The following is a 279,948-nucleotide window of genomic DNA, read 5'->3' on the forward strand; positions in this document are numbered from 1 at the left end:
CAAAGAAATAACAGAACTGAATCACACCTGTGAACCAATGGACTTAGTGGATGTATACAGTGTTCCACCCAACATCAGAATAGACATTCTTTTCAGAATTACATGGGACATTCTCTAAAATAGACCATATACTAGCCCACAGAACATGCTTAAGTAAATACAAAAGAAATGAAATTATCCCATGCATGTTATTGGGTCATAGTGCCATGAAACTAGAAGTTAATGACAAAAGAAACTGCAACCTCAAACATATGGAAATTGAATAATACACTCTTGAGCAATCAGTGGGTCACAGAGGAAACTAAAGAAATTAAACAATATCTACAAGCAAATGAAAATACAAATACAACTTACCGGAACCTATAGGATGCAATGAAATCAGTCCTTAGAGGAAAATTTATTCTGGTGAAACCCTATATTAAGAAAACACAACAAACACACAAAAAAAGAACCTGATGCTACACCTCAAACATCTGGAGAAAGAAGAGCAAGTCAAGCCCAAAGCCAGAAAAAGGTAGGAAATTATAAAGATAAGAGCAGAAATCAATGCAATAGAAACTAAGAAAACAATACAAAGAATCAATGAATCAGAGAGTTGGTTTTTTGAAAGAATATATAAAATTGATAAGCCCCTAGCCAGTCATATTTAAAAAAGGAAAGAAAAAACTCATTTATGCAATAAGGAATGAAAAGGGTGAAATCACCACAGACCCTGTGGAAATACAGAAGATCATCAATATCTATTTCAAAAACCTCTACTCTCATAGGCTTGATAACACAGAAGAAATGGACAGATTCCTAGAAACATGAGGATTTTGAAAGCTGGATCAAGAAGTTGTAAAAGTGCTGAATAACCCAATTTCAATTAATGAAACTGAAAATGTAATTAAAACCTTAATAACAAAGAAAAGCCCAGATCTAGATGAATTCACTGCAGATTTCTAAAAGAAATTCAAAGAAGACTTAATGCTGACATTCCTCAAACTCTTCAATGAAACTGAAAGAGAAGCAGTTCTCCCTAAGTCATTCCTGGAAACAAGTATTACTCTAATACCAAAACCAGAGAAAGACCCAACCAAAAAAGAGAACTACAGGCCAATTTCCCTAATGAAAATAGATGTAAAAATTCTTAATAAAATATTGGCAAACAACGCAGCAAATCATCAAGATTATACACTATCTGGGATTCATTCCAGAAATGCAAGGATGATTCAACATACACAAATCAATAAATGTAATCACCATATCAACAGAGCCAAAAATAAGAATCACATGATCATTTCTACAGATGTAGAAAAAGCTTTTGATAAGATCCAACACCCATGGTAAGAATCTTACAGAAAACTGGAATAGATGGTCTTTACTTCAATCTGATAAACACCATCTATGACAAACCAACAGCCAGCATCATATTAAATGGGCAAAAACTGAAAGCCTTTACTGTAAAATCAGGAATAATAAAAGGATGTGTAGTATCACCACTCCTATTCAATATAGTGCTGCAAATACTAGAGCAATTAGACAAGAGAGAAATAAAAGGAGTAAGGATAGGAAAAGAAGAATTTAAATTATAATTATTTGCAGATGACATGATACCTACATAGAAGACCCCCAAAATTCCATTGAAAGACTCCTACATATAATAACTAAATTCAATTGTGTAGCTGGATGAAAAGTCAACACTCAAAAATCAATAGCATTCCTATACACAAACAACATACTTATTGAGAGAAATAAGAGAAGCCACTCCCTTCACAACAGCATCCCCCCCCCCCAATGAAATACTTAGGAGTCAATGTAACAAAAGAAGTAAAAGATCTATTCAGGGAAAATTATAATACACTAAAAAAGAAATTGAAGACGATCTCAGGAAATAGAAAGACATTCCTTGTTCATGGGTAGGAAGTATAAATATCGTGAAAATGGCCATTCTCCCAAAATTGTTTTACAGATTTAATGCAATTCCAATGAAAAACCACTAGCATAGCTCACAAATCTAAAGAAATAATTTCTAGAATTCATCTGGAACCAGAAAAGACCTAGAATAGCAAAGGCAGTTCTGAGCAACATAGGCAAGGCAAGAGGCATCACAAGCCCTGACTTGAAGTTATATTACACAGCTACTGTAATAAAATCAGCATGGTACTGGAGTAAAAATAGACCTGAAGATCAATGGAATAGATTCGAAGATACAACTACAAATACAAACATACTCCGTCACCTTATCATTGATAAAGGGGCCAAACATGTTCACTGGAAGAACGACAGTCTCTTTAATAAATGGTGCTGGAAAAACTGGCTCTCCATATGCTGAAAATTAAAACTAGACCCATGCCGATCACCATGTACTAAACTAAAGTCAAAATGGATCAAAGATCTAAATATTAAAACAGAAACACTAAATCTTCTGGAAGACAAAGTAGGTAAAAATCTTGAAGATATAGGGGTAGGTAGAGAATTCATGAACAGGAATCAAATCGCATGGGAACTACTTCCCAGAATTAATAACTGGGATCTCATCTTATTAAAAAGTTTTTGCATGTCAAAAGAAATCTCTGAGTTAAAAGAAAACCTATAAATTTTGAAAAAAATCTTAGTCAACTGTCCCTCAGACAAAGGACTTCTGTCTAGAATGTAAAAAGAATTTTAAAAAATCAGACCCTCAAAATTCAAAGACCCAATTCAAAAATGGGCATCTGAAATGAATACACAGTTCTCAGATGAAATAAAAATGGCAAATAAATACATGAAAAAATGTTCAACACCACAGTTAACATTTATAGGATTAGAACAATTTTGCATGTTTATATCTGGGGATCTAAGGAATTCTTGAAGATCACTATGTAAAATAACAATCTTAGTTATGTTCCTACCACCTTATTTTGAAGGCCTATATCATCATTTTGGGCTCTTTGCTATTTTTAGTTATTTGTCTTTTTTGTTTCTTGTTTTTCTAGTTATCTGTTTTACTTTCCTTTGTTTTGTTTTATTTTTCCCTTTAATACAGAAAGGACAGGTACACATGTGGAGACTTTTACATGCCTAGAACCTCTCCGAAACAGTTTATGAGAATTGATTATCTGATGTGTGATGAAATGAACAGCTACTTCGAAGAAAAAGACATTACGGTATCCACTGCTGATTCTGTATCTTGATGCTGTGAAATCCAGTAATGCTTTTATTCATTGTTCAGAGTTGTTTTAGTCTGTTTTGTTTTGTTTAACTTCAACATACACAAAGCTATATTGAAGAGAACCACAGACATTATGGAGCCATTGTTAATTTTCCTATTGTCTGGTTTTGAAAGCCTTTAATGCCTTCATTACTCTATTCTGATCAGTTTTATACTATTTTGTTTTGTAAGAATTCATTGTGGGTGAAGATATAGACAACTATTTAGAAGAAAACAAAAGACATTACAGTAGCCACTGTAGATCTCCTGTTGTCTTGCTTTGAAATCTGTCACATTTTCTTCTGATTTGCTTTGTTATGTTTACTTTTACCCTTTTTAAAATCAAATAAAAAAATAATCATTCACATTAAGATTTTGAGTAGCTGGCATTATTAGCATATTATTAGAATATAGCATAAGTCTGTTGTGAAATATTTAGAAAGTTTCCAGTGTTGTAATGTTACAAATAATGCACCTATGAACATCCTTATAATAAATCATCAGCTGCATCTTTGACCCTTGAGTAGATTCTAAGAAATGGAGTTGCTGATTCGAATGTTATTGGTATTTGTCAGTTTCCTTTCCAGGAAGATTTTATTCTAGCAGCACTGTTGACTAATTATTTCACTGCCTGTTATTTATCCACAGGTATATATGTATATTTTTTTCTTCTTCTGAAACTTGGCTAATTTTGAAGGTTTGAAATGTTGACAGTTATTTTCCCCCAGGTCCTGGAGATTGAAATTAAGGCCTTCACATCTATTTTCATCATATATATTTGAGTTTTTTCTGTTTATAATTGGGTTTTATGGCTAATTTGAATTTTTAATAATTAGAGAATTATTTTGTAAAATAATTTGCTTCTTTTATCACTAGAGATTAAGTTTAAAATATCCCAAAGGAAAGCAACTTTAAGGATTACCAGTCTTATTAAAAATTCACAATGAAAACAATAACTGTATGGCTACTTGTATTTATTTGCTTTTAAGTATACATTGTAAGCAATGGAATTTCAATAAAATTATATATAAAGAATAATTTTCCCTAGGATTGGTGTTATAAAACTAGTTTAGGAAAAAAGTAGGAATAAAAAGTTACTTAAATTTGCGTAATCTTGAGTTCAGGTAGCTTTTATAAAACTGGAGGCTAGAGGTTATGTGTATTAGATGTCTATATTTGGTGATTTATGAGCATAGCTGTGATGCCATTTTTTTCCCATGGTTCTGCTCACTTACTTTTCACCATTCAACTGATGTGTCTGTGCTTTTGTGATTTAAACAAACACCCTGCATATGCCTGAAGTCCCTGCTACTCACAAGGCTGAGGTGGGAGGATCATGAGTCCTGAAGTCTGAATCAAGCCTGCGCAATGTAGGGAAACCCCATCTCTAAAACAATTCCTGTAATAAGCTATCATCCCGAGTGGTCAACAGAGAAGATGGCAGGCATTTTCAGTTACATTACCACAATACCAAGTTACCATACCAGGTTATTAACCAGTTCTACATGACAGCAGCTGATTGGCTCAGGCTTGCTCACTGCATATATCTGCAATTTTGGGGTTGACAAAAGGAGAAGCTTTCTAATATGGTTTTGGAAAGGAGAAGCACAGTTGGATAGTCCCCTGAAACTTGCCATGGTGTGTGACTCAGGGCAGCAGTATAAGTTTTGCTGTCTTTGCTGCTTCAGTGAACCCATTGCCTGCGTGATGTCTCATTTGTCTACTATAATGTATAATTTTGGTCTTTAATATCTATATCTAAATAATCAGATATTTTTGAGAATTAACTACTCAAAGGTTCCTTAATCCTGTCTCTTCATTGGTCACCAGCACTTGGGCTAATCAGGGAATGAATGAATCTTGAAATTCACGACCAGTGTCAAGTAGAGCATCAATTGTCCTATTATAGAATTACTTTGTTTTGAGCTTTCAGTCACACTATATGAACACATCAATTACGTGTGTTTATTTAAAAAATTGTTTAGAATACTGAAAATCTTCTTAGAAATATGTAATACTTTAATAGCCAAGAAGTATGCACAACCTCAAATTTCTATCAACAAGTAAACAGATAAACAATTTGTGGTATATTCAAATGCTAGAATACTACTAAGCAATGAAATATAAGTATGCATACAAAATATGAGCAAATTTCATGATCCTTATGGTGCTTTTAAACAGGAAGTCAAGCTAATACATACTATATGATCGTATTTATCTATAAAAATGCAAACAAATCTGTAATAAAGTAGTTGAGTGGCTGCAGATGGTAGAGAAAGAGTGAGGAGGGACGGAAGTGAAGGGTTATGACAGAATTCCAGGAAGCTTTTGAGGGTAACAAGTGACTTCATTATCTTGATTATGAAGTGATTTTACAGGTTCATGCATATATCAAAACATCAAATTCAATACTTTATGCAAAAAAGCAAAGAAATATGTGGCAGCTCATTATTATTGCTAGTATAAAACTATAAATTCTTATGTAGTAATAAGTTGAATTTTGCTTGTATGTAAATTTTACTATTCTTTTCTCATAGACTTATATATTTATTGAAAGAAGTATTTTTTATTGACAAAAGATACTTTTAAATTTGAAAGGGCTAGATTCCACAACCTTAACATTTCTTGGTTCTACATATGTGTATGGATATGAAATCATATGTGGAATAAAATAAAAAATATGAATAATACACATATAATTTATTTTTAAAGCATATTTTCAAGTAATTTTAAAAAATGGGTAATTATAGGTATGTGAGACAAGAGATTAATGTTAAAGATGAAAACTTGTACTCAGGCTAGGATAGGTGAACAAGTCAAACAAGAACTCAGCAAGTTAGTCAGCTCTGAGAATTTAAACTGAGTTCAAGCTATATTCATGAACAAAAGATTTATTTTCTAGACTACATGCTGCTGTTTGCCACAGTAGTAAAAATGGTAGGTTGACTTTCTTACCTCCAGATGCAGACTTTGTGAAGGCTGTGGCCCTATCAGAAACACTTCCAGATTATTTTGTAGTTTGTGCTCTGGGTGTGAAGGTGATTCTGAAAATCAAACAGAGTCATCCAATTTGGGAAGTAGAAATGCTACGAGTTTTCTTCATTATGTTTATGATGGAACACATGGGTGTTGAAATGTGACACTTCTTGCAGCAGGATGCCATACTTTTTTGTCTCTAGCATCTTCTTATGTTTGGAAGCAATTTCTATGAAGATAGGGGACATATTTTAGTCTCTATAAGTAGGTCTGTGGGCTTTGACTGGGATTTGTGCTGATCATAGAAGTTCCTGGACTCCACCTTCCTGCCACTGAATTCAGCTATTGTCCCTTATTCTTTTTTTTTTTTTTTTTGTCTTTTTTCTTTTTATCGATACCAGGTATCGAAATCATTCCTGCTTGCTTGCAAGGCAGGCACTTACGCTGCTGAGCTAAATCCCCAGCCCCCACTGTCCCTTATTTTTAAATGTCACTGTCACACAGTGGCACAGAAGTAGCTTTTCTACTGAAGGGTCAGTTTTCAGTGACCTGGGAGAATTCCTAGAGGCTAGATATAATTTTCTTCTTTTGCCTTTCTAGTAACTTCATTAACTCATGTATTCGTATTTCTTTTTTTTTTTTTTTTTTTTTTTTGGTCTTTTCCCTTTTTATCGGTACCGGGGATCGAACTCACGACTGCCTGCTTCCAAGGCAGGGGCTTATGCCGCTGAGCTAAACCTCCAGCCCCGTATTCGTATTTCTTAACACCCAGATTAGTTTTTACTTTCTGACCTGAACCATGACTGATCTAGCCAACTAGAAATAATGTGTATAATTGAAAAGTTGCGATTTGTGGCAGACAGCTAGTTCTCCACTAATATTCATCCTGCCCTCTGCTGACTGTCACTGAAGAGCTTGTTTTGATTTATCCAGAGGCTCCTCGTGTAGTTTCTTCTACAGCTACCTTGTGTTCATGTTACTATGAGACACCAACAGAAGGCTATGTCAAGTTGTATGAAACTCCTGTTTCTCTTTTAGGATGGCTGAGAAACAGAGGTAATGGTGCAAGCTGGAGGAGCCACCCTGGGTGCAAAGCTAACAAATATTGTTGATGCAAAGCTTCCCTGACACCATGCAGAGCTGATTATCTCTGGACACCTGTCTTTTTAATTTTTATCTTAAAGAGGGTAAAACAAAACAGAACAAAGCAGATCCGAACAGAACACTGCAAATGACACAGGATTTCAAAGCAAGACAACAGGAGATCAACAGTTACTACCATAATGTCTCTTGTTTTCTTCAAAATAGTTGTCCATATATTCACACACAATGAATACAAGCAAAACAAAATAGTATAAAACTGATCATAACAGAAGAATGAAAGTGTTACAGGCCTTCAAAACCAGACAATAGGAAAATCAACAATGGCTACCATGATGTTTGTTGTTCTCTTCAAAATAGCTATCCATATATAACTTCATATATATTGAAATTAAATAATACAAAACAGACTAAAACCAATCTAAACAATGAACACCTATCTTTCTTAAACTACTCTTTTTATTCTTGCTTTTAACAGAAGCTCAGATTGTAACCTAAACTAACAGAAGGTATATGTGAACCCTGATATTGGAACTAAGTTTGAAAATGCCTGTTACTTGATCACCAAGTATTACTTGGATTAATGAGGTGGCCTGCACAGTGTGTTCACAGGAATAAGAACTGGAATAGCTCCTCTACAGTTTTTAGATGCAAGGTCTTCTGGTAGTAGGGTAGTAATATGCCCTCAAATCAGAACATAATAAAGCATTTAAAAAACTGTACTGAAATGAGGACTTCAAAAGCAAGCTTATTACACTAAATGCACAGAAGAACTCTGCAGAAGAGGGAAAAAGAATCTTGAGTTTGGTACAAGCCTATAAGTAGGACAGTGAATGTGTGACAGGTTTGCTTTCAGAGTGCTGAGGGGTCATTTTGCTATATCATGTTCAAAGCTGGGTTAGATCACAGACTAATTCCAAAAGTTGTTTAGACCAACAAGTTAGGTAGCATTAGTCAGCAAGCCCAATAAATATGGAAAAATAATAATTCAAGTTCTTTTTCTAGACATAGAAGACGACTTTCAGAGCCAAGCACTGACATTTTGGATAAATGACCAAGCACTACATGAGGCTTTTGCAATACTTTTCCATCAATAAATTTGTGATTTTCTTTTTAAACATTATTTATTTTTATTTACTTTTTAATCAAGTGAGATTATCTCTCTAGGAAGAGGCAGAATCTATTCTAAAACAGGTGATTCTCTTCTGGATATTTTCCCAGAAGAAATGAAAACATCACACCACAGCGATATATTATAGCAGCACAATTTGTAATAGCTAAATCTTGGAAACAACCCAACTGCCCATCAATGGTGGAATGGATAAAAAAGATGTGATATTTTTACTACATAAGTAATACTACTCAACTATAAAGAACAATAAACTTGAGGCTTTTATAGGTAAATGGACACATTTAGAAACTGTATGAATAAGTGAAATAAATCAGACTTACATGTGTAAACACTGAGTGTAAACACTAGTGTAAAAACTGAAAGAGTAAATAAGATTCAAAAGTTACAATAGATACAGTAAAAGGGAGAGAAACTGCTCAAAGGAAACTTTTATTTTTTGATCAATCTTGCATGCCTGTATCTGGTAGCCTGAGAGATTACTTTGAGGATAACAATACACAATATAACAACAACTGTTAAATTCCTATAATCTTGTTTTGAAATCCTATATTGCCATTGTTTCGTCATTTTGTTTTTTGCTTGATTTTTTTAATTTAAAATAAAAAATAAATAAAACATGGGATCTCCAAAATATAGAAGCCTTCAATTACAGATATGGTAATTATGTCTCCCCAGTTTCACTTCAGTTTATTATCTAAAAAGAAAAAACAATTTTAACAATTGAAAAATTTGAAATGGTTCACTGTCTTACTAATTTGTAAAAGTTGAACCTGGTCAAGTTCTATGAAAATGTACACTTCAAAGTTGTAGAAATGGGCAACAATGCCAATAATATCCAAAAATTATTGAGTACTTTCTTACATCCAAGGTCTTTGCATTTAATACATGAATGCTCACTGCAAGTTCATGAGTCCCAAGATCCTGCCATGCTTACAGTTATGTATTTTAAAGATAAGACAAATACACAAAAACCACATATAGGTCGTTGACTCTGTCAACTTGGCGTTTTATGTTTGGAGCAAACAGTACCTTGGCCAAAGTCCACCATGCATTAAATACACATAAGAAATACCAGTCTGTGCCATGATCAGAAGCTTATTTTCTCTTTTTTCTTTTCCTGTTTTCTCCTTCCTTCCTTCTTTCTTTCTTTCTTTTTTTCTGAGACAGAGTCTGTGCCTGGCTTTTATTTTCAGGCTGGCTTTCAACTCACTTTGTAGCCTAGGATGGTCTCAAACTCGCAATGATCCTCTGCCTCTCCCTCCCAAATACTAGGGTTATAGGTGTGTGCCACCATGCTTGGCTAGAAGTTTATTTTCTTAAGAAAACAGAATGACATTGAACTGACCCATGGAACTCCATAACATACTTATCATTTTGGATTCATGCACAGTGGCTTATAGGGGTAGACTCCAGGAGCAATCTCTTAAAGAGTGGAAACAAAATGAGGAAAATTTCAATGTACTGTTTTTTCACCAAAGGTTTTGGTCAATCATATGAGGAACTTGGGAGCAGGATAGTGCTTAGGGATTAAAGGATGAGTAAAAACACAAAGTGGATGGGGTGGGTCACAGCATGTAATCTCAGCATTCTGTAAGGCTGAGGCCGGAGGACTAGGAGTTTAAACTCAACGGGGCAAATTAACTTTTGTACTGACCCATTCCTCAGCAGCAGTGTGGGAGTATTGTATGGGCTGTAACTTGGCTGGCTCTTCCTAACTTGGACAGGATTATGGTGTAGAGATTCACCTGGGCTGGTCACTAGATAAGGAACTATCATCACCCAGTGCAGTTTCTTGCAGTGTGATCATACCTGATATTCCATGGTGGTGTCCCCAGAATCCAGCTGTGTCTCATGACTTGCAGGATAAATTCCAGTGCCTTAGATTGCCTCACAAAGCCCTTTCAGGTATGGCCAGGGGAGCACTCTAGCCTCACTTCTTTTTGACCCTATGAAACTGCAAAGCCATTGTTGTCCATGCTCAGCCTGACATAGAACGTTTCCAGTGTGTTCTCAGCTCCTTTCTCTCCCACTTATGCATTGGATTCAAACCCAAGCATGGATTCTCAGGGGCCCTAAACAGCGGTGTTCCTCCAGCATGGGCTTAGTGGTACTGAAAGGTTTTGCCCCAGAAGGGACACTGTAGCCGGTAAAGCCTTGGAGGCAGAACCAAGGGGCTCTATCTTGAGGTCATCTTTCCCGCCCCTAGGAATTAACATGTGGCGCGAAATGAATACCAATGGGCTACCTGTGCATCACTAATGCCCCTTAGGCAACACCCCAAACCTAAGCTACATGTATGCCCCCACACCACGTGTCTGGCGGAGAGAATGCCGGGCCCTGAAGAGAATGCCAGACGCCGGAGGGTCAGGGGTCTCTCCCCACGTTCTTAAAGTAAAGGTCTCTTATATTTCACACTTATCTTTTCAGCCGCGCCAAAATCCTATCAGATGGTTCCCCTCCGCGCCGAGAATTCTATCAGTACCGTGCTGTAACTGTTGGGTTCCGTTTCGGAGAGATGGTGAAGTCGTCCCCTGGCGGTTCCTGTAAAGGAGCTGAACAGGTGCCAGCTGTGTGAGGATCCAGCATTTCAACCCTGCTTATACTTCAGCTGAAACTTCTACTTCATTATTCACCAGTGCACGTTTGGTATCTGAAAGGCTTTTCAGACTATTTCAGTGCAATTTTATTCTCCATCCTCTACCGAGTCATCCCTTTTCCTCGCACCCGCGATGCCCAGGTTTGCGTGCTTGTGTTCACCCCAGCCTTCTTTAGGAGTCTCGCCTTCCCGCTAAGAAGGCCATATTGATGCACTGACGTAAGGTACTGTCGACGATGCGCTGACGTCACGCGATGCGACGGAGTTCCACCGTCCACCCTCCCGTCTGAGCGTCGCTGTAGGTCTGTTACCGTTATTTGAGGCAGTCTGAGTTCTGTTGATGCTGAAGGTCGGCAGCGGCGAGAATCCAAGGCGAAGCCTAAGAGGACCCTTATTTCTCTGATTGGAGCTACCATGCTTTTTTGAGCAGCTTGAAGTGGCTGAGGCCCCACTTGCAGGCGTGCGCCGCAGTCTCCTAGGCAACGACGCTCCGCTTGGGCCACGCAGGGTGGCGGCGCGCGTGCGCAGTGAGGGGGCGCCCTGCGCAGCTTGTGTGTCTGGACTTAGGGTTCCCGGCGAGGATGGCGCGCGTGTGTCCCGAGGACGAGGCGCGGCTGCAGGCCATGCTCCGGCAGCTGTTCCGCAGCGTAAAGGAGCGGATCACGGGCGCGCCGTCCCTGGAGTGCGCGGAGGAGGTGCTGCTGCGCCTGGAGGAGACGGACGACAATTTCCACAAGTAACGCGGCGGCCGCCGGGCCGGGGTTCTCAGCCCAGCCAGCGTATCCCAGTCCTCCTGGTTTTCCCCCAGAGCATACAGTAACACCCAGGGCCGACAACTTCTGTTCCTCCCGGTCCCCTCCGCAGAGCAGCGCCTCCGCGGCCTCTGGGCCTTGGCGCTTGCGGTGGGGTCGCTCAGGCCTCCACCTAGCGCTGCGAGAAGCTGGTGTGAGGGGGCGGGCCGCTTCCGCGGGGTCCAGATCCCTGGATGTCAGGTGGCACCCCGGCTCTGGGCCTCCCAGAACCTGCGGACGTAGGGGTGCTCAGCGTCTTTGGGAACCCGTGCTTTTCATTTGATTTTGTGTATATAATTTCAGTTAAGCCTACGAATTTAATCACCTTCTTTGCCCTGTATCCTCTTTATTATGAGTATGGCAACATTTTAAAGTACAGCGTCCGCAATTCTTTGTGATCTCAGCCAGGACATTTAAAAGCTTTCTTGCAGATTATTAGGTACACTGGTGATCTGTTTAGGGAATTTAAGTACTTCAAAACTGCACACAGTAGTTTGTGTTTACTTGCAGTTTTATGGGGTGTCATTTACAGTTTCTCAAGGGAACTTTAAAAAGTGCAAAGGGCCTTTGTTTCTACGATTCTGACATTTTTCGTATTTAGTAGTACATATTTTCTTCGTATTTCCATGTTTTTTTTGTTATTTCCTCTTTAGATCCACTTTGATAGCTAATTAAATGAACGACAGTTTCCTGTATTTTAGAAGTGCCAGAGTCCTGTTTTTATTGGCCAGCTGTTGATTTGTATTTGAACAGTAGAATCTTCAATACTAGTTTGGTTATTAATATTCATAAACTAGTGGTAATTTAACTTACATAACTCTCCATCGAGCACTAAACTTGGGGTTCTATTTGTGTTTCACATGCATTTATTTTTGAAATCTAATGAGCTGGTTTTCATTAGAATCATATTGTAGGATTTTTTTCCAGATTTTTCCAGATTTTCCTGTTTTTTTGGTTTTTGGGGTTTTTTTTTTTGGTACATACGTGTGTCTGTGTGTGTGCGCGTATGTGTTTGAGACAGGGTCTCATTATGTAGTTTAGGATGGACTTGAACTCATGGTAGTTCCTCCCACCTCACCCTCCCAAGCACTGAGATTACTGGCATGTGTCAACATGCCCGGCTTACTTAGATGTTCAGACTCACTTGCAAAAACCTTTTATTAGTATCTCCTTACATTTAAATACTTTTAGTATCAGTGATTAGTGCCTTTTTCTATTTGTACTTTTCCTCTTTTCTCCACATCTGTGGGGCATATTACAGGTATATTAATCTTACTAGCCTTTTCAAAGAACTAGTAAGATTAATATACCTCTAATTTCGTTTCTTTTTTTTGGATAGCAGGGATCGAACTCAAAACCTTGCCAGATGAGCGCTGAGGCCGCTGAGCTAAATCCCTGGACCCCAAAGAACCAGATTTTTACTTTTTGATTTGATTTGATTTTTTTGAGACAGGTCTTACTACAATCCATGCTAACCTTGAACCATGGAACCCAGGCTGGCCTCAGTGTGTGTTCCTCCTGCTTCAGCCTCTGATGCCTGGCATTATAGCTGTGCACTACAGCACAGATATGTTTATTTTTCCTTCCATAATTTTTGCTCTTCTTTTTTTTTCTCTTTTGGAAACTTTAAGTTTTTTTGTAATGAGTGCTTAGTTCATTAATCTCTTGTATTTTTCTTTTTTGGTGAAAACATTTAAAACGGCGTTTGCCTACCCGGACAGTGTTAGCTGTATGAATTTTAAAATGTTTTCAAGTTAAAATTGGGTCATCATACTTTCTCTCCACGACTTTCGTAGTGCTGTCTTCTTCAGTTTATTCAGTCAGGTGAAGTAAATGCTTGCTGATTACCATATAGCATTATTTAAAGGGATTTAGTTGTAGCCTGCCTAAAAAGATTGAGTGGGTAATAAATTGTAGTGCTTAGGTAAAGAAAGCAGGAGGAAGTCTTCACCATCTTTATAGATTCCTACAGTCCCAGAATTGCTTGGGATTGTAATTATCGGTCGTCGTATTTCTCTTTTCACTAGCAAACCTCTCCTCAAACACTTAGTGTTCTTGAATCACTTGGTCATGTCTTCCATGGGTTTTATACAGATCTTCTAATTCTCACTGTTGAAGTCTTGGTTTTTTATACCTGCTACTGTCTTATTAGCAGGAAAAATAATCTTATCAAAAGACTTACAAGGGAACCTGGGGCTTCTGGGGATTAGCATTTTTTCAGGAAGATAGTTTTCAATACAGGTGAGTTAAAAAATGATGTCATTTCGGGCAGCATAATCAAATAAAATGGGGAAACGCAGGATAACCCTAACTAGGATTTGTTCTGTGGGCTCTTACTTCTGCTTTCCAGAGTGTCTTGCATTTTTCTGTCTTAAACTGTACAGTTCTATAAAAGATTCAAGCTCTCCTTTTTTCTGAGTGGCAGAAGGGGTCTGTGAGTGGACAAGAGTTGTGGTATGTTGCTTTACTTACATGTGTATGTGTTGTGTAAGTGTGAACACCCATTGGCCCCTCAAGAAACAAATAGCTCTGTTTCTCAAACTTTGCACACAACAATCAGCTAGGGAAACACTTGAAAACGTCCATGCTGAAAAGCAGTGCTCCTGAGTAGAGAAATGCCCAAGGACCGCATGCGTACTTCAGTAATTACTATATGCATGTCTGGTAACTTTATCATAAGTCACAAGCTCATTCTTTTGCCTAAAAAAGATCAAGGAGATCCAAAATACTTGTTCTTTCCCTTGCATAGTTTTTTACACATTAGTTTGTCATACAATCCTGTTGGTAAACACAATCTTTTTTTTTTTTGGTGGTACTGGGAATTGAACCCAAGGACTTTGCCCTGAGCTACATCCCCAGCCCATTGTTAATTTTAAAACTTTGAGACAGTCTTGCTGACTTTCCAGGCTGGGCTTGACCCTGTGATCCTCCTGCCTTAGCATCCCAGAATGCTGGGTTAACAGATGTGTGACATCACACTTGTTTCCAGTGTCAGCATTACAATTCATAATTTATACTAGTAAGATAATTTTAAAACATCTTTAGTGATAATTTTTAAGTAGATCATTTAAGTATTTATTGGTTATTTAAACAACTATAAAGATGTTTTCTTGAAATAAACTTGTACTAATTAGGTCTTCCATGTCTTTGTGTTATAATAATCATCTCTGTATCTGCATATTTTGTTAACATTGTGGGCATGCCAGAAATTCATCATGGAAAAATAGTCATTACACTTTCTTGGAAAATGTAGATAATAAAGCTGGAGAAGAAAGAATGGAAAAATGAATGTTCTTTTATCCAACTTGGTAAAATTGTCCTATGTGAATGTGAAAAATTTCATTCTCACCAGTAAAGAAATTCCAGGCATAGACTGTGTATTTCAAAGGAGTTGCTTCTGACGGGTGGTGATGTTCTTAGCTTTCCTTATTAGCAAGTAAGGTTTAAGTGTCTGGCTTTGAGGATTTATCTTTCTTTCTTTTTTTGTTTGTTGGTGGCAGGCATTGAACCCTGGATCTTGTGCTAGCTAAACACGTGCTGAACAACATCCTTACCCCTGGAGGAATATGTTGAAAAGATAGATTTGCTTGATTTGGCAGTAACATCATTGAAATCAAATTTTATTTTCTTCTCATTGTTACTTTTAATAAAATACATGTGTTAATAAAATTTAATAATAAAATAGTGGTGAGATAAATGTCAGAGTAACGAAACTGCTCTGTGTAGTGAGAGCTGTTTTCACGGGTTGTGCTCACCTTTAGTATGAAGCTGTAGTTGAGCAGGGCCGGGTGTTTTCCCTAAGGGTGTGGGATTGGTCAGTGAAGACCTGGAACTTACATCTCAGGCAGATTTGGTTCCCAGATTTCTAGAAGGGTAACAGTTATAAACTTGTTTATTCATTGTCCACATCATGTCTTCAGTAAGTTACAGTAGTCTTACATGCCACCTTAGCCAAAAGTCCTGGACGTGAGATACAGCAATCCCAATTGTGGAAAAATGGAGACTGAGCAGTATCCACAGACTTTAGTTAACAGAGGAGGAGGGGGGAGTTGTGTTTTACAATCCACAGCAAAGCCCTGTGGCCCTTATTTGTCACAGGCTTTGTCTTTCTCTGACCATCAGGCGTCCTGTGTCTGGAAGTGTTAGTGCAGAAGGGTCTGAGGGAGAGGGCCTCACTGTGGTGCAGCAGATTTCAGTTCAACCAGGAAGGTGTACGTAGAAAAAGAGGGTGATACGGAGCTTTGAAGGAAGTTTGTATTTCTTAAATAAAACAACCAGCTGGTTCTCTAGCACCTTGTGGTCTGGGTTTGTAATGCTTGGGGTGTGAGTGTGGAGAGGCCCTGGTCTGCTCTGTGGATGCGTTTTTTTGGCTAGATTTAAAAAGAATAAAAGCAATAATTAAAACTTGGGGGTTAGCGTCCGAAAAGTCAGTTTTGGAGCTTTTCTGAGAACACCGAAGGATTAACAGTGGGCTTGTGCTCCTGCAGGGCTCGACACAGGGGCCATGTGAAAGCCTACCCCCAGGCTGGGGCGCCCTGGACAGTACCTACCTTTCCAGGGCCTGCCATGACTTACAGGATGGCTTTTGGGAGGCGCTTTCAGCAGCTAGGGCTTTACTTGTAGACAAAATAAGTCAACTGTTTATCTTCCAGAAAATCTTAATTTCATAAAGTGCTGCAGCAGGACTATTTCATGTAAGAACCTGTGGTCCCTTTGACCTTCTGGGTTAAGTGTGGACTTTGTCAATCCTAGAAAGTGGCTGTCACACTGCAGATTGCAGTGCAGGCCACACAGTGCCTGACTTCATAGAACTGTTTTTCCCAGCCCCGTGACAATAATGATTTTCCATGCTGGGTAGTTTTAGAAGAACAAAATGACTTCTAGGAATTTGGGGGACCTATTGTGAATTTGCACAAGGTGAGTTGCAACACAGACTGATGTAGTCAGTTTCACTTGAGGAATAGAAGGGCCACTTGAAGGGCTGGGTTCCTTCATTTGGGATCTATGGCTGTCAGCCCAGAGCCACCAGGAGCCCGGCAGCCTGGAAGTCCCAACATGATAAAGGACTTTCCATACTGGAAGAGATTTTTATTATTATTTATTATTTAAGATCTCAAAGTAGCACTAACCTGGTAGGGTTAATAGGGCCCTTGGGTTCATTTAACTCGAAAGATAAACCAAAACCTTGAAATGTTTGGAGTAAGTTTCCTGGGAGATACTGTTGTCATCATAGATAAAATGGATGTTATTAGAAAAACATTTGGTTATGTGAGTTCCCAAAGAGTAGATTTAAATTATTTTCTTGCACAATTGCTGTTTACAGCTACTGTGAAATGGTAGATTTTTTTAAAATGTGTCTTATTTAAAATGATATCCTCAGGCTGGCACTTTTTTTTTTTTTTTTAACTTTTTATCCGTACCGGGGACCGAACTCATGACCACCTGCTTGCAAGGCAGGTACTTATGCCCTGAGCTAAATCCCCAGCCCTAAAATGATATTCTCTTAACCTGATTGAATATATTTTACTAATGAGCTTGTGTTATTTCTTAACTGCTACAATTATAAAAATACCATTTCTGTTATTTTTTGGTTGGGCTTTGTAACAGAGCTTACATAAAAATTCTATTTCTCAATTAAAATTGTTTTTCCTGATTTCCTGGCTTCTGTCACAGAGATGGAGCTGATAAAACTGAGGAGTGAGGATAACTTTTGGGTGTAATCGGTGCCTTGGTGGATGGAGGTAGGGTAGGAGTTGGTGGAGGGACCCCTTCCTAACCGTGGCTGTTAGGGACCTTTCCAGCTGTTAGGGCCTCCCCATACCTGCTCCCCTCCTAGCCTCTCCGCCCTTTTGTCCTCTGCACACCTGAGCACCTGCACACAGCACTGGGTGTTTGAGTGGGTCAACCTAGAGTCTGTCTTTCCAGCCCACCCCACGGCCTTCGTGGGGACTCTCATCACCCTAGAAGAACAAACTTCCCTCATTCCAGCCCCCTCCTGTTCACAGCACCCACTCGCACTGACCTCTTATTCCTCAAAGCTCAGGGCTCCTCTCATCCAAGACCCAACAGGTCCACAGGCCCTCCTCTTACATCCTGTGTGACCTTGGTAAAGCAATTTCCCTCAACCTGGTTACTCTCCTGCCCTTACCAGACCTGTCACTTGGTCACAACTGGTCCCACGACTGCCTACAAATTGTGCACCAAGACCTCAATTGCTTTCCCAGCATCCGTCAGATGTGTCTCCCCCAGCCCACTGCTCTGCCTTTTTCCCCTGGGTGTCTGCGTGTGCTATCATCTCTGACTCCAGAAATATAACTGATCTTCGACTGCACCTGACAGGCTAGACAGTCCTCACCCTGACACCCAGCTTCCACTCAACCCCCTGGCATCACCACGCATGTCAGCTCTGGTGACCAGCTGCCTCCCGCAGGGTCACCCATGGCAAACTCGGCTCCTCACATGTGCTTGTCCAGGAGCAGCCTCTCCACAGGTTGTCTGCTCTGCTGCTTTTCTCGCCAGAAAGGATCCTATCTCTTAACTTGGGGCAACAACCTGGCTAACAGAACCATCTGGAATATTGCCCTAACCTGAACACTCCAGTCCCTCCACGCCTGGCCTTACTCCTCCCTTTGTTCCTGACTTTCCTCCTCAGTACTCAAACTCCAGAATCGAATCCTGCGGCTCCAGTTCCAAACCAAATCCCTGACTGTTTGCCACTATTTACCTATAGCTGTACTTTCAGCTGTATTTTGATCCAAGTATTAATTACGTCCCTACTACATATAAGGTTCTGAGAGTGTCATGCAGGCCTGTGAGATTATCTTGTTAAATGCAGAAAGAATATGACAGTTTAGGTTCATGGAAATAGTGATTACTGTGGGTTGATTATTTAGTGTTAGTTTTACAAAATCTGGGTCTACTGGGGTCAGAAGCCAGGTAGACAATAAAGTAGATCCTATAACTACACACAACGGGAAGTAGTAACTACACAAGAGACAGGAAGTAGGTCATACAGCTACACATGAGACAGGAAGTAGGTCATATAGCTACACACAAAACAGGAAGTAGGTCAAATAACCACACAAGGTAGAAATCATGTAACTATACATGGCAGGAAGTAGATCACATAACTACACCCAAGGCAGAATTAGATCATATAACCACACAAGACATGCCCAGCTGGATGTCGGAAGGACAGTTCCTTATCTGAGGAGTGCAGGGCAGAGGCAGGAGGTGCATGCATGAGCAGAGGTGACATAGGAGCTTTGGCCTGGATTATGCCACCCTGATGAGGAGAAGGAGCGCAAAGTGGCCTGGACCGCCTGTTCCCAGGGAGGACAGGTTTGGGCAGCAGGAAGAGCCCAGGAGATGCCTCTTCTGTGCTGAATCGGAGGTTGAAACTCCGTGCAGAGTGTGTCTGGCAGCCTTTTCCTTTTTCTGGAAGCCACATAGTCCAAGTACCTTGTCCATAGCCTCTTGAGTTCTTGCAGATAATGAGACCAAGTAGACAGGATGTCCAGATTACAGATGAGGAAACTGCCACTGCCCAGGGGTGCGCTGCTAGGAAGTGGGGAGCCAGGGCCCAGGTCAGGCCTGTGAGTCCTGTCCAACTTCTGTCTTCCCACTGAGTCTTTGGTCAAGGTCTCCTCTGAGTGGCAGAGGCCTGTGGTTCTGGGGCTCTGGGAGCAGAGGTGCTGAGTGGCGAGGAGAAGCAGGAGTCTGTGGGAAGCAGCACGATGGAATGAGGCCCTGGGCTGCAGCGAAGGCAGCGCTCCCTCCCTGGAAGGAGGCTGCATCATTTCCTGGGGACTGAAGATGTGAATGGGCATCTCCCAGGCCATTCAGACCTCCTGCCCTGCACGCAGTGCGTTTTTTTCAGCTGGATGCCTTCTCTGTTGAGATATAAAAATTACCTATTCTAAATTACAGTTGTCATTTAGGGGGCCATGTTTAAATCGTGTTACTAAGTTATACTTTCTACCCTTCAATTTCAGTGAATATGCTTCATAAAATGATTAGTCACTTGGTGGAACATTTAGTTCTCTTATTGTCTGAGTTTGTAAGCTAATTTTAATATTAGTATCACCCTATGAAAAAAATATCCAATATATTGAATTTTCTGAGCCACTTCTGTCTGCAACCATAAACAAGAACCATTTACACAGAAACGCTTCTGGTGATGGAAACTCACCCCTTTCCTGCTGCATACTGTGACCTGGCTTGTTTTCCCTCATTAGCCTGAGTGATAACAAAATTCCCTAAGAATTCTTTCTGCACCCTTTGGAGTCACACAGATGGGAGTGCAGAAGCTCCCTGTTGCCCTGGGAGCTTTGGCATCCCTGTCCTGTCCCCTCCATCCCCAGCTCTGAGGAGTCCCCTTTGCCAAGGGCCCCAAGAGGTAGAAGTTGCAAAGCGAAAGCTTGGGGAACCTTGAGGAGTGCGGATGACTAAGCCAGTGTGGTCTTGGTTTAAGGTTAGGAATCTCAATGGATTTTTGGCCTAATGTTTCTTCTGAGTGTGGCTAATAAGCGAATTCGTACCACTTACTGCATTTATCTTTAAATATTTGTTCCAGCTATGAATTCGTTAAATACCTGAGACAGCACATCTGCAACACTCTGGGGTCAATGATCGAAGAAGAAATGGAAAAGTGCACTTCTGACCAGAATCGGGGCGAGGAGCCGGGCTACGATACGGTGGTGCAGCAGGTCACCAGGAGAGTCCAGGACTCCAGAGAGTGAGTGTGGCTTGCTCTTTGCAGCGCCTGCCTGCGCCCCTCCGCTCTCCACAGCGGCAGCATCTCTGTGCTCCCGCCCTGCCTCTTCCCTGACCTTCTTGTCCCTCTTGGCTCCTTTGTCGCTGATTCATAAAGGGTCACACATGAGCTGGCTGATTTTCTGCTTGTTGTCAGTATCTCCTCATTAGAATCCCATCTTACAAAGATGGTTTAATCGATGTATGTGTGTGTCTGTGTGTCTACCTTTAAATCTTTTACTTATTTCTGTGTCCTGTGCATGGAACATAAATGCCAGAGCCATCTTAGGTGCTGAGTGGATGTCCAGTGGCCAGTGCTGTGCAGTGTGTGTTCTGTAGTGCTGTGGTGTGTGTGGCATGGGTCCCAGGCTGCTGGCATCGCAGTCCCCAGTGTGTAGGGCTAACAGGCAGTAGAGTCTTACAGAGGTGGCTCAGGGCAGGGGGTTTGCTCAGAAGGAGCTGGAGGTCCTATGCACCTGGCTAGTTCCAGCGGAACGGTTGTGTTAATAAGCGAGACTGTCCTGTCCGTCCCCCAACTTGCCATCCCACTATGTGCCTCCACTCAGCGAGGTTCTTCACCAGCTTTGCAGAAGTCAGTGGCAGGTTCTTGTGTCTCTAAAACTGAGGCTCTTTACCAGGTATCCAGCCTCAGGGATTTTGTTAGAGCAAAGGAAAACCTACTGATGAGCTGATGTTGGAAATAATTCTGGCTCTAGCAATAAAGGATTTTCTTCCCTTTCCCTTATCAGCTATAAACCAATCATACATTTAACGAATTACTTCTTTATGGCGCATGTTCAATCTTGGGCCATATGAATGAATTAGTAGTCTGCCCACCACTAAGCCACAGGGAAATGAGGAGTTTAACATTAAAATGAAATGGAGACTTTAAGCAGTTTCAGTACTGTGTGGCAAATGCCCTGAGAAATGTAAGTTTTCAGGGAAATGTGAGGAATCCTGTGACAGAGACCTGGGAATTCAGTGGTCTGGGAGAGCTAGCTTCCTCCTGCGCAGTGGTTCGGAAGAATCTGTGTGGGATGGGTGAACCTGGGGGAGTGCGCCCCGATGCCCAGGTCCGTTCTGCAGCGGGTTCCCGTGTAGGCCCAGTGCTGTCCTTGAGGCTTTGCCGACTGCTGAGCATGAGAGCAGCCTCGGGTGACCCGGGAAGGAGAGAGACTCTGTGCCCGCAGACCTTTGTCTTCACCAGGAGATAGGAAGGCTGTGTAGCTCTGCGGGGCACATTTTGCCAGCCCCAGAACCAGAGACATTTGGCTATGCACTAGAAACTGTGTTACCTATGGCATATTAAAGCATTAAATTGAATTTATTTATAAATTACTTTGGCCAGCAGTTTTTCCCTTAGTGACAATCAATTATTATTTAAACAAATATGTTATTAACTAGACAAAATGATAGTGTACAGTGATCAATAATTTAGCAAGTTCAAATCTCTGTTAAGTAAAAGCCACTGAAATTAAGATGCTTTTATTTCTTGATTCTTTTAAAAAAAAATGGAGTCCTCTCTCTTTGGTAGTGTTAAAATTCCTCATCATCTATTTCAGGCAGTCTTATTACATGTACTCTAAAAGGAGTGCTAAAACATTTTGCAAGTAATTTAGATAATGCAAGTGTTTTAATGATAAAAGCAGTTTTATATGATACTGCTAGGAAATCCTTTTTCTTTAAATCTCTGGGTAAGCTATTCAATTTGATTCCTATGTTTTAGTTCATCTGTGTATAAAAATTAATAAAATAATAACTTCTTCACAAAGATTTTAAGTGACTTAATGAATGTTTGTCCTCTGTTTTATGAATCATGGATGGAAGATTTTAAATTATACAGAATATTATTTTCTTTCCATTTTTTGTGATTCTTCAGGAATTACTTGGGGCTAATGGGGCCACATTGCATCTATTAACAGTATTAGCAGTATTTTAATAATAGTGTAATAGTTACAAAGTCTTTTCCTCCCATGTGCCTTGGTGTTTATCTTTTAAGTAGATGTTTACACACAGCAGGATTTGCTGTTACTCCTCCGTGAGTGGGAGTGTGGGTGCTGTCCGGTTCCTGTCCGCAGGGTCTGTCATCCGAGCTCTTAGTTTCTGTTGCTTTAGTGCTTGCTGGCGGATTCAGCGAGCTATGGAGGCTGTGCCTACCCTTCCTTTTTCAGAACTGCAATAGCTGGTTTTGAATTCTAGTTCATTCAACTCTTGATTTTGACGGACTGGTGCTCTGAATCTTTGTTTAATATAATTGTGGCAATTATTATTCTGTTCCTGTAGTCATTTCTGTTGACACTGTTTAGAGAAGAACTCATGGTGGTCTTCCCAAAAAGGTTATTAACACTGTTGTCCAACTCAGATCTCAGCTGTTGTGGGACTTTGGGTTATCCTCGCTCTCATACTGTGTTACTTGCATTATTTAATGAAGAAGCGTGTGTATTGCAAGGTGTCCTAAGTTTTAAGGGGAGGGGCTCTGTTCACCTGTACATCGCTCCAGGAGGCTGCTGCAGCCCAGATGCTGCCATGCCATGTCCCTGTCCCTCGAGCTCAGGTCCGTAGCCGAGGAGGCCAGGCCCCAGGGCTCTGTGATGCTGTACGTCATCCTTTGCAGATCTATGCAGTCAGTGTTCAGGCTGCCCTGCGGCTGTGTCCCTTTGCTGTACGTCAAGGTCTTCCTGAGCTCTTCCTGAGCTCGCTGTCACTCTGTTGCACATCTACTCTGTGTCTTTTCCAGCTTGGCTGCTCCTGCTCTATCCGTGCTCACCTTCAGTATTCAATATTGTCTTTTCTTATGATTTCTGGTAATTTACTGTGTCCATATGTGTAAAGCATATGTATATAACTTTATAGTGGTATAGCAGCAAATGCCCCCCAGCCAGTCTGTTAGTTGCCCAGGTAACAGTCCCTTACAGAAGATGAATGCAGAACTGTTGCTGCGACATTGGTTAAATCGAGGCTTATTTCCATACACTGATATGTACAGAGTGGGCCAAGCTGTTTCCTTCTCCCTTCAGTTGGCTCAAAGCGATGCAAATAGGACCAGCTAAGGTACTGGTGTATAATTCCAGAGGCCAACTGACACCTTTCTGTTTCTTCACATAGTACTCTCTATACAAGATTGAGCACAGTAGGATGGCAGAGCCACTCAGCTCCAGGAATGTCAGCTGGGTACAAGCCTCAAAGTAAGAGGCTATGACTCCCCAGGGCACAAAAGTTTACATATCAGGGGGGGTGGGGATTTAGCTCAGCGGCATAAGCACCTGCCTTGCAAGCAGGCGGTCACGAGTTTGATCCCGGGTACCGATAAAAAAAAAGGAAAAAGACAAAAAAAAAAAGTTTACATATCAGAAACTGAAGCAACAGCTTTCTAAAACCATTCAAATGATACCTCAATTGAGTTATGTATACTGGTCCTTCTGCATATCATTCTCCCTGCATATTCCAAAAATGCTTTTGTCCTCACCTGGCCATCTTAGGTCACTCATGTAGTTCTTGCCATCCTCCCTGTCACATATCCTTGAACCATTCTCTTCTTCACAAGATAATAGATTCTGGGGAGGCCTTGGATCAAGGTCTTTGTCTGCATATCCTCAGTGTGATTGGGCTTAAGACCCCTTGGCTCCCTGTAACTTTGAATATGTCTTAGTGTCTTTACTTTTTCTGTGGGTTACATTGGAAGTGGTAGATTGGAATTAACTCACTGGCATTCTAATAAGGTTTCTATGGGATTATAAATATAACTTCCTAGATTACGGGGCAAGTGGGAAAAGGATTATAATATGCAGTATTTGGATTACAGTATATAATATTGAGATTTCAATAGTTCCTGTTACAATTCCTGTTACTACTGTCTCCGAGAAACAGGCTGGTCATGGTGATGCATATTGTCAGAACCAAGCACAAGCAGCCACATTCTGTACCACTGCTTGCAGACCTCGTAAATACCTCTCTTCTTGGGACTGCAAGCCTGACATTTTGAGGGACAATTGATTCCCTGTCAGTGCCTGTTGACATGAAACAAATCTGCCTCCATCCCCAGATGTCGTTTTGATGTGTCTGCTTACTGTTGCAGTGACAGTAGGTTGATGTTGTTAAATACATTACACAGAAGAACATATTTTCAGTTACATGTGGCACATGAGGCACATAGCTCAGTATGGGAGTGGCCCACTTTCTGCCAAGGGAGCAGGACCCGAGGGGATGAATTTGGCAAGAGGAGAGCTTGGCTGGGCTCCCTTTCTAGAGGCTTCGGGTCCCACTGCGTCAGTCCTGCTGTTCTGGGGCTGGGTGGAGGCCACGTATGTAGTGGAAGCAGGTGCTAAGGACACTTGTGCAGCCAGGGCAGGTGCCAAGGGCAATGCCCTGCAGACTGCGCCCCTGCAGACTCTGACCTCCCATCAGGCTTCTAAGGTGCCCTGGCTTTTTGGTAGTGCTGGCTGGGGGGAAGCCTGTCCTTTAATTTTCAGCCAGGGGTTGGGAATGCAGCTGAACGCGCACCTGGTGTGTGTAGAACCATGGGGTTTGACCCACTTCTCTCTAATCCCCAGGCCTGGTGTCAGTGGCGTGTGTGAGGAAGGCCTGTCCTTGACACAGGAGGTTCCAATGACCCATCGCCCAGAAAGGGAAAGAAAGGTGTTTCTGTGCTTGTTTCCGCAGTGCATCTCCTGTAACAAACACACCCATGGGGCTTTGTAGTTACACAGTTTTTCCAGATATTTATAACTATTTATTTCTATAGCCATTACAATATAATTTAGCTAGGTTGTACTTTTTCTATCTCATTTTATAGTTGAGAAAATTGAGATTTAATTTATGATGACGGAATTGGTAAGTACGATTATAATCCAGGATTATAATTTTAAATTTAGTACTCTATTAGCTATGGGTATTTAAATTTTTATGTCTTTTTAATTTTAAATACAGAGATATCAGTGGTCCAGTTCCCATCTTTCTTGTTGGTAAAATAAAAGCACTACATTTTATGACCCGTGCTAAATCTAACATTGTATTTCTAATTCTTTTGGAGATCTTGGTATAATCTGTCCTTCCTGGTTATGGGCTATCCCACTTAGGGCCCATGCTTAGAGCCTGCCGCTCATGCATGGTTTCCAGTGTGGCCAGCAGGGTTGTTGGCTGGGGCCGCTGGGGCCTGTTGCTGTGAAGCATAGACAGGGAAGAAAAAAAAACCAAATGTGAGGAAGGGAGGGTGGGGAAAGAGATGGACCCAGGACAAGAGGTGAAGCAGAGCACAGTAGCCTGGCTTTTGGTTGTATGATAGTCATAGCTGGTTTCTATGCTGGGGTAGAACGCACACCTTGGAGACACCTAGCCTTAGATCCTGTTGTTCTTACTGCTTTGAGTGTGTAAACAAAAGCAACGCAGGAAAGGCAATGTTTCCTGGTTTCCTATTCATTTTTATTCCTGTCTCATAGTTCTAGTGTAACCTTATTTTATTTTATTTAATTTTTTGGTACTGGGAATCAAACTCAGGACCTTGTGCTTACCAGACAGGCTCTGTGCTGCTGAGCTGTATCCCCAGCCTTGTAACCATTGTTTAAGAAACACTAATTAGGTTTTTCTTCAGCACTGTGTCATTAAAGGGAAGAATCATGTAATTCAGCTTCGTTGACTGGTTTTGGCTGACGGTGTTCCCTTACTAAGACTGCTTTGACTTGAAGGTATAAAGAGATGATGCATTCCCTGAAGGCCGTCATGACCGCGGCGGTAGAGTATATGAGTAACAGGTTTGAGGAGGAAGAAGAGACGCGATGTCCAGAGCAGCAGAAGAGAAGCCACAGGGAGCAGAGCAGCAGCTACTGCACAGACAATTGCTCCGACAGCGACTCGTCCTTCACCCAGGTGAGGCCTGTGCTCCGCAGTGGTGCTTAGTAACTGTCCGCTTCAGTGAATTCTTCACTAGGCAGGTTGCTTTTGCTTTCTAACTTAAATATTTAGAAGCAAAATAATAAAATAACTTGGTTTAGTCAGTGAAATGCCATCTGACAGACCCACAGGGGAGCACATATCTGCAGTGTGTGCTGTGGGGAGCGGATGGGGGTCACCGCTCGCCACCGTGACACCCATCGGCTCCCCAGGGAGCCTCAGGAGGACAGTGGGGAGCAGGTATTCTTGGGCCCACATGGAGGCTCTAGAGCTGCCCCCAGGCAGGGCTTTTCTGGGACTGCTCTTCTGCAATCCCCAGTGGACTTGCCCCCAGGAGTTTTCCCCCTGCTTCAAGGGACACCTCTCCCCATGTCCCCTGCACAGGTCCAGCTCCCCAGATTTCCTCTTTGGCTCTTGCCCCTTAGATCTTAATCACAGCATTTTGAGTTCACCCTATTTTCTGGCTTCTAAAATATTTCATGCTCTGCAGTATTCTTTTTTTTTTTTTTAATTTTATTTAAGGAGAAAAGAAAAAAAAACAGTGAAAGGGTACAAGTTATACAGATTTACAGAAAAAAAATGAACAGTAGGAAATCACTAGTTAATGGATTACATATTGCCATCTTAGAAATAATTGTTCAAGTCACAAAATTAAAGCTTGAAGAGTGGACATTCCAACAATGATACTGCAAACAGTTCTGTTCAGTGATCCAATAAAACTCTGTGATATCATTTTCTATCTTATACACTTAAATATACATGCAGTTATATAGTTTAGAGCACTTTCTTTTCCTCTCTTTTGTACAATGACTATTACACATTTTGGGTTTCATTGCTCCCATGGTTCTTATTGATTTTTTGGAAGAGAGTAAAACCAAATGTGACATAACAGAACAGAATCGGTCAAGTCAAAAGGGTGGACATGATAGATAATGTAAAAACATAATACAAGGTGATCAACAGTGGTTACCATAATGCCTCCCGCTATCTCTAATAGAATTGCCTATATCATTAGTTATAATACAATTGAACAAAACAGTAAAGAACAAAACCGACAAAACCAAACCATTGGAGACATTGTAGGTCTTCAAAAGTAGATAAAAGTCAACGAGAATGGGCGTTATAATGAATCTCATTATCTTCACAGCTGATGCCTAGACTTTCGAACCTGATACTATCCAGCAAAACAGAATAGGGGAACATCAGTCAAAAATAAGATGGTGAGAGTAATACAGGGCTTCAAATCAAGATAATAGAAAGTCAAAGTGGGTTACTATAATATATCCTGCTATTTTTTTCCCTTTAATTAAACGGATAAAAATAAAAAAGTAAATAATGGAGTGGAGATTGGGATAAAAGGGCATAACAGCGAAACAGCGCAGATCAAAACATAACCATTTAAGCAGAATAGTGTTTCACCACCAGATAATTCCGACCCAAAAGTAGTTACCATATTGACTCTTTCCTTGAAGTCCTTGAGTACAACTTCATATACTGTAGCATTAAGTATATCAAAACAATGTAAAACCATTTAAGAGAATGACAGCATTACAGAGTATTTAGAATCGACTAACAGAAAATGAACAATGGTTTCTGTATAATCTCCTTGTCTTTAAAAGGTTTTTGCTTATACTATCGTACATAATAAAATCCAATAAGATACAACCTATTTAGACCATTGGAGACAGAAGAACAAAAGCTAGATGAGACTTCAAAACAAGATGATACTAAATCAGTATTACCTATTAAGAAGTCATTTTCTCCAAAATAGCTGTTCCTATCATCCAATCTTCTCTGTCTCATTTCTGTTGAGCTCTTTTTCTGTCAGTAGCTGTCAGTTTGTCTTCTTCATTTTGTTCTCTGCTCCATTCGTTGTGGCCTCCCCGCCACTATTTCTGGGTTCTTTGTATTTTTCTTTTTTTAGAATATCCTGCAATACTTTCTGTAGAGTTAAATTGGTGGTTGCAAATTCCCCCAGTTCCTCTTTATCCTGGAAGCACCTTGTTTTTCCATCAATTTCCAGGGACAGTTGTGCAGGATATCTCAATCTTGGCTGGAGATTATTATCTTTCAAAGCTTGAATTATTTCCCCCCACACTCTTCGTGATTTGATGGTTTGTGCAGAGAAATCTGCTGTAATTCTGATGGGTGTTCCCTTGTAAGTGGTCTGTTTCTTGTCTCTGACAGCTTTTAATATTCTGTTCTTTTATTGAATTTCTGGAATTTTTATTATTATATGCCTGGGTGTTGCCCTGTTTGGGTTGTAGGTAGCTGGGGTCCTGTATGCCTCATACATCTGAGTATCTTTACCTTTTGCTAAATTAGGAAAATTCTCCTGGATTATTTCTGTGAGTAGCTTTTGTAGTTCACTTGTTTGTGTCCCTACTTCTTCTTTTATGTTCTTAATCCTTAAGTTATGGCTCCTCTTATCATCTTCTTGTCTTTGTATTATTGCTGTTTGTTTCTTTGTTATTTTTAAGAAGTTTTTCATTTCATTCTCCCATATTACAAGTCTGCCCTCCAGTTCAGATAGTCTGTCCTTAGTTTCTTTCAAGCTGTTATGCCAGTCTTTGATAGACTTCTTAGTTTCTTGATAGTCCCTTTGAACCTGCTTCACGTACTCTATGCTTTCTCTGTTTTCTCCATCAAACAATTCTCCCCTCTTTTTCTGTTCTTCCATTCCACCATCTGTTTTTTCCTGGGTGGTGCTTAGCATTTCTCTAACTATTCTGCATACTTCTAGCTTCAGGTCGTTGATAACTTTATTCCTGAATTGGTCTATGAGGCTCTCTATATGGCGCTTTATGTCTATTGGTGTGGTGTCCGCTATTGCCTGTTTCTCAGAATTGGGGGCCGAGGAGCCTTTCTTGTTGCTGCCTTTTCCCATATTCTCTGTTCCTTATATATGCAAGCTTACATAGGAGGCCCAGCTTCCCTCCCTGTCAGCCACAGCCTGATCGAATTGCGCTGGCTAGGTGTTCCCGCCCACCGCAGTGCACCAGGGAGTTACGGACTAGGCAGCCTACACGAGAGTCACCCCTCCGGGCCACCGTCTGGCTCTGGGATCTGGGTTGGGCTAGCCTACGGATTCCGCCAGTAGCGTCACGCAGGCCAGGCACTTTTCACCAATCCCGTCCGAGAGGGAATGTGTGGCTGGAGTCGCCACCACGCCCTGCTCCTGCAGGACTGCCCGAGCCCAGAAAGTCCTCCGCTGGAGTCAAACTGTGGTAGAGTGTCAGTTTCTCTCACTCACCTCACCACAAGTCAGTGTACGCCTCCTTGTCCGTCCTGTTTTCGACTCCGTTCTCAGACTCCCGTTCTCAGAGCTTCTGCGCGTCTCTCTCCTTGCCGAGCCGATGTAGAGGCAGCCAGCCACCACGCGGCGGGAAACCCAAATCGCGGCTTCCAATGGCGCGGGTTTCAGCCTCCACACCGAGGCTTTTCTGTTCCTGTTTTAGCACCAGGACTGCATTCCAAGTTGGTTTCTCTCAGCCCAGTTCATTCCTGAGTCAGCAGAGCATATCTCCACCTGCTTATGTCTCCTTACTCCGCACCCTTCCTGACTTCTGAACCAAGCCTTTCAGAGAGCCTCTGTAGTATCTGCTATCTGTCCGCCATGTTCTCCTGGCTGCAGTATTCTTTTTGATGAGAAACACTGCTTTTGAGGAGTTTATACTGGTGCTGAGGGATTTCAAGGCTTTCATCTCTTTTTCTGCAGCTTCAGCCACAACCATGCATTCAGAGCCCAGCCTGTCTCACCATCTTCAACTGATACGATTTTACATCTTTGTAATATTTGTTTGCTAAGCAGAAAACTGCACGTGACGGTGAGACCACTGAGGTTTAAAACCCTGAGCCCTGAGTGTTTGAGCATGGAGAGGAGCTGACAGGTTTGTCGGCCTGAACCTGATTTGCTGGTTTTACCAGTGACCCCTTGAGGACAAGATTTGACACCAGGAAACAAAGTCACTTCTTTGATTAACAGTGTTAATGTTCTTTAATTTTTTTGTGACTTTTTAGGTCTTTTTGTACTTTAAAATATTAATAGATTTCTGTTGTGATTTGTCGTATGTGCCGAATGTTCAAGACATAATCAAAATATCTAAGTAATTATAAAAAGTATTTGAAAATATTTTTAAATCTTTGTTTTTGTTTTGAAATACATAGTAACTTTTGTTCTTTAAGGATTAATGAAGCGTGGGTGCATAATTTTAAAGATTTATGTGCACTAGAATTGGAAAAGTCCCATCTGTGTGTCTGTGGTTCTGTCTTAATCTTTTTTTTTTTTTTTTTTTTTTTTTTTTTGTCTTTTTCATTTTTATCAGTACCGGGGATCGAACTCACGACCGCCTGCTTGCAAGGCAGGTGCTTATGCCGCTGAGCTAAACCCCCAGCCCCTGTCTTAATCTTGCATTGGTCTGAAATCATCTCTGTGCAGCCATTTGTGAACTTGGGTATTGGTTTCCTACCCTTGCCATATCTGTTTTCTTGTCTGTTTTAAATTTTAAGACAAAAAAGAAAAAGCAAAAACGATGATACAGAATTTCAAAAAAGAATATTAGGGGATTAATAATGGTTAATGTGTATTGTTGTTTTCAAAGTAGCTGTTTGGATTACCAGACATGTGTGTCTGAAAAAATGATCAAACAATGAAAGCACCAACCTTCCTTTTTGTTGGGCTAGCAGAGATTAATAGTATAATTGTCTGTCTTGCATGTATATGTATGCGTATGTATAATCTTTTCCTATTCCCTATCCAGTTGTCCCTTTTACCTGTTTCCTCCTCTTTCACTTTCACAGTACTTATTGTACACTTTGGATCCCATTAGTTTCCTCAGTTTTTTATAGTAAGGAGACAACACAATGTTCACCCTCCTGAGTCCAAACCAAGAGCATGATCTCAAGTTGCATGCATTTACCTCCAAGAACCTTGAGATTATCCTTCTCTATAGCGAGTAGCTCTGCATTATATAAAGATGCCATGTCTTTCTTATCCATTCCCCAGCCGATGAGAAATCTACCTCTGCTTTTTTCTGGTTCTGTATTGCATGGAACATTATTTTCTGTCCTTTGACTTTCAGTCTACGAATTTCCTTTTGAGTTAAATGTGTTTTTTGTATACAGCATATTGATGGGTCTTATTCTTGATCCATTCTGCCTGTTTCTTTTTATTGGTGAATTGAGGCATCTACATTAATGGTTACGACTGCCATGCCCTGGTTTACCTCTGCCATGCTATTTTCCTGTCACTGGCTCTCTACCTTTCCCCTCCATTCCTGCTCAGTGACCCCCCTCTGCTGCTGTTCCTGGAACCAAGGTCATCTTTATCTCTCTCTAGAATATTCTTTAGTACTCTTTGAGAGGTTGGTTTGGTGATCATGAATTCCTTCAGTTGCTCTTTCTCATGGAAGTATCTTATTTCTCCATCAATTTTGAAAGATAGTTTTGCAGGGTACATCAATCTGGGTTGAAAGTCGTTTTCTTTCAGAACTTAAAATACTTCAAGCTCTTCTTGACTTGATGGTTTGTGTTGAGAAGTCTGTCATGATTCTGATGGGTTTTCCTTTATAGATGATTTGTTTCTTTTCTCTAACAGCTTTTAATATTCTGTTTGTTTGCTAAATTTCTGGGATCTCGATTATTATGTCTGGGTGTAGATGCATTTTGCTTATGGCTAGTTATCATTCTATATGCCTTGCTTATCTGTTCAGGTCCTTTCCCTATGCTTGGGAAGTTTCTGCTATTTCTTTTCTAAATAGTCCTTTTATGTCATTTGTATGGATGCCTGCTTTTTTGCTGACAGCTGTCTTAAATTATTTTTCTTTGAATCATCTTAAAGCCATTAAATTGTTATTTGCTATTTCTTGGTTATTTTTAAGAGAACTTTCCTTTTTGATCTCTATCTGCAGCCCTCTCTTCATGGCCTGAAAGTCTATCTTTAGTTTTGTTCAAGTGGTTTTTTTCAGCTTTCAGTGCAGCTTTTAATTTCCTGGATTGCTCTTTGAATCTGTTTCATGCATTCTAATTCTTTCCTAAATTGTTCATTTAAGGTTCCCATCATTTTCCTATGCTTCTTTTTTAAAAAAAATCTATGTCTTCATAAGATATGCTCAGGAATTCTTTCATTATGGTTGTCATTTGTTTTACCTGAGATATTATTTCTGGTCTGATTTCTTTTATAGCCACATGAAGTTGTCTCTTGACTTCAGTTGCTATCATTTCAGAAATTTCATGTGTTTGCTTCCAATTTCTTCTATGTCTGTGTTTCCTGGACTTGTTCTGTGTATGTTGAAGTTCTGAGATTGCCTTTTGCTCTTTCATCTTTACATTTTCTTACATTTCTGGGTTCCTCCAGTTGAGTGGGTTGTAGGTTCCAGGTACATCTTGTGTTGGCTTTCCATCCAGGGAAATGAGCCAGGTGCTTGTGTTTCTCAGAACCTAGTTTCCCAGTGAGGTGGTGGGGTGCAGGATGGGCTTCCCCAGAACCTTGCAACTACACCAAAGCTTCCCTGATGGCTGTGGGCATGTGGGCATTGGGGCTGCTTCTCCTGATCCATGCTGGCTACCAGCAGGAAGTACCCGATGGAGACTGGTGGGCACACAGGATGGTGACTGGCTGCTTCTCCCATCTCCATTTTCTTGTGTGTAATAGAGGTATAGCTTTCTTTCTAGGGAGTCTAATGATTTAATGTATTTGAGGCATTTGATAGGTCTCAGCTTGTGTTACTGTCTGCACTTACATACAAGTACACCTTGGCATCATTGTTAGTGTTGGGTCGTCCTGTCTGTTCTTAAGACTAGGAAAAGTATACTGTGCATTAGTCATATTAAAGCCCAAATAATTTTTAGAATATATATATATATGTGTGTGTGTGTGTGTGTGTGTGTGTGTGTATATATATATATATATATATATATTTGTTTATTTCTCCTTTTTATGTTCCACAGCAGTATTGTTTGGACAACTCTAACTTCTTTGACCGGCTGTATATTTAATGGCTTACATAGTTTACAGGGCAAATATTTAAATTATATACTTCTGGAGTAAATTAATTTTGAGAGTGAGTTTTTAAAATATAAAGTGTAAGAATTGAATAAATATTTTCCAGGACAGTTGTAATAAAGTAATTGAGTATGATATCTCTATAAAAAGACAGCGGGTGCTCTCTCTTCTCTCTCATGCATTTATTGTTCCTGGGCCTTTACACTGAGGTGCATCCCAGACCCCCAGCCCCTCTTAGTTTTTGAGACAGGGTCCTGCTAGGTTTAGTGACCAGCCTCGACTCCAACTTGAGATCCTTCTGCCTCACCCCCACAGAGTGCTAGGATTACAGGCTGCTTTTATAGGTCTGTAAAAAAAGTGGAATGTGGTTTCCTTACATTAACCTGCATCTGATAGAAACATACCACAGTTTATTTTAGCATGTGCAACCTTTAATTCAGAGCCTCATGATCATTAGGAAGACCAAATACAACTTAGTCTGTTCTGTTTCTTTGCTTTTTCTCATATTTTGCCCAGAAATTATTTGTTCAGTTTACCCTTTAGCACTGGGAAATGTATTTGTAAAAACTTCCTTTTGGAGGTTTCTGCCCATGTTGATAGCCCCGCAGCTGTGACCACCAGCAGATTTCTTGTGTTGCTTTACCAGGGGAGCCAGCAGATGCTGCTGCAGTCGTCAGGCAGGCATAGCCTGAGAAGCATTTACAATGGACCGTTAGCAATTGCAGCCTCAGGTGGACAGTTAGTGACATACTTTCCAGAAAGGCGCTACTTTTAGTGCTTTGTTAATTTATGTCTTGCCAGTAATGAGCAATATAAAAATGAGATCTGAATATAGCACAGTCATTTTTAAGATGGGTATTAAATTCATTCTGATATCTTGTGTAATAAAAATTATTTCATTGGTTAAAATTATTTTTAAAGAAAAGTTGGTACTGTGTTTGAGGAGGTGGAGGAAAGACCTAATACTGCAAGTCAGTGAGTATTAAAGTTAAAGCAAACACAGAATTGAGGATGTCATGGAATGCATGTGTTGGTGGCTGCCGTGTGCAGTGTATCCTGTTTCAGCAACTTCCAAAATGCAAAGAGTAATCGTATGTGTTATTCCCCCAAGGAGCTTAAGATAGAAAGGAGAGGATAGTACGTTGTTTTACCTGATGGTAACCCATTTGTCAGGTAGAAGTGATGTGTCATAAGCTTTCCAAAGAGGAGCCCATAAGTATAAAAACAGCAAAGAGCTCTGGAGAGAAGCACTTTGGCTTGGGGATGGACAAAGTCTCTGTCAGATCATCTGGAGTGTGGCGTGTGGGGAGCCTGCAGTTGCTGTGAGGGAGGAGACTGGAAGGCAGGTCGTGCCCGGGGGTGAGCTCAGACTGGTGCTCTAGGCTGTGAGTGTAGCTCAGTAGTACAGCGCTTGCCTGGCGTGTTAGCGGCCATTGCATACAATACTCAATACTGCTGAGAAAAGGATAAATTATGCTTTAATAATTATTTGTAGCTCCTAATTACAAAACTGTGGTGTCTAACACATTGTGAGAATAAATAGTTGTGAGATAAATGAATGCATTCAAAAGCTGAAATGGATTGGATTTATAGGTGAAGGGAGTCATGTCAGAATTTGGAACAGAGAGATGTGCTCTAGAAGGTTCACTGTCAGTTGTGCATATAGTAATGTGGGCAGGGGAGAAAGGGCCAGTTTGAAGACTGTCACTGCAAGTGAAGAGGTACTGAGAGTCTCAGCTGAGATGGCATGGTAGGACCAGGCGGGAGGCACTGAGGACAGAATTATGGGAGGTGGGACCCAAGAGCTGCTGAGTGTTGGGGGAAGTGTGCACATAACAGGGGGGTCCAAGGTCTCGCTCTGGTTGTGGGCTCAGGTGGTGCAGGCTGATGGTGTTGCGGACTGTTCCGGGGGCAGCTGTGGAGAGGAATGAGGTGAATCCAGCGTGTCAAACCCATCACAAGTGCTGTGATGACCTGGAACATGCCAGCTTTATTCAGAGGCAGTGCAGTCAGGGTCGTCAGTGTCACGTGGCCAACATTAACACTAGGAACCAGAGGTTGGCTGAGGCTCAGAAGGGGGTCCCACAAGTGGTCCTGAGTGACAGAGGGTAGGTGGAGAAGCCAGGGGTGGCCTCCATGACAAAGGGCAGGCCAGCAGGTGAGGAGGGACTGGAGAGGGCACAGAGAGAGAGAGTGGAGTGGGAAACTTCAGGTGGGCAAGGGAGAGGAGAGGACAGGCCTGCCCGGCTGGGGGAGCGAGGGAGCCCGAGCCTAGGGGAGAGGCTGTGGTCTGAAGAGAAGCCATGGCCTGGTGGGGGGGGGGGGCTCTGTTTGGCTCTGAAGATGCATGAGCAGTGGGATCCCAAACACCTGCGACTCGGGGCTGCCTTGCAGGATGGCAAGATGCTTGGGAAGCAGGAAATGGGGCAGGTGGCGTTGAGAATGACTCCTGCTCAAGTCGCACATGAAGGTCTGGTGGGTGTTGGGCCATTTGCCAGGAGTGTCTTCAGGAGACCAGATCTGGAAAAAAAAATTGGTCTTGAATTCCGTTTGGATGTGTTAAATTTGAGGTGCCTGTTGGACCTCCAGGCTGAGGAGGGCTTCAGATGCACGGGACTCTGCAGAGGAGATGACTGGTGTACCCTGATCCCGTAGAAAGAGCCCAGAGCGCTCAGATTGGAGAGCAGGGCAAGCTTTGGGTGGTGGCATGACTTCTAATGGTCTCGAGGTTGGAGAAATTCTTTATGTTTCTCATATTCAGAGTGACAATAAATTTATAAAGTATGGCACTTGTTACATGACAGATAACAACTAGTAGCTATTTATTTAATTCTTGTTATTTTTAGACAACCTTTTAGATACTATGAATTTTTAAATAGTTTTTGATGGGGAGAAAAACCTTTTCTTTCTCTCAAACAGCATAATGTCTACTGTAATTTTTTTTCTAAATGTAAATTTTTACTTTAGAATTTTTTCATCAAAGAACTGGTATGGCTTGTGTCTGGATGTCTCCCCAAAGCCTGGGGAGGCTTCTAGATTTGTGATTGATTCATGGTCCAGTGCTGGGATTATGGGTGTGAGTGCTACCCCCACCGTAGGGTGGGTGCTTGTGAACAGTGTAAGGGACAAAGTCTTCTCTGTGTGCTCCTCCCCTGTTGCTTTTATTACTCTTGGTAATAATAGTACCACTGCCGTGAGTGGTTGCTCCTCTGCCCTGTGTTGCTCTGCATTGGAGCCAGCTGATTATGGGCTGAAACCTCCACAAACTGTGAGCTAAATAAACCTTTCCTCCCTTAATTCTGGGTGTCAGGTATTTTGTCCCAGCAAGGAGTGAAAAATAACCAACACAGAACAATGGACACAGACTAATAAAAAGCATGGGAAGTAACGGGAATAAGAGGTTTGAGCCTCACTGTAACTTACACCGGGGCCTGTGGTGCTCTCACTGCGTACACTGCTTGTGTCTCTTCCTTTTCATTTGCCTTACTTTTGAGTGCAGTCTGGCTTTTTGGAGTGTTCTACACATTGCAATTTTCTCAGCAAATAATATTTTTATATATGTGAAGTTACACTGTCCTACTGATGTTTGGTTCTCATTTTAAAACCCTTGGGAAAAAGAAAATTCTGAAGTTTGCTACCAAAACAAATTCAGTCACCTTCTCTTGTTCTGAATGTGTCTGTGCTTGAAATCACATTAAGGGAATCACTCAAAGCAGTCCTTCTCTAGAAGTCTACAGATAAACCAATACTTTGTCAATTGTGTTACAGAGTTACAAGTTTTGTCCAGGAAAATTGCAGCTGATTGTAGACCAGTTGGATCTCCGGCAACCTAAAGAGGTGAGCACCAAGTACAGGTCGGGCGCATCCACCCTCAGGGCAGTGACTGCCTGGTCTCTGCCCTGGGCCTGTCTTGTTGGGTGCCCTGGGCAGGCAACCCTGATCTGTTTGCATCTCAAAACGAAGGGGCCCGGAACAGAAAATGGTCCTTAGTGAACTGTAACGCGTTATTGGAAGAAACAGTTATTGAAAGAAAGCAAAATTTTTCCTAGCTTGTTTTTTAAAGGAATGAAGCATATGTCCTCAAAATGGTTCTGCACTGTGGGTTTGTGTGCAATGTTTTAGCGGCCTCTTATGAAAAAGTTCATTTTGTGCTTTTCTATTTACATAAAGTGGAAGCGACTGCTAAAAATTTTTGGTAAACAGAATTACATACTTACTGTGTCATGTTTCAAAATGTGCACTGAATTGTATCTGTAGTTAAGCGGTTTTACTAATTACTATTTATGATGTACTGTTTCATTTGAAAGTCAGTTTGCAATAAAAGTAAGGATTTTTGCATTTTTTATGATAAAATGTTTGCCATTGGTTCTCAATTGTTGAATTATTTTTCTCCAACTTTATTTTATGCTACATGAATAGTGTTTCTTCTCATTGAAGTTTTCTGAAAAATTAGAATCATTCTTTTACTCTCGAAATTTCGCATTGTTTTATTTTTGGTTCTTAGTAAATAATGTTTGGAAAGATGTTGGATATCAGGTTGACTTTTATATGATAAAAGTCCAATTGTCTAATTCAAATGGGTTACTCAGAAACCTGTTCTTCAAGGACTCTTTATTCTGCTTTTGTAAGTACTAAATCCTTCATGGGATTTTGCCCTAATAATTAATTGCCCCTCACAAATGGCACCAAGAGTCACCCAGACTTCGCCCCAGGCTGTGAGAGCCTGGCTTGGGCCTGACGTGCGTCTCCTGTGCTCTCCCAGGTGCGGCATGAGGCCCTGCAGACCCTGTGCTCCGCGCCTCCCTCCGACGTCCTGAACTGTGAGGACTGGACCACGCTGTGTGAGCGGCTAGCGGCGTCACTCTCGGAGCCCGACCCTGTGTTCAGTGTAAGGAGGGCTCTGCAGAGACGCCCGCCTCGCCTCCGGGGCTGCACAGCCCCGCAGGGGTGGGTTCTCCCCACAGCTGCAAGGCCGTGGACTCGAGGGGTCCGGGGCGTGGAGTCTGCCCTTCCTGTGATTCCGGGTGTGGGATGCTGCTGTCCTTGCAGCTGCACCAGATGATAGCTGTCACCTTGTGCGTTGGGCTTTGCGGTGGGAAGGGACAGCCAAGGGCTGTGTGCTAGTTCTGAGCCGAGAATTAGCTTAAAAGAACCTACAGTATGTGAGAACTTGAATTTAAAAATACAAGCCACCAGCATTTTATTGTTCCTTAGAGAATAGCTGTTCAGAAGGGGAGGCTAGAGAATGAAAAGCTAAGTTTATAAAATGAAGTGAGTGATACTGAAAAAATCTTTAAAACTGATATTATAGGCAGTAGGTATGTGACTGCTTTGTGTAAAAACTGGTAGGCATGTGACTTTTCAAGAACAGCCACTGTAGATAAAAAGTGAGTTTATGTTAGCAGTGCCCTAATTCCATAGAGTGTCTATGAGAAGAATAAACAAATCCTGACTATTCAAACATCGTCTTTGAAATACATTTTCCTTAATACAAAAAGTGTTGGTGAGGAAAACTTTGGCTTTAAAATTGATGTGTGAGGGCTGGGGATATCACTCAGTGGCACAGCTCCTGCCTGGCAGGGGCGAGGTTGTGAGTTCAGTCCCTGGTACAAGTGTGTGTGTGTGTGTGTGTGTGTGTGTGTGTGTGTGTGTGTGTGTGAGATACACAATGGAAGACATTAGACGAAGGGCTGCATTTTGCTTTGTTCCGCGCAAGCGTGCCGATACCACGGTGCGCCTCACTGTCCTTTAGGTGCTGGAACAAACCAGGAGCAGGACAGAAAAGCAACTCCTGGGGCGTGTGGTCTAATGGAGGCCACAGACAGTAAGCAGGGCTGTGGAAAACCCACGGCATCTCCGCCATGTGCTGTGTGCTGGAGCTCACACTGCGTCAAGGAGGGCTAACCAGCAGGGCGGAGGAGAAGCCTCGGAAAGCTTCGTCCTTGTCCTTAGCAGCAGGCAGTGTTTACCTGATGCCAGGTGCAGTTCAGACGTACCAACACCAGAGGGTATTACGGAGTGCTGCAGAAACCTTGCTGCAGGAACGTGCAGGGAAGAAGAAGAGTTTTAGATCACTTTTAATATTTCAGAGCTCTCTAGTAACAGATACTGTTGTGACTTTCCCTGGCTTGACAACAGATTGCTGCAGAACAGATTTTCCTGATTCTAGAAAGTGTATAAGGAGTATAAACCCATCATGCTTTCTAGTGGGTTGGTGGCAGTTGCTTTATTTAGCTGTTAGGGTTAGTATGCAACAGGGGTTAATTTCTGCTCTTAACAAACTGGAAGCGATTGTTATAGATTGTTAAAAATGGCAAGAAAGTCATTTTGTGGTAGAAAGAAAACATAGCTTTTCTTCATTTTAATTTTTTGCTTTGTTGGTGTTACTGATTCTGATTCTGATTCCTGTCTCCCACCTTGAGAACTGTTACATGTAACTGAGTGAAGCTTTCGGTGGCTGGCAAGCGTGACAAATACTCACCAATTGATGTGACTGTAAACCTCATTTAATAACCCCTGCACTGCAGGGGTCTCTAGTCATTGGGAAAGTATTTCTTGTAACCATATGATATAAGCAAGGTTATTTTTTTCCTCTAGATTAGAAGAGCAACTTTGTTTTCATTTAATGAGAAGTTGGACATCAGTATTAGGCTTAATCTCATCATGACATCTCTTTTGTATAACTGAAGTTCATAGGATTATATAATAGCTATCTTCTTAGGTACTTTCTAGTGCCAGATTCTGTTCTAACAACACCTATTTCTCATTCAATTAATTTATCTTGTGATAGTTTCTCCTTTGAGTTTTCATGGTGTTAATTTTTTTTTCTTTTTTGGTTCTTTTGAGACAGGGTCTTACTATATAGTACAAGCTGGCCTTAAACTCACAGAAATCCTCTTGCCTCAGCTTCCAGAATACTGGATTACACTCCTGGCCTTCAGTGTTAAATTAAAAAAAAATAAATTTAAATTATTAAATTTCTAATAATTTAAATTATTAAATTTCTAATAATTTAAATTATTACCATATTCCACTGGCCTTCAGTGTTAAATTTAAAAAAAATATTGGATAGTACTTTTCTCCGGAATAGAAATAGTTATTAGAAAACATCTTAAATGTCTAATTACTGAAACTATTCATGTAAACAATGTAAAAAACAAATCTTGGATTTAGAAATACAGTCCTGTTGGTGTGGTGTTGCATACATATAATCCCAGCTCTGTTGACTGAGCCAAGAGAATTGTGGGTTTGAGCCCAGCCTGGGTGACTCAGAGAGTTCCTGTCTCAAATGAACAAAACAAAACAAGACAAAAAGAAACAATAAAGGCTGGGAATGCAGCTGAGTGTGAAGGTCCTAGGTTCAACCCCTACTGCCACTCACACAAGGAGAAGAAGAGAGAGCTGTGTGGTCCTCAACTGCATTCCTGTTGTTACCTGGTGCTTCTCCTGTTCCTGGTTCCTCCTGACCTTGGTCCATTCCACCTTCCTGTGTCAGCACCCACCGGGTGCAGGTTTCGCGGGGTATTTTGTTATTTGGTTCCTCTTTTGCTGACTAGTACAAGGATGCACTTTTGAAGCTAGCTGTACTCCTGTTCGGGTTCAGGGTGCCGAGGCTCCTTGTTTGAGGTTTTAGTTTGTAGCGATGCTGCATCGCTATTCTGGTCAGGGTCTTAAGAGCACATCTTCTGTCTCCTTCTCCAGGACCGGATTTTGAAGTTCTCTGCACAGACATTTACGCTGCTGCCACTGCACATGACCAAGGAGATTTATGCTAGCTTAGGTGGGTTTCTCAGTCCTTGCCTTCCTTCTCTTTAGTTTTAGAAAATGCATATGAAACATTTTGTTTCTTGAGAAGGCACTGTAATGTGTGCCCTAATAGTCATTACTTCTCTTTTTCAGCGCGACATTTGGAGCTGTACTTTCTTTCTAGAGAAAACCATATTCCTACTCTCTCAGCGGGTGTGGATGTAACTCACCCTAATGTGAGCTGCTTGCTTAAGAAGGTAATCCCTCACTGGAATCGGCCTCTGCTTTTACTCTTTCTGTGCCTTGGGATGCCAAGTGTGTGATGGCCTTTGTACCATGTCGTGTAGGTCCGTCTTCTGAGTGAGTATCAGAGAGAGGTACCATCTTTCTGGATCCGTCACCCAGAGAAGTAAGTCCATCTGCAGGGCCTTGGGTTGGAGGGGTAGTCTTGGTATTGCCCATCAGACACTGAGAGAGAGAGAAGACCCAGACAGCCTGGAAAGGTGTCAGTGTGGTTCATTGTGTGTGTTTCTTTTTTGACATTCAAAGTCTCCTTGTATAGCCCCGCCCCGCCTTGAACGCTTGGTGATTTTCCTGCCTCAGCCTCCTGAGTGCTGGGATTATAAGCTCTCGCCACCCTGCTCGGCTCTAATTTTAAAATTTGTTTTGTTTGGTGCTTAGCTATGTGAAAGGCTCCATGTAAGTGTCTTTTATCACTTCTAACACAGTAAACAGGATGTTGTAGTCTCAGGATTTAATTAAAATTTGCTACTTTAGAAAAGTTCTATAAAATGTTTTTTAAATGTATTCATTTTTGTCTCTTTGAGGCAGGGTTTCACTATGAGTTCAGGCTGGACTTGAGCTCAGTTTGTAGCCTAGGCTGGCCTTAAACTCATGACGATCTTCCTGCCTCAGCTTCCTAAATGCTGGGATTACAGCTGGGCACCATCATGATTGGTTCCCTAAATGTATTCATTTTAGCACTAAAATTTCTAATAAGATCATAAAGCATATCTGTAAGTCAAAAATGAAACATTACATTTGGAAAGCCATTGCTGAGGTAGTTAAGAATATAGATTTTGAGCTAAGTATGGTAGCACATGCCTGCAATCCAAGCATTTGGGAGGCTGAGGCAGGAAGATGCCTGTGAATTTGAGGTGAGTCATAATGAGACTTTGTTTTAAAAAAGCCAAAAATTATTTATTTATTTTAGTTTTTAGTTTTATGATAGTCTAGGCTGGCCTTGACTTCATTACGTATCTGGCCTCAAACTTGCAGTGATCCTCCTGCCTTAGCCTCAGTCATGTGCCACCATGCACAGCAAAAAAAGATTTTAAAATAGAAAAATTGAGTGTGAATTCCACCTCTGCCATTTATTGAAGTAAAATTTCTGAAGATTCTATTTTTACTTTATCACTTTATAAAATATCAGTACTATAGTAGCTCTATATTAATGAAATAAATCACTACTGTGTAATAATTTTACATAATATTTATAATATATGTCTGTGAGCTGAGTATACAATGGCCTTTGTCTTTCTGTAAACATCACTTCTCCTTTCGTGGACTTGAAGGTACATGGAAGAGATTGTGGAGAGCACGCTGGCCCTGTTATCAGTCAGACCTGACCCGAGCCATCTTGTGTCCCTGAAGATTTTGGACCCCGTCTACTTTTTTGCATTAGTTGACACGAAGGCCGTGTGGTTCCAGAAGTGGATGGTGAGGGAGCTGGGACCGTGGGCTGTTCTGTGGCAGCTGGTGTGGGACTGCGCCCAGCCTTCTTTCCCTGAACTTTCAGGGGTTTGGGTTGGAGCCTGCGCAGCAGGCAGCGTCACCCTGTCTCCTCTGTGGGGCGACTGGAGGGGGGACCTTGACTTTCCCGCCTTGGATTGGTGGGTGATGAGCCCCGGGTCTGAGTGGTGATCTGCTTCCATCTACTTCAGGCTAGTGACTGTGGTTTAGTGTCCTCAGCTGTTTCATGTGGACGGGGTGGGACAGCACTCTGCGTCCACAGTTTGGGGGTCTCCACGTGGGCCTGGGGCATTCAGAGGTCCCAGCACTGCCTCCTCCCTCCGCTCTGCTGGGCCTATGCTGGGCTCCACAGCGGCCTCAGTCTCTGCCCCAGTGTCTCCAAGTTAGAGGATCAGTGGAGGCAGAAAGGACCCGGAGGGGACCAGCCACGTACCGCAGTGGCAGAGAGCTCATGGGCCCCGCACAGTTTGGCTATTTCTTTATTTTTTTCTTTTCTTTCTTTTTTTTTTTTTTTTTTTTGGCTTTTTACCTTTTTACTATCTAACCCTGACGGTTAACACTCAATTTTTATTGCATGGCTCTGCTCCGGCAGGAGTGCGGGTGGCCACAGAGTGGTGGCTGAGAAGCGTCCCCTCTGTCCAGTTCGCTTGGATCTGGTCCTGCCTCTGACACTTTGGTTCATCTTTCCACGGTAGTGAAAGTGCACTTGTATGGAAGACTGTGCGGAAATGTAAAAGCACTATTTTTTTCTGGTCTTGCAGTACAGGGGTAACAAGGTTTTGGTTTATTTAGTCATTTTTTTATATTATGAAAACATATTTTGCACATTTCGTGAACAGAGTCCTTTTTAAAAATATTTTTGGTTGCCAGTTCTTTTTATCTGTCTATTTATTTATGTATTTATTTGGAGCTGGGAATCGAACTCAGGACCTTGTGCTTGCTGGGCAGGTGCTTGTGCTGGTGAGCTGTGTCCCTGTCTCCTGAGTGCTAGTTCTTGAGTCTTGAGAGAATGAGGCAGATCTGAGGAAACTCAACAGTAAGCCATTAGGTGGAAGTATCTCCTAGTGTGCTGAGAACTTACTCCAGCCAGCCGCCCAGCTGCGGGTGGACAGTGGACCTGAGGGAGCAGGCCAGACAGGAAGCAGCTTTGGCTTGCTGGGCTGTGTGCTTTTGGTTGCGATTTTTCAACCCTCTTTATAGCCTCAGAGTATCTAAGAAAATGTGTCAACAAAAACTTTATTTATAAAGCCAGGTGGCAGCTTTATTTAGTCTGAAGACTGTAGTTTGCTGATCCTTGGCTAGTGGAGGTCCTAGGAAGGTTCCTTTGTGGGACATTATCAGTAGTAAAACTAATTTAAGTATCTGTCAGCACATTTCTCTTATTAAACCAGAAAAAAAAAGGATTCATGGTTTTGGAAAATATTTTAAACCACAGGGCTAAAACATAGGGCTTTGATTGACCTCCAATGAATTATAATACTGTTTAATGAGTTAAAAACTATTCCCTCGAATGCTGAGAGCTTTCACAGTCTAATATTTAGTATTAAGCAGTGTTAAGCTTTTTACTATTTTTAAGTAAAACGAATAAAACTATATTTGGAATGCTAATGCTATCAAATATAACTTAGGTAAATAATATTTATAGTTTTCCTGGCCTTGTACGGTGCTGTGTATATGCAGGCATTTCAGTGTCAGCTGCATTCATTGCTAAGGAGAGAAGGCTTTTTTGTCACTCTGTCATTTAAAAATGTGACCAGCAGGAAGTGATGAGGATATTGTCTCTTGAGAAGGTTTCCCCATTGGCCAATTTTTCTACATGTATACTACAAATCTTCAGTATAAGATTTGTGATTTTTGTCTTCTTACTTTAAATCTTTTCTTTGGCTTCTGCCATATCCTGGTAGGTAAGTAGGTTTGTTTTGTTTTTGGTGGTAGTGATTCAGCAGGGAAATTGGACCCCATAGATGGGTAGTTTCTTTTACTAGTCTGTCACTAAGTGGTACCAAAAATGATGCCCAAATTTTTTGGTATTGCTTGCATTCATGTGATTGCTAGGCTCTAAATGCAATGTAGAAAACATCTGCTTGGCATTAATTATAATAATTTAAACCTAAGTAATTGCATCATTTAGAATGTTACTGGCAGTGATGCAGGAAAAGGTTTTGAATGGCCTAGCTTGAATATTAAATATCGTTTTTCCTTCATTTCAGCATGCATATTATAGCAGAACTATAGTGCTAAAGCTTCTTGAAAAGAAATACAAGTCTCTGGTAAGTCTGTACCTCTGCTCTCACATGGAGAGCCTGGGTCACGATATGTGTTGTGGTGTCTTGGCCCTGTGAGAGTGAGCTGGGGTGATTAATGCTATCTGGGAAGCTGATGGTCAGCTCTGTGGAGGCAGCTGCCCTCTCACCAGCCCACCAGACACTGTCCTGTCAGTTAAAAGGGCAAAAGGACAAGCTTAAGGAGCGGTTGGGTTACAGGAAGTGTGCAACTGGGGCGTAAATCAGGCTGCCACGAGGACAAGCTAGTTAGAGGAGAGCTGTATTTTAAAGTATCACATGTAATTTGGTTCAACTTAGGCATTTGTATGGAAATTACATACATTTGAAGGTTTCATGACAAAACTCAGACTGATACATACTTCTGCATTAGCAAAATTTTGGCTTGAATTTTGCCAAATATAAACTAATACTTTAAAATACGCTATCTAAATTATCTGCCTTTCCTATTAGTAGTACAGCAGTGTGTGTGGGTACTTTGCAATACTGAAATCCATAGAACTGATGAATAACTGAGAAATGTGAAACACTGAAGTTTATTAAGATACAAGTTTGGATCTGGAAGTACGGTTATATGGTTAGGAGGATCCTGGGTTCTGCAGTAAGGTGAGTGAAAGGTTCCTGGCACTGGGAGCCTTTGGTTGAGAGTAGCAGAGCATAACATGAAAGAAGGAGGGTGTGGAGGTTGTTTTGTGCTTGAAAACTGAGAACTGAGCAGCAGCAGAAGACGGGGTATTGAACAGTAGGATGGGACTTTATTGGTAGAGGGAAAAGGTGCTTAACTTTTTTTTAGCAAATTAAATTAAAATAAAGACTTTCAAGATCTCCAGTCTTTTCCATTCACATTTAAATGAAATTTTGTGGTCGCCCTGTAGAACAGACGGATCCTGTTGGGATGGAAAGGGGGGAAAGAGCGGGATCTGCTTTTCTCATGACCCTCGGCAGATCCTAACTCTCGGTGGCTGTCACAGCTGTCCCAGTGGAAGGAAGCACAATGAAACTTACTGAGTAATCCCTAAAATCTGTTTCTTGTTGGAGATGTTGACTGCAGGTGGAATTTCCCCATTGAAACCATTTCGGCGATTTTATCAACTTAGTCTATTCGTTTCATGTATGTAATGAGTCAGACCACTGAGACTTCATCTAAAACCTCATTTTCTGTAAAAAGCTTTCCTAATTTATAAACATCAAAAGTGATTTATAGTATTTTTTTATTTTTCAAAGTACATTTTGTTCTGCTTTTGAAATGAAACAATGAGGGAAAGGCTGCAAGATCCACCTCTTTCTATTTCACTTTGAGAACTGAGGTCAGATGCTGCATCTGCAGTGGACACCTGAGTCCAGCCCTGGACCTGTGTCTGCTCTAAGGCCCGAGCACACCCTGGCTCCTCTCCTGTGTTCCGGAAGAGATGCCTGTGGCGGTGGATGCTGTGTTTCCTGAGGCCTGGCCATGGGCTGTGCAGCAATCACTGGGAACTTGGACAGGGACGAGGGTAGCTGAAGAACTAATTCTAGGTTTTATTTACGCCCCTGACGCCTGTGTCTGGTCTTCCCAAGGCTACCAGCTGTTATAACTCAGGCCCCAGTATAAAATCCAAGGAAGCAAGAGACCGAAAATTTAGGTAGCAAAGGCTTTATTTCCAGGCCTGGCGACGAGTCTCTGGGAGCCAATTTGGAGACTGCCCCCAGAGACTGAAGGGAGGACTTTAAAAAGAGGCTGGAGTAAAAGGGGGGGGACAAAGAAACCTGCAGAGCCATCAAACTTGTTGACCCGAATCTGGAAACTGTATTGCTGTCCACTTAGCTCTGACAATCTCGGGAGTTCCTAGTGTTTCTCAAATTACTCCCATCCTACAGACTGACATTATCTCAGAGTGGCACATCTGCAGCAATATTTGGAGAAGAAAGTGGAGAGTTAATTATCCCAGGACAGCTCGTTTTCGCTAGTGGGTGCGAAGGGGTCAAGAGTTACAGGAAGCTGAAACTTAAGTTTTACAAAGATTTGATATCTAACTCATTTGATGCATGCAGAACAAAAGGAAAGCACCATTTGGGGTTTGGGCCATAGTATTTCCCGGTAATTTCTTTGAAGCTAAACAGTTCTTAAAATTGGGGCAGGCTCATTTAATGACAGATCATCACCAGGTCAGGAAGAGGTCACCAGAAACCCAAATTCTTTATGGCCTAGATAGATAGGTGAGGGGAGAGGGAGGCAATAAGGCGCCATACAGAACAGAAAATGGCGGTTATGTGTCAAGGTCAGGGTAAAGGGTTAAACTCATACGCAAATCTCTCTGCACACAAGCAAGTTACTTCAAACAAGTGTAAATTAGTGGGCCATCCTAGTTTTCTTTAGCTCTTTAGCTGAGAATAGAGGCGCCTAACAGTGATTAACAACCCTTGTTAGCTTGTTTTAGCACAACTTCTGTAGTTTGTAGAGGGCAACAATGGTTAACATATCAATTAGGTGAGATTCTTGCAATTCTTTACAGAGGAGAGTATTGCTCAACATATCAATTAGGTCACTTAACATATCAGTTAGGGAAAAAGGATAAAAAAACACATTTAGTAAGCCACGTTGCAGGTTTGCTATAATACACAAAATAATGAAGCTATTTTCTTAGAGTACACCAGCCACCTCCTTATTACCAAAGCTTACAGTTACCATCCTCATCCGCTAGTGGCTTTTTTGCTTGGAAACGAGTGAGAGGCACCACAGGAAATAGGCAGGCGTGAGGTGGGAGAAGGACCGGCGTGGGGCCGGACTGCTGCGTGTGTGCAGGTCACAGGCCTCTCTTCACTCTGACTCTTTGAACTTGCTCGGTTTTGTGAAATCCTGGTGGTTGAGGCAGAAACAAAGGCCGATTCCAGAGAAGAGGAAAGGACTCCAAGGTCACTGCAATTTTGCGTTTTTATTAAGATCTAAAGTATCTGTATTTTCCTTTGGGTGCTGGAGGTTGGACCCAGACCCTTTGTGCCGAGCTGCATCCCCAGGCCTTTCATTCGTTCTTATTTTAAGACGGGGTCTCAGGAGGTTGCTTGCAGCCTTCCGGCCTGAGCCTCCTAAGGGCCAGGATTATTACAGGTGCACACCCCACACCCAGCTAAAACATCAGCTTGCTTCTGACCATCGATCTCAGTGTGATAGCAGTTTGCACTTTGTGGTCCACGGCATTTCCCACAGCTTCCCCAAAGAGGGCCACAGAGACACTAAGAGGCTCGCGTCCGTGTCTGGGAGGGTGGTATTCTGAGTATTTCCTTTAGCACGTTTACGGCCTCAACTGCGGTTTAAATTCTTAAACCGCTAGGCTGTGAGTTTCTGGAGCTGATGAAACACTGTCTCTTCAGGTGACAGCAGCAGTCCAGCAGTGTGTCCAGTACTTAGAGTTGTGTGAGACCATGAAAGCTGATGAGATTTTGGGACATTCAAGGCACGGTGGCAAGTATTATTTTCTTTATTAAATACTTTTAGAAATGGTTAATTTTATTAATAAAAAATAGCTTTGAAACTTTATTTTGATGATTATTATTTTTCTTGAAACAGGCTGTAGGCTGGCCTTGAACGCACTGTGACCCCAGGCTGGCCTTGAATTGGTTGCGATCCTCCCGCCTCAGCCTCTTGAGGGCTGTGGCTCCAGGCATGCACTTCCATGCTTGGCAGAAACTGTTTATCTTTTAGTAGTTAGGAGAATGGTTAGGTAATTAGTAAAATAAAATACTTTTTAATAGATTTAAAAGGTACAGTGTCCCACCGCTTTTTATAGCGAGCCCACCTTGGCATTGATGATAGTGGCACTTCTGCCCTGCCTAAGTGCGGGCGGCCCTGACCGGCAGCGCAGCCCCTCGCAGTGCAAGTCCCGGCTCTGCTGTCTGCACTATTGCATGTGCGTTTCCTCCCCCGGGGGTCTGCGCCCAAATGCCCGGTGGTCCCCACCTGCCCTGCGCTCTGCTCTCCGCTTACTGAGCACAGGGTTTCCGGCACAGCCTCCCGGGGATTGCGGATGCTGGTGGCTGCCTCCTGGCTGCGAAGGGGTAAAATGTCCACTGCGTGTACCAGCGTACTGCATGTTCCACTCTCTCCCTCCTTTGCTGACTTCTCACAGCTTGGGAACCTGATTCTTCTAGGGTTCTGTTATCTTCACAGTTTTTCCAAACATGGTATTCTGAAAGTATTCACCCCAGTCCTTTCTGGGACAGGGAAGGGTAGGATACGAATCACAACCAAGCGTCAGAAGCAGTGTCCGCAGGGGAGCAGAAAGAGGCGCAGAGGCTGGGGCTTTGAGAGGGGCCATTCCGCACCCCGCGCACCTGCGGGCTCCCGGGGACCCCGGCAGCGTCTCCTCCAGGGTCCTCTCCTGTGCCCCGCGAGCCTAGTGCTGTGCGCTCAGGTGTCCTTGCAGCAGGCAGCTGCGGGTGCTTGGACCTAGAGCGCGGGTGTGCGTGCCTGTGCTTATTCTAACTCAGTCCGAGAGCTTTGTCCTCGCGGCCCCACTCGGGCTCCTTCCCAGGCAACGGCCTTAGCTCCTGCCTGCCCCTGTCCACTGCTGTCGTAGAAGAGCTCCAGGCGTCCTTGGCTGGGGGTAGAAGTTTCCGCCTGGAAGCCTGCGCGGTCGTCAGCATTGTGCGTGCTTGCCCTCCTGGCCTGCTGCCTCCGGTTCCGACAGAGGGGACCTGCCTTCCAGGGCTGTGTCCTCGTGCGCTTCCGCTGTGCCCCAGTGAGGCTCCTGTGGGTCTGCCTGCTGCCCGGGCTGGTCCTGCACCCGCTTCCCGCCCCGCTGCCCACCCCGGCTGCTCTCCAGTGCTCCACTAGCCAGGCGCTCTCCTCTTCCTGTTCCCCTAAATTTCATTCTCTTCTCATGCCCCCTCTCCCCTCCTTCACCTGGCTCATGGCCCTTTTCTGCTCTTGGTGCTGGGAAAGCCCAGTCTGGTTCTGGTTCCGAGCCTGTATGCGTTTGCTTGTAAACACTGACTGAATTATTTGAGTCGGCATCTGTTTCCTGACTTCTGACCCACACACCTGTCTCTCTTGACGAGGCTGCCTGGGAGTCCCCATCGCGGTGCAGCTGGCTTTTTCCCTTCCTAGACCTTAATTCTTGACCGAGATAGCGCTTCCCGAACCCCAGGGGGCCAAGTTAGGGGTCAGCTGGCCCCGCCCAGCCTCTCCCTTTCACCACAGTCCTGGCCAGGACTTATTTTGTTAAACGGTATTATTGTCCGTGTCCCATTTTGAATTCTTTTTGGCAGAGCTCTTGTTGGTAATTTTCTTAGTGGAATTTTTTGGTCGAGGTCTGCCTGGTTCCTGTTTTATGGAGATCCCCATGGGGGGCCTGCGCGGATGGAGACTGTGTTGATGTCTGTGGTGAGGAGATTCTGGGTTCCTTGACAAATGCAGTGGGAGTCATGGACAGTACAATTTCGGTTCCCAGCTGCAGCACTGGGAGTCTGGAGTATTTCAGGTTGGGGTGTTGGGGCTCCTGGGTTATTGGCACAGATTTACCTGCCTTGGCTGTTAATTGGAAACACCAAGTAGTACCTTGCCTGTTTCTTCTTCTCTGTACTCCTGAAGTACCTCTCTGCTGAGAGATGATGACAGACAACCTTACCCATTTTAGAATGAGCACGGGTCCATATTACACCTTTTTGACTTTTCCATTTTTCTGATGGATTTTCTTCAGATTTAGTGTAGGAGATAATAAAGAAAATGGATAATTTACAACAGTTGACACCATTGGTGTCTCTGCTGTGGACACAGCCTGTCTGAGGTCCAGCAGGGCCTGCAGGCAGCTGGGAAACCCAGCCTAATCAGTGCTCTTGTGTGCTTGCTGTCAAGGGGACAAACAGAAAGCTCTCTGCTACTCAGGACAAGAAATGCAGTACGTGTATTTCATCCACTCGCTGTGCCTGTTAGGCAGACTGCTGATCTACACACAAGGCAGAAGGCTGTTCCCTGTAAAGCTGAAGAACAGAAAAGGTGAGTGAGAGCAGGAAGGAGTGTGAGAGTCCCTGGCACTGGGACCCCGGCACGGTCTCTTATGGCGTGCTTGGCTACGTACGGTTCAGCTTGACAGAGGAGTGCTTGTCTTCAGTGTGTACCCTTTCTCCATGCATAGATTTTTCTGTTCTCCCGCACTTATTGCTTTTCTTATTTCTCAGCCCCTTTAAAAGTGCTAGACCCACCTGCTGATCAGGCCTGGATATAACCTGGAAGATCTCGCGGCTGTGCTGCAGGTTCCCTGTGATCTGGGCACATCACTCGCCTTGTTTACCCGTTTAACCCACCGAAAGGAATAATGTACCAGTCATGCTAGACATGGAGACTTTTTGTGATCGTGGAGAATATGGTTTATAAGTAGCACAGTCTCCTACCATTTGATGTATTTCTGCTTTAGTTTTACCTGGTTTCATTTAATTTTTACCAGTCAAACTTTAACACTTGAAGTTGCTTAATCCTACCTATTTCCCTTAGAACTTGAATCTATACTAGGATTATAGTATAGAGTAGTGTAGTGTTGTCAAGTTTTCTTCTGTGAAGACCTGGAGAGTAAACACTTCGGGCATGGAGGGCCATGTACTGCCTCTGCTGTGTGCTCTGTGAGTGGGTGGGTGCATGGCTTTGCAGAATGGCTAACATAGCTGGCTTGAGCATGCTGTGGGAAGCCCTGCCTGCAGGCTGGCCCATGGACAGCACCTGGGGTCTCGGTAGCCCTTGCTTCCCAGGGCTGGAGGGGCGCCCAGGATGGTTTGGGCCCGAGCTGCATGTGCAGTGAAGTTTATGCTGTGCATCTGCTCTCCTTGGGGAGGTTTGATTGGGCAGGGGTGCTTCCATGCTCAGCTCTCACTGCAGCCCCGAGCTTTCCCGGGAGCTGGTGTTTGGGGCGTGGGTCACAGCTGTGTGGGTCACAGCCGTGGCCAGTGGAGCTGAATGTGTCTGGCTGAATGAATCCTCTGGAGAGGCTCCTTCCACACTCGCATCTGTCATGCTCTGGGTCTGCACTGTGTCCCTTCTGATTTGCTCTACATTCTCTTGTTGTCGTAACACTTTGTATGAATGTGCATTGGATTCTGTGAATCTCCCAGGAAATGCTGAATCCCAGTATGCTTTTGAGGATCCCTGACACATTTGAAAAGGTGCAGTTCATTCTTAGCTTTCGGGTCTCACAAATTCAGATCGTAAGGGCTGCAGAGTGTGCTGACCGCATTGTCCCTGGTTTTCAGTTCCTGTTTACCTGGTTGCTTTGTTTGCCTCATCTTTGTGTCCTCATTGATTAGGAGTTATTTCAGAAAAGAAAGTCGCTGCCTTCTGTACTTCTCCCAAATTCCCTGGTGGTGCCACATCATTTGGGGTTCCCTGAGCAGATCTTAGAGCTGACTTTAGCTGAAGAGAGTCTCATCTTCGAGGGTGCTGCGGGACTTTGATGTTTTGCTGGTGTCCAGTTTGAGTTTGCAGGTCTGTGGTCTATGGTTTATTTAGCTTTTCATACAGACGTCTGGTGCCTACACTTTGGCCTGTTGGATGTCTCACTGCGTCAGAGGCACAAGTGCAGAGAGGTGAGCGGTATGAAGCAGCGCAGGTCAGCAGGCAGCGGGCAGGGCAGGGTTCTCCAGGGCCCTTCCTGTGCCTGGCCACATCTGCCTGGCCCCTAGCTTCTTGTGAGTGAAAAATGATTTTTTTATGTTATTGAAGAAAATGAGGATATTTTGTGGCATCTGAAAAGTATGTGAGGTTAGATTCCAGCACACATAGAGCGTTATTGGCAGGCACAGTTCGGCCACAAAGCCCAAAGTGTTTGCTGTCTTCTGCTTGCTGGGACAGCGCGCTGATCTGTCCCTGTGTGCTGGAGAAGTGAGTTAGCTGGACCAAGAAAGTAAGCCGAGAGCTTCACTCCTAATCAGGTGCGTGTTGAACAGCGTCAACCCGATCAGACACCTCCCACCCAGGCTCGTAGGGAGCAATTGGCTCAAAATGGACGCCCCTGCCATCCTGAATACACTGTGTGTCATGTGTTGTGGAGTCATCTGTCTGGGTTAGCGCTGCCGTCTGAGTTTCATGGGGACCACAGTGCAGTCACAGGGCAGAGCGGAATGCATTTCAGTTTTCTAAGTTGTGAGTGAAAGCTAGGAATTAACTTTCTGTCTTCTTCTTTTCTTTGCAAAGACTCAGTATCCCTTACGGACCTGCTGGTTCTGTTTACTCAGCTCATCTACTGTTCACCAAGTTGTCCAAAGACGACCCTGGACATCTCTTCAGGTAATGCTATTTTTATTTTAAGTGGAGAAATTGAAAACATCCAGAATGTTTAAGAATTCAGTTGTCTAGATGGTTTGAACGCCTGACCTACTTTGGTAAATAATTTTATTAAAATGCCATATTGCTCATAAGAAATTGTATTGGGCCCGAAGTAATCTACAACATTTGATTTTGTTCGCTGATGTTTTAAGATGTCTGTAGGCCACTATTTTTTTTTTTTTAATTTAGACTCTCACTGAGACCATTGATGTTATTCTTTATTAAAAATCAAGAGGTTCTCAAGAAGAGATCTTGGGGGAAGATTGGGTGGTGGATGTTAAGGTCTTCTCTTCTCATCCTGGCACTTTCTGTCGTTTTATTTTCCTGTATGTTGTGATCAGATTTCCCATTTTGGTGCACGTCCAAGGCTTCCATCTTCTGTGCTCATATTGAAGAGTAAAGGGAAAAACTCTAATTTTTTTTTCTGTAAGGTGCCTTTTAGTTTTAGGCGTGTTGAGGGGCTCATAAAAATGTATTAAAATATTAACATTTAGAAGTTATACTCTTTTCTCTGAATATCAATGTTTTTCCAAAGTAAAAGAGTTAATATCAGAACTTCCCAGCTTGTCACTTAGAATTGGGAAGTGCCCTGGAAATGTTGGCACAGATTCTGAGGGAAGCTCAAGCAAATCATCACAGAAAATGCTTTGGGCTCCTGGTATTGCTATAAAGTACGTCAGCTAGGAGGTTTTATCTATGCCATAACAGTGTTTTGAAGAGTGGTTCGTTTTGTCTTCACAGTGTTTTGCATGTGTGACATCTAGTTCAAGGCACCTGCTACATGCTCCTAAGCTATCTTCTATGAAAAACGATCCTTTCTTTGTTACAATTACTTGTTCATGTTTTGTTTTGCTGCTGGCAGGCTGTTGGTCTCACTTCTCTGCCTGCGGGGCTGAGCAAGGCGCCTGTGCAGTAGACACTCAGTAGGAGATGATGGGCCGAAGGAATGAATGGCTGTGGGATCTTCTGTGGCACCTCTCCGTGCAGAGAGGGTTTCTTCTTCCCAAAAGCTGGTTGACAAATTATTTGCCTATCCTTTTCCATTGTCTTCTGCCAGGTGTTGGAGTATAGACCATATTGACATAATGGACTTTCTTAGTTCTGGTATATTGCCTCTGGGCAGCCCAGTATGACTGTAAAGGATATTAAGTTCATATATCTGAAAATATATTAATTTATGAAATTAAAAATCGTATTTATTGTGACTGTTCTAACCATGTGACATTTATATGTGTTGCGTCTTTTCATTCATCTTTTAAAGAAAATCTTAATAAATGCTCCTTGCTTTTTGGTGGCAACGCAAGTATATTAACTTCATGGAATTTTGTGACAGTTTCTGTTTTCCTGTGTCCTCTTGTTTTGCTAATAGTTTCTACTTACAGACTGGCTTAGGTTTCTCCTGGGCTCCACAGCTGAGTATGTTGTTATATAAGCAGAGACCATGCGTGTGGACATGGGTGGAGTGGGTTTGCTTCAAACCACGTATTTCTTCTCCAGTCGCATTCTCACAGCAGACTGGGAGGGCCTCGCGTTCTTGTCACGCATCATTGATAGTGTGGTCGCTTCTTATTTCTTAGTAACTGAAGGTAGAGTAAGCGGAAGCTGTGAGTGTCTGGCCGGCCTCTTGTGGCACATCATCCTTCAGGCTGGGCTGCAGCATTGCTGTGAGCCATAGGGGCAGCCATAGTTAGCTAATATAGAATTAAACATAGTATCTAGTGTTTTAAATTTTGACTTTTCAAAATACTTCCTGCTCCTTAGAGGACTATTCGCCTGCCAGCATGGTGATGGAAATTCTGCAGACGCTCTGTGATCAGAAGGAATGTGCCATCGAATGTTTATACAACAGCACTGTGATGGGCACGCTCCTGCAACCGATTCTCAACTTACTGAGAGGGACCGAGGTGGGTACTGTTTACAGAGAAGAGCGGGGTGTTTGCGAATACTCGGTGGGACTTACTCTTGATGTAGCTGAAATATCTCACTGTGCTATCTTTCCAGACATGAAACTACTTTGTGCTATATTGATTTTTATTTGTTGAATTGTAGTTTGTGCAGGTGGTCGATTTATCAGTTGTGACAGGCGAGGTGTCACAACAGCTTAATTTTTCTTCCAATCAGGCTGAGATCTGCTGATGTGAAGCACTTAGAGTTATTCTATTAAGAAGCCATTTGTCTTGCAAATGTAGTCTTGTGAATTCCTTTTTATTTATTTTAATGGCAGTTTTATAGCTTTTGGAGATACAGTTACTTTCCTGAGCAGCCAAGTGCGTTTTACAGGAAGAGCTGGTACTACCTCAGAGAGAGAGTGGCGCACATCCCAGATCTGAGCACGCGTGTGTCTCTCACAGACTGTGCCATGAATCTCTGTACGTCTGCAGCATGATCAGCGCTCCTGGGTGGCAGGAAGGGCTTAGACGGGGAGGTGAGAGCAGACATGTGTCCTTGCTGGTCCTGCTGTCTGTTCACTGTGTCCCTCTATGCCTGTGGCTTCAGCTTTGGGGCAGAGACTTTCAAGTACACCAGCAGTCTGAGGTTCCTGCCTCTTTGTTCCTGTTCTGCTGTGTTTCCGGTGATTCTGTCGCTCTCTGACACCTATGCTATGCTGTGGTCTCATGCATTCCTGCCTGTCGCTTGCTGGATAAATTTCAAGTTGGCATTTACAAGGTTTTCTGTGTTTTTGCCCCTGTTTTATTTCTCCCTCTGTCCCAGTTATAACAACACTTGTGCCTTTTCTAAACAAGGTCACTGTGCCTCCCTGTGTCACACACTTCCCTCTGACCCTGGAGTAAACTTGGTGCACATGACAATTCTTCTCTTTAGGACAGGACTTCTCTTGAATGTTTTTCCCAGTTCCCCTTGCAGAGTGAAACGTTTCTTTCCCTGCGTTTCTGTATGAGGCACTGCTGTAATGGAACTGCATTCAGATTTATTCCCCAGGTAGAGAGAGACCAGTCCTGTGGCATATACCAGACATGTGTCACTGCTCTGTGCTGAATGCTTTTAGACAAAAAACCAAGTGAGAGCTAGGGGATGGGCGGACCTGCAAGAAAGATTGCTTAACATGAGGAGCAGGAACTTGCAAGTGTGTTGGACATGTGTTTGTGTGAGAGGGTGTGTGCACATCCTCAGGTGTGTGCGCGCTCTCTCAGCTAGATGGGTAGGGGTCTAGGTAGAAAGACCCTCAGCACGAAAAGTACTGGATTATCTAGAATTGGGTGGATATTAATATATGTTAGGTGAATACCTCTGACTTATGGTAAGCTAGCTAATTTATTAAAGTGTGTTACTCACACTATGTGCATTCTTGTTTTTGAGACAGGGTCTCTGTGTAGTCCAGGCTGGCCTCGAACTCCATGATCCTTCTGCCTCAGCCTCCTCAGTGCTGGGATTACAGGTGTGAAGCTACCACCTGGCTGTGTGCATTCCTACTTTAGGGCAGTGGACGTTTAGGTTGGCCTCAAGGATGGGGAAACAGGAGGACCCCAGAAAGAACAGGAAGTGTGTGGGTGGGAGCCAGCATTAACTCTGTTCTTCAGGTTCCAGAGTTTGTTTTGTGCTGTGTTGCTATATGTTGACAAAGGTGTGCTGATTCTCCACCTTGCTGTCGAAGGCCAGGAGCGCACTGACGCAGCTCTGGCCCTGGGCCACTGTGCGCTGCTGTCTCCTGTGTGGTGCACGCTCCAGGGCCAGGCATGTGTCAGGGAGGCGGTACCTGTAGACTGGATGGTGCTGAGCTAGGTGCCATGAATGCTGGGATTGCACCGATCAGCAGAACCTAGTGGGCCAGAAGCACAGGGTGAAGTGGAAATGGAGGGAGGTGTTGTGTGTCGTAATGAGAAATACATTAAAACAGGAGTGGCAACTCCCAACCAGTGCCATGAGGGAGAAACCTGAGTTTATGGATCCCATCAGCTTTTCTGGTAAAACGTTTACAGTTGAAGACAGTATTGTGATGGTGACTTCATCAGACTGCATGGCCTCCTGGATATGGCCTAGAAGTTCACAATTTGTCTTGTCTTGTCACCTGTTTAATGCGCAGGCCACCCCAGATTGCTCCGAGATGGCTCTCATCTACGCAGCTGATGTCCTGGGCAGAGTTGCTGCCGTGGAAGAAGGACTTGCTTTCCTTCTGTATGGAGAAAACACCAGCTCTTCCAAAGAAGAAAGGTATGTGCCTTAAATCTGGGCCAGTGTTTCCTCTGTGATGGGCTTCTCGGCCACCACGCAGACTGTGTGACAGAGTTTTCTTTAGTGCGATCTTGTTTCAAAGTAAGAGTGGGGGATTCACTCCAGATACCTGCTCTCTGTGACTTTCTGTGGCACACTTTGCAGGTCACATAGCATTGATTCAAATCAAATGAAGCAGAGGTGCACAAGGCAGCACTGAGCTCCCTTCTTCCTTCTCTGGTTGCCAAGTTCTGGCTTCCTGCTTAACCCACAGTGACCTTTGGTTTTCAGGCTTCTGCTCTGCCTCTGTGCTCTTGATGCTGTGATGCACTGCAAAAGCATGCATGTTTATCTCTTTTTTGCAAAAATGGCATCATATTTTTTTTTTTGCCCTGAAATTTGATCATTTTACATGTAACCCTGGATATTTTCCCATGTGACTACAGACAGTCACACTCTGATAGCTGCTTTGTGCTTTTTGTTTGGCTGTACAATACTCCATCCAATTGTTTCCTGAGTTAATGAGCATCAGGCTCTCCAGGATTTCCCTTCCATAAGTAACATTCCAATAAATGTTCTTCACCTTCTTGAGTTTGCTGCTGTGATGGATTTCATTGATTGATATTTCCATGTTGAACCAGCCTGGAATGAATACTTCTTGGTTGATGAGTGATTCCTGTTATGTATGTTGGCTTTAAGAATCTTTTGCCATGTTTCTGAGAGGCAGCCGTCTCTAACTTTTGTTTTATTTTTGTCAGGCTGTGGTGTTACTGGAATGCTAGTCTTCTAAGTTATTCCTTCTGCTTCCATCTGTAGAGAGATTGTACTGAACATTAATACAGTTTCTTCCTTAAGTACTTGATATTCACCAGTAAGTCACTTTGAGCTTTGCGGGTTCTGTTAATTGCAATACCAGTTTCTTTGGTAAGGTCTGATCAGGTTGCTTGCTCTTTTGTAAGTGTGGGTAGATTGTCTCACTCAAGGAATTTACTCCCTCATTTATATGATCAAATTTTGTGGCATAGGGTTGCTTACGATACTCCATTACTGTCTTTTAAGGCCTGTGGGATCGCCAGTGATGGCCTTCCTTTTGTTTCTGGTATTAATACTTTTTGTGTTCTATTTCTGTGTTTTAGATAGCTTGTCTCTTGTCTTGCTGTTTTTGCTTAGGGTTGCTTTGGCTATTCTGAGTCTTCTGTGTTTCCATCTGAATTTTACAGTTATTTTTGCTAGTTTTGTGAAGGATGTTATTGGAGTTTGAGTGGGAATTTCATTGCATGTATAGGTAATGCTTGGTAACATGGGCATTTTGACAGTATTAATTCCACTGATGCATGCACACCGGAGATGGGTCCATCTCCCAGTGTCTTTGGTTTCCTTCCTCAGTTTTCTGTGATGTTCATTACATAGGTCTTTCACGTCCTTCTATTGATTCCTAGTTTTTAAAAATCCATTGTGAATGGAATTGTTTTCCTCATTTCTTTCTCAGCTGGTTCTTTATTGGTGTGTAAAAAACATACTGATCTTTTAATGTTGATTTTTTATCCTGCCATTTAGTTTATCAATTCTGAAAGTCTTATGGAGTCTTTGGGTCTCCTACTTGTGGGGTCACATTGACTTCAAAGAAAGGTAATTTGACTTCTACCTGTCCTATGGTGGCATCTCAGTATGCAAATTCAGTTTGTTTCACGATTTCGGGGAAGATGACTGTGCTTGTTTGTGTAGGGAAGTTGGCTGTGATCATATTAGGCGTCCATTGCGGAGTTTGCAAACAAAAGAAATGTTTTGTTGAACACTTTTGTTTGCAAACTGAATTTTTGCAAATAGAAGTGTTCGTGAACCAAGGCATTACTGTGTTTGTGTCCTTTTTATCTCTTTCTCTTGCTTGATTGCTTTTGCTAAAATTTCATGCACTGTAATGAAAGGGAGTGGTGAGATTGGTCATCTTGATTTTGTGTTTTTCTTATCATGGGCCTTTCTATTTTGAAGTGTATTCTTCATCACGTAGTTTCTTCAAACTATTAACAGGAAGGAATGTTAAATTTTGTTGACAGCTTTTTCTTCCTTAATTGAGATGATCATGTGATTTTTTAAAAAAATTATGGTTCTTGAATCTCTTTATGTGGTGTTTTATTGACTTTCATCCCTCATGCTCCATGTGAACTGTTAATGTGCTGTTGAATCAGGTTTTCATGTATTAAGGATTTTACATGTATTTCCATCAAAGACATTGGTCTATAGTCTCTCTCTATCTCTGTCTTTCTTATTATTGTCTTTTTTTGGATATCAAAGTGATTTGGTCTCACAGAATTAGTTTGAAAACATTTCTTCTTTTCTCTTTCATAAAACAGTGTGGGGAAGATTGGTGTTAGTTCTTTTTTATTGATCTGATATTAAATGTTTTCAGCAATGAAGACGTCTTGAGCTTTTCATTGTTGGAAGATTTTTTTATTACTCTTTCAATCTTATTGCTTGTTGTTACTCTGCTTAGTTTTTTAAAAGATTTTTTGTGTCCTCTTGGTTCAATTGTAGTAGGCTAGATGTGTCTAGAAATTTATCTTCTTCTAGATTTTACAATTTATTAGAATATATGTTTTCGAAATAGCTCCTAATTAACCTCTGGGTTCATGTCTAATTGAATTGAGTTGAGTCTTCTTTCTCCTCCTTTTGGTTAGTTTGGCTAAGGAATTATCAACCTTGTTTTCTAAAACAACCGACTCCTTGTTTCATTGATCCTTGTGTATTCTTTTAGTTTCTATCTCATTAACTTGGGCTCTTATATTTATGATTTCTTTCTGTTTATTTGATTTGGTGTGTTATTTTTTTAATGATGAAATGCATCATTAGGCTATTTATTTGAAGTCTCTCTGATGTTTCGAAGTAGGTGCTTAGACCTGTAAACTTCCCTTTCAGAATGACCCTTGCTCTATCCCAGACTTCTGGTATCTTTATTTCCATTTTGATTTGATTCTAGGAATTTTTTTAAAAATTCCCCTTCATAGTTTTTAAATGATGTACTGATCAATCAGAAGTGATCTATCTGTTCAGTCTCCATATGTTTGTACAGTTTTCGTAGCTTCTCTAGCTGTTGCTTTCTAGTTTTATTCCATTTTAATCTAGCAAAATTCATGACATAACTTCTTTTTTAAAAATTTTAAGCCTTGCCTTATAGCCTATAATCTGATTTATTTTGGAGAATTGATGAGCTGCTGACAATAACATACATTCTATGTCTCTTTGCATGGAATGTTCTGTAGACATTTGTTTAAGTCCATTGGATCTACGGGGTAGCTTAATTCTGATGTTTCTTTTTTGTTTTTTTGGGTGATATCTGTTGATTAAAACAGATATTGAAGTCTTGCACTGTCATCATATTGGTCACTATGTGTTCATTTATTTTGAATATTATTTATTTTGTGTAATTTTGCCCACTGGTGTTTGGTGTACATGTGGTATTTACAACTGTAGTATCTTCTTTGTGGACGATTCTTTTACCAATAGTTACTAGCATTTCTTCTAATTTTGCCTTAAAATTTGATTTGATATGAATATAGTAATTCCTGATTGATTTTGGAACCCATTATCAAAATACTGTTTTCCATCACCTTTCACTTTTCAGTATGTATCTTTGCTAGTGAGGTGTGTTTCTTGTAGGTAGCAAAGGCATGGATTTTGCTATTCAATCTTCTAGTCTTTGTCTTTTGATTTCAAAATTAAGATCATTTACCTTTGGAATTATTATAGAAAGATATATACTAATTCCTGTCCTTTTGTTGTTTTTCTGAGCTTTGCTCCTTTCCTAATTCTTGTCTACCCTTATTCTGTTTATAGGATTCCTTTAAATATTTCTGTAATGTTAGCTTATTGGTTATGAATTTCTTTAGTTTATGCTTAACTTGGAAAGTATTGATTCCTCATACTTGAAGGATAGCTTTGTTGGATATAGTCACTGAATTTGGCAGTTATTTTCTATTGGGTATTGAAGTACATCCTTCCGTATCTTCCTGGCCTTTCAGAGTATCTGCAGGGAAAGCTGCAGGTATTCTGATCGTTTTTTCTCTGTAAGTGACTTGGGATACTGTCTTATGGCTTTCAGTGTTCTTTCCTTGTTCTGTCTTCTTGCTCTTTTAACTATACTGTTTCACAGGAAGGCTCTTTCTTGGTCATCCTTGTTTGGGATTTGAAATGCATCCTGTAGCTGGATGTCCATATCTTTCCCGAGATTTGTAAGTTTTTTGTTATTATTTCATTAAATACATTTCTGTGCTATTAGTTTGAACCTTGGGACCCTCCTTTTCCAAAATTTTGTAGACTCAGTCTTTTAACCATGTCCCAGAGTGCCTAGATGTTTTGTCCATAACTTTTACTTTTTTCTTTCTTAGTATATGAGTTTAATAATTTCTTGACTCTTGAAGTTGGACTAAAGGTACATGGATATTTAATAACCTCTTCAACGTACCACCTAATACTTATTTAAAAGGAATAAAATTAGAAAAGTAATTGTCTTAGTTATTTTTCTCTCATTGCTGGGACAAAATACCTGACATCCAAAATGAAGAAAGGAAAGGTTTATTTAGCTCACAGTTTGTGGACGTTTCGGTCCATAATTAGCAGGCTCCAAGGCAGAGTGGTGTGGCACCAGGGCAACACTTCAAGGTGGCAGCCAGCAAAAGGAGCCAGAGCAAAGGGAGGACAATAAGTCTCTTCTTCTCCCTTACGTTGTAAGCAGGCCACCATCCCCTAGGGCTAGTGTAGCACTCACAATGTGGCCCTGCCCTCTTCTTGCAAAGGATAGGGATATTTACAAAGTAAGAGCCCTGGCTCCCTGCTGAGTCTCTTAGCTAAACTTGTAAACTTCTCAAGTGGACTCAGTTTATCAAGCATTGTAGTAATTAAAAGTGTGTACTCTAGAGCTAGAGAGTGTTGGTCATCTTGCTTCACTCCGCCTCCTCTGAACCACGTGATGCTCTGTGATCACTTGCATTATCTGTATTTGTATATCTGTAAGAACCTGGGTAGTATACTTCCCTCCTTGGATTATCGTGAAGTTAAATAAATGCGTTTAACATACTTAGAATGGTCTGTAGCACATGGGAGCGTTTTAGTCTGTCTTGTACCTGCTGCTCCTTGTAAAGGTGCCTCAGCCTTTGAACCTGGGGGAGCCCAGTCTTACTCATGGCCTGGGAAGTGTGTCTGTACTGGGCAAGACAGAGAATTTGGGATTCTGTTCCCACTCTGCAGTTAAGAGTTACGTATGGCCCTGGCTGTGTGGTGTCTGTGGCCTGGGACATGCATGGGGTGCTGTCCTCTCTTCCCTGTCCACTGCTCTTTCCCGCATCCCACTGCAGCTGCTCCCTGCTGGACGTAGGCACGCTGCCCGGTCTGCAGTGGCACCCAGCAGAGTGGCATTTTTCTGCAAGGCTGACCTTTGGGTGGTGATAAAGTTGGGATTGTGTGACCTTGATGCCATCTTTTAGTGTCCCAGGTGCTCATGTCATCGCGCAGTTTACAAAGAAACTTCTGGACGAGGAGATTTCCATCTTTCCCGGATCGGCGCTGTGGCCCGAGGTGCAGGGTGCTTTCGTGTCTGTGTGCTCTCAGCTGTGTAGCACCTGCGAAGGGCTGCAGACACTGCTCCCTTACAGTTTACATGAGGCAATCACCCGTGCGTGGAGGAAGGTGAGTCTTGGGGAGCTCCCTCCCGCCTCCTGTCAGCCTTTATTTCAGATGCAGGAGCGACAGTGGTGCGCACTGTGGATGCAGTTTCTCTGGGTAAGTGTGACTCCAGCGGCAGCCAGCCCTTCTGTCCTCTGCCTGGGTCTGAGCTCGCGCTGGGTGTACCCAGGCTTGTGGCCGCAGAGGCTTTAGGGAAATTTTCTTGGTGCAAACGAGCAGTTTGGGAGAGATTTCTGAGCGAGTTTCAGAGAGAGAGCTGGCTCCTCCGTCATGCATACCGGAGATCATAGTATAGCACTGGCAGAGCCTAGTGTCTCCCGGTGGTTTCCTGGGTCTTCTAACCTCATTTTATGTGACTCATCTGTGAAATACTTTGTGATTGGATGCTAAGCCAAAGAATTTGTTTTAAAGTAGCAATTTTGATTTTGTTGAGTTTTTTAAAAATACAAATGCAGCCTAAATGTGTAATGATAGGTGCTCTCAGTAAGAAAAATAATGTAGCTGTCGGTTGTCTTCTAGACACGTTTGCTGTCAGAAAGAACCCCTGCGCCAGTGCTGGGCTCTCATTCTGTTTCCTCAGAGAGCCAGGGACCCCGAAATGTGTAAGTATATTGGTTAAGTCCTGTGCTTGCCACATTTGCAGAAATAACTTTAAAAGTACCCAAATTTAATAAAATACTACATCAAAAACATATTATAGGAAGTCAGTCTAGATATATAGGTTCCAGGAGAACTACAGTGCAGAGGATCTTTAGAAATCGTGTGATCCTTATCACCTTTAAGACAATGTGGTAATATTTATTATACTTACTCTGTCTATTTTGGGTGAGGAACCTTGACATATTGTGAATTTGTTGAATTAGCACATACTAAAATTGAAAGGAAACCAGAGCCCTTTTCATTCCTGCATACATTTCCCCCTTACTCAGCTGTTAGTCCAAATATTCCGCTAAGTTTTGAGGATACATATGGGCCCCAGGGGGTACATTTTGTGGTGTGGAATGTAAATAAGTAATGGCAGCGGAGCATCTAGGCTGCTAAGTGTATGGTAGGGTTAGGAAGGTCCCTGGGAAGCCAGCGCAGGAGGGTAGACTTCTCAGAATCATTGTACAGCTGAGCTACCTCAACTGTCCAGAAAAGGGGGTATCAGTCCAGTCTAAGAATAGCATGGTCCATAGTCTGGGTGACGGGGAGTACCAGTGATGTGTTTCGCACTCTGCTGTCAGTTTGTGTAGTGGTGCTTTTAGGTTCTGATGTTCTAGAGTGAAGGCACCGATGCATTATGTCCCACTTGTGTGATCTCTCACATGTCCTGTAGCAGTTCACAGAGGCAGACAAGTCAAGGAAATGAAAACCTTGGTTAACATTGACCTCTGAACGCAATCTCAGAAACTGGCCAGGTTTGGTTCCGTCACAAGCATGTGGATGACAGTAGGTTTCTTGCAAAGGCAGAGCTCACCCTGGTCAAGCCAAGCAGCAAGGAGGGGCAAAGCAGGACCTGCGCTTGCTTGCACCCTCAGGCAGGGACAGGCATGCGCAGAGCAGAGGCACGTAGCCCAGGCTGCCTGCCACCCTGCCAGACCTGGTTCTTCTCTCTGCCGTGGGGAAGCTCAGGTAGGGGAGCAGCTAGAGGCGCCCTATGAGGAAGCTCAGTGCCAGTGCTAAGGAAGTTCCGCCACCCCTGCCATTACTGCCTGGCTCAGTCAGGACCCTCTGAGAGCCAGCACAGGAATGGTGCCATGTTTGCATACTGATTTGTCAGACAGGAGAGGGTTACTTGGGGAGCTGCTCGACTGACTGGAGACTGGGACGTCCCAAATAGGCTCTGCAAGCTGGGAAGTCTAGATTGCTGAAAGCATTGCCAAGTGCAGTCCAGGGTCCTGTGAGTGTGCTGGCGTAAGCCTGGAGGCTGACTACACTTCCAATTTCCATGAATACAAGAAGAGAGACCATCCCAGCTCCAGGGGCAAGACAGCAAGCAGTTCACCTCTCTCCCCGTTTGCTCTGGGGCCTGAGCCAGGCGGATGGTGCCTGTCTACCCTGAGGGTCAGCCTGATTTGCCCCGTCCTGTCCTCCGGGAAAACCCTCACAAACTCGCAGCGTAGTGTTCTGGCAGCTCTCCAGGGACACCTTCTTTGAGGGACATCGACATTGTGTCTTAAGAGAAGTGAAAGACTGAATAAAGGTTTGGGCAGACTCTGTCCCCCATGGAACGAGGACCTTCTGCTGCTGTGCTCCCCTTGGCGAGGGTCGCAGTACTCCTTGCTCTGCTGAAAAGCAAGTGTGCGTGTGCAGCAGTCAGGTGGCCGCCTCCTGCGTGAGTGAGTGGATGTGATGACACTGCCCATTGCTCAGAGCCGTGAAGCCAGGGGAAATCTGTGCACACCCATGAGTGAGTGCTTCTGTGCCTCTGACACGCCCATGTCGAGCCTTTTGACCTGGGGGCTTCCTTCTCATCCCTCTTGAGGTGAGGACAGCACCACAGGAAAAACAGCTGACCAGAGTCACTGCAGGGTCCTGTGTCCTCTCTGTCTGGAACAGAGTTGAGACCTGGTACTCTTTCTGCGTGGCTGCTTTGGTTTGTATCAGTGACTGAAGCTCTGTGAGAGCCCCTGAGGTGACTACAGAAAACTAATCATAAAGAAAAGTGAGGGGTGCCCGCCTGGTCCTCATGGGCCCTTCAGAAAGCTGAGTATGCGGTAGCAGGGGGCTCCCCGGCTCGCGTGGCTGCTTTGTGCGTCCAAGGGAGCAAATGACCAGCTCAGTTCTGCAAGCTGCAGAGCAGAGGAGCTTTGCCACTGACCCTGCCCAGGGCACAGGGTAGCAGAATCAGCAGCCTGAGTCCTCCTCCCAAGCCGGAAGTTTAAAGGAGAATTAGTTTACTTTGCTAAAGCAATTACTTTGCTTTAAATTTTATATTCTGTGATATAAATGCTAGAATTTTGCTTCATTTCCTACTTGCATAGGTATTAGAAGTTGTGAGTGGGGAAACTAAGATGTTATAGCAGAAAAGATATACTAGAGCAGGGCAGCACTTACCATCTAGCACTTTATGTGTGACACAACTTGCCAGTTTTCTTCTTTTCCTGCAGTTTCTTTCTTTCTTTCTTTCTTTCTTTTTTTTTTTTTTTGTCTTTTTGAGCCAGAGTCTCATTAATGCAGTTCAGACTGGCCTTGAGCTCACTTCATAGCCCAGTTTGGTCTAGAACTTGCAATGATCCTCCTGCTTCTGCCTCTCAAGTGCTGGGATTATAGGCATGAGCCCCCAGTTTTTGGCTTTGCCTGTTTTATTTGGGAGGAAACAGGATTTTTAGGAAGTGATTTTGGTTTAACAGCTGATATTTTAGATTTGTATGTGAGTGATATTTGATTGTATTTAAAGTTAACATTACCTTTTAAAATATGTATATTTACATTTTTTGATATAAATCTGTTTAAGTAATTTCCATGTGATTTTAAGACAATTGTTCCCCAACTTTAATTTTCTTTCTTGATTCTCAATATTTTTTAGTGTTTTCTCACGTCCAGTCCAGTTTATTGCGTTAGCTTATCAGACTGTGTTTTGATCCTGTTTATATTCTCTTTCTCCTTCCTCTCCCCTCCTCCTCTGCTCTCTTGTCTCTCCAGTGGGGAGCCTAAGTGAAAGAGCTGGAGCTGGGTGTCAGGAGGAGCAGTCCATGGCAGCCACACAAGAACAGTTTACTCTACGGCACTTTCATTATATAATTACCTGAACATTTTTGACATTTCTGTTTTTACTTTACTCTTTAATCCATGAAATGTTTGTAATGAATTGTTGTAGTTTCCAAACAGAGTTGTTCTCACTGTTTTATTTTACCTTTAACACAACTATACTCTTTCCGGAGACCCTTGGATCACATATGTATGTTCTTAAGTTAGTTGAGTTTATTTTGTGGGTTAGTACTACAGGGCTGATTAAAAAAAACAAACACTATTTGATTAAGAAGACCATTCTTCATTGGAAGCTAGTGCTTCCAGTAAGTGTTCGTACAAGTGCATAAATATACTTATGTAGTGTCTCTGTCATTTGTTACTTTGTTTTAAATTTTATATTCTGTGATATAAATGTTGCTAGAATTTTGCTTCATTTCCTATCTGCGTGAAGTATTAAAGTTGTGAATGACTCAGGAAGACTTTATTTGCATGCATAGCAAGGACTGTCGGGAAGAACCTGTGGTGCCCTCGTAGGCTTGCCTCTGTCCTTTCTTCTTCTCTGTTGTCATTAATCTGTGCATTCTGCCTTGAGGGCTGCACCTGGTGAGCCTCAGGGTTCACAGCTGCTCTGTGCAGAAGCCATATGTCTGCTTCTCACAGTGCCATGCTGTTATTTACAGAGAGACTCTGTCCTCATCAGATGTGGGTGAAGGGTCTCTTTGCAGTTGCCATGTGGTTACCTCTGGTTGTATGGAGTTGGTGAAGGTGGGATGTTGATGTGGGCTTGGGCCAGTTTTAATTTTTGCTCTGTACACATTTGTTCCTCCCACCCCCTCTTCCCTTTCTCACCTGCCATGCGAGTGCAGCTCTTTGCCTGTCCCCTCTGCAAGCGGGTCCCAGGAGTCACGGGGAGTCCCAAACGTGGCGAGTACCAAGCAGACTGCGGCAGCTGGACGGGGCCGTGAGCCGCACACCCATCTGTGCGGCCAAGCTCTTGCTGGCACATTGGGCACTAAACAGGTGTTGAGCTCCGGGACAAAAGTTTCCAGCCAAAATGTGTCCAATACCAAGTCTGACGAGTTTCAGAGCAGTTACATACCAAGGTAATGACTGTGATAGATTTTATATTTTGAGCAGACCTTTAAACTCGTATTTGAATTTTTATTAATTGAGCTTCAGTGTTCTACATCTTTTGTGATATGGATACTTTGGTGCTTATGTTTTCTCTCATTTTGCATTTTCTGTGCATCTTCTGTCTTTATTGCATTTCTGCTTCTTTACTGCTTTTAGATTGATAAAATTTTTATTCTTGTTTTTCCCTGTTTTGAAATTATAAGTTGTGTATTTTTAAAAGTAGTTAACCTTTAAGATGTTAGTGTATATGTTTAATTATATGTTTTAAAAAATAGAATTAGGTATTTGTATCATGCTTAGCATGGATCATGGGTTTTAGCGAGGTTCTATAATCATTGATCCTGAGACATAATTCTTCATCTCCTTGAGGTTATCTGGAAGTTCGCTTTTATATTTTAAGTCATCTGGTTTATTTCTTCACAGTGTTAAATTTATTGCACGTTTTTACTACTTTTTTATTACGTTTGTTGAAACTTGTGGCCCATTCTCTCCAATCAGCTTACTTTTTCCCCTTATGCTTTGTTATCTTTTAATTGTTGTTTTATTAAGATTTGAGGACTGTAAAACTGTTCTTTCCTTTTATGTCTGAAAGTTTCTGTTCTTTTCCCAACTCATACTTCATCCTCACTCCTAATACACACATTTTCACTCAGATGTGATAGTTTATCTGGGTATAAATGTTTAAATAGACAATTATTTTTCATCAGTTTTTGAAGGTATTTCTTTATTGTCTTCTGCAATAGGTGGTAAGCGATAAATCTATTATTGTCCGTGTAACCACATGTCCTTTAATTAATTAATTGATTTTGTTTTGTGGTGCTGGAGATTGACCTTAGGGTCTCACACATTTTTGTTGTTATTCTGATGCTCTCAATTTATCCTAATGGTACTGTGAATGATATCATAGTGGTATCTTTGCTCAATTCCTAGAATAGTATTTTTAAAATATAATGGATAAATAATAATATATATCGAACACAATGCTTTTAAGATATTCTTTTTCTTCTCTTAGGGCTCCAAGTTTTTTCTCTGGAGAAAGTTGTAGACCTTCTTAATATTTGTGTTTTGAAAAAATATATGTCATTCTCCCAATGTAAAATATAAAATCCTATCAAAACATGGTTTAGAAAGTCAGAAATTGTATTTTACAGTGAAAAGAAGTACAGAAACAATGGAAAGCCGAGGGTCAGAGAATCTGGGCAGACAAAACAATGCCAGCAGGTTAGAATGGAGTTAAGACCTGCAGGTGAGAATCTGGGTGTAATAAAAACACTGACAAATGCCACTGATACCTGTTTTCCTCAGTGAAGGACTTGTTAGATAGCACATGTAAGAAGAAAAGAATTTACTGTCAAAGAAACGAATCTTTTCATGTTGTTTTAAAATATCTTTTGAATAGTTTACAATCAGTGTGTAGTTTATAAATATAATTATTAGACGGATAAGGCTGAAACAGTTCTCATTCTGTTTTGGGCATCCTGAAATGAGTTCTACCTTTCTTTACCTGTTTCAGGATGGCTTGGGAAGAGAATTTGTTAGACAACTTACTAAATTTTGCTGCAACCCCCAAAGGATTGCTACTTCTTCAAAGAACAGGTGTAATCAATGAATGTGTGACATTTATGTCCAGCCAGTATGCCAAAAGTTTACAGGTATGAATTACCATCTGCTGCTGGAGGAAGGGATTCTTGCTGTTGTAAAGCCATTAAGAGCATCATTCTGCTCTGTGGATATTCAGCAGTTATTAAGCCTCAGTTAAAAAGCCATAGAACATTGCCACACTTGAGGGTTTTTTAGGAAACCATTAGAGACTTGATATTGATGTCAGCAGCTGGGTTTATGGTTAATCATCCAGATGTTTTACACATATGGTATCGAACACCTGGATGTGCTTATACTGGGTGGATTTAACTTTCGGAGAAAGCATGGAGTCTAAATGTACGCACCGGTGAATGTTTAAGCTCCGGTGTTTTAAAAGAAGTGAAAGTACTTGTAAAGAAATTGTGTTTTACTGTATTAAAGTTTATGGCGTGATGCAGCCTTTCATTGGAGTCAGAGCCATTGAGTTGTGTTCAGTCCTTTTTGTTGAAGTAAATAGACTTCTGGACTTTCTAGGGTCTAAGGTGTGGCTTTTTGAAATCTGTTCTTAGAGTTATATAACTATGTTAGCGTGTATATTATCTGAGTAAACATATATAAAATTAGAGGGACTTCCCAACATAAAAATAAGGGGGAGTTGGTCCTACAGGATGTTAAATATATTTCAGATGACGCAGAGGGGAGCAAGGCGAGGGAAAGGCAATGAAAGAAGGTGCGGTGTCAGGAGCACGTTTTGCATCCAGTCTTGGCCGTTGGCACGGCCCAGTGCAGGCCCAGTGCAGCCCTTGTCCTGCCGCTCAGACTTGGGTTTGCCTTCGCCTCGCGCCAGCAGCTGCTGTGTTTTGCCATCCCTAGGTTGTCTGTCAGCAAATGTTCTTTTCCTTCATCTTGCTCTCTGTGTTCTAATTTCCTGCTTTTGTTAAATGTATAAGAAAACCAATAATTCAGTCTTTTATTGTTTCTACTGTTCCCAAGCACGGCTCTTCCTGTGCATTCATGAGGGAGGCGCATTTCCCTGCTGCTGCGGGGACTGGCGGTGCCCCCTCATCCCTGTGCCCTGCGGACGTTCACCCTGCAGGCTTCCATGCGCCCCCAGACTGCTGCACTTAGAATCTGCAGAGTGCCTCCAGGCTCTTGCGTGGTCCCGGTAGGGGTATTCAGCTTTCGGAGCAGTAAGTTTGCAGCTGCTCTTGTGTACAGCCAAGGACTTCGGTATTTGTTTCTGTACTTCTGAAAATATGGAACCATTTCAAAGATCATTCTCTTTTTCATTCAGATGCTTCAGACCATGCAAATGCAGTGTTTCCTGTAGAGGCATCAGCTCAGTGCGATGCCCTTTTTATTTTCAGACTTCTTAAAACAACTGAGCCTGGTTTTCTGTCCCTTTGTGGTGCTCATGAATGACACCGCTCCCTGGTCACTGGCAGCTTCCACCTTACAGTTCTGTTTCTTACCCTCTCCGTTCTGATTGGGGTCCCTCAGCGGTGCTCTGCTCTCTCCAGTGTGTTTCCTTTATTCCTATTCCCAGTTGTTTGGTCAGAAAGCGGGGAGGCAAGGTCATCTCCTTAACGTTTTAGAAGGGAAATCGGACATTCAACGGCTGCGTGTCACAGTCTAGGGGCAAGCTGGCCACTCCCTGCGGTGAGTCGGGACTCTCATTTCCTGTTCGTCTGTGTGTCACTTAGTGATGCAGCTCCGGCTGGTGATTTCTGCTACCCTTCCCTTCGGTGCTGTGACCCGGGTAGGACCCCATGGCTCATGCCAGAGCCAGCAGGGCTGGCGGGCAGGTTGGTGAGGAAGGCACTCCTCTGTTGCTGTGGAGGAAGGCAGGCTGGAAAGCACTGGACACTGATCCCGCAGAGCTTCTGTGTTGTGCAGCTGCAGAGCTGTGGGTTCTAAGTGAGGAGAGGGAATGTGACCAGTGGAAGGGGAGTGGAAAAGCGAAGAAATGAACCCAGTCAGGTCTCCTGGCCTTAAATTCTTTTGTTACTTTTCCCTCTTAAAACTGAATGCACAGTTTATATTTTTGAAACCTGAGGCAAAGACAGATACTTTTAGCATGAATTCTGACTGAACAACTGTTTGGAAGTCAAACGTATTAGCCAGTCTGAAGAGGCGGTATGTCTGTTTCTCGGTTGTGGTTTATGCTAAGGAGGTATCACTTCTGCGCTTCACTCTGAGCATACATATGATATTCCTCATAAAATAGCAAGTTCTTTAAGGTTTTTTTTACAGTGCTCATCTAAACTGGTATATTAATGATTAGGATTCTGTGAGTGTGAACTTGTGCACACAGGCGCACACACACACACACACACACACACACACACACACACACTTCTTACCTTAGGATCATGCTTTCTAAAATAGTACCATTTTGAGAGAAAACCATTATTATATTTTACAGTTGTTTGATTAGTTGAAAATCCAATTAACAAATCTCCATAGAGATTTATTAGTAATGAAATTGTTTAGTGAGGAGCCAACCCACAAAGTAAGAAGAGGATGATAAAATGTAGAGCTGGAAGCAGTCTTACTCTTCTGGTCTGCGCTCCGTACTTTATGATGAGCAGAGTTTGGCCCAGGGAGGAAAGAGACTTGTTCAAAGTCGCAGCTAGGACCTGAAATAAGGCTGTGTAAGGTACCACATGCATACACTAACTAACTGTTCGATCTTAGCATTCGTTGCTCCTGTTATTGTCTTCTTTTTCTTTTTTTTGAGACAAGGTCTCCCTATGTTGTCCAGGCTGCCCTTGAACTCACTACATAGCTCAGACTCACTTTGACCTCAGAGCAGTTCTCCTGCCTCTGCCTCCCCAGGGCTGGGATTTCAGGCGTGCATCACCCCCCACCGCGCTGTTACTGTCCTTATTAAAGAGTGATTAATATTCTAATCTAAGGAGAGCAACACATCTCCAGCAGCACACTTCTTCGTTCTTCCTTTGCTGTTCCCCATGTCAGGTCAGCAGGTGGAAGAAGGTTGACTACGGAGTTCTAGTCACACAGGTGGCGTCCACAGCAGCAGGTGCGGTAGCCCTGCGAGATTCAGGTGGGTGCTTTCCTTCATTTAAAAACAAAATGCGCAGGGACCTGAAAGCTTACCTGGCGTGATAATCTATCAGATATCTAACCCCATGTCCTTCTACTCAGGTTGCAAAAGAAAGTTACAAGATTTTGTCTTTGTCTTTCACGAGATTCCCCTGGTTTTTCCCCTGTGGAATACGTGTGCCCCACTCCTGCCCTGAGTTTGGGCATGTGCTGAAGGAACAGAAGCCTCCTCCGTCCTCATCCTGTTTGTACACTGACACCTCTGAGGACGGCCTGCTGGCTTCCTTCAGAGACCCATTATCTGTACATCAGAACCGAACCTGCAAACGCTTGCCACGCACACATGCCATTCCCGGTTGCCCTTTTTTCCGGTCTCTTCTTGCCGAATCCCTCACCACTTTGTTTTCCCAATCACGTGTAGCGGGCAGGATTTCTTCTCCAGTGTCAGTAGATTTAAAGATGCTCAGACACAGGGCTTCATGCACGTTAGGGTTTGCTGTGTCCTGGGTGTGCTGGGGTTACACTTTCACAGCCTCGGTGACCTGAACGGCCACTGCAGTTTCTTTCTTTAAGTGAAAGTTTTTTTCTGTATTGCATTTTACATTTAATTTTTGGCTGAACTGAGTAAACTACTTGTGTAGAGAAATACATGTTTTTTGACAAAACTTGCCTTGTTTCTCCCCAGGGTTTATTCGTGTGCTTGTGGCTGGACTGTGGTCCAGTCTGGAGTGTGGGGGCGACGATGCACGGGTGACCCACCCCAAGCCCACACCGGTGGACCCTATCGACCGCAGCTGTCAGAAGGTGAGTAGCCCATGGGTTCACAGACAGACGCAGTGCAGGTGGGATGGCCCTGCACAGGGGCGGCCCCCAGAGCTTGTCCACGCTCACTCACCGCCAGTGGACTCCCCTCACTGCTGCCGTCCCTCCGTCGATTGTACTGTTTCTCATTGTTTTCAGAGTAAATTTAGCAAACAGTGGAAACACTGATGCTCCTTGGGACTATTTTACAAGATGCTTCTCTTTCATGTTACTTGTATTAGCTTTTCCACCTTACTAAAGAGAATGGTGGCTACTTACCACATAAAGCAGAAAAACAGACCGCTGAGACAGACAGAACCAGGGAGCTGAGGCTGAAATCCGGGCAGCTGTCTGCCCTCAGGTGGGAGAATGTGGGGAGCAGAGGCAACATTTAGAGTAACCTGCCTGAAATTTTCCTAAGCACCCACATGTGTTTTATTCTAATTCAATGGCTTTTATGTCTCCTTAACGTTTTTTTCTGGATTTCACCATAATAAAGTGATGATTTATAACTTGGGCTTTATAGTAGGGTAGGCATTTTCTTCAAAAGAGATCATAACTTTTTTTAAAAAGAAAAAACAACATTTAAAAAGTTTTTTAAACCAACATTTCATAATGTCTTTTTCTGAAATGTTTGAGCTAGCTCACCCCTGTAGAAAATACACATTTTAGAAAAATGACTTTAACATTATGTGGGTTAGAGTACCATCATGACCAGAACCAGGCAGCACATGAGAGAGAGAAGCCCTGTATGGGTGCAGAGAGCTACTGGGATTCTGGATCGCAGGGTTTTTGTGAGCACAGGCATCCTGGATCTGCCAGGGATAGAAACCCACCCCCGAAACCATCGGCAGGAGACACTGCGGCTGGGGGACGGGGTGGGATCACAGAGAGCATCTTCCAACCCTGACCTTGGCCCAGTGTCTGTGCCCCCCTGGCTCAGGGACACTGCTTCCAGTCCCTTGCTGATGCCCGCCTGTGGAGCGCGCTCTCCTGCTGCCCTGAGAGAGCATGGTAGGCGGTGTCTCTGCTGTTCTTGAATCTTTCAAATTCAGATTACAGCCTTACCCTCCGGATATGGTCTACCATGAAGCGATTTTCCTGTGTGGCTTTCTAGCTGAAGTGTAAGGTGTGACTGGCCTGGCTTCTCTGCAAATGCCTTTTTCCCTGCAGACAGAGACTGAGCACGGCCTTGTGCCCTGGTCCTTCTCTGTGCAATTGTCCCCTCACCCAGCATGCTGGGTTGGGTCCTCATTACCACTTCCCACTCCTCCAAAGTGCGGTTTAAATGCCCTGAGAAAGGGTTTGTCCGGGAGGGCGAGGACTATGCCTTTATTATTATTTTTTTTTTTAATTTTTAGCATCTGGCACAAATACTGATAAGAAGCTGATGTTAAAACATTTTGATAACTGAATAGATGACCATTCTCAATTGGAGTGATTTTTCAGTCATATGAAAACTTTGTGGCTTTAGGTAATCAATTTGATGCTTTGGTCTTAAAATGTATTTCATTTACCTTCTATTAGCTTTCTTATTGTTTCACAAAGCCCTATTTTTTTCTTTAGCACACTGCGAAGTGGATTTATGCATTGTGTTCACGTGCTGTGATTTGCGCTTTTCACACAGATGTTGATCTAATTAGACTCCCACGATAGCGACATCACTGCATCCTTGCGGGAACAGTGGTTGCATTGTGAATGCTTCCAGTTTCTGCTTCCCACAGCACGAACCTACAGCACGCCAGGGTCTTTAGAAATGCCTGTCGTGTGGGAAGTGGATGTGTTTCTTCTAAAAACAGATTGCCATGGTCTTCTGAAGTCTCTTTGAAATTCTGTTCAGGTTTCCATTAGGGAATACAGTTATCAAATTGTTTTCATCTGAAGTTCTGTTTAATTTGCCTAGAGTAGCATATCAGAAGTTCCCACAATGTACAGTGTCCAAATTGCTTTTTGAATGGAGATTCTGTATTGATGCATGCGATTTATAAAGACGATGTATCTTTTTTCCATCAAAATAACGGATCTATTAAATACTTATTTTTATATTTTTCCATTGTGATGAGTAGGAAAGTCATTTTAAACATGAAAGGGCTCATTTATGGTAGTATCTAAGTACTGCTGGATGAAAATGAAGAACATCCTGAAGTATTCAAATCATATAGCATTTTTAGCCTCTGTCTTAGTTTATTCACTCCGGACAAATTAAATTGAAATAAAGCTGTATCACTTCAGTTCTGTCACCTTCCTGGTCACCACCTGGTGACCGGTGCTGAGCTTGGACAACGGCCCTGGTGGCCGTGAGCCTGATGCCCTGCAGTGGTCAGGAGACCCAAGCCACACAACGCTGTCACCAGCAGGCTTTCCTCGAGGCGCCATCTAAAGCAGACTTCTCTGTTCTCAGGCGTCCAACTCATAAGTGGCAACAAGGTCATTCCATTTATTTAGTTGTCATTTGTTGATAATATTAGTTGTCCACATGTGTATTTGCTTTCCTGTATAAGTTATATTCTCTAGACTAAAAATTCTACCTTCATTTTAGGGAATATGCTTTCTGGAGGAAAATGTGAACCGAACTGTATAAGAAAACTTAATGGGAGTTCATTATTTATCCAGTAATAGCCTTTGTCAGCCCTGTGTAAGACCCACTCACCAGGGAGCCCCGCTGGGTCGAGTTACACCACACTTAGGTTAGGGAAGAAGAAACAAATGATGCTGTTTTCCAGCTTCCTGAGGGGAGGACTGCAGAGCTCCAGGACACTGTCACGGGGGTCGGAAGATGATGTCCTGGTTTGTACAGAGGAGCTCTGTTAGCAATTCAGCCAGGCCCCTGACTTGACTTACCTGGATGTGAACTTTTCCCATCAGTTAAGGACTGAATTAAATATTCCTTTTAATTCTCCCAACTTTCAGTTTTCTTTCTTTCTTCTTTTTAAGAGGAGGTCTTGCTATCTAGTGCAGCCTGGCCTGGAGCTCACTGGCCCAGGCTGGCCTTGAATTTGCTTCCATCTTCCTGTCTCAGCTTCCGGGGTGCTGGGAATACAGGCGTACACCACAGAGTCCAACCTGAACTTCAGTTTTCTGATTCTAGTGAAATTTTTCAATTTGTCTGGTTTGAAATTTTCTGAGAAATTTTTCTTTTGGCACCGGGGATTGAACTCACAACCTCATGCTTGCCAGACAGGTGCTGTGCTGCTGAGCTTTGTCCCCAGTAAATGGTCTTTTGGTTTTTTTGTTTGTTTTTCATTTTTTTTGGTACCAGGAGTCAAACTCAGGATCTTGCACTTGCTAGCCAGGTACTTGTGCCGCTGAGCTACATCCCTGGCCCTTCTGAGACTTTTTTTTTTTAATTAAGCAAAAACACTTAGTAACAAATAAATTCATATGATGTAGCTGAAGACAAAAGCATAGAATGTAGGGTGTCAGAAGTAAAGAGGGTTAACTGGGGTCTGAAAGACGCAGTGAGAAGTGTTGGGAAGCTGGAGAGGTGGCGTGGAGGAGTATGTTGGTGAGTAAGGTGGCACTGGCTGAAAGAGGACCAGGCCTGGGCCGAGGAGGCTCCCTGCGGGTGCCGAGGGAAAGGAAGGGTGTACCAGTGACACCTTTGAGGACCAGGCTTTGTTCTGGGACTGAGGGGGCTGCGTGCTACCGAGTGGGGCAGCCGGGGCCAGAGGGGCCTGGGCAGGCGGCCTTGTTCCTCTAAGATGGGAAGTTAGAGTGTGGAGCTGACAGTATACGGAGTTATACTCAAAGATTTCAAGGAAAGAGACAATATGGTAACTACTTTTATGTCGGGATTATCTTGTGGTGAAACACTATTTTGCTTAAATGGTTATGTTTTGATCTGCGCTGTTTTGTTGTTATGCCGTCTTTTATCTCAATCTCCATTTCATTATTTACTTTTTTATTTTTATCCTTTTAATTAAGGGAAAAATAAATTTAAAAATAGCAGGATATATTATAGTAACCCACTTTGATTTTCTATTAACTTAATTTGAAGCCCTGTGTTGCTCTCACCATCTTGTTTTGACTGATGTTCCTCTATTCTGTTTTGCTTGATAGTACCAGGTTCGAAAGTTTAGGCAACAGCTGTGAAGATAGTGGGATTCATTATGACGCCCATTCTGGTTGACTATTATCTACTTTTGAAGACCTGTAATGTTTCCCATGTTTTGGTTTTGTTGATTTCATTCTTTACTGTTTTGTTCAATTTTATTATAACTGATGATATAGGTAATTCTATTTGAGATAGCGGGAGGCATTATGTTAACCATTGTTGATCACCTTGTATTATGTTTTTACATTATCTGTTATGTCCACCCTTTTGATTTGACCGACTCTGTTCTGTTATGTCACATTTTGTTTTACTCTCTTCCAAAAAAGTAATAAGAACCGTGGGAGTAATAAAAACCCAAAATCTGTAATAGTCATTGTACAAAAGAGAGGAAAAGAAAGTGCTCTAAACAATATAACTGCATGTATATTTAAGTGTATAAGATAGACGATGATATTACTGAGTTTTGTTGGATCATTGAACAGAACTGCTTGCAGTCTCACTGTTTGAATGTCCACTTTATGTGCTTTAATTTTGTAACTTGAACAAATATTTCTAAGATGACAATATGTAATCCAGTAACTAGTGATTTCCTACTGTTTATTTTTTTTTCTGAAATTCTGTATAACTTGTACCCTTTTTCTGCTTTTTTTTTTCTCTTTTTCTCCTTAAATTAAAAAAAAAAAAAATAGAGTGTGGAGCTGGTAGACCGCATGGAGAAACCAATGTAGGGGGTTATTCTAGAAAACACTAGCTAGTTCCGAGGGGAAGAGCTGTGGCTTTGTAAAACTAACCATAGTATCTAGGTTAGGTGGATTTGCCGTGAACCTATTAAAAGATGATCTTATGCCTGAGGGTGAGAATGTATAGAATTTAAATCTTGCCCTGTAGGCCCTAAGGTCACTCCTTTGTATTTGCTTACACATGTAGTAATAGTACAGAGAATAGGATTCCTTCCCACCTCCCTTCTGCCCTCCTCTTTTGTGGTCAGAACTAAGCTTTTCCAGAGCTGCACAGCATTTGGAAACGTTCCCCAGCTCTCCCATAGGTTCTGTGACAGTTTCATTGTGCGCTGTGGGCTCCCTGGGTGGTTATTTCCCTGCTTCCCACTTACTGTTTGTGTAGGACCCCGCACTGATTTGGATTAGATTATTGAACATACAGAGCCATATACCTTCACCAGTCCCGCCTCCCTGGGATGCTGTCTGGAGACAGATGAATCACTGGGCTGCTTCTCTTCCTGCTCAGGCTTTTCTGACACTGGTAAGCTTGCTGACCGCCCCCGCTGCCTACGAACTGCTGGGCCTCCAGGACCTTCCGAACAGAGCCGAGTACTCCCTCCGTGAAGTCCCACTGTGTGTCACGGTAAGTCCTTTGCCTTCCACATGCCCCTCCTCCCCATTTGAGACAGGCTCTCACTGTGCAGTTCAGGCTGACCTTGAGCTCACTTTGTAGCCCAGGCTGGTCTCGAACTTGCAGTGGTCCTCCTGCCTCAGTCCCCTGAGTGCTGGGATGACAGGCGTGCACCATCACGTGCGACTACATGTACCACTTGAGTTGGGAAGTAAAATGTATCGTGACCAAAAATTTCTTTTATAGCCTTTACAGGTTGAGTTGGTTATTTACCCTAGTCTGTGAACCCTGAAATCCCCAGGAACGGGAGTTTGCTCCAGACCTGTGGACAGCTCTGGCAGCTACCCGAGCACCTGTTTCAGAGAAGTAGAGCCCATGTGCAGGGCGAGTGTGAGGGCTTACCACATCCTTAATTCCGGTGGAGCTGCTCTTCCACTGGCCAACATAATGAAGGACAGTTTACATCTGAGTTCAGTGTGTTTTGTTTACTTTAATGAACTATGTGTTACTGCCCCAAGAGTACTGTATTTGTTTACTCTTGAGACTTGTATTACACTTTTTAAATTTTTAAAGATAGTAAAATGCAACAAAATAACACAGAATAAAGCCAGTCAAGACCCTGCAGTGAAATTAGTATGGAACTTCAGAGCAGGATACTGGAATAACAGTAATAGGTATCATAGTATATCTTGTTATTATCTTCACAATCGTTGTCCATTGAATCAGGTATAGCAAAGTCAAACCAAAAACAGAACACTATAAAACCAATCAAACCAGAATATTGAATGGAGCAAAACAATCAGCACTAAGCAAAAACAGTGAAAGCAATATTGGCCTTCAAAGCAAGACAAAAGGAAATCCCACATCTTTGCTGTATTGTGTACAGTCGTCCTCCCTAGAGATGCTCGGGGACCTCAGGTCCCAGGTCAGCATGACCAACCCAACAGTACTGGCATTTAGTGCTTCGTGTGCCTTGGTTGCTCTCCACTTCGGCTGCCCTTGACACCTTCCAGCTGCTAAGAGGAGGCGTCAGTCAGCGCCTGGGAGGCACTGGCTTGCTCTCTGCATGCCATGGCTCACTCGCACCACTTACCAGGACAGGGGCTTGTGCTTTCTTGGTCGGTCCAAGTTCTGGTGCCTTGTTTTACACTCTTAAAAGTTACTGAAGTGATTAAACTCTTAGAAGAGATACCTACTTCCTTATCTTTGGGTAAGTTTGGGAATTGAACATGCATAAACTAGTGTATATATGAGGGTTAGTAAAACATCGACGCTGGAATTTCCCACTAGTCATTACTTTTTTCCTTGTCATTTTCCCTGTGTCTTATTGTTTTCAGAAACACACTTTTTCTCTTCTGAATACTTCTAGCCCGTGCTAATCATGAATACTTGTCTTTAAAAATCTTTTTCATCCTTGGGAAACTTGGTAACATACGGAGTGAAGTACATAAATGGGAGTGCTTCCATTACTAAACTCAAAGCCTGGATTCTCTCCGTTTCCTTAAGGTTTTGCAGTTGCATCTCACGCTCTCTCCAGGGCTCTGGAGTGCAGTGCGCCCAGCCAGGGTTTGCCCAGCTCCCGAAGCACCATGTGGCAGGGGAATGGCACGGTGTCCTGGCCATCCATGGCGTCCGCACGTGCAATGAATGGTTATGGAAAGTGACCGTGGATCCCGCGTGGCTTTACGGAACTGGGCTGTGGAAAACAGTACAGCTGGGTGATGTTAATCCAGAACAGTGGCTTACGAGTGTTTTCTAGTTCTTGTTTCTGTCTCAAGTTCAGTGCTTGGTCCTTGTCTTTCTGCTTAGGCAGAGGTCTTCTTTTGTTTATGCTGCTGACATGTAGCTACAAGCAGTGACTCCTGCACCCTGGAGGGCCTTGCCTCTCCACCCTGTGGAAGAATCAGCGACTGCTTCCTGTCCCCACTTAACATATAGCCAGACTGTCCTCCCAAACCAGACAGCATGCTCAACGTCTGTATTCTTTGTTGTTGTTTTGAGACAGGGTCACACTATGTAGTTCAGTTTGGCCCTGAACTGACTATGTAGCCACCAGTTGGCCTTAAACTCATACAGATCCTCCTGCCTCAGCCTCTTGAGTGTTGATGTTGCAAGTGTGTGTCACCACACTGGTGACCACGTCGCCCTTTCCTACTCCCACGGTTGTGGTCCTGTATACCTCCCTGGCTCTCTCTGGTGTCTCTGGTCTGTTGTGGACTTCTCTTCTCTAGGGCGTGTTTCCTCCGGAATGGCCTCTTCCAGTTCCCTGGCTTCATGTGGGCACAGGCAGCTCTTTCCTGTCAGATCTGACTGAGATTCCTACCAGCCTGTGGGCTCTGCAGGGCTCAGGGTATTACACTGAGGCTCAGCCTGGCAGTGTCTGCAGCTTGTGTGGCCGCTGTTGCTCTCCTGTGCTGCTGCTTCCTGAGCTCTGGTCTCACTGGCTGGCCCTGCCCTCTGCTCTCTGCTGTTGACTGCGATCCGGAAGTCGCTGCTGCTGTTCCCCCTGCAGGGGCCCTGACTTTTTTTTTTTTTCAATTTTTAAAAGAATAAAACCAAATGAGAAAAAAAACAAAAACAAAATGGGGTCATTCAAAACAAAAAGTTGGACATAGTACATAATTTAAAACAAAATACAAGGTGATCTACAATGGTTACTGTGATGTTTCTTGTTATCTTCAGTAGAATTGCCCGTATCATCAGGTATATTAAACATAGCAGTATGGAACAACATCAATAAAAACAAAACATTGGAGACATTATAGGACTTCAAAAGACGGTAATAGTCAAACCAGAATGGGTATTGTAGTGAATCTTACGTCTTTAGAGTAGTTGCCTATACTCAGACTTGACATTATCAAACATAACATCTGAATAAAATCAGTCAAGATATGATGGCAATCGAACAAGGTAGATTCAAATAAAATCAGTCAAAACAAGGCAGTGAAAGCAATATAGGGTTTCAGATTAAGTTAATAGATTAAAAATGGTTACCATAGTATATTCTGCTATCTTTGGAATAGCTGTCTAGGCCCTCAAATTTAGTACAAGTAGACAAACTGGAACAGAATATAACCAAACTAAACAGAGTGATGAAAACAATATGGGTTTCAAATCGTGATAAAAGATTAGCCATGGCCACTGCCTTCCCTTTCTAGATAGTTCCTCCCCTTCCACTTTCACAGGGTGCATTGTACATTTTGAATCCCACTAACTCCTGTAGTTTTTAGATTAGGGAGGCAATCTGCTATTTACCTAAGTGATTCTGAACCTTTTTACCCCTGAGCTTGGTCTCAAGTTGTATCCATTTACCTACAAGAGCCTCAAGGTTTTCCTTCCTTATAGCTGATTAGTTCTCCATCGAATAAAAGTGTTATGTCTTTCTGACCAACCTGCCGCTGAAGGGCAAGCTGCACCCACTTTTTTCTGGATCCCTGTCACATAGAGCATAGGTCCCCTGACTTCTGCACCTTGTTTACTCTGCTCTCTTAAGACCACCTTGGCACAGTTTCGTTTCTTGTCTGGGTCACTTCAGGAAGATCCTGACTGCAGTTTCTTTCAGCATCAGACTCTTTTAAGTTATCCTCACTGCACACCACATTTTGCTTTAAAAAGGAAGGCCAGCAGTGCCTGTTCTGTGGTTTGAGTCTCTTCTCCCGAGGGTCTGCTGCGGGTCTGTGCCCTCCGCGAGCCTCATTGCCCAACTCCCGATGCCCCGCCCTTGCTGCTTCTCACCTCTCTGTAGGGTTTCTGGAGAGAGCAATGGTTTCCTCTGCCGTCTCAAGGCTACGTGACCTTGCTCGCAGCCTGCACAGCACTGCCTCACTTTTGGGACTCCCTTTAGCCTCCCGCAGCTTCTTCCTGGCCCCGTGGCCGGTTGTGCTCCTCTTAAAGTGCTTCCTTCTCCCGTGGAGGTCTGATCTATATGGTGCCCTGTGCACCTGCTTAGCTCCTTGAAGGGGATGGAAGTCCGTGAGGAGAACTGAGGCTTCTCTTTGTTCCTAAGGCCGCCAGGGTGCACTTGGCTGCTGCAAACGCACCAACTTCTCAGAAACACCTGTTTCTGTTGCTGCTTCCAGGCAAGACATCCAACGAGTGGAATTCAGGAAGATTTGGCTCAGTGTGTTAGGTTCTTACCTTCTGCAGTGGGAGTCCTATGGAGGAAGTGCGAGGAAGTTGCATTGAGGGGTGTGTGTGTGTGTGTGTGTGTGTGTGTGTGTGGTATATGCATGTGTGTGTATACATGTGTGTGCATGTATGTGTTTGCAGTATATGTATATGTGTGCGAATATGTGTGTTTATGTGGTATATGCGTGTGTGTGTGTGTGTGTTTGTTACGTGTGTGTATGTGCACATGTGTGGGCTTTTCCCTTTCTGGTGTGGACATTCTCAGAGCTGCATGAAAAGGTAGTGTAACAAACCATCATTTACCGTTGCAGAATTTCAGCTTTTTTGCATTTTTGAAACTATTCATTTCCCATTTCTTCCCCACAGTCTTCCAATTTCCTGCCCTTTACTTCCACTTTGCCCCCTGAATTCTGAAGTACCTGTCAGCATGGTGTCAGCCTGCCCGTAATTCAGCACATGTTCTGCCAAGGACTCTGGTTTTGCTTTACCTTGAATTACTGTGGTAGGTTGTGGTTGACAGCACCATAGCTAAACCGTCCAGTGGGCAGCCCATGTGGAAGCTCTGTCCTCTGCCTCTGTCCCTTTCCCTGTCCCGGTCCCTGCCCTGTCTCAGGGTCGTCCCTTGTGCAGTTGGTGGATTCGGTCTCACACAGTCCGCCTGTCAGCAGGCATTCTGTCTGTAAACCTTTTGCTCCGGGCGGCAGTTTGCCCTCCCTTTTTGTTTCCAGGCTGTGGATTTATTGGAGAGACTGGGTTATTTGTCTTGTTTTGCACTGATGCATTGTTTCATTAGCAGGTGTGAAATGATAGCTCTAATTCTGCCATTCTTTTTATATTTAATTAAATTCTATAGGAAAAGTTAATAAAGGTAACCTTGGAATAATTATTTTTCAGGAAAAACAGAATGAACTCTTGACTATGTATTTTTAGAATAATGAACTAGGGCACTAGTCACTCTAGAAGGGAGGTTTGTGTGTTGTTCTTACCACCGTGAGTCTGCTTTGCGTGTGGGTACATTTCATCTGACCCAGTGCCGGCGTTGTTGGGACCTTCCATCTTTGCCAGTGAGCATCAACACACACCAGTGCTTCATGTTTTATTTCCTTTTTTCTCTCACAGATGATGTTCCTGACTCACTGTGTGCATTCTGTGGCTCAGGCCTGGAATCAGCTGTCATCAAAGATTGGTCTTTTTAAGTCTTACTTAACACCTGCAGCCTCGGCACTGGAAACTTTTGTTAAATGCTGACCTTGTGTCTGAGTTTTTCAGTGGACAGCCGAGGAAAGTAACTTCATTTTGCTTAAAACCTTGAGAGAGAACTTCACCAGGGATTCATGCTGAGGTTCCTTTGCGTTCTGGCTTGCGTCTGGATGTCCCCCAAAGCCTCATGCGGTCACAGGTGGGGCTTTTCAGAGGTGGCTGGATCTGAAGTGTGCGATGCTGGGATGGATTCATGGTGCAGTGCTAGGAGTGAGGTAGCCTAGGTGAGACATAGGGACTAACAGAGGCTTGTTGTCCGTCTTGCTGTCCTCTGCCCATCTCCTCATGATGCCCCTCTGCCATGTCATCCTGCCTTGGAGCCAGCCAATTATGGACTGAAGACTCTTCAAACTGTAGATATTGAAAGAATTGAGCAATCCCAAATAAATAATCCAATGATGCATCTTAAGGTTCTAGGAAAGCAAGATTCAAAGCCAAAACTAGTCCAAGGAAAGAAATTTTAAAGATCAGAACGGAAATTAATGAAATTGAGACTAAAAGACACTAGAAAAGATCAATGAAACAAAAGATAATCAAATTGAAAAACTTAGCTAAATTTACCAAAAGAAGGGAAAAAAAATCAATGCAATTAGAAATTAAAAATGTGGAATCACAGTGGACACCATCAGTATTCAGATAATTATAAGCTGTTTTGAAAACATATTCCAGTAAACTGGAGAATCTTGAAGATATGAAGCAATTCCTAGATATATGAACTGCAAAATTGAACCAAGAAGATATAAATACCCTGAGTAGGCCAATAATAGGAAATGAAGCAGTGGCAGTAATAAAAATCCACCAACAAAGAACACCCCCAACTGATGGATTCGTCATGATATTTACCAGAGATTCTAGGAAGAACTCATGCCAACACTCTTCAAACCCTTTCATGGATTTGAAAGAGAAGCCACACTACCAAACTCACTCCTTGAAACTACTATTGCCCTGGTTCTAAAACCAGACAATGACTTAACAAAGAAAAGAAAACTATAGACCAATTTCCTTAATGAATGTAGATCCAAAATTTCTCAACAAGATATTTGTAAACTGATTGCAGTAAGTCATTAGAAATATCATATTATGACCAAGTTGGCTTCATTCCAGAGATGCACAAATGCCTCAAAATATAAAATCAGTAAATGTAGTGCACTACAGAAACAGAAGCAAGGGTAAAAATCATAAATCATCTCAGTGAAGGCAGAAGAAGTCTTTCACAAAACCCAGCATCCATTCATGAGAAAAACTCTGAGGAAAACAGGTGCAGAAGTACCTTATGTTGGTCTGGCAAAAAGCCTGTCAGACAAACCTACTGCCAACAGCATAGTAAGAGGGCAAAGTGAAAAGCCCTCTAAAATCAGCAGCAAGAGGAGGAGGTGCACTTCCCCAGCCTGGAGCAATCAGGCAAGGGAAAGAAATAACACAAATAGGAAGAAGCGCAATTATTCGTATGTGCAGTAGATGTGATTCTTTACACAGAGGACCCAAACAAAAACATGGTTAGCAAGGTGATGGGATATCAACTCAGCACACAGAAATCAGTAGTGTTCTTGGACACCAAGAGTGAAGCCACTCAAAAAACAAAGCACACCCAGGAAAACAGTCCCAGTCAACAGTAGCTCCAAAAAAGGTAAACATCCAGAAATTAACATGGAACCAAGGAAACAAAGACATCTTTACTAAAACTATACTATTCTGGAAAAAAAGAGATCAGACAGGATATCTGGAAATGGAAAGACTTCTTATGCATGGACAGAGCCCATATTGTCAAAATGGCCATATTACCAAAAATGATACATAGATTTAATGAAATTTCGATCAAAATACTTGCATATTTCTTCATAGAACTATGGAAAAATTTCTAAAGTTTATGTTGATTGAGAGGAGTCCCAGAATAGCCACATGAATCCTAAACAGCATTAAAGGCCTGGATTTCAAGTTATTCCACAAAGCTACAATAATAAAAACAGACAGGATACTGGCACAAAAACATTTATTGACCAATAATAGAATTGAGGTTGCAAAAATAAACCCATACACCTTCAGCCACCTGACTTTTGACAAGCCAAAAATATGCCAGAGAAAAGATGGCTCTTTAATAAATGGTGCTGGGAAAACTGGTTATCCACGTGCTCCTTATATAGCTCCTTGTATCTCCGCTGTAGTAAAATCAAATCAACATGGATCAAAGACCTAGACATAAGAAATGAATATATATTTCTCAAAAGAAGAAGTACACATTTCTGTAAGTACATAAAAAATGCTCAGCGTGTTTGGCCATTGCAGAAATGCAAATCAGATCAACACCAAGATTCCCTTCTGACTACAGAAAGACTGTCCACCATCAAGGACCCAAAAGATGATAAATCATGGTGAAATTGTGCTCGTGTGGGGAAAACCTTTTGACATTGTCTGTGGGGATGTAAACCAATGCAGCCCCTGTGAAAATCACTCTGGAGTCTCCATAAAAGCAAAAATAGACACTCCATGTGGCCTAGCTGTTTCTCTTCTATCTTTCCAAAGGGTTAAGGTCAGTGCATTCCAGTGATACATGCATGCCCATGTTTATAGTGGTGTATTCCTAACCACTGAACTCAGAAGCACTGCTATGCCCATCAGAAGGTGAATGGCCAAAGAAAGCACAGCATGTATATACCATGCAGTCCTACTCAGCTGTAAAAAATAGTTTTTTTGGAAAAAGGATAAAAATTTGAGTCATTTACAGGACAATGAATGGATCTTGAGACCACAGTGAGAACTGACGCAAATCATAGAAGGTTAGCTATCTCTTGGTTTCCCTTGAGTGAGAAACCCAAAGTACAAATAATTTAGAGAACAACATAAAAGAGATGCTGTGTACTAGAGAGGTTGAGTTTGTGGGGCTGGAAAGGCAGTGTGGGGATGATGGGAGCAGGGAGGGCAGTGAGGGAGAAGGGAAGTAAACCCCCTTTTTTTGACGTGTGTGTATTCCGATCCCCACAGTTTACTCATAGTAAAGAAGAGGACTTCAGGCTGAGTGTAATAGCCCAGACACCATGACCGTGTGCTGTGTGATATCACCGGCATGGCGAATCCAAGACAGTTAAACACAGAGAAGCAGGGGACGGAATATCCGTTGCTGGGGCTGGGGGCAGCGAGAGAGAAACAGGCAGATGTCCGGCCAGGGCACAAAGGTTGGTTATGCAGAATGCCTGAGTTCTAAAGATCTGATGCTTAGCACAGTGCCCACAGCTAACAGTGTCACATGCCTGAAAGTTGGTAAGACAGCAGATTGTCCTATGCTTATTCTTCTCTCTTCTCTCCTCCCCACCACCTCCCTGTCTGTCCCTCACCGGTACAGCTAGAACCCAGAGACTTGTGCATGCTAGGCAAAGGCTCTGCCGATTAGTTACATCCCCAGCCCTTTCTGATTTTATGTTAACAGGGCCTCAAGTTTCCCAGGCTGGCTCTAAGCTTGCAGTCCTTCTGCCTCAGCCTTGTTACTAGATGTATTATGATATGCCCAACACGTGTGGCCATTACATATTCCTGTCCACCACAAACTGAAGCACAGCCGAGGGGGCAGGTTTTAGAGGTTATGGATAACTGCTGCATGAATCCAGGTGCGGTTCCACAAGGGTCTTTTAGTTCCAAAGTCATCGAGTCATGCGCATCAGACATGCACAGCTCATTCTCGCCATGCGCAGTACTTCCACTGGGTGGCTTTCAAGCAGGGAGTGAAGCCGTTCCACCTCCGGGAGCTGTGTTTAACTGGGTGTGTGAGACCGGGTCACTGTCGTGGATGAGGCACTGCCCCGCGCTTGCTTCCGTGCGGGCATCTCTGCCTCTAGTTGGTGCTGCCTGCAGGTGAGAGGCCCAGTGCCTTCCGTTCCCCCATAGGCCTTGCCGCTCCCCTCGCTGGCTTGCTGTCCTACGGTGGCTTGGAACAGGGCCCCCAGAGTCCTGAGTCCTCAGGTGGCAGCAGGGCCACTTTCTCCCTGGGCCTTCCCAGCCCTTCAGCTCCGCTTTCCTGTCTCGCTGCTGCTTAACTACCGTTTCTGTGTTCACAAGACCGTCCCCTCTTCTCCACCTTCAGTGCCTTGTCTTTTGCTATTGAGGACGTGTGCCTTGAATTTAAGCCCACTGGGATGACCTAGGTTGGATTACCTTAGAATCACAAGAGCAGGCAGTGTAGTCATTTAGTGTGACCCTGTCTCAAAGTAAAAAGTAAAGGGCTGAGAATTCAACATATTCGGGGCTCAGATCCCATTATTGGAAAAAGAAAAAAGTTCTGATTACCTCTGCAAGACTGCTTCCAAATAGACCGGCATTTGCAGGTCCTGGGAGGAGGTGACTCACTGAACCCCAAATGGGAGCGAGGCTTTCTTGTCCTCCCCTGCTTTGGAAAATGCCAAGGGTGGACCTTGCCAGGTCATGTTAGTGTCACTTCGAGGCTCCCCAGAGACCAGACGCCCCTGGGAGGGCAAGGCCGGGGGCATTTCTGCCTCGCCCCTCAGCCTGTTTCCAGGAAGAGATGTCTGTGAGGCAGCGGCATAGAGGCAGGCGCTGGGGTCTGCGGAGCCCCTGTCAGAGCAGGGCTCCTCTGCCGTCCAGTCTGCTGTTGCAAAGCCCAGGGCTTGCTTTCAGTGGTTTGCTGCTGGGAAGCTGCTGCATTGTTTAGGATGCCGTGCTCAGGAGCCGAAGCTATCACAGGCAGGCTTCCTGGAAGGCAGGCTGAAGGCCCTGTGACCTTGTCCAGGGAGAAAGGACTCACTGCGATGTGGGTTTCCTGACCGCACCTTACCATGGCCGGCGGCTGCAGCGTCCTCCCCGTGAGCTTCTTGATGATGTGGGTTCCTTCCAGCATTGTTGCCATCCCAGAGGCTGAGGTCTGGAACCGGAACTGTGGAGCTACTGGACCAAGCAGTCTGAGGCCGGCTTCTGGTCAGGAGGAGGTGTGCATCCTCGGGCCGCACTAATGACCATTCACTCATGGCCACAGTCCCTTTCCAGGAAGGGTGTTAGTGGTCCGTGATCACCACCAGGCTGCTCCGTGAGGATGAACTCTGGAAACATAGCAGTAACGATACTGTGATTATCAAGCGGGAGGAAATACCCCTGTGTTTGGGAGCCACCAAAGCCTGGCTGTGTGTCCCTTGCAGATGGCTGGGGACACTACATAGGCGCAGGTGCCGGAGGTGGGGCGGGGAATGGGAGGGACCCCCAAGGGCACAGCCTGGTGGGCGGCTCGGTGCCTGTCCCTGTTTAATGTGAGGTGTGCACAGCTGCATGGCAGTGGCAGGTGACAGTGTCGGGGCCGGAGAACGGATGGTCTCTTGGTCATGGTCGAGCTCGTCAGTGCTCACGGATTCAGATTACCACGTCTGTTTTCCCACGAGGCACTGTGAAATAGCACGCTTGTCCCTAGGTCTGCGGTTGGAAGTTTTGATGGGTAAACTTAGCAGGAAGCCAGCTTGTGCTGTATTCTAACTTGTGTTTTGGAGTGTGACTTTGAGTTACCCACTGTTTCCTCCTATTTCTGGCCCCACTCTCTGGTCTCTTTGTTTGATGACATGGTCTTTTATCTCTACCCCAGAGTCCTGAATAAGCTTCCCTGGATTTATCGCAGGGGGAGCCTTTCTTATTTTGCCCGACTGGTCAAAAAGCTCGCTGTGGGGTAGCAGAGTTCTGGGTCAGGAACACGAGCAGTGAGGGAGAGGAGTGGGTGTCTCAGGCACCCCCAAAGCAGGGCATTACAGCCAGGCTTGCAGAGGGGCTTCAGAGCTATGTGACAGCAATGGGATCAGCCTGTGGCAACTAGGGGGCTTTGGAGGCCCAGCCCTGGGCAGAGCGAGTGGCTCTCAGCTTTGGGCATTTTAAAGTCCCTTAGTGATTCAGTGCTCAGCCACAGGAGCCAGAGAATATTAATTACTGAAATCTCAAAAATCTGATAGATAAAAATACTAGAACCATTGTTCATGCTCCACATTTGTGACTTGGTGTGTGCTTCTCAAAGTAGTTTACTTTTTTTCCAGTTTTATCATCATTTTATTAACCCTATGAGTTGCTCACCTGTTCCAAAGTGGAGTCTAACTGAGCAGCCCTCACCTTTGGCCAAGTGTTAGGTTTACTTTAGGAATTTGCACAGATTCTTGTTCCTAGTCCCAGGCCACACCCAGACCATTTAGTGCAGAGCTGCTAAGATGGGGACCCCACAGGTCTGTGGCTTTTTTTTATCCTGCTATTTTTTATTTATTTTTCCCTTAATTAAAAGGATAAAAATGAAAAAGTAGATAATAAAAAGGAGATTGAGATTAAAAAAGAGGATATAACAAAACAGTGCAGGTCAAAACATAGCCATTTAAGCAAAATAGTGTTTCACTACAAGATAATCTCGACATAATAGTAGTTACCATAGTGTCTCTTCCCTTAAAATCTTTGGGTATAACTTCGTATACTGTAACATCAAACATATCAAGACAATGTAAAACCGTTCAAGAGAATGACAGTATTACAGGGTATTTAGAACCAACTAACAGAAAATGAACAATGGTTTCTGTATAATCTCCTTGTCTATAAAAGTTTTTGTTTATATTATCACATATAATAAATCCAATAAGATACAACACGTTAAAACGGATGGAGACAGAAAAACAAAAGCTTGATGAAACTTCAAAACAAGAGGATATTAAATCAGCACTACCTATTATGATGTCTTGTTTTCTCCAAAATGGCTGTTCGTACCATCCAACCTTCTCTGCCTCATTTCTGTTGAGCTCTTTTTCTGTCATTAGTTGTCAGTTTGTCCTCTTCATTTCTCTTTCTGCTCCATTCATTGTGGCCGCTCTGCCACTGTTTCTGGAATCTTGGTATTTTTCATTTTTAGAATATCCTGCAGTAATCTTTGTAGAGTTGAATTGGTGGTTGCAAATTCCCCTAGTTCCTCTTTATCCTGGAAGCACCTTGTTTTTCCATCAATTTTTAGGGACAGTTGTGCAGGGTATATCAATCTTGGCTGGAGGTTATTATCTTTCAAAACTTGAATTATTTCCCCCCATGCTCTTCGTGATTTGATGGTTTGCGCCGAGAAGGCTGCTGTAATTCTGATGGGTGTTCCCTTGTAAGTGATCTGTTTCTTGTCTTTGATGGCTTTTAATATTCTGTTCTTATATTGGATTTCTGGGATTTTGATTATTATATATCTGGGTGTAGCTCTGTTTGGGTTGTGGGTGGCTGGCGTCCTGTATGCATCATACATCTGAGTATCTTTACCTTTTGCTAAATTAGGGAAATTCTCCTGGATTATTTCTGTGAATAGCTTTTGTAGTTCATTTGTTTGAGTCCCTACTTCTTTTTTTATGTTCTTAATTCTTAAGTTATAGATCCTCTTATCATCTTCAAGCCTTTGTATTATTGCTGTTTGTTTTCTTGTTATTTTTAAGAAGTTTTTCGTTTCATGCTCCCACCTTACAAATCTGTCCTCCAGTTCAGATAATCTGTCCTTAGTTTCTTTCAAGCTGTTATGCCAGCTTTCAATAGAGTTTTTAGTTTCCTGGTAATCTCTTTGAACCTTCTTCACATTTTCTCTATTTTGTCGATCAAACAATTCTCCCCGTTTTTTCTGTTCTTCCATTCCACCATCTGTTTTTTCTTGGGCGGTGCTTAGCATTTCTCTAACTATTCTACTTATTTCTTGCTTTATTTCATTAAATACTTCATTTTTGAACTCATCTATGAGGCTCCGGAGATACCGCTTTATGTCTATAGGTGCCGTGTTTGATACTGCATGTTTTTTGTCTTCATTCTCTTTTGCATTTACCTTTCCTGCATCAGTGTTCTCAGGATTGGGGACTCAGGACCCTTTCTTGTTGTTCCCTTTTCCCATACGTTTTGTTCCTTCCATACAAGCGTATGTAGGAGGCCCAGTTTTGTTTTTTGTTTTTTGTTTTTCTTTGTCTGTTACAGTTTGTTTGAATCTGCTGGCTAGGTGTTCCCGCCCACTGCAGTGTACTAGGGAGACACAGACCTGGGCAGCCTCTGCTGGGCCTGCCCCTCCAGGTCAACCTACTGAATGCTTCACTGCTAGGGTGCACCACCAGGTGCAGGGACCTGATTTGGGCTAGCCTACTGGATCCGGAGCGTCACGAGGCCAAGCGCTCCCCACCACTCCTGCTTGAGAGGGGAATATGCGACTAAAGTCACTGCAGGGCCCTGTTCCGGCTAGTCTGCTTGTTCTCAGAATGTCCTCTGTTGGAGCCTCCTAGTTTACGAAAGGGTCCCCATTTCTCTCACTCACCGCAGGTCGATGTAGGGCTCCCTGCCAGTCCCGCTCTCCTGCCGTTTGGTTCGCGGATTCCCGCTCTCAGAGCTTTCGCGTGTCTCTCTCCCTGCCATGCGGATTGGGATGCAGTATCAGCAGCAGGAAATTCAAATCGCGGCTTCCAATGGCGCGGGATCCAGCTTCCGCACTGAGATTGTATCTGTTCCAGTTATAGCATCAGGATTGCATTTCCAGTTGGTTTCTCTCAGCTTAGTTCGTTCCGGGGTCGGCAGGGTACATCTCCCCTCGCTACGACTCCTCACACGGCACCACTCCTGGATTCTAAGCTGGTAATCTCAGAGAGCCTCTGTGGCTGCTGTTATTTGTCCGCCATGTTCTCCCCACGTCAGTGGCTTTTTAAAAACACAGTTTCCCATGTAATTCCAATGTGAAAGTCATTTTGAAAATTACAAATTTAAATGTATACTTATTGATTTAATTTTTTTCAAGTGGTTTCAATAAAGCATAGTCTCATTCTGTATTTCAGGATATAATTGATCGACTTATCATTTTAAATTCTGAAGCTAAGATTCATTCTTTATTCAACTATGAACAGTCACACATCTTTGGACTAAGGTAAGGTGCTCAGTCATTTTATATGTCATATAAAGGATGTGTTTGTTCTGTGTGCTTTGAAAAGCACTTAAGCTAATTTTAAAGTTATGTTTTAGGGTGAATTTCTTCCTATGACATTACAGACAAACAAGGCATCCAGGTATTTGCACCTCAGCCTTTTGTCTGAACTCCTGAGTGTAATTTTAGTGTCTTCCATTGCTGGTTTTAAATAGTTGGAGACTATTTCATTAGGCACCCAAGAGTTGCCAGGGGCATCCCTGTGTTGGTGCTGAGTAGACTTTGCCCATAACAAAGCTCTGGACGGGGCCTCACCACACAGGGTTTATCTTGAGGCCTGCATTTCGCTACCTTGTTGTTTGATCATTACTCTGCAGCTTTACTTTTCCAGATGCTTAAATCTTTCTGGTTCAGTTCCTATTTTTTGACATTTTATGTAGCATGTTCAAATGAGAAATAAAGCAGGGTTGGTAGGGCTAAAGAGACTTAGGAAATTCTTAATTCTTTTGGTCATATGTAGATATATAACAGGCTTCTCACTTATAAATTACTGCCTTTAAAAGTTGCTGGATGAAGGAAATTTTCCACTTTCACAGGTTCAAGATTTTCCCCCTTTCCATAGTCATTTTTCCTGTCATTAGAGGAGTCTGTGATAATGCATTACCTAAGAAGTAGGCAATTACTTTTCTGAATTTAGAATTCTCTAATGGTAGTATATTTTATATGTCTATATTTTAACATAAAAAGATTTATTTCTTACTATGTGAGCTTCATTTTTGGTCTTTCTAATTTAAAGAAGGCATAAAAATGTGTAGCTGTGACAGATCTTTGGGTGGTATACTCTCTGTCTCAAACTCGGTGTTCATATGAAACTTGAACTTCTAGCTTATGGCATCAGGTACCTCAAAAGCAGGTTAGAGAGTGGGAAAAGACCCATTCAGTAGGCTGCTTTTGCACAGGCTATGGTTTGTGTCTGGACGTCCCCCCAGACCTCATGCTGTCATGGCGGTGGCTGAATCTAGCGTTTGTGATTGGTTCATTGTCTAGTGCTGGGACTGGAGTGTGAGAGCTGCACTCACCCAGGGGCAGAGCCAGCATACAACATAAGGGAGAGAAGGAAGCGTGCTTTTTCCTTTTGCCCTTTTCACTCTTGTTGCTTGGGGCATCCAAGAACAGTTGCCCCTAGCCACACCCCCCTGCCTTGGAGTCAGCTGAGTGTGGACTGAAACCTCCACAAACTGTAAGCTGAATAAACCTTTCCTGCCTTCACTTTAGGCATCAGGTATTTTGTTTCAACAAAGAGAGAAAAGTAACCAGGACACGCAGCAAATATGTTTGTGAGTTCTGGAGTGATAGAACTTAGATTTCGACCTGTTGTTAGCAATATACCCAGTGAATTTCTTTTTTTCCTGTATATTTCCTTGAAATAAATTTCTTTTAAATTTTCTCTACTGTTCTGTTGGAACAGATAGCAGTTGGATTTTGTGAAGTTACATAAAAAAATAACACAAAAAGTGAAAGCTCTTAGACTATTCATTAATTTTCACGGTGTCTGCCGTGTTATAATAGCCACAGGGACTCAGTCTGCCCTGCCGTGCAGAGTCTTCCATCCCCTTGCTGGTGCTGAAGCAAAGCTGTGGGAGTGGTGGTCAGTTGGGATCTGCAGGCCAGCCACTTGGTGTTTCTTATTGTGTAAGGCAGTCCGGTCCCTCATCTGCCTAAAGGGCAGCAGGCATCTTGCTTTCCTCAGAGTTGCCTTGAGACTAGCGTGTGAAATTTAACGGTGTCTGCACATAGTAAGCCTGTAAAAACAGCTCTAGTTAGAGCACTTCCTGAGTTCTTGTGGTCTACTGTTCTGATTTTGTGTTTTACCGGGAAATACTTTTGTCTCTGCTTCTCACTAACTAATTGGTCTTCCACATGCTACCTGGTAATTAGCTGTTTTTATAAAATCACTGTCAGAAAAGGAGAAAATTGCTTTCTGAGGAACATTTTTTCTTAACTTAATTTGCTTTTTAATAACCTTTTCTGTGGTAATACATTTACTTTCATTGTTTTGAAACTTATTTCTCTAAGCAAGTTCAGGCATATTTTTAGTAGAATCGAATGTGTCTGAAGTTACTTTGCTTTGTTTTGCCGCCAGTGCTAGTCTGCTAGCGGTGCTGACGTGGGCCTGTGACAGCCAGCCCCACTCACTGCATATGCAGGTACCTTGTTTGGAACCTTCATCCACACCTTGGTTTCACCCCAACAGTGTTTCTGCTTGTGGTCACCCTGTGCCATACCCTTGTCATGGCAGACCTCTGTGCTTGGCTTCCCATGTCTCTCAGAGCTAGACGTTGCACGAGGGGACCTTGACACGGCTTGTTCGCTGCCCCATTTCAGTGAGGCGTCAGGAAGTGCAGCTCTTTACTTTGTAACAGGTCCCATTCTGTTCATAAAGTTCTGACTTGTGTGTGTCAAGATCTTTTTATAGATTTCACACTGGAGATGTCTACTGTCTGTCCAGATCGCTGCCCTGCAAGCCTGCCCACCTCTCTGTCTCTTCTGGTGTCCAGTCCTTCTGTGGGGGGACACCACTCCTGCTGCGCATGCACCGCCTTTGTGCACCTCGTCCTACTATGGAGCGCACAGACTCTGGCCCTGCCCATGCCTGTGGCAGTGGACGCTGCCCTGTGCTTTGGCTTCCTGCCCTAGAGCCGCAGCTGCCTCGCCCCACCCCCTTGCTTGGTTCCCCACCTCCGTCCCCACCTCCGTCCGCACCCTCGTGTGTATCCTGCCCGTGTCGGGCCTCTATAGTGCCGTGTTAATAACCCCAAGCTGGCTGCTTCTTTGATTCCATCTGACTGTGACTCTCAGGAGCTGTTCATGGGGGCGGCTCTTTCCTGAATGAAAACTTGTCTGTCGTTGGCTCCTATGATGCTGAACGCTCCTGGGGACGTGGTCCCCCTACTCCTGGCCGGCTCCATGTGCAGGGCATCCTGACACGGCCCGCTGTCTCCTGTGTGCTTTGCCTCTGTCTGGTTTCACGTTGTCCCTAAGTGTTGCCTGCAGGTCAGTGAGGCCTGGTTCCTACCCTGACTCAGGATCCCCTTCTGGGCTCTCATGTCACTACACGGCACCCGGACACGGTGAGGGGACACTCCTCACAGCACACAGCTCTGCACCCCAAACTCAACATCCCAGGTGGAATTTTCCGATCCCCACCCTGCCTCCCACAGAACAAACCAGAGGAGTCCCAGGGCTGTCTTGTTAAGTGGCCCATCCATCTCTTTGGTTGCTTAGTCTTGAAAGTTATCTTAATGACTTTGTTTTCCAAATAGTAATTTATCTTTATTATAAGGAAATGAACCAGTGTAGGAAATTAAATATAATAAATTAAGTGAAATTCCACCTAATTCCCAAAATGTCATTACTAAAATTGAAGAAAATAATTCTAGACATCTTTCTATGCATAGTGAAAGGTTAGAAATAAATTTTAAAAACTTTTGAAAAAGGCTTCTAAATTTTATAAAAAAGGAAAAGAAGTCATAGTAAGACTACAGAAATTACTGAGTTTCAAATCACTATTTTAGCTTCAGGGTTACTATTTTCCCACATATTCGTCTGAGGAAAAGGACAAAGGTTATGTGAGATATGTTGAGAAGTTTACATGTGGTATTTTGCTTTTAAACAGGATGGGCTGAGAATAGCGCCCCTTCTCTGCCCCGTCTCTCCTGTGTCGCTCTGATGAGATGTCTGGGCTAGGCACCTAAGGAAGTAGAGGGGCTCAGCTGGCCCGGGACTCTGGTGCTGCCCCTGGCCCAGCTGCATGGACAGGGAAGTGGTGGGAGAGGCCCCGAGGCAGGATAGGGAACGGCAAGATCTGGGCTGTTCCTACAGCAACTGAGGCCTCGTGGGAGTGCCCTGTGGCCTGGCCACCTTGCCCTGAGCCCCGCTGCCACCGCACTGGGGCCGGGCTTGGGGGACAGGAGCCTGGGGACCAGCTCAGACCATGGTCACCTCTAAACTGGGGAGGGTCCTGTGCATTAGCAGTGCTGAGGTGATGGAAGGTACACAGCGTGTCCCATCTCTGCTGAGGACATGTGTCAGACGGGTGGCCATTCTCGGTGACCCTAGGCCAGTGTGGGGTCAGGCGTGCAGGAGAGAAGCGCGTTCCTAGGACGCCTCACTCTGTCTTCCTGGATGGCATTCCTGGTCTCACTAGACTGGGATGCATTTATTCACTAGTCATGAGTTTATAGAGCATAATGAATAGTTTTATGGATAACTAGCATATTGCAAAAGTCTGACTGCTAAGGTGACCTTGTAACGTCCCTGTCATTGGTTCTGATTTTGCTTGCTATTTCAAACGACCTCAGCGGTGTAGGCATCTTTGTATCTGGAACTTAGTTCTGTATCTGAATCTACATTCTTGGGTCTCTGAAGCCCATAGTGGGCTTATCTGGCCTGGGTTAGGTTGATCTTCCATTAAGTTTTACAGTTTGATATAGCATTGCTAGAACATGCTAAGGACAGCCACAGGCCACAGACTGATCTCCCTGTGCCTGCTCTGGGCAGCAAGAATCTTTCTTGATCATCATAGACAGTCTCTCCAGCCAGCACAGGGACCTGCCAGCACATGTATATTTCATAATAAGATTTTAAAACTGTCTAAACACCCTAGCTACTAACAACACCCTAGCTACTAACGGCTCTCTGGGAAATAAGCACCTGGGGGTCTGCCTCCCAGCTGTTGTAGGAGAGAGCACCACAGTCCTGCAAGGTTGGAGGTCTCCTGGTGCTGTCCTGAGCATCCAGTGTGCTGTCCACTGGCCTCTGGGAGGTGGGGCTCAGGAGGCTGGAGTTCCTGTGGGGTTTGCTCACACTGGTTTCTTTGGTTGTTACCTTGTGTTTTATGGATGTCGTGGCCCTCGGCATGCAGACGCCTCATGGCCAAGGTGTCAGATTCTGTTTTTAAACCTGAAGGCTGTGAATGCTGCTGTCAGCCTGATGCTAGCACTGGTGGTCACCCCAGCATGTGCCGCATCTTGTGACCAGGTTTGGCCTCTATCTGTGGCATTAGGGGCTCCTTAAATAGTCACATTCAGATCATCTGAGATGAGGACAATCTTGCTGTTCAGCTCACTGGAATTTCCTCCCCAAACTTAGCCATCGGCCCAATATGGGGCATCCTGTGATTTTCTAAACCATGGTATAGATGTGGAGCAGTGCTCAGCGGCCCTGAGAGTGGCTCTGAGGGCACAGTGGTATTTATGGGCACTGATCGATGCTTCTAGCACTGCCTCACGGCTTGAAGAGGGAAGGAGATCTGACTGCGTGTGACATGGCAGCTGCCAGAAGTGGGCTACTCTGGCGTTCTGTAGTGCTTTCTAGATGGGACGTCCTGGAGTAGCACACGTACTCTTCCATCCTGTCTGAGAGGGCCATGACCTTACCTACCGATTTGTATGGATTTAGAGACCATGACCAGTGGAAGGGCTGAATAGGGCTGGATGGGGCTCAGAATAGGAAAGACTGGAGGGTTAGGACACTGGGGGGAAAAATGTGCATGCAGGATCCTCTGAGGGTAAACTCACCTTGGGAGAAGAATTCTCATTCTGCGATCGCTCACTGAAGGGATCCCACTGTGCAAAGGGGTGGAGCGGCCTCGCTGGCCCATGGGTCAGCTTCTCTCCTCCACCCAGTCTGAGTTTACTTGAATGGGATTGTGAGCAATGTGGCTGTACTAGTGCTAGCTTGAAATGATTTTCATGAAAGTAAGTGTCACAATTTTCATGAAAGTAAGTGTCACAATGTACGAACCCTCCCTGAACAAAGGGAAAGTGGATTTAGTCCAGAATTCTTCAGCTTCTGTGTGGTCCCATCCTGTGAGAAGCTCCTGAGGACCCAGCATGCCCCTGAAATATTAGCCAGATTGAATCTGCTGAATTCAACGCCCCTGTGATATTTTGGAGGCTGCAGGAGTTTTGGATCTCATTTTTGCTCTGGGTCACTCGAAATTGATAGCATTGTAGAGTTCAGAGAAGCACACCTAGATGTGGTAGATGTCCTTCAAGCAGCATCAGGATCAAGTTGTGCACTGTGCCATTTTCTTGGTAGTAAATAGTGTGAGGTTAACAATTCACGTGTTTTCCAGGTAGGCGCATCAGCGTCCCTGCCACTGGATTGTGGACACTTTACTGAGGTGGTAGAACTCTTGCTTTCTATTCCTTGTCCACTCCCTGGCATACTGTGCTTTACTAAAGCATCCAGTCTACCAAGCTGTGTTATGGTGGAGATCAAGGTGGACCCCAGAACTTTCATGCGGTCAGAGGCAGGACTTTTGGAAGGTGACTGGGTGTGGGGACATGGACAGCTGCTGAATGTCCCCTTAGGAGATGGAGCCTTGTGAGATGGGGGTGTGGCCCCCTCCCCAGCTGCTCCCTTCTCTCCCTGATTCTGGCTCCCTGCTTCCTGTTCTCCGTGAGAGCCGCAGCGCCCCTCCGCCAGCCCCTCCACCACACTGATTCTGTTGACCAGGGACTGTCACTGAGAGCCAAGGTAAACCTTGCCTCCCTTGCCTTGTGGGTGTGGGGTGTTATGTCTCAACCACTAGGAAGTGGCTGAGACAAGCTAGCTCCTGCCCACCCAGGCACAGTTAACGGATGAGCAGTGGAGTCACTTAGTGGAAGGATCGCTTGCCCAGATCATGACCAATCAAGGCTGCCTTGTCTAAATTTCAGTAAGATGATGACAGGGACACACTGCTGTCCATGCTAGGCAGCATTCTCTTGGTGAGCTGGCAGAGTCAGCAGGGATGGAGACTTGTGGATGCAGTCCTGTAGAGGGACTTTTATTCTGACAGCATCCTTCATTGCAGGAAAGAACTGATGCACCACAGTGTGGCTGGGGAGACCTAAGAACACTGGACAGCTGAGCACTCTCGGGCTCTTTCGTCACTAAAGCATGCAGTGTTTGTGGTCTGTATTTAGGGTTTTAGAGATTGCTCTAAAAGCATGAGTCATTTTCCACTGCTGTAAGGAGACTGTTGGGAAAGCCCTGTGGCTCTCCATTGACATCCTGGACTTTTTCCATTTTTTCCTAGTGCATATAAATGCAGTTCACAAATTGTGACTATGTCTTTGTAGACTATATTGTGGGGTTTCTTCACAGGATTATGTCACCTCTGTGGTTAGGGAAGAGAAGATGTAATGATTATAAGGGTTATTTGAAAATTGTCTTTCTAGAGGTTATAACTCTGTGTATCCTAGAGAGCGTAACAGAGGCGAGGAAAGAAAGCCTTCCCTGGCTGTTACCAAAATCTGAGGCAGGACCGTGGCCTGAGTGTCTCCAGAGGGGCATGGACGCTTTCCTGGAGTTACTGAAGGGCTCGGGCTTGTCCACCTCTGCACCGAAGCTTGGGGCAGACCGACTCTTGTCTTTCTTGTCCACAGGAAAGCTAGGCAGGTTATCTTCTTGGGAACCATCAGGATATAATAGTGGAATAATATTTGTATTTTGCTTAGCACTGTAGGAGAGGGGATAAACCTACAGCTTATGTGTTTGTCTTCCATCTTTTGATGTACATAAACTTACCTTGGTAAGTGCTTTCTCTCTCTGAAACCTGTGTGCTTAATTTACTGCTGATACTTTTTACATAAATGCACTTTCAAATTAAATACTTACTTCAAAATATTTTTAATGAAAAATATTTTGCCTTTTCATTAAAAAGTAAAAAAAATGTACCCTTAAAATTTTTATCTAGTTGATTAGTCAATTTGAATTTAACATGAGCAATTATAGACTTTCTTTGGAAAATCTAAGTTAACCAACTTGCTTGACATGGTGCAATAACCATTTGTTTTTCTTTTCTTCATATTTTTGGAAAATTTGGTTTTAGAACCAATAAAAATAGTCTACCAATTTGTTGCTTATAAACCTAATATATAAATTTTGGGACTTATGTCTCATCCTTTTTTATAGTATATATATATATATATATATATATATATATATATATATAAATTTAAAGTGTTAGAATCTATACACTTCATTTTGTAATCCTAGATTTAATATTATTATTTGGTAAAAATTTGTCTCACCTAAGTGCTGTTTTTCTCCATGTATATTCTAACTGATGGTTTATACCGATTTGCTGGTATAATTAGCAAGCCATTAAGGTCTATTTATTATATGTGTATATAATTGAGTAGCAAATGGCTTTAGTTGTTATCAAGGCTTGTGAGAATCCTTATGTGTACTCATTAAACCATGCATTCTTTTGTTAGTATTCTAGTATTCTATTCTAGTTGTTCATTTGTCGCACACACATTTACACTTCTTGTGGATTAGCCAATGTACATTTCCCTATTATCCACCCCAGCATAGCACTTGGTTTTAATGAAATAAAACACAAGGATCATACGAGACGTGAACGTCCATTTAACAAACGGTTGCGAAGCAGCACCCGTGTAAACAGCACTGTCTGCATTCACTTTGTCATCACTGCTTCCCTTTTCCCAGTGGCAGCCTTCATTCTAGTATTTTTGTGGTGGTCACCTCTTTAGTTTACTTCATGCTTTTCTCTGAGGTGTTTTTTAAGACTGAGTTGACTGTTTTTGCAGTTTGTTTTGACTGCCATGTAATATTCCAGTGTAGCTATTAATGTGCCATGTTCTGTTTAAGCCATGTTAGTAAGAGGACTTTTGAGTTTATGCTTACTACGTGTAGAACATTAGCTACATATCTCTTGAGTACATGTATGCACAACTTTCGTATATTAAAAAGCAATGATCTTTTCAACTATACTTTTTATCGCTGTATAATAGCACATTGTTTTAATTATTGCAGTTTTATAATAATTTACAACTGACTGAGCAATTCTTTCCACTTTGTTCTTTTTCAAAAATATTTTGGCTACTTTGAGACCTTTCCTTATGAATTTCAGAATCAGCTTGTTACAGAAACTGACCCACAAGACGAAAATCCTCTCCATATTAAATGTTCGGGTCAGTAGAGGGTAGGTAAACGAATCTCCTCACAGTGAGTTTTCTGGGCTGTAAACGCATTGTGTCTCCCCTTTGATTAGGTGTTTATCGCTGTCCCTGTGACGTTGCAGTTTTCCACGGGTGATGCAATCTTCCTGTGGATTTACATCTTAGCCCGATGGCATGTTGGTAGCGCATGGCTGAGTGGCCTCGAGTGTGGATGCTGTGGTCTGGTTAGTTACAAGAGAGAGGAAGTGGAGTCCTGGTGTCCTCATCTGCTGAGCTGAGGTCCTTGTCTGTGACACCATACGTGGACCAATGTCCACCTGAGTGTGGGAATCCAAATCATGGGCTTAATTTTTTTTTTTTTTTTTTTGGTACCAGGAATTGAACTCATGACCTCACACTTGCCAGGCAGGTACTTAGGCCACTGAGCTATATCTCAGCCCTGCTTCATTCTTTTAAAAAAATAATTGAGGTTACTGGCTGAGGGGTTTCAAGCTCTGTACAGATCTTAGTTTTAATTAAATTATTGCACAATGAAATTGAATGCCTGTTGTAATATTTAGTGCCTCTTCCAGGAAAGGGTGCAGGCTGTCTGTGAGCCTCCACCTCCTCCGGGTACGCATTGTGGCTTCTGTGCGCCTGCTTCCCGTGTTCTTTCCCACTGTCTGCCATGGCTTTTTGCCGTTGTTGGTGTGACTTCTGCCTGCTGCAGTGTTTTCACTGCCTGTCGCTGCCACGTTGTGAGTGCTCCGGCTTTGGAGGGCCTTTTCTTACTCGTCACCATTCATGATTCCCACCCATCCTTGTCCTTCTGGGCTGCTGCTGTCTCTGGGTGGGCGTCCCCCTGAAGCGCACAGCAGGCCCTCGTCCTCGTCCCAGGGAAGCACTCAGGGCTGAGCAGGCAGGTGAGCTCTGCAGTGCCCTGCGTTCCCTGGACTTGGTTCAGTTTATAAATTAGATGACGAGATTAGCAGCAATAGCAAACCCGTTAGTGCTTGCTGCCATGACCCCCAGCGGGCCGCAGGCCGGGCTGTTCCCAGTCAGTGCAGCACTGGTGTAATTGGGATAGGCCTAGACCGAGGGCTGTGCAGTCCTGCCCTGGTAAATGCTCGCCCAGCTGGTGTGGCCCTTCTGGGTCCTGTGTGAGTACAGTCCGCCCTGCAGAGAAGACTAGAAGAGTGGATGGCCAGAGGGGCCATGCAGGTTTCACGTCCCCAGGCACTGGCCTCCCGGGCCCTGACCCGGTACTGAGCCAGCGCCTGGGCCCTAATGGTTAGGTGGGCGGTGTGCTGGCCGTGTGGTTGCTGCCCTGGTGGCTCTGTGTGCTCTGCCCAGAGCGGCTGTCATGTCACGTCCTGCAAACTGCACATCTCCTGCAGGCCGGGCCAGCTGGGGCTGCGCCTGTGCAGCCACGCATGGAGCCCCAGTGCTCCTGAAGGCTGGACTGGAGTTGGGTCTCCCTAGACTCTGTTGCACGGCTGCCTTGAACGTTTCCCAGGAACTTGCTGAGTGCTGTGAGCATGGGGTGCAGAAGATCTGACTGTGTCCAGACAGTCACTGGGGCTGAAATGCTGAAGAGAGAGCCTGGGACGCGGGACCAGCGGAGCAGCTCAGGAGTCCAGCTTCACGGTACGGGACTTGTGTCCAGAGACTGCGCCCCTGCTCTTGGCCCTGTTGGGATGCTCCCTCCCTGTCCCCTGCACCAGGCCCACCTATACACCATCTCCCAGGACATGTTTGGCCCTGTCTCCTTTAGGCCTATGTCGAGCACCTCCATGTGCGTGGCCTTCAGGTCTGCTGTGTTTCAGTCCCCTCAGTGGCCCCCTCTGGCATTCTTTGTTCCTCTCCTGGCTCTTTCCTGCTCCAGGTCTGCGTGTCTTTTGCCAGTAGCTGCAAGGTGGTCTGGCCAGTCTACACCCAGTCCAGGCCAGAAGTTTCCCCCTCTCCCCCAACAGTGTCCCCTTCCCCGGCCAGTGAGGGGGAAGGGGCAAAGGGCAGCAGGAACTGGCCTGCCTCACCTGGTGCCCTTCTAGCTGGCCAGTGTGGCCCCATCCCGTTCGTCAGGCCCTCCTGTGTAAATCTGTAGACTCCTGAGTAGAAACTCCTTTTTCCTTCAGAAGCAAATGGGGTGCGGGAGGCCAGTTTTGCCTTTCTTGTGGCCTTAATTGAAATTCATTTCCTGTATGCAATTTTAGCTCCTATTTTGAGATAGGTTTGCTTTTTAAATCAATTTCTAGAAATAACCTCCCTTTAATTTTCTCAGAATGTGTTTAGGAGTCCAGGGGGTTAGGAGAATGTTACACCTTAAATCAAATAGCTTCTAAACATCTCAGTACGGTTCCTGCTGTTACACACTGATGTCATGGTGAATTGCACTGGGACCAACTGGAAACTTTCCTTTTCTCCTTGAATAGATTTGTGTTTTTCACAGGACATGCTGTTCTACTAATTTACTGCAGGGTTCCAATTGTTAGACTTCACATTATTCCTAGCACTTAGAGTCTTACATCATGGCTCGGGTTTGACTTACTCATTCCCCAGCACAGAGAATGAGTCCAAGAAAAGATTTTGTTCACAAACAGAATAGCTTCAGGCACCTCCTTGTCCTCCTGGTTAGAGGGACTGTGCTCCCTTATTTTAAGGATGTGATACAGACACTTTGTTGGCTAAGAATGTGGAAAGTTTACTGGTTTTTCTTTAAAACCTTCTTATTCTACAGCCCCTGTCAGCTGATGGCAACTTGATCCTTTCTGTCCTGGGTAACACCTGCTACTGTAGTGGTCTTTGATTTCTCTCTTCCTGTCACTCCACATAACCCTGGATGCCTCCGTGACCCGGCCTAGGCCTCACTTTTGACTCTGTTGACACTTAAATTCAATAGGTTCGTGTTGAAACAGGACAGGTTCGTGGCACGGGTGTCTGAGGGTGTCAGCCTCCTCCCTGCTCTGCTGGTGTTGAGGTGCTGTGGCCATGTCAGAGGACGGAGTGATCCTCCCACTCTTAGTGACTGCTTTGCTCTTCTTGATGTCCTTATGTTTGCCTTTTGGTGTCATCTTTGGTCTACTGATGCTCCCAGCTCTGCCTCGTGCAGATTCTGGGTTCCTTTTGTCCCGGAGATTATTTGACACCAGATGTGCTCAGATCCACAGCTTGTTCTCTTGCAGGAAGGTGTTCTTGGCTTATATTTTTAAAGGTGTTTCCTGCTAGGTTATTCTGTTTTCTCTTCCAAAAATCTGTAAGTAAAACTCATTTCCATCCTATTTCTCCCTCTCTTCTGGAGAAGAACATTTTCTCTTGGTTTACTTATGTATCCTCTGAATTAGTAAAACATGCAGCTAGATCAGATTCTTACATTAGAGACTTTTAAGCATGAAAATGGTGAGTTTTAGTCAGCTCCTAGGTGCCCATCACCTGTCTTCCGCTTTTGTGCTGTGCATCCTCTGGTGTTTCCGTGCTTTTGTTTCTGGGAAGTTTGGTTCCTCTGCTTCTTTCCTGCGTTGTGCCAGTCCATGTCTTTCTGGTGGTTCTGTTCTTTCTTTCCAGCACTCATGCACTTTGTGCAAAGATCTTCATGGAGGCAGTTCGTATTCTTGATTTGATCATACTTTTCCAGTGTTTAAATGTACTGTTTCTGTTTATGTCCTCGGTTGGTTCTTCCCCTTTCTTGCCTTTGCTTATAGTGTCTGCAGATGGCATTTCTTTATGGAGGGACTGGGTATTTCCACACCACGTTGAAGAGAAGTGGGGCCAGGTCCCGGGCAGCTGGATTCGTCCCTCAGGTCCACGTGTGATGTGAGCACAGATGCGTTTGTTCTCTTTTCACGCTGTTTACACCCCGTCTCTAGGAGGGGCATTCAGTCGCCACTTAAGGAACCCATAATTAATAGTGAATTGTTGGAGACTTCTGGTTCCACTTTGCTTCTTTCCTGTCCTAGGTCAGGGGCGCTGCTGCTTCCTTGTGGACTCCATTTCTACTGCTGAAAGCAGAGAATCAGGCTGTGCCTTTAGGTTATACTCATTTTGGGGAAATTGTCGTTTTTTTCCCCCTTAGAAATTTGTTTATTTTTTGTGAAATATGCTGGTTCTTTGACCAGCACTGACAGCTGTGATACCCTTTCTCAGTTCCTTTCTTCCCCCTAGCAGTTTGCCCTATTTTACGTTTAATTTTGTGGTTAAAATTTTCAATACTGTGCTGTTCTTTTTCTCCTGTGTGCTTCTGAATCACTTCTTAGATGAGGAAAGGTGATGCCAGCGTGGGTACCTAGTCTGATCTCCAAGTGTTCCTTCCTTGCAGTCTCATCTGTGTGTGATGGAAAATGATTTCACCCTGGTAAATGTGCGTGCAGGACAGGTCTCCACTTGTCGCTAGTGGATTTTCCTTTGGTTTACTTATATGCATTTTATTATTTTAGCATTCTAGGAAGTAACATTGAATTGCTATTTTTCACAATTAAAATTATCAACCAAACATTTCTCTCCTGACTTTTTTATCCTTCTGAATAAGTAAAACATTGATTATATCAGCATCCAAATATCAGAAAAGTGTTAAACGTAAAATATGTTGACTAGCTTAATGAACCTTCTGTGTACCTGGTGGCATCTCTTCCTTCCCCTCCTTCTTGGTCCCCTCTTCCCGCTCATCCTCTTTTTAACCATTACTGAGTGTTGAGCTACATCCCAGTGCTTTTTATCTTTAATTTTTTAAATTTGCAACAGATTCTCAGGAAGTTGCACAGGCTGGGCTTGAACTTGTCAGCCTCCTGCTTCAGCCTCCAGAGGGCTGAGAGCCAGCCTTGGGAAACACTCCTGGGTTTCCTCCACCACCCTGATGAGTTGTTAGTAATTTTGCAGTGTCTTACGTCTCATTATTTTATTTAAGTACCTTAAGGGATATTTCATTTTACCATAAACAATTCCATATGTCACTCTAACACATAAAGGCCCATTATGAAAAGCAAAACAGAAAATAAAACTGCAAACCTTTATTGCCATTCCATTGCTGCGTCCAGTAAAATTAGCAGGATGGCCCAAGCTCTTCGGGCACCTATTCCATGTTGTACTGTGTGAATCAAAAGTTGCACTTTTAATTGTGTGAATTGAGACTCAAACAGTATCTTTACATTTGTTTCTGTATTTGAATCAAGATCAAAATACCACATTGCTCAGTATTTCTTTTCAAATTTATGTTTCCTCCATGTTTTTTTCACTCCATTTCCGTTCTGAAGGCATAGTATACGTAGTAACCTGTAAAGCTCTCCAAGTTCTGGATTGGGTGAACTGTTCCCACCTTGTGCTGGTTCAGCCTGTTTCCCTGCGAATGTTTCCTGCTGAATTCTTAAGTGAAGCAGCAGTGGAGAAGAAAGTACCCTAGTATTCATAGAGCTTCAGGTACATTTTCAAACCTACGGACTACAAATTACCATTGGCCTCTGAAAAAAATTTGAGTATGAACTTTTGAAGAGACTATTCATACTTGTTAAAAATGCATCCAAAATTGGCCTTCCACGTAAGATCTTCATGTCCACGTATGTCAGGTACCTCACCACCTCAGACTGTGTCTACACGATCAGGACGCATTCCCAAACTCTTCCTCTGCTTTCACTTTCCAGATTGCTCAGTGTGATGTGCTGTGCCCTGGACACACTTCTCCTCCTGGAGGCCCAGTACCAGGTGTCCAGAGTGCTACTGCAGGCTCAGGAAGCAAACATCTCAGAGGCCCCCTCGAGCCACAGGTGGGCAGCGCAGGGTGTGGGACACGGGTGCTGCAGGTGCCCATGGGGGCTCCCCTGGGGCAGTGGTTTCTGTGCAGCTTGCTTGCTTCCTGTTGGAGTTCACAAGTGCCAGTGACACGGAGAGATGATGACTTTTTTGGAGAGGGCTTAGAGTACCATTTTGGAAAGTTTGTGGCTGTTTTCTATTTCCATTTTTATGATTTCAGGTAAGCCCTAACTTTATTAATAGGTCTGTGCAATTGTATCACTTTTAAATTCACCCTGTCTGTGTGCAGTGACCTACTGAATAAAACATTTGATTTGATGACTCGTTTCTCCATTTTCGTAATTATCGTAGCCCATGGTTATAAAATCTGATTATTTGAAAAATGAGGTTGCGATACTGTCTTGACAGTTTTTCTCTTAATAAGTCACATTTACCATTACCTCATTTGACTGACACTTATCAAATATGCAGCCATTAAGTGGTGTTGTTTTCATGTCTGTGATTTTGGAAGAAGGAACAGTTCCCCTGCATGCAAGCCAGGGCTTGGGGATGTGTAAGGTGTTACTTGGCTGGGGTTTGATGTGGAGGGAAGAGTGGTGGTCCATACAGCTCACGCCAGCATTTAGGCTTTCAGTTCAAGACTCTGCATCATGACCATAAGAAAACCTTGATTTACTATGTGCTGAGGTCACTGCAGAAGTAATGTGTGCTTTAAACCCATTTCTTTAAAGTCCCATAACATTTACCAAGGATAATACTGTTCTATTAGTGTCACTGATCTTGTATCAATTGTATCTCCGTGAGTTCATCCCCTTTCTAGCTAAGAAAGCAAAGACTAAAGTGAGCCTTTTTGTGTATTTCACACAAAGCACGGTTAAATAATGTTTTCCAGACTTTTTTGCCTTTCCCCTGTACATTCCAGTGACATGGTTTTGAAAATCAGTGATGGAGTTGACCTAATTGCTATATTTAATCTTTCCAGGGGTTTCATAATCGACGGCTTATCAGTAGAGAGAAACCACATTCTTGTAAGAATGAATGTTATCGGGGGGCCATCGGAACGGATTCTGCCTCCCAGGACGCTGGAGGAGGTGAGTGCAGTAAAGAGTGGGGGTGTTTACCTGGCATGTTGAGGAGCCAGGGAGCTGCCTGGAGGGCAGCTGCGTGACATCTCCTAGGTGTCTGCACCATGCAGTTTTAAGCTTCTGTTGTGGACACAACTTGGTGCCCTTAACCAAGACAGCACCACGACAGCAGGCTGTGCAGTATGGCGGAGTGGGGCACTGTTCTGTTAGGAATTTGCTATTCTACTTCCCAGGTCTTTGTCTTTCCTGATGCTTGACTTTCATCCAGCCTCTGCGTGTCCTTTGGCAGTACAGAGCCTTCTAACGTCAATATATGCTTGGTATTGGTTTTTCATGGAGGTGTTTTATTTTTGTTGGTTAGAGCATTCTTTACTTGATTGATACTCTGGGAAAAATGAAATAGAAATGATTGACAAGGAAAACAGTTTCACAGGAAAAAGTATAGGTTTCTTTTGATGATTATAATTTTCCTTTCATAAAAAAACAGTTAAGTCTTCACTACCAGTCCTAATAACACGGTACCATGTGTCTGTTTTCAGTTCTTAATGCTGTTTTTCTTATATTTTATTTTAGGTTATTATCTTTTGACATAGCAATACACAGTACCAGATAACTCTTGGGGAGTTGGGCAACAACTCTAGAACTTACAAGGAAAAATCCCATTTAAATTAATGATATTTCAGAAGATGCTAAAATTCAATATCATTATAAACCACTTCCTAAACTTCCCTGCTTGTTTCTTTTTTAGGGTGATGATCCATACCCTTGGCCAATGTTTTCATCGTACCCTTTGCCACACTGCTATGTCTCAAAGGCTACAAGAAATTCTGATATAAAACAAGGTAAAATATTACCACCAAATCTCAGGTTATTTCTAATTCTTTGGTTCTATTTCAAACCAGTAATATGTCAATTTTTATTCGGCATTATACACAGATTCATTTATGTTTGTTTCTTTTTGATTTATAATTTTTCTTTTTTCCATACGAATGAGGCTGAGTAATTCCAGCTTTTCTATGGCTCAGGTGACAAATCTTGCAACAACCGTTTGGTTTTAAAAAGTAGGTAGTGTTTTTCTGATTTGTTGAATTCTAGGGATGTAAAAAATCACTTATTTAACGATTGATATTCTCCTCACTGCTGTGTGCCACATATAAACTCAGACTTGGATGGTGAAGAGCGGTGAGGGGCGCACTGTGGGACTGGCATCTTTCAGAGGAGATTGCTCGCCGGAGATCATAATTGTCTCCAGGCTGGCAGACAAGCGAGGCCCTACTGGAAGAGTGGTGTGGTGTATACATTCCGGGGAGCCGCAGAACTGAGCTAGGGGTTTCGGGTAATGGACCGTTTCTGGGGAAACGGCCGAGGGGTGGGAGGAAGCAGGTTCTGTTCAGAAAGCTGTGAGTGGTGCAGGGGTGAGCAGGCAGAGGATGGACGAACCACGAGCTGGGCCCATTGGTGGAGCCAGCCTTAGAGCAGCGTGGCTGTCGCAAACACACCATCCTTTTTGCCTTCCGCAGGTTGCTAACTCTCGGGATGCTCCTGCCGGTTTTCACCCAGATCTCCCAACCAGGCGCTTTTGTGTTATTGTCTCCAATCTGCTGGGTATCTAGGTTTTTACTGTGTTACCTTACTTGGTTTTTTTATTAGTCCATGCTTGCAGTAAATAATGTTTATGTCCCTGTGTGAGTTGGTACTTGTGCATAACACACCCGATTCATTTCTTGACCCCTTTGCCCCTCTTCCTTTCCTTCCCTCATCCCTCAATCACTTTCTCATTTGTGAAAGTTCTTTCTATTTCCTGTTATCTGGGTTGAATTTTGCTCTTTATTTATGCCGTGGGTTTTCATATCAGAGAAGCCATGTGAGGTTTAAGCTTGTGTGGCTGATGTTTTTCACGTAACATTACGGTCTCCAGGTGCACCCATTTCCTGCAGATGGTTCAAGTTTATCCCCCTTTATGGCAGAGTGATACTCCACCGTATGTAAATGCATTTTCTTTATCCATTCATCTGTCCATGGACTGTAGGATGCTTTAGCTATTCCAAATTGTGCAGCTATAAAAATGTGTGTGCGAGGGTCCCTGTGATGTGACATCCTAAACTCTTTTGGGAATATCTGGCCCAGATAGATTTCTAGCTTTAATGTTTGAGGAATCTCCATGCTAATTAAATAGATTTTTTAAGTCAACAAGTATGATTACATGTGGTTTTTGTGCACAGTGTGTTTTGAAATCTATATAGTTATTGTTGACTGACTAAATCAACCTAATTAGCAAGCATTACTTGAGATAATTTATTTTCATGGTGAGAGCATTGAGAATTCCTCTGTCGGTGACTTTCAAGTACACAACGAGATCTTTCCGTTCATCCCCCATGCTGGATGGATAGTGCTCTTACTCCTTTTCTCCAGCCTGAGATGCAAGTAGCTTGAGCGGGGGTCTCCTCAGTACTGTCTCCAGGCCACATGACTACTGCTTCTACCCTGCCTCTGGGCACTCAAGACCCCCAGACTAAGGCGTGAACGGAATCACATAGTGCTAGGTCTTCCTCTGCATGCCTTCTGTGCCAGCATAACGTCCTGCAGATGTGTGTGTGCTGTCACCAATGACAGAACTTCCTGATCTTTAAAGGCTTGTTGGGGACGACAAATTCACAGTGGTTAAATTTGCATATTTCCCTATGGGATAAGAGGAAGGACTGGGATTGTTGGTATCACCCATCTTAGATTTACCATTGACTCTTCCAAGCATAAGATCATCTACACCTTCTTAAATCATCTCAGGATTGTACTCCGGGTCAGGGTCCTTCTAAACCTAAGATCATCTACGCCTTCTGGAGTCGGAGTCTTCAGATGAATCAGCACCCTTTGGTAGCCTTACCTGTCAGCATATACACCAAATAAACAGTGGTGGCTTTGGGAGTGGGAGGTCGATCCAGAGACACTGACTTCCAGCCACTGAAGGATTCCTTGTCTCTGTGTTGTATGTTTCTCGAGGCCTTCTAGAAATTGACAGTCAAGATTCTTGGTGGGGTTCTCGATAAGGGCTGGATTCTTCCTTTATTGTTATTTTATTTGTTTCAAGGGAGGAGTAACTTCCACTGGGTCTTTTTCGAAAGCTGACAAGCAGCCATGTTTCTTCCCGTATTTACATGTCCTCTCTTGCACCCACTTTCCATCCCTTGAAGTCCCGTTCTGTCCTCCTGTTACTGCACAATTCCCGGAAGGCACTATCCCCGTCCATGTTTGCTGTGACCCCGAGTGCAGGCTCTGTGGCCCCCACAGTCTGCACCCATGTCGCCCACCAGTCACCTCACGGTCCTTCATTCTGTGGCTGGGTGGCTTTGCTTCCCACACGGGGTCCTGGGCCTCAAGACGCAGGCTTCGCACTGCGGTGGACCCTGCTCTGTACCCTTGCTGGGCTCTTGCTCACCCCTCCTCCCTGGGACTTCCCAGCGGCTCAGGGCTCCGGCCTGCTGTGAGCTCTGTCCCTCTGCTGAGGACACTAGCTGTTGACATTGCTGCCATGCCACCTGCCCCACCTGCAGCCGTGGGCTTGCTCAGGCTGCCTCTCTGTGGCATCTCCTCCTGGAGCTGCACTGCTTGAGCTGCACCTGGGCACCTCACACATCTGCTGGGAAAGCCGTTCAGCCTGACAGATGTGGCAGGACCTGCATGCCCTGCCGCCATGCCTCCAAACCTGCTCCTCGGACACTTTCTCTCATTTCAGAAACGGTAGCTTTGTGCTCCCTATTCTGCAGGCAGTAAAGGTGAAGTCTTTTTTTCATACCCCTTAAATCTGTCAAGAAAGCATCTTGACTCTGTCTGTCTAAAGCAAAACCACTTCGGCTCGCCTCTCGTCACTCCCCTCACCTGGTGTAGTCCCCTCCCTGTCCAGCAGCCAGGGAGGAGCTGTTGAGAGTGGGTGAGAGTGGGTGGGATAATACTGCCCCTCTCCTTGCAGTCCTTCAGTGGCTTCCTTGCTGTTTACACCGCCCAAGCCCTGGGACACGCCTCCCTGGGACATGCCTTGCTTTAAGGGACCATAGTACAGTTGCAGGTCACTGTGGGTCCCACTGTGCTGCACAGGAGCTCTGTTGGTGTTTCTCTGTGTTCGTGAAATGTTAGTGTTTGAAGAGGACACGAGTCCCAGTTTAGCACCTCATGGATCCTGCTGCAGTGGCGCTGGCCTTGCTGCAGTGCTTGGTGGAGAGCAGAGAGTGCTGCAGGCATCCATGGATGGCCGAAGAGGCGCCATCCTCAGGGGGAGATTCTGAGATGTTTTTCAGTTCACGATGCCGGATCTCATTCTGCTATTGCAGGTACCCACGGCACTAATAATAGATGCTTAGGATGCCAGAGAACTGCAGAGACAGGAGCCTGTCTAGCTGTCCTTTGGGCTGAGGGTTACAGTGATGGTATCTCTCTGAAGTCAGGGTGAAGAATTAGCCACATGTGTTTTAACAGGTGTCGGGCTAAGCTGAAAGTGGTTGTCCTATAATTAATAAACTAACCATTAGCATTATATTTTCAGAACTAGTGATACTTGTAAGACACAAAAGATATTTTAAAAGCAAGGTTTATGTGCTTTCCATTCTGCTTTTTGATTCAGAAGTGGTGATTCACTGAGTCTGACAGGTGTTATTTTAGTTTAGTTACCATTTTCACTGAAAAATTTGGAGATACTATTTCCTGTTCTGGAAAAAAATCACTGCAGTTGTGTGCACATGGTGACATCTTTCTTATTTGTCCTGAGCTTCTAGATTTATCTTGCTTGCTGCAGTTAGCATCTCCTCATCTGTTAAATTGTCTCTTGTTAGCTCCTTGGCATCCGTGTTGTTCGATTCATCTTTATCTGTAAATAAGAATCTGGAGACACCATCTGTTCATTTCTTTTTCTTTGTGAACATTTTCATTGTCACCATGTGCAAATGTATATGGCCTTTAAAAGCTGCTGGTTAATATTCTGTCTGTATGTGTACCTGTACAGATGTGTAGGTACATACATTCCTGTTCATATATGAACACATACATGAAGCTTCCACATGAAAACTATTTGGTACAAATGTTTTCTACTCAGAACATAATTTCTCTGTTATCTGAAAGTTTATAGAGAGGTAGAGTGAAATGTAGTAATGTAGTACAGTGGTATCTGCATTCATGGACTTGATTCATCTTACAATTCTAGTTGCAAACTGAATTGGATGAGAACTGAATCAGATTTGATGATTATGTTCAGTGTTGGCTGTGGGGAATTGGATTTGGTTTTCATTCAATTTGAAATGCAGCCAGAAGGACCACTGTAATTGGTACTGCTCCCTTGATTGGTCAGCTTTCCTCTCGCTGGGTGAAACACCTGAAGCTCACAGTTTAAAGGAGCAGAAATTCATTTAGTTCGTGGTTTCATAAAATTCGTCCGAGTCAGCTGGCTCCAGGAAGAAGGCATCATGGCAGGAAGGAGTAACAGCAGGGCTGCTTGATCTACTGTGACTCTGGGATCACAGTAGTGCAACAGTGCCGGAGAGGAAGGAGCCACAACCTCTGCTTCTCACCCAGAAGCACTTCCCTCACCCGCTCTGGGGCTCCCAGACAAATCTCATAGATAGTTAAGCCCAGCCTGTGTGGTTGGCCTGAAACCCACACACAGCTCTTTAAACCACACTTCAGTCTTCAAGTACCGACAAGAAGGTGGCAGTTTCACCTGACGTGGTGTTTTATACCCACAGCCCCACCTAGAGCCACGAGTCCTAGCATTACTGAGAGTGCAAAATCAAGTACTCTGACACTCAAGGCAAATTCTTACCTGGGGAACCCTATGAAGCTTAAAGAGCAAGCTGTACACCCCCAGTATGTAATGGTACAAGGCAGATATTCCCACTCCAAGGTGAAGGAGCAAGAGAAGACAAAAGAATGACCCAAAGCAAGTCTGAAACCCTGCAGGGCAAACATTAAACCCTGTCTCCATGGCCCAAGGAGACACATCAGAGGTTTGCTTCACTAATTCCCTTGGTGGCTCCTGAGCTAGTCTTGATGACAGTGGAGATTACAGGTCACACTGCTTTTGCAGAAGACCAAAGAGAAGTGAGGAAAGGGAAGGGAAGGGAGTGCTATGCCATGTTTACAAAGCAGGGACTAATTAGCATTTCAGGAGCTGCTGATGGGAGCTGCTGAGATCCACTTACAATACCTTTCCAGCTTGAAACAAGATGGTCTAAGGCCATGATTCTGTTTATTTTTGGTTTTTCAGCTACAACTAGGTCTCAGGGATTACTGTCACAACCCATTGGTCAGTCCACTCTGCTCTGTTTTGGGGGACTCAGATATGGCCGCGTTTCTTACAGGAGGTGAGGGAATCTTGAACTTCCATGCTGAAGGTTTAAGATGGGCTCAAGAACAAGGAACAGATTGAGTCACTGGAAGCATTAGAAGTGACTTGAAAAAGATGTGAAATTTGTTCTTCTTGCTTGCCTATTTAACATCTTGTGTTTATTACTTTTAAAAATGACTTTTATCATATTTATTCAGACTGAAATACAATAAGCAGTCTAAATTATATTTCCACTTTGTGTACCCCACTGCTGCCGATTCCTTTCTTCATGATGAAACCATACTGATGAGCATTCACTCTGCGGAGCTGGCATCGTCTAACAGGAGGTAAAGCTTTGCCGTTACTGTTCCGGTGCGGTCCGGTCCCAGACCCGACTCACTGCACCACGGGCAGCCAGGCCAGCGGGCGTTGCTCGGCTTTCTCAGATCTTCAAATATAAGTGGGGCGAAGGTGAACGTCTGAGTGTTCCAGGGGGCTTCTCAGAGCTGTTTTTACCCAGGGTGGCCCTCCAGAGGCCCTTCCTGAAAGGCCACTTCCTGGCGGCTTTCTAAGAGTTAGAAGAACAGCGGGACCCCAAGGTGGTCACTGTCTGAGCAACTGCGTCACTCCCATTCTCTGTTACCTTCTGTTCTCATCTTGGCTCCTTTCAGTAGTAATTATTCTGCGTGTTCTGGATCAACTACCAGTCAGTTCTCACTTTTAACAACTTCACTGAGATGGAATTAATAGACTATACAGCGCATCCATTTAAAGTGTATTTCTCAGTGGTTTTTAAAAGTTACTGGCTGGTATGCTCATCCATTCCGGGGCGCAGGTCCCACCAACAGCACCAGAAACTTGTTTGTACCCTTGGAAATGCTGAGAGTTTTATGACATTTTTATTGCCCCAGAAATGTCCCTGTTTGCAGCTCCCTGCCCCGTCCAGCTCATCAGAGCCTGCGTGTAAATCTGGTCCTCGTCATCTGCCCCTGGACATTTCTCTCGTTATTTTCCTGTTGTAATGGACTCACACACACTGCTGCTTTCTCATTACCCACAACCCCCTCCAGCCTTGTTTGTCTCCCTGCCTGGACTCTTGCCTGTTTCTCTAGTGAAAGTGAAGGAAAGTGTTCCTTTCAGGGAGCTTCTGCAGTTTATGAGGTCTGTGCTGCTCTGCAGTATACCTTGCATATGACCTAAGAGCTCCCCCTCTCATTGTCTGCCTGCTGGGGGATGTGAGTGGGAGTGTCCTAGCACCCCTGCCCACATGATGTCTGCCCTCACCCCAGGCCTGGAATGCAGACAGGCACCCCGGAAGCCAGCAGCTGGAGTGCAGGTTTCCAAGCCGCTTAACTCAGGGGCTTGGTTGGAGCTGTGGGAAGCTAAGCCATGCAGGTCCTGTGCAGCCCATGCATATTTATTGAGTGACCTGGTGAATCAACATTCAGTTCTTCTCCCTTTAAATTTCCCACTGTCAGACTCTCTTCCAGACCATTGTCACTAAACAGTGGAAATTATTTTCAGGATAATGTGAAACAAATTGAAAATTTGCTCTCTTACATGGAATAACCTCTGATCCAAATCAGTTTCTAAAGCACACCCGGCCTTGCAGTCAGAAAGCTTCTTGAGGTAGACGTCTGTGTATGTCATTCACCAAGTGGATGTGTCTACTAGAGCTATTTTGTCATTTACTAAGCAGTACTTTAGTGTTTTATGGCATATAAAAGGTTTGCATTGTTAGTGTTTCATTCCATTTTTTGCAATTGAAAAAATAACCAAAATGTAGTCTTTTATGCTATGATCACCTCGAATTTAGTCTTTTGTAGCTTCAATATCTTCCTTAACAGCTTCTTCTATTGCATTTTACTTATCTTACAAGAAATTGATTTTCTGCCTGGCAAAACATTCCCTTTCAACTACTGTAGGAATTGTAAGTTGCATGGTGATAATCATTTCTTCCTATGTAAGGCACGAAATAATAAGGTTAAATTGTTCAGGTATCTGTCAGTTGGATATTTCAGATGACATTATTACAATACGAAGAAGCAGATCAACTTAAGTTAATAATACGTAAAACAGAAATACGTTCCTCTGTGGCAGTGATGATGAACCTTTAGAGCTTTCAGTGATAACAAACATTCTGCTACAGCGTACATGCTGTCAGTTCACCACTGCTGTGTACTATCTTTTATTTTATTTCCCCCAATATAAAATTTTTTTCTTGCTATAAATTTCAGGAGATAAAGAGCCAGGGTCTACTTAAAACTTTTTCAGTATATATGTTTTCAGCTCTGAATGAAGTCAGCATAAAACGTCTTGAATTACTAAGTCCTTTGTATTAGATGTCCACTGGAACCTGGTTCTGTTCTAGGGCCAAGGCTGTGAATCTCTGCCCTTGGATGATATCTGTATTATTTGCATATCTTTTACATTTCTAAAGGCAGTATAAGTGAAAAAAGCTAACCTTGACAATGTTGATGTCTTAATGTTAGGGACTGGAAAGTCTTTTTGATAGCTATTATCGCACAATATGGAGACAAATCTTAATAGTAAAGTTCTAGATTAGACACGGAGCATTGCAGTCCATGTGTTTGGAGTTACAGTGATCAAGGAGTGGGTGAGTGTCCTATTTTTTTGAGATGCCAGCTGTTTTTGCTAGCTCTTGGCCATCTCTTCATCTCCTTTATGAAGTTACTCTGGGATTATTTTTAAACTGTTTGCTAAATTAAAAGATGTTTAAAGTCAGCCTATGCAGTCACACATATCTGGAGTCATATCCCTGATATAACAAGCTATTTCTCATTAGTCTGTACTGAATTTTTAAAATGAATGGTCATGTCCTTACTGAGTGTAACTTCTTTTTTTTTTTTTTTTTTGTCTTTTTTGAGATGGGGTCTCCCTATGCAGTTCAGGCTGGCCTTGAGCTCACTTTGGAGCCCAGGCCGGTCTCAAACTCGCAACAATCCTCCCAGCTCAGCCTCTGAGTGCTGGGATTATAGGCATGAGCCACCACACCCAGCTTTGAGTGTAACTTCTTATTCCCATGGTGTGTCTTGCTAAGGCTTTCTGCCTTTTCAGAAATTGAGTCTGCACGCATGTTCCACATTGATGGATCTTCATCTCTTTTGAATTTAGAAATTGATGATGATCTACTGCACAATTAATGTACACATATTGGAATGATATCTACGAAGTGTGTGAAAATGAACTTTTTAGTGGCTGAGAAGGGAGAGGAGGTGGACTGTAATTGCAACTATATTTCAGTAACACAGTGAAAATGGCCCAATTAACAGATTATTAGGCCAGATTGTCTTCATCCTGTTCTGATAAATTATGTAAAACTTGGAATTACCACCTCTCCTTCAATCAACCCAAAACAGAATCCAGTCCATCCAGCATGACTGTAAAAGTATGCCGAAAATAATAAAGTACTTTATAAAAATGTAATGCAACATGATGGCAGAAATTGTTTTGATTTTAAGAACCTTGTATGTTATACAAGCCAATCTATATATAAATATATTTGGTGATGGATTTTCTTTTTTATCAAACACATATCCAGACCTTTATGTCAAGTCAGACATTTTCTCATTCTTTTCTTTTTCTTTATTGCTTCTAACATTGGAATTAAGATTTATTTTCTGCAGATAAAAGTTACTGACTTTTATTTGACATCAACCTTTAAGGAGACTGGTGGTATGCCTGAGATAATAGCTTCTCTCCTGTGTAATAATTTTGAGCTGCTGCTATTGAAATGCCTAGTTTAAAAATCAGAATAGCTATTTTCTTTAGAGCAGTCAAGTTTTATTTTCACGTGTTTTTACTTTTGATGCTTGAGACAAAATTGACATACCAGAAAATTGGATCACCTTCAAGTTTTAAGTGCAGTACGATGATAAAAACTAATCCCTCTTTTTAGAATCTCACTGATTTCGTCTATACAGATGCTTAGTTAGCAAATATTAAAGATAAGCACAAGTGAGGCAGTAAACCCAAAATGAGAAGAGCCCTGATAGGACTTGCCATGTGTTAATCCAATTGTCAGTGCACTGTCCAGGTGCTTCCCAAAGGCCACACCCAACTCTCCGCTAGCCAGTTCAGGCATGAAAAGAAGAAGGGAAGTAGAGTCACGATGGAAATCGAGTGTTCTATGTGTAAGTTTCTCAGATAGTAGATGGCCTAGGAATGCCTTGCCAGTAACTTTATGGAGTCTTTCATTTGTTTTTATTCCTTTTGTAACTATGACACTGTATAAAATGGACACTCAAAAATTACTACAACTTGGGTTTGGGATTTAGCTCAGCAGCATAAGCGCCTGCCTTGCAAGCAGGCAGTCGTGAGTTCGATCCCTGGTACTGATAAAAAGGAAATTACTGCAACTGGCATTAATTATTAAGAATTATTAAATTTCCTGATAAATAGCAGATTTTTTTGTATTTATCTTGGGTATGTTTTTCCTCCTTTTTAAAGTTTTACTATACATATGTAGCCTATTGCATAGTCTTACATAATTAATATTTCTTTCTTGCTATTATCTTTGCAAAACAAATTGTATAATATCCCCATACATGGAAAAATTACACTACTCAGGGTAACTGAGAATTTCAGCTTAGACATAAAATAATGTCTGCTGCTTTATTAAATTTCATAAACTGAAGATTTAGTGTTTCTTTTTGTTATCTTTTCTTGGTGATTATAAGAATGGAATTTAGACTGAAGGCAACGTGACAGTTCCTCACGGTGACTCCATCACAACCAAGCACAGAATTGAAACTACATCCTAATTTATTACAGTTTACAGTCTAGAAATAATAGCACAGTGGTAAATGTTCTTAGATATTGCTGCTATAAAAATAGTGCCACGTAGGAAAGAAATTGTTATATTCAATCAGGTAGTAGATACAAGTTTCTGCTATGTAACCTTCGAGGGAGTGTTCACATTGTCACAGGAGGCTGCATTGCATACTGCAGACAGTGCATCTTGTGCTCCTTACAGATGAGCATGTCGTGCAGCTTAGTGAGTTCCAGTGTAGACGTCACACACAGTCAGGAGCTCAGGTGGTCATGCGTCGGCAGCCTGCTGCGTTGCTTCATCTTAGCCGCTGTGTGACTTCCACCATATCCACCTGTGTTTCCTATAACTTTTATATATGATAAATATACCTGTTTATTTATTTATTTTTTTTATTTTAAAAAGGATAAAACAAAATAAAACAGCAGATCAGAACAGAACAATGCAAGCATCACAGGACTTCAAAACAAGGCAGCAGGAAATCAACAGTGGCTACCACAGTGTGTCTTGTTTTCTTGGAAATGGTTGTCCATAATGTACCATTTCTAAGAGTTTGAGTTTTGACTGTCACCATCGTCCACATACAGGACGTTTTCTCATGGCCTTGCAGAGATTCCCTTTTTCCCTTTCGCTGGCTTTTTTCCAGTTGTAGCTGCAACAGTCGCTGGTTTTCCCATCGCTGTGAACAGGCTCTTTCCTCCTCGGACTGCGTGCACTGAGGTCTGGCTGCTTTCTTGAAAGAGAATAGCTCTAGGTCTCCCTTCCATCATGAGCAAATCCAGAGTTCTGGGGGATTTTTGGTACTGGGGATCGAACTCACAATCTCATGTTTGCTATGTAGGTGCTTATACCACTGACCTAGATCCTTGGCTGAGTTTTTATTTTTTTAATGTTCTTTTTTTCCCCCTGACTATGAAAGAAGAAACATTTTATGTAGAAGTTTTGGCAAAACTGATCATTCATGTTTATTTCACTAACAGAATCACAAATTCGAAGGCGCCGTGCGTCTGTGAGACACAATGGAAGATCATTTCCTTTGGTCCCAGGACTCCAGGCAGGCATTCTGCTGGAGTAACATTACTTAGGTTTTTCTAGACATTTTCCTTCCTCTGCACAGAGTTAGGAGGCATGATTGATGAGTGAATTTGGAGGGGGTATGCAGAGTCTTGGATTAGCCTTTTTGTGGACTCTTGTCAAGTGAGTCTGTTTTCTGGATGTGTTAGTAGGTTTTCTAGGAAGAATGGACTGGCTTTCACTGAATCCAGAGAAAGCATTTGGAAACGGTATGGCTGCCTTTGCAGGCTGGGGCCTGGTGCAGTGATCTCTGTTCTAACAGCGACACTCGGAATTCTGCTTTCCACACTCCTGTTGCATGTTATATCTGGACTTCTCCCCGAAGCCTGTGTGTTAAAGGTGACTGATGTGGGAACACTGACTGTGCTGCTGAGAGGTGAGGTCTGGTTAGAGGGGCTCCTTGGGGAGTGACTGGGAAAGGGCCCCCTCCCTGGTGCCCACTTTAAGCTGCTCCCCTGGCCTCTGCCCTGCCATTTCTGTTTCTGCCTTGGAGCCTGCTGACTGCGGACTAAACTGTGAGCCAAAGCCAACCTTCTTCCTGCATGGTATGGGTGTTGGGTGTTTTGTCCCAGCCACAAGAAGGTAACTAAGACACCTGTCTGCCTCTCAGTTGGTTCCAAATAGGAAGAAATGAAGCAGTTGTTGCTCCCTTTGAAACCAGTGCCATCACAGAGTCAGATTCCATTAGCATATGAAATCACGGGGTATTTTAAATTGTGAGGAATATAAATGGAAAAGCATACATTCACAAAGATGGCTGGGGAGACTGTCCCCGGAAGTCTGAACAGAGCTGAGAGCCCTCTAGGGGTCTTGCTGCTGAGGCCCCTCTCCAGCCCACTGTATCTCTGCTGCCCTCCCGTCATGGTTTATGTCTGTGTCCCCCAGGCCTCATGAGTTTGCATTGTGTGTTTGTGATTGGTTCATTGTCTAGTGCTTGGATTGATGGTGTCAGTGCTCCACCCACATAGGGGTGGAGCCAGGATGTGTTGTAATGGCAGGAAGGTGTGTCTGGCTCTTTGCTGGTTCCTGTTTGCTGTTTGCAGCCGCTGTGAACTGCGGCCCAGCCATGCCCGCCTGTCTTGGAGCCAACAGTGTGTGGACTGAAACCTCCAAAAACTGTAAGAAATAAACCTTTACTTTCCCAACTTTGGGCTTCAGGTATTTTGTCTCAGCGACGAGTAAAAAGTAACTAAGACACCTCCCTCCTGTCGGCTGAACGCCAGAACCAGACACATCTCACCTGCTACCTCCGCGCTACTCAGCGTTCCAGGGCTCCGTGTTCTCCTCTGTAGAATCAGAGGACAAGAAGGCAAAACAATGCAAAATGTGAAAAGAGAAGGAGTGGAGAGGAAGTTTGGGAGAGGAAAAGATTTCCGTGTGACAGAAGGCTTGTGAAAGAGGCAGTAGTAACTACCTTTGTTTAATGAAGGTAAAAGCAGGGTGACATAGGGAGAAGAAAAAGGAAAAAAAACGGAAGGAGGCAAAAATGGAAAAGCAGACCACATTTGTTTTGCAGTCGTGTACTGGTATTGATTTTATTAGTTTACTTGAGCAAACTAATGGTAGTTTTTTCTTAGGAAAATAGTGTATATATGAAGACAGTAAAATGTGAATTTCAGTATGTTGAATTTTTACTTATCTATATTAAGATACATTTGAAATTAAAACGTTTTTGTTAATGGTAGCATGATTTTTAATGAAATTATTTACTGTTTCTTGAGTTTAATATTTTTAGTGTTTTAAAGGATTTTTCCCCTTTGATTTAATATGGTAAATTTTATCTAATTATTGCTATTATTATTGAAGCTATGTGAAAGCATCTATATAGTTTGTGAAATGTTTTATATAGTTAAAGCCTTGATATTTAAAGGTAATCTATTAGTACTGAATAGGAGACGTCTGCATTGTTTCAACCAATATTTATTTGTATTTTTGTGAGTTTGCATTGACTAGTGTGTATGTCTCTGTGTATTTCTGTGTTTTCTACAAGAATATTTGGGTAGCTTTCATATAAGGCTTTGTTGTGACCTAAAGGCCAGCGAAGGGAATGCTTACATGTTATCAATTTTAAATGTATATGCATGAGTTTGTATGTGTGCATGTATCTGTGTGTCTGTGTGTTTGTGTGTATGTCTGGTGACTGTCAAGGCCCCATAACGATGTATGACAGCTTGGGGGTAATGACTGCGTGTTACAGTGCCCACGTGGCCGTGGCCCACTGACCCCGCGGGCATCTCCCTGTGTGCATGTGCGTATGTGTGCACAGACACATGGCTACAGCTGTCCCTCCTGTCTAGTCCCACTTTCTCTGAGTTACTCATTATCGCCTGCAGTCTGAAAATATTAAATAAAAATTCCAGAAATAAAGAATTCATAAGTTTTAAATGGCAGCACGTTCTGTGCAGCACGGTGGAGTCTCCTGCCCTCTCCTGGTCCTGTCTGGGCTGGGAATTAGCCCTGTGAGCACTGTGTGCTGAGTCACTGAGTCACGGTGTTGGTCATGCAGCAGCTGTCACAGTGCTGCGGTGCGTCTGTGTTTCACTGGCAGCGGCTCCTGAGCGCAGGGGTCCTGACATTGGCAGTTCAGTGCAGAGCCTTCTAATCCTTCTGTGGTACCAGTTACTATTGGTAATCTCTTACTGTGTCCAGTGTATACATTAGACTTTATAATATGTGTATATATCTAGGAAAACAGAGAGCCTGTACAGGAATCGGTGCATCCATGGCTTCAGTGGTCAGCTGAGGGTCTTGGAACACACCTTCCTTGGAAAACTGGTCTGCTCTATAGACATGTGTGTGTACACTCTGGAGATGAGTCTCATATGGACAGGGACATTGTCTTGATCATTATAGCCACGTAGATGGAACTCATATATGTTTCATTGAAATTAAATTTATCTTTAACTGACAATAAAAGTGAGCATAAGTTGTATTCTAAATTGGCAAGTATGTTCCAGAGGAGCATACTTCCAACAGCTTTGGGGCTGTATTTTTATTTTTCAAAAAAGGAACAAGTGGTTGACTAGAAGTTTTCTACATTTGTGCTTTCATTTTGCTTTGAAAGACACACATAAAATTGCACCTGAACACACCTAAAGACTGAGTGTAACTCAGGAAATTTCAGGGTTCACACTGTCTGTTGAAACACATCCTCAGTAATGAACTGTGCTGACATAAGAAAGTTCCAGGACTTATGGATACAAAGTAGCGATCCATCTTAGGGGCTTTCAGTAATTCAGTAATCCATCTCCTAAGCTTGTGGTGAATATGATAAATAGTAACTGACCATACATGTGCTATAATTACAGAAAAATACCTTTTCCTTCAAAAGTCACATGTAGTAGTTTTTCTGATATTTGTAGCTGTCTGCCTATTTGGCATCAGTACTCAGGTTTCAGCATATGTGCTGTGTTGTATTATAACAACATAATATTTTATTCTTCCTGTTAGATGGTGATCTTGGCAAGCTATTATCATGCTTCACAGTGTCTGATAAACAAAGCGAGTGGATAGAAAACTGCCGGAGTCAATTTTGCAAAATGATGAAGGCCAAACGCGATGCAATCAGCGGCGCTGGTGAGTGCGGTTTTCCATTAAGGTATTTGGGTTTTCTTTTTTGGCAGGAAATCATACTAATAGATTGTGTGGCTCCTGAAGTTTCCTAGTATAGTCAGAAAGCACAGTACTAATTCTACAAGTCTGCTAATTTTGGAGAAGCTTAATGCTGCGAGAACAAAAAATCCATTCACCATGTGTGGAGCTGCTTGTTTAGCTTTTAATGCTGCTCTTGGATTTCACACTTGCCCCCTGTGAAATGCCATGAATGGAGGAGAGGAAGCGCTTCCTTTGTGTTTCTTGTCTAATCATCCTCAACAGCATCTGCCCATTAAAAGGGGAAACCTAGTTCTCCGTGACTTCTCTTTTTGTTTCCCCCCAAGTGACTGCGCTCCTCACCGTGACTGTGTCACGTTGATTCTGTTCCGCAGTTTGTCTTTACTCTGTATCTGCAAGCACTACCTTAATTTAGATATTCGCCATTCAGCAGCTGGACCGTTGCAGTCTAAAGTGTGATTGTTTTAAATAAGCGTCATTAAGAAGTGAAAGTTGGGGCTGGAGGTTTAGCTCAGCGGCATAAGCGCCTGCCTTGCAAGCAGGCAGTCGTGAGTTCGATCCCCGGTACCGATAAAAAGGAAAAAGACAAAAAAAAAAAAAAAAAAAAAAAAACCTTCTTTAAGTGAAAGTTACATATAATTCAGAGATTATCCCTGTTTGTAATTTTCATCAGACTGCGTCAGTAACAGTCACGCGTTTTCCTTTGTCCTTCCACCCAGTTCAATGTGGAGTAGTGTTTTCTCTGTCAGTAAACTCGTGTCTGCTGTTAGTTTACATCTCTATTCAGGTAATTGCAGTAAACACATATAAAGAGAAAAAGTTTATTTTGGATCGAAGCTTTGAAAGTTACCATCCACCATTCATTGCTCTGGGCCTGGGACCCAAGCAGGAGCCGTGAGGAAGCGCGCCTCCCCTATGGCTGAGAGCAAGGGAGAGAGAAAGGGCCAGGGTCCCCTGTATCGCCGGCCCCCCTCCTGGGCTGCTTCTCCAGGAGCCAGACCTGGAGTGGGGGGCCATGTGTGACAGACGGTAGCCCTTCTGGATGTCTCTGTGAAGTCTGCTCTTTTTGATCTGCTTTTCGTGTGGTACTTTCCCTCTTGACCCCTTAAGGCACTAAGCCAGTCACGACTGTCACATTTCATTCTGGCCACACAGTAAGGAGACTAAACTCTGCACTGATTTAGGTGATCCTATAATATGCAAGCACTAAAGCACTTAATAACAGAGAGATACAAGGAGCTGAGTTCCAGGCCGCTCCGTATCAGCAGCCATGAGGACATCAGAGCTCAAGAAAAAAACCATCAGAGGCGGAGACCAGGAGAAGCCTGGCGCTAGAGGAGACCACACAGCAGGTGGGGTTCTCTCTGTCCTCCTGTGCCTGTCTTTGTTGGTGTCATCCTCTATCATTACTGGTCCAGCCCAGCACAGCCTCCCGTAGCACCTACCAACATGTGGTTCCCACATCAAGCAGGCTTTTTTCACAGCCTGCTTCTTCGTTTAACTCCCCACAGGGGAGAGCGGCTCAGGGTGCTCCTGATTATTCTGTCAGCCCCTGAATTATGCTCCTGTGCTTTTGCTAAATCCGTATATCCAAATGGTCCCTTAATAATGCTGCCTGCCACAGGTTTAAATCAGCCTACTTATGGCCTTTTATGTCTACTTATGGCCATAAAGCAAGTGTGTTTGATGCAACCAGATTATTTTCAAGACTCAATACCAATTACAGTTTGAGGTACCCTTATCCAAAATGCCTGGGCCAGAGGGTTTCACACATTTTTGAGTTTTTCACATTTCCTAGTACTTGCACATGCTTTGCCAACTGAACATCTCTAATCTGTAAAACTCTAAAATCTGAAACTTTGAATCGTGTCAGTGCTTGGAAAGTTTCGGATTTTGGACTTTAGGTTTTCATGTTAAGGGTGCTGCTCTTGTGTGAGGGACAGTGTAAGAGCACAGAATGGTTTCAGGGCTATGGTTAAAGTCGCTGGTAGAGCACCTGCTTGGTATGCATGATGCCTTGGGGTTAATATCCAATGCTGTAAAAATTACACTTTGTTCATTATTTATAGTTCCCAATTATGAAATCATAATGCTTGGCATATAGTAGGTACCTGACACATAGTAAATACTGAATAAAAGTTTGAGAAATGAATACATTAAATACTAAATTGGCTCTTGCTTTGTAGGCAAAAGGGAATCAGGACTGCTAACAGAGTTAGGGTTCTGTGCAGAGAAGTGTGTGTCAGGAATATGTATTGTGTGTATGAAGGTGTAGGAAGGAGGAGCAGCTATAGGGAGACTGGTTAGGAGTCCCCCACCACAGCTGAGCACTAAGGGTCCCACCCGAGGAAGTGTGCTAGGAGTGAATGGGAGGGCTGGAGGCCGAAGAGGCAGGCATTCCATTTAGCTGCAGGGCTGAGCAGGTGGCACAAACAGCCAGATGCTGAAGTGCGGCCTCTCAAAGATCCAGTCATTTCCCAAGAGCCATCAGCAAGCAGGGCTTCAGCACAGCAAGCCTTTTGAGGACACGCCATATCCATGCCGTAAGAGCCCGTTCCTGCCCCCAAAGTTCTGTCCATCTCATCACTCAAGATGCATTTAGTCCGATTACAAAAGTTGTCCATGGTCTTTAAACAGTTCCAACACTGCTGAAGGGTCCAAGTGCAAAGTCTCCTTTGGGATTCAAGGCAGACTCTTAGCTGTGAGCCCCCATAAATAATAGAGCAAGCTGTGTACTCCCAAGATGCAGTGTGAACATTCCCATGTCAGGGTCAGATGGGAGCTGATAGGAGATAACCAAGGAAGAACTGACCACCGCAAGCCCAGAACCTAGCAGGACACACGCTCAATCCACTCCTCTACACCTGGCGTCTGAGGCACGTGTGAGTGAGATGTGGCCCCCAAAGGGCTGGCAGCCGTGGCACGTGGCCTTTTGGCTGCAGGAACACAGCCTCTCTCTGACTGCTTCTGCTCTGTGGCTTTCCCTAGCTGATAATCCATGTTCATAGTGTCTCCAGCTTGGGGTTAGGGGGTGGGGGGTGGGGGGTAGTCTCCATGGGCTTCCACTGCATTCTCACAGCAGCACACAGCCCTCCCAGGGATTGAAGTGCACATGGCTGCATGTGGGGCCCTTGATGGACACCTCCTTGGCCCCAGCTTTTGCATTCTGTGTTACTACAAACCTGCATTCAGCAGATGATGCCTCAGCTGCCACCAGCTGCAGCATGGACCACAGCTGCAGTGACCTCTGAGCACTGGAAGCCCTGCCGTCAGAGCAGTGCCTTTCAGAGGAGTTCCCATTCCCGTCCCTGAGCCCTGCAGTGTGAGGCCTGGCCGATTCCCCACTGCCCTCAAAGCAGCTTTCACCCTGTCCCACTTCATCCCAGTGCAAAGCGCTTGCTCTGCTCTATCACTCCCCACTGGGGATGGAACCCAGAGCTTCCTTTCAGTGGCACTGATCTCCCCAGCAGCCACACTCTCCTTGGCCCCAAGTTCATGCCCGCTGCTTTTCTGGCTAAAGTGCAAGTTTTTCAGGTCTTTCTGCTCTTTCTGCTCACTCCCCGTTCTCATTCTAACTCTGGTGAAATGCAGCCAGTAGGACCTGAGCCACCGCTTGAGTGTTGTGCGGCTTGAAATTCCCTCCATCAGGTTCCTGCAGTCTCAGGACTTGGACAAAAAGTTGCGCAAGTTCTTTGCCAAAATGTAGCAGGCGAGGCTTCTCATCCAGGTTCCATTGGAAACCGCAGGGGCTTTGCTGACCCCGTTCTGTCGGCATCCTGACCTTTGCAGCCCCACAGTGTTCTGAGCCTTGTGCAGCGGCCTTCCACGCGGTCCAGCTCCCCAGCACAGTATTCCCAAAGGCTTCGACCTGCACAGTTAGTTTCAGCAACAGCCCGGCCTGATGGCACCCGTTTCTGATAGTCAGCTTACTGTCACTGTGATGAAGTAGCTACAAAGTGAGCCTAAGGCCAGCCTGAACCACATAGTGAGACCTGGTCTTAAAAAACACAATAAATTAATTAATTAATACAAAATAAAGTGGCTTTTCTGCACAATCTTTGTTACTAATGTATTTCTTACACTTAAGATTAGTCTAATCAAATTAAGAATGAGTATATCTGAGCCTCATCATGACACTGTTCTTTCTGTAAAATTCACCATCTCAAAGACAATACTAAATGATTTATAAATAAAGAAGTTTTTATGTGTAGAAACTGAAAGCTCTCACCTCAGATCTGTTATTTGTCTGTATATTCATATGGGAAAGGCCTTGCAGGGTTTCATAAGTGAGCTGAGAATAGTGCCTCTGCGTATGGGAGTAACCTCAGACGGTGGCAGCACACATCGCTGGTGCCCTTCTGGCCCCGCAGCACTGCCTCTCCAGATCCTTAACCCCCGTCCCTGTGCCACTGTATGCATAGAGAGTAAAAATTCTTCACCTGTATCTTTAACCTTCAAAATACAACGCCCACAGCTTGTCAGCCATGGTAGTTGGACAGTGTGTCAACCCTCTGTGCCTTTGCACCTTTCATTTGTGAAACACTGATTTACCCTTCGGAATTCTATGCTTAACATGCATGTGGATGTGACTCAGGGCCCCTGCAGTTAATCCAGGTCATAGTTAATGTCCTGAATGCCACTAGGACACAGTTTTTAAAGATGACCATAGCTTATTTGCTACATCTATAAACAAATCAGTTAACTCTGCAGACGCATTTCTTCTCAGCAAAAGAAAGACACTAGTTTGCATATTAGTTGTCTTACCCTGAGTATTTGGGATTATACCATGTGTAAACACAGCCGCATTAATAGACCAGCCTGGAGTTTGTCATTTCCAAGCCAGATGAGGCAAGCTTCCTTTTGATCTGGCTCCTTAGAACGTGCACCATCAGTGGCAAAGTACAGAAAACTTCTATGTACCATGCCATGGATTTGACAGGAACATGAGCCATGCATTAATCCCGGTCTTGAAGTCTACTTTTTTTTTCTCTTTATGTGTGAAAAATTATGATACGATATTATAGCCTAATTAGTGTGTTGAAATCATTTAGTAATTTCTGAAATAATCCTTAAAGAATCTAAAGATAGTAGATTATTCTTTTCCACTTTGGCATTGAATAGGTTTTTAGCTAAGCTATTAAAATTTAATTTAAATCTGAAACATTGTTACAAGTGCTAAAACCATAAGCATTTTGAACTGGACCCGTGTAGGGTATAACACCGAAGAAGTTTGGGTGGTTTTTACCTGCTAGTCTGTGACTTAGAGAAGCATTGTCACATAACATGCTTGACTTTTAATGTCCTAACTATTCTCCTGCTTATTTTAGCTTTAGGAGAATTACTTGAAAAATTTGTGCTTCATCTTACTGAAAATCCGTCTGAATGTTACTTCCCCTTGGTGGAATACACAGGTACGTTTTAAACATTTTGAAGTTTGAAAATTCCCAAGTACAAACAGAGCAGTGTAACTGGGTCACAAATACATGTAAGTTTTCCTGTCTCACTTGATGCTGTGTGTGTTCTAAACGGCATGTCCCTGTACAAATCCCTGTGTCTGGGTTTCTGTGTCATTTGGGACCTTTTCGGTCTGTGTCTGTCAGAAATTGTTTTTCTTCAGGTGCCTTCCACTCTGCTGGTCTTACCAGGTGTTCTCTAGTGAGCTCTTCCATATGGGCACACTGTTTGTGCCTTCATCTATCTCCAGTTGCAGTGTCACAGCACTGAGGACCATGTGTCGATTACGAAGAAAGAGTTATTTTTGCTCATGTTTTGACATTCAGAAGAGACCAGTGGATTGAGCCCCAGCTTCCTCATGTAAACTGATTTCACGTCTTCTACTCAGACTTCTCCTGCAAGTTTCATTGTCGTCATTCCAGCTGCCCCGGGGGGAAGTGTCCCTGGCTGTGTGACAGCGCCCCTCAAGCCCAGGGGACCCCCAGGGCCTGGCCTAGTGGGTGCTCGCTGCCTTGTGCTGTCCTGCACTTTCCAGCTGGGTTGGCAGCACAGCTTCTCCAGCCTTTCTGTGTCCATGGCGATCTATCTGCAGAGGGGCCCAGGGTTCCCTGGTGCACTTCGATGGTGAGGCCGACCAGATGGGGGCAGGCTGGCCGATGCTGAGAGCGAGGATGGGTCCACAGGGAGGATGGTGCGAAGCTCAGCGAGGTGCGGGGCAGTGGGGTGGGCTTGTGGATCCTCCCTAGACAGGGAGATGGGATGAGCACACCCTGGATATGAGAATCTGAGGTGGTGGGGAAAGGCGGGCTGGAAATACGAAACAGGAAGCCATGGGCTTGGCACGTGAAGCCAGCAGCACATCTCACTGCTGTCCCCTGTCACATTCTCACCAGACGTCTGGCTGTTCATGGTGCTTTACACTCCTGTCTTACCTATCACCGCATCCTCTGCACTAGCAAAACATCAACAAAGGCTTGCCGAATGAAAGCAGAGAAAGGGTAAAGGGATGGAAGGGGGGCCTTATGTGCCGTGTCAGTGGATTTATCTGGAATGGTTTATTCTTTTGCCTGTTAAGATTTCTGAGCAGAGGTCTTGCTTACTTGATTTATCTTAGCGAGATTCTAGTGCTGTGTAAGGAGGAAGTGGAGTGTGGAGCTGAAATTGGCCAGAGATGGATGCCCAGTACCTAGGGGACAGTGGAAGAGGACTGGGCAGGGAGAAGGGAGGACAGGGAACTCATGCTTGTAGATCACCCCACCACTCCGCCTCCTCCTAAGAGAAAGTGACTCCTTCTTTTGCCACAGAAAGCACCACTAAGATGTCCTCCCCTTAAGCTGGATTCTATGTTCCAGTCATAGTCCCATGAAAAGACGCTGTGAAACACTGTGTGTGCTTCCAGCTCGGCCCAGCCTGTCTTTCTAGCCTTATGACCAGATTATCCCTGCACCTCCGCACTGCTCTTCCCTCAGAGCCACAGTCCCCCCGCCCCACCCCCAGGACAGATTCAGACCAGCATAGAGACCCTGCTCGCCTCTGCTTGCCCTCGCTTGAGAACGGCCACATTGATGGTGACCGTGTTAGCTGAGGCTTAAATCGCTCTGTTAGGTTGCCATTGCCTGTGTGATTTTCCCATGGCATTTGATTAAATATGCTCGCTGTTTCTGCTGTCTGTTACTTACATGGTGTAACCTGAAAGCCTTTCTAAATGTATCAGTATTTATAAACACAGATGACCCTGTAACTATTGGCGCCTAGTGACATCTAATGCAAATTTGGGAAAGGGATCAGAGACATCATAAGAGAATGAAAACAGAGCAACGTGAGGCGATAAGAAGGCAGGCGGAGGGGCTGCGGAGTGCCCTGTGGAGAAGTGGGTTGAGACTGCGCCGTTCAGCTCTCTGAGGGCAAGATCATCATCACATTTAAAATGAGGAGACAGGCACAAAAGAAAGGAGACAAGAACAAAGGTGTTAGAGCGAAAGCACTGTGAGAAGAAGGGTAGCTGAGTGAGCCTAAAACTCATGTGAACAGCATCATACAGATTTAGTGATCAAGCCAGAGGAACAGGACGCGAGGAGCTGCCAACCCCGCGAGGTCTGCAGGAGCCCTGGGTGTCCCTCCTGTCTTCAGTGTAATAGTCTCCAGTTTCTGCAGCTCTTTGAGCACCTGGTTCCACTGGTTGTATTTTTGGTAGACAATCTAAAATTAAAATTATGTCTCATCTCAGTGCTCAGCAAGACTGATTGCTCAGTGAGCAACTGTCTGCCACCCTGTGTTCTGTTCCTAAATTACGCCAGTGGAGTCCCCGACTCTGGAGTTGATTGTGTTGTCTAGGCAGATAAACCCGAATGCAAAGGTAAATTCTTTAAAGGCTCTGGATGAGGACTGTCCACCAGAGCACTGTGGAAAGCAGAGACACAGTGGCTTCCTGTTGATTAATCATTTAGTGTTTATTACTGTGATAGCCCGAGCCAGCAGTGGTGTATTTTCTGCAAAAGGTTTAAACACTCATCCTTTAACATGTGTTGTTTTGGCTAGTGGAACAATGGTTTGCTATCATAAAGCTCCACTCTGTTTACTATAAACAAGCAAAATCTATGTTTTGATATAAAAGATATTTCAAAGCAAATGCTGGAAAATACTCTATATCTTTTTCCATATTTCTTGAAATGAGAAATTGATTGTCTTTTTAGAACTGACAGCTTTCTAAACCCTAAGGTAGCTGAAATTAGAATAACACAGTCATCCATCTGTTGGTAGCTCCCTCAGGATTTCAGTCCATTATAAAATTTGTGAATCTGGAAAAATCAGATTAGTTGGCTGTTTACGCCCTTGACGACAGGAGGAGGAATAAACAGGTCAGTCCTGCACCCTCGCAGTCTGCGTGCTGGTACAGGAGCTGTGCAGCCTTATCAGGTGTAGCTGTTTGCCGGCGTGTTTCCTGGAAGCGATGGGGTTTTTTTTCTTCTTCTTCTTTAAAATGATAAATTAAAAAGCCATTTTGGGAAGCAGATACTTATATTTTATCTCTTTTGTCTTCGTGATGCTAGTTAACTAAAAGGTTGGAAAAAATGAGAAAATCTTCCATTATTTCACCTTTCGAGTATTAAAATGTAGCCTTAAAATTTAACATATTTAATCAGCTTTTTATGGTTTCTCTGATTACTGGACAGATCCACTCCCGGCTTTTCCTGGTTGTGGAGCACAGAGTGAAGTGCTGGCCTGGATCCTTGTAGGAAGTTGTCTAGTAGGGCCTGTCCCAAAGGAGCACAGAGAGTTGCCCGGTGACAGTGTGTACCTGGCGTGAGGTGAGGTGGAGAAGCCAGCCTGGAAGAGAAGCTGGCCCTCTCCAGCTGGCATTCTGGCCCGGCAACATGCTGGGGCCTTGAATGCGCTGCTCAGGTCAGCTGTTTTCCTTAGGGCTTTGTTAGAAGGCAGGGTCAGGGGCTGGGGATTTAGCTCAGCGGCATAAGCACCTGCCTTGCAAGCAGGCGGTCATGAGTTCAATCCCCGGTACCGATTAAAAAAAAAAAAGAAGGCAGGGTCAAATGGGACCTCTGCTGTGGACTGGAGGGACACTCTTGGGCTCGTGGGATAGAAAGGAAGAGCGGGAGGGGCCTCTGGTAAGGTGCAGTCTCTCTCTCCGAAGGATGCTGGCTGCACCCGGTAGAAGTCTGGGATGCTCGAAGGGGCTTGGCCACAGGTACGGGGGTTTTACAGTGGTGAGAGTGGAGCACAGGGTGAGCTGGGAAGGAGGCCCCATGCCCACAGACAATTCAGGAAGGGACGGGAGGAGCTGGGGGCTCCCAGCAACATCTCCCCTCCGTGGCCGCATCCTGCGTGTATGGAGTCTGTACTTTCCTGAAGACTTTTTTCCACATCATTAACTAAGTGTGGGTAGAATAGATTTAATATTTTTTACTGCTGTTCTATATCTAGCTTTAAGACCAACAATAGAAAAGAAATTATTACAGAGCGAGTGATCACAGTCCATGTTAAGTAAATTTGGTCGATTGAGGCTATTCTGTTCATAATTAAAATAGTAGGTTCTATCAGATAACTGTAGTTTCTCATTAACTGTGTCACACGATTTTAAGTGGGATCAGGCTTTGGTAAGAGAGTGTGATGCTGCAGGTGCTGTTGATCCTTCTCCAGGAACGCAGTGTGCTTTTCACAATGCCTTCAGGTAGTGGGAATTACAATCTGCTATGTCTTATTTGATTTTAGGAAATATTTGAGGTCCATATCTGTGTCCTTCTCTACCTCTCTTGCAGTCTGCACTCCCACCAGCAGTGGAGAAGGGTCCCTTTTCCCCACAGCCCCTCCGGCATTTGTTCTTAGTTGATTTCTTAGTAATAGCCATTCTTTCTGGAGTGAGATGGAATCTCAGCGTTATTTTAATTTGCATTTTCAAATGAGCAGTGATATTAAACATTTTTTCATATACTTATTTGCCAGGTTTACTTGTTCATCTGAGAAGTATCTGTTCGTTTCACATGCCCATTTCTGGGTAGCACCTTTAAATCTGGGACATGTGATTTTTTTGAGTCTTGATGTATTATAGACATTAGTCCTTTGTCAGAGGAACAGGTGGAAAAAAATTTCCCATACTGTGGGTTGTCTTTTCGCTTTGTTGATGATTTCTTTTGCCATGCAAAACCTTTTAATAAGACAAGATCCTAGTTGTTGATTCTTTGTAATATTTCCTATGCAACAAGGACTTGTTCATAAGTCTTTGCCCAAACCTTTGTCTTCAAGACTGCTACTTAGTCTGTTGTCCAGCAGGCTTAGTGTTTGTTTACATTTTAGGTGTTTAACCCATTTTGATATTTTGATATTAGTTTAGTGCATGGTGATAGACATGGATCTAGTTTTAATCTTCAGCATGTGGAAAGCCACTTTCCCCAGCACCATTTATTAAGGAAGCTGTCTTTCTTCCCGTGAATGTGCTTGGCATTTTTGTTAAAGAACAGGTGGCTGAATATGTCAGGAGTTGTTTCTGCATCTTCTGATCTGTTCCATTGATCCCCAGGTCTGGTTGTTTGTTTGTTTTTTTTTTCTAATGCCATACTATTTTTTTTTAAATCATGGCAGCTCTATAGTATAATTTCACATCAGAGATTTTTATACCTCCTGCCTTGCTATTGTTGCCCAGAATTGCTTTTGCTATTCTATGTCTCTTCTGGTTCCAAATGAATTTTAGGAATGTTTTCTCTAGTTTTGTGAGGTATGTTATTGATATTTTGATTGGGGTTGCATTAAATCTGTATTCCAGTTTTGGGGTATGACCAATTTCACTATGTTTGTTATTCCTACCCAAGAGCAAGGGATGTCTTTCAGTTTTCTAGTATCCTCTTCAATCTCCTTTTTCAGCTTTGTAGAGGTCTTTTATATCCTTTGTTAGATTGATTCCTAGGTATTTTATTTTTTTGGATACTATCATAAAAGGTATTATTTCCTTGATTTCTCTCTCAGTGAATTTATTATTGTATAAAGGAAGGCTAATTGATTTTTGAGTGTTGACTTTGTATCCAGCTACCTTACTAAATTTGCTTATAAATCTGTCAGTTTTTTAGTGAAGTTTCTGGGATCTTCTATGTTAAAGTATCATGTCATTGAAAATAATGATAGTTTCATTTCTTTCTTTCCTGTCTTTATTCCTTTTATTTCTCTTGTCTAATTGCTCTGGCTGATGTCTCTAGCACTTATTGAATAGGTGTGGTGACAGTGGACATCCTTGTCTTGTTCCTGATTTTAAAGTGAAAGCTTTCAGTTTCTGTCCATATAATATGATGCTGGCTGTTGGTGTGATGGCTTTTATCAAATTGAGATAAAGACCTTTTATTCCAATTTTATTTGGAATTTCTACCATGAATGAGTATTGGCATTTGTCACGTGCTTTTTCTGTGTCTGTTGAGATGATGTGTTTTGATCTTGGCTTTGTTGATATATTGTTTTACATTTATTGACTTGTATGTATTGAACCATCCCTGCAGCCCTGTGATGAATCCAACTTGGTCATGGTGTATAATCTTCTGGGTGATTTGAAGCACTCTTGTTTGCCAGTATCTTATTGAAGATTTTTGCATCCATGTTCATTAGGGAGATTGGCCTAGAGTTCTGTTTTTTTGGTTGGCTCCTTCTCTGACTTTGATATCAAAGTAATACGTACTTTGAGACTAACTGGTAGTATTGCTTCCCTTGCAATTTCATTAAAGAGTTTGAGCAGTATTGGCGGCCTTAAATCTTCTCTAAATTTCTTGTAGAATTTAGCAATAAATCCATTAAGATCTGGGCTTTACTTTGTTGGTAAGTTTTGAGTTACATCTTAGACTTCATTGACTAGTACTGGGTTATTTAGAATTTTTATATCTTCTGATTTAGCTTTGGAAATTTATATTATCTAGGAATCTGTCCATTTCTTCCGTATTTTCCATCTTCCTAGAATACAGATTCTTGAGGTAGATTATGATGATCATCTGGATTTCTGCAGGACCATTGTGGTTTCACCGTTTCATCCTAATTCCATGGATTTGAGTCTTTTGTTTGTGTGGTAAGGCTGGCTAAGGATTTATCAGTTTTATTTAATATTTCAAGAATCAACTTCAATTCATTGTTTCTTTGTATTGTTTTCTTAGTTTCCATTGCATTAATATCTGCTATGAACTATATAATTTGGTTCTTCATATGAGCTCCTTGACTTGTTCTTCGTTTTCTAGAAATTTTAGATTCTATATTAGTTTATTTGAACTTGCTCTGTTTTTCTGATATGGAATTCACTGCTAAAAATTTCCCTCATAGGACTGGTTTTGTTGCATCCCATGAAGTTCTGATGCATTGTATTGGCATTATTGTTTAATTGTAGAAACTGTCTAATTTCTTTTTTAATTTCATCTGTGACCTATTGGTTGTTCAAGAGGGCAGTATTTAATTTCAATGTGTTTATGGAAGTTTTTTGATTTCTTTTGCCATTGAGTTCCAGTTTCATTGCACTATGGTCTGTTAACATGGATGTAATAATTTTAGTTTCTTTGCATATAGTTAAACAATTCTGTGGGCTAGAACATGGTCCATTTGGGAGAATATGCCATGTACTGCTGAGAAAAATGTGTATTCTAATGTTGTGGAATACTCAGACATCTACTAAATCCATTTGTTCACCGGTTTGACTCAGTACTTATATTTATCTGTTAATTTTTTTGTCTAGTTGATCTATTTGTGACAGTGGGGTACTGAGGTCTACCATATAATCGTGTTAGTCTGTTTGATTTTTCATGACAATTTGTGTTTCTTGTATATATTTCTTGTATATAGTACAGTAGTATTTGGGGCATATATATTTATGATTGTTATCTCTTCCTTTTGGATTGTTCCCTTTACAAGTACGTGGTGACCTTCTTTGTCTCTTTTGATTGGTCTTGGCTTGTAGTTCATATTGTTTGCAAATAGAATAGCTACCTCTGCTTTTTTCTGAGTTCCTGTCAAATGGAGTATTGTTTTGAATGCTTTGACTTTCAGACTACAAATTTCTTTTTGAGTTAAATGTTGTGTTTCTTGTGTGCAGCACATTGTTGGATCTTGCTTTTTGATTCATTCTGCCAGTCTGTTTCTTTTGATTGGTTAATTAGACCATTTACATAACTGAGATGGATTAGCTTATCTTTTGTCGTATTATTTTCTGGATTTTGGTTTCTTAATTTTTCCCTCTGTTTCTTTCCTTGCTTGCTCTGCCTGATGGATTATTTTTATTGGTGTTCTTGCAATTGTGATCTCTGTTATCTTTGTTTAAAAAATCCTTTACAACATTTTGGAGAGCTGTTTTTTGGGTCATGAATCTGTTTTAATTTTTTTTTATTTGAAATAATTCACTGTAATCTCTCCTTGACTTACACATTTGTGTTGAGAAGTCTCCTGTGATTCTGATGAGGTTTTCTTTAAAAACGATTTTTTTTTCTTGAACAGCTTTTAATACTCTTCTTGTATGCTGACTTTCTGAAATTTTGATGATTACATGCCTTTATGTAGATTTGTTTTGGTCACAGCAGTTGAAGTTTTATGTGCCCCACTTATCTGAATGTCAGATTCTTTTTCCATGTTTAGGATGTCTTCTGCCTTTATTTCTATCAACAGGTTTTTTTATGCCATTTGCACTGCCTCCTGCTTTTTCACTGACTCCAGAAAGTCTTATGTTGATCTTTGCCTCATCTACATCTATTGGATTTTCATGATCCTTTGCTGTGTTTAAGAAATCTTTCTTTTCCTGACTGTGAACCACAACCCTGTATTCTAGACCTGATATTCTGTTCTCACCTTGGTTCTTCCAGCTGCACGCCCTTTCAGTGAAATTTTTAACCTCTTGGATAGATGTGTGGATCTGTCTCTTGGATTCCATATCTTTCCTGTGTTGGGTGTTCCTGGCTTTTATAATTTTCCAAAGCTGCTCTATTTTTTTTAAATCTATATCTGCTCTAGATTCACAGAACAAGTCTTTCATTTTGATGTCTTTTTTCACCTGAGAGATTTTTTTCTGATTTGATTTTCTCTGGCCTCATTCACCTGTTTTTCATTGTTTGGTCTTTTGTTTGTTTGATTGTTTGTTTTCTTTTCTTCTGCTGCTGTGATTTCAGAAAGTTCAGGTAGGTGAATTCAGATTTCCACTATCTCATTATCCCCTGGTTTTAACAGGCTGGAGGTCTGGGGTTGCATTTGGCTTCTGTGTCTTAATGTTTCTATTTTTACAGAAAGCTTAATTTGTTTTCAGTGTTGATACTTCTGGACAGCTTATGACAGGTAGTGTGATCACTAGTATCAAGGACATCCCTAGGAAATGTCTGTTCCTCAGAGATGTCTTCTAGATAATGCTGCTCTTGGCCTTGGTGTCTGTTGCAAGATCCTACTTTCCCAGTTTTTAGGGACAGGAATTTGTTATTTCACTCAGCACCCAGTCCTTTGGTACTGAACTCTGATGATGATTATGATCCCAAACAATCAGTGTGTTCATGCAAGGGAGAACAACTGATTACAACAGGTATTATACCCAGGCAAAAGTAACAATAACAATATCACTAAATATAGCCTGGCAGCTAACGAAGTATGGTAATTATTAATTTGACACTTTTAATGATAGGAGCAAGATCTGCAGTTACATAATGAAATGTAACATCAATCAGGGACTTCCACGGTGAATGCTTCCTTTAGTAGAGTGATTTTGCCCTGTGTGTGTGGGTAGATTTAAGAGTGACATGGGGAAAGAGAGAGATAATGAAGAGAAATACAGTAAAAGCAAGGTGAAGGACAGAGGATGATCACTCAAGCTTTGTGAAATGGAAGAAAAGGATAGAGAAAGAATGAAAGAGAAAGCACAAGAATATTGAGGCAAACCAGAAAAACTAGCAACAGCATATACTCACATGCAAATTTCAAAAAATCAAGTTTTAAAAAAATCATTAAAAATCTTGCTGCTGTGCTCTTTGCTCTTAATTCACAACAAATCTGACTGAAAGCTCCCAACATAGCCATGCCACAGCTTTAATATTTATGGCTTGGAAATTTCTTCTGCTAGATTAGTTAGTCCATTGCCTTTCATCTTAGTGTCAGGCAAAGTCTGGACATGAGCAAAATACAGACAAACATTTTGCCAAGCCGTAACACACATCATCTGGAGTCCAGCACCGGTGCAGTCCTTCACAGCAGAAGCCTCCTGAGCTGGGACTTACTGGCAGGATTTCTGTTAGCCTTCTGGTCTTTCGAGCTCTGATGAGAATCTCCATACAGCACAGCCTTAGGCATTCCAGCACTACTTTTTTAGGCAACATCTCTGAACATTTCCAAACTTCTCCCATAAGCCATTCGCAAAGGCTCTTGAACCAGATACAGGTACACTCACAGCAAGGCACTACTCTTAGTACCAAATTCTGCTTTGCTGAGATAAAATACCCAACACCCAAAACTAGAGGAGGAGGAAAGGTTTATTTAGCTCATAGTTCATGGAGGTTTCAGATCATAATCAGCTGGCTCCAAGGCAAGGTGGCACAGCACAGAACAGCAGAAGCAGCAAGATCACAGAGGAAAAGAGGAAGCTCTTTTCCTCCATATACCGTAAGCAGGCTGTCACTCCACTGGGTGGGTGTAGCACTGACAGCATCTCTTGCCCTCAGGCACAGGCTCAGGATGTTTACAAAGTGAAGGTCTTGGCCCACTCCTAAGACACTCCATTAGCTTCTAAACTTTTCAGGTTGACACAGTGTATCAACCACTACAAATGTGATTATTATACAGTCTTGTACACATTTTATGATTATGTTTTCTGTTGTTTTCAGCTACTGATGCAGACGTGAAGAATGAAAGCCTTTCAACTGTGCAGCAGCTTGGTGTGAGGATGGCTGTCAGGTACGTGCAGGAAGGTATCTCTCAGGCCTACCAAAGATTCTACCTGGCATGAACTTAATAATATTTATCAGCCAACTGTTCTGTAAACTTTAAATGCAGGGTTTATCATTCAGAAAACAACAGCATCATCTTTGGGGATGTCAGCACATGGTTACCTTACTCGGCCCTGCAAGTCAGTTTCGGCTCAGTACTATCCAGAGGCCCCAGGGCACGGTGAAGTCTGCTCCTGTCCTCTCTCCAGACAGCAGTGTGGACCTCAGTGTGCTGGTAGCACAGTCCTACCATTTTCTTAAGTTTGATGGGTCCTAATTGTTACATGATGGCAATGGGTACAAAAGTACTATAGGATTAGATTCAGATGTGCCAAGATGATTGTCACTGCTCAAATTGCAGCTTTGAAAGAAATGGGCATTGTAGATCTGGATGGGGCGTTGAGGAGTAAGTGCCTGAAGCCCCCCCCCTCTCTCGCCTTCTTGGTGGGGGGGGGGGACTTGGCACCCTGCTGTGATTACAGAGTCAGTTTATGTATCAGGATTAAAGGGGCGCAGGTGATGCTGTTAGAGAGCTGAGTGTTTCATGAATTCACAGCTTGATGAAATGGCAGCATGAATTCTAGCTGTCCACCGATCACGTAGTGTGTGTGCCTTCCTTCATCCTGTTCTGTGGCTCCACCCAAACGTACTATCCTGCTGCATTTCCATCTCAGAGTGGTAGATAACACAGGAGGCAGTCATGGATGTTTAACTCAGGGTAATACCTTCTTTGCGGGAAGCAGGCGGAAATGACTGTGATGCAGTTTGGGGGTAGCGTGGAGTGTGTTTGAGCTGGCACCCATGTAGAATCATGGAGGGCAGCACAGCAGCCCTGGCCGACAGGCTCTGCTCCAGCCCCTGGACACCCCAGGTGGTGCCACCACAGAATGGACTTCACTGAAGGGGGCCACAGCTCAGTGAGATTTCAAGCAAAACAGACAGACTGTGTGACCGTGGAGCTGGGGATTGGACCCGGAGCCTTTGCTCTGAGCTACAGCCTCAGCCCCTCATATTTTTTTGTTTTGAGACAAGGTTTGCTGAGTTGCTAAGTGCCCAGGCAGGGCTCCATACTGCAGTCCTCCTGCCTCAGCCTTCCAGAGTGCTGGAATTACAGCTGTGTACCATCACACACTGCTATAAAAGTACTGTCTTACTTGGACTAGCATATAACTACTTCCAGTGTGTCTTTAGAGCATTTTATTTTCTCTGTCTCCTGTAAGGTTATTAGTATCACCTAGGTCCCCCTGCTAATCCAGATATGCCACAGCTGCCGGGAACAGGTGCTGAGGGGTCATCTTTCCTGAGTGCACTGTTGCATGTAGGAGTTCCAACATGGAAACCTTGGCGTATCCAGAGGAATAGGCATTGATGGACTTGTAAAATGCGATTGTGTAGTGCAGAGCGTGATTCCACTTAATGCTTTTTAATGGGCTTTTAACGCAGGTACGGCAGGCTTCTCAGCTTGCTGAAGGATGGTGCCGAAACCGATCTTGCCTTGGTATTGAAGCACTGCGACAGATTTCTAAAGCTGCAGCAAGCACCTGTGAAATCTTCTCTTTGTATCCTTTTTGAATAGACTCACAATAGTTGGATATCTTCTTACATTTTTCATATTTCTTTGATAGGATACCTGAACACCTAGTAAAATAAAACTTTAGGCTACACTAGTGATTTGTTATGATCTATCCAGATGGTACTTTATTCTGTAGTTTAAACTAAATTTTCTTAAATTGAGTCATAATCATTAGATTTAGTCATATTCATTGACTCTTTAAGTAATTAAAGTACTGACTGTCAGACCTTCCAAAGGACGTTTTAAAAACTCGTTTCGTAGAGCCAGAACGAGGATACTGCCGCTTCCCCCCACCCCCAGCCGGCCCTCACGTTACTTCTTTGAGCTGTTCCGAAACAGTTTGCTTCCAGACAAGGCCGTGTGGGCCCACGCGCACTGCCTTGGTGACCAAGGGGCTTAGGTCCCAGCCCAGAACGGCGGCGCTGGCCTCCGAGGGCGCTGGGTGTCTTCCCACCGCTGCGGCCCTGGCCTCCCCTGGGTGTGTCGCACACAGAACGTTTAAGTATAACTGTGCATGCGCTGTATCTTTCTAACACTTAAGGATCCTGAGTTTATCGCCCTGCGAGCAGCAGTGCCACTGGCTTCCCCTGGGCAGGGACCCTGGCCCTGCGGGGCCCAGCTCCTCCCCCAACCCCAGGTCCCTCTGCACGGTTCCTTGACGGCTCCAGTCTGCCTGCAAGGGGCCTCCGCGGGCCACGATGGGTTCGACTGGTTCGCGTCCTCGCTGTTCCTGCTGCTGGGCGGGGACCCCGAGAGGACGCTGCGTTGCCTGCTGCGCTTCTCCAGGCTGCTGGCCTCCGCCTTCCTGTGGCCTTCGCGCCTGCGCTGCTCGGTGAGTCTGCTCGCTGCACGCTGCAGACTGGGCCGCCTGACCTGAACAGGGGTCTCCAGGAATTTATGCTTATTTGTCTTCAGCACAGTTTTGACAGAGTCTTCCTGAGGATACTGATGTAACATTTTCTTGAATGTTTGGTATTCTGTCTAATAGTGACTGGGTAAAAGGTAATGATACTTGAAGCATTTTTGTGAAATCGCAGCATGATGATAACACGGAAGTTTAACTTTAGATACTATTTAATCATTATACATTTATTTATGAAGTTGTGTTCGTTAAATGCCAGATGTGAGAAAATTATTGAATGGATTTTTTGTTATTTCGGTAGATCTTGTTCATGGTAACATCACTGTAAGAAAACCATTTATCAAGTAGAAATTGTAGTCACATTGGATAGAGAAAAAGGACTCATTTTTTTTTTAGACATTTTGAAAATGGTGAATTTTATTGAGGTCCTATAAATATGTTTTGATACAGTAAGTTAGTCTTACGAGATCTCAGCAATCACATTAGCAAAGAGCATATTCTTAATTACTTCTTGATGCTTCTCCTTATTTTTCTCACACATTGCACTGGGCTGAGGTCTGCAGTTGGGAGAAGCTGCCTGCTACCTCCACCGCTCTGAACCCTCCGAGCCCTTCCGGTGACCGGGTCCATGCCAGCAGGGGGTCCATACCGAGACAGGTGCGGGCGGGTGGGGAAAGCTGTGAGAAGGGTCTCACATACGTGTGCATTTGCATATGTACGTATGCATGTATATGTTTGTGTATGATAGTAAAGACAAACCAAGGCACCAAGGATTAAATGAAGTGTTGTGGTTTTATGATTTGAAACATCCTTGAGCAAGTGCTGAACAGCTTTCCAATTTTTGCTGTTCACCATAATGAGAAACTTTCCTCTCATGAACCCTATGACACAGATGCCATAAGAGGATTTGCAGACTTTCATCAAAGGAACTGTTTCCAAACTACTGTAAACTAGAATCTGAGAAAGGCTGTATCCATAAGGTAGAAAGAGTTTTTAAGGTTACACTTCTGCTCTTCGGCCCTTTCTGCTCCATCTGTTCCATCGTCTCCAGCCCGGGGCAGGTTCTGCACAGGCGGCAACTGCAGAGCTACAGCTGCTGGGATGCTGGGCTGTGGCCCGTCCAGAGCCTGTGTGTCCCTCGGCTCAGCCCGCAGGCTGCAGGAGCCTCCGTCTGTCCCTCTGGTCCTGTTTGCCCAGCTGCACTGCCATGCCCTATTGTATCTTTGATCAGAGTGTGCATCAACTCCCGGTAAATACTTAATTATATTATATATTATCCATAAATTAAATGTACGCTCTAGGTCCCAAACTGTAGCCCATGGTAATAAATATATTTTAAATATGTGAATTAATATTTAAATAGAAACATGTAAGGGACTTTTTAGTTCTTTAAAATCTGAAAAAATAAGTAAAAACTGTTTGATCCCCCCTCTTTTTATTTTTTCTGGTACTGGGAATGGAACCCATGACCTCACACTTGCCCGGGATCCTCTGTATTCTTAAGAATATGTTAAATTACATAATAAAAATTTAAAAGTAAGCATGAGAAACAAGATGCAATGAAACTTAATTGCTAGTGAAAACGATAAGAAGTTCTCAGAATTTTACAAAGTATGATCATACTACTCGTGAGATAAAGTTAATATGAAAATTTACCTTTTGAGGCCAAGCATAGTGGTGCATGCCTATATTCTCAACACTCCAGTAGCTGGGGCAGGAGGATCATCTCGAGTTCAAGGCCAGCTGGGTTACATAGTGAACTCAGGGCCAGCCTGAACTACACAGCAAGACTCTGTCTCAATAAATAAATAAATAAATAAATAAATAAATAAAATTATCCCTTGAAGTCATTTAGGACCATCTGTGTAACTCTTTGATTAATTGAGTAAAGTAAATTGTTTTTAATTATTATTTTTTTAAATTGTAAAAAAATCTTTTAAAATGATAATCTGTTTGTGGAATTCCAATGAGAATCAGTTTGGCCAATTACTAACACTAAAGCTGTTGAGAAAATGTTACTTAAGAAAAATTTAAAGGCTTTCCATGTAGGAATACCTCATTTCACATACTAATTATAGCAAAAGTAACAATCATACCTGCCTTCTCTTTTAGTACAACATACAGAAAGGGCAAACAAGTCAACTGAAGTAAAACCCACAGAATTTTCTATGCATATACAATCAAACCTGCACTGATGTGAAATCGGGCCAAAGTGAGACGTTAGCCTGTGATCTGGAACTGCTGGTCCAGCAGGGCAGGCTGTGGGGTGCAGGGACGGTCAGTACCGCTGAGGCCAGGCTCACTCCTTGGGGTGATAACCTGGCTCAGAAGGATGCAAGTGACGTTTGGTGGGGTTCAGTTGCAGTGACCCACGTGTCACAGCACTCTGTCGCCCTGGGCAGTGAACCTCGTGGAAACGAGGGCTAATGTCTGGGATTTCTCTTTCGTATGACTTTATTTATGTCTTATTCATACTTGAAGATTCTATTTTCCTGCTTTATTCCTGAAAGGAAAAGATTGCCGTTTTCTCGAGTCACAGAACTAAAGTTCTGAGAAGTCTTCGGTCTCCTCTGGGTCGCTCTCCAGGAGGGACAGGCCCGCCTGCCTGCTGATGTCACCTGCCCCACACCCTGCCAAGGACTCTGGAATGAGCCCTCGCTGGCCAGTCTGTTGGGGCTTCCAGTCTAGGGCGGGATCTTTCCATTTGCCTTCCACAGCCACGCAAAGCCAGGATTTTCTTTGTGTCATCAATAAAATGCCTCCTCCTAACTCCCAGTAGTGGAAAAGCAAACGAAGACTGCTGCCTTTTGTTTTGAACCCTACAGTTGTTATAAAATCTTTGTTTCGTATTATGTCACTCTCTGATATCTCCTAATGACTTAGGAGAAGTCTGTTTGACCACTGTTTTTGCAGCTTTCCTGGCATAATTTACACAGTAGTTTGTGTTACGTACAGGATAATTCAGTGCTATTACCCTGCATGTGCAGTCCTTTGGCCCTGTATTCTGGAAATCAGAGTTTCTGTTCTTTCAGGGTGTTGTCACCTACTGGAAACCTAAATGTGCAGTGAACAGTGTGCAGAAGACCCTTTGTTGTGTTTATGTGAATCAGAGCTGCCACTACTGATCAGCTTTTATGAAAACTTTGCACAAGTTAGGCCATGTGATGGTAACTGATGGACCCACTAATAAATTTACATTATCGATGACTCCTTCATCCCAGGAAGCAGTCAGTGGAGTCTGTACCAAGTGTAGCACTCTGTGTAAAGTTTGATTTTAGGAGCTGTGTCGGCTACCAAGTTGCACGCTATAATTTCAGTTCACAAAGATGGAAGGACTCTTGCCTTGTCTTTGGAATCCTTTGCACAGTAGTGCCTTGTTTTCTTTGAGAATAGAATTGATTTCTGTTGTCTTCTATTTCTTAATGGACTTACTTTGAAGGTATTTCCAGTAACATAGAAGAAAATCTACAATAAGAATCATTTCATGTGCATGTAGTTCTTATGCGACTATTATTCATGTATTTGGAAAAATGCTACCTAAGTTTATATTGAAAATTTAAATATATATTGACTTTCGCTAGGTTTATTAGATTTAGTTATTCTACAAATTGTGAAACAAATGTCTTCCATGGCATGAATCAGGTGATAGTAATTCTCAGTCCATCATTTTGTCCTGGATATCTGTATAAGGTTGATTTTAAGATCACTTCATGTGCAGTCTGTTTGCTAGTTTATAGAATTGACATTTTCCATGTGTCTATCTCCAATTGAACCTGTTATAAAAAATACAGTATTTTATATATAATTGTAGTTACATAAATGCATCAAAGGGTCTTCTGAATCATCACATGGTAAGTTGTTTTAGGGTTTTGTTTAGTAACGACCTCCTGAAAGATTCTCTTGTTCAAAAGATAGGATTAAGGGCTTCACATGCAGGATATACAAAATGTATATATTCCTACAAATACGTATTTCTGCACTGTGAAGTAATAAATGATTTATAATGAAGAATGACAAGACAGGAAATCTACTGACAAGTCAACTTGGTGATTTCAGATTATTGTAACTTCAACCTAAGTGCACCTTAGCTATAAAGTTAGGAAGAAATCTTCCATTTTTTATCTCATAGGAAACTTATGTTTGATTTGTTTAATTTAAAATTGTTAACTTTTTAAAAATGAAAAGTAGTCTAGCTAGGCTTGGTGTCTTGGATAGTTAAAATTGTTAACTTTTTAAAAATGAAAAGTAGTCTAGCTAGTCTTGGTGTCTGCGTTTATGGAGGTGTGTCCCTGCCACCGCATTTCACAGTCTGACCTTTAATTTCCGTATGCATAATAACTGCAGTAATGTGATGCTACCACGTAAATTTTGAAGCAGCAATTCGCAACAAAAGCAAAAGGCTCAGCTAAGTGTGAGTCGGGTCGCGTTGGGTTATTCTCGACCTTCTCTCCTTGCAGAGGTACCTGCCTGTGGATACAGTGGAATCAGGCCTGTCCCCCGTGTATTTCTGCAGCGCTCACTGCACTGAAATGCTACTGAAGACCGAGGTGCCGCTGGTGTTCTCAGCCTTCCACATGTCTGGGTTTGCAGCGTCGCAGGTAATCCCTGGGGAGGAGCACCTCCTCAGGTCCCACGTTTGGGTCTTTCAGGAGAATGGGCCTCTCATCTTGACCTTGACAAAAGTGTACACCTCAGTCTCTAATGGATCCTTGGCTGCTTGCTTTAATGAGATTTGTGTTGTTGTCGATCCCTGGCTTCCCACACTGTGACTGTTGTTGATCCCTGTCTTCCAAGACTGTGAGTTTCTTTTTACCTCTTAGGACGGAGACTTTCTGAGAGCCTGGTGAGATTCCATGGCTTTTCAGTGGGGACAGTGCTTCCTCAACAGTGACCACAGCGAAATGCAGGCTAGCGCAGAGTTCCCTGAGGTAGCCGGACGGGAGCTCCCCCAGTGCAGGAGAGGCTGTGTCCTAGCATGCTGGAAAGCGCGTAGGACCCTGCCCTTGCTTCTGCCCTGGGTCTGAGCAGCTTCCATGCCTTCCCGGCTGCTGTGGGCAGAGATGTGACTGTCTCTGCATTGTGTTGTCATCAGACTGCACTAACTTTATTGTGCCTAAAACTGTCTCCTCCTTTGAATTGAGTTATAGCTCTTTGATCCCTTCCCCCCGCATTGGAACTTGTGGTCAGAGTTCCTAAAGGTAAAAATACTTAATCAAAAAATAGGAACATTTTTCAGACCCTTGACTATATACCAAATTGATTGATATTACTCTCTTGATATAAATGAAGCAAGCACTAGTTATTAGGTCTGGGGCATTTGACTTTTGAAAAACTAATCACTAATTTACTAGTTGAAATTTTTCTCTTTTGAATTTTCTGTTTCTTTGAGCATTAGCCCATTCAATTATGTGTTCATAGTTTTGTTAACGAGTCAGATCTTCTGGTTAACTGCCCACATTAGTGTGTTCCTTAATCATGTTTATATGTTCTCTAAAAGTGGAACTCACTGTGCAAACCTCTCCCACTTGTGAATTGTACGTATTTTCTTCATAGTAGCCTTGAATTATTTTTTATTACTACATGCTAGTAATACAGAATGGGAAGGTTCATTTTGGGTAATTGGCGCATGAATTTCACACACCTTGATATTTTCCATCCCATTATCCCCCTCCTGTTCCCATCCTCCCTCTCAAAAGCTGCCTTCTAGTTTCCTGCCCCCCCACTTTCCTTCCTTCCTGGCCATTTGTACTTCTTCCGAGAAGTGTTTGTTTAATTCCTTTCTCCATTTATTCTTTTGGTGTTTAGGACTTTGTTTTCCTTACAAATTCCAGATCTTAATATTCTACTGGAAGAGTAGCTGGTGAAGACAGCCTCCTGTTCTGTGGGCCGCCCCTCCGCCCTGCTGGTTGTTTACTTCCTGCGCAGCTTTTAGTGTGATGTGGTCTCGGTGTTGATTCTCTGTACTCTGTGTGCTGAGAGTCCCTCTCATCAAGTTGTTATCTGGGCCTCTGGCCACAGCAGTTTCTCGGTGCTGTCCTTTAACAGTTTCTCATTTTCAGGTCTTGTACCTCAGTCTTTTATTTGTTTCGGATTGATTGTACCGAGTGAAAGACAAGGGTGTAGTTTCAGTCTTTTATGAGTGGAGATCAATTTTTCTCATCACCACTTGTTAAGAGGTTGTCATGTCTCCAGTGTGTATTGTTATGGCTGCTCTGTCCACAATCAGATGGCTGTAGTCAGGTGGGTTTGTTTCTGTGTCCTCTGTTGTGTTCCATTGATCCATGTGTCTCTTATTGTGCTGGTACCATACCATGCTCTTTTTGTTGCTATGGCTTTGAAGTATGATTTGAAATCAGGTATTATAATGCCTCCAGCCTTGCTCCCACCTCCTGAGATCACTGTAGCTATTCTGAGTCTTGATGTTTCCATGTGAATTTTAGGATTGATTTTTCTGGATCTGTGAAGAATGTTGTTGGCATTTGATGGGATGCCATGGATCAGTACCCCTTGGGTAACATGGCCATTCTGATGGTAGTAATTCTGCCAGCTCACAAGCTTGGAAGATCTTTGTCTTCTGTGTCCACTCTGCTGTGCTCAGTGTGCTCACGTTTTCATTGCTTCCCATACTCTTGGGTAGGTCAATTCCTAGGTTTGCTTTGTTCTTTTTTTTTTTTTTTAAGCTACTGTGAATGGAATTTTTTCCTGATTTATTTCTCCGCCAATCATAATTCCTGCTGATTTTTGTGTTTTGATTTCTTCATGAAGCCTAAAAGTCTTCTGGTGTAGGTTTGTGGGCCTTGTGTGTGAAGAATTACGGCATCTGCACAGAAGGATTATGTGACTTCTTCCTTTCCTGCATGACCCTTTTCTTTCTTTTGCCCAACTGCTCTGGCCAAAGTTGCGACACCAGACTGAGGGGGGTGGTGTGCCTTGTGTGACTTCTGATTTTAGAGATGTGTTCAGATTTTCACCCTTCAGTAGAATGTCTACAGGCTTGTCACAAATGGCTTTGACCAGCTTAGCGTGAGATTCTTCTGTACCTATTTGCATCAGTATTTCTGTCATGAAATGATGTTGGATTTTGTCAAAGGTTTTTTGTGCTTTTATTGAGGTGATCATTGATTTTTTTTTTTTTACCTTGAGTCCGTTTAGGTAATATATTAACATTTATGAGTTCATAATATATCTAATGTGAAAATAGATTACTAAAGACTATGGAAATAGTCTTGGAATATCCCAGGTTCCACTGTATCAATTTAGTGATTAAAAAACATTCTATTGATTTGATATATTTTATTAAAGTATTTTATCAGTTTGAAACTGCATTACAAATAGATTTACTCAATAAATGTATTTTATTACATTTCTAAGCAGCAGTGTTATTCTTTTTCTTAAACTAATGTATAAATGCTCTTATGATGGCTCCCTGTTGAGCTAATCATTTGGCCTTCAGAAGTGCGTATCATTGCTTTGTTTATATTATTTTTCATTTTATTGCTAATTATAAAATGTGAAAACAGGTTTAAGTAACTAAATAGGTATATGTGATTAGGTAATTATTTGGGTATGAATTTTGTGTTTCAAAGCTTATTCATTTTGATCTAATTAGGAGCAAAGCTTTTTGAAGTTGTGTATTTTTAGATACTCGGGGATTAGTTGATTAGCGAAGGATTTGTGGGAAGGTTGCTACATGAAATATACAGATCTCCTGAGTAAAAATAATAAGCTCAACCAGAGTAAAAAACATTAAACATGCTCAGAAATGCGTGTTTGTTGATTAGAATTTCATTTAAGAGTAACTGACATTAGAAAGAAAGTAGAAGTCTGAATATATTTTCTCTTTAAATGAGTAACAAAAAATTGTGTTCTGATTAACTCTTTGAATAGTTTTATTTTTCCTGAAAAACTTCTTTAGTATGTTTTGTTCACTTTCATGGCTTATCTTTAATGATTGGTACATTGTGGACTGAGCCCCCAACTTTCCTTGAGAAAGATGTCAGAGTCCTATCTCTAACCCCCATAGCCCAGCATGTGACCTTAGAGGCCTCTTGTACTTCGTGGGTCCCTGTCCTTGTGTCAGGTTATTGCACTGACACTGGACCATCCCGTAGATTTCCAGTAAGAATCCTGCTCAACTTTCCTCCTTTGCTGGCTCCACCCTGTCACTGAAGCTGATGGCGGGACACTTTCATATTTTGTGATGGCCCTTTATGAAAATGTAAACCTACATGTAAATGCAAACCAGTGTTCCCTAGATGCACAATAAGGATACTGTCTTGCATTGTTGTGACAACTCTGTAGTTTGAAAAATATTTCCCAGCTGAACTTCATCTAAACCTTTAGCCTTCCTCATGTGGCTGATGGACAAACTCAGGAGCAGAGAAGTGAATCAGCTTGGGAAGGTCACTCAGGTAGTGAGGACTTCACTTAAAACACAGGGACTCTGAGGTTAGTTTTCCTCGTAGCTAAATCTGTGATGAGAGCAAGTAAGGTGAGGCAAGAAGAGTTGTTAAAGGTAGTGCCTTTAAACCGTGAGGATTGGTCATTCAGTAGCCTTGTCCAGCCTGGCTTACCTGGATATCTAAGTAACTTTTCAGCCAAACTCTTTGGATGTTTCTAAGGTCACATGCTGGGCTATGGGGGTTAGAGATAGGACTCTGACATCTTTCTCAAGGAAAGTTGGGGGCTCAGTCCATAATGTACCAAACTGTTCCCATTAATCTCTTCATCATTTTTTCAAGAACTTTTCCATTTTCCATAATGGGGGTGTGTTGCTTTTATGATCTGAACAAATGTTATTCAGAAAACAAGCTAAACGAAAGGGCAAAAACAAAACTGAAAAACGACCCTTTTGTAAAAATTTCATTTTTGCTCTTGGCTTTTATGTTATATAATTCTGTTTGGTTTAGATTGTTTTCTGTTTCAGCAAGAGTCTATTTGCATTGATGTAACATTTAGCAGTCTTCCATCTGCATAATTACACATCTGTGATTATAGGTAGGAGGGGAAAATTCGCATCTCTGAATTAAAATAGTCTCTTACCCTTTGCTGTCTGTAGACAGCACCTGGTGTTCTGGGTAAGAGGCAAGCAGCGTGGAGAAGGAGGGCACTGGGCAGCAGCAACCAAACACTGTGGGCTCTCGCCCATGGACAGCCAGGCGAGGCCCACTCGTTAGGCAGCTATGCGATGTCCCTCTTAATTACATGCAAGGCTTTCCTTGGCTCTGTGTTACTGGTTGCTGCTTTGTGATGGTCAGATGTGGTTTAACAAGCTTTTTAATGAACTGTTTTTTGAAGATTTGCTTGCAGTGGATCACTCAGTGCTTCTGGAATTACATGGATTGGATAGAAATATGCCATTACATTGCTACTTGCATTTTCCTTGGTCCTGATTATCAAGTGTACATCTGTGTGGCCATATTCAAGCATCTGCAACAGGAGATTCTGCAACATACTCAAGCCCAGGACCTGCAGGTGTTCCTGAAGGTATGTTTATGTCAACACAGGTTTGGTAGCCAGTTCAGGGTGTTCAGTGCCTGGTGCTTTTCCAGACATGCATCCAGTCTCCAAAACAACTCTGAGAGGCAGTGTTATTAATATCTCCACTGTAGACATAAACAAAGTGAGAATGGAGTTAAATAAGTTACTCGTGGTGCATGACAAGAGCAGACCAGGCTGTGTGGCTAAGTAGCCCAAACCCCAGACTTTGCTCTGAACTAGCCTGCTCTGCCAAAACACACGCTGCTTTCGGATCGCTGTGTCCGACATGGCCAGTAAGAGCGCTGGCCAGAGGTTTCATACTTTCAAACAAACATCTAATGTGCTCTGCCTTCATCATCTTCATAGCTTTTCCTTAAATTATTTTTATGAGAGTTTTTGTGAAAGGTGATTCTACTGTAGCCTTCTTTTAAGAGTGCCATGTTAGTATTTTGAAACAACATACAAGTCGTACTTTACTTTCTTAATTATAGTACCGCGAGCCTTGACACCCGGTGAGCAGGGAGCATGTGGCAGTAAATGCACCTTGAAGGGCAGTTCTCGTGGAAACCCAAGACTCTTTGGACTTGAAATTCTACTTTGAGTGGAGATAGTTCCCCCATCTGCTCCCCACCTGCTCCCTGCCACCCCCAGGCATGCAGGCTGAGTTCTCACCCAGACCAGCATCGTCCCCTTCTAGACTTTCTCTAGGCCAAGACAGTTTCTCTGCGAACAGATTTTGTTCCCTTCATATTCCACACTAGCCAGAGTTGTTTACCATTCATTGTTTTCTTCTTTAAATAAGTGCTAGTGGACATTTAAGATTTTCAGACTCTCTGTCTGTTGAGCAACCCCTAGGTCTTCAACTTCCCTGGAATTGTAGAAATCTCCTAATGAAAATGTGTGCCCACACAGTGGTTCCCAGGGTGGAGGAAAACACAGGTAGGAGAAAAACCCGAAAAAAAATTTGCAAGAGGTGATTTGTAGAACAAGGAGGCACATACAAACGGGAGAGCGGGATGCAGGTTTATTTCCAGGGATGGATGGTGAGTGCTGTACGCTTGTGTCCCTCTGCCCCAGTGTAATGCTGCTGTCCCAGAGCTGCAGTGACCGGGTCCATCTGCAAGGCGTGGTCCTGGAGATGTGGCACAGTGAAGCACTGGAGGACGGTGGGGCCAGGGAGCACAAAGCAAGGCGGAGTGCTGTGGTGTTGGGGAGGGCCAAGTGGCAATGAGAGTTTTATCTTAATTTTAAAAATTTAAACGTTCACCCCATTTTTGATCAATCTTCAGACTTAATTTACAGATTTCTACAGTCTTGAATGGTGCCTAGTACCTTCCTCAAGGCAGCAACAGACAGGTTTTTAAAATCCCGCTGTAGCTGCAGGGAGTAAGCCGGGGCACTTAGGTTTTATACTTTCTGCCCAGACTTCCTGGAAGGGAGGGAGCAAGTCAGCGGTTCTGCACCCAGCTGTGTGTGTAAATATCACAGCTGTCAGAATAATCGTGCACAGATGACGTAACCGAGGTATTCCTTGGGTTTATATATTTAATCATGATTGCTTCTAAGACAGGAGGAGATAAGCAGAACAGAGGACTTTTTATGTATTGGTGGCCTTTAAACTTTTTATAAAATTTTTTTTAATAAAGGAAGCTACTTTTTAAAAGACTTGCTTGATCATCATATAACAATATCATAAGCATTTGACTTACAAATGTTCAAATAACCCAGCCCAATCCAACCCAAGTGAATTAGTTTGAAAAATATGAAAGCCCACGTGTTCAGGGTATCAGCTGCTCCTGAGGCCATGCAGCTAATCAGACATTTCCAGAAGGTGGAGACCGAAGCTCTTTTCCTGATTTAGGATCACACACTGAAAGAAAGTTCTGTCACAAAGGCTTCGCTTCACAGTCCCTGAAATACGTGGGCCCATTCTATTCACAGGCTGAGGACTAAGTTGGGTGATGGTGAGCTGAGGCCCTGGCCTACCATGCTGATGACCAGAAGGGTGTCTTTAAGTTCCTTATCAGGAATTAAGAGGAGGGTCTGGACTTTCAGGCATAGAAATAGAAACCCTTGTTTTCTTCCCCTCTGATTAAACCTCGGGAGGGTTAGGTGAGACGGATTCCACGGGTAGGAGTTGATGGCAGTGAGGAATTTCGTTTTTTGCACAATGTCTTTGTAGATCCAGCAAAGACCTTGGCTGCCTAATGGAACGGGCAGCCCTCGCTGTGCAGAGGGACACGTTAGCCCCATAGTCTGCAGGCAGAGTGGGGCCTGTTGGGAGCCAGGCAGGCTAGGTCCGGGAGGCTCCAACTTCCGTCTGTCCATCCATACATCTGTTTGTCTTTTGTCATGGAGGAGGTGCTGGGAATTTTAAAACATTTTGTATCTGTGACTGATGATGGATCAGAGAATCTGTGGACATCATAATTCTGTGGAGAAAACTTGGAAGAAAATCAATATTCTGACACTTGACGGCTAGTTCGAAAGCCTAAGCTTTCTCTTTTTTAATCTTTTAAGAAAAAAACTTTAGTAGTCTCCTCTGTAACACACACACACACACACACACACACACACACACACACACACAGGTCTGGCGACAGTTTAGTAGTAGCTCCCATTAGGAGACCTCTGAGTCCTAGCATCGCGCAGACTGGCTCTTTCCTGCCCTCTGTAACAGGCTAAAAGGCTGGCAGTGATCGTGGTTTTAGTTTAAATTTCAACCTGGGGACAAATGTCAGTTAAATGCCAGAGTAGGAAAAGATTGCCTTCCAGTGAAAATCAGGCTATGAAGGTTCAAAATACATAATTAAAATGTTTCAACTAAATCCCACATATTATGGCAAAATCAGTTCGTAATTATGAAAAATCAGATTAAATTCAACCCAATCAGTAAACTGTCAGGGGAGATTCTCTTGTTTTGTTATGATGTGGGGGCAGCTGCTGTTCGCAGAAGATATTGACGGGGTAAGAAATGGAGATCAGCCTGAGAGAAACTGATCAGGACCAAGCTTTCAGGAGGCAAAAGTATGCACGGTGTTCGAAACAACTCAGCGTTTGAGGAGGTAAAGCAGATGTGTCCTGTTGTGTGCTGGAGACAGGTTTTCTTCGCTGCCTTTGTATCCTTTCTCTGCTTGGCTTGCGTCTGGGTTCAGACCCTTGCCTTGGCACTCTCTGTGTGCTGAAGGCTGTGGAGGAATTAGGAGAGCCTTCCAGAACATCGTCCTGAACGAGCAGGTGCTTCAGGAAGAGCAGGCAGCCAGTTCTGCTCTTCCTCGTGCTTCCCTGTGAGGAAAATCTGTGAGAGAACACAGCAGAGTGGCTTTGGGAATCCACAGCTAGCTCAGTCTACCTTTTGTCCCTTGTTTGCCCAGCCTCAGGACTCAGTATCACTGACATGACTCTTAGCCTCACTCCTTGGCCAGTGGCATTCTCAGACCTGAATCTGATCGAGACCCGTTCTCTCATGGACCAGGTGAAATAATCATGGCTCATTGCTGGAGAGGCCAGGTGTCCTGCAGTGGGACTTCCATCACCAAGAGGAGCACGCTCTGTGCTGAATCTCCTAGTCCCACACCCACACTTGAGCTGCTCTGATCCAAAGAGTCAGGTTGGGTACTTACTGCTACTTTGCACTCTTTGTCAAATCCACTCAGTCAACTCACACCAGGAGTTAGAGCGTGGGACAAATCCCAAGTAGTTTGAAATCTTTAAAGAGTACATCAGAGTGTTACCCTTGGAGCTTTCCAGTACTGGAAATCCAACATTTCAAAGATACTAAGTCCCAGAGTTTCTAATGCCAAGCAGTTTATGAGTTGCACACCAGAAGAAACATCACTTACAGGAAGTCTGTTTCTACCCCTGCTGCTGAGGGAAGGTCCTGTTTTCACTGGTAGGGGTGAGTCAGAGCACTTCTCGCCAGGATGAAGGGCAGAGCTGTACTCCTAAGACCTTTCCATCTCCAGCATGTCTGGCATGAGATTTAAAGTTAATGCAAATCCTTTGCTAAGAAAACTTCATTAAATGTGCTAACTTCTGCACACTTGCAATAAGCCAACTCTATTCCACTCTAACCCAAAGAAACTTACTCTTTTTCCTCCTAATTCATAAGAAGCTATTAAAAAAAAACCTTGCAAAGCATTAATAACTAAACCTGTGGGAACAGGTGTCAGAATGTCCCTAAACTTAGTCCCAAAGCCAAGGATCCAGGCACCTAGTGTTTCTGCTCCCTGTGCAAAAGCCTTTTCTCCAGCTTGGATTCCAGGCTTACAGGACCTGCAGTCACTCAGAAGCCTTTCTGTTTGAAATTAGTTTCTGCAGTATTTTTTAAAACTTCAACATATGCAAAGAGCTTTTAAATGTCTAGGTATAACTTGCTTTCCAAATAGATATATTCAGGCAGTTTACAAGCAAAGTTAGTGAAGTCTCAATCCTCTGAGGGGTGAATACCTTGTTCTTAGGGAAGGGGTTGAAAGCTGGGCACTGCAGGCAGGCTTTCTAGGTGGGCCATGTTGCTTACCGTGTGACTACTGTGATCAGGGTAAGGTGCCATGGCTTCAGAGGCCACCAATTTAGCACACGTGTGCAATATTAATGCGGCACCCTGAGTACCTTGAAGCTCTCCGCCTGTCAGCCCTGGGCAAAGCGTTCACAGGGGCCACGGGTTTGCTCTTGGACTTTCTGTGCTGCTTGGCCGTGGCCCACTGTGTGATCACGAGACAAGATGTGTGCACCCACGCTGACTGTGAACACTACCAAAGGGCATGTGGTGACTGAACTGCAACGTTTCTGACATCAGTGATTTACTTATAGAAATCTCACAGCAGGAGGGAGATGGAGACTGCAGGTTAGGACTGGTGAAGGCCTCTTCTGCGGGTGGTAATGAGACAGAGGAAAAAGGCTCTGCAAGCACTGAGGGCACAAGCAGCCCCGGTGGGAAGACAGGAGCGCAGAGGTTACCATGAGGGTGCCCCTGGCGCCACACCCAGAAGTTCCCTGCCAGAGCAGGGCTGGGAAGGGGTGACTGAGCCTCCAGTCGCCTCCTGACCTGGAGGCTCAGTGTTCCAAGTTTACACACTCACTGACGTGTGCTGGCCTGGTGCACCCTGAGCAAGAAAGAGAACGCTCCTGAGAGTGTGTCCCTGAGCTGGAGAGCTGACTACAAGCCCCGTTCTCCCATGGTAGCCGAAGTCCAGTGGACTTAACCCAGTGCGCTCAATAGGGAAAGCAAGTAGGTGAGTGTTTGGGACTGATTTATAGACTCAGAGGAGAAGGGAAGCTGTGTGTCCCAGCCTACACAACCCCAGTGCACAGAGAGTGCGGGCTGGAACCGTGATCTGATCGTTAATGCTTTCTGGTGAGTCAAGAGTGGAAACTCAGAATTCAGGAATTAGAATTAGCAATCAGAAAGTGGGTCTGAGCCCAGCCTTGAAAAGAGTGACTTAGCAAGACCCAAGTGCAGCCTGAAAGTTTAAAGTAGGGCTCAGGGTGTAGCTCCTTGTGCAGAGCCTGGGTTCAGTCCTGAGGAACACACACGCACGTGCGCAGACACAGAAACACACAGGCACAGACACACACACACACACAGAGAAACCACAAGCATCGGCACTATGCCCATTTTAACCTCTTCTAAAAAAACTTTTTCTTGAACAAAAACCACACTGTTAATATAAAGCACGATACTGTTACCTTGTGTAGTTAACGCCTGACTGTGTGAAAAGCAAGGACGTTCCTGTTTACACACAGTCCGATACGTGTAGGCCCGTAAGTGAAATAATACAGGGAAGCAGTGTGTGAAGGAAGGGTCGGTTCTTACTGCATGACACGCTGGCTGTCCAGATGATAATCACATGGAAAGTCATCCACTAAAAGTGGGTGTAATGAAAGATACTCTACTCTGAAGACCAAAAGTAAAATTCACATTGAAATTTTATTCAGAGCTAAAATTGCTTACAAATTTTAAACAATAAACTATTTGATTTTAAAAACATTCCTTTCGAAATGTAGTTTTTCTCTTGTGCAATTAGACTTTAATATCTTTCTGAAAGAATTAAAAACATCATACCACAGTGACATATGCCCACCCATGTTTATAGCAGCACTGTGTGTAATAGCCAGATCTTGGGAACAGCTCAAATGCCCATCAACTGGTGAATGAATAAAGATGATTTTTTGGTGGAATACTACTCTACTGCAAAGAAGGATAAGCCTGAGGCATTTCTAGCTAAATGGATCACCCTGAGACATACTCTAAGTGAAATAGATCAGACACACATGCATAAATGCCACATTGTTTCTCTAGTGGGAGAAACTGAAAATACAAGAACCAAAATAATAGGAAGACAGTGTTCAGATGGGAGGGGGACTAAGGGGGATGGAAGAGGAGGGATGGGAAGGGGAAGATGAGGGAAGAAACAAACAGAAGCAGGGCTTGGGGGTTTAGCTCAGCAGTGTGAGTGCCTGCTTGGCAAACACGAGGTCATGAGTTCAATCCCCCACACAACAAACAAACAAACACACAAAAAACAATCCCGGGAACAAAGCTTTTGTAAATAAAGAGGAAGAGGAGTGGAAGAGAGGTTAGGAGACCAAGGGATACGAAAGGAACAAGTTATGCCTTGCACAGGCACAGATTCCCTATACCTAAAATATACAGATAAACTTAGTAACAGTCTTTAAAAAAGAAATAAGACTTTAATAACTTTATAACCATTTCTACTGGAATCTTTCCACATTCTCTTTAAATGTCTAAAATGAAAGGAATGAATCCAGAAATTTGTTCAAACGAAGGATATATATTTGAGCCAATAACAGCTGCGGCTTTCCTAGATAGTTTTATGTTTAAATTAAAGCAATAATTAAAAGATGTTAAGTAGATTTGGCTTATTTTCTGCCCAAAAAAGTATTATTAGAGAAACTGTCCAAGTGCTGTCCTAGTGCTGTTCATATTTAATGAGCAGTGAACATTTCTTGGAACCTGTGAATGTGTATGGAAACAATTCTTCTGTTTAGAACGTCACACAACCGTAATTCCTTTCCAGCTTAGCAGTGCTCTTAGAGAAAAGGTGATTTTTGAAGAAAATGGATGAATTCATGGCAGTTCCATGGTTACTACAGTAACTATTTAACGTGATTCTTGAACAGTAAGATTCTCCTTACTCTGATCCTCTTCTAGTCCCTCATAAGCCAGTGAAGTATCGGAATGGCACAGAGCTGTGCCAGTCTGCTCTTCGTCAGGTGAACATCATTGCTTTGGTTCAGTCCAGATCCATGCGTTTCACTGGGGAGTGCTGGGTGCCAAGGCGGTTGATGCCTCCATCAGGGCCCAGGTCTTCTCCTTATTGAACCTTAAGTGCGTAACCGTGAACCTTATGTGCAGTGTTGGGTGAGTGCAGGGATGAAGGAGTGAAGCGGGGTGAAAAACACTGCTGTTACTTCAGAACTAAGAGCTTGAGTCTTTGCGTCCAAGGTGTCAGCTTCAGCTGCAGCAGTATGAGGCTGAGTATAGAAATCATTTACTGACTGCGTCTGCTCTCAGCCTTCTAGATAGGAATGCATCTTTTTAGAAAGTCCCAACTAAACTATTCCTCAAATTCTGTAGATTTTAACTGGTACATGACGAAATAAGAGAGTTTTCCCAGGTTACTTGTGGGCTGAGAATTACTGCTCATGGCTAGTGGCATCTGAGGCCTTTAAAATAAGCCAGTCAGGTGACGTTCCCCAGCTCTTCCATCTTAATGTCTCTCTTCTGTGAATTGATCGCCACCAGCACAATATCTGGCATATGCTGTGTATTATCTTTTATTCTTTTGGATTGCTGTTGTGTGTTTGTGTGTTCTTGCCTCTAAGCTATAAACTCCTGGAAGGTGTGAGTTGTTGAGATTTTTCTATAACCTCTAAAACTCCTAACATAATTACAGTGAGTCAAGGATGACTATTTTTCTACAATTGTTTTTTTGAGCCGTGAGCCAGGTACTGCATGAGAATGTTTGAAGGTACAAAAAGGAAAGTACTAGTCAGAATTATACCCTGCAGAGTATAAAATTCTAAATGGATGTTCTTATTGTCTATTCCAGTGTGCCTTATTTGGGATACTAATCATTAAATTCTAAATTAATTTAGACATGCATTGTATGGATGTTACAAAATGCAGGCTGTCAGGGTTTTATGAACAGTAGCTGAGTAACAGATAACGTCTTGCACTATTATAATGCAACATCATTTGGTATATATTCTGCCATCTAGGAGTTTGTTTTGCTTTATGTTAGCTGCAAAGCATTTTGGTTTGGGCAGCAGACAACCTTGTTTCCCAGAGACCTGATTGGTTCCTGCGTACACATTCACACCCCTCTGAATGAGAGCGATTCCCCACTAATGGGTCACGCAGGTGGTGGTTGGCCACCATAGCCCGAGACACGAGGGCTGGGAAAGGTCACCAGCTGGGAGCTGTGTGGTTTCTCCCAACTGAAGGAGCTCCCATTTCTGTGCTTTGGCAGGAGGAAGCGCTGCGCGGGTTCCGAGTGAGTGATTACTTTGAGTACATGGCAACGCTGGAGCAGCAGTACCGGCCCGCACTGCTGCGGGACATGCGGAGTGTCAGAGCGCAGAGCTCCTAGACTGCAGGAGGCAGCTCGCTGTCACTGTTACAGGAAACTGAGGACCCAGGTCTTTTCTGTTTGTCTGTATGATGGCGTGTGCTTTGTGAATACACGATAGCCATCAGCACCAAGAGGGTGCTCAGCTGGAGCCAGTCCCATCTGGGAAAGGTTTCTTTCTGTGAGTCCCTGTTGTGGGGGTTTACAGCCCCACCTGGCTGGCTCCTAGCAGCTGTGTATGTCAAAAGGTCTCAGCCCACAGGTACATTGTGATCTGTACCAGGTGACTGAAACATTGCTTCCGATAAAGAGTCGGGAAAGTAGTCATTGTGTAAATAACTTTTATTGGTCAGAAAGCATCCATGGAGTTAAGGAAAAATAGTCTTTTCTCCAGTGTTTGTGCCTTTTTGTGCACAGGAAAACAGACCACAGCACAACTGCTTATTTTGTGATTGAAGAACAAACAATATTTTTCATGGCAAATAAATAGAAGTCTCTGTGCCAGGAGATCCATACTGTATGTGATGATTTACATTTGTAACTGTCCCAGGTCCTCTGTGGATAGTACTACACAAATACGTTGAAGTTTCTTTAGTCACCAACTCATTTCAAGTTTTTTTATGAAAGAGGTCACTCTGTATTCTTTGTTTATATCTAACTGTAATTCGACTATTAAATCCATTCCAAAACTAAAGTTGATTTCCTCTCGTCACCAAATATGAATTGTCTATAACTCACTTTTCCTTTGAACATGAGGAACACCTGGTCCTGGTCCTACAGTTTTTGGTTTTGTTTGATTTAGGCTATTGTGATATCAGCCTTCCAAAACTGAGGTTTTGTAAATGCCCACAGTAGACGTTCAGTAACGTTGTTCACAAAGAGCTCTGTAAAGTTGAGAGAATAAACCAGTGAGTGAGTCTGACCACGAGCAGCCCCCTGCCAGGGTGAGTGAGAGTCCCGGGTGAGCCCTCTGGCCAAGCTTCATCCGCTTCCAGAGACAAAAGCTGCTCCTGAAACCTGTGGTTCTTGTGTGTGGTTCTGTTTCTTCCCATTTAGTCTCTGAGTTTCGGGAAATAGAAACAGAGAAGGAACTGTGATTTAATTTTACATCACCAGTGCTCTGATTGGAAACTGAGGTAAGGTCTAGATTGTAACAGTTCAATTTGAAAAAAGTGACTTCAGCTGGAGCCAGAAAGCTTTCTTCTCATTTGATAGATTAGACATGTCTTATAAACAGGACTTAGCATTCAGGGGAACAAAACATAAAATAGTTTTTGTAGCTACTACCGTCATGGGTTGTTCTGTACTTAATGTTCTTCAGAATAAGAACACTCTGTCTTGCCTCTTTTAAAAAAAAAAATTGTAAGTCCGTAAGGCAAAGTTTATTTTAGTCTGTAGAGGGGTAACTCATACATTATAGGATTTAGTTACAAATTATACTTTATGATACAGTGTAAACAAATTTGTTAAAACACTCATGTGTAAATCTTTGAGTTATTACTTTCAAAATTTCGTATTTTGGAATTGGGAGTGGATATTGGTGGCACAGCCCTTGACCAGCGTATACCAGAACCCTAGCTCTATTGCCAGAACCCCAGAAAGCAGCTGTTCTTGAAGGAAGGTCTCCCTGATCTTCAGGTATCTAAGCCTCTGCGGAGGGAAGGAAGTTTACATGCAGAAGTGCATATAAACTCCCTGGAGGGCTCTACGTAAGTGTGTGATTACTAAATAATACTGTGCTCCTGTTTGATTAGTTGAATTCCCAGATGTGTAAGAAGTATCTGTGGTGATTCATGAAGCACACATTTTTTAAGAGCTACATATGCAAAATATTTTTCATGTTTAAATAGCACGATAGATGAGCTATTCCCCTTCCACTCCAGGGCTTCCAGTCCTCAATGGGAAGATGAATAATTTTTTTTTTTTTTTTTTTTTGGTCTTTTTCCTTTTTATTGGTACTGGGGACTGGGGATCAAACTCACAACTGCCTGCTTGCAAGGCAGGCGCTTATGCCACTGAGCTAAATCCCCAGCCCCAATGAATAATTTTTAAAGCCTGGAAATACAAGGATGACAGGAGAATCGACTTCAGAGTTTGGAGACCTTGATAAGTTTCCATCCGGTAAAAAGGCAGCTATGTGGATTGGCATTAAATGATGCTAAGTGGAGAGACTGAAAACTGCTCTTTCTAGATTATTACTGTCGGGAAAGAAAACGGGCGGCAGCTGGCCATGCAGGAAATCAAGAACACTTCTGTAGAGGTCCTGTTGTCATTTAGGGTGGGAACAGAGCATCTTTTTAGCGGAAGTGATGTAATGGAGAGGAGAAAACGAATGATGGGCTGAGCGGGAGTCGGAAGGGAGGGCGGGTCAGTGGGGTTTGGGAAGTGGCGGAACTCTCTGCTCCCAGAGCCCGAATGAGTGGACACCGACACAGGGCGGGCACTTGTTTCCTTCGGGACAGAATCTAGCAAAGCAGGCCCTTGGCTGGGAGCGTGGAGAAGGCTTTGATGGTTATCAGGAGGCCAGATAACAGTTTATCATAACAATTTGGGAAAGTACCACTAGGCTGTAGAGAAGGATAATTCGGATCATTTGTAGGAAAATGAATGCATCTTGAGGCCATAATGCTAAGTGAAATAAATCAGGCAGAGAAGGTTACATACAGCATGGTTTTCTCGAACATGAGAAAATCAAAATCCAAAAACTTAACAAGCAAAATAAAAGAGAGATGGCAGGAAATGGAGGCAGACTTTGTGAGCTGGGAAGGGGATCTGGAGATGGGGCAGGGTCGGGAGGAGAAAGGAAAATAAAAATGATCAGGATGCAGTAAGTGTTTGTTACCAGTTCCCCAAGATGAGTTTAATAATGTATTGCAAATACATAGCAATAAAAATTATTAATGTGGGAAGTGGAGGTGAGGGTAGGTAAAGGGACAGTGAGGATGGACAGGACCAGGTGACACAGGTCCTTCTGTGTGGGAGGGCTCTTGGATCTGGAGGGCTCGAGAGAGTAAGGAAAGACCATGTGACTTAAGAGTTGTTAACTACAGTGCTGGGTACTGAGATTTTGGAAAGGGATTGCCCTGACAGTGAATAGCTGGAGGGAAGTAAGGATAAATCATCCCGGAAAGGAATATTCCAACAGTTCAGTAGAGATACCATTTTTGACGTTAGATTTCAACAAGAAGTTCTTTGGATAACTTCAAAATAGCCAAAAGCTAAAATTTTCTGTAGATTAGTGAAGAAAGAAAATACTGACAGGAAATCTTAAAGTACAAAAGTACATGAAAATCAAAAGCAATGTTACACACTTGCTTTAGCATAGCTACTTTAAGTGCAACACATATCTGACTGCTTCAGGCTTTGTTTAGGGCAAGCATTTCATACCAAAGAAACTACAAACCCTAAAAGAAAGTACTGAAAAACTTTGTAGATTTTAAAATGCACTCTGAAATGAAATGCCACAAAAATAGTTATTTATAAAACATACTGCTTCTAGTAAATGACCTTGTATTCAGATTAAAGTTTCTACCCACTTGTAATGAGAAAAACCAAACCAGTAAGAGCTGAATTTCCTTTCCTCCCTCCCTCCCTCTTCCTCTTCCTCTTCCTCTTCCTCTTCCTGTTTCTCTCTCTCTCTCTCTCTCTCTCTCTCTCTCTCTCTCACAGAGGGGATTTCTGTCTGACCATTACAGTGATGGACACGTGGCGACCATTCATAAAGGCACAGTAAGATGTATGCTTGGAAGCATGAACTCAGTGTGAGAATTTCATCTTACTAAAAGCAAACCTTATAAAAAATAAATACTGTAGAGTTAATTGGACAAACTCATCATAAGGAAAGAATTTCAACACTCATGATTAACTTAGGGGTGGACTTCTCGTGGATCCCTAATCAGGTCAAGGAAGATGCCATTTTGAGTTTGAAAATTTTTGTCAGAAATAGTTTTTCACTTGAAAATGACTTCATCAGATGCTTTATATTGAAGTGATCACATGATCTCCCCTTTTTGTCTTACTGTATTTACACTGAGTTTTGAATGCTTAACCAATTTTACATCCTTGAGATTAATTATACTTAAGATATTTTACCATGGAAGATTTGATTATTAAATTTTAAGAATCTTCAGTGGTCAGAACATTTACCCATAGCTTTTTCCCCTGATTTTGATATCTTGGTAAATGTTTCATGTACACTTAAACTGAATGCATGTTCTGCTGAGCTTTTTTTGTCTATACATCTCAATTGATACTGACTTTTGTCTCTTTACTGATGTTTCAGAATGCTTGTTTTGTCAGTTACTGTGACAGTAATGTTGAAAATAAGGCTGTAGATTTGTCTTTGTCTTCTTTAGGGTCAATGAGTGTTTGCTTCATGCACTTTGAAGCTCACTCATATATATGTAAGTATTTTATAACTGCGTCTTTCTGATGAATTGGCTGCATTATATCAAAATGGATGCTTATGGAGTGGCTGTCATTGTTTCTAGTAATGTTCTTTGCTCCCTGAGTTCAAAATATTTTATTGTTACTGTTACCACCCTGGGTTTTTTTTTTCTTATTGTTATTTTGCTAGAGTTTTCATGATCTTTTTTCTATTAATCTACATTTAACCTTATACATCTTTATAGGTACAGTACTGTTTATATACACAGCATGCTATTGGGTCTTTTCCCCTAAATCTGGCATCATGTCTTCTAGTTAGGATTTTAGACCATTTACATTTAGTGTTTTATTAATGTATTTGAGTTAAAATTTACACTTATCTTCTACTTGTTTCCTACTTTTCCCAACTCTTTTTATTGTCTTATTTTTTCTTCTGTTACCTTCTGTATTCACAGACTCTTTTCACTGATTCCTATATGACAACCTTGGTTAGTTTATTACTTATATTTCTTCTTTTAGTGTTGACTTCAAGTTTACATTATAAATCTTTAATTAGCACAGTCTATTTTTAAGTAGTATCACACCACGTTATGTGTAATAATAGAACATTTAAGCCAAGAACGTCACACTTCACTGGGTCACTCCAACCCTAAATATTCTCTCCTTCTTCTTACACTGTAACACATTCCTTAGTGCTCCATTGATAAGTTTAGCCGTAGACACATCTTTCCTTTCCTTTCCTTTTTCTTTTTCGTTTGTACTACTGGGGATTGGGCCCAGGGCCTTGTACATGCCATACGAGGGTATCACCACTGAACTACATCCCCCAACCCCTTTAATTTTTATTTTAGAATGAGGTCTTGCCAAGCTGCCTAGACTAAACTCAAGCTTCAGATCCTCATGTCTTAGCCCTGTGTGCTTGGATTACAGGTGTGGATGACTGTGCCCAGCCCATGCAGTTTCCTAAGTCTTATTTTGAACTGTTTTGTAATGTGCTTGCTGTCATTGAATGCTAGCATGATTAATAAGTGAGTATGCCATTAATTACCCTTTTTCTTTAGGAGGTCACATCTTGAAATTTAAATATAAACTGCTTAAGAACAGAGGCAAAGTTAATTCCTACTCATAAATTCTAGCTTAGCACTAGAAACAGAATAGCAGAACATACCCTAAATAAATTGTCAAAAACGTTTTGAACTGTCACATACAGCTACAGCAAAGGTTGAAGCATTTGGACTAAAGGCCCACAAGTCCCTTAGGAAGAAATGACCTATGCTCTTGGGGTGAATGTGGTTTCTGCTTGTTTGTGTGGGGTACATTTCAAATTGAAATGATAACCTGCTCAGTTCTCTGTAGCAAAATCGAACCTTATGTACATGAAGAGTTTCTCCTTTTGTGGAAATGTGTGTCCACTTGTGTACCTTACTGTGTGTATTATTTTGACCATGACATGGGTCTGATAGGTTTTGTGACTTAGCCCAGAAACCTAGGATGGACTTGGAGATCGGATGTCAGCATTTTGAAACATGGTATCTGTATGAATATGTGTTTATCTTATATTTATAAAAACTTTCAGAATAATTATTTTGGTGCTTGAGTTTCGTTAGTCTCTCTGGAAACCATGAAGAAGGCAGACAGTCATGTCTTCTAAATGATGAAGATGGGAATAGATGACCTGAAAATTTGAGGCCTTAAGATCTCTCCTAGCGCGGTGGTGCTGGCAGTTGGTAAATCTATTCTTTGGAAACCCAGCCTGACTTCGCCTGTGTTACAGCTGATGGTGGGGACATGGGTCAGCAAACTATATGGTTCACCAGCCCATCAACCTTTCTCAGAAATAAAATCTTATGGGGACACAGTGCCTATATGTTTATGTTTCACCCATGACCACTTTTGTGCTGGAGGGGTGGAGTCGGGTGGAGGTGACCGAGATGGCATGGACTGTCCAGCCTGCAGTGTTCCTCACCTGGCCTTTCAGGAAGACCTCCTAACCTCGGGTCTAGAGGGCTAATTATGCATGGAAACCCACATTTGCCTTGGATAGAATAGCCTTTTAGACATGCAGGGGACCCAGGAGGACACTTAACCCTACACTGCTATTAAACTGAGGGTGACTCTGTAACTCTTAAAGTGGAGCAGGTGTCCCAAAGGATCTCGCCACGCCAACACAAGGCACCTAGAGCCCAGCTCACAGGAACTTCGTTTTCTTGTTGCTAAAATGGGTATAACAGCGATCTCTGCCACTAAGGTTGTGAGGAAGTGCATTTGTTGAGAGCAGCTGTTTGTAAATCCTCTATCAACTACAGCTGTTAGAGTTATTGCTGTTGTGGGGCTGGTTGGGGGTCAGGGTCCTGAACTCAGCTCTCCTGACCACACTCTCCTCTGTCCCCTTGCTCTTTGTCACTCAGTACAGCATCGTCCGATTCCTCCTGTGAAGCAGGTAATGTTAGCTGTGCTTCTAACGCAGACTCACTCAGACTTGCAGGAGTAAGAGTATGTTCATTGTTTTCCTTCCTTGTTATAAAGTGGGGGGGGGGGCCCTGAACAATCTGTGGTCAGAGACACACTTTTGTGGTTTATGTCACTGTTTGTTATAATACCGGGGGCTGAATTTACCATCTCCCAGTCTGCCGCTGAGCTATGTCCCCAGCAATTTATGTAACTTACTCATGTTTTATCCCCCTGTTTTGAAAGGCAATATTTTTAATGCTCTAGTTTGAGTGATTTTGAGTCCATGAATATATAATGGATTAACAATATATTTTGTGTTTTATTCTCTGGTGATAAAAAGCCATTGTTTCCTGTTTATGTGACATAAAATTTTATTTACTGTATGTAGCAAAATTGACTTACCTTTTTTTTTTTTTTTTTTTTTTTTTTGCCCTACAAAATATAAAGGAGGAGAGCTATTACTTAAGCAGATGTCAACACATTTATTTACCTGATGAGTTTGAACAGGGTCGGGGGAGTCAGTCTCATATAAACTCTTTCAGTCTGGCAGTACTTAGCTTTTAAAGTCAGCTAGCCTCTCTGGCAGGTTTCCCACCCTTCATTTTGCCACGGGCAGCAGCCACCAGAGATGCTCGGCACCAATAAAATAATTGGACTGTCATGTTTGCTTATGTGGCGAGAGAAGATACATGGAGGAGGCAGATACTAAGGTGCTGGCTGTTAATCTGACCATCTAGTCCTGATTTCACATCGGTCTGTCATCAGAATATGCGTAAGCTGCTCTTTATTGGACAACACACTTGTATTTAGCCCGTTCCCCAAAGCTCACTTCCAGAGCATCTTTAAAATCTAGTCTTTCCTATCCAGCATCAACTCAACTGTTGTTCAGAGGGCTCCCTCACTGGTTTTCTGGACTGAGTATGTCTCGAACCTTTAATCAGCCTAACCGGTGGCTAAGAAGACGGAGACGGAGGGCAGAGCCTGCTCTGTGAGCTCTTAGCTCTTCCTGGTGCCCTTGGACCTGGGTCCTTGAAGAGCAAAGCCTCTTACCCAGATTGTGACGTTAGAGAGAAAGGAATCTGAGGTTATGTGGCTGGAATGTAGAGAATTTGTTATGCCTTGAATTAATACCCATGCTGTTTCTGTCTCTTTTTGAATGATTTCAGCCAAACCGGCTGGTCACGCTCTTAATTTCCCAGTCTTCTCATTTCATAAAAGAGCCGAGTGTCCATGAGACAAGGCTGTCTGGCACCAGTTCTGGGAAGAAAGTTTTACTGATGTGTTTTTCCCCCTCATAAGTTTGAGACCATGCTAGGTGCCGCTTCACTGGCAGGTTTGTGTGCTGTGAAGGGAGCTTTGTTTCCACAGATGAAGGCTGAGCTGTTCAAGTGTTTCCGTTGGGGTATTAATCTCATCAGTGATGCAGATTTGACAAGAACTCTGGATGCTGAATATTCTGTATGGTGAGTTTTAGCATGTATTAATTTCTTTTTCCTTTTGACACTTGAGATTCATTTGTAGGCTGAAAAAATCCTCTCAAGTTTTGATATGTAAGGAATGTAAATTTGTTGCTGAGTGGAAAATTAATGGAAGTCAGGAAAGGAACTGATGGGATACTTCAGCTGTGCTCATGACTGGTGGGAGAACAGTGCGCATGCGCACCCCCCCACACACACACACCCATCCCATCCCATTCCCCGCAGGCAGAGTTGCTGATCTATTTAGCAAGGACGGAGTAGTTTACTGGGGTGAGAAAGCCCCACTGGACACCAGCAGATGCATCACTGTGGTCTAGTGTTTCCTGGCCTGAAGTCAGTCACAAGGGAGGCTCATCAGCAGGGTCTCCTCTAAGTGTGACCTAAGATTCAAAATACCCCCGCTGCTTTGGTGACCTTCAGCTTGCTCTTCAGAAATACATCATTTTTATTCAAAAAGTCCTGCTGAAGCTTTATGTTTCTCTTGCAGACTTGGGCGCTGTTGCTCCTGCACCCAAACTTCACATCACAGAGGCAGCACCCCAATCTTGGAAAGGGAGCTGAGTCAGGGCTCAGGGGTCCGGGAGAATCACCTGCCCCACCTTTACCAAGGCTCCCATCTGCGCCAAACAGCTGCCTGCAGAAACCAGAGAGGAGCTAGAAGTGTTGCATACTGAGTGCACAGCATGGACCTAATTTAGTAACACTATAAAGATAATGTAACTTCAGTAAAATTATCAGGAACAGCATTTTTATATGGTGATTCATTGTACATTCCTACATGTATGTTACATACTGTACCAGGGTTTATGTATTATATAGTGATCTATTGTACATTCCTGCATGTATTATATACCACATAGTGATCTACATATTCTATAATACTTTTCTGCATGTGCATTACACACTACACAGTGAGTTACAGATTGTATAGTGACCTATCATACACTTCTGCATGTGTGTTATACTTTCCTATATGTGTATAAATCATCATATAGACATTTACATATTATATAGTGATACATCATCCATCCCTGCATTTGTGTTATATATTTTCAGCAACTCTACCATCCAACCACAGTTTCTCTTAATATGCAAATGTGTGTGTGTGTGTGTGTGTGTGTGTGTGTCCAGTATTTCTCATACCCTGAAGTCTAAACTTTTATGTTTGGACAACACCGTGGTCATGCTGGTCAATGATTTAAAATTCCTTGCTGGGGCAAGGAGTCTGTGAGCTCACACTCTGCTTCTTCTATTGCTCCATGTCGGTGGGACCTGTGAGAAGAGTGTAAGGACACATACCTTTCACTGGAGGATGAACCAGAACAAGATCCAGGACAACAGCCAGGCCCTGGGGCCAGGCCCACATAGTCGTTCGCAGGGTGGGGCAGTCAGTGAACACAGTGATGTAGAAGCCTCTGCAGCCACAGGGAGAGTCAGCAGCCGGGCTCTGGAGAACGCTACTGACAGAGACCAATCCCAGTGCCACATCCAGAGGCCAAGATGGGCTCCACACCCAGCACGTCTCCGCCGCACGTGATGGGCACTGTCACAGAGCTGCAAGCACCAGAGGTGTTTTACTACTGTCATTCTTCCTAGTTTGTCTGATTGGCTGTCCCTTTCCTGGTTGGATATCGTCTTGCTTTGTTTTGTTTTCTGTGGTTATAAAATTTATATTTGGGTTTTTTTCCCCTCTGTTTTATCTTTCTCTGGTCTTCTTTTTCTGTCTTTTTTTCCTTTTTCATCCTCTTTCTCTTCTTTCCTTTTTTCACGTTTTATGTTTCTTGCCTTTTTCATTTTCTTCTAGTGATCCTCTAATTTTCCTCCACTGTTTTTTGAATTTAAACGTTCACATGAGTAATCATTCTCTGCCGTTTCTCATTACTCCTTTGCCTTCTATTTCAGTCTTTCCTTCCTTTGTCCTCCAATTTCCCAAAACTCAGTAATCATGCCTTGACCTTCAGCCTTGGCTCTAATATATCTGACTTCATTCATCACTTTATCCTGTTCCCTTTCCATCTTAAACCGCCCCCCACACACACACAGAAGAGTAAAGTCACTCCATAAAGGGAAAGTCATTGCATAAAAATGCACACTGTATGTTGGATTCTGTTGTATAACCTTAGAGTTTGCTCCTGTGGATGGAGTTAGCAGGTTAATGGTTACCATAGTTTGTCAGTAGTTAAGCTGTACTTGAAACTATTGTCATTACTAACTGTACTGTTTGTCTACAGACATACCACCCTGAATGTGCCCAGTCTTGTCTAACTGTATTATTTTAGCCAGGATGTCATACACATATGTTACAAATAGTTTTTCTTTCCTATATGAGAACACTGTGATTGTATGGGGTCATAATCATCCCCACAGCCCAGTACAAAGGATTGGGAGCTGAGCCAAATAGTAATTTTGCATCCTTTACAAATTGGGAGGGTAGGGTCCTCAGGTAGCTATGAAGAGCCACCTACATGTAGACATGTAGGGAAGCCTCAATACTAGTGATAAAAGTTATATATCATAAGAAATCAACAAACATCAACATAAACAAAATAAGATTAAAAAGAGAAAATAGAAATGATAAGATGCAGAAGCAAAATGCAGCCCCAGACCCCAGCCCACCCAGGACAAGCCCAAAATTCAGTGAGATAGATGAAATTAGAAGTCAAACACTGGAACTTTCTAAAATGATAACAATAGAAATGAAAAAAAAAGTGGAAAGGCTATGCAGAACATAATCTCTGGTACAAAAAGCAATGATAAAATCACTATCAGACAGGTAAAAGAATAGATAAGTTTTAAAAAATGATGTTGAAGTCAGGGTTTATAGGAAAACAATTTCATACAGGACACATCATTTATAGAATTATAATAGTCACCCAAAGAGTCAAAAAGTGCAAGAAATCTTTTCACACACTGAAGATCCCCAAAGACTCCAGCTGAGGGTCTGGATCCCACAGCAGTATCCTGCATGAGTCTAGCTGAAGAACTAGAGCCAATGACAATATGTCATGCAAGTCTGTTTCATGAATCTGTGGTGGCAGGCAGAGGGAGTCAGGAAGCAAAACTGAAAGACCAGGGCTCACCTGAAAAGAGCCCCAGCCATTCTGGGCAACAACAAGGTCCTGAGCTCTTCCAACAAGAACAGCTGCGTTCACATCAGGACAGCCGCGTGACAAGCTTCTCCTGGAGACTGAACAGCATCCCATCATGCCCACTGGAGCCAGAAGTGATGCTCAAAGCAAAGACCAGTGCTTCCCCAAAGTGAACCACAGCCATCCTCAGTGACAACAGCGTCACTCCTCTGACAATGGCAACAGCCAAGTTAATATCAGGAAAGAAGCTCGGCAAGCTCCTGCAGGAGAGCCAGAGGCAACAGGAGAACCAACACTACTACTTCCTCTCCAGTTCACCTTTTTATGTTATCCACAGTTCTCAGGTGGGCCACTCACACTGAGCACCTTGCTGATTCAGCTCAGCTGGATGTCACAAGTGGACCGCCAGTTGTCAGTCCACCACAAATGGAAACAAAAAATGTCCAACATAGGAAAAAAAATGAAATTCATGAAACATTCAAACAGAAATCCAAGAGATTAAAACTTCCACTGAAAGTATATTCAACATACTGAACAGGGGAGAGGAGAGAATTTCAGATCCTGAAGACAGAATTGCAGCTAGTGATCATGAAAAGAAAGATATCTTAAAAATGGCAAGAGACCAGGAAAAACATCCAACAGCTCCAAGATGAAACAAAGAATAATAGCATATGATTAACCTGGGTCAATGAGAAAGCAGAAGACAGCACAAATGCCATTAAAAAAACCCACAGAAATGATGCAGAAAACTTCCCAGGTGTGGGTAAACAATTACACGTGCAAATAAAGGAAGCATATAGAATTACAAATAGCCATGATCAGTGTAAAACTATACCCAGGCATAAAGAAATCAGGATTCCAGAAACTTAGCATAAGAACAGAATATTGAAAGCTGTTAGAGAAAGGGAAACAGATCACCTATAAAGGAAAACCCATCAGAATCACAGCAGACATCAACACAAACCCTCAACATCACCTGGGAGTGAAATATTTCAAGTACTGAAAGAAAATAACTTCCAAACTAGATTCATGTACCCTGAAAAACTACCTTTCAAAATTAATGGAGAAATAAGATACTTCTATGACAAAGAACAACTGAAGATTTTATGACCACCAAACCAACTGTACAAAAAAATACTGAAGGACATTCTAGAGAGAGAGAAAAATGACCAACATTCCAAGAGCAACAACAGAAGGAAACCACCATGCAAGGCAAGCAATTAAATATGGGGAAAATCAGAGAACCAATAGCAAGAAAATGTGACAAAGGTAAGCCAATACATACCAGTTATAACCTTCAAAGTAAATGGCCTCAATTCACCAATCTAAAGACAGACTGGCAGAATTCTTCAAGAAACAAAATCCAGCAATATGCTATATACGGAAAATACATTTAACTCAAAAGGAAATTCATGGACTAGAGTAAAAGGATGCAAAACAATCATCCATGTAACAGGGACCCAGAATAAGCAGGAGTAGCTATTGCAGACAATGTGAGCTTCACACCAAAAATGATCAAAAGAGATAAAGAAGTTCACTATATACTTGTCGGAAAAATTCAAGAGATAGAGATAACAGTCATGAATATGTGTGCACCAAATACAAGAGCAATCAACTATGTAAGACAATTATTAATAGGCATAAAAAATCAAGCTATAACACAACTGTAACGGGAGAACTCAGTACCCCACTATTGCAAAGAGCTAGATTAGCTAGAACAAAAATCATCAAAGAAATATCAGAACTGAACCAAACCTGTGAACAAAGGGACTTAGTAGATGTTTTCAGAGTATTCTATCCAACAACATCAGAAGGCACATTCTTTTCAGCTGCACACGAGATGTTCTCTAAAACATACCATGTAGTGGCTCACAAAACCTGCTTAAGCAAATGCAAAGGAATTGAAATTATTCCATGCATATTATCTGATCATAGTGCACTGAAATTCAAAATTAATGGCCTCAAAACTCCATAAACACATGGAAATTAAATAACACCCTACTAAACAACTAGTGGGTCACAGATGAAATAAGGGAAAAAATTAATATCTACTAAACAAGACTACAGATACTGCTAAATTTATGGAATGCGATGAAAGTAGTCCTGGTTGGAAATTTATAGTGATGAATTCTTACATCAGGAGAACAATGAGCACAAATAGACAACCTAATATTATACCTCTAGGTTCTACAGAAAGAAGAACAAGAGAAACCATAAACCACTACAAGGCAGGAAACTATAAAGATCAGAGCAGAAATTGATGCAAGGAAGACCAAGAAAACAATACAAAGATTAATAAATTGAGTTGGTTGGTTGAAAGAATAAATAAAATGGATAAACGCTTAGCCAACCTTATCAAAAGACAAAAGGCTCAAATTCATGCAATGAGGAATGAAAAGGAAGAAACCACTACAGACCCTGTGAAAATTCAGATCATAAATACCTACTTCAAAAATCTTTACTCTCATAGGATGGAAAATGGAGAAGAAATGGACAGATTCCTAGATAGAAATGACCTGCCAACGCTGAACTAAAAAGATATAAAAATTCTGAACAACCCAGTATCAGTTAATGAGACTGAAAATGTTATTAAAGACCTACCAACAAGAAAATCCCAGGTCCCAATGGATTCACTACTGAATTCTACAAGAAATTTGGAGATTTAAGGCAAATACTCCTCAAACTGTTTAATGAAATTGAAAGGGAAGTAATATTCCCTAACTCATTGCTAGAGGCAAGTATTACTCTGATACCAACACCAGAAAAAGACCCAACCAAAAAGAGAACTGTAGGACAATCTCCCTAATGAATATAGATGTAAAAATATTCAATAAAATACTGGCAAACAAAATGCAGCAAGTCATCAAGATTGGACACCATGACCAAGTGGGATTCATCCCAGTAATGCATGGGTGATTCAACATATGCAAATCAATAAATGTAATATGTTGTATCAACAGAGCCAAAGCAAAAATCACTTGATCTCAGTAAACCCAGAAAAAGCTTTTGATAAGATCTATTCATTCTGATAAAAACCCTAGAGAAAATCAGAAGAGAGTATCTCTACATCAATCTGATAAAAGCCGTCTATGACAACCAGGGATTTAGCATAAATGCCTGCCTGGAAAACACAAAGTCATGAGATCAATCCCCGGTACCCCCCCAAAAAAAGCCATCCATGACAAATCAACAGCCAACATCATACTAATTGAACGAAAACTGAAACCTTTCACTCTAAAATCAGGAACAAGACAAGGATGTCCATTATCACCACTCTTATTCAATATAGTTCTGGAATCATTAGCTTGAGCAATTAGACAAGAGAGAAGTAAAAGGAATAAGGATAGGAAAAGAAGAAGTTAAACTATCATTTTTCACAGATGACATGATTCTTTATGTAGAAGTTTCCAAAAACCACCAAAAGACTCTTAGTTAATCAAATTCAGTAGCATAACTGGATACAAAGTCCATAGTCAAAAACTAATAGCATTCCTGTACACAAATAACAAACTCACTGAGAGAGAAATTAGAGAAGCCACACCCTTCACAATAGCATCTATAAAAATGAAATCTTAATGTAGTAAAGGAAATAAAAAATCTATATGTTTAAAAGTACAGTACTCTGAAAAAGATTAAAGAGGATATATAAAATGGAATGATATCCCTTGCTCATAGATGGGAAGAACCAGCATAGTGAAAATGGGCATACTTCCAAAATTGTTATACAGATTTAATGCAATATAGATCAAAATACTATTAGCATACCTTACAGAACTAGATAAAACATTCCTAAAAATTCATCTGGAAGCACAAGAGACCTGGGCAGCAAAGGCAAGGCAGGAGGCATCACAATCCCTGCTTGGAATTATACCACAAAGCTATTGTGATAAAATCAGCATTGTTACTGGCAAACAAACAAAGACTCAAGGACTAGTGGAACAGATTAGAAGGTGCAGACACAGCTACAAACACATAGCCATCTTTGTCAAAAGGGCCAAACACATTCACTAGAACAAAGATGGCCTCTCTAATCAATGATGCTGTAAAAAGTGGCTCTCTACATGCTGAAGACTAAATCTTGACCCATATTTATCACTGTGCATTAAACTAAAGTCAACATGGGTCAAAGATCTAAATATTAAAACAAACACTAAATCTACTGAAGGATATTCTCAGTAAAAATCTTGGAAGACATGGGGTAGGCAGAAACTTCATGAACAAAGTCCAAACAATGGGAAACACTTGAAAGAATCAACAACTATGATCTCATCTTATTAAAAAGTTTTTGCACAGCAAAAGAAGTCACCAACAGAATGAAAAGACAACCCACAGAGTGGGAAGAATTTTTAACCATCTGTCCCTCAGACAAAGAGCATTTATCTAGAACATATAAAGAATTTCAAAAAATTGGACTCCCTTAATTTGAAGACCCAATCCAAAAATGAGCAGCTGAAATGAACACTCACTTCTCAGATGAAGAAATACAAACAGCAAACAAATATATGAAAAAAAATGTTCAATGTCATTGGTCATTTGAGAGATGCAAATGAAAACAATACTGAGATTCCATCTCATCCCAGAAAGAATGGCTGTCATCAAGAAATCAACTAATAGCAAATGCTGGTGGGGCTGTGGGGGAAAAGGAACCCTTCTCCACTGGTGGGAATATAGACAAGTACAATTGCTGTGAAAATTGGTGTGGAGATTCCTGAAAAACACTAGAAGTAGAGCTCACATTTGACCCAGCTATTCCCCTTTTGGGTGTTTCCCCAGAAGAGTTAAAAAACATCATATCACAGTCATTGATAGCATGTTTATAGCAGCACGATTTGTAATAGCTAAATCTTGGAAACAAATGCACACCAACTGAGGAGTGGCTAAGAAATGTAGCATTTTTATACAGTGGAGCTATAAAGAAGGATAAACATGTATAAGGAAATGGGTGCAACTTGAGACTATCATCATAAGTGAAATAAATCAGACTCACATGTATAAATGTTGCACTGTCTCTGTAGTGTAAGAAACAGAAATGTTAGATAAGATCCAAAATGTACAATAGATGTTGTGAAATGGGAAGAAATTGTGCAAAAGGAAAGAACAATTAGGATGAGAGAAAGGAGAAAAAATATATAAACACACACTAAATAGTTAAGATAGTTATACTTCTAATTGCTATTAGTTCATTAAGAAGGAAAGTTTTGGCTTATGTTGTTTGATCAGTTTTTCATGCCCATATCTTGTCACATGAGTAACCTTTAAAAGTAACAGTATGCAATGTACTAACCATTGTTACTCTCCTACAGTCTTATTTTGAAATTTTGTGCCATTGTTTTTTTCTTTAAAAAAATTTCTTGTTGATTTTTAAAAATGACATAAGCAGTGATCAACATTTAAATTCATAAATATGCGATATATGAAAACTATGTATATTTACCTTCTGTTTTGTAAGATTCTATGATAGTGAAACAAATTTAATACGTGGGACATCTACTCCATTGAGACATCAAATGTAAGATAGTTTATGCCTTCAGAGAGTTTATTCCTTCAGTTTTGGGTGATAAAAGTTTATGCAATAGAAAAAAGCAGATACAAGTTCCTGTTTGTAAATTCTGAGAATTGGCAAGGGTGGCTGCAGAGGAAGGCGACATTACCTTGAGCAGGGTGACCATGAGGGACAGAAGTAAAGCAGACTGGCAAGGCACACACAAGCCCGGGCAGTGGGGGACCAGCTGCAGCAGCATGGAGCTGGAGGCCAGGCCGGGAGCGAAGAAGCCTGGCTGATGCCATGGGTGCGACCACCCCGCCTGCCTCCTGTGGGTCCTGAGTGCTCACCGCTGATCAGCTGCACAGTAACCTGACCCGGATTATCCAGAGCTCGCTCTCTCTTTTTTTTTTTTTTTGTCTTTTTCATTTTTATCGGTACCGGGGATCGAACTCACAACCGCCTGCTTGCAAGGCAGGTGCTTATGCCACTGAGCTAACCCTCCAGCCCTATCCAGGTCTCTTAAATCCTGGAACTAATTTGAGATCTAACTTGCTTCATTTAAAATTATTCCATTTAATCGAATTTCTGGTTTAATAGTTTTATTTTTCCAATGACTGCTGTTAAATAATTATATTTATGAGTGAATTGCTGTGCTCAAAACCAACTTCTTTTTTTTTAATCAGTACTGGGGATCAAACTCAACAACCACGTGCTTGCAAAGCAGGTGCTTATGCTGCTGAGCTAAATCCCCAGCCCCCAAAACCAACTTCTTTAAAATCAACTTTTTATTCTTTTATCTTATACCTTAATGTCTCTGCCAACAAAGCACACTGCTGAAATTTTGAGAGCTGTATTTATGCTAACATGGACCATTCTTCAAAACAACGTTTTGCAGGACTTTCAAAATCTCCCCTTAAATGGTGTTTGAAATGCAGTTCTCTAAAAGATGTGGCGGTGAAGAGGTTTGCGCTCAGAATAAAGGACAAATAAAAATCTTCAGCCATTCTCAAGAATCTATTCAAGAGAATCAGCACTGCTAAATTTCTCTAATGAAGTAATTATTTCAAGCTGTGTTTCTTAAGGAATATTTAGTAATTAAGCTTATGAGCTCTTAATGAGAACAAAGTTAAAATAAAGCACTGAACAGAATTCTCTTGACTGTTACAAAGCAGCTGTGGAGCACAGACGAAGGCCGTGATGACCTTGGAAGGCCCTGTGCTACTTTTCCACTGTGTGTGGGCCTGGGCGACAGCTCTTCTGCTTCAGCCATGGCGCAGGACGAAGTCCTTCCACAGGAAGTTGGCTTCCAGTATACTCGGTGCCTCCTCTTTGTCATCTGCCTACCTCCCCCTGATCGGCTGTGAATTTTCCTAAGGAAGACAATCGATTTGATCCTTTCAGGTCTCCTAATACATTCCTAGTTTCCACAGACCAGAGCTCTGGCTAACTTTAGTGTCCCTCGAGATGTAATCATATTGCACAGGACAGGATGTCAATAAATGCGAATTCTCTCTCATCTTGGTACCACGGATAGCCAGTCCTCTTGTGTCAGTGCATGAACACATCTCCTGATGTAACAGGGGTGACTGAAGCGTGTGCTCTTGGATCGCTGTCATCTCACGGTGGGCTCCAGCACTCTGTGCCACTGAACCGAAGCATAATTCCCAGAGGCAGCAAGTGTTAGATCCTGCTGGCATTTCCAGAATATTCTCATTAGCAAGGGCTATGGGCATCCCGGACACTAACACAATGGAGTTTTTCTCCTCCTTGTTGAAAGGAATCTTGGGGAGAGACAAGGAAAGGTGCAATGCTAGTGGAGGTGGCATTTCCGTTGTGCTGTATGGCAGGAAAAACAATGCATAGGAACCAGCTCTGAGGGCAAGACATGCTAGGAGACAGCCGAGGAGGCCAAATTCAGGGCAGGAACAGGGGACCCCCACACCCTGAAGACGGATGAAGAGGCTGGTACCGCACGCTGGAGTGGTCCTCTGCAGTGGTCCTGAACTGTTTAATATCACTGTGAGGTTGCAAGCCTTAGTTAAGAAATACTCCAGGCATCAGTGTTTGGTACAGAATGCTCAGCCAAGAACCTTACCAGCTGGGTTTATCTACAGGGTTAGAAGTGTTAGCCATGGTCACCAGATGACAGCTGTAGCCAAGATGGCTGTGGTCATGTCAGGCTGGACTCCAATATACCATCAGTGGAAACTTCACCTACACCTGTGGTGTCACGTAGCAGAGTCCTTGGCTCAATCCTCATGTCATGGTTTGGGTCTGGATGTCCCCAAAGCCTCATGCAGACATGGAGGATGGAATTTTCAGAGGCAGCTGAACCTAGAGTTTGTGACTGATTCATGATCCGATTCTGGGATTAAGGGTATGAGTGCTACACCCGCCCTAGGGCAGGTAGCCTGCTTAGAGTATAAGGGAAAGAAAAAGGCTTGTCTCTTTTCTCTTGCTTGTTGCTTTTGCTGTGTTCTGCTGCTGCAAACAGTTGCCCCTGTGCCATGCCACCCTGCCTTGGAGCCAGCCAATTATGGACTGAAATATCTACAAACTGTTAGCTAAATAAACCTTTCTTCCCTTTAACTCCAGATATTGGGTACTTTGTCTTAGCAACAAGAGAAAAATAAGAAGACACTTGAGTTATGCAAAGCAAATGGGTTTTAAACAAAACCCTATATATACAGGCAGTTCAGATTAAATAGGAAAACATTCTTTCAAGATATTTGTGAGAGTATGGTAGTTCTCTTTTATACAGATACATTCATGAGACAAACGTGAAGTCTTTCTGAATATGGCTTATAATCAGCACTTAATGAATATGTCACACTTCAAAAGTGACACCGCAGTATTAGTTCAGGCATTAACTATTCCTAAGCTTTTGGATGTGAACCACAGAGAACCACGTTGCCCATGAGAATCCTTCCTGACTGAAATGTTAGGAGGTAGCTTCCTCATATTCCCATTTTTTTTTAAGTTTCATTTGAAATAAAACTTCAAAATAAAACCATTTTTAACTTTAGGAGAGCTAATTCTGTGAGACAAGTTGAAACTACTCCAGTGATTTTGGCCGTTAGTCAAGTTACAAGTGTGTTAGTTGCTCAGGAGGGTAACAGGAAAGGTCCTCTGTGTAGGCTGTTTTGCCGTATTTTACTTGATGGTGGAACAGTTAGTACAGTAAAGTCAGAAAATTAAAAAAGCTTCACTGTGCCCATAAAATCTGACTTGTATTTAATGGAAGACAACATCATCAGGAACAACCCTTTAAACTATGAAACACTGAAACTTAGATTGAAATATAAATTCACTACTTTAAAAGAAGGCAAGCTTCTAGGCGAGTGTGTGTATGTGAAAGCACAGGTGTGTGTATGGCAGACAGAGAATCCAAGCATCAGCAAGGGACCTGGCAACTCCCAGTCCACTCCTAGGGGTCAGTTTCCCCAGAGATCAGAGCACCATGAGGATGCTGCTGGTACTAGATGATTTCGCAGCACTGTTCATGATGGTGAAATGAACGTAGATGGATGATCACAAAAGGAGGACAAGGTAAGGGTGAATTTCTTAGAGTTGCATCTGCTGAATTGAAGGATTTCCACAAGGTGCCCTTGGATGCAAGAAAGTGCCTGAGTGGGACTATTTTATGCTAAATAAAACCTGGGTGGCTGTACATGTGTGTCAGCAGATTGTCACATGAGCACGAAGAAATGGGAAAATAATATAAGCCAGATTGTTCATCTGAATGTGCCAGAAGATTCTGTGGAGCTTGGGAAGGAATACTCATGCACACATGCATGTACATGGACACACATGCACATGTGCATACACACACGCACACACACAGAGAAGGTACAGGGAACAGCGATGGCTGACCACGTCAGGAAACACAGGACCCACACAATCAGGGCCGACTCAGTCCAGCTTGTGCATCACAGAGACTCCTGCATGTTTTCTAGCCTTCTCGGTGCCTGTTTTCACTGAGTGACCTGCAGAGCACTGGGGAGTCTCAAGGTGAGCCGCACTTGACAAACCCTGACCCGGGCACCCAGTGAAGCTGGTAGATGAATGAGGCCAGTGGAGCACAGAGGGCTTGGAGGTCAAGGTGAGTGAGAAAGGGGCTGGTATCTGTGAGCTGGGCAGCCTTCTAATAACAGTAGGTCACAGGTGCACGTTCACTGGATAGAGCAGTTGGAATTAAAACATTTGGGGTTCAGCAGTCTCAGGGGGACAGGGAAGCGCCACTGAGTCTGACCAGGGAGGCAGGGAGTGTGCTGTGGACCCCTTCTCAGCCCGGCCCTTGAGGAATGAGACACACTGCGCACCTCCTGGAGTGGGGCTACTCTGGGCTGGACACAGCACTTTCTCAGGAGCCACAGGGGCAGGCCTCCAGGGGCAGGGCAGCAGAGGCAGGAAGGACATCACTGGACCCCACAGAGCTTGCTGCGGGGATTCTTCACCTGCCTTCCTAGTCTTTCATAAGGAGTGGGGGGTGCGGGATTTCTAAGGACAGGCCTGGCACTGGGTGTTCGCTGGACACTGCCTCTCCTTGGGGCATTCACTGAGAATGCTGCTGGCAAGTGGGCATCGAGCCCTCAGGCAGCATGTACACCGACCTGGGCCAGTGGACTGACTATGCTTGCCCGCTGGCTCCAGACACCGCCAGCCCGGGTTAAACCCTGACCCACAGGTCAAGGTTCCCAGTTTTCAGAAAGTCCTCAGCTGTCTCCCAGTACGGTGACTGTGCCCGGGGCAGCTTTCAGCTGGACTCAGCTCTCTCTGTCCACTCGAGACGGAACTCGGGTTGATTTATGTTAGTAGCGCCCTTCTTCCCCTTGTGGGGAAATTCCTCAGTCTCGGTGTGCTGACAGTCCCGGTCCCATCCTCAGAGCTGTTACCAGCTAAACCTTTTCCCTCATTTCCTGTCATTCTTGGGGGGGTCTGGAAAGAGGGGTGATCAGTAGGACAGACAGGAAGAGGTACCAGCAAGGAGCAGGTTGGCAGGGGTGGGAAGGGCAGGGAAAGAGTCCATCATGAGGCCAGCATATTTGTCCACGTCAAAGGAGTTTGCTGCTGTGTTTTTTCATTTGAAAAATTATTGTCTTTAATTTTCTTTTAATATCTGAAAGGGAAATTGGCCTTTGGATAAGTAAAACACTAAAAAGTTAGGGTAATTTTCCTAAACCTGTTTAACGAGTACTTTTATCATTGGGCTTACGACGTTTTGTTTAATCAACTCTCCTCAGTAGAAAATGTTACTGCTGATATTATTAAAAATACTCATTTTTAATATTTGTTTGCATAATTATCTTCAACTTCTGTTTTGACAGGATTTTCTTTGCCGTTATGTAAATTCCTGCAGTTACAGCAGATGATTCCAGACAGACTCATATTTGTACAAGTAAAAGAAACACACTTTAAAAAAATAAATAAATAAACATCAACAAATAAAAATAAAATTAAAATGTAAACTCCATTTTTCAGAACTTGAATTTGCAAAACCTGGAAATTCCAGCCCAGCAGGAAACACCCTCCATTGGCCTGGGGCTGGGGACTGGTGGGAAAACATCTGCTGGGATGTTTACTGCTCATGCAGAGAGGCTGCACCTCGCTGCCTGTGGCAAGGAGGAACTGGGTGACAACACTGCCTGTGCGTGCAGTTTCGTTTCACCCCAGGACACGTCCTGCTCCTCACCCCCCAGGAAATAGTCTCGGCAACATGTAGCGTGTAGGCAGATGCCTGACTTACAGTGGAACAGCTGCCATCTGGAGTCATCTCTGGGAGCCTGAAAAGTCCCTGGCTTGGGCCTCTGGGTTCTCGAGTGGTGATGAGTCAGCTATACGGGGCCACCTTTCCCAAGCATGCTCAGCCTAGTGAGGCCCTTCCTGTCCACGCATGCAGCCTCCAGGACAGTGTAGAATCGGGAAACAGACAGAGATCCCTGTCCTGGACTATCTGGAGAAGCCCATTCCCAAGGATTGAGCACCTCAATCCATCCACTTCTCAGAAGGGACCTGGCCACCAGCCTTTGCAGAGGCGCAGCTGTGCAGATCCAGGTCGCTTACCAGGTGGTCACTCGGGGTGGTCACTGTCCTGGGCTGGTGAGAGTCTGGCCGACCCTGGGTGCCCCATGAGCATCAGGTCATTTGTGCCAACACGCGCCGTGGCCTATACTTACTTAGGAAAAAAACACAAAAGCATATCTCTAGATATGACACAAATACTTAAATGAACTCATATTTTAATTGGAGAAACAAAAATCTCATGCAATTGTGCACTGAGAATGGTGTGTACTGGTCCTTTGATTTTCTTTTCAAAATAGTGCAGACTCCTGACACCTGGTCTTGGCCCTGCCGTGGACAGCAGCAATAAAAGGTTAGTGGATGCCCGCTGAGAATGAGAACGATGCGCAGGGACTTTTCAGCGTAGGCATAGCCGTTCTGCTAGAGAATTAAACAAGCTCAGATATTCTACCTGATAGTGCTTAGATTTTCCTATAGCTTTACCTGAGTGCCTGTGGGATTGTTCTGGAATTCTAAGGTAAGTGTTGAGTGTGTGGGTGCAGTGGTATCTCCCACTCTGCCCAAGTGTCTGCACACATTCTTGAGTTTCAACGAATGTTAGACATCAGGATTTTTAGCTATGCTGTCACCTTATAATATTTGGATATTTAAAAGCGTTTATGAGAAGTCTACATAGCCTTCACAGAATACTTTGCCACATAGTAGAAATTATGATAATGATAATAAAATAGCCCTAAGAATGTGTGTTTGACTCACACTTACTGTGAACAAAACCACTATGAAAGAATCTTTATGAAATTGTCAGAATGTGATTCATACCAGATATTAGATTACACTAGGTTGAGCATTTGTAGGCAAATGAATGAGCCTGGAGACCATAACACTCAGTGACCTTCCTTACTCAGACACAGGAAGATAAACACACGGTGTCTCCAGTAGAGGTGTAAGTGACCCACAGAACCAGGTAGAGGGGCAGAAGGGTCAGGGGAGCTGAGGATGACCCAGATGGGCAGGCGGGTTACGCACCATCCCAAGGTGGGCAGAGACAGGTCTGGTGAAGTGCTAACTTCTAAGTCTACAGTTTAAGTGCATGGATATTTCTTAGGTTCTTCTTTTCACTGCATAGTTGATATTTTTCATAAAACAAGTTACAAGGGTAGGAAAAGACGGAAGGGAAGTGGGGAGGAGCCAGGGCAGCGCATGAGGGAGAGGGCGAAGCAGGATCTGGAAGGAGAAGCCAGGCTGGGGTCCAGGCCTCTGCTTCCCGGGCCCCTCTGCGGGGTCCTCCTCTCGTCCCCTCCAGCCCCTCTGCTGAGCTTCCTGCCCGCTCCTGTCTGTCTTTTACTTCGCCTTTATTTACAGAGTCGCTGCTCTGAGTGCAAACCCGGCACTTTCTTCACCCGCTGCTCACCGAGGGTGAACCGGGCTGTTCCCGGGATCCGGCCACTGCGAGCTGCGTGCGTCCCGCTTCTCTGTGCAGGCGGCGATGCGCACTTCACGGAGCCGACGGGAACTGAGTTTTCTCTGCAGTGGATGCCTTGAGGTCTCCAGCACGGGTACAGAAGGACGAGACAGGAAGCGCCCTGAGAGCCCGGCCTCAGCAGTCCTCGCTGGCCGGCCTCAGCTCTGGAGGCCCCAGCCTCTCCTCTGGGGCGCACTGCACCCTGCAGACAGAAGGCAAACCGGTGTAGACGCAGCAGCCAGATCTGTGGACACCATGGTCAGGGCGGCTTCGTCCGGAACAGCACACAACTTACAGACGCAGATGCACACCATTGAAGAGACAAGTACGTTCAAGGGACAACACGGAGAATGACCGCGGGCCCCTCCCAGCTCCCACGACTCTCGGGAGACTGCGCACCGGAAGCAGCCAGGAGCAGTCGCTCTGTGCTGAGTCCTGTCCTTGTGCGTCAGGCAGGGCTGATCACGCCTGGTGAAGGTGAGTGCAGAGTGGCTGGAAGTACTTTATATCCTGATTTTTACCCAGACCGCTATATATGCAAAAATCATGCTTTCCCCGTAAAACGAACATTCTTTATGTACTTTTTTTTTGGGGGGGGGGTCGTACTGGGAATCGAACTCAGGACCTTGCGCTTGCCAGGCAGATGCTCGTGCTGCTGAGCTACATCCTTGGGCGTGTGTACTTACATTTAAAGGATAAAAATATTATTATCCACATCCCAGGACAGAAGAGCAAATAACATAATATGAAATTGTTTACTAAATTATAAAGCTATGCAAATTTCATACATGATCGATTCCAAGCTAAATTGCAAAATGTTTGATGAAAGCAAGAACCAATTTTTAAATTATGACCCGTTATTTTTGTACTAAATTTGACCCACTTTGTATCTAAATGCATTCCATTTTTTACTAAGCCTGTGATAACTTTATTCTTAAGTTACCGTTTTCAATGTTCCATCAATAGCAGAAAATTTGAGTATTAATTTTTGAATATCAAATAGTCACACAGTTGAGTGCCTCATATACACTACACACTGTAGTAGTACTCTTTAACAGACTTACATGAGATGTTATCATGGGCCCAGACATGGTGGTGCACACCTGTAATCCCAGCACTAAAGAGGCTGAGGCAGGAGGATTGCCACAAGTGCCAGGCCAACCTAGGCTTCATAGTGAGTTGAAGGTCAGCCTGGACTACATAGCAAGACCTTGTTTAAAAAAGCAAAGCCAAACCTGACAACAAAGTTCCCACAGATAAACAAGCCTTTATCTCTTCTCTTTACATCTTCATGTTTGAGTAAAAAACTCGATTTTGATCCAGTTAACTGAGTTTTCTCAGATACCATTTATTAAAATGAAAGAAGCCGAATGATTATTAGATATCAAAAAACAGAACACTACATATAATTTTCAGTGATGCAAAATCTAAATTAAGTATTTACTTCTGCTTTGTTTCTATAAGCTTCTGGAAGTCAAAAAGTATTTTAGATTGTTTTTTTAAAAATATAAACTTCTGAGTTTCAGATCTCTAAAAATATATTAAATATTAAAAGTACCTTTGAGGCTGCAAATTGTCATGCAACTTTTACACCCACACAATAAATATTCCTTAGAAGTTTATACATTGCAGGTATTACTTCATACTTGTTTAAAATTCTCCGTTCTCAATTGTGTATTTTCAGAGTATGTTTCCACCTCCACAGTAAGAATTTCTCCCTGAGTAAGGTATGCATTCCTGTCTGTCCTTCTCCCAAACACTCCTTAGCTGGCTCCCGGGGGTTGGTGCTGGGCTTTTAGAAGGTAGGTCCCAGCACCTGACCTGCAAGCAGGATGCACAGGCGGCAGAGGACAGGGACCCAGCTCTGTGGCTGCTGCCCAGCTTGAAGTCCCTTGCTGAGGGCCCGTGCCAGGCAGGAGCAGCAGGTGATCCTTTGACCAAACTGTGCCCCCGCAGCTCAGCCGACCCTGAAGAGGCCTCAGGCAGGGTTCTGTCCTGGAGAGCCGCCTCTGACAGCTGCTCCAACTCTGAACCACCAGCTTTCCTGTTCTCACTCCTCCATCACACAGGAGTCGTTAGTGGACATCGTAAGCAGGTGCTGCGTGCACTCTGGCTCCTGAGAAGCCCAGCACCCCTGTGGCAAAGCACCATGGAACCGTGTGTGTCACGGGCCGGCGTCTGGGAGAGCCACATTCCTGTGGATTAGACTCCTCGGCCCAGTGTTGCTCTGACAGAGGAAGATGCCCAATAAATAATCCTCAAAGATGTGAGTTGCTCTCCTCTTATGTGCATATCTTTAGCCGTTTGCACCTTCTTTTAAATATTTCACTCAGTGTTCATAATCAATAGGACACAGTAACAGTGTAGGGATTCATGGGGGAAATCTAAAAATATTTCCTTGACCATGTATTAAATCCAAAATAAACCTATTTTATATAACATTGACTAATTGGCAATATTTACCATTTTAATACTGAATCTCTGTTATTGCCTGTTTATTTTTAAATTTTCTTTAATTATTTATTTGGTGTTTTGAGACAGAGCTATATTGTGTATGTAGTTCAGGCTGGCCCTGAACTTACTTAGTAGCCCAGGTTGGCCTCAAATTGGGAGTGATCCACTTGTCTCATCCTCTGAGTGCTGAGATTACAGGTGAGTACCGCTGTGCTTGGCTTGTGTATTTTTAAATATACATGGTATTAACAAATATTCTCCAAAGGCTCAAAACCAGTAGGAAGCACACATACAGACTACTGTGGTGGTCAGAAGGGCTAAAATCTGTGGGATGGTGCTTGCAGGCTGAAGCCAGGGAGAGTGGATGCTGAAGGCAGTCCTCTGACAGAAGCCCCTCGAATTATTTACAGTATTTCAGGAGCTTGCTAAGCTCTTCAACTGATTAGATCACTCTCACATTATGGACCATAGTCTGCTTTAATCAAAGTCTGCTGATTTGAATATTTCATCCAAAAACTGCCTTCATGTCAACACCGAGAGGTGTTCAGCTTGTAGCTTGGCACCATAGCTCAATTGACACATAAAGTTAATGACTGCAAACAGTAAGGATGGTGTGGTTGGTGCTGTCACTAGAAATATTTAAAAACTTTAAGCCCATCAATGACAGATATCTTCCTTGTGAAATTATCTTAAGTGCCTGCCGTTTGTATTCCTCAATTTCTTCTAGAATTGGTGCTGTATATGCAAGATCTTTGTTATGGTTTGTATCTGGATGTCCCCTCATGCAGTCATGGGGGCAGAATTCTAGAGTTTATGACTGATTGATGGCTCAATACTGGATTTATGGGTGTGACTGCTACCCCCAAGTGGGTATGGCCTACATAAAATATAAGGGACAGAAAAAGTCTTTTCTGTTTCCTGCCACATGAAAGATTGCCCCTGTGCTATGCCACCCTGCTGTGGAGACAGCTGATTATGGACTGAAACCTCCACAAACTGTGAGCTAAACAAACTTTTCTTTCTTTCATTTTGGGTGTTGGATATTTTGTCTCAGCAATGAGAAAAGTAATCTTTAATGGGTTGTTATAAAAATTTAGGCTCACTATAGTAATTCACAAACCCAATATTGTGTGGCTGCACACAGTGAAACTTGTCATTTACACAAAGCCCACATCCATAGGACAAATCACACTTTGAGCTGTGTCCCAGGACCACTTCCTCAGCTGGTGTGCAAAGGCTGCATGTGAGCAGGAAGGGCTGGCTAGTGGGGAGGACCTGAGCACAGTCCAGCAGACTCAAAAAACAGATAAACCACAGATCTTGGTGAATAACAGCTTGGTGAATTAGGCGCAGACACAGCCATCACGAGGGACAGGGAATCCCTCTCTCCAGTGGTGAGCAGGGGGACCAGAAGTAGTCACAGAACAAGAATCCTGGTAGAAGTAGTTACAGAACAAGAATTTGAATGTATTGCCCACACAATTTGTGCACTGGAAATGTTTTCAAATTTGGAGGTGGAGCCCACGGCAGAAAATTAGGATTGGATGAAGCTGAGAGGGTGGGGCCCCCATGGTGGTATTAATGGCTTACCAGAAGAGGAAGAGATTTGAGCTCACACACTGCTTGCTGTGTTTCCTCACACAATGCACGAGCTATGTGTGGCTCGCCTCCTAAGCAGCAGCCAAGGAAATCTATTTTCTAAGAATTATCTTGATTCAAGTATTTTGTAATAGTAATGGAATACAAACCAAGACAAGCACCAGCTGAGGGCCATGCACTTCTCCTCAGTGTTGCAGCTCATTGAGACCTGGCTGAAGACATGCTCCTTCCCACTCTGTAGAACTACATGAGTGCAGGGCCTCGATCTTCACCTTTTCTATTTTAGTTTAAGCCTTTAAGAAGAGAGAAGAATCTACTAAATTTCTCTTTGCTGGGAAACAAGAGATTAAAAGTAAGACTCTAGGCTTTACATCAATCACTGGTTCCATCTGGTGAATGTTCCCTTTGATGGCCTCATTTAGAACTTCAAGAGATTTTGTGCAGATTTAAAATTCTCATTACAGCTCTTGCCAAAGCCTCTTTAATGCAAAGCAATCTTAACTTTAAAAATTTAGAAATTGCTGAGGGAGATGTATCATTTGCAGCCAGGAACTGAGGACTGTAAAATAAAATGGGTCATGAGGAAAAAATTTCTAGGATGTTCTATAAAGCTATTACTCTCTGAAAATGAAACAAGACCTTCATTTTGGTGTTTAAGGCCTTTTTCTATATGGAGCTACATTTATTCTTCTTAGTATGCAGATGCCACCCTGTTTTCTAGGGAAACATGAAGTGTCAGCTGATACAGGTGCTTTGGAATGTTTGCTACTTCCCTTGTTTTGGAAGGAATCTGGAACAGACTTGCTCCCGTGAGTTATGTTTCTTCTCCTCCCAACTATACTGTATCCTCCCAAACCATGTCTTTCTCTTCGAAGGAAATGGTCATCTCTGTGTCTGCATTATAATCTGTAGGGCCATTTTCAATGAAAAAAAAAAACACCCTAAAACATGCTTTAATTCCCCGAAAAACAGTCCATTTTCTGATTAAATTAACCATGCCCTGTCTTATAGCTCTTTATTCATTACTGATTTAAGTCCCGCTCTGTAATAGCATCTTATTCCTCTTGGTTGAAGGAATAGCTCATTAACTTAACTATTTCATCTGCAAAGATCATTTCCATATTTTACATGGACTCTCACAATGCTTATCTTTTTTTCTAAATTTTAATATTCCCTGAATTCATTTATAGATACTGTTCTCTGTGCATTCTGCTATTTGAATTTCTAATTCTCACTATCTTCTTTACAGAAAATGGAACCATGTAGTATTCCTTTAAAAAGAATAGAAAGGAGAGAATAAGCAGCAGAAAAGTGCAGAGCCATCCCAGTGATAGATTGGCAATATCTTTGTAATTATTTCTATCATAACTCTTACCCTGATAGCGCACGGTGACTCCAATGGAAGATATATATGTGTTTCAGTTTTCTTGGGACTGTCAGGCGCAATATGCCAGGGAGAGGTGTGAGGCATATTGCTACACATCCATAATGCCAACAAATTGGAAATAACCTTGCTTAAAAATTCTTCCTCAGAACTGAGGCTCTGCTCCTTTTATTTTCTGTACAAGCATGAGGATAAACTAGACAAAAGGAAAAATGTGTGATAGAAATGGAAGGAAAGGAGCAAGGCGAGTGTTCACTGAACACCCCCTTGGGCTGGCTCTCTCTTTTGATTTGCTTGCTTTTTCTCTTTTTGAGACAAGGCCTCACTGTGCAGTTCAGGCTGGCCTTGAGCTCGCTTTGTAGCCCAGGTTGGTCTCGAATTGCAGTGCTCCTCCTGCCTCAGCCTCCTGAGTGCTGGGATTACAGGTGTGTATCACCACGCCTGGCTTGGTCTGGCTTTTTCAAACAGTTGTCTCATTGATCCTCACAACCATGTCCTCATCGTGGTGTGTATAACTGTCCTTGTCACACTTGGGGGGAAATGGAGATTCAGCTCCAATCTTGATCAGAAAGTCAAATTGAGAGGTGACAGGGACTCGACCAACTCTTAGTGTGACACTGTGCTGTGGGGCTTGATGCATATTCCTATCCTAAGTCACTCATGACCAGGACACTCAGCTGCCTTCAAAGATCTATGTTAGCATGAGCGAGAGCTCAGCAGACATCATTTAAGTGGTCACGATGTGGGTTATGTACAAAGTGATGGTGAAGACTCTGCATCTGAACTGAACCATGCACCCTTCTCAGGATTTCATAGATGACTACAGTAAAATAGCTGCAGGGTCATTAAACACCCACAGTCCATTACTTCACTTGTCTCACTGAGTTGTTTTCTTTGGCTCTCTGTGAGAATGAAGGAAAATGAATTATCATCTATTCCCAGTTGAGTAGATAAAGGGGAGAATCCATTTTCCTCAGCTTCTTCAACACCTAGCCCTCTGAGAAATCCACCTTAATGAATAACCCTAATAATTGAATCTTCTATCTTGCACTCGCGCAGGTACTTAATGTACCGTGAGACCTTGCACGGTAATTGATGTCTGGTCACTTTGGGTTCTGTAAGTGTTTGGGATGTGATGTATACGAGTCCGGAAGCTGGTTAATGAGCTTCGGCAGTGCAGCCCTCTGCTCCCTCCATGTCTGCACTGGGACCTAAAGCGGGAAGAGTAAGAGGAGAACACGGGGCCAAGCAGCACCATAGAGCAGCACACAAGGCAGAGGGGGGACTGCAGGCAGGGCAGGCAAAGAGAATGGGTTCACGAACCCAAAAAAGACTATAGAATGAGAGGAGGGTGAAATACTGCAGAGTGTCTGAGTAGCACAGGACTGACAGGAACTATTGGTTTCCACAGAAGTGATTAATGCCTCATTAGGATGACAAACCCATATGACAGACTGTAGGGGTAGGCGCATGAGTTGGAGATGAGAGAGGAGGCAGAAAGGGAATTGTGTGCTTCTAGAGGCTTGACAATAAAGGATTGGAAGAAGCTAGAGTGACGACTTGATGACAGACACATGATCACTGTTAGATATGGAAAGGTAGAAGGAGACAAGAGGCCGAAGAAGAGCAAGAGAGAAGGTGGTGCTGGTCAGTGCTACTCGTGTGTGGTCCAGTATCAGACTAGGGCTGGAAACCTGGACTTAGGTTTCATGAGCTGTGTGGCCTTGATCAAGCCTCAACCTTGTCATTTGATGGGGATAATTCATGGTTGCTGGGGAGATTATATGCTATAATAATTTAGAACGCTTAGCCTATGGCACATGGTAAACATCCAATAGGTAGCAACCATTATGATAACTGGTTTTAGGAAGCTCCTAAATTGAAGTCATGCATGAAGAAATTAGTGCCCAAAGGGACATAAATACCACTTTTGTCCTCAACAGTGATGGAGTAAGGGTGTTACAATTCACACTGTAGGAGGTAAGCTGAATAAAAAACTATCAGGATCAAAGTTTTAAAAAAGGAATTATATTATCTACTGAAAGTGTTTAATAATTGTTTTTAATCTGAAGCCCCCTTTTGTCCACTGACACAGAATTATGAGGTAACAATGAGAACAATAATTGGTAGAGAATATTAACAACTTTTAAAAAGTCAACAATTTTATAGTAACTGGGTCCTGACAGTTAGGTGATTTACCTACAAGAGTGTGCAGTTGTTTAATAGAAGAAATAATAAAATGGGCATTTTGGCTCTTTAGAGTTGGGGATTGAAGAACTTTCCATGATAAAAATTCTGAGGGACATGGGACTTGGGAAGATTGATAAGAGTTCCTGGGAATTGCACTAGATAGGGAAAGAAATTAATCTAGCAAGGGAGAATAGATTCAACTTCAACAATTTTGTTGAAGTTATAGAACCAGATTAGTAGCACCAGTTATGAAGGGAGGAAGTTGAATCAGAGAAGGACATTTTAATACTTCAAAATTTCAGTGGCATAGATATTGATGATCCCAGATTTTCTGCTCGTGTTTAGTAAAGGTAAGTTCCTAAGAATGGAGTAATCTTCTGTAAATGCAAAACAGAAACTGTTGAGGCCTCAGTCTTGATAGTGAGGAGGTTAAATACCACGAGAATATTTACCCCTCACCTTGCAAATCTACCACACCAACCTAAAGATTCTAATGGGGAAGGTGTGGAGTCCTGTGGTAGCATGGGCATATTTGAGCCAACATTTGAAGATGTTAATCCTGAAATTCTTGTAAACTCCACTTACCTGTGGAAGTGGTCTATTTATTCTTGTTGAAGACCAGTGCTCCACCCTTTCTTGAATTCATTATGGATAATGCACGCTCTTCTTCCTCATCTCTTGTTATATATCAACATAAACCAACCAGGGTGATGCTAAATCTTCTACAGTGAAAGAAAGACTTGGCTGGGGAGTATCATCAAGAACCTGGAGAATTTGCATAGGATTAGATTCTGAGAATAGCTGGATCTTGAGAGAACAGATAGAGTGGTATCTTGGTTTCTGAACTTAATCATTTTGTGGAAGATGGTTGCATTTGTGTTTGTGTGGGCAAGATGGGCATGGCCATGTTTATCACCCAATGTAGTGGCGCATTCGTAAACTCTGTGGCTGTTAGTATGTAGTGGTCCATTCATAAACTCTGTAGACTTTATGAATGAAATAAAATTTTTGTTTGGTTTGGGAGTCAAGTTATGTGCAAACAGAGGCTTTCATGAAATGAGGTATTATAGTACTGTATTAAATTGGACAAGATAGTATTTTACTTCAGTAAAGGACTTGATACTCTGCAACAGACTCTAGCACATGCCATTAAAGTGCAGCTCTAGTGGTTCTTTGAAGTTTGAAGAAGTCAATGACTCACATTGAATGAAGTGAAATGCCAGAGTTGGAAAAAGGCAATGGAAAAAGAACCCAAAAGCCTCTGAGAACATGCTAGAGAGATATAGTAGGCAAGTAAAGAGGGCAGTTCATTTTCCAGACCTATGAGAAGTCTAGAGAAAGGAGCCAGGGTGCTGAGGTGCTCTGCTGACCATCCACTTTAGATTATGGCTGATGGTAGCAGATGGTGCATAGAACCCTGTGGGCTCCATAAAATTATTGGTAAGTATTTTAGTTACTTTTTTCTCATTGTTGAGACAAAATACCTGATACCCAAAATGAAGGAAGGAAATATTTATTTCTTACCGTTCTTGGGAGTTTCAATCCATACTCAGCTGGCTCCACGGCAGGGTGGCATGGCGGGGCAGCCATTCACAGCAGCTGCAAATAGCAAAAGCAAAAGAGAAAGACCCACCTTCTCCCCACCCTTACATTGGCTCCACCTTTGGGATGGTGAAACACTCACATCACCAATCCCAGTGCTAGACAACAACCAATCACAAATGCTAGATTCAGCCTCATCCAAAATTGCATGAGGTCTGGGGTTGAGGGCAAAGGAACATATAATCTACAACAGTAAGATTTTGAAATCATAAAACCATATCATGATACTTTACCCTTTGAAGCAAGATAATGCATGACAGTGTTAGAGACGTGTTGGGAGGGCAGTGCATGAACATATGAATGTGTGTGCAGGTCAACTTGCAGGGAGATGTGGCAGTAGTTAATAGACTGTTAACCCCATCTTTAGTGGTGGACTTTGAGCTCCACAACAAAGCAATGATCTAGGGGCTCCTGGAGTACTCACTCAAAATTAGGGCAAATTATTCCATTTTGTAATTCCTGTAGCTTGGAAGTATTTCTCTGGTCCAGTCACAGGTGACTAGAAGATTTTACCTTTCTTTTCTGGCCTTTCAGAGCAAGTTCAGGATTGGAGACCAGCACATAGTCTAGGTATGTGTTTGCATTTCCTGTGGGTTGCCTGAGTGTGTGACCCCTGACATAGTGGCCCATGTTTTAACACCGGGATCAAAGGCAGGCCAATAGTACTGCACAGCTGCTGTTCCTTTAAGCTGCTCGTTTTGAGAAGCTTAAAGGATGAGAAAAGGCACAAATTCCTAACTGTGGCTGTGGCACCCAACTCAGCATTGAGAGACTGAGGTGATTTGCTCAAAGACATAGTATACCTGCAAAATCAATCATGATCATAGGCTTATAGACTTTACAAGTCTAGGAAACCAAGAGGTCAAGGTAGGCATTGCCTTGCTTATTATTTCTGGGAACGTGTGGCGAAAATTTGTGTTTCCTGACCCTGCATTTTGGGTTCTGGGAAACTGAAGTTTTTGTTCTCCAGAGAGTACTATGCATCTGCCCGCAGACACTATACTGTGAGTAGTGGTAAAATTGAAGCTCGGGCTGCGGTTTGATCATTTCAAGTCTCACAGCTGGAGAACAGAAAGCAAAGGTAGAAGTCACTGTGCAGGTGAGGACAGTTAACCCTGGCTCCATGAGGAGCAAAGGCTGTTGGTATCCAGTGGAGGAAAGGAGGCTGCATTTCTGTGGTCGTACGGAAGCATTCTTGGTGTCCACTGGCCAGTGTTAGTAAGTGTAGAAGGGAAGCAGTCGCAGTCTTGAGAAGGTCGTGGAGTTTAGGCATTCCAACCACACAGGTGCAAAAGTCTGACCACCCCACTAGTTACTCCGCCTACAGTGGTAGTGGTGCCGAGGGAAAGAAGAGGCTGGTGTGATGGCGAACGTCAGAGGTGACGTGTATTGACGGCAGTGATAAAATCGGAAGCAGTAGCAGGGTGATAGTTTCTTCCATGAGCTACCTGCTTGTAAGCTTCACCAAGAAAAGAGAACATCTGAGCTATTTTAAAGTGGCCTATACCTAGTATAGAAAATAATTGGATCCAAATTCCACAAAAGTTAGACTGCAGTGGACATGTGTCGTGCTGATCAGATGTCCCCTTGACGAGGAGTGTCCCCTTCTGGTACCCAGAGGGACTGGCCACTCTGGGCCGAATCCAGGCTCTCGTTAGCAGCGATTTTCCCTAGCAAAGGCCATGCCCCTTCCTGAGGGAAGCCCTGTGTGGCACAATCATCCCATATGGGGTGTTAGGGACTCGGCCCACTCATCTCCATCCCAGGCACAGAGGAAGTGCCATCCCAGCCCGAGGGCTTTCCTGAGTCCCCTGTTGTTTCTGTGCCGGTTCAGTGTTCCTTTCTACCCAAGTCATTTCCTTCACCTCCTTAGAAATTTTGTTCCTAAGCATATTCTTCAAGAAAGGCTGACCTGCAAGCCCTCTTCTTAACCTGTCCGCTGGCTGCCCAAACCAAGGAGCAACGCCCTGGGGAAAGTGAGACAGGCAGCCTCAGGATGTGTTAGAACTCTTCATGTTTTAACTTCCAAGTCTGGTCAGCAAGATGCCTTTTCCGTAAGCTTTAATGAAATATCAAAGCATAAAGTTAGGTAGAGATAATGACAGTGCAGTAAATTTACCTTGTATGGAAATCGGGCTTAATCAATCAGGGCCTGTTAATGTGAAAAGAAGAGACAACATATGTAGAGTAGATCTGGGTGAACAGAGGACATTCTATGAATGTTTCTGAGCTAATGGCTACATACACTTTTTAGTGGTATATTCTCATTTTCAGGCAGCTGCTGTTGTCCAAGTTTATATGTGCAATGTACTCAGTACAAAAGTGACTTTCCAGAAATTCACCCTTCTTTACTTGTATGAATGGGACAAGTTGTTTAATTTCCGTGAAACTCTGTTTCTTCATCAATAGGTTAAGGAAAATGCAACTTTATAAAGTTATTTATATTTTATCTAATATTTTTAATTGATGTTATGTGAATTTATTGCTGCCTTAATAGATTTCCACCAAGTTATTGACTTTAATGACACAGCTTTATTACTTCATAGTTCTATAGGTGTGATCCATAGAATAAAGACCCCCTCACACACAACCTTGATACCAGAATCTGTAAATACGCCACCTTTTTTGGTAAAAGGGACTTTGCAAATGTGATAAAGTTAGTAATCTTTTTTTTTTTTTTTCTTTTTCTTGGTACTGGGGATCGAACTCACAACCGAATTCACGACCGCCTGCTTGCAAGGCAGGTGCTTATGCCACTGAGCTAAATCCCCAGACCCAAGTTAGTAATCTTGAGGTGAGATTATTCTTGAGTTTTAGGGAGGACTGAAGGCAGGCTCAGGTGTCACTGAGAAGGGGATAGCGGCAACAGTCAGCGGTAGAGATGGGCAATGGAAGTGGAGGTTGGAGTGTCAGCCCCGTGAAGCCCCAAGGAGATGAAGACGCCCTTTCTCCCTTACATTTTAGCGCAGAAAAATGTCTTGCTCCCAGCTCAGTAAAATCCACTTTCGAGTTCTGACGTCCAGAACTTCGGGAGAGTAAACCTGGGTTAGCCTGACTCCTCGGTTACCACACAGTAAGAATCGAGACCAGTGGGTCCTGCGTAACTTGGTACCCCAAGCTGCCTTCCTTTCTGGGGACTCTGCTTCCTTGTCATTTCCAGTTTCCAAAACTCACCTACATTCACAGACCTGCTCATGCTCTGCCCCCTTAAATTTCAAATAATACGCATCTCTCCCTGACTGACTACAGCCATGAAAATTTCTCCAATTTTAAGGACCTGTGTGATTAGGTTAGAAGTGCAGCCCCATCCCAAGACCTAAACCTTATCTTGTCCCCAGACTCCTTTAGGCTAGTAAAGTAACGCATGCACGAGTTCAGGAGACAAGGGTGTAGATAGCTTTTGGGATAGAGCATGTCATTGCCCACTGAACCCACCTACCCTGCAAAGATGACTGAGGTGACATCAGAAGACATAAACACGTAGGCTGATCAGCAAACATCAGTGGCACTTCCCTCTCTGGAGACCAAGTCCACGTCTTAATTCCTCTTTATCTGTTTTGACATGTTGTAATTATCACACCGTATAAATTAAATATCTTAGGGATTTGGTAGATGTTACTTCAGCCTTGTTCGCTGAAGCTCATAATTATCCCTCCTGATTTTCCAAGCCACCTGAACTGAGCCAGTCACTGGAGATGTGAGAGAAGCGGGTTCAAGAATGACCTCACGTCCACACATCTAGTTTCATGTGAGAACTAAACAGAATCCATTCAACAATTGTTTATGCAGTAAATGCATAAACGAACCAGTTGCTCTCCTGGATACTGGGAACAGGGAGTCTAGTAATACATAAACAGTACCAGCCTTCAGGAGGCCCAGCCGAATTCAGCCTTGCAGGCAGGTTGTCATTTCTTCTTTTTTTTTTTTTTTTTCTTGTACTGGGAATCAAACTCATGACCTTGTGCTTGCCAGTCAGGCACTGTGCCACTGAGCTCTAGCCCATCATAGATTGTCATTTTTACTCCTGTTCCTATGTGTGTGACAGAGCCAGTACCATGACATACAGATGCCATTATTTGCGTAAGTAGTGTCTTCCTGTTTTAGTATTGCTTTAACTCCTGCTTCCTGCAGCGCTACTTATATTAAACATACGTTTATTCAAATGTTTGTGGGTTTTTATGAAGTTCACATTTGTACTAAATAATCAATTGGAAATGTCATTAAACATACATTCAATTGGAGAAATAATTAACTTGTTAGCCATGGTTTGGGGCAGTTTTCCAATTTTGTATTAGCTATTTTGAAGTCACATTTATGATTACCCAGCTCTACATATGGCCATGGTCAGCAAAAACACCTAATTTAATCAATTGTGATTATAGATCAAATGATGCATGGCCAAAACCTTTCAAAAGTATAACAGAATGAACTGTATTTTTATTCGCTGGACATAAAGCTCCTTTTGGTGAATAATTTACTAAAATAGACAAAGAAGTGTGACTTTAGTGTGGGGAACTGGAAGGAAGAACAACAGGAAAATTAGCCTGAAGGGACCTTACTGAGTACTAGAGCAGCATTCCTACATACTGCACCAGCGCTGTGGGGCTTGAGACAGCAGTGAAAGGGAGGAAGAGGAAAGCAAGCAACATGGAGAGAGGCTGAGAAGCACGATGGTTTGCAGGGCTTCCAGACCAACGAAGACGTCAGACACCAAGTCCCGAGATGCTGCTTCCTGCCCTTCACCATCCAAGCGGCCTGCCGAGCCTGGCCTTCAATGAAAGGTGATGGAGGCTGAAACCCTCATCACAGCTAGTGCAGACCAGGCAGAGATCAGTGAGGCCCAAATCTTCAGCACAAGTGGGAAAGCAAGCAGAGGGGCTCCAGAAGAGCCCTGTCCCCGCCTAGCTGTCTTCTCCCCAGGGCCCGCGGGGCCTGTGGACATCGGGCATGCTGGGCGTGACCACAGTTGCTTAGCAGCATTTTCCATGTGGCCAGATGTGCCACTTCAGTGAAATCACTGTCACTTTCAGTCTTTGTGTCTTCACCTAAAAAATGGGCTCATGGCGGCCGGGGAGCTCACCCCGGGGAATCCATGCTGAATGGGGCTGCGGCACTAATATTGGGGCCGTTAATTTTGATATTGTCTCTGCTTCCTTGCTTCTTTCAGCCCCGGAGGGCAGCGATTACCATAATAATTCTGTTAAAGATGATACAGATTTATGGGCACGTGATGAAGAAGAATTGAGCAGATGTAAGTAGAATTGATCCTTCTCTGCCACACAGCTGAAATTCTCAAAGGCGGCCACCTCCTCCTCTATCTTTTCTTCCTCCGTTCTCTCCCAACCTGCTCTTCTCTACCAGTTACTGTTTTTAAAAGCGCTGCTCTCACAGGCCTATAGAAGTGCAAACCGCAAAAGTGAGCTGACCCTCCACATGTGTCACGGCCTCCCACATGTCCCCAGGTGTCCCCAGGTGTGCCCATGTGTACCCGTGACACACCTCGCAGTGTCCGCAGCCTCCTTTCCAGCCGCCGCCCTCCCAGCTCCTCTCGCAGCTCCACGCCTTGTCTGCTTCCTTCACGGTGTCTTTTCTTCTGGGCTTCCCTGCCCATCTTTGCTGCCGTGTATTTTTATCTCTCCATCCTCACCCAATGCTTTCATTTAATCAATGGTTAACCCAGAGATGTAACTGCTACAGGACATTACCCGTGTCCACATTGTGTCTTTTGCTCTGAGTTTCAGCTCCATTTTGTCAACCATGGGCTGGAATCCCGGATGCAGACACCTGACTACACTTTCAGAATGACACCGCTGTCACTCCCCGCTCAGACTGGTTCTGCTCTGGCACTTTACTCTAAGCGATATTTTGTGTCTCTGCAGCCGAAGCCAGCCTTCCACTTTCTTTCACTCTGGATCGTGCTCAGATTTAAGAAGCCCCTGATGTCCAAACTGGTTTGACTATATGCTGCCCCTTAGTGAAAAATACGAACCAAGCACTCTACAGTGGGTCCAGTTAGCCACTGTTCACGTGTATCATCAATCCATGTATTAGCTATAGTAAGAAGCTTTTAATATGTTCCAGATAACAGCTGAAAATCCTAATGCTTCCTCTCACCCTGCTGGAGATCTCTGGATTACTAGGTCTTGCTGCTTCTGCACCCTAAAACTTTGTTCAGCCGCTCTTTCATTTTTGCCTCTTCCCACAGCCGTGGTTCACCACCTCCTACTTTTTGCATGGAAGATTCTTGCTGCAAACGCTTCATTTCATGGCTTCGAAGCCCTGCACTTGTGTTCCTCATATGTATTTTACTTATTTCTTTAAGTTATTCAAACTATGCAACTTCCCCAACTACTAAAACCACTCACTGACCTTCTGCCGAGTCCTGGGTAAAACTCACCTTCCACAGTCTACGTCCTGTGCAGCTGGGTTGTTACCGCTCCATTTTCTCTATTCGCTTTATACTTAAAGTAAATTATTCATGCTAGTGTCACCGCGTGCTGAATTAGGTATGCGTTATGTAACCAAGAGAAGGGAACATTGTGTTACACTAGGAATTACCAATTAGCATCTACCTCCCAGCAGTATCCTGCCTGTCTGCTTGTCCCAAAGCCACTCTTGTCCTGGTGCTAGGTGGGTGGAACAGGGTGCATGTGTCTCACAGCAATGACTCTGGTCCCACGTCTGACCACCTCTTCTCCAGGCACCAGCGGGGCTGGGGCTCAGGGCAGCAGAGAGCTGAGAAGGAGCTCATGGTGGGGAAGCAGAGCTTTGACAGCTCTTTCCTACGAGAGCATTTCTCCTAGGAGTGGCCAGGGCTTGACTTTGCATTTCCTGAAATGCTGAATGCCCACTAAGATGACTACATAGTTTCCCGCACAGCTCCGACCTGCCAGGCTTCATTCTCAGGAGAAAGGGCGGGGTGACCTGGGTACGGCAGCAATCAGGTCACCGTGCCCTTCTGCAAAGCGTGGGCTCCTGCACTGTGCAGTCACCCCTCGGGCCCTCACATCTACTCTATATAGTGGGTCTACTCTTTCTGGATTGCTTTCCTATTTAGTTGTAAGACTTTTACATAAATTTCTGGATGCAGGTCTGTACTCAAGTGTCAGTATTTTCTCCATGATTGTGGTCTATTTTCTCATCTTCATAATAAGATTGTTTGAGGATGAGAAGTTGATAATTTTATAGCCAAATATATCAGGAAATTCCTTCTACTTCTAGTTGGGAATTTTTGTCATGAATGTATTTTGAATGAAAGTCTTTTTCCTGTATCTGTCAGAATGGTCTTATGCTTTCCCTTTTTTAGTATGCTAATGCAGTGAGCTAAATTAATTGGTATTTCAATGTTAAACCAGGTTGGTTTTCCCAGAAGAAGCCCATGCTGTGATGTGCTACCCTTTTTAGGAGTACATGGCTGGATTTGACTATTAATAATTTTTCAAAGTACTTTTGCATCTGTATTCATGAAGTATGTTTCTCTGGAGCTTATTTTGTTGCCGTGTATTTTTGGGATATTCGCGATAGGTGTGTATTGGCATAAGAACGAGCTGGCGAGTGGTCCTCCTTATTTTCTAAAAGAGTTGATCTAAGATTAAAATTTTGGGTAGATATATAGATCCCCTAAATCTTTGGTAGATTTTATTCTTGAAGCAATGTTGGCCTGCAGGTTTCTTTGGAAAGATTTTAATTTCTTTAACAGCTGCAGAGCTGTTATGAGTATTATCTTTTCCTCACATAGCTTGCGCCTCACATTTATCTTGTCATAACCTCAGTCGTGTAGAAACTCTGGATGGTGGTGGCATCAGTTGGACATCTCCATGTCTGCTCTTGTGGATTACTTTACTCTTTGACTGCATCTTTGCAAAGCTTGTTTTGCTGATACATTGTCTCATAATTTTTGTTGCTTCTATTGTCTCGCCATGGTTATGCCTTCCCTGTGATTGACTGGTTAGGGAAGGGAATTAAAACAACCCCAGAAATTTCCCTTTCTTTGCATTTCGTTGCTGCTATATTTTACTGTCTCACAGATTCCTTCCTGCTGGGAAGGAGAGGCTGGCTCTGAGCCTCCCCAGGGTCCTCACATCCTTTCTGTGTCGTGGGTGGGTTTCTCTGCCTGCCCAGTGGCTGGGAAGGTCTCTCTGCTTGCTTCAAAGCTCCTGGTACAGGTGCTGGAGCCCCGTTGCGGTCCTGCTGCTGCAAGCTTAGGCTGAGTGTTCCTGACCCTTCGGCCTGTGTTAGCTCAGCTCCACCTGTGCCTTTGCAGACTCTTGGCTGCAATCAGGTTTCCTACTTCTTAGCTTTCTGCTTATCTGGAAAGGTGGAATAGCAGGGATGAATGTGTTTCCTGACCTTAGAGGAAGAGACATTTTTCCTTTGGTCAGTGCAGGGTGGGGAGTGAATTTCCTACCCTGCCAGAGGCTCAGCCCTTTTCTTGGGATTTGGGGGCAGGAGTGCTTTTAGCCATTTCTTAACAGCGTGTAGCATTTATTTCTAACCTTGCTACCAACACTTATCTGGTATGAGGGTCAGTGAAAAGCTCTACTTTGTAAGAGAAACAAGTCTAGGTAGAGAGTCACAGCCATGCCCCTATCCCTGAGCAAGGCTCTCTCATTTGATGTTAAATTGTATGTTAATACGTGCAGATTCTTCCTGTATCTGGAGCTCAAGAATTAAAGGATTTCAAATGGCCGTGTCAACCCACCATTGGCCTTTACGATGTGTTAGAAGTTTCTTGGCTTTCTTCTTTGGTGGTGAAGGTACACTGTCAACTTGACCAGTGTGGGAGCTGTCCATCGTGAGGCGTTTGAGTAGCTCATGGAGGTATAGCTTAGGGTCTGTACCTGGTCCCTGACCCTCTCCTCTCTGGCACTGTTCTCCTGCCGTGTTTCAGAGCATCTTTGCTCTGACTTGCCCTTCCTCCAGGATGTTCCTGCCTTGGAGACAGTCAGCCAATCCCCTGAAGCCATGAACCAAGTAAACCTGTCCTTCCTTACATTGTGGGTGATGGGTATTTGGTCCAAGTAACAATACAACCAACCAATGCATTTCCTGCCTTCTACACTTGGCATTTCTCCTGTCTGTTCTCTGCCAAAGCTTTTAGTTCCCAATTTTTCAAGGAAAATTCACGTTTTGAAATTCTGTCTTGTTGGTGAAACTGTGGCTCTCTGATGGGATCAAATGAAATTATGACTTGGTAGATTCAGTTTTCCTTCTGGATGGAATGACAGTGACAGTCTCTCATGCTCGTGTATATCTTATGTGGGAGGAGGACTCACTTTTTCATCTTTATTTTAATTTGGGGCTCTTTGTTATAACGAACTTCTAAAACTCTCTAAGTTCTTTCTAAAATTTACTTAATCTGTGCTGGTTTCTAGAAATACCTTGGACTCCTGGTCTTGGAGATGATTTCAGTTCAGAAATATTTGGATGACCTGTAGCACAAAATGGCCACCATACTTCAGTCTGTTAGCTGCCCAGATAACAGTTCTGGTTACAGCTCCTGTCGCATTTGTCTCTTACAAATGGCTGGTCCCTGTGATGCACAGCTGGTCACTATGATGCATCCTAAAATAACCAATCCTCAGTTGACAAACCACTCTGCCTCTGTACCTCCTGCTTGCTTACCCCATGTAAGCCCTAGACCATCAGAGATCAGGGCCTGATATTTTGGGAGTGATCCTGATCAGTGCCTGTTGACGTAAATAAATCTGTCTCTAAATCCCGGGTGTCATTTTGATGTTTCTGCTCACCACTGTAGTTCCAATTCCAGCACAAGCCCTGACCCTCTAGCAGTGTAAAGCTTTTCTGGCAACTCTCAGAGCCTCTTCGGGTCACACGCTCCACACATCTGTCCCCACAGGCCACATGTGTGGGTCTTCTGCTCAGAGTTCCCCCCTTGGTCTGGCCTATGTGTTTGACCCCTAAATTCTAGGTGGCCTGTGGCCCCAGTCTAAGTGAGGACGCCACCTCCCCATCACACTCTCACACAGTGCCTTCTTTATTCCGCTCAGCACTTTCCTGGGTTTGCCATATGTAACACATTTACTTGTTGCTTTAATGAATCTCTTCCTTCCGGTTACTGTTTGGGGCCAGAGACCCTGCCTGTGTCATTCACTGCGTTGTTTAAGTCATACTCTGTACTTTGCCTAATGCAAAGCAGTTCTTAAAATTTACTGAATAAATAAAATCCTTATGAGTGGAGACTCAGATGGGAGAACAAAAGTAGCAACAGGGATGGAGGTTCAAGACCGGTTTCCAAGGTGAGGTTTAGCACAGGAAAAGTGATGGTTGCTTCTCAGAAATGGATGCTAGTCCAGGCCCAAGGGGCTGTCCATCTGTTCTTTAAGCAAACAATTTCTGAGAATGAGGTAGAAGACACAATATCTTCTATGAATATCACTTTGAGTTTGAGCTTCATGTAAGAAATGCCCTCATAAAAGCTAGCCTGAGGAGACCATGGATGGCAGCTTTTGGTGCATAAGAACTCAGGATCTTCTGAGAGAGAAACGCATAGAAGTGAGCCTCAGCATGACCCTTTCTGTTTAGATAACCAGAGCTTCACAACAATCAGCTCACCCCGAGTTAATGAGGAAAGTAGTTTGCAGAAACTGGTTCACTATTGGAGGGAGGAAAATCCTTATTAATACTATGAAGTTGGGCAGATTAATCTGACAAAATTAATAGACTGTCAAACAGGGGACTATTTTGGTTACCAAAGGCAGAAGGAAGGTATTCATAAAGAAAGTCTCGAATGCCTAAATCATGAGGCAAAAACAGATTAATTTGATCATATAAAAATTGAAGAATTCTATTTTCACTAGGGATAAACAAATTTACATATAAAAGGATGTGAAAGTTATTCACATTGCTTAGAATGAATGAAAGATGTATAAGACTCAAGAAACTTTACAAATATATAAGAAAAATACAAGAAACTGCAATGAAATGTAAGTACAGTAGGAAGGTGTGCTTACAGAAAAGTGTACCCAAAAGCTATCAGAGATCTAAGGGCGCCCCTCCCAGTCAGGCTGGGTTAAGTGTGGCTGCCTGCTGTGGGGCCTCGGAGGCCTGCAGTGCAGCCCCTGCAGCCGAGCCCATCAGCCCATCCTCTGAACTGAGGCAGGAGAAGCAGGAGCCCACTGACAGCGATGAAGGAAGGCCCCCAGACGTCCTTTCCACGTGGCAGATGTTTGGGATTTGCACTTGGGCAGTCTGATTACAGAATTCTTGCTCTGACGCAGTCACTGTCTGCCTGAGCACTACAAGGAGAGTACAGTAATGAAAAGTCCTTACACCCCAAACTGTGACACGTGTTTTTATAATCATGTCGGTATGAAATGCTAAGTGACGCATATTATGATGGAAATGTGAGGAAGCAACTAGACAAATACATCCCCAGAGGGCTGAAGGAGTTTGTACTTTGACATATTTTGGGCTTAAAACATAAGCTTCCAAGTGTCAGCACACATGAAGGCCTGGCAGCATTTCCTGCACCATCCCTGGAGCTCTGAGAGATTAGAGGGGCAGACTCAGTGAACAGGACACAGAGGGAAGAACCAAAGGGTTGGAGAGGAGCAGCAGATGGTGAGAAAGGAATCATCTTTCAGCCTCTTAGGAGAAGAACCTGGGTTTTTGGTTGGACTGGTCTTGTTTAATACTTGATATGAAAGAGTTCATACTTGAAGATTTAAATGCTTTTCTTGCTTAGAAGTCAGTCTCCATCTTGTGAGGAACAGAGGTCACGGGAGTGGCATTTCTTATCTTTTCTATGCCCCAAATCAACCTTTTTCTGTAAGCTCCGTCCTCATGCAAAAGCTATAATTGAATTCAAATGAAGAACTGGTCTGTATTTGCATTTTTGAAGGATGTTTAATAAAAACTCATCTTTAATATGAGCTAAACGAAACCTCAGTGATCAGAGCATGAGAAACAAGCAGCATGGAACAAATTGAAGTGAGCTGTTGGTTGCTTCCCGATGCACAAATGTGTACCAGTGGGGGGGGGGGGACCCTGTTGCTGGGGTTGGTGCAGGGATGAAAGGTGGGGACGTGCAGAGGGAACGCAGAAGCTTCTCAGAAGCAGAGGTGCGCAGTGAAGGGCGGCTCACAGAGTGGCTGGGAAACCAACGTGCAAGGAAAACGATTGTCTGCCACATTTCTCGCAAGTCACATGAATCACTGTTTCAGTTTTTGTCCAAAAGAACTGAGGATCTCTTAGAAACTGCTTTGTCCTACTGGAAAGTTAATTTTTTGGGTAAATATTTTAAAATCCTCATCCAACAGTGACAAAAAGGGGTAGAGGAGCTGAATTTTACCTCTCTATTAAAAAAAAAACAAACCCTCTCCCCTTACTACCGACAGTCTCTGTGCTGGCTGCCGAGTGGTGGGGACCTGAGCGGGATGATGACCAAGGTGGATGGAGGACATTGGTCAGACACCAGCCCGCCCTTCACGCTTGGCAGGCACCCTCATGCAGCCGCTGCTTTCCGCACACCCCGAGCTCCTCTGCTCTTCCTGGTCTGTCAGATTCCTCTCCTGAGCTCTCTTCTCCTGTGTCTGCCTCTCACAATTCAGTCTTCATCTGAAGCTGTCTCCAGACTCCAGCACTTCCTGGATCTGCTCACTATGCATTCTGGTTTTTCTTCAGTCCTTGCTGGGGTTTGTGGCCACTAGTCTGCAGCTCTCCTGGGAAGTGGAAAACCTTGAAAAAGGGGGAGAAAGAGAAGCGAGGTCCCTGGGGTGAGCCATGGGGGGTGCAGGGGCCCAGCCCCTCTGCTCACCCTTTCCTTCCTGGCCACCAGGAGACGAACAGCTGCCTCTGCTGCATCCTGCCTCACCCATGCCCATAAGCACAGTACCAATCAACTATGCACTGAAACTTCCAAAATCATGAGCCAAAATCAAGTTTTCCTCTCTTTAATGTGATTACCTCAGGTATTTTGCTGCAGTAATGGAAAGCTGACTAACAGTGCTGTATTTTAGTTTACTTCTGAGACCTCTTGGTCCGCCCAGGATGATGATAATTTGTTTGCATGTCTCGTCTCACTCATCTTTATATCCCTCAGGATGAAGATGAGCACATGGCATTTTCTCAATATGGCTATATTTCATTGAATTAGGATTTGAAACATAGTGAACAGAGCTTTTTAGCAAGGGAAATGGGCTAGTCCCACATAGTAAGGACTGGGGGCCAGTAGACCATGGAGTTAGAAATGTCCACCAAAGCCTTGTGACATTCAGGCATGAGACTAGGAGGGCCCAGAAGGACAGTGGCTATACGTGGGGAGGAAGTGGTGACTCATAAGGAGGCCCCGGAGGGGGGATGCTGCCAGATTGTTATGAATAGTGATGAGCACAGTGATGATTGCGGCAGCGGGAGGAGACTGCTGCTGTACACGGCTTATAGCTTCTGCAGATGACTCTGGAGTCCTGCACACAGATCTGACTCCTGAGAGTCAAGGGAAGTGCTGGATAAATACTCACACACTGACTGATGAGACGCGTGGCTTTCTTGTGTTTTCCTGGGAAAAGCTTGCTAGCTTCAAAGCTGAGGAAGATGTGCTACACAGAACAAGCTGGCAACTAGGAATTCAGGTTAATCGTGGCAGTTTAAGAGTTGTTGCGATTCTCTTCTCATCAGGGGGTAAAAGGATTTATCTGAGAAACAGCCAGAGAAATCCTTTACAACAGGGCCTTGTAATGAATTCAAATACCCGCGTTATTTTTAGCAAACATTTATTTAACTCCATGGATTTTTTGGGGGCTGCTCCCCTCCAGAAGGCTGGAGACAGAGCAGTAGTAGCTTCTACCCAGAGACACTGGTTTCTGGGTTACCTTGTGTCTGCAGAAAGCCTGGAATGACTGTTTGCCTCCTGGGAGCAAAGGCCACAGGGAGTTTGTAACAAAGACGTCCCTCTGCCACTTGAATTTGTCCTCTAGAAGTGCGGAACTCTAAATGAAGATGCATCTAGAAGCCACAGGGTCCTGGGCACCGTCTGATGATTGTAGGGACATGTCTCTTGGAAAGTCCATCACTTCTTCCCATTGTCTCAGCAACATTAGCTGTGATACACAGAGAGCCCTGTCCCTTGTTGGTCCCTGCTTAAGGGTTCCCATCACCAGCTGGGAAGTGAAGAGACTTAACGTGTGTGAGCCTTAACTGAGTCAACTCTGTGTGGCCAGCTTTCCATTGTGACAAAGTATCTACGATGACCAATCCTCTTCCAAGCAGGAAAGGCTTTCTGGGTCCTGGTTTCAGAGGTTTTAGTCTATGGTCTATGGCTTGGTTGTTTGGTGGGTCATGGTGGCACAGTGCATTGTGACAGAGCTGCGGTGTGGACTGTGAACCAGCCTTTGACACAGGGACCTTCGAGGTGAATATATCAGATCCAAACTATCTTTGCATCCTGCACCTTCTGTGTGCAGTTCAGTTTTCATTTGTGGGAAGGGCTTGAACCTTGTGCTGCTCTGAAACAGAGACAAAATTTATTATTTGGAGCTATAAATCTCTGCCACTTTCCAGGTCCCCTTTATGGCTGGCAGAGAGTGAAGAAATGAATTTCTCGGGCCAGCTCTTGGGATGAACCTTGTTACTCAGGAGGAGTACAGGGTCACTGTTTGGTTTGGGGCTGGCAAGGTTTCAGTGAGCATAGGAAGGACGCAGAGGACAGACCTACATGGAGGTGGAGAGGGTCTGTCGGGGCCCAGGTCAGTGCCTGGGCTCATGCAGGGCTGACTGAGTGAAAAGAAGGTGCTGTAAAGTGTAGGTGGTCTTGTGGATCAGTCAGGAGGGCCGGAGGAGCCCGGGTCTGGGTGTGCAGCTGCAGCTCCTCTTCCGCTCCGCTGTGATGGACCTCTACGGTTGCACAGCTGGGAATGACACTGGCTAGAAGACGCATCCAGTGACAGAATCTGGGGCAAATTTAGTCTGGCCCTGAGAGGGGGATAGAATGACCTTCTCAGGGTTAGTTTATGTGGGATTAGCTGGAAACTAATAATTGGGTTGAGCTGGCTTTGAAGTAACATTTCAGAATGCTGCAGGGGCTGCCTGTTTGTGTCCTTTATTGGGATGTCATTGGAAAAGTCACTTGGAGGCAAAGTATCTATTTGCTAAAGGGATGGAGTTGTATCCACTCGTGGGTGTGCCTGTTGGAAAGGGGTGCAAATGGAGGGGAAACGTGTTTTCCCAGGATTAGAGTGGTTCATGCTCAGAAAACCCGAGTGGAAATGAAGGCTGTGTGACAGATTTGTGCACATGTTAGCAAGAGCTCAGGGGACTGAAAAGTGGCACAGGAATCTTTGGTAGCTGCAGTGATTCCGGAACCTTTTAAATGTGTGCCCCTTGAAGCCTTTGTTTGATTGCTGTAGTCTGTGCACCAAAATGGAATCTGAGTCCAATATCTTCCACGTGTTTATTGCAGTATGTTTGTTTCTGATAACCATGAACTCAGGGGTTACCACAAACGCAGTTTTATACTTGGAAAAAATGAAGAATAGAAAATATTGAGCACAAAATGAATATATACCAGGAGCAGAGAAACTGAATCGTACACGACAAAGGGAAATTAGAAAGTCATCTAAAAATATATAGCAATGAAATCTGTTTCCAAGACTGAAAACATGTATCAACTTTTCCAATAACAGCTGCATTGCGGAATCCTGGAAGTCACATCCTCAAATCAGGGACATCCCAAAACTAGCACCAGGCAAAGCTGCAGTCACTTCACTGCATGGCTGTATTAACAGTGTTAACTCCAGGGATAAAGTGACAAGATTTACACAGTGACTTTTATTTAGAAGTGATTTTACTAGAACATTCACCATTATGACAATCTCTGTTACACACTAAATGAGGAAGGAAATTTTCATATAAATAAACTAGAAATTATTTCGCTATAAAGAATAAATCAGGACACTAACATTTATTGCATGATGTATCATCCTAGCCGTTATGTTAATTAAATATTTTGTTTCAGTTTCACAGAAATCTAAGAGATGTTATTCTTGACAGCTCTGGAGATGAAGAAACCAAGATGGGGCAGGTGGAGAAACTGCTCAAATGGAAAGCCCATTTTTTTTTCAAATATTGAAATTACTGCCAAATATAGAGGTAATAATCGAATTTAAACATGACTACTTTATACCTGTAATTGTAAAAATTAATTTAGGCACTACTAGTCAATGATTCTGGTGCTAGAGAATTTTAAAAAGCATGAATTTATACAGTTTCAAAGTGTCTTTCCACAATTACTTACTAAAAAAAGAGAATATTCGTGACTATGTAGTGCAAAAAAAAAAAAAAAAAGTACAGTTCACAAATGATGAAAGTTATCCTCAGTAAGGAGCCAGGGGAATCCCGCACCTTTGGGTGTGGTATCTGAAAGAACCTAGCACCTCGCTGTATCCTTCCAGTCAAGGTGCATAATCCAAATCCCAGGAGGTACTTGGCCACATTCTTCTGAAGTGTTGATGTCATGAGAGACAAAGGATGGGGAAGATGTTTCTAACGTTTAAAGGACACCAATGTGTCCACTAGGGGCTCCGCACTTAGAGGCCAGGGGAGTGCGTGTGCCTCGACAGCCCGACCTGCCTTCCTGCCAGGGCCCTGGGGCAGGTAATCCCAGAGCAAAACCTGTTTGAAACTTAAGCCCAAGGAAGCACGGAAAGCAAACCAGAGACCAATTTCTCTCCTGATACAGATGCAAGAGTACCAATGAAGCACAGCAGAGACTAAATGAATACCGCATGAATATCAAGGCAGGTTTTCCTTAGAGGAAGAGCTAGCTGGTCACTGTCAGAACCCGCAATTCAGTTCATCAGCAGGTCAAGGAAGCATGGAATATAATTATTTTAATGGTACCAAGTAGATTTGATAACATTTAACATCAGATCCTATAGAAACAGTATGAGCTACATTTTCTTCACACGATGAGGGTAAATCACTCAAAGATGAAGATACCAAGCTTTCATATCAAAACAGACCTCAGCCCTCTCTTGTGACAGTGGAAGCTTGGTACAGGTCAGTGCTCAGCCACAAGGGAAAAAAGATAAAAACCTCTAACAACCTGAAATGACGGTGTAAATTACATTATCCTAAAGGTGAATGAATTATATCAATCATTATACTAAATCTGATTATATGAAATTCTTTCATTAAAGGTACTACTGTATAAACACTCGGATATGTAGACACAAATGACTGATAATTTAGTGGTATAAAAGACAAGACTTTAATGCTTAAATAATCAAACTATATTTGGGCAGAAGATTCCTAGTGCACATCATAGAGTAAAGGGGTAATAAATGTTATACTGTGTGTGTTCTGGTTAAAAGCATATAATCATTCAGACCTGCCAAATGTGTTTTAAATTATAGAACAATTTATCATTGTTACTTTTGTTATTAAGATTTTTGTTATCTAAACAGAAATATAACCTCAACACACTGCAGAAATGTTAGCAGGTCTTATTAAAGAGGTACGTTATGAATGATACATGATGCCCAAGAAAAGACTTATTGGATTAGAAAAGAATTCCTAATACACGTGTTTCTGGTGGCTTGATAAAATTCCTTAGTAATTGTATCAGTCAAGGTGTACTACAGAAACAGATATAACACATAATACACAACTCTCTAGGAATTACAAGATTGGCTGGCATGGTCAGCCACGAAGTTGGATGAGGGAGCCTGCAGAATGTCTGTACTCTAGAGGTTGCAGGGTCCCGCCCAAGGGCTGGGGCTTCCTGCAGTGTCCTGTGCACGTCCGTGTCAGGAGGCTGATGGGTCCACGATGGGCACTGAAGAATCTACAATGGAAGGCAAAGAGTCCTAGGCCAAAGCCGAACAGTCTATGCCAAAAGCCAGGAGATGGCACCCAAGCTGAAGGCGAACGCTGAGCTCCTCTTCGGAAGAAGTCCTCCTTATTTGCCTTTCACTGTACGCAGGCTACTTCCCTGGGGTTTCTGTAGCATTTACACCATCTGCCTGCTCTCCTCTTGCACAGGCTGAGGATGTTACAAACTAGGCACTCTGGCCTTCTGCTGAATCACTTGAAGTTCTGACCTTCTCAAATTGACACAATGAAGAGTATCGCAGGCCTGTAACTACTTGTTCTCTACCCCAGGCAGTAGAGCTGCTGAAGCAGTAGTTAAGCTTCTAGACATCTCGAGCTGATACAGTGTATAAACCATAACAGTAATATATGTAATTTATTCCGTATTCCTGCTCTATAAAATGCTTGGAGAAAATTTTAAGGCAGGCTATTCATTTTGAGATTAGATAAATGAATAAGCAGAAAAAAATCTGTTTGGCATAAGCAAAGTAAAAGTAAAAGCTATAAATAAACAAATACCCTGCTAAATGGAATGGGTTTTACCACCAAAATCTTCAAAATAACAACAAAAGCAAAGTTTATTTGTAAAGCACAAAAATTCAGCCACCCTTTAAACATGCTCAGTGGCATCCAATTATTTGCATACCTGATTGACAATTTCTGACCAGAAATGAGTATGTCTCCCCTCTAATGGCTATGCCATTTCCTCAGTACTTCTGTAACCCCAGATGGTTCCTGCAAGTTCGCTTTTCCGGCGCCCACTTTGTTTGCTAGACCCTGGAGTAAGAGAAATGTGCTTAGTCTGCATTCAGCCATCACCTGGAAGCTGCAGAGATCTCTGCACGGAGTAGTGTCCTGTCCACATTTGCATATGGATGAGCAAATAAATTTGTGAATGAGCAGGTCAGTACATCAAATTGTCAATATATCTCATTAATAAATGTGATTTCTATGGAGACAGTTCTCACACTCTCCTCCTCTTGATTTAAGGGATTAAGATGAAACATTGTGTATAGTTGTCCCCTCATGAGGACTGAACAGAATTACTGGCATAGCAAGATGGGTTGTTCTTTTGTGAAGACCCCTGTTAGTAACTTTTCTCATGCTGCTGAAACAAAATATTGACACCTAAAATAAGGAAGTAAATGTTTATTTAGTCTGTGGAAGCTTCCTTCCATAATCAGCTGGCTCCAAGGCAGGGCACAACAGGGTGCAGGGCTCAGGGGCAACAGTTTATGGCAACAGAAGACAGTAAGGACAAGAGCAAAATGCAGAGAGACAAAATCTCTTTTCCTCCCTTATATTGTAAGCAGTCTACCCAAATTAGAGTGGGTGCAGTGCTCAATCCAGCTTCCTGTCCTCCTCCTGCACAGGCTCAGGATGTTTACTAAGTGGAGACCCTGGCCCCCTGCTGAGTTACTTAGTTAAGCTTCTGAATTTTTCAGGCTGACACACTGTATCAACCATAACAATCCACCCTTTGTCAATTTAGCAAGCAGACACATTTCTTTAGGTTGGTCTTCAGATTCAAAAACAGCTTATTTGTATCATTTCACAACTTGAACATTATAATACAGGGTTAACAATCCTGAAAAATCAATATTAATTCTATCAACATTATATTACATTAGAATCATAACATTCCACGCTTATCCCCAAAGAATCATGCACATCTCTTTAAGCAAAAGGCATTTAGTCCATCTGCAAGAAGTCCTAACAGTTTGAGCATTGCTGAAAAGTCGAAGTCCCAAGTCTCCTCCAAGGTGTAAGGCAAACTCTTAGCTGCAAGCCCCTTTACAATGAAAAGTTAAACACTTCCAACATTCAGTGGCACAAGATAAACATTTTAATTCCAAAAGTTACAAACAGGGATATCAAGCATTGGAACCAAAAGAAGTCCAAAATCCGGCAGGTCAAGCATTATGTGCTGCAGGTCAGTATGCAGCTGAAGGCAATCTGTAGTAAGCTGTGAGCTCCACAGGGCAGGTGTGGCTCCACCCCAGTGACACTTCCAGTGGTTGTAGCTCCCACTGCTCTTTTGGGCTGTTTTTGTTCCCTCCTTGCAGGAGTCCATAGATGACTCATATTCCTGGCTTTTCCAATCTTCTGGAGTCTCCATTGCACCTTTGACTTCACATTTACAGCTTTACATACTGACCCTCAGGGCACACTGCTTGGCCTCCCAGGCCTTCTGAAATTAAGGTGGAAGCCTTCTTAACTCCATAACACTTGCATTCTGCATATGCTTCAAATAAATGCCCCTTCGATGATGCCAAGGCCTGATGCCAGCTGGAGCAGTAGCCAGGCTTCCCTCTCTCTTGGCTCTAGGGGTTGAGAGCTTAGATTGCTGTGCACTCTGAATCTATTTCTGAGGGACAACTTTTCTAGACTGCCCCCATTCTGGAACATGATGCAACCACCGCCATTGTGGAATATGGTCCTCTATGGCTGTTCCCTTAAAGTAAAGTCTTTAACTTTTGCAGTTTTGAGGCTGCAAAGTATGGAGACTTGTTGCTTCTTTTGTATTTGTTCCTTCTCAGCAATCAAGATATCCTCTACTCTATCTTTGCAGTTCACAGCTGTACTGGAGCTTTCTTTCTGGCCAAACTTAAAACATTTTAAATCATCCTGCTGTGTTCTTTGCTGTTGATTTTCAACATAGATCTGGCTAAAAGCTCCCAACAACAGCCATGCTACAGCTTCAACATTCGATTGCCTTGAAATTTCTTCTGCCCAATTAATTAGTCTGCTGCCCTTAATCTCAGTCTAAGGAAAAAAATCTCTGGACACAAGCAAAATGCAGACAAATTTTCTGCCAAGACATAAAACACATGGTCTTCAACAAATACAGTCCTTTATCCCAGCAGAAACTTTCTAAACTTGATCTTTGCTGGCAAGATTTCTCTCAGTCTTCTGGTCTTTGGAGCTCTGGCCAGAATCTCCCACACAGAAGGCATTGCAGGTCTGTTCTTTCAGGTGACATCCACAAACCTTTCCAAACACTTCCCAGAAGCCGTTGCCAAGGGCTCGTGGGCCATATGGTCAAGTATAATCAAAGCAATGACTCCACTTCACTGGTACCAAATTCTTGTTAGTTACTTTTATCTCACTTATGAGACAAAATACCTGATGTCCCAAAATAAGGAAGAATGTGTTTATTTAGCTCACAGTTTATGGAGGTTTTGTTCTGTAATCAGTTGTCTCCAAGGAAGGGTGGACTAGTGAAGGGCAATAGATCATAGTGGCAGGAGACACAAAATCAACAAGACTGAAAAAAGCAGAAGAACAAGCCTGTTTTCCTCCCTTATATTGTATGCAGTTTACCTACCTAGTATGAGTGTAGCACTCAAACCATCTCTGTGTTCTCTTCCTTCACAGGCTTGGGATGTTTACAAAATGAGGACCCTGGCCCCCTGTTGAGTCACTTAACTAAACTTCTAAATTTCTCTATTTGACACATGGGTCAACTATTACAACATCCTGGCGCTTAAATAGCCACCCCAGGATATGTCTTCTACTGCCTATGTTATAAAACTGCTCAGTTTAGATAAGTTTCTAAACTTCTCACGTTGATACAATGTATCGACCATTACAAGGCTGTGTGGATAAAGGGAGAGATGTACCCGCAGTTCTTAAACTGAGTACTTGACAGTGGAATCACTTAGTTTATTTAGCTACCTTCTGAAATACCTAAGAAATTGTCTGAAACAAGAATAATCACATAGGTAACCCCATGTAGTGAACAAGGAATAGTCCTTAGTTCAGTGTCTGTTACTACTTAGTTCTGTTTGCTTCTTACAAAGCTCCCCAATTAGAATCACTAGTCTCTGGCCTAAGGAATCATTTCTTAAGCAAGAGGCTCATTTATTTTATAATTTCATAGTTTGGTATTCTCTAGCGATGCTCTTTTGAGTTCTTCAGTATGTTTTGCATACTTGTACCAGGGATTTTGTACAAATTATAGCAAATTCTCTTTCTTTCCATGCAAAAGCTCAAATGTGCACACTTGAAGTCCTGAGTACATAGTTCTTAATAAGTAGATTTCTATGACTCTGGATAACCCCAGCCACAAATGTCAGAACTATATATGAGAGTTGATCATGTTCTTGGACAACTAGGTCCTCAATATGCTCTTGCCCTACTCCAGGAATGGCTCTTTTGAACCTGGCTGTGCCATCTGAACCATCTATCTCCAACTACTCTTTGTCACAAAAAGAAGTAAAACTGGGGGAAAGGGATAATTTCACCCCCAGTTGCTGCTTAACTTGATGTGTCAATTTGACCACATAGGCTGGATTGTCAATATGGCTCTTACAGGATGAGATTAGCATGTAAGTCTATGGACTCAGCAAGGTGGGCAGTCTTCCCCACATCTGTGGTCATCACTAAATCTGTTCAGAGCCTAAAGAAAACCACAGAGAGGAAGAAGGAACTGACCTTTCCTGTTGCTTCTTGGATTCAGTTGGAACATCTCATCTGAGTTGCTCCTGTCTCACTCCAAGACGAGAATGAATCTGACCCCCTAGGCTCCCATGGCCCTCAGGCCTTCACCAGGGCTGACTTGCAGACTGGCTATCTGGGTCTCCAGGTTGCTGGTGGCTGATGGTGCATTTTCTGGCCTTCAGAAATGCACAAGCTGATTTCTCATAACCTTTCTGTCTCTGAAAAAGGTCTACATATGTGTGTAAAATACAAACCATGATATTTATAAATTTGAGAATATCGAACAGAAGAATTTAGGGTTATTACACAGCCCTTAACCATCCAGAGTAACCAAAGTCTTTCCTGTGCTGCAGTATTGCACGGCACCATTTTGTCAGCCCCATGACCAGTGACCACCCATCAGCAACCTGGCTCTCCATCCCATCCATTGTGACCATGTGTGGATTTCAGCCTTCCAGGATAGTTACAGCGGGGGGAACCAACATGCAATCGACTTGGCTACATATTTTATATAGACTACACAGAGTCGTTTACAAGAATTAAATCTTAGAAGCAATATATTGAAATGCAGCCTGCTGTCAAAGTATATGAAGAGCCAAAGCCTTGGGGTTGTGTGGCAGCTCTGATCCGAAGATCCAAAGGCAAATCCTCCCCATTACTTTGGATGCATTCACATTGAAGGGAAGGGATGAATGTAGAACTTTTGGTATCTGTTGACTTCATGTTTACTTTTTAATATTTTGTCTTTTTAATTTAATTATTATTGGCAAATAAATGCAGACCATTCTGTTTACGTTCCTCGTGGGGAGTTGGTGCATGGGCACAGCTCATCTTCTTTTTCCATCCCTCTTTCTTTTCCCTCCGTCCCTTTTTTCTCCATCTCTTTTGCTTTCCCATTTGAGAAAGATTTATTTCTCTACTTCATATTACCTACATTTTATTTTGCTCTTTATTTATAATTCAAGTTTATTATGTAAGAGAAATCATGCAATATTTATGCCTGCGTGTCTGACTTATTTCATTTAACACAATGGTCTCAGGTTCATCCATTTTCCTAGAAACAACTCAAGATTTAACCTTTGTGGCAGATAGTACACCACTGTGTATAAGCCCCACATTTTCTTTACCTATTCATCTTTTGATGGACACATAGGCTGCTTCCAAGGTTTAGCTACTAGAAATTGTGCTGTTATAAACAGGCGTGTGCACATATCACTGTAATGTGATGCCTTTAGCTCTTCTGGGAAGATACCTAGAAAGGGAATAGCTGGGTCAAGTGAAACCTCTAGTTGCAGTTTTCTGAGAAATCTCTGCTGTGATTTTCACAGTATTTAAACTAGTTTAAATTCCCTAAACAATGTAGAAGTGTTCTTTCCCCCACTGCCTTGCCAGTATCTGTTATTATTTTATTTCTTGATCACAGTCATTCTTTCTGGAATAAGATGAAATCTCAGTGTTGTTTGAATTTGCATTTCACTAATGACCAGAGAAGTTGAACATTTTCATGTATTTATTGGCTGTTTGTAATTCTGAGAAGTGTCTTTCCTTACCTTCCCCTCCTCCCCTTTCTAGAGGCCTCCCTGACCATTCTCCCCAGGATGTGGCACCTGACCAGGCTGAATGTGTGATGTCTCGCGTTGGTAAATGATGGAAGCAATTCGGCCTCTGATATGTGTGGTGTGTAGGTAGCAGAGCAAGGGCTCAAGCAGACCCTTCTATTTAATGGCAGCACTTTCAGACCTAACTGCTTCTGGGCCTGGCTTATCCCACAGAGCCCAGGCAGTGTCCTTCTGGTCTAAGCTTGACCTTCTGAAGCGTTCTATGTCTAACCTGCACTCTCTCAGCAACTGCCTTCTGGTGTTTTCCTGTCGCTGTGGGAGGGTAAAACCTAGAACCCTGAAATTGTTTTTTACATTCCCCAACCTGAGTCACAGTGTGAAATATTCAATCCCTTTCAGAAACTGTGCATGATTAAAATCTCTGGAAACATGGTGGACACTGCTATGGATTCCTTCTCCAACTGCTTGTGAGAGTGAAATCCTGGCTGCTTTTGCAGTTTTTGTAGCCATGGGATTTACCTTGTGTCTGCATAGACAAGTCCCTGCTCTAGGAGCTGGGATGAGCAGACGGACTGCTTTGTTCTTGTGTCTGATCCTAGTTCACTTCCCTAGAGTCCTTGCAGGTTTTCACTTTCCCGCCAGCACCCTCTGGCTCCTCGGACATCTACTGCCTTGTTTTCTTTATGCCAAGTTTTCATTGCTCCATGTCTGACTCTGTCTCCCAGAGAGGTTGCAGTTTGCTGTTGATCATTACTCTGCCATATTGGTTCACTTTTTAAAAGATCATATATTTCAAGCAAGCAAGCAAACAAACAAAAAACCCAACCTTCCAAAAACCCCCCAAATCATCATTTTCTTCAGTCTTTTGTATGTTGACTATTTTGAGCTTATTTAGGAGATTTCTGCTAGTCCATGGGTTACAAAAGTGAACATTTATAGTTCATTTATCTTGTCCATGTTGGGCTCAGTGCCTATGTGCTTACTGATCCATGTATAAACAATTCTTAATTTCCTTTCCTATTGGTGACTGTGTTAATGAATAGATTGCTCCTCATATTCCCTGGTCCAGCCTCACGGTTGCTTTTTAAGTCAACAAGGTTACATGAATGTGTCTCTTAATAAATCTGGAAGGCTGTGAGAAGAAAAAGATATTAAATGATGTGTTTTGTGTCTTTTAATAGTGTGGTCACAAGTGCTCATTTTTCTGTTCAGTCAGAATGATGAATTGCCACTGTAGTTAGTGATATATTTGCAGCCACAAATTGCAGTCTATGAGAGCAAAAATCCACATTAAGCTCCCTTTGAACAAGCTCCCTGAGTCTTCAGTTCTGAACCTAATGAAACAAAAACAGTGTTAGCAGTAAGAGTCGACTTGGAAACAGCATTGTAAGAATATTGCTCATTAGCCGTGGAGACAGGAGATTAATGGAGTTTCTCAGCTGCCCAAGTTTTATAACCAAATATTACTCAAGAGCTAGTTGTCTGGTAGGAATACATAACAAGAAACACATTGTCCCTCATAAAAAAGTTATAATTGTCTATATTTTTGTTTAATATATTTAAGAAAAATAGCTGCAGTTCCTTATGTTTGACCCATGGTCTACAACAAAACGTTCAGTTGCATAGGTATAGCTTATATCCAAGAACGTTTGTAAATTATCTTCTAGAATATTACTAGGTACCAAAGTTTCTTCCTGTGTGAGTTTTTCTCTTAGACTTTCTCATACGCTAAAAACCTGAAAAAACTTTTGTAGGGAAATCTTGTGGAAAACTGTTTAAGTGCTTTCTCCCTACTATGTCTCTCTGTTTTTCTTTCTGTCTCTGTCATCTCTATTTCCTTTTCCATCTCAGCCTCCATTACATAGTAAATTAATCAAACAGAAAATCCGATTTGAGTTTTCCAATAAAAATAATTATATTCCTCTTATTTTCATTACAATATTGTCTGACCTACAGTCTTACAAATGGCCCACTCACAGAAGGTGGGCTGAGCAAAAGGGTACCATTGGATCCAGACTTTAGAACTAGAGAGAATAATTTCTACAGATGATTTAACCCAAGGCCTCATTTTAGAGGAGAGATAAAAATTGCCATCATTTATCTAAGATTGCTAGGTAATTAAAGGGAAAAACTAAAGTCTAGGTCACCACGGCCTGTCTTCTTTCATTGAACTCACCTGTTTATACTATTATTGCTTGAATACTTTTTCCAAGTTTTCTTTCCATACAGAAGAAGGTAAAGTGTTATTGTGAGTCTGAGAGCAGGAACACTAAAACATTGCCCGGGATTTGGAGGCAGATTGATTTAATGTGGGACAGGCACTGATAAGGAATCAATTGTCCTTTAAAATGTCAGGCCTTGATGGCTGAGGGAGGTTTTTATGGGGTTGCAAGCAAAAAGCAGAGTACTTGATTGTCTTTGATTGGTTCTTGCAGTGACCATTTCTAGGAGATGGTAATAACAGGAACTGTAACAAGAACTATTACCTAGGTGACTAAGAAACTGACGTGTACTGGCTGGGGGCCATTTTCTGTTACAATTATAAGTGTAAGAAGACATTCTGCGATACAGAGATTCAAATTTAGGCATAGCCATCTACAAAAACAAGGAACTAACATTCCCACATCAGACACCATTTTAAAAGTGCTATGACAATGTAAACCTGTAGTTAAACTAAGTTGTTCATCTTCTTTAAAATTGTCAATGATTTGACCAACATGGCTTCCAAATCAGTTCAGAAATGTTAACATAGTCTAAATCCCGTTATAACAATATCCTTCTCATGGCTTAATTTGTTCTTAAATCCTTAATAGCAAGATTTACAAGCAAAACACTACAAGCCCAAGCAGACAGGTGCTGTACTTTTTAAAATATGAGAAATAAAAATAGAAAAATTTCAACTGTTTGAATAAAGATCATCAGCAACAAGAGTGTCTTGATCTACTGTCAAGCCTTCCTTTGCTTCCTTGGTGGGAGTGCTGTGTGTTCACTGCCATCTGTTTCCCTCATGCCATCAACAAAGTGCAGTAGCAGATGAGCTGTGAGAGTGAGGCTCATACACAGTGCTCGCCGTCATGGACTCTTCCCTGAAACCAGCACCAACAAAGTCTTATTTCCCTGCCCTTAAAACCTCCTACACACGTAAGCGTAGCATTTCTCTGAAGACCAGCACTACTGCTGGGCCTTTTCCAACTGCAAAATAGAAATGGACATTGATGGTAAACTCAGGGGATCGTCCCTTTGCTGCTCATTCTGTCCTTCCCTTGCACTTTTAGAGACGGCATAAATTATTCCTTAGGAGATTCGGAATCATTTCCAGAATCAAAAGATACGCATCGTAATCACTGCTTGGTAAGTCGTGTAGCCCAAAGGTAAAATCTTTGCCCATTTATAAATCAAAGAGCTCATGATAGCAAGGAGCTGGGACTTTGTACAGGAACACTAAAGCAGTCTGTGGGCAGGACAATGTCATTGTCACAGAGGACACGAATAATAAGTCACCTTTTGTTTACAACTGATAAGAATAATTTTGGTCTGCACTAAATAAAACATTTTATCCCAATATAAATTAACAAGGTATGTGAATCTACTTTCCTGGAAAAGAAAAAGAGAGCCATGTGTGTGTATTTTTCTTTTTGATATAGTTTTAGAAATTTAGTTATTTTTAATTTTGATGTTTCTTGAGCCAAAAAAGGAAGCACTCTTGTTATAATTATTAAGTGTGAAGATGCCCTGAAGTAGTTTTAATCTTCAGAAAATTTCTTAAGTGGACTCTTTCCATGATCTAAGTGTTGGAAATGGGGAGTGATCAGAACAAAAGAGAAAAATTTGAAAATCTGAATAACTTTACTATGAAAATATCTCTTGGTAGAAAACTTTGGTAGCTGCTATGCAATCAGTCCAAAAAATTCAATATAAAACTTCAGACTCAATAAACTTCAAACAGACCATGCTAAATCCCCCTAATTGCCAATGAGTAGTAGGCTTCCTTGCAGAGAACTGGAAAGGTCAGGCTAAATTACACAGCCCCACACTGCTCTGCAAATCCATGGCACCCTGCGTCTCTGTCTTGTTGTGTCTGCTCCGCGGTTCTGTGAACTTTACTCGACTTTACCACCTGCTGGTTGCTCAATTCTGATCAATAGAAGCAAATATTCATGTGCCTGACCTTTGAAGACTGGGAGAAAGCTGGGAGGGCCAGTGACTTCAGAGCAGGAAGGAACAGTGACCGTGGCTTATAAACCCCAGAAGTATAATTTAGTTCTGGAGCTGTTATTTTAACTGGAGAATAGAATAAATGAAAAAGATACTGACTTTTACCTTGAAAAATTTTAGTAGTGCTGGAGAAGATCTGGTCTATTTTATTTGACTTCTATCCCCTTATGCTAGCTGTCAGGATACCATGGTTCTTGAGTTTCTTTTGAAAGATGATTTCAGGAAATCCCTTCCAGTAACTCTAGGTCTAGGGAAAGAGCCAGAGGGATGATCTTCTGAACCCCACCCCTACATCTACCCTTTCATCTGGAATTCCTTAGAAAGAATGCCAGAGGGTGAGTCCTCTTGGTGCCTCAAGACTGTCACAGTCCTGAAGATACAGCACGGTCTTCAGTCTCCCAGTGCAGGCAGGGTCAGAGATCTAAAGCAGGGAAAGAGAGGCGGGGTGGGGAGGAAAGGGGGCCCCTGCTGGAAGTCCCCTTCCCTCCACTGCCCGCCCTGCCTGCACCCCATGGAGGCCTCTATTGTTCCTTCTCCTCCTCCTCCCTCCTGTCTGTCCTCCCACCAACCTCCCAGATCAGAGCCTTCAGCTCTGAAGTGAGTTGAAACTAATTGCTACTCTTTTCAAATTACATTTACATACTTCAAGCCTCATCTATAATTGTGGAGGAGATTTGTCTTCTGTTAAAAGTATTTTAGGCATCAACAGGCAAGTGGAGGAGGGTTGATTATTTAGGATGTTATGCAGAAAAATGAAGTTATGTACTTAGAAAGGAGAACTAAGTTAAACTCCACATTGATCTATAGTAGATGTTCATGAAATCATATAAAGTTATTTTTATTTGGCCTAATAGACATTTGTAATGTAAATTTAGGACTTAAACAAATCACTAACAAGTAAAAAACTAAAATTTCAAGAGATGGAAACTGCTGTTCAAAGAGGATCGTTTAGTATCTCTGAAGCATTTCTATACTTGTGTGTTGCAAAGTTTTATCTGCAGTCTTCTTGAGTATTGAAGTGTTTTATTAAATCAGACCATCTGTGTTCTTATGCTAAGAAAATCATAAAAAGTAAGTATTGATTTTTTAAATTTATTCTTTGTGTCTACCGTTATCCTAGATACTTTTCCGTGCATCATTATTTTACTTTAATAATTCTTTCTTTAAAAAATAGCACATGGATTATTATTTTTTAAATATTTTATTTAAAAGGAAAAAGAGAAAAAAAAGCAGAACAAAACAAAACAGTGTAAGGGTACAAGTCAAACGTATCAAGACTGTGTAACACCATTCAAGTGGATGAAAGCATTGTAGAGTATTTAGAACCAGCTAACAGAAAAAATGATCAATGGTTTCTATATTATCTCTTTGCCTATAACAATTTTTGTTTATACTACCACATACGATAAAATCCAGCAAGTTACAACATGATAAAATCAATGGAGACAGAAGAGCCATAGTTTGGTGCGGCTTTAAGACAAGATGGTATTAAATCAGCACTAGCTATTATTATGTCTTATTTTCTTCAGAGTAGCTGTTCATTGCATCACAGGCCATAATATCAAACAGCCCAGAATAAAGCCATTCCAATTAATGAGTGAAAATTTTATAAGGCTTCAAGGCCACATAATGGGGAATCATGGTTATCATGCACTTTTATATATTTGAATCATTTCCTACACTAGGGAAACTATTCGGTGTTCACAGATGCGAGTTTGATTTAGTTCACTTATGAGTATGGTTTCAAGCTGCGCCCATTTATTGATAAATACCTCAATGTGATCCTTCTTTATAGCTGAGTAGTACTCCATTGTATAGAAATACCACAGCTTTTTTATCCAGTCCTCAGTGATGGACATTTGGGTTGTTTCCAAGATCTGGCAATTACAAATTGTGCTGCTATAAACATAGGTGTGCATATATCACTGTGGTATGATGCTTTCAGTTCTTCTGGGAATATGCCTAGAAGTGGAATAGCTGAAACAAATGGGCCTTCCAATCCCAGCTTTTTGAGAAATCTCCAGACTGACCTCCACAAAGGTTGTACCAGTCTACACTCCCACCAACAGTGTAGGAGAGTTCCTTTTTCTCCACAGCCTCTCCAGCACTTGTTGTTGTTAGTTTTCTTTATCCTGGCCATCCTTTCAGGAGTGAGATGGACTCTCGGTGTGGTTTTAATTTGCATTTCCCTAATAACCAATGATGATGAACATTTTTTCATGTATTTATTTGCCATTTGTATTTCTTACATGGATTATTATTAAGGGTTCAGGAAATAAAAAAAAATTAAGAACTATGTTCTTTTTGGTTATCTGAAATTCTAAGACGAAGTCTTATACACTATATGAAATTAGGAGCCATTTAATGATGCCAAAATCTTTTTTCTTTTTGGTCCATATCATTGACTTTTTCCAATAGAGAAAGCATTTCAAGGATTTGTATGATAATTGCAATGCTCTTCATTATTTAAAGTTAATTTGAATTTGTCTTGAAAGAGTGATGCTTTCAAAACGTAGTTCTTTAAGGGAAGAAGACCATGATCTATTTCTCCAGATGCCTGCAGCCTCGTGGGTCCTCCTGCTGCCTGGTTCCTGGGCTGTGCCTTCCACCTTCCCATTAATTGCTGACTCCTGGGAGGGAGGCATTTCCTACTGAGGAGCCTAAGCCTCCCAACCAGAGCCGAACAGCAGGGGCAGCTGGGGCTCAGGACCCCCGGCGTGCTACGTGAAGGATGCTCAGGTCCTAAAGGCGCTTTGTGACCAAGGGGGCAGGCCAGAGGTCGAGGTCTTCAGGAAGGCATCACTCATGGAACGGGGACACTTTCTGTATATACTAACGATAAGAGTTGCGGAACAGGGCAAATATTTTGATTGCATGATCACCCAGGGAAGTGGGCAACAGCCTCCCTGCAATTGGCAAAAATACACTATTGATGGAGGTGAATTACTAACAAACAAGCAAAAGTTTGAAGTGAGAGGCACTTTGAACTCATCGCTTTTATTGTCATTCCACGGAATTCTTATTGGCTATGAGATGGACCCCAAAGTGATTAATATCTGTACTTTTTCAAAACTTTGGCAGGAAATTCTCTTGAAAGTAAACCCTTTATTAATTCTACAGAGATGACAGCTGTGTCCATAATTCTTTAAGCAGATCAGAAATGTTTTCCAATACAACAAAATGTCAAAGACGGAAAGCTCATTTTAATAGACGATTCCTTTCACAGTGTTTGTCTGAAAAATTTGTATTAAAATGCAGTCTACCTGCTTCTTCAGTTCCAGATATTAATTATCTTGACAAGCATCAGGAAATGCCGAGAAGTTGTGATCTGATAGAAACAAAAGCTGTGATGTTGCCAAGGGCGCACCTGACAGCGCTTAAGGGATCTGGAGAGATGAGAGCAGAATTCCAAAGACGATTTCAAGTGTTTTAGCAATAAACTCAGGCAATTGGAAGTTGCAAAACTCATCAGAACTATCCTGAACTTAGATCCTTTCTGGATGCAAGGTGACTTCCTTTCATAACTTTTTAATGCTGTGAATTTATATTAGAAAGGCTTGACTTTATATCATGGAAATGCATTGAGCAAGGGTTGGCATAATTAAACTTACATGCTGTTATCACCAAGAAGTCTTGGGTTTGGAGAGCATGCAATTGTTCCATGAATAGCCATTGTCTTTTGTGAGCCAGGAAATTTTTGTAATGGAGCTTACTTTATTATTTGGTATCTTTTCTATCAAGCTTAGTTTCTTGGATGTTCTTTTAAATAAAACAATAATAGAGCTAATTAATCTTCTTTAATAGAAAGATAGTCAAATCTAATTTTTTTGATTAATCGGAATGAACAAATAGATCACTTTAAGAAGGTGGAACCGTACTGAAAAAGTCATGGAAATTCCTGGAGGTTCTTTTGTTTAAAAATTACAGTAAGAATTTTCACCTCTCTTTCATTAACTTGAGATTTCATCCTGCGTTAACCTCAGCCTCATCCTCACTGAAGATGTCTGATTTCTGATTTATATCCAGGTGTTGGGTGCAGCCTGTTTTAATCCTCTCATCCATCTGCATGTTCAGATGTAGGCACCATACACTGGGGCCTTAAAGAAGAAAAAGAGACAAATTTATCAGCACAGTGGAAAAAGGAGGAAGTGGTACTGGTGTCTGCTCACAGTATTTCCTTAGAGCAAGGTGTTCTCGGCTTCCAGGAATTCTTCCCCTGAAAGCCACTTACACGCCTACAGTGTGCTTTGAGACTGCAGAGGCAGAATGACATAAACTCTGTAGCCAGCAGCAGGGATGTCACTTGGAGCCCAGTCCTCTCACCACATGCCCTCCTCCCTGTCCCTTACGGCAGGCCAGGGCTCCTCTGCCCTCCAATGCCACTTCAGAAGTAAACATCAGGTTTATTTCTTGCTTTCTTAGTTTTCCTTAAGATCTTTAAGGAAATTTAGAGTAGTTGTGTTTGGATCAATTGATTTTCTTGCTTAGGAATAGAAAGTTTAACTAAGGTTGGAGGCACTTGCATTTTCTATCCTTGTCCTGTGTACCAAAATAAAATGACTTCTAATTAGTGTTCTAAATGTGAATTCCAAGCCAAAACATGTCTAGCAGGGATCTCACTTTTCTTTTCCCTAAAGGAGAGACTATCGAGTTTTTTCAGGGAATCATTAAGCTCTCACTGGTGATAAAGTTTTCTTGGTCTAATAACATCAGTTACAAAAGCAAAAATATTGTAGTTGTAACTTGTGACCAAGCAAACCAACATAGTGCATACATGTAACTAGTCTGAGGACCCAGGTACCATGATGGTTACTGATGAGACTGTAAGGTGGGTAACAACCTGGTTAACACCTCCTGAAAATTAAACCCTACGAGGTGCAGACAAAAACAAGTACCCCCTAATGGAAATACATATAATTATTGTTTATATAATGTGTACAATGTGCTGCATATGCATTATATATTTGTAGTAGGGAACAGGAAGAACAGATCTTTTTGGACATTTACTTTTTTTAGGGAGGGTGGATGCAACCTTTTGGAGAACAGGAGAGTACCTGGGAAGTGAAGCTCTGATGCCCAACCCTGTAATCCCTAAAGACGTCCTGACCTAGTCAGTGCCTGTGTGCAGCCCATGTGCTTCTCTTCTGGTTTATTACCATTAATGGAGTAAAGTTTGAATTCCCATAAACATGGCTCTCCGATACTTCTCTTGTTTTCAGTTGACTTTTCACTTGGAGAGATTTGTTTTTTTCCAGAAGAGAATTGTAATTTATTGCCATGATTTATTAATAATGATCATCTGTTCACTCCTTACATGCATATGTGTGTCTTGTGTGCTCTTGGTGTGATGGCGGTGCTTACCGACAGAGGCAGCCAGTGTGGATGTGGAGACTTGCAGTAGAGAATAATCCATTCGAAAAAGCAGCGTTGGTGCGGCATTTTCTGAAGTCTGGAAGGATCCGTAGAAAAGGTGTTTGATTTAAAGTTTAGTGGTGAAGATTACTGGAGGAAGGGTGGGAAAAGCTGTTTGAAAGTACAGGACTGTGAAATAGGTGTCTTGCAGAAGAGAACTGGTGTCATGGGACCGTCATGAGTGTCAGGGAAGGTGCAGGGTGCTGGAGGGTGGGGAAGGGGCGCGTGGGCACTTGATGTCACAAAACTCAGGAGATATTCCAGAGCAGAGGAGACGCCACCGTGAGCTTTAGCACGGGGTGCACTGGGATTCAGAAAATCCCTTTAGTGACAGTATGAAAATGGATTAGAGAGAAAATAAACAGGAGAAACAACCAACGATGAGGTGAGTGCTATAATACAGACAGGGGAGAATGGGAGTTTGCGTTCCCACAGCGATAGTGAGATGGTTATAAGGAAAAGGCTAAGCAGACAGGACTTGGGAATGCAGTGCATTTGTGGAGTGAAGGAGGGAGAGGTCAAGATGGGCCCCGTGCTCACTGGGAGATTTGAAGATAGAGTGCGGGCGTGCTGGAGGAGGGAAAGGCATGCTCAGGAGGAGGAGCTGGAGATGGGTTATGCCCTTACTCACTTGCCATGTGCATCACAGGCTCGGGACAACAGGCGAGGCATGATACGGATTTGGGAATTAGGATCACATATGTAGATGGTGGGAAAAGCTGTGCCGCTCCTTTCTCTATGCTGATTTCCACCGTGGCTGTGCCAGTGACTTGGTGAGATGAAAATGGAGTAAGCTCAATGAGGACAGGGACTGCATGTGTCTCTGAATTATCTTATTTCTAGGCTGTAGCACTGTTGGAGACCACTACAAAGCAGCTCTGAGCAGGATTTAAAATTAACTCACGGGCTTTCTATGTTTATCTGTGAGTCTGTCCTAGGCCTAGGCCCCTTGCCTGGCAATGGGACCTGATTCATAGTAAGTGAACCTCTATGAATCACTGTCCTGGTTGAGGCCGGTAGTGGCCTGTGAGGCCAGGGATACCTCAGAGGGCAAGAGAAGGCCACAGCTGAGGGTTCCTGGTTCCAACACCAATTAAGCAGATAGGGACTGCAGCTGTAGGCCTCTCATTCCTGCAGTCTCACTCTTACCATAAATGTCATCTTAGAGATAAGATGGTTCTCCTAAATTGTCATAATTTACTACTTGGAGAAGCCTTTGAAGTGACTCTCAAGGTCCTGCTCATATCCCACACTTTCCTCAGTTTCCCTGCTCTTTTTTTTTTTTTTTTTTTGTCTTTTTCCTTTTTATTGGTACCAGGGATCAAACTCACGACTGCCTGCTTGCAAGGCAGGCGCTTATGCCGCTGAGCTAAACCTCCAGCCCCGGTTTCCCTGCTCTTTGTTTGGACCTAATAAATATGGGCAGTCCAGAGAAGTCTTTGTCTTAGTTCTCAGAGTCTCAGACTCAGCTGAAGGGAGCTGAACGGGGCCCTAAAATCAGACCACTTGCCTCATTTATTTAAGCCTTCACTAGTTTGGGAGATTGGGGATCTAGGTCAGAACCCAATAGAGCACCAGACTCATGGTGAGCTGTCACTTGTCCTTGATCAAGGAAACAACAGTGTCAAAACCAAGACAGGTGAGGTGGCGAGAGTAAGAGAGAAAGGAGGAGCGCTGGTACCTTGGGCCTCGGAGGCCCAGTTCTAAGAGGGACTGGGCAGCAATGTTGATGCTGCCAAACAAGAGAGAACGTGTTCAGCACAGACGTGCACCGTCCTGTACACAAACCCAAGCACATCTATTTCATTTTTATTTACATTTAATATAATCTGGCAGGAAGTGAATGTCAGGCCATGCTTCTGGTAGATAGATTTCATCTTTACTCAGGCACAGGTTCTCTGTATAACTTTCCATAGGACATATTTATCAACAAATGTACATTAAATGAAAATGTCAAGAAACAAAATGATGTTTTGTTGGGTGTAAATTATGTAATCAATAATAAGATATATTGATGTAAATGCAAATCTACAGGCCCAAGAGTGAAAAGAACAGTGTTTTATTTTATTTTTTGTAACCCTGTGAATTTCCATATTTCACAGCATGGTAGTTAAGTGTTTTTAAGACATGGAACAAAAACTAAAAAAGTAGATCCTCAGTAATGCAAACCGAGAGTAAATGTACCTCAGATTTTTAAGGTGAAATAAGGAAGCTAATTCTGCGGAGCAGTGGGTCATTTATTCATTCAGCAAATACTCACTGAGCGCCCTCCCTATGCCGTCTGTTCCTTGGGACAGGCACTTGGGGGTGAGTGAGGGAGCTGCCTGGCTTTCACTTTCTCAGCTCCTCGGACGGTCACAAGTGGTAATATATATGAATAAAGTTAATTAATTGAGGTGGAAGTATCTTCTCTGGCAGCTACCAAGTAGAGGATGCAAGGAGGGCATAAAACAGGGCTCTGTATAATTTATAACCAAATGTATTATGTGAACTCACAGCAATAAAATAGACATCTCAGTTGTCTTAGAGAAATTATACTTTTTAATATCATGTCTTTAAGTATTTCAAGAAAGATAATAGCTGCACCAAATGGATTTTCTGTTTTCCGTTATTTGAGGAACCTTGATACTGATTTCCACCCATGGCTGTGCCAGTTTATGCTCCTACCCAAAGTGCAGGAGGCTTTCCACGCCAGTGCGCCACGCACACCAAGTTTATCACAACGTAACTCCTAACAGCAGACCTTGGCAGGGGCCTACATGGCCACCAATGGATGCATGGATAAAGGAAATATGTAATTTAAACAAAATTTGACACCAGAAGGATAAACAGGTCACTTGAGGAAAATGGGTGCATTTTGATACCATAATGTTAGTAAGTAAATAAATCAGACATGCAAATTTAAATATCAAATTTTCCGACGTGAGAAACCAAAATATAAGAAGAAACATAAAAGGTAATAGGAAATAGAGTGCTAGAGCTTTAGCAAAAGGAAAAGGGACCAAGAGATGGCGGGAGGAAGAGGAGTGGAAGGGGTGGGCAGAAGACTAAATGCTGCCCGTGAGCACCAACGCCCAAGCATGAGTGTGCTCACTATGCATTGCAAACGTGTGCTAACAACAATGAAAAAGTCACACTTTGACTGCCGTCAGGAAGCACTGTGCATTCCCAAAACCGAAGCTCAAAGGGAAATTAACTGGATGAGTTGGAAGTAGAGGGGACCCAGGAGATCTTTTCATGGAATTAGAGACTTCCAGCTGAGAGGACGACATACTCGCCCTCTGCATGAAATAGGCCAAATATGAGGGGAAAGCTGGGTCTGGGATAGAGAGGTTTAAGATCAGGTTGAGGAGGTGATTTGCATTCTCTTGTGAAAACCTGGAAATAGTTACAGATCAATGAATGACATGGCATTATGAATTCTTTGAAGGTCCATCTTTGATTAGAGTATTAAAGAATAAACAAAAAGCTAGAAAATGAAACAATGCACATAGCCAGCCACTATCACACCTGGAGTATCAGTAATTTACTGGAGTAAAAATGGGTAACAATGATAACTGCTCCTTGGGGGTTTTTTGAGGATTAAAAATACAAAATGCTTAACATGGTTTCCAGTACCTTATACACTTTTAAATGTTATTTTCTTTTTATGCCTCCTTCATAAGTGAAATTGATCAACCATGTACAGGTTCCTCGTCTACCGTAAGTTGCTGCTCCATGACTGGCAAAAATTGAAGATTTTTGGAATTTTGAATTTCCTGATAATCTCTTTGAATCTGTTTCATGTGTTCTAAATTATTTTTATGTTCTTCATTGAAGGTTTCCCTCCTTGAGCACCTCAAAAGAACATGTGTGTCTTCTTTAGAGTAGCTTAGCAATTCTTTAACTATATTCTCATATCTTCTTTTACCTGTAATAGTATTTCTGTTCTAAGTTCTTTTTATAGCTTCATGGAGTTGCTTCTTTATTTCAGTTGCTGTTGCTTCAAAAACTGCGTGTGTGCAACTCCTGATCTCTTCTGTGTTTACCTCTCCTGGACTAGCACTGCTCAGGTTGCAGGCCAGAGACTGCCTTTTGCTTCTTCCTCTGTCATGTTCCTGATTTCTTCTGAGCAAGTGGGTAGCAGGGTCCCTGCCCTTCCTGCATTGGTTGCGATTACTCTGAAGTGTGCTGGCTGGGGATTGCTGTCGTTTGCTGCTTTCCCCAGTCTGCTGGTGGCTACTGGAGTGTAAGCAGGGGCGGGGCAGGCTGGTGCCTCCCTTCCAAGCTGGGTTAACCAATGAGTGTGCACTGGGCGGGTGGGGTTGGTTAGGGATAGCTTTAGGGAAACCTCAGCAGTGGCCATTTGACCACACAGAGGGGTGGAACTCAGTCCAAGCAGTTGTCACCAATCTGCTCCAAGCTAGCAGTGGCTGAATGAAGCCAACTGCAGTTCTGTCTCCAGGCTTATCCTGCCCAACTCCAAAATGGTGCCCAGCCAAACTCCCTCTCCCGAGGAAGAACTGAGTCCCACACATTCACCACCAGCCAGTGCAGTTCTCTGGTCTGCTGCGCCTCCCCTCCAAGGCCTTCTGGCTTGCTAGTCACCAGCTTCACTGTGCCCATGCGTCTCCAGGTTCCAACAGTGCTTCCGGCGCGGTGGTTCCAGCTCTGGTGACAGCGCCACCAGCTACCACCTTCCTCTGTTTAGGTTTTTCTTTTCCTCCTCCTCCTCCTCGTCCTCTTCTTCCTCCTCCTCCTCCTCCTCCTCCTCCTCCTCCTCCTCCTCCTCCTCCTCCTCCTCTTTCTCTTCCTCCTCCTCCTCTTCCTCCTCCTCCTCTTCCTCCTCCTTCTCCTCTTACTACTCCTCCTCTTCCTCCTCCTCTTCCTCCTCCTCCTCCTCCTCTTCCTCCTCCTCCTCCTTCTCTTACTCCTCTTCCTCCTCCTCTTTCTCTTCCTCCTCCTCCGCCTCCTCCTCCTCATTCTCCTCCTCCTTCTTCTTTTATTCTCTCAGTGGACTGCGGTTCTCACTTTCATTTTTTTCTGGGTTGAGGAGACCCACATCCTTTCTTCTGTCTTCTCCAGAATGTTGTATTCCAGCATCTGGACTGGGCTAATACCCTGCTACTTACTGTTCCACCATCTTCCCAGACTTGAATCACAGCTTTGTACTTGGATTGGGTCAGTGGCTACCACCCAGAAATACTCCAGATGGTCACATCATATTACAATCCTCCAAGCACTCTGCATATTTTGTTTGGCCTGGAAAACTATTCAAAGCCAAACCAGGCATCTTAATGGAAATTTCCAGCATTATTTGCCCTGTAGTCCTTGGTTGGTTTAAAGTAGCATTATACAGGAGCCTCCGTAATTTATAGTTTTAACATTTTGAATGATTAAAAGAATCCAGCAGTTCAAGTTCATGGCACCCATTAAAGTGCAGGGTTTCTTTTTCAGATCAAAAATGCACTAAGGAAATGAACATTATTTAATGTACTGAGCAGTAGGGTGCTTGTGAGTGAATGGAAGCCCACAGGACTCCTGGCCACTTCCCAGCGCAGGCAGTGGCACACACAGCACCATTCAGCTGCTTTCCGGAAGAAACCCTCTGGCAGAACGACTCGACACCTGTGGAGCCCAGGAGTACCCTCCCAGAAAAATAAAGCAAGGAGAAATTACAGCCACGAGTGCTCCTTGTGGAATTGTTTCAGAACACAGGAGTCCTCTGAGCACGCAGTAGAAGGAAAATTCTCCTGGCTGGGTAGACATCCTTGCTGGAAATTAATGAAAACAAGGCCATGAGACTCATATTCCTACCCTAAGCACTTCAGGAAAGGTGCCCTTTTCTCCTGCCCCCCGAGCCGAGAGCTGGTGACACTTTTGTTTCGCTCATTACCTTGTTCTAACACAGACATCTCGCGCGGCCCCTATGACTGACCTCGATATTTGAGTTAATTGGAATTGAACCCAGTGGAAATTGCAAAGCTTTCACACACCGTGTGGTTTTTGTATTTCTTTGGAAAATTTGGAAAGTAGTTTAGGGAAGAGAGAATGTCCTGGGTCTAGAGACACACACCCAACAAAAGAAGGTCACTAATGAAAGAGATGCACCTTTATTGGGGGTGGGGGGGGTCGGATAATTAAAATTGTTCTGATCAAAAAGATTTGCAGGTTAGCTCTTCAAAGTGTGTTCCAGCAGGAGCAAGGTGGTTGGTTTTCCAGGTACTACCAGTCGCTTGCGTTGGCACCTGACAGCCGGGAAATAACAGCACAGATGCAGCTATGCTGGGAGGCAGGAAGGGACAGCTTCATAGATTTCTGCCTCACCGAGCCAACAAGAACCATAAAAATCCAAGTGCCACTTGGCAACAGCAACCAAGGAGCTCCTTGGATGATCTGGTGCCGAGAGACAGATTGCCATGTGTCACTTCCACAGCAGCCCAGGGGCCGCACTTGTGTGTGAACCTGTGTGTTTGCCACACGTAGGAAATCCCGTGAGGGTCCACAGGTGAAGTTGAACGCACATCTGTTTTTAAGGTGTGTGGCACAGTTTGTTTTTTTTTTTTTCCTGACAGAAAATATGCTTGAAGTATTAAATTAGAAAAGGCACAACAAAGGCTGAAGACACAGAGGCCTAAAGCTCAGGGCCTCGTTCAGCGGGAGGCGCTGTGTTTAGGAGGTGCCTGGGCTTCTCCAGGGAGGATTTTATAGTTTGGAGGGAAGAAGCAAAGCTGAGGATGGATGGTGGCCCGTGAGGGACACACCAAAGGCAGGCACAGCTCAGTGAGGTGCTTACTGCCTTGACAAATGGAGGATCCACTTCCCTGTGTCCAAAAGCCCTGTGGGCCTGCATGCAGGAAATAGTGGCCACTTCTGCAAAGCCAGCCTCTTGGGAGACTGAGGCAGGAGGATGCAAATCGCAGTCAGCCTGGGAAACAACCTAATGCGTTTTTTAAAAAGCCTGAGAGTTCAGCCCAGTGGAAGAGCCCTTGCCCAGCATGCACCTGACTCTGGGATCCGCCCAGCACTGCAGGGAAGGAAGCGCAGGGGAATTGCGGGCACCTTAAACGGGAGGAGCCGGGGCCTCAGGAAGCTCCGCGCTCCTCAGCCTCAGCTGGCTTCCCCTCCTGTCACCAGAGGCTCTGAATCCCTTCACCCCGCAGGCCTGCGCCCTGCTCCTCCTGCGCATCCTCCTCCTGCACCCAGAGTTCGAAATTCTAATTGACAATTGTAGTTCTGTGTAGGACGGGGCCCAGTGCGATGTGTGACGGAAGCAGGCGGGCGGAGTGAACCAGCCACCGCCTCAGTTAGGATTCCGCAGCGACACTGAAATCCTTAGCGACTCTGCAGGCCGCGGTGTGTGTGGCCGTCTGTGGCCTGTGCAGCAGCGGAAACGCCCTCCCCTCGTTGCTGTGACACCTGTCCTTCCTCCACCGCTCTCCCACCTTTGATAACCTCCAGTCTGCTCTCCAGTCTGCGCTCTGCTGCTAGGAATTTGACTCCAGATGTGACTGGTGGTGCGGTGTTTGTTTTCCCCTGCTGGATTTATTTCACTTATGTCGTGTCCTTAGGATCACGCAGATTGTCACAGGTCATAGGATTTTTCTTTTTGAAGACAAATAGCATTCCACTGTATTTTCTCTGTCCATTTATCGTATAACCTCTTACCAGATATGCGGTTTGCAGATATTTTCTCCTACTTTCCTGGTCTCCTTGTTCTGTTGTGTAGACTCTTTTAAACTGGATTTGTTCTCATTTCTCTATTTTTGCTTTGTGTTATATGCTCTTTGGTTGGACCTAACAGAGCGGCACCCAGACTAACTTTGTGAGAAATTTCATGGTGCAGTACTGCTAAGGGTCAGGTTTTGGAGGTAAGATTTTAATTCATTGCAATGAGATTCTAGTTCATAGTGTAAGATTCTAATTTTATTCTTCTGCATGTGGAGATCTTATTTTTCCAGTATAATTTATTAAACTATCCTTTCACTGCTACATTAGTAGGTAGCTTTATAAGAAATCAGTTGTTATAATGCATGAGTTTACTGCTGACTCCTCTCCTGCCCTGTTCAGGATAATTGGTTTTCACCTGTGCCATGTTATTTTAATGACTATAGTTTTGGGATATATTTTGTTGTCAGGCAGAGGGTGTAACAGCTTTGTTCTTTTTGCTCAGGATTGATTTGGTCATACAACATCTTTTTCTGCCTCTATAATTTAGGGGTTTTCCTCTTGTGTGAAAAACTACACTAGAATTTTAATACAGATTGGATTGAATATGTAAATCACTTTGAGTAACATAGACATTTAAAAGTATTAGTTTATCTAATCCATGAATGTGGCTAAGCTTTCCTTTTATTGTGTTCTCTCCAATTTATTCAGCACCTTCTGCTTTTCACTATGTGGATATTTTACTCCCTGGTTAAATTTTCCACCCAACTATTTTGTGGTTATTGCATTGCTATTATATATGAGATTGTAATTTTTATTCATTTTCCATGAATAATATCTCATTATTAGTGTACACCAATATAATTTAGTTTTTCTGTTGACTTTTGTACCATGTAACATTATGGAATTGATTTATTAGTTCTAATAGCTTTTATGGGTGGAGTTCTTAGGATTTTGATACATAAGATCATGTCAGGAAACCAACAGTTTTGCAACTCCCTTTCCAACTTATGCACCTTGTCGTTGCTTTCTTTCTTTCCTTTTCGTTCTGGTAGGATTTTAGGACTCCGCTGGGAGGGACTGTGAATGGGGCATCTTGCCTTGTTACTGACCTGTAGGTCAGACTTTCAGCTGCTCACCGAGTAGGATGTCAGCGGGGGTCTCGTCACATACGGCGTTGCTGTGTTCAGATGCATTCCTTCTGTATTTAGTCTTTGAGAGTCTTTATCCTGACAGGATGTTGAGTCTTGTCAAGTGCTTTTTCTGCGTGGATTGAGAGGAACACATCATTTCTGTTTCTCCTTCTGTTGACATGATGTCACACTTAATAATGCGAACAAGTTAACTCATCTTTGTATCCCAAGGACAGATCTCACTTGATCTTGGTGAAACATTGCTTAGTGTGCAATTGTCGAATTAGGATTGCTAGTGCTTTTTGAGGATTTCTTTTAGCTATGTGCATGACTGATAGAGGTTTATAATTTTCTTTGCTTATGGTAGAAACTTTCATTTTATTGCTCCCCCCCATATATTACTCAGTAAATTCGTTGGCTTTGTTTTCTTCTTAGATTAAGAAGACTCTTCTGCCCCTTACATCACTGGGCCTACCCAGACCTCCAGCCACAGCTGCTGTGCAGACGTCTAAGGCGACAGTGGGCTGGGACTGTGCTGCTCTGCCTTGCAGCAGCCTGCGTCCCTCACGATCCCGTGGTGTCACCGGTGTGTCTGCTGCCTCCTCTCAGTGATGCACGTCCATCTCCCGCACGTGGGTGACCACCTGCGCCCTCATCTCCATGGCGCACACCAGTGGTCGCCACCCGGGAGAGGGTCCGCTCCCCCTGGGTCACGTGGACTCTGCCTGCTCACTGTTTCCTTCCCTGCGTCTCCGGAGCACTCAGCACTTGCTCTGACAGGTGGGCGGCTGGCTAACTGATTCACTGAAGACGTTTCTGGAAAGAATCCAGATTGTGTTTTATATTTGGCATAGATATTAACACAGGGCCACAGGTGACACATAGGAGATGTAAATACCACATGAGTGATTGAGCATCTCAGTTTCAGATATCTGCACATTATTAATACCCAAATAGCTAATAGTGACTTACTACCTTTGCATTCTGATAGGAAATCACCACTTACAATGTGACTTTTAACACAGAAATATAATGTTAGAATAATACTAGAAATAGGAGGAGCAAAAAACTTGGCCCTTAATTCATTGGAAAGGTGTCAAAGCACAAAAAGTTTGAATGTTGTATTAGTCAAGGTTCTGCAGTAAACTAGAGCCAGAGGATGGATGGATGGATGGATGGATAGGTCAGTCAATAGACAGATGATAGATGGGTGAACACATGTAAATGAGTAGATGGATGGATGCATAGCTAAGGATGGAGGGGTGGATGGGTGAGTAGATGGCTGGACAGATGGACAGAAAGTAAAAGAGGAACTGGCTCAGCTGGCTATGGAGACCAAAGCCCACCACCTGCTGTCTGCTGGAGAAGTAGGAAGCTGGTAACAACTCAAGACCAAGGCACAGGCCTGAGAACTAGGAGCACTTGTACCTGAGGAGAAAAGCGATGTCTCAACACCAGAAGAAGTTTGCTTTTCTTCTAACATTTTGCTTTATTCAGGCTCTAAAGGAACTAGATGCTGCATCTTAGGACATTGATGAGGGAGACTTTGCTCAGTCTCCTGATTCAGTCTGCTAACTCTTCCAGAATCATAGATACCCCCAGAAATAATGCCTTCAGAGCTTTCTGGGAATTCTCTAGTTCATCCATTGGACACATCCAATTAACCATCGCTGTGGCTATTATTTTCTTGTTCTAAATAAATACAAATTTCCATGTAAAATAAACATAATGTAAAACCTCAACTTCATCAGAACCCTCAACCAGTGTTGACTTGGAGGTAAAATGTAGGGACATATTGCTTGCGTACTCTGGTACATAGCAGCACACAATTAGGGATCTTGAGTTTGGACCTAGAGTACAAATGCTAATGCCCAGAACTCTCCATGAATGCTAAGGACTGTAAAATGCTAAAAACAAGGTCATTTTTATCTCTGAATAAATTATTTCTCTTGAACAGATCATATAAAAGATCTTTTTAAAATGAGAGGCAGAGATTTTATGTTGTATACACTTTATGAAAAATGACAAAGAAACAAATTATCACGTGGGTGGGTGGGGCTTGGAGAGTTCAGACACAGCCGCTAGGCCTTGCTGGTTCTCTTCTGCTGGGATCGTGGCTGGATTTACCATGCGCCTCCTTCAGTGATGTTGTGACTGAACCGCATACGCAGGGTAGATAACTTTACTTATGATGTGTTACCATTTTTTACCTACCTGTTCCTGTCTTGGTCACTTTTCTCTTGTTGCTGGGACAAACTACCTGGCACCCAACATACAAAGGAGATGTTTAGTGAGCTCACAGTTTGTGGAGGTTTCAGCCCAAAATCAGCTGATTCCAAGGCAGGCTGGCGTGGCACAGGGGCCACAGTTCAAGGTGGCAGAAGACAGCAAAAGCAGCCAGAGCAGAAGAGGGGAAGAGCAAGCCTCTCCTGATACTGTAAGCAGGCTGCCCTCCCCAGGACACCAACTCAATGCCCGCCTCTTGCGCAGGATGAGGGTGTTCACAAAGTAAGGACCATGGCTCCCTGCTGATTCCTTCCTTAAACTGCTAGACTTCTCAAGTTGAGAGTGTATCAACCATTACAATTCCTTATATGTTATTTTGCTTCATCCATAGATTCCCATTTTTAAAAAATTTATTGGCTTTCTTCTCTAGAAATCCTAAGCAGGTACATCCCAGTAGCCATTTCCATCTATAAAGCCTTTCCAGAAGATGACACCGGTGAGTTTGCCTGACAGCTGTCACTTTCCCCGTCCAGAAGGAATTTGACAATTCTCCCTTCTCTGTGGTAAGGGAAACCTATACCGGCTCTCACCTCCTTTTCATCTGACATTGCCCCTTAAGCTCCCCCTGCTCTTTCCCGGCATGAGTGTGTACCTTGGGGTGCTGTGAGTTGGGGAGATGTGATGGGGCTGTTACACCCAGTGGGAGGAAACCAATCCCTAATGGAATTTGGAAGGGTGTGGAATCTCTGTGACAGCTCTGCAATCTGCTTGCAGCTCAGACTTGGCTGTGAAGCTTATGAAGTCTCTCATTTCTTCCTGCCAGGAGCTGGGTCTTAATTTATGTCACCTGGGAACACAAACAGGCAATTTCAATGAAGGTTAGAAGGCTAGATAACATTTTTAACATGAATTGGTTTGGTTGGTGAAAGGGAAGCGGACAGTGCTTCCATAAATCCCAAACCATCAGCTCAGAGCTAAGAAGGGCTCAAATCCACGGTGGGGTGGGGAGCAGGAGCAGCGGGAGGAATTGTTCCACTTCATCTGTCCCTGTTCGGCTAGTTACACTGGATTTGGATAGTTCAAAGCACAAAAGTTCTACCTAACAACTACCACCACAGCAAAACAGTACAAAAATTCTGCCTATATCCCCTTTAAAGTGTAAAATTAAAACCGTATATCAAACTTTTCAAACAAATACCATGTGTTAGGTTGTGTGCAGCAATGCAGAATAAAGCTAGCAGCAGCCTGTCTCAAAGTCCAGCCCGACCACTGTGGTTTCTAACTTACACCAAGTAGCTTCAATTCTGCCTTAAATGTGCTTGTTAATGTTTAAGAATAGTACCACCAAAGCACTTTTAATAATGAAACTTTCATCTAGAGATAGGAGCTACACTAAAATGGAAATAGTTTTACTCCTGAGCATCAACAAATAGTTGCAGCCATCAGTGGAAATAAGTTGGATGTCTAATATTTCCTGAGAGAGTTTATTGTACAACGAAGGAGGAATAAAGCATAACAAGAAATTGCTGTCCACTCAGCTTCCCGAGTCCCCTTGCCTGTGTCATTTTATTTTGAAAGGTTGGGACACCATCTCAGTTAACCTCATTGGCAAACCGGTCACCCCCAGCTCCAGAGCCCACTTTCAAATGCTCATAGCCTTCCTGTAGCACAGTTCACCCTTGCTCCCTAATTTTAATGAAACCTTGAAAGAAATATATATTCTCCCCGAAAATCAGATTTCTGGTTACATTTGGAATTTTACACCCTGAAGGTTTCTGAAAACTGCTAAGTACATTATTCATCAGTTGCTTTCTGAACCTTCAGGAGAGATGGGAAAAATCTTAAAACATGCTCAGGGTGATTTCTCTTAAATCATAACCATCATTGATTTTTCTTTTTCTTGTAAATGTAACTCAAGGAGTTCCTTGAATTAAACACCAGATTCAATGTGAATTCACTGGCTAACAATGACTTTTTAACTGAAATTTTAGTGACATGCAATCCTCAACTGACTTCTTTGATTTGTATGAGGAGGATTTTTGGGGATTTGCTTTACCAACCTGTCCTACCATTTGCCCTCACTTTCTATTTTTAATTTATTGGTATTTCTAACCAGTTCATAAACAGAAAAAAAGTCTCAGTGGTTTGGTTTGCAAAGCAATCTAGTGTGTGACATTGTGCAGCTGTACTCGGTTTACACTGTGGTATCTTTAAAAAGAAGCGCCTTCTTCTCTTACCTTTTGGACCTGGAAGAAAGAGGTTCCTGTGAGATTCAGTATCTAAAATGAAAATGCCTGAAGGCGTTAGCGAACAATTTCTAAGTAAGATGTAAGATGCCCCTGAAGGCGCGTCTTTCAGAGAAGAGTGTACGGATGTCTGTGGGAAGACGTCTCAAGTGCTGGGCTTTGGGGAAGGCACTACTTGAGAACATAATGGGAAACAACAGGAACGGATCCTCCCTGAGGGAGGGAGACGGGAATGACACGGAGGCTGCGGGCGCTTCCAGACTGGGTGGAGCCAGGGACAGTCTCCGCATAGCTGGGAAGGGAGGCAGCCAGCTACCCAAGCTCAGGGGGACATGTCACCCAGAAAACTGCAACAGGGCAGGAGACTATCCTGGCAGTGACAGCAAGGAGAGCCAGGCGGGAGGTTTACGGCAGGTGGCGGGCCAGCTCTAGGTGCCAGCGGCCTGTGCCTCTGGGCAATGAGAAATGAGTGCTAACCATCGTTTAGGAGCATGATGTTATTATTTGAACTTCAGATTAAAGATACATAAAGCGTTTGGGAAGCACAGAAATACTGCAATGATGGTGAGTATGTTTTCTTCTACTTGTGTTCTATATATTTTTGGTCTCCAATAGTGATTATATACATAAATATATGCTCACATTTATTTATCTTTAAGCAGAGTATTGTTAGGCAAGCTTATTTCTATCTTAATACTATAAAAGAATATTAAATTTAGAAAATAGCAATATGAAAAGAACCTAATGTCACATGAATATTTTACACATGGGGTCCAGCCTAGAAATATAAATACACTTCAACGACACACCCATCCAGGTCAACAGCACTCTAAAGATGTTGGAGCACATGGCTGGAAAGAATTAAGTCATGGAGTTTTCTTAGTATTCCTCCAAATATACCGTGTAGATAGTTTCTTTATCTGCTTTCCGTAGCATCATGACACCACACTGTGTATGTATCACTATGGCATTTGAAGGATGGCAGGACTGAAATTCTTTGACTCTAAGCTGAGCTTGCTCTCTGGGTACCTAGGAGCGCTGGCTGAGCAGGTACCACCCGAGGGCAAGAAATATGGATTTTTTTTTTTTTCCTACAATGTGCTAAACCTGAGTAGACGTTCCCTGTCTGGAAACCAGGTGGAATTTGGTTTTGGGGTTTCCATGGGGAAGATGGGGATCTGACCCCTTCTGCATCGCACAGCTCTCCAGCTGTGCTTCTGACTGCTGCCTGCAGTGGGCGAGCAGGTCTCTGCACAGGCTCCTGCTACACTTCTGAGCCAGAGATTTATGAACAAGGTCAGGCGTGGCAGCCTGAGGTTGCCAGTGTGATTAGAAGGCTGCTGGATTTGTCAGCACAGTATATAATACTCTGTGCTGTGGAGTGAAGCCTTCATTTTCTAAGTAAATTAACTGTAATAACTATCAAGGTGCAGCGGGAAAGCAGGCTGGCCATCTGTGAAGAGGGACTCCTGACAGCCTTGTTAGACATCCCTCCGGGTTCGGAAGCTCGAATGAACTGAGGCGACTCCTGGCCCACAGAAAGCAAAAGACGGGAGAAAATAATGTCGCTTTATTCCTTTCTGCAAAGAAAATTGAACAGTTGGGAGAGGAAAGAACAGTGGGATGGATAAGGTGTCCATTGTGATGTGGACCCAAGCAGGGGATCAGGTGGCCTGTGTTGTGACATTTGCAAGCTAGCAGCGGGTCAGGCAGCAGGGACCTCATGGAGCCAGCAGCTCCCCCAGGCCTCTGGATTCTCAGCTTGCCTCTGGGTGCTTTATTATTTGTAAACTGTCTCTAGTAAGGCTGAGGAATTGAAGTTTGGAACCTTTTTCGATCTGTATCTTCATCTGCAGCTCCTTAAAATGATGTCCTACTAAAGATCTTCAACCCTAATGGATACAGGAAAGGGTTCTAACGCTTCCAAAGACCCTTTGTGTTGGGGGCCTCACATGGATATGTCACAGGATTCTTTTTTTGAGCTTAAAAAATTTCCAGTTCCCTACCAATCTAAGTAAATCGGTCTGAGTTCTCTCGGATGAAAGTGTGTGAATACAGAATCAGAAAAATCTGTGAATCTCAGTTGATTCACATTCTCAGTGAGTCCAATGTTTAATCTTTTGTGTTTGTCATTCTGCCAATTTTTTCCATTTATAAAGCAAAAATAAGATGTCTCTTACAGAATCTTGTAGGACAAAAATATCATATATCTAGTGCCTGCCCCATAGAGAGGTGACCAAGAACAATAATTCTTTTTGTTTCTTTTTTTGAAAATAAGTGAGAGAATCTAAAATTTCCATATTACCAATACTTTTCCTAATTATTTCCCCAAGTGAATTTGTTAGGGGTAGAGATAAATTGTGACCATTAAAACAAAGCTATTGGCAAGTGGGCAGCTGTTGCTAAGACATGTAGGATGCAGAAACATATGTGGAAAGTGTGCACAATTTACACAGGGGAATTAGCAAAAAAGCAGAGTTACTTAACATGTCATTACCATTTGGGGCACTGCTTTTCCTGGGAGAACTTCAAGATTATTTTTTTTTATTAAGGTTAATATGTTTTCGCTTGTGGCAAGTCTTGAATAACAAAAGGTTTTTTCCTTGCCTGTATTACATGATGTGCTATAAATCGATGATTGAAAAATGCCTTGGGGCATAATAACACTAAATAAATGCATAATTATTATGTAAGGTTATTTATTTCACTTGAGTAAAAAATTGTTGACAGCTTTATTACAGCAAGCCGATAACTTAGCAAGCCGGTAACTGAGGCTGTGGTCGTTGAAATTAGGTTTCAGATGGCGCCGTGCAGTAGCTGAGGATGACAGCTGGAACAAGGCAGGGACTACCTGTCTCCTCCATCATACCTTGTGGATGCATACAGAGTGGTTCAAAGGGAGGCCTAGATAGAGAGCAGTGTGCATGAAAACACCAAGGACTTCAGAAACCCACAACGTGAGTATGTAGCATTTTTGTCAAACAAAGCTACTCCTCAGGCTGCCTTATTAATTAATGAGTGTCAGTTGTGCAAATTAGCTTTCACGTGTGTCTGCACCACTGTCCGATGGTGTCTACCCTTCCCCCTGCCTTCTCTTGCCCCTGCCCTGGCTGCTTTGCCCTGCCCTGATAGTACTCCTGCTCATATGTCTTGCTTTCCCCTAGAGTCTGCGTATAAGAGAAAGGTGGGACACTTGCCTGAGAAATGGGACATTTGAGTCCCATAGCACGCGTGCAGTGCGGAAGCTCGCACCTGAGTATGTGTTCAAGCCGAGTCACTGCATTCTAAGAGACACTGGCAAACAGGTTTGGTCTTTATTGAAAAACAAAGTTTCTGTGAATGTTTGGCCAGGAAACCTAATTTTCTTTATCAGAGATGCCTGCAGTGAGCCCCGATCTCCTGCCAGGTGTTACTGTGTGTGGCGGAAAGCAAGAGAACAAGAGACAAAATGGTGGCACAGAGGGGACCCAGCTGACCAGTCGTTCCCAAGGAACAAAGCCCACAATGCAACCAGAATCTTGGCGGTTACTGATTGAGGAGGGGATTATTGATGGCTCGCAGAGCAAAGATAGTCTTGCCCTGGAGTGTCTTTAGTTTTAGTATGTTAGTCTTAATCTCAGTCTCAGTGTCAGTCTTAGTTTTAGTCTCAGTGGGTGAGAGAGGATGGCCCAGCCCTAATGGGGTAATGGGAAACCTCAAAAAGGTGATACTAAACGTTCTAAGACTCTGTTCATCCCTTAGGGAAGAATGTAAAGCCAGCCATTGAGAATTTGTGGTTCCCCAACGCATACTATTCAAAATTTGTGGGTCTAGGATGAATACTTAAGCCATGTTGTTACAGACAGCAATACTTTGACAAAAGAGAATTGTGGAAGCTAAATCCACTAGAAGTAAGTTAGAACCATCTAAAAACTAGAGTTTCTAATACACAGATACCTAAACTGAAAATATTTTTTCTGATGGTGGCTCCCCTTGGATGGGATGATGTGACAGTTAACCCTCTTGCCTGGCCTGGAGAATGCCTGGGAGATTAGTAACAGGCACTTCTGACTCTGTCTGGGAGGATGTTTCCAGAGACCATGGGCAGGTGGAGCAGCAAATGGGTGAGAGAGACTTTCCTGGGATATAGGGACGTCCAGTAGGCTGAGACCTAGGTGGGGGGACAGAGGACAAAGGAGGAAGGCCTGAGGCATGTGCTTATGCTCTCTGCTTCCTGAGCACTGTGAGACAGCAGCTTCCTCTGCACGCCCTCCACCAAGGTGGTTCTGCCTTGGAGCAGTGACCCGGGGGAACTTCCGGACCTGAGTCAAAATAAACCTCTTCAGCTTGTCTTTTTGGGTTAGTTTGTCACAGTCTCGGAAAAGTGACTAATACAGAAGTTAACACTGACCACACTTTAAACACAAATTTAAGGTGTATTTTTGTTCATTATCAAAATCTTTGTACAGGTTGCATAACCCTTTAGAAATGTTTCAAATTTCATGTTTTAGTTTTTACACTTTGAAATTCTTTGTGTATGTGCATGTGTGTGTGTGTGTGTGTGTGTGTAGTAAGACAGCTTGGAGATAATATCTAAGTCTAAAAGCAAAATTAATTTATTAATATGGCCTTCTAATACATCCCTAAAATAATTTTATACAGTATTTAGGAGGTCAGTTCTTTCTTTGACTCTGAGCCAGCTCATGAGTTTGGGTGTGAAGTTTCTTATTTGTGCGATCGTGTCAGTATTGAAAAGTAACATGGATTTTGGATTTTTGGATTAGGGATCTCCAACCTGTAATAAATTTCTTTATAAATTATAATTATCAGGTAGTTTGAAGTCAGCTGGGATTGTAATTTTTGAATTCTAAATTACAATTTAGAGAAATTCTTAATTTGCACAAATTGGAACCAAATGCAAGTCTTCTTGGGGTTTGTTTTGAAAGGGGAGGTACTTTAGAAACTTTGACCATTTATATTAAGAGTACAGAGGTATTTAAGCAAATAAGATCTGAATAACAACACACTCTTGTGTGTTTTCATTTCACTACTTAGAAAATAGAACATAGAAATAGCAGTTTCTACTCTCCATGCTCTAAGCACTGAGATTCAGTTCCATTAGAAAGAAAATCCCAAAAAGAAAAATACAAATCTTCCAAACTAGACACAAACAAACGAATAGACCTCTGCCCTTTACTGCCCAACAAAACCCCAAACTCAAGGCAAAGAGGGGAATCCTACTTTGGAGGAAAAGTTAAATTTGAGATTTTGAGAGTCAGGTCGCCCAACGTTAATTCTGTGTATGTTGTCTGTGTTTGGATGCTTCCACTCCAGCATACGCACGACCATGGTGTATTTTGTACTAGATGTGTAGGCTTTTGATTTTCAGTTTTTAAAAGTTAAATAGCAATTTTACCTCTTGAGGATGAAAGGAGATGAGGAAGAGAAGACTGAAGCTAGTGTTTCGCCTGTGTCCTTCTCTCTCCCTCTTTAGAACCACATTCGTGTCTTCTTTTTTTTTTTTTTTTTTTTTTTTTAAATCTTTCCATTCCTGTTCACTAGCTGCAATCTTGTCTTTGAGGTCTGAAATTCTATCTTCACTTTCATTGAGGCAGTTTTGACAACTTTCAATGGAGTTTTTGATTTCCTGTATATCTCTTTGAATCTGCTTCATGTATTCTGTTTCTTATATTGTTCATCCACTGATTCTATCTTTTTGTTTTGTTCCTATAATTTTTTAGCTGTGTCTTCTTTAGATGTGTTCAGCATCTCTTTCATTGCTTTTATCATTTCTTCTTTTACCTGCAAGATTATTTCTAGTTTGAATTCCTTTAAAGATTCCTGGAGTTGCTTCTTTATTTCACTTGCTATTATTACAGGTATTTCAGGTGTATGGCATATATTTTCTTCTATGTACTTGGCTCCTAGGCTTTCTATGGATGGGCTGGAGGTTTGAGATTGCATTTTGGTCTTTCATTTTGTCATTTTCCTATATTTCTGTGTTCCAAGTGTTTTTCTAAGGCTTCCCCTGGATGTGTTGGAAATGGTCTCCTATGCCCTCGACTCCTGGGACTCAATGGAGGTTGCTGAGCGTAGTCCAGTCAGGCTTCAGGCCCTCCCATGCCACCTTCAGTGTTCCAGGTAGCTGGGCAGGCACCTAACCACTGTGGATAATGCACTAAAGCTCTCCTCAGGCAAAGACCAATGCCCTGGAACTCACTTCACCTGCTCTCAACTCCTGTAATTGAAGAAAGTCTCTGGGCGTAATCTACTGGGGCTGCAAAACCTCCCACGGCTAGTCTACTGTGGCTGGGAGCTGGGCGGGTCCTTGAGCACTGGGAGCGATGATCTTAAAGTCTCCCGGGGCTCAGGATGGCACTGGGACTCACCCCAGCCAGCAGCTGAGTTTCCTGGTTCCAGAGAAGGTCGCTGGAGGTGTCCTGGGCAGGCTTGAAACCTGCTAAGCTAGCGCAGCCTAGTGTGGCTGGGCTCTGGGAAGGTCCTTGAGCTTTGGGAGTGATGATCTTAATAAAGCTTCCTGGGGCTCAGGATGGCGATGCACATCTTCCTTGGGTGGACTGTTTCAGTGGAGTCCGGATAACTCTGCTGACGTCTGCCAGGGAGAACTGTGCTGGGCACTGAAGTCTACAGGAAGAAGGCAGGGACCAGGGCACCGGCACCAAACAGCACCTCCATTTGCCAGCTCCGCTTCTGAGGGTTCAGAGACTGCTCTCCCAGTGCCAGTCAAGGGGAGCCTGTTCAGTGCCACATCACGCCTAGAAGATGGGACCCTTTTTATGTCCAGACACCTGCTGGCTGGGTGATGAAACCCTCCTGTAACCTCTTATCATCATTTGTTCCTTTGAATCTATTATTTATTCCTCCAGGTTCTCAAGTCCGACTGGCCTTTTAGTTCTCCAGAAAATTGACGCTTGATTCTTACATTGCTTTTTTAGCCAGTCTTTCCACATCATCCCACATCTCAAATCTTCTTGAGCCAGAGGTCCGAGTTCCTAGTTTCCTTGGTCTTTTGTTGTACACACGAGTCACGTGGGTTTCTAGGTGGAGCAGAAATTGAGCCTATCTGGTGTACACAGGTAAGTCACATGTGGAAAGGGTATGAAGGGGCCCTCCCTCCTATTGGCAAAAGCAGAAGACCAGCCCCCTTACTGGGGAAGAAGCCAGGTGGGTGCTAGAGGTAGAAACACAGCTGAAGTGTCACACACAGACTGGCGGGAGCCTTGACTGCTGTCTCTGTGCCTGGGCCCCCGTGCTGGCCCTGGGCTCTGCAGCTCTGCTGCTCTCTGACCCAGGAGGCTGCTGATGCTGGAGGAAATGTCCTCCCTCTACAGTCAGCGTTCAAGCACCACCACGGTACCTGTCCTTGCTCTGGCTTTCCAGCTTTTGCTGTCACCATGGAGGTTTGTACGGTGGAAAATCCCACTAGTATATGACGGGCATTTCATGCTGAGCTTCAAAATGTTAATTAAGAGCAAAAAATAAAATGGAGCAAACATTAAGTGTGATGCATTTCACCACTGAACAGCTCTCAAGGAGCGCAATCTTTGCTTCCACTGTGGTGAAGCCGCTGCCATCTGCGTCTCTTCCTGCCCGCTGCCAACCTGGCGGCACAGTGTCCATCCTTATCACCTCCAGACATCTTCATGCGAAGCATCCCCTGTCTACCTTACTGTATTCTTGTGGAAATGTGTGCTTTTGGCTTCGCAGCCATTGCTCTGTGCTAACCTTTGACTGTTTCCTTCCCAGCGCTCCTTTAATTCCCAGCTGCCATCCCTGATGGTATCATCTTAGGGTCCTCCCCTGCATCCTGCTCTCCCTTTGGCAGCTACAGCTCAGGTTGCCAGGATTTTAATTATCACCCGGCCCTGCAGCAAGACCCGGCCACTCCACAGCCGGAACATTTCTGACTTCACTTTTAATGTTTTTTCTTCTCTCAGAAATCCAATTGAGAAATGATAAGAAAGGCCAGTTCTGCTTCTGCAGTTCCTCTCGCATGCATCCTCCTTCGTTGCCCTTGACCGTCTGACCTTCACCCCTGACCTTCACCCCTGCTGGGCACGAGTAACAGCACTCCATGGGCTTTCCACCTCTGGCCTTCAGCTTTCCCAGCCGTGCTCTCTCTGATCTGAGGGAAACGTCCTCAGGTGGCTCCCTCATCTCATAAACTCCTGCAGTTTAACTTCAAGTCCTGCGCTCTTTCCCAATCCTCAGGGCTCCCCACCACCCGCCCGCTGAGGCCAGAGCCTGCCCCGCGGTGCCCGTGACTGTCCTGGCGCATGCTGCTCCTCCATGGCAATGCCCTGCTTCCCGCTTCTCCTGGCAGACACTTGCTCCTTTTGTGGGGACCCAGGCCTTCAAGTCTGAGCTCACATTTTTCCCTGTGTGACTTTTTTTCCTTCATGGTAAGCACTGTCCTCTCCTAACAGTTCCTGTAGTGTGAAGGTATCTTGTGCATATTTGATTTCTTAGATCTTTTCAAAAGCAAACATAGAGCTGTATCCACATAGCTCCATCCTCTCCAGGAGGCAAAGTTTTGAAGATGTCAGGTGTTCAGTAAAGTTTATTTATTGGAGTGAACCTGAACATTCAAAGTGTAAGATCCTTGTCTATTTCAACATAAAATCAAAGGAACAGCATACCTAAATTATTGTAATTTGCACTACCATATTGCTTCTTTGTACTACTGTGATTTGAGGATTATTTACCCAAATTGTTCATCATTTAAGTTATAATCAAAGAGGCAAAGCATACTCATTAAGCCCACTGCAATGTGCAATTTGACATTAAGATGTATCGTGATAGCAAATATTTCATTAGACTACATGATATAAAATGTCCATAATTTTCACATACTTGCTAATATTTGGGAGCAGCAAAATTGCACAAAATGATGCTTAGTAGACTAGCTTGGACGTCTGAAGACCTGGTGTCCATGCACTGTGTTAACTGCCTTGTCTGCTCTTTACCTGTAGAAGGGGTTCTCTGCATCCATGAAAAGTAGCAGCATGTTTTAGGACTCGTTCTGCACGTCGGTGGAATAATTCACGTGGGTGTTGCGCTATTGATTCTGTCAGGTTGCTAGCCTGGGGTGCAAGCAGCTGGATGTGGAGGAGAACACAGCCAGGACCCCAAGAAGCCCTGACTGGTTCTCCCTGTGAAGAGCCCTGTGGAGGTCCAGAGCCTGACTGCTGCAGACCGTTAGAGCTCCAATCAGGGTTCTGTGTCCTACTGCTGATGCAACTCTGGACCAGCTCTGAACCACAGTCCCCATCTGTGGAATGGGCGAAGCGGTGTCCCCCACGCAGTGGGCAGTGAGGGTCAGCTGAGTGCTTGATGAGGGCTTGTGATTAATGTACACACGCTTTCTGCTGCAAATATCTGTTCTGGCTTAAATATTGCGCGCATTTGTTGTTTTTATTAGCTTGGTGACATTTATTTCAGGTTTTGATCTGAGTTTGTTTTCCTGGTCTCAAGCTTTATGAGAAACTCAAGAATCAATAGGGATTATTTCAACTGAATTTAGAGTTCATCTAAGAGTACTTCAAGGGTTAGGAGACCAAACAAAACAAGAAAAGAGGATATAAAGAAGAAATTAGATTTCAAAGTTTAAGGGATTAAAGAGGTGGTTAAAGGCAGTCAGCATGTACTTTAGATAAAAGCTGGAGGTAGTTAGTGGTGCTAGTCTCTTTTGTCCATGGCTCCTGACCCCATTACTGACAAATGCTTAATCTTAGTCTGATTGTTCTTTTAATTAGATTAAATTTCTTTTTAAACTTCCATAAAAATGTAAAAGCTGAATACGTTTATGGGATACTATGTGACATTTTGATACATATGTATGTTGCATAATTTTAACATCAATTTAGCTTGTCTGTTTCCGCAAACCTTTATCATTGCTTCATAGTGAATGCTTTAAAAATCCTTTCTTCTGGTTTTTGAAATGCGCAGGGCACTCCCGTTGTTGGCAGTTGCCCCGCTGTGCAATGGTATGCTGGGAATGCTGCGCCCCCAGAACTGTAACTCGGCTGTCACTCACCAGTCATTCTCCAACCCTGCTTCCCCACCACCACCCCATTCTCCCAGGTCACTTTTCTCTGTGCCATCGGAGAGATGCTGATGTGATGTTTGTCCCTCTGTGTCTGGCTTGTTAGACTTAGGGGAATGGCGTCCAGCTCCGTCCATGCCATCCGAGGATCTCAGCATTTATCATGGCGAACTGTATTCCACTGAAGGTGGATCCTGTTTTCTGTGCTCATGTATCAGTGTGGGTTGCTTAGGTCATTTCTGTCTCTTTCTATTGTGTTAGTGTTGCAATGGACACAGGAGCGCAAAGGGCCCTTCGACATACTCACTTCCTTTCCTTTGGATATGTGTGTACACTAGTGGCATTGCTGACTCACATGATATGAGATTTTTAATTCTTTGAGGCTCTTCCATACTGTTTTCCATCATTCTAATTAATAGTGTTGAATTGACAGGTATTTTTTCTGTGAAAAGTATATTAAAGATGAATTTGTGTTAGGAGTAACCACCTGAAATAGACAGAGACAGTGATAACAACACTAAGAAAAAATATATCAAAATCTTTATAGCTGCCAAATACAAGCAGTAATTACTACTGGAATCAGTGCTGGTAGATAATAAGATAGGTTAATCATTTTTCAGTTGCCAAATATAAAATCTAGGAACTTTTAGGGAAGCTCTATAGAGAAGCCTGAAGCATATCAGAAGCAAGATATTATTATGACTCAAATACTTTCATTTACTGTTGCTCATTATTGATTTTGTAAGACTGAAGATTTCAGAAAATGTGTTCTCGTTAAGTGGTAAGTTCCGAGGGAAAATTTCTAACTCATTTCTAGGAGCTCATGGTATCTAAACTGGATGTCTGTGTCTGTTTCTGAGTAGCTCATCTTTATGTTTACTGTCATCATCATCATCACCATCATCATCACCACCATCACCATCATCGCCACCGTCATCACCATCACCATCACCACCTTCATCACCATCACCACCACCATCACCACCACCATCATCACCATCACATCACCATCACATCACCATCACCATCACCACCACCATCACATCACCATCATCACCATCACCATCACCACCATCACCATCTCCACCACCGTCATCACCATCACCATCACCACCTTCATCACTATCACCATCTCCATCATCACCATCACCATCACCACCACCATCACCACCACCATCATCACCATCACATCACCATCATCATCATCACCACCATCACCATCACCATCACCATCACCACCTTCATCACCATCACCATCTCCATCATCACCATCACCATCACCACCACCATCACCACCACCATCATCACCATCACATCACCATCATCATCATCACCACCATCATCACCATCATCACATCTCTTTCCCTTTCCTCTCTGTCTCTATACTCCTACTTTATCTTCATCTTCAAACAGTATTTGTTGTTCATTGAATTTCTTTATCCATTTTTATCTTTTTTTATTTTAAAGAAAATAAAACCAAGAAAAATAAAACAATGAAAGAGGTACAGAAATTGAAACCAAGGTAATAGGAAATCAACAATGGCTGCCACAAATCTTGTTATCTTCAAAATAACTGCCCCTAGTATGAAACACAATAAAATCAAACAAAACAAAACAGAATAAAACCAAACCAAACAAAACACTGAAAATTACACAGGATTTTAAAACAAGACAATAGGAAATTAACAATGGCTATCATAATGCCTCTTCTTATTGTCAAAATAGCTGTCCTGACCGTCAGACACAGGCATGCTAACCAAACAGTACGTGAACCGAGCTGCTTCTTTACTTCGGTTGTGATCTTTTCAGAAACTTCCGGTGTGTGACATCTCATTCTGCTGTGTCTGTGTCTCCTGGACTTGTTCTTATGGACAGGCGCCTGCAATTGTATTTTGCTTGTTTGTCTTGACATTTTCCTGTGTCCTGTGAATCAGCCCACTGCTGTATCCTGGGTGCTTCCTGCGTTGGCTGCCCGTCTCTCATGCAGGGGATGGGATGAGGCACGTGGGTACCTCTGATATGGGGTTCCTGGAGAGGTGGAGAGGCACAGGGGACGGTTCACTGGTGCTCCCCCAGGGCAGCAGAGCCTCGGCACCACTGTTTCCTATGAAGTCCATTTGTTCACAGGTTTGGTTCCGCTCTGATATTTCTTTGCTGACTTTGTAGCTCATCTGTCTGTCTGTGACAATGGGGTATTGAGATGTCTCATTACAGCTGTGTAATTGCTCATTTGATTTTCCATTTCTACCAATAACTGTCTCATACAGTGAGGTGCTCCTGTATTAGGTGCACATATATATTTGTGATTGTTATGACATTTGTGCTGCATCCAGCTTTCTCATTGACCCCATCAATCTTGTGTTATTCTTTTTTGCTTCATCCCATAGCTGTTGGACCGACTTCTCATGATCTCCTGCTATTTTTAAGACATCTTCCTTTTCATGATCACTAGCTGCAACTCTATCATCTCCTTCTTCAGCATACACTTTCACTGGCGGTTTTAATCTCCTGGATCTCTGTTTGGGTCTTTCTCATGGATTCTATTTCTCTCCAATGTTGAGCGTTTTTTGTTTACGTCTTTTTCTAAGATCATCTGTTCTTTTATTTGTGACTGTGGCATCATTTCTTTTCGTATCTGAGAGATCATCTTCTCTGTACCCATTTCCACTTGATTTTTCACTTCTGTTGTTATCATTCCAGAAATTTCCAGTGTTTGACTTCCAACTTCATCCATCTTTGAGATCCGGGCCTGTCCTGGGTGGTCTGGGGCTCTGGGGCTGTACCACCTCTGTGTCTTGCCATTCTCCACCTTTTCTTTTTCTTTTATTTTGTCTTCTATGTTGATTCCCACCAACCTCCCATGATATATAGCTGTGCCACTAGCACTGAGGCCCCTCTCATGGGAGAAAGGGAGGGCAATGGGAGGATGCCCTCAGTGGGAGGGCATCATTCTATAGGGATGCCCTCCAGTTGCAGCTGGTTCTTTATAGATATCCTATGTTCTGGTGTTTACAGCTCTGTGATGATGTCTGTGTTACATCTCAGAGATGTGCTGGGCCTCTGGATACAGGGCTGGGACTGGTCTTCTGTTGGTGGAGTTCTCCAGAGTCCAACTCTTGTCTCCTTGCTGCCGCTTCAGATGTTTCCATGTTACTGGCCTCACTGATTACTTTACCCTCCAGAGGTGTGTGCATCTGTGCACTGGGGTTCTGTCCTGGGTCTTGGGGTTCCCGTCAGTCTCACAGTCTTCCAGCCAGCTTCACCCTCTGGAATGGAATGAAGGAGGTCTGGATCATGGACACACTGTCTTCTAGTCAGTCCTGCCAGCAGGGATGTCTCCATTTTGATCCTGTTACACGGTTAACTGCGATTTCAAACATCCTCCATCATTTCAAAGGCAAGGTAGAGTGTGGGAGACATTTGCAAATGCAACAGGATGGAGGGGGTCCAGCAATGAAACTGCGCCCCAAGGTGTGAATGTGACCAGCCAGGGTGAAAGTGAAGTTCAGGGTGGTTTCTTCATAGAGTGTTAGCAGAGATCTGACTGGGAAATCCTTGAGGTAAATTTCCCTTTCTTCTTGTCTCTGCAAAAGGAGTTTTTCACTTGCTGGTGTCCTAGTCCATGACTTATTAAGTATATATTCAAGATAATTAGTGATTTAGACTGGGGTGGAGGCGCACACCTGTAATCCACGCTCCTGGGGAGGCTGAGCTAGGATAGAAAGCTGCAGGTTAGCCTGGGCTGGGTAGTGAGATCCTGTCTAAAAAAAGAAAGAAAAGAGTGACTTAAAATCTTTAACCACCCGATAGTATTTCGTTTCAATTTATCAAAAGCTTCATTTGTGTACTTTTGACTTAACTTTGAGGAACTGAAAAGCCATTAGATAATAATAATGATCAAAGTCTTCTTTTTCTTTTCATATAAATCAAAGAAATTTTTCCTTTTCAACTTTAGTATCTTCATTTTCATTAACTTCCACACATTAATGTGCCCCAATTAGGTCCTTGGATTTTATTTTTAATGTCATGGCATACAGAGAGATGAAGTGTGCCAACATCATGATTATCTTGGCGAGGCTGCTAAATCAATAATTTAAATTGTTATCATGTAGAATACACTTTACTTTATGACTAAGAGTCATAAAAGCTTTTAGGATGTTCTGCGTTTGCAGCTGCCCTAACGCGTCCTCTGCTTCCCGACTACAGTCAGGGCGATCTGTGGCCCTCATCTGATTCCTTATTTCTATGCAGATGAAATTCCTGTCTGAGCATTTAATTTTGTCTCAGTCTGCTTCAAATACTAGTTTATATAACAATGCTCCAAGAAAGCATTTTATCATAGGTTCAGAGTAAAATTGTGATTTTCCAAGTCGGGATGAAGAAGGATTTATCATCCAGATACAAAACAAAAATGTCTCAGGGTATGAAGGGGAGCAGAGAGGAGCTCGTGGTTTAAACTGGGATTTTAAGGGCAATCCTAGAAAACAAAAGTACCTTGTGAGTAGGCCTGGCTGTGATAGTGATCTGTGATGTGCTCCAGGCAGGAGTTGTCTTTTCAGTCCCTACTTATCAGGAGCTGTAAATAAGAGGGAGAGATAAGCCTTGTGTGTGCCCAAGTTTCATTTTTCTCAATCAAGTGATACTTTAGGGCAGAATCAAACACACTAACTGCTCTGCAGCAGAGGCACACATCCTCATCTTGCTTTTCTGTCTTTCTGGAGCCTTTTTTCATCTTGAGCAAGTGCCCAGGGATGGTGACATGTCTTCCTAAGTCAGAAGACAAGTTTTAATAAGAAAAGCCCATGGAAAGCCCAGGCCACGGGAGAGGCTCAGTTTCCTCCAATGCTGGCTGCTGGATTTTCAAGGGACTCAGCTGTGAATCTAGTCAATACATTAAGAATAACAACACCGATTCACATAGAAGAAATCCTGCTTTGATTTTTACAGAATTCTCTAGGACGCTCTAAAGCTTCCGTTCATGTCGTCCTTAGTTTCCCTTTATAGGAAAAGGAGTCCTAGTACAGGGTCACCCGTTATAGCAGTAGCAGAATAATACAAGATTGTTCCAGTCTCACTGGACACAAGTCTTGATGCCTAGTGGGTTGGAAGACGCTTTGTTCAGGTAGTGTTGGCGTGAAAGGTGGTCTGAACCCCACACAGAGCAAAAGGAAATTCTGAACTGAGTTCAATTAGGGAAGAAAGAGACCTCTTTGTTCCCTGGCAAGGGAACCAGTGGGAGCTGTATTGACAAAGCAGGAAGTGTGACCCGCAAGCCACTTGTTCTCAGTGTGGCTTCCAAACTGCCATCACCCAGGACACTGCTGGTGGAATTGACTGACAGTTGCCTCGGTCACCGTGAAGCAGGCAGTGCTGATGTGGCTTGATGCTGTCCTGCCCGGCGGGTGATGCCGGGGTCTGATGCCATAGGCGCCAGCGCTACCTCTAATCCGGCAGCAGATTGGGTTTAGCACGTCTAATGCAGTCAATCCTTCCACTTTCTCCCTTATTGTTTATATATATTTCTTTACTTTTGGGGGGCTTTATTTGTATAAATCATCAGAAACGTTTTGAAAATACTCTAGAGTAATGTTGCCGCTACTGAAGTTCCTGATTTGGGGCAATTCTCATTTTATTTTGCTTACAATGATGCCCCATTATAAGGAATTCTGTAAGGAAGCCAGGTGTGGCGGCTGGAGTAAAGGGAACCCGGGAGGTGGCCTGGAAGACGGAGAAGCCAGGCAGAGGGCTTTTGCTCCATGTGAGAGCAGACACGATTAGCTCGGACCACAGCAGACAGGAGCTCATGAGAGCATAGAGAAGGGCGGATCCTGCCATTTTAAAGGCAGATTGGTGGGTTTGTTGGCAGATACGGGCTGTGATCCAAAAGCATCACCACGCCTGACTGCAGTGCTTTTGTTCAGGTCAGATGATGAGAGCAGCTCTGGCTGAGATGCAGAAGAATGTGAGGAGCAGTGGGCTGGGGTGCTGGGAGTTCAGCTGAGAAATATGGTACATTTGGGTGCTTCTTAGCTATGCCAACACGTGTGTCAAGTAGTAATGAAACTATAGATCCAGGGCTCCAGGTAGAGGTATCTAATGGCACTGTAAGTGTACACTATAATTAGCTTGTAGGTGGTATTTAAAACACAGGGCTAAGTGAGACCACCCAGGGAGGGAATATTGCAAGAAGTGAAAGATTGGGCTGGAGGCGGGACCAGCAAAGGAGGTCACTGCCCTCTGGCCAGCCCAGTGAAGCAGTGAGAGGACTGCAGCCTGACCATCGGTGTCAGTGGGGTGGTCTTTGGAGAATGCCGCTGGGTGGGCTCCAGGGAGGTTGGGAAGGGGCGTGCATGGTCCACAGCCCAGGAGTGTGGTGTGAGGAGAGAGGGTACTGAGGGCTGCAGCTGACAGGGAGATAGGGTCGAGCATCTTAGTTTGCTTAGTTAGTTTTCTTGAGATGATAAAAACAATGTTTGTTTTGTGGACAAGAAAAATGTATCTGAAAAGAAATAATTATGTTTCTGGGGAAAGGGCAGACTTTTCCAGAGGGATGGTGTTCCTCTGGTGAAGGGAGGTGACAGGTGCGGAAGGTGGGAGGCTGGCTTTAGACAGGGCTGCGCGTGGTGCTGCTGCTCAGACTGGAGTCTGAGGAGTAGACCACACTGGGAGAGAGAGGCGTTGGGAGTTTGGGAAGCTGGGATTTGGGAGTAGGTCCATTCCTCTACTCGAAGCCCTTGAGGGTTATGAGTGTGAGGACCGAGAAGCCAGCCCTGCATCTGTCGTCCTCTCCTCCCATGTGGGTTGGATGGCGCCCAAGTTGTTGCTGAGCTAGATTCCACCCCACTGGAGATGAACCCCGCCCAGGGAGCCCTTAGGAGACCACAGAACAGCTGCACATGAAGAAACGGGGACTCTAAACTGGAGAAGGAGATGGGGAAGGGAGTGGTGGAAGGTTGTGTGATGGATTTACCACACGTCACAGGGGATTTTAAAAAGGTACCAGGAGTTGCAGCTGTAAATGGATCTAGAAATGAAAACTTTGGGCAGAGTGGGGAGCTTGGATTGGAGGCTTTCAGGACGAGTGCAGACACTGAAAGGCCAGGTGCGGAGCAAAAAGAGAGTGAGGCTATCGTGTGGTCACCTTTGCTCATTTTCCTGGGGTTGTTTGTGTCACAAATCCCAACATGATGTGTCAGCCACCTTGCCTTAAGCAGTTGTTAGTATAATTTTAACCAGATGGTAAATACTAATTTCAGGTAGCACAACAGTTGGAAATAGTCACTTCCATCCTAGGGCCATTTGGGGAATTGACAGGAAAACGAATTTCCAAATAATCTCATGCTCCTGTTGTTCTATCAACTGCCTGCTCTCTGAAAGTAAATGAGATGTCAAAGGTGTTTGCGCAAGGTGCCTGACACTGCTGAGTTCTACTGTTCTGCGTGGATTTAAGTAGTATGAATTCTAAGTGCGGCTCCCAAGCTCTCTTCTGGAACCAAGAATGAGGCAGAGCCCTTTGCTCTCTGATGCACTTGACTGCTCCAAATCAAAGGTTTTATGTTTTTACTTTTAGAAATCTGTGTCTAAATGATCAGGATTTTTTTTTCTTTTTTCTTTTTTTTCTTTAAAGAAAAGGAAACAAAAGAATACATGGAGATTTAAAAAAAGGGTAGAAATAATACAAACTTACAGAAAAACAAACGGTAAGAAATTGCTGGTTGATAAGTTACACATTGTCATCTTAGAAATAGCTGTTCATGTTATAGAATTAAAGTATTTAGAATGACATTCATAAAGTGACACTACAAACCCTTCTGCTCTATGATCGAACAAAAGCTCAGTAATATGGTTATCAGTCCTACACATTTGTTTTACATCTCAAAGAGGGTAAGATTAAACATATCAAAACAGAACAAAGCAGTTAAAAAAACAATTTAAAGAAATACAGATTTCGAAGCAAGCCCACTGGAGATCTTCATTGTCTATCTAACTGTCTCTAGTTTCTTACAAATAGTTGTCCCCATCTTCACCCACTTTATATACTTATTGCATATTATAGAACTAATCAAATCATTGGAGGCTTTTTAGGTCCTCAAGTTCCAAATTAGGGAAGACAATAGTAACTACCATCGCATCTCTCATTCTCTTTGTGATAGCTGTCCCCATCTCTACATATGCTGAAATTGAACTCAAGAAACTAGTCCAATGTCATTCTAATCAGCGAACAATAGATTGCTAGAATTTCTATCATAATGCTACAAAATTAGCCTCGGGTTTCTTAGTGTCTCTTTCTCAGAGTATCTGTTCATTACATCTTGCATTATATAATCTGTTCCCATAAATAATTAAAAAAAAACCCATGTGTGAATTTCTACATATATATCTATCCTCTCTGTATTATAGGGAATACCAAGTCATAGCAAGACAGCAAAACAATTTCCTAGAAAAACATGCAATGGATACAACATATAAGACCACAATATAGATGATCTTCTGTAGTTACTATGTTTTCTCTTGTTATTTTCAATAGATTTGACCACAACACTGGCTTATTATAGTTAAATATAGTATCACCTATTTTTATAAAAGCTTAACTTTGACAGCATTGTAGGATTGGAGAGCTGTTTCTAATTAATACCAGTATGGATATCCTTTACATCTTGTCATCCTCAGAGTAGTTGCCTCTACTTAGAGGGTTGATACTAACAAGCATACCAATTTCAAATAAAATCAGCCAAGGCCAACCCATAGTTTTATGATTCAGATTCAATTAAGATCAGTCATAGTAAGACAATGTAAGTATTGCAGGATTTCAGTTTAAGTTAATAGGAAAGTAAGGATAGTTACCATGGTATAACCTGCTATTTTTGGGTCAAGATGTCTGTGCCCTCAAATCTGACATGAGTGGACAGACCAGTATAAATTAAATTCAAACTAAATATGTCAATAAGACTACTATGTCTTTTAAATCCTTATACACCATTAACAATGATCTCTGCCTTTTTCTTGTTTTAATAGAGTTTCAGAGCTGTCTATACTAAAGACTTAGCTTACCGTCTGCCTCATGTCTGCTACTCCACTTTTCTGCTATAATTTGTCCACCTTATTCCCTCATTCCACTGTCTGCCCCGTTCACTGAGGCCTCTCTGCCACTGTTGCTGGAATCCTGGTATCTCTTCCTCTCTTTCTCTGTAATGTCCTTCAGCACTCTCTGTAGGGTTGGATTGGTAGCCATGAACTCCCACAGTTCCTCCTTGTCTTGAAAGTATCTTATTTCTTCATTAATTTTGAGAGAGAGTTTTGACGGGTATATGAGCTTCGGTTGCATATTATTTTCTTTCAGGACTTGGAATATTTCTCCCCACTCCCTTCTTGACTTAAGAGTTTGTGTTGATAAGTCTGCTGTTATTTTGATAGTTTTCCTGTTGTAGGTAATCTGCATCTTTTTTCTGGCTGTTTTTAATATTCTGTTCTTTTGGTGGATTTCTGGAATCTTGATTATTATATGTCTAGGCGTAGATCTGTTTTGGTTGTAGGTAGCTGGTGTTCTGTATGCCTCTTTTATCTGGATATCATTTCTTTTTGCTATACATGGGAAATTTTGCTTTAATATATCTGTGAATATTTTTTGTATTTCATTTTTCGTTGCTCCTGCTTCCTCACTCACATTCTTTATTCTTAAGTTATGTATCTTTTTGTCATCTTCTAGTTTTTGAATTGCTTCTTTCCGGTTCCTTGTTATTTTTAAGAGGCTTTTTCTTTCACAATCATATGCCATAAATCTCTCTTCAAGTTTCAGAAGGCTGTCTTTAGTTTCTGTCAAGGCATTTTGCCAGTGTTCAATGGAGTTTTTAGTTTCCTGGTATTCTCTTTGGATCTGTTTCATGCATTCTAAGTTATGTTTAAATTCTTCCTCAGAAGTTTGTCTTTCTTTTCTGATTTCCTCAGTTCTTCCATCTGTGTTCTCTTGGGTGGGGCTTGTCATTTCTTTAATTAATCTCTTTATATCTTGCCTCACTTGAATCAGGAGTACAGCTTTAAATTCTTCTATGAGATCATGAAGGTACTTTTTAATTTCAGCTGATGCTGTGTCGAGCAATGGATGGTTACTGTGCTTGTTCTCGTCAGTGTTTACTTCTCCTGGGCTTATTTTCTCATGTTGGGTAGCTGGAGATTTTTTTTTATTTTTATCTCTTGTCATGTTTTTGGTTTCTTTCAGACTGTCCTGGAGTTCTCTGGCCCTCTCCGAATTGCTTAGGGCCTTTCAGAAGTGTGCTGACTTGAGTTTTTGCTGTCCTCCCCAATTTGCTGTTATCTGGGGTAGGCTGGGATGCAGGGGTGGTACAGGCTAGTCTCCAGCCTCTGCGCCAGTCAATCCGTAAATTAGGCTGTACTTTCTGGATGTCACTGAGTTGTGACTATTTTGTATCTGCTTATTGGGCCACAAGCAGAGGCTTGGTTTAGCCCCAGTAGCTCCTGCCGGTTCTCTTTGTACCAGAAGCAGCTGACTAATGTCACTATGGCACAGGGTTCTGCCCAAATCCCAGCTGTTCTCTTCCAAACCTCTCTGTGACAGGAGCACCAGAACAGCAGATCTGCCCAAATCCAAGATGTCTCCCACTAGTTCTCTGTATGACGCTGAAGCCAACACGTACTCAGGCTCTGCCCAATTTCAAGATGCCTTCCACCAGCCCTCCCTACAGGGGGACTCAGTGATGCCACCGAGCTGTAGGTTCTGTCCAACTCTAAGATGGCTGCCACCAGACTCTGTGTTATTGATGTCCCCGTGGTGGTGAGCACTGTCCAGTTCCAAGATGTTATCTGGCCAACCCCAGCAGCCGCGGGGTCCCCAGTACTCACCAGGGTCCACGCTGCCCACCTTTCCCACGCTCCCGGCACAGCGCGGAACAGTCAGAAATTCGCGCAGCGTGCACTCCCGGCACAGTGTGGAACGGTCAGAAATCTGCTCAGCGTTTGGCTTTGGAGCTCCAGAGCCTTTCATGATCTCCTCTGGTACAGCAGGGCAGTCCTGGCTGCTTCTTGGGGTCTCAGGTCTCAGTTTCCAGCAGTCACCAAAAGCCAACACAGCTTTTTCTGTTGGATCCACGGGTCAGTTTGTTGATTTAAAGGTGCGGGATTTGCAGCCTCCTGTTATCAGCCTTCATAGTCTCAGCACGACTTTAAATCCTCCATCTGCACTGTCTTGGTTAATAAGAATCGTTATCCATTTGTCTGGCCCTTTCCATGTTGTCATATTCTAGCTTCTAATATGATTTCTCCGGAGAGACTCTCTGCCTGATCCCCTAGCAAGCCGCCATTTTCTCTCCCTCTAAATGATCAGGATTTGATGCTGTGGTTCTCATCACTGTATCACCATAAGAATGATGCCAACAATAGAGAAGAAATGTGATTAAGTAAAACTTTAAATATAATACTTTAAATACAGTTGATAGTTTCATTTAGTGGTTATTCATATAAGGTTGTAAAATATTCATTTTCACGCTTTGACAAAAAAATGCATGAGGTTGATTCTTGCTTATGACTTGGAGTTAGAATGATGTCCTGTGTTCTCCAGAGAGTTGAGTTTATAGTATGACTATCAAAGTACGGTACACAAGCTACTTTCCTGAGAGAGACATTTGTGAATGGATTCATGCTGCAGAAGCATTTAGAAGAAACTGCAAATTAAATTTCATGCCTGTATTTCTTTCAACTGTGCAAAAAATTGATTATCTTAGAATCCAATAAACAACCATAATAATTCAAATATGAGGATTCTTCATTTAGGTATGCAGTAGCACCTGGATCATATATTTGTAATTTCTTGGTTTGTTTCTTCCATGCTGGGAATCCAGCACAGTGACACGAATGCCCAGGCATCTCTACCCCAGAGTTACACCCTCAGCCCAAGGTCATAGAATTTTTCTCAATCAAAGAAGTCACACATGAAAATCAGTGGTTGCACTCTTGCAAATCTCTTGTTTCTACCAGGGAAAATTCATCCAACTCATTATTCCTTTCTGCTAAACCTGGCCTCTACCTCAGGTTCTGTCTCAAGAAGTCATTCTACATGGCCAGTGCCAGCAGATAATGACTAATGTACAAGAAGGAAATTACTTTTCATTCAGGCTCTTGAATTACATATTCGAAAGAATTAGTGTGCCGTCCTCAAATGCCTGTATGACCTCCTTCTAGCCAAAGATTAATATGAGTATTAAAAGTCTGGGTTTAACAAGCATATGCTTGAGTTAGACCAGAATTATGGCCATTTCTTCAGCATCAACTATGGGAAGTGCATAGAATATGACGCATTAATAAAATGCATAAAGCATCTTTCCGTAGGGTTTCATGGTGTTTTTAAAGTATAATGTGGGGTTGATATTTGGATAAACATTAAAGAATTACAGCACATTTTAAAATTGTGATAATATCTATGAAGAAGCCTAAGATGTTGCAAAAAATAAAGCGGAGAGCTAGTTTATGGAGGTGGAATAGAGAAGATCTTGCTGGAGAAGAGCTTTACACCTGAGAAGGGGAGAGAATTCAAATGACAACCTTGGCACGGTGACCTTGTGCCCCTGTGCATGCAGCTGGGTACATGTCCATGGACGAGGAGGTTGACTCACCAGAGCCTCAGAATGAGCACTCGTGGCCTGTTTTATGGACAGAAGGGAGGCCAGTGTCAGCAGAAACTCCATGTAAAGCAAAAACCTGTGCAAGACATCGATGGCCCGTTTATGGAGCAACCTGAGGAACACTGGCTGTGCACCACTGCTGGAGACTGCAGATGATGGTCCACTGAGCTCATATTCCTTAGGCACCATAGTGGGGAGGCTGAGCGCAGTCCTCTGGGTGGTCAGAGGTGAGCATGCAGAGGTGACTTAGCTGGAAATCAGTGCTGTAAGTGACAAGTTGCGTTCTACAAAGTTTAACTGAAAAGAAGGCTCTACAGGATGATTTTCTGGGTTCCCTGGGCTGAGACTCTCATTAGGAATGTGATGGAATCCAGTTGGAGCTCTGTGTGGATCCCATGAATAGTTCTTTCTTGGCATCTCTCTACTTCTGCAATGTTTTCTTTTTCATAGGAAATGCTCTGAGATCATATTATACTTGGAAAGCGTGTGGTTGCATTTGAAATGCAAAATCATATATTTCAAAATGATGTGGTTCCACAAGAGTAGAGTTTATACTTGGGAAATTCATATGAAAGTAAAACAATAAAAGTATATTTATTTGAGTAAGTCCTATAAAATCCCCAAATCAATAGCTTGCCAGTAGTAACAACTTGCTTGATGTTTATATTTGCTCAAATGTAGCAGCAGAAGTTAGAAGAGATTCGGGGTGTTATGCACGCTGTGTGCTGAAGGTGTACCCCCCAAGGGGCTTCATGGAGAGAAATGGCATCAAAAGAAGCCACACACAGGCCTCAGGCATGGGCCTTCCAGTTTCCTGGTGTCTTAGTGAGGAGGAGAGATGCCAGGAAGTTTGCTCTGGTTTACAAGGCCATGGTGATTTGGCCGTCTCTAAAAGCTGGCAGAGAACCCTTGCCACATCCTGAATTTGCTGTCGCCTTGGTGATGGCCTGGCCCACAAACTGTGATAAAATAAATGTGTGCCCTTTAAGTCAGCCCATCTGTGCTATTGTTTATGCCAGCCCCAACAGATTAATGCAAAGTTGTTTTTGAAAACTCAAGTATATGAGTCTACAGCCTATATTACATTTACATTAAATAGACTTCTATGTTTTCCAAACACAGGCAGTTCTTGACAGATACAGTAAACTGTCACAGTTACTCTAACAAGTTAGCAACCTCAATAAAAATCTCTAAGTTCATTTTCTGTCTTGATCATGATGGGCCCAAACTTATTAGTATAAAGAAATAGTATGAAGAGTTAGAAGTCTTTTGGTTATGCATGGCCCTTTCTTATTTTTTAATACCTAACTCTAATTGACTTACAAAAAGGTGTATCTATAGAGAGATCCCCAATTGACAAGAAATCTTGCAAATAAAAGTAAAATTAGAGGGAGGAGCAAAGATGGCGGATAGATAACAACTGGCTACAGAGGTGCCCTGAGATAGTCAACTTAGAATTCAACATAATACAGAGCGAGGAGCCCCAAACAGGGAGATGAATTCTCTCATCCCAAGAAAAAATTAAGGTGAGAAGAACCAACCAAACATACAGTCCTAGTGCTATAACTGGAACAGCTAAAGGTTCAGTGTTCCCACTGCAGCGGGTGACTTGCTGACCATCTGAGGTCCTGCTGCTTCAACTCACTGGAGGCACAGTTACATTGAGTTTGGGGGTCGGTGAGCCAAATGGAGGGCTGAGTTGGCAGGGTGCCTACATCGACCTGTGGTGAGTGACAGGAGTGGAGCCATTCCACAGAAAGCGGGGCTCCAACAGACGACATTCTGGGACTGGTCAGGACTGGCAAGTACAAGGGGCAGCAGTGACTTCAGTCTGTTGTTCCCTTTCTGAACAGGATTGGTGGAGTGAGGTAGGTCTGGGTCATGTGACCTGGCTGAGACCCAATAGGTTATCCAAAATCAAGATGCCCTACAGCAGTGGCACACACTAACAACACTAACCCAGTGAAGCCTCAGAAGTTTGACTGACCTAGAGGGGAGGCAGTGAAAAGTAATACAGTGCAGGCCACAGCAGCTTGACTGATCCGGAGGGGAGGGGCCAGCATACACTGTCCCTGTCTGCAACTCACTAGCACAGGGCATTGGGAAGGGTCACCTAGCCAGCATGCTTCAGAAGAATTGTAACCAATAAAGAAAGAAACTTGGACCTCCTGGAAGAGGCAAAAAAAGATGGAAAGAGGAAGCAACAACAAAAAGGTCCCAACCCTGACAACATTGACCCAGGACAGGTAAATACAAAGGAGAATGAGGACAGAAAACATGCAATATCAGAAACGGCGCCAGTGGACATAAAGAAATATATTCGGGACCTCATAGACGAGTTCAAAAGTGAAATATTTAGCCAAGTAAAGGAAGATATAAGAAGATTAATAAATGAGGTTCTAAGCACCCCTCTGACAAGCAGACACAGACAGAAGAAGAGAGGAACTCGAACAAAGGAGAGAACCATTTGATGAAGAATATTAAAAAAATATAGAATACATGAAGCAGATTCAAAGAGACTACCAGGAAAATAAAAACTCTATGGAAAGATGGCAGATCAGCTTGAAAGAAGCTAAGGATAGATTATCCAAAGTGGAGGACAATTTTGCAATGTGGGAGTATGAAAGGGGAAACTTTTTAAAAATAACAAGGAAATAAGCAGTAACAATACAAAGGCTAGAAGTGACAAAAGGATCTATAACTTGAGAATAAAGAATGTAAATGAAGAAGCAGGGGTACAAACAAAGGAACTACAAAGGTTATTCACAGAAATAATTAAGGAAAACTTCCCAAACATAGGAAAAGGAAATGATATTCTGATATATGAGGCATATAGAACTCCAGCCACCTACAACCAAAACAGAGCTACACCCAGGGATATAATAATCAAAATCCCAGAAATTCAATATAAGAACAGAATATTAAAAGCTGTTAGAGACAAGAAACAGATAACCTATAAAGGAAGGCTCATCAGAATAATGGCAGACTTCTCGACACAAACCATCAAGTCACAAAGAGCCTGGAGCAAAATATTTCATGCCCTGAAAGAAAATAACCTCCATCCCAGATTGATGTATTTTGGTAAACTGTCTCTAGAAATTAATGGAGAAACAAGATGCTTCCAAGACAAAGAGGACCTTGGGAAATTTGCAACCACCAATCCAAGTCTACAGAGAATACTGCAGGGCATTCTAGAGAGAGAGAGAAAAGTATTAGGATTCCAGGAACAGTGGAAGAGAGGCCTCAGTGAATGGAGCAGAAAACAGAATGAAGAAGATAAGCAGACAACTGATGGCAAAAAAGAGCATGACAGAAATGAGGCAGAGAAGGTTGGTTATAATCTCTAATATAGATGGCTTTGATACACTAAATTAAAAAAATAAGAAACACATGGAGTAGATCAGGAGGCAGGGTCCACCAAGATACTATTTATAGGAAATATAATTAACATGAAAAAAGAGTACATAGACTGAAAATCAAATATGAGAAAACAATGCTCTATGTGACAGAGAATCAGAGAGTAATAGGGGCAACTAGACCAGTATTTGTGGATAGGTTGGAAAGACAGGCTTTAATAGGTAAAGGAATACAATTAGAGATCAAGTCCAGGAGAGAGAAAGTTCAGAAACACTTAGGTAAATAGCAGGTTGTCCCCTTCCCCCAATTTAAAACTAAGGGTCTTGGTCAGACCCAAAAGTACACGGTGTACCCTGGAGAAGTGAAAGGGGAGGGAAAGTCTTAAAAAAGATGGCAGAAGATATTGTTAACAGTGTATCAGGATTTAAAACCCACGTTACTCCCACCACTCTGCTTAGATAGATTTTATTCTCTTTTTTATGATAGATTTTATTCTGTCCCAGTTTGTCTACTTGCATTAGATTTCAGGGCACAGACAGCTATCCCAAAAACATCAGGATATAGCATAGTGATCATCTTTAATTTCCTATTATCTTAATTTGGAGCCCTGCATGACTTATACTCTTTTATCATGACTGATCTTAGTTAAATCTGCTTTGTTTGATTGCTGTTTGGTATCAACAGATCTTATTCAAAACTGATATGATTGATAGTATCAAGTCTGAGAGTAAAGGCAACTACACTGAAGATGACAAGGTTCTACGATACACATTCTAGTTTGATAACTGCCGGTTTTTGAAGTTCTATACTATATACAAAGTTGTGTTTTTATTAATACTGTTATGTACTGATATATTCAATTATACTATGTCTAATGATATAGCCAATTCTATTAGCGATAACAAGAGACAACACAGGAACCATGGTAGAACTCTTTGTACAACGGTCTTATATATATTTTTTTCGTTTCATGTGTTTATAGGAATATGTTTTGTTTTGTCTTGCTTTGTTTTGTTTCACCCTCTAACATAGAAAGGATAGAAAAACATGTTAAGATTCATGCATGTGTAGAATCTATAAACAGTTTATGAGAACTGATCTTATGACACATGATGAAATGAACAGATACTTTGAAGAAAAAAGGGACCCTAAAGTACCTAGTGCTGATCCTGGAGTGTCATAATGTGAAACTTAGCAGTGGTATTATTCTTTGTTCAGAGTGATATTAGCCTGCTTGGGTTTATTCAGTCTCAACATAATTGAAGATATGGATAACTGCATGTATGTTTAAGTGTATAGGATTGACAACCATATTTCTAAGTTTTTGTTGGATAGTTGAACAGAACTGGTTGCAGTCTCACTGTTTGAATCCGCACTTTATATGCTCCACTTTAGTATTTTGAATAACTATTTGTAAGAGGACAATCTGTAATCATCAACTAGTGATTTCTTACTGTTTATTTGTTCTTTGAAATTATGTATTATTTCTACCTGTTTTCTGTATTGTTTAGTATTTCTTTAAATTAAATTTATAAAAAGACACTACAGTACCCAGTGCTGATCCTGGAGTGTCATGATGTGAAATCCAGCAATACTATTATTCTTTGTTCAGAATGATTTTAACCTGCTTTAGTTTGTTTAATCTAAACATAAATGAAGATATGGGTAGCTGCATATATGTTTAAGTGTATAGGATTGACAACCATGTTACTAAGTTTTTGTTGGACAGTTGCACAGAACTGTTTGTAGTCTCGCTGTTTGAATTATCACTTTACATGTTCCACTTTTGTATCTTGAACAACTATTTGTAAAACAACAATATGTAAACATCAACTAGTGATTTCTTACTGTTTATTTTTTCTATGAACATATGTATTATTTCTACACATTTTTGTTTTATTTAGTGTTTCTTTAAATAAAATTAAAAATAAAAGTAAAATTAGAAAAACTAGAATATGTTGAGTATTTTAATCCTAAGCCAGTAGAGTCAGTAAAATATAAAAGAGGACACTACAGAAGGAAAAGGATTACTAGAGAACTTTGGCCCTGGAGAGGTGGGAGGGAGACCCCACGGGGCTGGCGTGGACCCAGGTCTCCCAGTCAATGAATGTTGCCTCTGTATATTGGGAGAAGAAAGACAACCAGTGTCCAGATCTTACTGAATTTATTTTTCAGTTCCGAGAGCTAGGGATGACATTTGCTAACTTCTTCATTACAAATGATAATTCACATTTATCTCAATCATGTTAATAACACAAACCTTTGGCACTGAAAAATGAATGTAATTACTTTGCAGGGAAAACATAAAATACATAAAACAAAATATCTGATATAAATATGACTTCAGTCTAAAACAAGTCTTGCAGCCTAGTTCCATGCTGTCCTATGCATAAAAGATAATTTCAGGGACATTTAAGACAACTAAAATTATCTTTTTACAGTAAGACACTCCTTCAAACAGCCACATGGTTGTTATCTGCACAATTTTTACAGCTAATACATTGAATATTTGCTCTTTGGGTTCCTCATTGAACATCTCAGTGAGGATTTGCTTATCACTGTTCCACTGTTAAATTTTGGACTAAATGATCTATTGGTTTTTAATAATTCTTGAATTTAAGTCACACTTGAGATAGTTCACACCTGATTTCTTTTCTCCACTACAAACTTGTGCCAAACAAGGATTTCATTAGAAACACTTTACAGTGTTCATAGTAAAGGTGACACGTGCAGGATCTAACCCTTCATTTCTATTTTTGAAAGTTTACTGAACCCCTGCAAACTGTTTACTTCTGAAATAGTGATTAAGACTTTCCCCACAATTATTACTAATGTACAACCAAATATTTACTTCTTTTATTCTTTCTAATAGGAGTCGCAGAATTTAGTTTGAGCTTAATTCCTATCATCTTCCTGGGTGATTTGCTCCTGCAGGTTTTACTATTTAATTTTCTGTTTCCTTGTGTTTGTGTTTTAATGGTGCCTAGGCTGGCACAAATGGTAGATTATCAGTCAAGTAAGTTAAGTGGTAGCCAGTGATTAGCTTATGTTAAACTATCTGAATTCTGACTGGTACAAAGGCATACTAATAACATTTATTGATGAGTAAGCTCATTTTACCAACTTATAATTGGAGCTTTGTTTAAAATATAACCACAAATTCTTAAGACATATTTTAAAGAAAAAACCCAGTGATTTGATTATATCAGCTTAAAACTAACCTGTGTACAGTCTTTTGAGCAAGAGTATCTTGCAATATGTAATAATTTATGTTACCTTGAATTATCCAGAGAGAGGATACTGGAACCTTACACATTTTCAATCTGATGAGCAGAGGTATATTTAATATTTTCTTACAGTATATGCAACAAAGGCTAATATAGCTGGTTTAGCTTCAGGTTGGGACCTCCTTTTGATTCAGTACTATGAAGTTATTTTAACAGAGTTTAGTCCTGCACTTAGCAATGCTGCTTGTCTCTGTACTTAATTCTTTTAATGGCTCCATCTTCCGGTACTTAACCAAGTGCTGGCGCTGGCTGCTTCTCTCTCCAGATGCCTATTGATTAGATGGCTTAGTTTCATGCCTACAAAGATATGCCATGAAGCTAAGGTTTGTTATTTAGATATATTGTAAAGTAAAATCATAAAACTTAAACTATCCCTTATATTTCTAGTTTAGTAAATGCAGGATATACAGTTAATGTAATAATGACTGAAGGTCAAATCCCAGCTATCATAAGTGATAGCAAAATAGTCAAATGTAGATCAAGTAGCTGAATTTCATAATTGTGTTACTAATTAATTCCTTCCGTTATAGTTCCTAATTGAATAATTACAACTTCTATCTTGAAATGTACTGACAGATAAAATATTTTTAATTTATAAGTGCATTAGAAAATTCATGAGGCCTCTACGTAAAGCAGACACAAAAATTCATTTCATGCATTTTTGTCAACATTCTGATGAAATGGTTTTTTATATGTCAGGGAATAAATGGACAGGAATTTGAACTAAGATACATGTTGTACTGTTTTTCTTTTAATCTGTAAAACACTGGTTTATGTTCAGTTAGTTATTCACAAGTTTAACAAATAAGAATCAGATTTTCTGAAGAGAGGGCATCACAAATGTCCCCCATGCCTGCCGCGGCCCCATCATCCCCTGTGCTAGAGGAGCCCCCGTGGTCACTCCCACTTCCTCTCTAGCCAGCGTGTCCAACGCTTCTATGCACAGGAATGCCGCAGGCTCCACATCCCTGGCAGATGGGCAAGTAGGATATAAAGAGGCAAAGTAGCTGCCCAGGGCCCACGAATAACAAAAACTGAAATTGGGATTAGAAGTTAGGTTAACCTGATTCCTCAAGGCATAACCTTTTCTCACTTCTGCCACTTTCCTTTAACTACAAAATAAAAAGCTCCTTTCACATTGACATTGGTGAAAGTTACATCAGCTAGGCTTCTTCATGGTGCCTCCAAACTATGGGCCTGAATGTATTTTAGGAGCTTTTCATGTGCTTTAGCTCACGAGTCACTCATGTCTTTGTAAATCTGAGCACCACAATCACTTTTTCCATTTGGATTCCCATTTCCTCTCTAAACTGAGAACATTTGAACTGATGAACAACAATATACTAGTTAGGACATTTTAGTGTTGTAGTCAGGGGTTGTATGGAGAACAATTAAAAACAGGACATGGAGTTTATAATATTGTTTTATGATGGTCACCCAGAGTTAACACAAGAAAATGCAGGAAATCTATCCACAACACCAAAGACATAGAATATTTAGACAAGGACTTGAATCCCATAGCGATGTCTTCCATGAGTCCAGATGAAAACCCAGAGCTCATGACAATGCCTTCCACGAGTCCAACTGGTGGCCCAGAGCCCACAAGAAGGACTCATGCCAGTCTCTTTTAAGGATCCATGCTGGGAAGGTCCAAAGGTCAGTGGTGGAAGCCAGAAAGTCCATGTCAGCAGGGTGAAGGAGCTGTGCTGATGGCATGAGGGTTCTACCCTGGAGCTGAGAGTCACACTCACAACAAAGACCAGGGCTGTCCTGAAAGGCACCACAGCCATCCTCAGCGACATGGAGGCCCTGAGCTCCTCCTCTGCCAAGCACAGTCGAGTACATGCCAGGAAGCCAGGGTGACAAGTTCATCCTGGAGACCAAGCAGAACTTGTCTTCCCATCCGGAGCCAGGAAGCAATGCTCAATGTGAGGACCAGAGCTTCTCCAGGAAAACCAACAGCTCAAACAGCAACTCACAGGAGAACCCACAATGTCTCAATGCCTCAACACATCATTAACTCCTTGCTTCTCCTTCTCTATTTATGCTGCAACTTTCCTCAGGTGAAACATCTGCACTCAGCAGCATGATGATTTAATCCAGCTGGTGTTAAATTGATCACAGTTCTTAATCCATAACACTTAGCCAGTTTTACAAATTGCTTTTTACTTGTGTTTTTCTTTGTGTGACTGTGTGTGTATGTATATAGGTGTGTGTGTACTATGTAGTAAAACAGTGGAAACAACCCTTATAATGCCATTCAAAAGTCAAATTTTTATTTATCTCAAACCTCTGGTTTAAATGAAGAGTTAACTGCCCCTCTTCTTTTCTCTTTATTTCTTTGTCAGGTCCTAATACAGCAGTTGGCTTCTATGAGTTTAGTGCTCTGTTTGGTGGGAGAGAATGATTTCCCACATATAGCCATCAGACCGAGGGTTATAACAGCAGCACCCTGGGCCCCAGTTCCATTTGGATCAGATCACTGAAATCTAAGGCTTGGGAATTTGTGCCACAGACAAACTGTAAATGGGATTATGTGGACTTCAAGGTCACTCAGAAGTCCTGAAAAGAGTACACAGCTCACAATGCAGGGGACAATCTGTTCCCCATGATTATGCAAGTTTAAACATTTAACAAATACCTAGGGTATCAGGGACCTGGCCTAGGTCCCCAATCTTCCAAATGAGTGTGTGACAAAGGCTTAAATAAATGAGATAAATGGTATAATTTTAGGGTTTCAGGAGGATCAAAACCCTCTGCAGAGTTTGGGGATTCTGGTTGCTAAGACAGGGGATGTCTCTGGGTAACCTGTATTTATGTAGAGCATTAGAGTGGAAAACATAGGAAACTGAACAGGTCTTGGGAGTGGTCCAAGGACTTTACCAAGTAACAAATTATGTCTAATTTAGGAAAAGTACCTTAGGAGAAGATCTCCGTGTTGCCGTTCACTACAGGGGTGCAATGTCTATGGCTACAGTCTTTATCTAGTTAACTGGAGTTGGGGCCAGGTGTGCTCAGCCTTTATCTTATCTTACCCAGGCCCTGCAGCAGCCCTGCACATGCGTTCAATTTCCAGTTTCAACAGCTCCCAACACTAACAGTCTTGTTGAACTGAATTACTTTTACAACCAAGAACAATAGGGGAAGAATTTTAAGGTGACTCAGATCAAGGCCTTATAGTGTCCTTTGAAGACCATCCCATTCTTATATCATGGATTCAATGATTCTTTATACCTCGAACTTTCTCTACCAGATTTGTGCTTTTCTTGTTGAAGATTCAAGATTAAAACACACACACACACACACACACACACACACACACACACACACACACTGAGCCCACCAAGCATTCAGAGGGAAAGGGTGGCTAGTCACATCATTATGTATTTACAGATAAAATATAGTTAATTTTAAAAATGATAATGAACTCCAGGCAATCTACCAAAGACGTGAACAGGGTGGTAATATGTCCACTGAAAATAGCTGCATGCTCATCTCACACGGGAGGGGCTTCCTGCCCCTTCAGAGAGAAAACTCATTAAGGGAAGTGGAGCCCAAGTCACATGGAACCAGCATGGCTCTGGCATCTGACAGTGTGCTGAGAAGTGTAACCAAGACTTTACTTAAGAGAACAAAACCAGGTAAAATCATTCTTTGTTCTGATTTATCACAGTTATTTCTGCTTGCAGTACCCCTCTCTGGGTGTACTGTTTTATGCCCAAGGTTTGTTTGACAGCATGTTTTGGAGCTTCGGGAGGGACCAACTCAGACTCTTTCCAGGGCCGTAAATCAGAGAGCCCAGAGCCATGCCTGAAAGGTCATCTGACCCTGAAGGCTCTGATATGCTTTCTCCTTTACGACTGAAGAGGGACTCAGGTACAGCCGTGGCTTGCAGGCCATCTAATCGATTGAGAGAGAGAACAGTGCAGCCTGTCGGGCTCTTTCCCTGGGATCTGATGTGATCATCCTGCCCATTTGTCTTCTCAATTTTGTTTCTCACACATGCATGACTTGTTTTAATCTGGCTTCTTCCTCTCCAGGATAGATTGATGCTAATGACTTAGGATGGTTCCTTTCTATGAACTTTGCATTCCAAGGAAAACACAGATTTAAAACTTCTAATGACGACATTTCAGATATCTGGCAACCAAGGGACAGGGTTGGCCACTCCATTGTACACCAGATCAGAAACATCTGAGGTCCCCTTGCTACAGTCTATTTATCAAGGGAAATGTTATAAAATTACAGGTATTTCTGTTACGTTTTCACTCTGCAGTGTTTTATGCATTTCCTACATATCTTGATATGTGCATTGAATTTGTCTTATGGACACTTCTTTCTGTTTCTCTGAGCAGTAGACTGTGACTCTGTTGTTTATGATTTTTTCTTCTTTCTTTTGTAGAAGAACGTGCTGTTTGGCTACTGATGTTTGAATTCTACAGCAGAGCGACTGCCACTTTATATGCAAGGGAACGGGCTCGTGCCACCCAAACACACAGAAACGAAAAGGAAGCTTTACAGAACTCTGAAGCTGCCATTACAGGAAGAGCAAGAAAGAAAGGCTCACATCAAATAAACAATACAACAGAATTTCACTAAGCAGTAAAATCTGTAGGTAACCTGTGTTCACGCATCGCATTATTTCACGGTAAGAAAACAGAGAAAGTAAAATACAATATAAAAAGACTAGATCTATTTATTACATCCTCGTTTTATGTCAGACATGGTAAGGGACCTAAAAGGCTTACCTAATACAATTTCATCCAGCGACCCTGGAAGAAGGAGTGATTCTTTGATCCCCTTCCCAGGGCAGAGACTGAGGCTGAACAGCTCTGTTCACGTGGAGAGGTTCGGCTGCAGGGAGGAGGGAGGGCCAGGATTTAAACCCAAGGCTGCTTGACTGGCAGTGTGAGATTATTCACACCAAGCCTGACTCGAAGGAACTTTCATACACACTGAGAGTTTCAGGCCAGCAGCAACCTTGTTCTCCAAGGGCCTACGCATTTTCTTAGCCAGAGAACCCCGAGAATCATGGCCGAAGTCCACTTCCTCCTTCTCACCTGACTCCGAGCCCAAGAAGCAGAACCTGCTTGGGCTCCTGCTCCTGACTGCCATGCTCCGGACACAGGAGTGTCAGTGTCTTAAGTCATTGCGCTACTGATTAACATCCACATGCAACATTGTTTTGGAAAATTTAGAATAAAATTAACACAGCGCATCAATCCCACCCTAGGGCTGAGGCAAGGTACCTGCTGTCTTCTTGTCACATTGGGCTTCTCTGAAATCTCAGCTCCCGCTGTGTCCTCCGCCTCTGGGGAAACCCGGACCCCACACGGCCTGGGGTCACTGTCCCAAGTCTTTTCAGGTACAGGGTCCCCATGTATTTAATGTAGGAGCACGAGTAAAGCTGTCTACCTCTAACAACAGAGGGAAACATCTGGAAACAGAGTGAGAGCGTGGAGGAGGGGCAGAAAGGACCAACTCAGAGATAAGTGTGAATGAAGCAAGAGTCCCCCTAGCATCACAGCAGACAGAATCAGAAAAATGACTCTTCTGCCCCAGAGCAGCTTCTCAGACATTGACCATACCGTTGTCAGTTAGCATTAGTGCTGTGTCTTCTCCTACTTGCCTGTAATGGTTAGGAGAGTTAAAAAAATGCAAAAACGCAGCTCCAGAGCCAGTCACGTGACAAAGCTTCTTTGCTGTGAATCCATTTTCTCACGTAGGTACTTTTGTGCGCTGTTACAGCACGGGAGATGCACCATCAGTATTAGGGCGCGATTAGAAACACGTGGGTAGCAGAGGACCTTCATCTTTTGGCTGCTGTTTGATTTCCACCAACATTTTATAAACAGAGTGGGCCAATGTACTTCTGTGTAATTGAGAAAGAAGGAAACAATGAATTCATAAAAAGAATCCATCAAGATTAGTTTTTACTAGATGTATTAAAGTTACCAACGTTAATAACTTGGTAAGAAACCAAGCAACGAAAGTAATCCATCCAGGAGTTACAGTGCGGCTGGGTCTTGAATCAGATTGAGTAGGGCTTGAGAGGTTATTTTTAATTCATGTCTTCATGTCTTTCCGCCCAGGTGAGTCTGCGAGTCTGCAGTTTGGGCCGGTTGTTCTGGACTAGCTCAGGTCGCCTCTTTCCCTTCCTCTTCTCCCCACTCCATGCTCTTCCCCTCCTCCTCCTCCTCCTCCTCTACCCCACAGGAATAAGTTACTAGCAGACACTACAGGAGAAAGGCCGCCTCCACGGAGGATGAGACAAAGCCAGAGGGTCTGCGCCTTTCACTGCTCCGCCGTCCACCTGACTCTCAGCAGAGGGCAGAGGCCTCACGCCTGTTCTAGGGGTCGCCTCTCACAGCCCGTGCATGCTGACTGGCTGAAGGACACAGGGCTCCCATGCGATCGTCCTCTTGGGTAGTGGGATCTGTACAGTCAGTGTGGGCTGGCTATGCCAGTGCTCATGATCTGTCACTTTCTACCATCCAACGACCCAATGTCTGGTATTAAAATCCTATTCTACACTTAAAGAAACTCTAATGTTACATTGCCCTAGCCTAAGGCGACAATGAAAAAGCCAGCTGGGATTCATACCGAGGTTGGTCTGGCCTGCAGGGGTATATTTCACTCTGCTGTAAAATCCTGGTCCCTCATGTTCAGAAAAATGAGCACTTCCTTGAGAATCTGTTAAATGTTTTTTAAAATCCAAAATTTTCCACAAAGCTAAAGCTGTGGTTTCATTGTCTGCTGTCGTATACAAAGTATATTACTTTTGCTGTAAAATGATTTTCATAAAAGTGGTGCTGATTAAGTATAACCTAAGGGAGGAGTGAACACAGCTGCGAGTCTGCAGTTTGGGCCGGTTGTTCTGGACTAGCTTGAGTGGGTCGGGCGCAGTGCAGTTTCAGTCAGCAGGGAGGCGAACTCTGCTCAGAGAGCATGAAAGGCCGGTGGCGCGGCCCTGGCAGCTTCCCGGGTGAGGACAAAGCCGTGCAGGGAGACCGGCACATTTGCAGGAGGGAGCAGCAGAACCCCATCTTTCCGCCCAGGTGAGTGCAAAGGCGTGGTCGACGCTCGGGCTTCCCGCTGGGGACCTTCTGTGTGGCCGAGCTCTCCAGGGTCCGTGTCCGCCTCTCCAGTTACTCAGGCTGACCTAAGGCACCTTGTGTGATGGCTCTCTCACTGTCTGCACCAGCGCTAGGAGTGATGGGGAAACTTTGCATCCTCAGACGCCCTGGGAAGCAGGACCTCGCCTGTCGATGACACTCCCAAGTCACAATGGTCACTTAGCTCTGTGCAGAGCCGAGGGTGTGCGGCCTGGAACCAGACTGTGGGATCAAAGTGCTGTCATTTAACTTGATTTTTCACTGAATTGTCTTTGGCATAAAGATTGAGAGTTATCTTTCTACATTACCTTTCTAAATTTCATTTGCCCAGCTCTGAGCTAGAGATGGACGTGCGTCTATTTCGAGGTTGCTTCCAGTCAGCTCTGATACTCACTTGTGAGTAAAAATCGATACTGTTATCAAAGAGGGAAAACTGAAAATATCCCTACACAGGGTTGTGGAAAATATATGAACACATTCACATATACATACATGTGTGCTACCTACACGCATGTACATGAGCACAGGTAACATGCACACAAATTCCTAAGCCACACGGCCGCCTTCTAACTCAACAGTGCTTCCAGCTCCACCCTTCGATGCTGCCAGTCTGTGCCCGGAGGCAGCTGCAGAGACATCCCCATTGGCTGCCCTGCCCTGTGGGATCCCCTGCCCTTGAGCGGGGCCTGGTCTGTGATTTAATGCAGACGCAGAACCTGGCAATGGTGTTGGACGAATTCCAAGGGCAGCTTGTAAGTGCTGTGGTTTCGTCCTGACTGCAGGGCCCTGAGGTCTTCTGTCCCCTTAGCTCTGATGAGGCCCAGCTGCTTGGGAACTCTCCACGAAGAGCCCGTGTGACCAAGCCTGCCGCCTGAGCCAGTGAGAAGCCGTTGTTCTCAGTCTAAAAGCCTGTGTGGTTCCGGATTCTGTGGGGACCGTGAGGGCCCGGGAGGGTGGACACACCTAGGTCCAGGTGCTGCCCCATGACTCCTTGGTGAGAGACCTTCAAGCCAGGATCATCTGGCTTCCTGACACCAGAAATGATGAGTCAGTGAGCGCCTCTACTCTGCCACTAAATTGTGATGTAATTTGTTATGCAGCATAGATAACTAATACAGACAGCACTCTCCTTGTTTTAGATAAAGTTGTGAGGATCCGAACAACTTCTCTAAGGGTCAGCTTTCAATCCCAGTGCAGCCCAGTGCTGAATGATAATGTGTCTGTGTAAGGCAGCTATTTATATTTTACACCAGAGTGCTCCGGAGAATAAAAGTGTGTGATCACAGTGCAGGAGCCGGAAGCTTAGTTAGGGCTCCTCTGGAGGCGGGGGGGAAGAGGGGCCCGATTTATAGAGTTATCACTTCTGGGGCTACAGAGAGGGCTGGAAGAGCTGGGAGAGAGTGCTGAGTTTGACAAGCAAGTTGAGTCACCTATTTGATTAAGAGGCTTTATTTTTCTATCCCATAACTGAAAAACCAAGGCTCAGGCAGGTTGTCTTTTTAAGAATCAAGAGATCTCCCTGTGACGAGGGGAGCTGGGACTCCAAATCAGATCCATGTTCTGTAGAGCTTGTGGGTACCTGGACCCTGCTTCCCTGTAGGGCCAGAGCTGCCCCAGTGTGGTCAGGAATCAGCGTGGAATTCTCACCACCCTTAATCTAGAGCACTCTAGAATCACAATCATTCAGTGGCTCCCAACTTTGGGTGCCCATTACGATCACGTGAGGCTCTCTGAGAATGCCAGGTGATGCAGCCCTTCTCAGTGCTGTGAGCTCAGACTGGCCAGAGTGGGAGGAGGCATCTGTGTCTCTAAATCTGGCCCAGTGACTGTAGTTTGTAGCCAGCCTTGAGATGAACATGCACGGGAGCCAGCTGGCAGATGGAGAATTGACACAAGGACTTTGGGTTGGGAAGAGCATGGAGAGTTTCTAAAGCCAAGTTTTCTTACATAGAACCAAGAGAGGCCAGGAAATCTGCATTTTCAGCAAATGCCTCCAGTAATTTTTATTGGGA

The 279,948-nt window shown here is 43.0% G+C and overlaps 1 protein-coding gene and 1 long non-coding RNA gene across 10 annotated transcripts; one reads left to right on the forward strand and one right to left on the reverse strand.

Moving 5' to 3' along the window:
- Nucleotides 1-4,796: 4,796 nt before the first annotated feature.
- Nucleotides 4,797-10,318, reverse strand: LOC111754479 (uncharacterized). The gene is made up of 2 exons (XR_010042769.1): nt 10,191-10,318; nt 4,797-6,377 (listed from the first exon to the last, which is right to left on the reverse strand). It is a non-coding gene; the product is annotated as an uncharacterized LOC111754479 (long non-coding RNA).
- A 1,117-nt stretch (nt 10,319-11,435) lies between these two features.
- Tbc1d32 (TBC1 domain family member 32) lies at nt 11,436-238,770 on the forward strand. Of its 9 annotated transcripts, XR_010042768.1 has the most exons (37): nt 11,436-11,713; nt 20,344-20,505; nt 26,204-26,384; nt 37,180-37,248; nt 38,174-38,299; nt 41,113-41,191; nt 41,311-41,414; nt 41,505-41,566; nt 42,732-42,876; nt 45,120-45,179; nt 48,540-48,630; nt 51,022-51,162; nt 53,347-53,439; nt 55,240-55,382; nt 57,521-57,648; nt 63,126-63,327; nt 63,844-63,926; nt 67,866-68,102; nt 69,647-69,785; nt 72,694-72,781; nt 73,466-73,584; nt 78,881-78,997; nt 93,157-93,245; nt 107,827-107,949; nt 108,918-109,026; nt 109,769-109,862; nt 124,644-124,769; nt 130,133-130,216; nt 140,579-140,648; nt 142,124-142,239; nt 142,922-143,085; nt 143,671-143,772; nt 147,573-147,713; nt 152,413-152,601; nt 169,395-169,489; nt 169,992-186,038; nt 237,464-238,770. XR_010042768.1 is itself a non-coding variant. In XM_063235087.1 (35 exons), the coding sequence occupies exons 1-35, from the start codon at nt 11,559-11,561 to the stop codon at nt 161,208-161,210; spliced, it is 4,251 nt and encodes a 1,416-aa protein (XP_063091157.1). In that variant the 5' UTR covers nt 11,436-11,558; the 3' UTR covers nt 161,211-161,883. The 9 variants fall into 9 exon arrangements, 7 of the variants coding, with proteins under 7 accessions (XP_063091157.1, XP_012998946.1, XP_063091160.1 ...); XR_010042767.1 differs by having other exon boundaries at nt 169,395-186,038; XM_063235087.1 differs by lacking the exons at nt 169,395-169,489; nt 169,992-186,038; nt 237,464-238,770 and adding an exon at nt 161,091-161,883.
- The last annotated feature ends 41,178 nt before the right edge of the window (nt 238,771-279,948 follow it).

This window comes from Cavia porcellus, unplaced genomic scaffold (genome assembly GCF_034190915.1).
Source record: "Cavia porcellus strain 051 isolate PalLab524CR breed Dunkin Hartley unplaced genomic scaffold, mCavPor4.1 scaffold_24, whole genome shotgun sequence".
NCBI classification, from domain to species: Eukaryota; Metazoa; Chordata; class Mammalia; order Rodentia; family Caviidae; genus Cavia; species Cavia porcellus.

Coding starts and splice junctions, on each gene's coding strand:
- Tbc1d32 (XM_063235087.1), top strand. CDS start 11,559: ATGGCGCGCGTGTGTCCCGAGGACGAGGCGCGGCTGCAGGCCATGCTC. Junction 78,998..93,156: donor AAGTCCCACTGTGTGTCACG/GTAAGTCCTTTG, acceptor TCTGTATTTCAG/GATATAATTGATCGACTTAT. Junction 93,246..107,826: donor TCACACATCTTTGGACTAAG/GTAAGGTGCTCA, acceptor TTCACTTTCCAG/ATTGCTCAGTGTGATGTGCT.